Source organism: Amblyraja radiata, chromosome 32 (genome assembly GCF_010909765.2).
Source record: "Amblyraja radiata isolate CabotCenter1 chromosome 32, sAmbRad1.1.pri, whole genome shotgun sequence".
NCBI lineage: Eukaryota > Metazoa > Chordata > Chondrichthyes > Rajiformes > Rajidae > Amblyraja > Amblyraja radiata.
Genome location: NC_045987.1, coordinates 8,031,477 through 8,298,797, shown reverse-complemented (window position 1 = coordinate 8,298,797; position 267,321 = coordinate 8,031,477). Strand labels below are relative to the sequence as shown.

Below are 267,321 nucleotides of genomic sequence, written 5' to 3'. Positions count from 1 at the left end.
AGTGATTTACAGGGGCCAATTAACCAACAAACATGCACATCTTTGGGCTGTGAGAGGAAACCCACTTAGTCATAGGGAGAACGTGCAAGACTACCAGCTGCACCACTGTGCCACCTTGCTTGCATATTCTCCCCTATCTTTGTGTGAAATTAATCACTTTATTTGCAACTGATACAATAAAGTGCAGTAAAGGACTGTCAAGCCATTTTGAATTGAATCGTACTCCACATGCTCCAAGTCTTTGGTCATCCATCACAGAAGGGAAAGTGTCTATGGGAGAGCTGCCTCCTTAGTCTGCCCGTAGATCAGCAAACGCTAATGTTATTGGGATCATAAAGAGCATGGTTTACTGCCTGCTGCATTAGCCTGCCTATATTTCCTGTTATGTTTCTATACTGTTGTTTTTGTGGGAACAGCATGATATAAACTCACACATAAAATTCAATCTGAATGTTTAGTTTAGTTTATTTATTGTCACATGTACTGAGGTACAATGAAAAGCTTTTGTTGCATGCTATCCAGTCAGCAGAAAGACAATACATGATTACAATCGAGCCATTCATAGTGGCTTGATAATGATCCTGCTAAATGATAATGCCATTGCAGGAAAATGTGAACATTTTATTCTGGATGAAGCGATGCTTTGTAAACAAAAGGTGGAGATACTGCCATCTGTTGGATATCTTTTGAAAAACCGAAGGATTACAATATGGAGACTCAAGGATTACAATATCTCTTGCAGAGCACAAAGTGTTGGAGTAACTTACCGGGCCAGGCAGCACCTATGGAGGGAATGGACAGAACTGATTTTGGGTCAGGACCATTCTTTACAAGTAGAAACAAGGAACTACGGATGCTGGTTTACAAACAAAAGACACAAAGTGCTGGAGTAACTCAGTGGGTCAGGCAACATCTCTGGAGATCATGGATAGGCAATGTTTCAGTTCCCCACCTGAAACATTACCTATCCATGTTTTCCGGAGATGCTGCCTGACCTGCTGAGAAACTCCAGCACTTTGTGACCCTTCTTTACAATATTAACGCATCTTTCCATGTTCACATATTTACATAGTAACATCACCCCAGACTTTTAAACATTTACAGTTTGTGTTTTGCAAGCACAAATGCTCTCCTCATATTTCCTCTTTGAGTTGCATATCATTCTCTCTCTTCCCGTTTTGACCTTATCCTACAAAGTGCCCTTCAATTTTACACATTTTTGATAGAATGGTACATATGAAGCTACAAATGCCTAATTCCCCCGCTGGCTGCTTATAGTGATTTCTGTTTGGCTTTCAGATCTTTAAGAATTCTACTATTTCTATTAGTAGCATATCCACCATTGCTCACCTTACAACATTGATCCAATCTGTGCACAACCTCTGACTGACCTATCAAATCTGTCTTTATTGATGAACATTGGTCCCAGCCTCGAGTCATTTCCATTTGCTTTCCCCCATTTCTGTAAATTAATCTACTCACCATCACCAATACTTCAAGTTCCTTTAACCCTGACACTGAACTTTCCTCCCTCTATTATTTAAGTGTTCAGACTGGCATTCTGGAATTCTGTCCGTAAATCTCCTTGGAACATTTTCCATGTTGAAGGTGCTGTATAAATGAAATGTACTGTATGTGTTCTTAAATTACACTGAACCACCTAATATATATGTGTAGGAAGGAACTGCAGATGCTGTTTTAAACTGAAGATAGACACAAAAAGCTGGAGTAACTCAGCGGGACAGAATCATATCTGGAGAGAAGGAATGGGTGATGTTTCGTGTCGAGATCCTTCTTCAGACATCTTATATATGTACTGTTAATGGTACAACACCGCCACCTATTGATAGAAATCTGGAGATACATATTTATTTTACATCATCATGAACAATGCAATGCTTGCACCTCTTTTCTTTCCTTCATCCAGGGACCAGGCTCTCTTTCCAGTAGATACAACATTTTAGATATTCTTCTTTAACTTGAATATACTTTAGTTATTGTTTTACAAATCCTAATGCCATGACTTCCTTGATTGGGCAACCACTCTGTTGAAGCCACAAGCATGACTCCAAGCCACCGAGTATGTTGATTTTCAGCACAGTTATGGCACAGTAAGTGGCCATTTGGCCCATCCTTTATCGCTCGGTCAAGGATATAGATTTTAAGTTAAATCCTATATTTAAGTTAAAACCTGACTTCTTGGTTACAACCCTTCATGAGTTCATCCAGTTCTTTACACACATGGTGTTTGTTTCTCTCCACCATGGTTTTATGGATGTCCACAGTATGCCCTAAGCCACTACCACTCATTGATTTTCTTTTCTTAACATAGAAACATAGAAACATAGAAAATAGGTGCAGGAGTAGGTCATTCGGCCCTTCGAGCCTGCACCGCCATTCAATATGATCATGGCTGATCATCCAACTCAGAATCCTGTACCTGCCTTCTCTCCATACCCCCTGATCCCTTTAGCCACAAGGGCCACATCTAACTCCCTCTTAAATATAGCCAATGAACTGGCCTCAACTACCTTCTGCGGCAGAGAATTCCAGAGATTCACCACTCTCTGTGTGAAAAAAGTTTTCCTCATCTCGGTCCTAAAAGATTTCCCCCTTATCCTTAAACTGTGACCCCTTGTTCTGGACTTCCCCAACATCGGGAACAATCTTCCTGCATCTAGCCTGTCCAACCCCTTAAGAATTTTGTAAGTTTCTATAAGATCCCCCCTCAATCTTCTAAACTCTAGCGAGTACAAACCGAGTCTATCCAGTCTTTCTTCATATGAAAGTCCTGACATCCCAGCTATCAGTCTAGTGAACTGCCCTCTAATCCTTCAACCAATTGACTTAAATCTACAGCAAAAAAAAAAAATTGCTGGAGGAACTCAATGGGCTGAACAGCAGTTAAATTCCTTCCGCAGTTTGTTTTTCACATCAGATTCCAATTTCTGCCATCTCTTGTGTCTCCTTTCTAAGTCTCTCTACCAAGGGAACTAGGTCATTTTAATTTCATCTTAATTACATCCCCTCCCAGTTTCAGAAATGTGCCCAGAGAATTTCCCTTTTCATTCTATATTCCTAACTCACGGTTTAAATGGGTCTTAGACCTGTGTCTGAAAATGTCCAATGCAAAATGTCACTATGGAAAGGATTGCAACATATGTATGATTTACCCTGGACCAGTCCTAGTTCATGTTCGAGTCGATAAAACCCTCAATCATCACTGCTTGTTATTTTTGCACTTCTTGAAAATTTGCCGAAGATAGACACAAGGAGCTGGATTTTCGGCCCGAAACGTTGCCTATTTCCTTCGCTCCATAGATGCCGCTGCACCCGCTGAGTTTCTCCAGCAGTTTTGTCTACCTTCGGTTTTTCCAGCATCTGCAGTTCCTTCTTAAACAGCTGGAGTAACTCAGCAGGACAGGCAGCATCTCTGGAGAGGAGGAATGGGTGGCGTTTCAGGTTGAGAACCTTCTTCCCGTAATGTTACCCATTCCTTCTCTCCAGAGATGCTGCCTGTCCCACTGAGTTATTTCAGCTTTTTGTGTCTATCCTATGTATTATACTCTGCACCTTGTGTAGAATTATGGGCAGCTGTGGGAAAGCTCTCATCTGGTGTGAGCATTAAGTTCATGGAATCTTAAACATGTTTCCGGACCTGCATTGACATGATCATAATTGTTCTATGATTTCTTATGGACTTTCTAAGATTTCTCTGATTCTCTGTGATGCTATTGACAAATCATAGGATGAGAACAGCGCAACAGTGCCAACCAATGGTTGTTAGTGGTGTTGCAGGTAGAGCAGGAGAGACGACTTCAAAATGTATTAATGAAAGCAGAAAATGCGAGAAAAACAAGCAAACCGAGAAATCGTCAACATTTTGGGTTCAAAAGCACTCTGAAATGAGAAAGAAAGACATCAAGAGTATTTTTAATTTCACGTGTATAAAAAACGAAACAATGAAATTCTTTATTTGCAGCAGCATAACAAATCTGCAAATACAATATAACGCAATAAACAAATATATTCAATAAAATTAAAAAATCCCATTATTAGTGCAAAACAAAATCCTAAAGTCCTAGTGCAACCAAGACAGTTCGTACTTTGTAGCTTAGTTGGTGTTGGTAGTGTTCAAGAGCCTGCTGGTTGTTGGGAAGAACATGGAGGTCACAGCTTCAGGCTCCTGTACCTTCTTCTCAATGGCAGAAGTGCATCATGTGTCTCGTTCTTCTTGGGCAATCATAGAAACATAGAAACATAGAGACCATTCGGCCCTTCGAGCCTTCAATTGCCATTCATTGTGATCATGTCTGATCATCCACAATCAGTAACCCGTGCCTGCCTTCTCCCCAGATCCCGTGATTCCTCTCGCCCCTAGAACTCTATCTAACTCTCTTTTAAATTCATCCAGTGAATTGGCCTCTACTGCCTTCTGTGACAGGGAATTATTGATCCCCTTTTAAAGCAGGTGGGAACCTCAGATCTCAGTTATGAGTGGTTGAGGATCTCCGCAAAAACTCCAGACGGGTTCGGAGAAAGGGACCAGGTACTGACACCATCAGGTACTGACACTTTCTAAGGGTTCACCCTCGTGAAGGATCTTCTGACATCGGCCTCAGTGACAACAATGCTGAGAAGGGATATCAATGTTTCCCAAGAAGGCACATCAATGTTTTCCCTTCCGAAACATGTGTAGCACATATTGAGCTCGTCCAGGAGTGATTTATGGTGCATTTATGATGGAGACTTCCACTGCATTGCATGGCATTTTTCAGCACCTGAAGGACTTTTGCTGGTGAGGGACTTTTCCCAGGACTTGTTCTTCCCATGTAAACGTGTTGTTTAAGAGGCTTTTAGATTATGCACATGGATATGCAGGGATATGGATCATGTGCAGGCAGCTGAGATTAGTTTATCTTGGCATCATATTCAACACAGACACTGCGGGCCAAAGGACCTGTTCCTGTGCTGTACTGTTTTATGTTCCGTGTTCCAAGCATCCAGCAATCTCTCAATTCTGGTCTGTAATATCAGTCTTTATATTTGTGCTTATTTCTGGAGCAGGCTTGAACTCACAACTTTATGACTGAAATATGAGTGTGTTATCAACTGCAGCATGCAGTGGGAAAGGGAAGTTGATAGCAAACTCAACAGCTCATTAATTGCAGAACAGTGCCTAAAAACTCCTTGCAAACTGTCGGAACTCTGGCCACAGAAACCATGTGAAATGTTTTCAGCAAAACCTGTGCCCTGTTCAGTGCTAGTCCAGCCCTTCCTTCATATCTAGTCTGAATATATGTTGAAACATTCTTGTCCTGACATACCCCATCTCTGCACAGTGTGTATCTACTATTGTCTTCTCCCCCTGTCTTGCTCAAAAACAATCTGCACAAATAATTTCAGTGCCTTAATTTTTATTTTGTTCCAGCTTAAAGAAATAAAAGGTAGCATTGTTATGATTGAAAAATGTCAGATGGTGGAAATTTGGTATAAAAGCAGGAAGTTCTGGTAATGATCATCGGGCATTAGGTCATTGACGAATGATTGAATGATGAAATTATTCAATGCAATGATACTTTATTGTGACGTACAGTGAAATGCTTTGTTTTGCATACAACCTGATAAAAGCGTACAACAGACCTTAGTTAGGCTGTGCACAAGAGACACCACGTGTCTGGCGTCGACAAAGTTACAAAAGTTACACCTTCTCAAAATTGAGATTGAAGTGGCGGCACAGTGGCGTAGCTGGAAGAGCCGCTGTCTCACAGTGGCAGAGATCCAGGTTCGATCCTGACTTTGGGTGCTGTCTCCTTGTGACCGCATGGGTTTTCTCCGAGTGCTCTGACTTGCTCCCACATCCCAAAGACGTGCAGGTTTGTAGGTTAATTGGCCTTTGTAAATTACCCCCAGTGTTTAGGGAGTAGAAGAGAAAGAGGGATAACGTCGAACTAGTGTAAACGTGTGATCGATGGTCAGCATGGACTCAGTGGGCTGAAGGGCCCGTTTTCATGCTGTAACTCTGAACTCTGAACTCTAAACCAGCACTGTCACCCAACTTGATATCTTCAGCAAACCTGGATATGTTACACAGGGCTCTTTTATCAACATTGTCTGGGGCCTTGGCACCCATCACTTTAGCACCCCACTAATAACTGCTTCCCAATGCGAAAATGATCTGTTCATTCATACTCTCTGTTTTTGGCTGTTCAACAATCCTCAGTCCATGCCGATCTAATATCACCCAACTACTGTAGTCTAATTTTGTTCAATAATTTCTTGCCTGGGACCTTATCAAAGGTCTTCTGCCAGTTCAAATGCATCACATCCACTGGTTTCTATTCTGTGGCTTACAACCACAAAAACCCAGGCAGATTTGTCAAATATCCAAAAAATTCACGTTGATTCTTTCTAATCCCAGTATTATTTTCTAGCGCTCGGTTCCCAATTCAATGAGAGATTCCACTTTGCCAGGTGAGACTGGGTTTTATGGAAATCCTCTCTCCGATCAAGATCCAAATGTTAGATTGATGCACGACAGCGGGGCAGAGATTTTAATGCCAGATATTCAGCTGATCACTTGCTGGCACAGGTGCTGTCACCGGCATTTCCATGGAACTCTGTTCCACCAACAGTTCCCACAACAGTTGTACACAAATCAGATGGAAACATTTGAAGAAATTTCCAATGCAAATGTGTTACTATGTCAGGATTGCAGGCTCTCACCCTGCTTCTGTTGAGAGAGAGAGAGAGAGACTGATGGCTTCTGACTATCAGGAGCACGAGCTACAAGGGCAAGCACGGACCGGAGAGTGATGGGGAGTGCGTTAGCCAGAGGGAGGAAGGCAGACGTGGGGACAGACAGTCTTAAAGGAAAAGGGAATTAGATAAAGTGTGAAAGAAACCAAAATAAACAAGTAAAAAGAGAAAGGAGTGAATTTGTCGAAAATCATAACCTATGGAAGAAGTGGCAAATGGATAATGGAGAGATTATCAGAGGGCTAAGATACGGTCAGTGGGATAATGGAGGGAGTATCATAGACAATGCAGAGGATATCGGAGAGTCGATGGGGAATACCGGAAGGGTATTTGGACAATTGAAAATAGAGTGACTGTCAAAGATGTAATGGAAGAAATTAATATAAGGGACAGCAGATGGAATTATTAACTGTCAACGAAGGAATATCAGACACATTTGGAACTAGCAGGCAGTATTTAGTTCTGATATAGACACATTGTTAGTTATGTCTTGAGATGTTGCCTTGCAGGAAGCTGGCTTCTTTTTTCGTTGGCCTAATTTTAATGTTTGTGGGTGGAGCTTTGCACTTTTATGAACATTTTGTTTGGACAGTGGAATCTCTGGTGGTTCCGCGACTGGAGCCCGTGGGGCGACATGGTGGCACAGCGGTAGAGTTGCTGCCTGACAGCGCCAGAGACCCGGGTTCCATCCTGACGATGGTTCTGTCTGTACTGAGTTGGTCACTGGAGATACATTGTCACCCTTGGTCCCTATCCCTACCTAACTGCATATGTTTACAAGATGAAATGTAGCAGATCTTATAGAGGTGTATGAAATCATGAGAGGAATGGATCAGGTAGATGTACAGAGTCTCTTGCCCAGAGTAGGTGAATCCAGGACCAAAGGACATAGGTTTAATGTGAAGGGGAAAAGATCTAATAGGAATCTGAGGGATAACTTTGTCACACAAAGGGTGGTGGGTGTATGGAACAAGCTGCCAGAGGAGATAGTTGAGGCAGGAACTACAGTATCCCAACGTTTAAGAAACAATTAGACAGGTACATGGGTAGGACAGATTTGGAAGGATATGGGACAAACGCGGGCAGGTGGGACTGGTGTGTAGCTGAGACATGTTGGCCGGTGTGGGCACGTCGGGCCGAAAGGCCTGTTTCCACTCTATGGCTCTATCAAGAAGGCAGTTTGCCCTATTCTTCTTGAGGCACATGATGGATGGTAAATATCTCACCTTGCCAGTTACCATCTCCGCTATTAACTGTTAAAAATAGTAGACGCAACAACATTGAATAAAATTATTTGTTACTGCATTGAAGCATCAATCTCCATTAAAGTGACAGTCCGCACCTTATATGGAGAAAGATGCCTAATCTATTAAATACTTCCAACATATTCTGGAGTGCTTGTCTAAAAAATCCATTATATGTGAGCGGTCGCCATCATCAATCTACCATGTACAACAGCAAACAGTAACAACTCTGTCCTTCTGCTGCTCCTTGTGCTTGAGTTTCTATTCAATTAAGTAATTTAGTGATGATAAAAAAAAGTGAGATTGGCCAGTAGTTCTTGCCTTATGTACCCTGTAAAAACAAAGTTATAGAACAGTACTAGACTAAGTGGGACCCGTTGGGGCCCATGTTCACATGGGAGGGCTGGTCCCCCGACACAATATTCCACCTCTCCACCAATTTCAACGTTGGTGGCCAGTGGAGGGGCTTTCTGGAGCGCTGGTATGGGTTCTTGGGGTGGCAGCTCAGTCCCTCAAGCCTGATCTGCTGGCAGCTCACTCATGGCTGATGGGCTGGCAGTTAACTCATGGCTATTCCTTGAAATTCCATTTCAAGCAGGGTGCAAGGCCACCAAATTCAAATCCATTTTCCTACCATTTCAAGCAGGGTGCAAGGCCACCAAATTCAAGCCACTTTGAGCAGGGTACAAGGTCACCAAATTCAAGTGCAGTTTCTTACCACTTTCAGCAGGATGTAAGGCCGCCAAATTCAAGTGCAGTTTCATTCCACTTCAAGCAGGGTGCAAGGCCACCAAATTCAAGTGCAGTTTCATTCCATTTCAAGCAGGGTGCAAGGCCTCCAAATTCAAATGCAGCTTCATACCATTTCATGCAGGGTGAAACCGCCATAAAACCACACAAGACACCAAACTCACAGTTCAGTAGCCATTCAGTGTGTTCAGTTGATTCACAGCTCAGACAGAGTTGTGACCTCTCCCTCCCCCATCATGCAGAGACTGAGCCACACCCACACTTCCGGGTTTTATAACCTCTCCCCCTCGCACCGGAAAAGGTATGGCCTTCATGGCGTGATTGACAGGAGAGAGATTCTCAACATTTTTTAAACACTAATAACACTTTTATTTTTTATTGATGGGAAGAATTCTCTGCACCTGCTGAGCAGAGGGGGACTGAGTAAGATGGCCAAAAATCACAGCCGCAAGTGGTAGCGTTTTATCTAAAATCAATATACAGTCCAAACAGGAAGTAAGTGCATTTGCAGTAGTGCCTTTTAACTTCAAGCCAAAGCACCCAAACCGCCATTTGCAGTAAGTAGTGCCTTTCAACTTCAAGCCAAAGCACCCAAGCCACCATTTGCAGTAAGTAGTGCCTTTCAACTTCAAGCCAAAGCACCCGCCACCATTTGCAGTAAGTAGTGCCTTTCAAATTCAAGGCAATGCACCCAAGCCACCATTTACAGTAAGTAGTGCCTTTCAACTTCAAGCCAAAGCACCCAAGCTGCCATTTGCAGTAAGTAGTGCCTTTTAACTTCAAGTCAAAGCACCCAAGCCACCGTTTGCAGTAGGTAGTGCCTTTTAACTTCAAGCCAAAGCACCCAAACAACCATGTGCATGCAATGCCTTTTACTTCAAACAAACAAACCATATTTTCATTTTCAAACCACATTAAGGGGACTCACATTTGAGTAGACATGTATTCAGAGCTCAGAGTGACGTGAGCCTTTGGCTTCATCCATCTTGCAGAGACTGAGTGAGGCACACCACTTCCTGGTTTTATATTCCCTCCCCCTCCCTCCAGCAGGGGCAGCAGAGAGAATGGTGAATTAAAAAAAAACATTAATATCTCTCTGATTTGTCATCGATGGGAAAAATCCTCTGGTCCAGTAAGGCGGAGGGGGGCTCTGAGCGAGGTGGCCAAAAATGACGGCCGTAGGTGGCGGCGTTCTCTCAGAAATCGCAGCACAGTGGGCCAAAAGCGGTCAAGATCAGACTTTTAGTAATATAGATAGCATGGGAACGGGCCTTCATTCCACAATGTCTGTGCCAAACATGATGCCAGGTTAAACTAGTCTCCTCTGCCTGCACATGATCCATATCCCTCCATTTCCTGCATATTCATATGCCTATCTAAAAGTCTCTTAAATGCGGCTTTCATAACTGCCTCCACCACCACCCCCGGCAATGCGTTCCAAACACCCACTGTGTAAAAAAAAAACTTGCCCCGTACATCTCATTTAAACTTTGTGCATCTCACCTTAATGCTACGCCCTCTAGTCCTTGACATTTCCACCCTGCGAAAAGGTTCTGACTGTGTATCCCATCTATGCGCTCATTATATTATGGACATATCTGGTCTCACCTCAACCTCCGACACTCCAGAGGAAATAATCCACATTTGTCCAACCTCTCCTAATAGACAATACCCTCTAATCCAGGCAGCATTTTGGGAAACCTCTTCTGCACCCCTTCCTAAGCCTTTGCATCCTTCCTGCATGGGGTGACCATAACAGCGCACAATACTCCAAATGCAATCTAACCAAAGTCCTGTAAAGCTTTTATGTTTCAGAATCCATTTCTGTAATTGAAGAATATCTCACCTGCTCATTCAAGGCCTAAAATCAACGAACCCTTGCAATCTCTCACCCATAACTTTGGGCCCCACATACACATCTCTGTTTGCTTAACTAACGCAATCTATGTTCGTTCCTGACCGTATAAATCTGTTTGTTTATTTGCCTTTATTTGTCCTCTTTGTACATCATTCACATTCACATCCATATTCCCTTTCACTCCATGTGAACATATAATACATTTTTCATATTTCAGATATTTTATTACACAACAGTTAGTATACATCTGGGCGGACTGTACTGGATCTGTCAATATTGAGCATGGGTTAATATAGGATTGCAAAATTATACCTATGCAGCTGTTTATGTTATAAATGCCTTTTACTTTCAATCATGATCTTCCCCCTTCTGGTTCTCGTTATTTTCCTCCCTTCATGTTCTCCTTTCTTCTTCCTGCTCTATCTCTCTACTTCACTTGGTTTATTTTTCTGTTTTCACCGTAACTTGAACTGGGCGGTTTTCTGTCCTACCAACCCCAAAGCTTTTTCTGCACAGTCGAGATAAGAATTCCGTTATCTGGGAGATGCAAGTGTGGTATTTAAAAAGAAGACATGCAGAAAATTACATTGTGCGTTGATATTGTGCATTGCAGTTGTTTTCAGGCCAGAGAGATATGTTTAGTAGTGTATCCCGACCATCTAGGTCCTTAATATATAATAATCACTTGGTTTTGGGCTTGGTCTTGTAATTTCCAAAATTACACAAACCTTAGAAACATGGTAAACTCTAAATAGGACAGTTGTAGGTTACAGACAGAAGGAACTGTAGATGCAGGACCGGCAGTACCCTTGTTCAGAGTGCTTGCAGTAAGCCCTCAACTATAATCAGTCTGAAGAAGGGTCTCGACCTGAAACGCCACCTATCCATGACCTCCACAGATGCTGTCTGACCTGCTGAGTTACTCCGGCACTTTGCGTTTGTTTTTAGTTGTAGGATAGAGACAGGCTGGTGGTTTGGGTAGTTGCAGCCAGGGAGGTCAAAATCTAATGCAGTGTTACACTTACATGGGGAGAGCAAGGAGTGACAATGTAAACTAGGGGGGCATAAGTCTACAAGGTGTATCGGTAAGGAGAGATACTGGGTGTACATGTGTAAATAATTAAAAGGGGTTGAGCAGATTAAGAAAGAGGCTTTAAAAAGCATTCTGAGCATCAAAAATAGAAATATAGAGAACGTTGAGATATATGGAGAAAGACAGAGGGTGTTGAGTGCCTGGAATGCACTGCCAGGTGTGGTGGTGGAGGAGGTACAGTAGTGGCATTTAAGAGCCTACTGGATAGGCACATGGATTGAACGTGGAATGACGGGGTACGGGTCACATGCAGGCAAAGGAGATCAGTTTGACCTGACATCACGTTTAACAAGGACACTGTGAGCCAAGCAGGCTGTCCCCCTGTGCTGTACTTGTTCTGGTGTTCCTGGTTCTAATCCTTACAAAAACATTGGTTCAGTAAAATATCCATTTCTGGGCAGGAAAGACATGAAGAGCTTATAGAGAAATGGATGTGAATGACTCTAGGCGACGTCTAGATGAGAAACTTTGGTTACATCAATAGACCAGAGAAACTGGAGTTTGTTTTCCTTGGAGCAAAGAAGGTGATGGGAGGGTGGGGAGGGGAGGGAGGCATTTAAGACTATGAAAGGTCTATACAGAGTATACTGAGACATTAATGGAAGGACAAAGAGCCAAGGGACATAACATGAGCATGTTTGGCCATCCATACTTGCCCTTGAGAACATGGTGGTGAGCCACTTTTTTGAACCATGGCAGTCTTGTGTAGGACATACCTATAGTACTGTGTGCTGGGATTCCAGATTTAGACCCAGTGATGATGAAGGAAAGGTGAAATATCTGCAACAGAATGGCATGCAAATTAAAAGGAAATTAGGAACTGGTTCCCGTGCACCTGAGTCTTTGCCCTTATTGATAATAGAGACTGTACTTGGGAGCTGCTGTTGGATGAGACTGTAGATGGTCTGGTGAACCCATGGTGCGGGGATTATCAACGTTCAAGGTGGTGAATTAGGAGCATCATCGAGTCATACAGCATTAAAACTCCAGACTAACTCGTCCATGCCGCTCAAGATGCCCCATCTAAACAAGTCCCACTTGCCCACATTTGGCCCATATCTCTCTCTATAAACCTTTCCTCTCTGTCCACCTGGCCCCAAGGGTCTTTTAAGTACAGCTGTAATACCATGCCTCAACTACTTCTTCTGGCAGCTCGTTCCATGTACCCATCACCCTCTGAGTGAAAAAGTTACCCCTCAGGTTTGTATTAAAACTTGCCCCTCTCATCTTATAACCTTGCCCTCCAGTTTTTGATTCACCTACCCTGGGCAAAAAAAAAAATGTTATGAAGGTCTTAAAGTGGCAATAAGGCACTTATGTGAGAAGCTGGGAAGACTTCTTAGCACAAGGGGGGTTGAGAGTTATCAGGGCAAGGATAAAGTCGCGAAGGTCCAAGCTGTGTAGACAGCAACTCAACATTAATTATGATGTTCTTTTATTATCACAAGAATAAACCGTGAATTGTTTACACATTATAAAATCAGAACAATCCACACTGGGGAAATGTGATGCCTAATCTGAATGAGTGGCACAGGTTTCATTGTCAACACAAAACGCAATGTCCATTATGAATGTTATGCATCACAGCGTTTTTAGTTTTACCACCAAAAATGATTGGCATTCTTAATAATAGCTCTAAATTTACCGATATATTGTTTTGTAAGTGAATCAGTCACTATCACCTCAGTTTATGCCTTGACTGGTTGTGTGCTTTTTGTTTTATGTTCATGTTTATCTATTTCAGTGTCTATTCCAAGTATTTCTCTCTGGTCCCTTCTCCCCCTCTTTTTAGACGAGTTCTCTTCGGATTTAAATCTGTCTTTGTGGCTCTGGCATCGTGTTTGAACATTTTTTCCAAGTTTTCATCTCTCTCTCTCTCCCTCTCTCTCTCCCTCTCCCTCTCGCTCTCCCTCTCTCTCTCTTACTCATAAAGTAAGAACAAGCATATATAAAACACGTGCCAAGCCAGAGATTGCACCCCGGGCAGTATTAGTGTGGTGCTAATCGTAAAACGAGTTCCAAAGGAGAGAACAGTTGCTCTGTCGGGAGACGTGGACGGGGATCAGAGGGTAGTCAAGATGGAATTATGAAGGTAAGCTCCTAGTGGATATCTCTGCCTCTGATATCTGTGTACATACCTCTGAAGAAGGGCTCAACCCGAAACACCACCTATCCACACCTTCTCCGGAGATGCTGCCTGACCCGCTCAGTTACTCCAGCACTTTGCTGTTTATTTAAGTCTGAATTTCCTTTCATTCTATTGTGTTTTGTTTGTCCGTCTCCATTTGTGGGATATACCCGATCAAACAGCAGGCGCTAGAAATACTCACCAGGTCAGGCAGCATCCGTGGTGGGGGAACTGATCAATGTTTCAGGTGAAGGGACATCGTCGGTTCTCTCAAACGCAGAGGCTGCCTGACCTTTAAGTGCTTCATGTTTAAGAAGGAACTGCAGATGCTGGAAAATCGAAGGTACACAAAAAAGCTGGAGAAACTCAGCGGGTGCAGCGTTGCCTTTTTCCTTCGCTCCATAGATGCTGCTACACCCGCTGAGTTTCTCCAGCTTTTTTGTGTACCTTTAAGTACTTCAAGTTCTTTATGCCTTTATTTTAGATTTCCAGCGCTCGCTGTGTTAGACTATTCTGTCAAACTCTATAACTCTGGGCATTGTCCCGTGTTTGTGTCTGCACCTCTCTCCTCTCTGTAAAGTCTCCCCGGCGTCAGAACAGCCTTGTCCCTTTCCTCCCCGTGCTATTGGCTCTCGCATGACTTGCAGAGGGGAAGAAAAAAAAAACAGATTTGCGGAGAAAATAATTATCAGATTGAAAAATCAGGGCGGGCTAAAAAAAAAAAAAAACGAGAGAGAGAAAACGCCAAAGCATTAGAACCCAGCTGAATTGAACGCGTAGATTATACATGCAGAGTGAGCCGAGAGTTTTAGTACAAGTTCAGGTGCAACCTGCCCCGCAGGTCCGGGAGTTCGGACTCCGGTTACAATTCACACAGGAGCAACCAACACGGGGGTTCAGCGACACGTCCCGGCTGCAGCCTCCAAACTGGGTGAGTGTTAAAACGCAGCGGGACGAGGGGCTCGCAAACAGGACCAAGGAAAAGCCAAGCAACCAGTCTGTGTGGACGCGAGGAACTGCAGATGCTAGTTTACAAACAACAAAAAACACAAAAGACTCTGGAGTAACTCAGCGGGTCAGGCAGCATCCATGGAGAACGTGCCACGGATGCTGCCCGACCCAACTAAGTTACTCCAGTCGCGAAATGGGTCACATTTCGGGTCGGGACCCTGCGGACGAGTTGGTGTTTGAGGTGCATGCGATGAATGTTACAGAGGGCGATGAATGTGGTCCATGGAATGGTGGTCCACAGGAACGTGTGCTACAGAATAGTAGGTACACAAAAATGCTGGAGAAACTCAGCGGGTGCAGCAGCATCTATGGAGCGAAGTTGCCTATTTCCTTCGCTCCATAGATGCTGCTGCACCCGCTGAGTTTCTCCAGCATTTTTGTGTACCTTCGATTTTCCAGCATCTGCAGTTCCTTCTTAAATGCTACAGAATAGTCTTGGTCTGTGTATTGTGCTCGGGGCGGGTTATGAATCGGATTTGAAAGGTAACCGGACCTGACTAGTAGATTTATCCTGGTCCCTGTCTCTGCTGAGGCCAGTTCGACCTCCCCCCCCTCACACTCAGAGAACCATCCCCGTCTCCCCCCCTTTCCCAGCCTCTCTCGATTTTACCCCCCCCCCCCCTCCCAACCCAGTCTCTCCCCAACCCAGTCTTTCTCCAATCCCAGTTTCTCGCCTCTCCCAACAAATGCAGACTATCCCCAAATCCCGATTTCTTCTCGATCTTATTCACTTTAAATATCGATATCGCCACGAAATAGTCTCCCAAGAAACCCAAATCTCCCCAAATGCAAATCTTTCCCCATTCACGGTGCATCTCCAGCAAACTAATCCCACTTTACCCCCAATTCAAATTTCTCCCCAGTTCTCGTCCGATTTAACTAGGGTTGATTAAAGGACTCCCCATCAATGTGGTCAATTGTTTTTTGAATGATATATTTATAAGAGATCCTCGGGATGTTGCCTGGGTTTGCGGGCTAGTTGTAGAGAGTTGCAGAGAGAGGTTGGATAGGCTGGGGAGTGTTGGAGGCTGAGGGGTGAGTTTAATGGTTCAATTGCTTCTTTATTGCCACGTGTAGCAGGTACGGTGAAATACTTTTTTTTTGCATATAGCTCAAGCTCAGCAGGTTTACTAAGATGTACAAGATCACGAGGGCCATGGATAAAGTGTCCGCTCGCTGTCCTTTTCCCAGGGGTGAGGATTCTAAAACTAGAGGGCATAGACTCAAGGTGAGAGGGGAGAGATTTAAGAGGGATCGCAGGGGGAAACTTTTTACCCCACACATATCTGGAATAAACTGCCAGAGGAAGTTCCCAAAACGGATATAATGAAAACTTTTTAAAAAAAATCATTTGGACAGTCAAAGGTTTAGAGGGCTGTGAGCCAAATGGAGGCAAATGGGACTAGTCCAGTTTGCCAACTTGGGCGGCATGGACAAGATGGACAGAAGGGCCTGTTCCCGCGCTCGTACCCTTACCCTACCATATCTCTGTTTCTCCCTCTCCCCCGAGTCTCAGTCTGAAGAAGGGTCTCGACCCGAGACGTCACCCATTCACCCCCCCCCCCAGAAATGCCGCCTGTCCCGCTGAGTTACTCCAGCATTTTGTGTCTATCTTCCGTGCGACTCTATTTGTCTAAACGACGGAATTGCTTGGTTTGGCTGAGATTATCATGTCAATTTCCACTTCGCTATGTAAACGCCACCAGGTTGTAGTACAGGATTTATATTGAAAAAAATAAACACTTGTCCATTTATTTTTGGCTTAATTTTTTAATAACAATCCTAATGTACACAAATCCGGTGATTTTGTTCAAACTCCCCTCAACATTTCTAGCGAGAGGGCGAAATAGCACCAACACACCAGGTGCAAATGTGTGTAGAAGGAAGAGCCGCCTGCCCATTCCTCCACAGATGCTGCCCGAGCCGCTGTGTGTTATCCGAAGTGTAAAGGTGTTCGCAGGGATCTTGGTGTTAATTCAATCACAGGTCCGCAGGATGGCAGCGTTTCACTCCTGATGAAGAACAGACACCTAGGCCGGGTTCTCTTCTCTCCCAATCTCCCTCCAGTTCCTTGGGGCGCTCACGCCTTGATCGTTGTACACCCCAACAGCGAATGCCAGCAAACCTTTCCATTACCGGGTCCCTGAAGAAGGATCTCGGGTATGTCTGTCTATCGGGACCCACTGATTAAAGACTAGGAACAAGAGGCACAAGAGACGCTGGAATCTTGAGCTAAACACGTGAAGTACTGGAGGAGCTCAGCGGGCCGGGCAACGTATCTGGGGGGGGGGGGGGGGGGGGGTAATTTCGGGTCGGGACACAAAGTGCTAAAGTAACTGCCATTTAGTAAACCTGCCATTTAGAACGGAGACGAGGAAACACTTTTTCTCACAGAGAGTTGTGAGTATGTGGTATTCCCTGCCACAGGTGGAGGCAGATTTTCTGGATGCTTTCAAGAGAGAGTTGGATAGGGCTCTTAAAGATAGCTGATTGGGGATGATCAGCCATAATCACATTGAATGGCGGTGCTGGCTCGATGTGCCGAATGGCCTACTCATGCAACTATTGTCTATTGTCTAACTCATCAGTTCAGGCAGCATCTCTCCAGAACATGGATATGACACTTTCTTCAGACTTAGATTGGGAAGACTGATACCCCCCCCCCCCCCTCCTCCACCCCTCTCATCCCTTCACTCAACGGGACAATTGTAGCAAGAATGAGATGAGCTCACTCGATAATAGTTTGCCTTTGAGGAAATAAACTTATTTCAGAAGATTAAAGAAGATTTCCCTAGTGAAATTTGAAAGGAAATCCAAGTCAGAGGTGAAAAGGAGACAACGGGGTTACGGATAAGGACAGAAGAGGGGGTGCGGGATGTACAGCCGGAGGGAGGGATAGACTTTGTCTCTTTTCTCCCGACCCAAAACGTCGCCTGTCCATTCCCTCCACAGATGCTGCCTGATCCGCTGAGTTAACTACTCCATCGTTTAATCGTGAACGCGGTTTTCCGTCAACCGTGGCAGCGTGGCCGCTTTCTTATCTTTCGGACAGCCAAACATGACTTCAACCTCACCCCAGAGAGTCCAGGTGCATTAGTTGCATTTTATTACCCTATTCAAATCCGAATGATTTTGATAACCCCGGTGACTCACAGAAGCCACAGTGCCCGGTTAGTCGGAGGTGTTATTCCCCAGGCAAGTAGCTGGGCCCTAGTAGTCCCATCTGCTTTCCGGGGCTCCAGTGTAGACTCGCTAGTGTTATTTTAGTAAGGAGTTTTCTTCAGTGCCTTGCCAATATTTACTCTTTTAGGTTTTGATTTATTAATGTCATTATACACATTTGTGTATTGTGAAAAGCTTTTTATTATTTTGCATGCTGCCAATCGGTCGTGGTACCTTGCGTGGTGAATCTGTGGGACTAGTGGACTCAATGGATATGGGGAGAAGGCAGGCATGGGTTATTGATTGGGGACGATCAGCCATGATCACAATGAATGGCAGCGTTGGCTCGAAGGGCCGAATGGCCTCCTCCTGCACCTATTTTCTATGTTTCTATGTTTCATCGGCACAGAAGGTTGTCAATGGATATTTTTAAGGCAGAGATAGATAGATTCTTGAGTAGTAAGTGTGTCAGGGGTTATGAGACAAAGGCAGGGGATTGGGGTTGAGAGGGAAAGATAGATCAGCCACGATTGAAAGGCGGAGTAGACTTGATGGGCCGAATGGCCTAATTCTGCTCCTAGAATTGATAAAATAATGAGTCTTGACATCATGTTTGGCACCGACATTGTGGACGGAAGGTCCTGTTTCCACGCTGCACCTTTCCATGTTCTATATAAAATAGTCTTGAATGTCAACAGGTATAACTCTGCCGAATGGCCTAATTCTGCTCCTAAGACTTATAGACTTATGAACTTGTGAGGAACTTAGCTGCTCCTTTTTGTCTAGTTAACAACATTGATGATCTTTCAAAGTTGGTTCATTGGCTGTAAATTGCTGGGAACATCCTGGTGTCAGGATTGGAAGTTCCAAACCTGGCCAATCCTGCATCAAGAACCCAGCATCGACTGTTCATTGTATCTTTCTTCTTTCCTGCTTTGTTCCAATAGACAATAGGTGCAGGAGTAGGCCATTCGGCCCTTCGAGCCAGTGTGATCATGGCTGATCATCCCCAATCAGTACCCCGTTCCTGCCTTCTCTCCATATCCCCTAACTCCGCTATTTTTAAGAGCCCTATCTAGCTCTCTTGTGAAAGCATCCAGAGAACCTGCCTCCACCACCCTCCGAAGCAGAGAATTCCACAGACTCACCACTCTCTGTGAGAAAAAATGTTTCCTCGTCTCTGTTCTAAATGGCTTACTCCTTATTCTTAAACTGTGGCCCCTGGTTCTGGACTCCCCCAACATCGGGAACATGTTTCCTGCCTCTAGCGTGTGTCCAAGCCCTTAACAATCTTATATGTTTCAATGAGATACCCTCTCATCCTTCTAAACTCTAGAGTGCACAAGCCCAGCTGCTCCATTCTCTCAGCATATGACAGTCCCGCCATCCCGGGAATTAACCTTGTGAACCTACGCTGCACTCCCTCAATAGCAAGAATGTCCTTCCTCAAATTAGTAGGATCCATCATTTAATCTTGAAAGCTTAAACTTTCCTCCATGGTATTTATCAGGGAGTCTCACTTCATGGATTCACGGATTAGAGGAAAGAATATTATTGACTATAAATCACTTGAGGTAGTAAAAAGTTTTATATCAAACTCATCTTTTTTAAATGAGGATATAGAGATTTTAAGAAACAATTAAGATAGACACAAAAAGCTGGAGTAACCCAGCGGGACAGGCAGCATCTCTGGAGAGAAGGAATGGGTGACGATTCGGGTTGAGACCCTTCTTCAGACTGAAGAAGGGTCTTGACCCAAAACATCACCCATTCTTTCTCTCCAGAGATGCTGCCTGTCCCGCTGAGTTACTCCAGCATTTTGTGTCTGTCCCCCTGTGACCACATAGGTTTCTTCTGGGTGCACCACTTTCCACTTTATCCTTCGTGAATGTTCTAAAGTTTCAGAGACTTTATACAGTTGGGGGTCATAGTATAATTGGGAATCTATTAATGCTTTTTAATACAACATACTGCTCTACACAAATTTCATAGTCATATTGGTTGGGCTGGTTATTTTTACCAATACTGAACACCCCAGTCTACGAGACACACAAGTCGAAAAACCACAAATATGCCTGAAATACATTGAAATGCCAACATGTCAGAAATGCACAGGAAATCCTCAGCCAGTTTTTGAACCTCCTCATTCTGTCAATAAGCTTCCGTCAGGCCAGGGGAGGGGGGGGGGAGAGGGGGGGGGGGGGGGGTAGTAAGGAAGAAATGATGAAGTTAGAGAGAAAGAAAGCACAACGGCAAAATAACAATTAGATATTATTTACTTTTGCCAAGATTTTCCATTGTGCTTCCTCCCTTTCTCAACTCTTTTGGTGACTGAGCCTGGCGGGGTGGAATATGTGGGTGAGTTACCGGATGAGACAACACAGAATAAGGCCACTTTTCCCTTTGTGACTCTGCTGCTTCTTTGAAACAGCTTTACATATACAATATAGAAGAGGGCAGGCTGTCCACTCCTCAAATCTGTTCTACTTTTCAATAAGGTCACAGCCACATTTTTACCTTGCCACATTGCCTTGAATCCACTCAGAGCACGATGGTGCAGCTGCAGAGTTGCTTCCTTACAGCGCCAGAGACCCGGGTTCGATCCTGACTAGAGGTGCTGTCTGCACAGAGTTTGCATGTTGTCCCTATGACTGTATAGGTTTTTTCCATGTGTTCCGGTTTCCTCCCACACCCCAAAGACGTACAGATTTGTTTGGTACAATTGTAAATTGTTCCTAGTGTTAGTGTATGGGATCATTGCTGGTTGGCATGGACTCAGTGGGCTAAAGGGCCTGTTTCTACACTGTATCTCTAAACTCTAAACCATGTCTCCTCAACCCTTATGGATAGAACATTTTGAACGGACATTACCCACTGAGTGAAGATGTTTTTCCTCATCTCTTTCTTGAATGACAGGCTCCTGGTTCTGTTCACCCTGGTCAGGGGAAACATAAATCAGACATTTATTTTATAAGGTCCTGTTCTTCATTCTTCAAACTATAGAAAACCTACATCCACTTTACTTAATTTCTCCTCATCTGACATTCTGCTAATCGATGTAATGGACCTATGTTACTCCCATTCTATTGCATCAGCGAGATCAGACCTGTATACAATATACTAGGTGTAACTTCACTAGGACTGTATGTAATTGCCATAAGGCTCCTTTGCTCCTGCATGCAAATCCTTACGCTATAAAGGTCGTTACTATTTGCCTTCCTAATGTCGCTGTGTAGCTACATATTAACTTTAACTTATCTATGTCCCTCTTAATACCAACACCTTTTAATCGCTCATAACTTAAAAGATCCTCTATTCCTATTTATTTTTACCATTAATTTAATAACCTCTTGTGTGGCACCTTGTTAAAGGCTTCTGGAAGTACACCACACTGACAAGTTCACAATTAACTATTACTAGTTACAACGTCAACAAATCCTATTAGATTTGTCATAAAATGATTCCCTTTCCTTTGGCTCCACCTGGTCCTATTATTATTTTCGAGTCATTTCATGACTTCATTAATAGTAGCATTTTTGTATTAACCAATGAGCAGCTAGCTGGTCTGTTTCTATTTATTTATCTGTTTACCTTGTCCACCTTTCTTAAGCGGTGGGATTAAATTTGCGACCTTCCAATCTATGGGAACCATTCTCAAGCCAATGGAGCTGTAGGAAGTGATAACCAGTACATCATCATCATCATCTCTGTAGACAATCCCTCAAAATCAAGGATGACTTGGTTCTACTCCAGTTCTGGTGGGATCTAATGTGATCTAAGGCTGATGTGGGAACACAGCCTCCTTTATAGATGGGGCAATGAGTTTCTAACAGGACAAACCTACCAATGTCATTTTTATCTTATCTTTTTTTTTACCTTAATTTTATCCTTATGATATCATTGTACCGTTGACCCTGTGTTAACCTACATATGACAGATAAAACGGAACTGAACTGAACAAGTGGGAAGTTTGTGAGGTGGTGTGGTCCACCTTCATTCCTGACACGTGGACCTCGGTGCTTCTCAACTCCTCTTTCTTTTGTAATTTAGTTGACATTTGTTTTCAAGGAGGCTGTGAGAACACCTTTGAACCTTTCCCACTGTCCACTTTTTAATCTCTTCCAGAGATAGAGATCGGAATCAAGTGCTTGTTTCTGGAGTCTGATATTGAGCTTGCAAATGAAATAGCCCGCTCAATGGAGCCAACTGAATTTTACTTGGATACTTGCAACCCCTCAAGAATCTGAAGAAGGGTCTCGACCCAAAACGTCACCTATTCCCTTTTTCCAGAGATGCTGCCTGACCCGCTTTATGTGCCTATTTACGACCCCTCACTTGTCAGTATTTGGACCAGGGGTGTTGTCACCTTTCTGATGGGTTTTGATAAGTAAATGTTCTCCGCGCTTTTGTCAGAAGGACCCTGTTGGAGTTCGCTTTCCCTACTTGTTTCATGCCAATTGTGCTTAGCCAGAGGGTTGCCGGAGGAGATCAGTTTGTCTCCCTCTTGGATGCTGATCAAGGTCAAAGCAGAAATTTTGCTTGGCCTCTTGACAACGTGCTGTTAAAAAGAACATCATACTTCAGTTTATTCTACTGATTACTTTAAATCAAATCCAAAGTGACATTTCTGCTGTTGGAAACAGTTTCTTCTTATTTACTTTGTTAAAACCCTTTCATAGTTTAATCCCCCCACCCCCTTAACTACCTGTGCTCAAAGGAAAACAAGCCAAGCTTCTCTGTTCTCTCTATAATCCCTCGCCAGTGGCAACTTGGCGCAGCTGGTAGAGCTGCTGCCTCACAGTGCCAGAGACCCGAGTTCGATCCTGACCACGGATGATGTCCCTTTTCTTTCTGTGACTGCATGGGTTTCTTGCAGGTGCTCCGGTTTCTCCCCACATCCCCCCAAAATATGCAGGTTTATATGTCAATTGGCCTCTGTAAATTGTGCGGGGGGAGGATGCAAAAGTGGGAAAACAGAACCAAAGTGATCGATGGTCGGCTTGGACTCAGTGGCCAAATAGCCTGTTTCTAAGCCACTCAATTCAATCAATGAAACCGAAGATGCATATCGCTGAATCCATTCATATAAACCTACTCACACCTTTTGTTAGTGTATCAAGACTTGGAAGTGACCTGTCGAGGGATGGTTGGGAAGGAGTGGGAGAGATTGTTCGCAGTTAATGGATGGACACTTGGGGTGAATGATTTGAATGTCCTTCATCAGGTTTGGAAAATGCAATTTATGATCTTGAAAACATTTTTTCCATTCTTTTCTCCCCTCCCCTCCCCTCCCCTCCCCAGTGCTCTACAGTTCACAATGCCGAAATCATTCCTGGTGAAAAGCAGAAAAACTGGCTCTTTTAACCAGCCTCGATACAACGATGATAAAGTATCAAGCAAACTGGAGCCGGTGTTGACACCTCCTGTTGGTGAGTTTCAAAAGCCAAGAGCTTCACAGCCCAATTAAAGCAATAGCTCAACAAATAGAAATACAATCAACAATAAATCAAAAAATTAATAATCAGTAATACTCAGTGACTAGACCCTGTTTCCTGTAAGCCATGGGGAATACGAGGTGTTATCGCATGTTTCTTGTCATGATGGGGTGAGGAATGTGGGAGATGGATTTCATGAACTGATTATGACATCTCAGTACTTTTCCTCCTGTCTTCCAATTTCTCTTCTTCATCATCATGATTTTTTCTTTCTCTCACCGCACTCCTTTTCTGGTCTCTCTGAAAGCCCCTTGTTTCACCTTGGTTTAACTGCCCCATTACTCAGAAATCCTTCTGGAACAAATCTTAGTTATTATAAATGGAAAACTTAAGATGAAGCGGAATAAGTGTTATTAGAATTTTATAAAATAAGATCGGAAGGACTTTATAGATTGTGAGTACTGAACCTGGAAAAGAAATGGTGATCTTACACAGGTGTGGTTCAATGGTTTCATTGAATGGTTCAAGTGTTTTTTTAAATATAATTTATGATGCTTTTATAAGTGATATTACTAAGATTTTATATGTACTTTATGATATGTTTTAATATGCAATGCATTTGTATGTAATGTTGTCCCTTGTCTGGACCTCGAGTCCGTAATAAAGTTTATTATAATTAATGGACTAATGGACATAAATAAACACAGTTTGTGTTTACTGGAATATGGAAGATTAAAGAATGATTTGATTGAGAATTTTCTGATTTTTAAATGGACACAAGAATAAACCTTTTTCCTTGTAGGCAACAAAGGACACAACCTTAACATCTGAGCCTTACTCTGAAGTTTAAATACTCGGGAACATGCAAAGGGTGATAGCAATATGAAATACTCTTCCACAAATACAGATTTTAAGATTGTGTCCGTTTTATTCTTGTGCCATTGCTAGCAGAATTGTGAAATTGGACAAATCTGGTCATTTCTGTGTAATTAACGCGAAAAAGGCTCGTTTGGCTACCAGCAATGGAAGACACATTGCTTTTTTAAAAAAAAATTCTTTGAACACTTTTCAATTAATTCTTGAAGTTGATGGAAAATGTCAAGAGGTTTATTTGACCGACTGTCCAAAAAATATCCAGTCGTGTTTTGGAAGGCGGGAAAATTGCCAGAATTGACATTTCGGGTGACCTATGACAGGAGAGGGTGGGAGGGTTAAAGGAGATCAGATGACAACACTCGCAGGTAGAGTCTGAGTTCAGGAAGGCAGTTAGTTCTATGTGGAGGGTGCACTGAAGAGAGACTTGGAAGCTAGGAGACCATATTCCAGCCAAAAATCATAGGTGAAAGGGAAGAAGAAACTGCCGAAATAAATGCTCAACCAGCCAAGAATCAAGTGTTTACATGTAAACCCCGACCAGATTGTTATTAATCTCTTCAATAGGAGAAGGGTTTTGGCAGACAGTTGGGTTTGTGTTGCTAATAGTAAACAGAGAGATCATTATCCTTTCGTGACCAGTACCTGTGACAATGTTTTCATGAGGGGGGGGGGACGAGTCTGAAAACTGTAATCCCAACTGCAGCCAGGGGGGTAGTGAGATTTGCATAACCCGGGCAGTGAAGGAGGCTCCACTCTGTTATATAAACAAACAAGAAGAACAGTCCGCCACAGGCAAGTGATCGCTGGCTCGCCCGGGAAAGGTGCTTGCGATAGTGCGAGAACACTTCTGATTCCACTTCACAATTCTGTCCCAGAGAAGTGGGTTGAGCTTCCCCGGATTGCCATATTGAATTACATATTATAGAGTATAGGGGGGTTTATCACTTCTGAAACTTTTTTGATGTCAAAGGAATCAAGAAAAAACACAAATAATGCCTTAGTTGATGAAATGCAGTGAGCAAACGGCCAGTGTTTGCCAAGCACTCTGGCTGCTGTTGTCCCTTCAGCTCTCGCTTCTATCTACCATCATTTCTCCTCACTTTTGGAAATCTGAAGTAGGCTAAATGTCTCTCACGTTTATCCCAATTTCCATAATTATTTACAGCGCAAAAATTGACAATTTTGGTGGGTTTTAACGGGCCAGCTACGCTGAAAACAATGGTCAGTGCCTACCTGCAGTACATCGCGTGTAATCCATTTGGAGTAGCGTAGCAACAGTACGGGTCATGGGTCGTGACGCGACTGCCGTGAAACCTCCCTATATATAAGCACGTACGATAATATAATATACTATTATATACTATAATATATATATTATAAATATAAGTATATATATATAATATTGTAGCGGCGTCTTCTCAGACCACTAAAATATATTACTATATACATACTTATTTATTAACAATATATAAACAAAAAATATATATTCACAAATATATATATCAAATAATTATATTATATTATATATAACATAATTTGAGATTATATATCCTGAATATATAGTCAGGATATATTAATATCCCGAAGTTTGTTGTGTGCAGTTCATGGGACAAATACATCAGTGGCCCGATCCAATACATCTCCAATGTTCTCCAGAGATGCTGCCTGACCCGCTGAGTTACTCCAACACTTTTTGCTTTTTTGTGTGCAATAAACAGCATCTGCAGTTCCCTGTTTCTACTTTTAAACCACCTAAAGTCATGCAGCACAGAACTTGACCTTTCGGCCCACTGCATGCATGCTAGCCCTCAAATACCTCCCTACATGAATTCCATTTGCCTGCACTGGGGCCACACTTCCAACTGCTCATTGAAATACCTATTAATTGTTGTGAATATTCCTGCCTCCACCTGCCTCTTGGGTGCTCCAGATTTCAACCACTCTCTGGGTGTAAATATTATTCTTTAAATCCCATCTAAATCACTGAACTCAGTTTAAAACTTTAGTCTCAGGTTTAGGCTTATTATTGTCGCATCTGTCGAGTGAAAGTGAAAAGCTTTCCTTTGCATGCTATCCAATCAGAATCAGGTCATAATACAATCAAGACAAACTTTAATACAATGGTAGAGCAAAGGGGAAGATACAGAGTGCAGAATGTAGTTCTCAGCATTGTAGCGCAACAGTTCCATACACAAAATCCAGTGTCCGCTATGGGATAGATGTGAATCGGACAGTACTCTAACTTATGGAAGGATGATGAATGGTGGGATTGTTTGACCTGCAGGAATATTGAAGAGAATATAATTAGAAAACTTAGAAATGGTGCTGTATTTACAAGTAGAAAAGAGAATTAGAGTAAAGCAAGTGTATCGGATGAAAATAGATCCTCTGGGAAGAGTGCACAAAGAGGGAGTAAATGAAGATCCTGTTCCATCTAAAAGCATCCTAATGCCCCTGTCCCACTTAGGAAACCTGAACGGAAACCTCTGGAGACTTTGCGCCCCACCCAAGGTTTCCGTGTGGTTCCCGGAGGTTGTAGGTGGTTGCCGGAGTTTGCAGGTAGTGGAAGCAGGTCGGGAGACTGACAAAAACCTCTGGGAACCGCACTGAAACCTTGGGTGGGGCGCAAAGTCTCCAGAGGTTTCCGTTCAGGTTTCCTAAGTGGGACAGGGGCATTAGGCTCTGTTCTGAAGAAGAGATAGATTGTTTTTCCTGTGTTTTCACTAATGTTATCCCTTAACCAATAACATCATCATTATATTGCTGATATCCTACATGGATGAAATATTTGATTGGTTATAACATGTCCCGAGTCATTTTGAGAACATGGAAAATATTATATAAACTTAATATATTTCTCCATTTTGCAACTAAATCGTCATGTCCTTAGCATAAGTCTATGCAAATCTATTCACAATCTCTCCCAGAGAAGATCATGAATACAATGAGGAGGAAGTTGTACAGAACTTGAACAGAATCCAACTGGAATAACTAGATTTTATTCTGTTTGCTGCACTTCAGCACAGATACGTTTGTTTTGGAGAGAGTGCAGCACAGATTCACCAGATTTAAACAGGGGATTAAAGAGCTTGATGATGAGAACATGCCTTGCCTTTATTTGTATTAGGAAGGTAGGATTGATTTAATTAGGATGTTTAAAATTATAAAATATTTTGTGATAGATTTGAATAAATAGTTTCCTTTGGTACGAGGGCATGTTGTTAGTCTTGGCAGGATTAATTGGTCATGGTTTCCTGATTTAATGGGGAGAATATGAGAAAAACGACTATGATCCCTTTGCGGCAACTCCTCTGGAATATTGTCTGAAGATAAACTCAGAGGTGAAGTCCAGATGCCCAAACAGCTGGGCGTCCACCATGTTAGCTGATAGGTATCTCAGCGTAAAGGTCTCCACAAGGTGTTTATACACCGGTTTCAATGGTTCAATGGTATTTTATTGTCACATGCATTTAAATACAGTGACATTCCTTGTTTGCATACAGTTCAGTAATATCTTACTGAACATAAGTGCAAATATACCTAAGCACAAAATTGCAACGTTTGTAGTGGAAGAATAATAGATTACACTGAGGCAATGCACAAAGAGTCCCCATGTTTCCGTTGCCATCTTGTATCCTTCAAGTTTCAAAGTTCTTTAAAATATAGAGTCTTATCTTGGAGCAGAGACGAGAGCAACACCACAGTCACATTCATTGCACCTGTCCACCCTGAAGATAGACACAAAATGCTGGGGTAACTCAGCGGGTAAGGCAGAATCTCTGCAGATGTACAATCAGTGCTATTTTAGTGACTATCTGCACGTGGTGTTGTGCCTGAGGTCCAAAAAGTTAAAAACTAAAATTTCACATTTTTTAAATGACAAAAAGATTACTAATGCTTAAAAAATAAATATTATTAATTAAATGAGGTGGTCGGGCCCTTAAAGAGCTTAAGCAATTTACAAGACGATGAACTGCCATAGACCACCAACAGCAAGGGACAAAATTCGAACCGGCACATTTTTCGTCGACAAATTAGCATTGGATACAATGAATATCTTGCTAGTAGCCGCATCACAGGTGCTTAGACAACAGACAACACACAAAAATTAATTATGCATAATTATGCATAGTTTACACATGAATTCTGCAAGACAATGAAAAGAATAAAAAGCTGTCCAAAAAGAAAGACATTAGTGCAAAAACGCAATTAGAGAAAAAATGTCCATGGTAGTGCCAGAGGTGGTCCGTAGGTTTCTGCTGTTGAGGTAGGATTAGGATTGTACGGGATGATTCAAGAACCTGTTGTTGAAGGAAATATCTGTTCCTGAACCTGGTGCTGTTGGGCTTAAGGCTTATGTGCCTCTTGCCTGATGATTACATGATGATCAAAACGAACACCCGCCCATACTCCACTCTGTCCATTTATACTCTGTCTTCCCACAGCCTTCTCCAAAGAAAGAGATCAAGTCAAGTCAAGTTTATTCGTCACATACACATACGAGATGTGCAGTGAAATGAAAAGTGGCAATGCTCGTGGACTTTGTGCAAAAAACAAACAAACAAACAGACAGAATGGAACAGAATCACATATTCTTTTACATATTACATATTGTGGGAGGAAGGAAAAAGGCAAAAGGAAAAAAAACACAGCAATTTTAAAAAAACAGTAGAATGGTACAGAAAAATTAGTCCCTGGTGAGGCCAGACCGATGCTTATAAAGGTTCAGCATAATGGCTATATACTCTGTGACTTCTATTGTTACAGCCAGAACTGTGCACACCTTATTAACCATTTTCTCCCACCTGTCAAACATTTATCTACACATATCCTTGGTTCCCTTTGCTCTTGCACTCCTTTTCGAACGGCATCTTTATTCTATATTCTATGTTCCCATTCTTCCCAACAAAATCCACCACTTCCCACCACTCATATTTCTCTTTGTCAGTCATACATCTGCCTATTCCACTGGCTTGATTATAGGATGAGAGGGAATCTTACAGAAACATACACAATTCTTAAGGTATATTGGACAGGCTAGATGTAAGAAAAATGTTCCCAATGTTGGGGAAGTCCAGAACCAGGGGTCACAGTTTAAGAATAAGGGGTAGGCCATTTAGGACTGAGATGAGGAAAAACCTTTTCACCCGGAGAGTTGTGAATCTGTGGAATTCTCTGCCACAGAAGGCAGTGCAGGCCAATTCACTGGATGTTTTCAAGAGAGAGTTAGATATAGTTCTTAGGTTCCTACAGAATCAAGGGATAGGGGAAGAAAGCAGGAACAGGGTACTGATTTTGGATGATCAGTCATGATCATATTGAATGGTGGTGCTGGCTCGAAGGGCCAAATGACCTACTCCTGCACATATTTTCTATGTTTCTATGTTTCTATATTGTACTGCAGTCTATCACTATATTGGCAAGTGTTGTGTTACCTGCAAATTAGCTGCAATGATTCTTTTCCTTATAATACTTTAAATATACTTCCTTGGTCAGGACATCGTGACTCTATAGATGCCACTTAGAAATGCATTCTCCTTTCCTTCCCCAACATAACTAGACAATAAGAAACAAGATCCTGTGACGTTTCTTTGTGCTAATATTAAAATCTTGTGTATTTTTTAAACATAATATCAAAAGCTGCAGCATTGAGCGGTTCAACCAAGGTACCGGATTCAAATCAGTTGTATTCAAATCTGACCTGTTGACTTGTTGAATGGAAGGTGGAGGGTAACAGGCATTATTCGCAAACCACTTACATTGTTGGAGTGACTTCACACAAGGAAAGGCCTTTAGCTGAATTAAAATTGGCCCAGTTTCCTTACAAAGAGAGCTGAGGTGAGATTAGGTTTAGTTTAGAGTTATAGCGCAGAAACAGGCCCTTCGGCCCATCGAGTCCGTGCCGACCAGTGATCCCTGCACACTAACGCTATCCTACACACACTAGGGACTATTTACAATTATATCACGCCAATTAACCTACAAACCTGTACGTCTTTGCAGTGTGGGAGGAAACTGGAGCACCCAGAGAAAACCCAAGTGGTCACAGGGAGAACGTACAAACTCCATGCAGACAGCACCTGTGGTCAGGATCAAAACATGGTCTCTGGTGCTGTGATGGCAGCAGCTCTAGGGCTGCGCTGCCGTGCCGAGTCAGAGTTAATATCGGTGTGAATATATTATTCTTCCGTGTAAGATGTCAGAAATCTGATGAGCTTTCATTGCTTCTCTGTAGATTTACCCATATGGTCTCCAGTAGAAAACACGGGCCCCTCCACTGGGCCGAATATCCATGACCGTGAACATGAGCAAGAAGACACTCCATGGGAGAATGGCGGAGACTATCAGAGAGGGTCCTTGAGCCTGACTAAAGCCGCTACATACGACATCCCTCCAGGTACCAAGATCTTATGCATAGAACCGGCACATCAGCTCACCCTAAAAAGGCTTGGTAGGGTATAGAAATGTTCACTTGCATACTTGATTATCACAAGACCCACTTTACAAACAAATCTTATGAGCAAGGAAAGGCTTGCATGTTATGGTGCCTTTCATTATCTAAGAATACCCCAGGAATTTTTTTTAAATCAAGTATTTTTAAAGCAGAAAATATAACAGTGATTTGTACACAGCAATTCCCATGGATCCTGATATTTGACCAAATCACTGATATTGGTAGCCACAGCACGATAGTTGACTGGCCCCATTTCTTTTCAATTTAGTGCCATGGGGTTCTTTAGAATCTGCCAGAGATGACAGAAGTCACACCTGAAAGAAAGAATCTCCAACTGTGGGGCACGTCCACCGTGGAGAGTTGCCAATTGCAGTTAGATGTAGATCTATCTGATAGATCGGATGACTGCTATAGACCGCCATGTGACAGTCAGTCAGCATTGGGTGGGTCTTCCTGCAGTTGTATATCTTTCTACAGAGTAACTGTCAGTATCTTAATGTTGAAATAGAGAAAATGGGACAATATTGCAAATTTGTCCCCTTAAGTCATGAACGGACGTGCATATTCATGGTAAGTTCAGACTGAGTTGTTGAACTACCAGCGTTCGTTTCAAATCGTAAATGCAGTAAAACAATAATCTGCTATCCCATTGATCATGGCATTTGGCTTATTGGGTGATGTTTCCCACACTCCCGTTAACTCACTTGGGTCCCATATCCTGCACTCCCATTAAATACACTGGGGCCTGGTTCCCGTGATCTCTTTAAACTCTCTTGGTTCTGTGGAAAAGTTATTAGACTGTCATGTAACATCTAACAAATATGAATTAGAAGTTGGGTATTAACAGGAACAGCATCCATAGGGCCGGACAATCTGTCAGGCAGGCTTCATCAAAGCGTTGAGCATGATGGATTAGTTGAAATTTCACTGTATGTTGAATTTGTAGACTTATCGTTGATTATTTTGATTGAACAACCAACCATTATTTCATAAGTTATAGGAGCAGAATTAGGCCATTCGGCCCATTAAGATGACTCCACCATTCAATCATGGCTGATCTATCTTTCCCTCTCAACCCCATACTCCTGTCTTCTCCCCATAACTTCTGACACCTGTATATAGAATAGGTTTGAATGACATACACTTCAGTTTATTGACACTTGTATCGAGGTACAGTGAAAAGCTTGTGTTGCGGGCTATCCTGTCAGCAGAAAGACGATAACAGATTATTTATGTCTTCCTTAGTGAAGACGGAACCAAAGTAGTTATTCAATTGGTCCGCCATATCCTTGTTCCCCATGATCAACAGGTGAGTTGATCATGGGGAACAAGGATATGGCGGACCAATTGAATAACTACTTTGGTTCCGTCTTCACTAAGGAAGACATAAATAATCTGCCGGAAATAGCAGGGGACCGCGGGTCAAAGGAGTTGGAGGAATTGAGTGAAATCCAGGTTAGCCGGGAAGTGGTGTTGGGTAAATTAAATGGATTAAAGGCCGATAAATCCCCAGGGCCAGATAGGCTGCATCCCAGAGTACTTAAGGAAGTAGCTCCAGAAATAGTGGATGCATTAGTAATAATCTTTCAAAACTCTTTAGATTCTGGAGTAGTTCCTGAGGATTGGCGGGTAGCAAACGTAACCCCACTTTTTAAGAAGGGAGGGAGAGAGAAAACGGGGAATTACAGACCAGTTAGTCTAACATCGGTAGTGGGGAAACTGCTAGAGTCAGTTATTAAAGATGGGATAGCAGCACATTTGGAAAGTGGTGAAATCATTGGACAAAGTCAGCATGGATTTACAAAAGGTAAATCATGTCTGACGAATCTTATAGAATTTTTCGAGGATGTAACTAGTAGCGTGGATAGGGGAGAACCAGTGAATGTGGTGTATCTGGACTTCCAGAAGGCTTTTGACAAGGTCCCACATAAGAGATTAGTTTACAAACTTAAAGCACACGGCATTGGGGGTTCAGTATTGATGTGGATAGAGAACTGGCTGGCAAACAGTAAGCAAAGAGTAGGAGTAAACGGGTCCTTTTCACAATGGCAGGCAGTGACTAGTGGGGTACCGCAAGGCTCAGTGCTGGGACCCCAGCTATTTACAATATATATTAATGATCTGGATGAGGGAATTGAAGGCAATATCTCCAAGTTTGCGGATGACACTAAGCTGGGGGGCAGTGTTAGCTGTGAGGAGGATGCTAGGAGACTGCAAGGTGACTTGGATAGGCTGGGTGAGTGGGCAAATGTTTGGCAGATGCAGTATAATGTGGATAAATGTGAGGTTATCCATTTTGGTGGCAAAAACAGGAAAGCAGACTATTATCTAAATGGTGGCCGACTAGGAAAAGGGGAGATGCAGCGAGACCTGGGTGTCATGGTACACCAGTCATTGAAAGTGGGCATGCAGGTGCAGCAGGCAGTGAAGAAAGCGAATGGTATGTTAGCTTTCATAGCAAAAGGATTTGAGTATAGGAGCAGGGAGGTTCTACTGCAGTTGTACAGGGTCTTGGTGAGACCACACCTGGAGTATTGCTACAGTGCAGAGAAGGTTCACCAGACTGATTCCTGGGATGTCAGGACTGTCTTATGAAGAAAGACTGGATAGACTTGGTTTATACTCTCTAGAATTTAGGAGATTGAGAGGGGATCTTATAGAAACTTACAAAATTCTTAAGGGGTTGGACAGGCTAGATGCAGGAAGATTGCTCCCGATGTTGGGGAAGTCCAGGACAAGGGGTCACAGCTTAAGGATAAGGGGGAAATCCTTTAAAACCGAGATGAGAAGAACTTTTTTCACACAGAGAGTGGTGAATCTCTGGAACTCCCTGCCACAGAGGGTAGTCGAGGCCAGTTCATTGGCTATATTTAAGAGGGAGTTAGATGTGGCCCTTGTGGCTAAGGGGATCAGAGGGTATGGAGAGAAGGCAGGTACGGGATCCTGAGTTGGATGATCAGCCATGATCATATTGAATGGCGGTGCAGGCTCGAAGGGCCGAATGGCCTACTCCTGCACCTAATTTCTATGTTTCTATGTTTCTATGATACATGATTACAATCGAGCCATTTACAGAATGTGAGTTTGAATTAATACTGAACAGCGGTTTTAACATTATGAAAATATCTCACTGGAGTTTTATCAAGCAAAGTTGAACAACAAGGCGTGCAAAGCCACATATTAAGGATTGCTGAAGTGCATCTTTTAAGGGACATAAAGAAGGAAAGAGGTAGAGAGGGAGTTTAGTTGGGGTAGGGGAAAGGCATGGTGAAATTCCAACGCATATGGTTTAGCAGCTAAATGTTGGCCTGCAAATGGTACAGTGATTGAAGTCAAGGGTAAACAAGAGGACATCCTGATGTTTTGGAGCTTAGTGGAAACAGCGACCAAAGCGGTGAATGGTATGTGAGTCTTGGTGCGAGTGAAGGTAAAACCAGCAGAGTTTTAGATTTAAGATAGACACAAAAAGCTGGAGCAACTCAGCGGGACAGGCAGCATCTCTGGAGAGACCCTTGTTCTCGACCCGAAACATCACCCATTCCTTCTCTCCAGAGATGCCGCCTGTCCCGCTGAGTTACTCCAGATTTTTGTGTCTTTCTTCTGTTTAAACCAGCATCTGCACTTCCTTCCTACACATTGAGTTTTAGATGTAGGGGAGGGAATGTGGAAGCTGTGAGATCACCCAGCTTTGAGCTGGGAAAGATGCATCAAGATTCATAAATTAGCTGAGATTTGAGGGAGAGAGTCTGAAATTTGTTGTGGTAGAAAGAAAAATGAATTTCACTGCAATCACTGTTCTGTGGATCTCATGTCAAGGCTCTTCAACTGGATACATTCCTGGATATTTCATTGTATCCGTTTGAAGGGGAACAGAGGTATAGATTCAAGATTCAAGATTCAAGAGAGTTTATTGTCATGTGTCCCAGATAGGACAATGAAATCTTGCTTTGCTTCAGCACAACAGAATATAGTAGGCATGAATACAGAACAGATCAGTGTGTCCATATACCATTATATAAATATATACACACATGAATAAATAAACAGATAAGGTGCAAATAAACAGATAATGGTCTATTAATGTTCAGAGTTTTGTTTCATTTGAGTTTAATAGCCTGATGGCTGTGGGGAAGTAGCTATTCCTGAACTTGGACATTGCAGTCTTCAGGCTCCAGTACCTTCTACCTGAAGTTAGCGGGGAGATGAGTGTGTGGCCAGGATGGTGTGGGTCCTTGATGCTGCTGCCAGCCTTTTTGAGGTAGCGACTGCGATAGATCTCCTCGATGGTAGGGAGGTCAGAGCCGATGATGGACTGGGCAGTGTTTACTACTTTTTGTAGTCTTTTCCGCTCCTGGGCGCTCAAGTTGCCGAACCAAGCCATGATGCAACCGGTCAGCATGCTCTCTACTGTGCACCTGTAGAAGTTAGAGAGAGTCCTCCATGACATACCGACTCTCCTTAATCTTCTCAGGAAGTAGAGGCGCTGATGTGCTTTCTTTATAATTGCATCAGTGTTCTCGGTCCAGGAGAGATCTTCAGAAATATGCACGCCCAGGAATTTGAAGCTCTTGACCCTCTCTACCATCGACCCGTTGATATAAACGGGGCTGTGGGTCCCCATCCTACCCCTTCCAAAGTCCACAATCAGTTCCTTGGTTTTGCTGATGTTGAGGGCCAGGTTATTGTTCAGTAGCGGGTAGTTAGAATATAGAACATAGAACAGTAGAGCACGGGAACAGGCCCGTCGGCCCACATTATCCATGCCAAACATGATAACCGCTCAAACTAATTAACACTCCCTGCACATGATCTATTCCCTGCATATCATGTGCTTAGCTAAAAATCTTTAAAACACCACTATCATATCTACTTCCACCAACACCTCTGGCAGCACATTCCAGGCACCTGACATCGTCTGTGTTAAAAGTTTTGCCCCATGCACTCCTTTTAGACCTTGCCCCTCTCATCTTAAAGCTCTGCTCTCTTAACTTTGAGTTTGGAAGGTACAGCGGGTCAGGTAGCATCTCTGGAGAAAAAGAATAGGTGACGTTTCGGGTCGAGACACTTCTTCAGTCAGTTTAGTTTAGTTTATAGATACAGTGGGGACACAAGCCCTTTGGCCCATCGAGTCTGCCAACCAGCGATCACCTGTACACTAGTTCTATTTTACTCTCTAGGGACAATTTACAGAAGCCAATTAACCTTTAAACCTGCACATGTTTGGAATGTAGGAGGAAACCAGAGCACCTGGAGTAAACCCACGTGGTCACAGGGAGAACATAACAACTCCGCACAGACAGCACCCGTAGTCAGGATTGAACCTGGGTCACTGGGCGCTGTAAAGCAGCAACTCTACCGCTGTGCCACCGTGCCGCTGCAGATGGACTTTGGTGGAAATATGAAATGAAAAATTGTGCACGTAATTTTCAGTTGTGTTTCTTTCTGTTGCAGGGTCAGGAACCCTTCTCTCGAGATCTTCTGGCAATAAAGAATGTTTGCTGACCTCCGCCCACAAGCCAGGCTTTCCTTGGGGCCCGTTCCACAACATATACGACTTCTGCCATCTCTCCCCCAGCTTCCAGTCCTCTCTCTTGGTCAACACAGGTGGTCTGTACAGGACCCCTGTTTCAAGGCCACTGGAGATCGACCAGCCCATTGACTACAGCACACATTACGCCTCAGGATCAAATGCTTACCACTGCATAAAGTGTAATAAGGTAATTGCTGTAGATGCTCAGTAGAATTGGGGTTTGCAGTGTGATGGGGCTGTGGAGATAGTTGGCCGCCTTCAGTCAAATTGTAGCTTTCTTGTTGTCTTTTCTGAAGGTTGTGGGTTCAAGTCGCACAAACACCTCTCAAATCCAAATCAGATTTCCTTTCATAGTGGGATTGTTTAGAGGACCCAATTCCCAATGAGATGGACTACACTGATCTCCTGACAGTAGAATATGAAATTAATTTCATGTTAAGTTAAGGACGGCACGGTGGAGCAGCGATAGAGTTGCTGCCTTACAGCGCTTGCAGCACCAGAGACCCAGATTCGATCCCGACTACCGGTGCTGTCTGTAGGGAGTTTGTACGTTCTCCCCGTGACCTTGTGTTTTTTCTCCGAGATCTTCGGTTTCCTCCCATGCTCCAAAGACGTACAGGTTTGTAGGTTAATTAGCTTGGGTTTGTATACTTGATATAGGTGTAAAAATTGTCCCTAGTGTGTGTAGGCTTGTGTTAATGTGCGGGGATTGCTCGTCAGTGCGGACTCGGTGGGCTGAAGGGCCTGTTTCCGCGCTGTATCTCTAAAACCTGTGTTAATAGAGAGATGCCATTTTGTTGCCGAAACTCTCTCCCTCTTACTTTAAAGTAAGTTTAAAAGCTTTACTTGGGACTCATTCCAGAACATGTATGACTTCTGACATCCTGACCCTCTTAGTCATTATCATGATGCTATTTGTAGTATCTTATTGTGTGCAAATTAGCTTTCTTATTTATTTTATAACAACAGTTAATACATTCTGGGAAAGGACATTTTTTTAACTGTAAATCACTTGAGATAGTGAAAGGTTCTATATCGAACTCATCTTTTTTAAGAGAGGATTGAGATTTTAAGAAAATATTATGTCATTGTTATGTGGGAGATAGACACAAAAAGCTGGAGTAACTCAGCGGGTCAGGCAGCATCTCTGGAGAAAACGAATAGGTGATATTTCGGAACAAGACCCTTAACGTCACCTATTCCTTTTCTCCAGAGATGCTGCCTGACCCGCTGAGTTACTCCAGCTTTTTGTGTCTATCTTCAGTGTAAACCAGCATCTACAATTCCTTCCTACACATCTGTTGGAGACCAGTTGAAGCCCCCTTTGGGAGCCATGACCTGTAGAATGTGGGGACATTCAAAGGTCAGTGTGGTCTATCTCATTGAGAGCAAAAACACAAAGTGCTGGAGTAACTCAACGGGTCCGGCAGCATCAGTGGAGGGAATAGGCAGCGATGTTTCTGATTGAGATCCTTCTTCAGCCTGTTCTGTCCTATTGGGAGTGAAACACAAAGTGCTAGCATAACTCAGCGGGTCAGCCAACATCTAGAGGAAATGGACAATCATCTTGATTTGGTGCCCTTTTACAGACCTGAGCTGAAACATTGCCTATTCATTCCCTTCAGAGATGCTGCCTGACCCGCCGAGTCACTCCATCACTTTGTGTTTCACTCAAGATTCCAGTACCTGCAGTTCCCTGTGACTTCATCTCGTTGAAAAATCCCATTATGAAAATTAATTTGTTTAGGATTTGAAGTGTAAATAAGAAACTGAATTGGAATGAGGAAGAGAACGGGATTTGGAGTAAGAACAGGAATGAGAACGTGAATTAGAATAAAAATGAAACCAGTAGCGGGAATTAGAATAGGGTGCTGTCTGTGTGGAGTTTGTACGTTCTCACTGTGACCACAAGGGATTCCTCCAGGTGCCCTGGTTACCTCCCACTTCCCAAAGATGTGCGGGTTTGCAGCTCGATTGTCCTCTGTAAATTGTCCCTAGTGTACAGGGAGTGGGTGAGAAGTGGGATAGCGTGGAACTAGTGTAAACAGGTGATTGAGAGTCAGCGTGGGCCTGTTTCCATGCTGTATCTCTAAACTAAACTAAGAATGAACAAAAAGCCTTCTGCTTCCCGGGTGAGAAGCCTCACATGTGTGACATGGAATGTGAAATAAAAATAGAGAGATCCTTCTTTCAGTGGGGAAGCCTCATGTGGCCCTTGCACTGATAATGGTCTTCTGCCAGCAGGTCTTCTCCACGCCCCACGGCCTGGAGGTCCACGTCAGGAGGTCTCACAGTGGCATACGACCCTTCGCCTGTGACCTGTGTGGGAAAACATTTGGCCATGCCGTAAGCCTGGAGCAACACCTGAACATCCATTCACAGGTATTCCAACCCTTTCCAATCTTTCTCATGTTATCAACGTGGCACTTTGATGTCATGAACCCATTAAGTGGTGGGGGGGCGGGGTGTGCTGTGTTCAGGAGCATCTTCAGGAGAGGAGTTGTCCCCATCCCTCAGTGAGAGTTCTTTCACGAGGATCAAAGCTGTACCTCAATTAGAGTCAGCAAACCCAGGAAAGAAAGACTGTAAGATTCAGTGGCACGTTGAGGAGAGGAAGGGCTCCACCCATAAAGTGGACCAGGGGTGGGGAACCTGTGGCCTTAAGGCCACATGCGGCCTTCCAGGCCATTAAGTGCGGCCTTTTGAATGAATCCAAATTTTGTAGAACAAATCTTTTTATTTTTCTTAATATGTTTTTGTTCGTCTTTTATTATTTTTATTTTAATCTTAAAATGACGTATTTAAAATACCAAAGCGTAAAAGAAAATTCAACTAAATAATCCTATGTCGAATTGAAGTTTCTTGGATGCGGCCTTATTAGATTACAGCTAACTTAATGCGGCATCCCAACATGAAAAGGTTCCCCACCCCTGGTCTAGACCAGAGAGGAGGGGACCAGTGAGATTCAGCACCCCCAGGGTAGGGCAGAACCCAGTGATAGGGAGACACAAGGATCCAGTTAATGCTGGAACCTTGAGCAAAGCACAAAGTGCTGGAGGAACTCAGCAGGTCAGCCAGCATCTGTAGTGAGAATGGCTTTGAGTTTAGTTTATTGTCACGTGTACCGAGGTACAGTGAAAAGTTTTCGTTGCATGCTAACCAGTCAGCGGAAAGTCCGTACATGATTACAATCGAGCCATTCACAATGTACAGATTCATGATGAAGGCAATAACGTGAATAACATCTAGTGCAAGATAAAGCCAGTAAAGTCTGATCAAAGATTGCCCGAGGGTCTCCAATGAGGTGGATAATAGTTCAGGACTGCTCCCTGGTTCTCTCTAGGATAGGCGACATTTGGGCTGGGACTCTTCAGACTCTAGTGAGTGGGAACCTGTACCCCAGAGGAATTTCAGGATCAGAGATGACCTGTATCCCAGTGAGTGGAGTCTTCGGGAGAGGAGTCAAACACTAGGAAAACCGTAAGCTTGTAAATTCCACCAAGTAGTGTGATTTTGTTTTGAGGAACATGCAATTGAATTTCAGAAGAGGTTGCAGAAACGTGCTCGGTCTTTAAACACCATACTGTTTATCCTGGCACATCTGGGTCTGGTGCATCCTGAACAGCTGCACACACCAACTATAGTGAAGAGTTACACACTCGAAACAGATAGGCATTGCCATGAGGATCAGTTTGGAATACCATGCACTTGTATTTACAGGCGTGGGCTTTGGTTTAGTTCGCCATTTCAGTGAGAATGAATTTCTTGCCAAAAACTGTGAACTTGAAGCTGTCCAACGAGGAATGCCGACGTTCACTTGTACGCGTTGCCCGGATGTGCAATTTTAAGTTTCAGCTTCATTTCCGCACATAGTCACCAGATGCCCCAAACACCGGCCACCGAATGGTGAACGAGGTCTGATTGACCTGGACGATAACATGTTGGCCTGGCTCGCCTCAGCGGAGCTGCAGGTCTAAGAGACATACGACAGACAGAAGAAGAAGCTTCATGCTTTCTTTTTTTTTTTTTTACAGGAGAGGATCTTTGAATGTAAAATGTGTGGGAAAACCTTCAAGCGATCGTCCACACTGTCCACCCACCTGCTGATTCACTCCGACACCCGGCCTTATCCCTGTCAGTATTGCGGAAAACGATTCCACCAGAAGTCAGACATGAAGAAGCACACTTACATTCACACAGGTACGGTGAAACCAGTGTACATTCACTCACTCAGGTAGAGCACACCTACACTCACATAGAAACATAGAAACATAGAAAATAGGTGCAGGAGTAGGCCATTCGGCCCTTCGAGCCTGCACCGCCATTCAATATGATCATGGCTGATCATCCAACTCAGTATCCTGTACCTGCCTTCTCTCCATACCCCCTGATCCCTTTAGCCACAAGGGCCACATCTAACTCCCTCTTAAATATAGCCAATGAACTGGCCTCAACTACCCTCTGTGGCAGAGAGTTCCAGAGATTCACCACACTCTGTGTGAAAAATGTTTTTCTCATCTCGGTCCTAAAGGATTTCCCCTTTATCCTTAAACTGTGACCCCTTGTCCTGGACTTCCCCAATATCGGGAACAATCTTCCTGCATCTAGCCTGTCCAACCCCTTAAGAATTTTGTACGTTTCTATAAGATCACACAGGTACAGTACCTGTGTTCCCACACACATAGTCAGGAATATCACATTGGTATGGAGAATCACATCTACATTGATCCAGATACAATGGGAAACGCCTACATTTACACAGGTATGCATAAATATTTAGGCAGGTGCAGTGGAGAATACCTTGTTGACACAGTAATACACCAATCCTCTCGCAGGCACTAAGGATCAAACTGAGATTCATTCACATTCATCTTCATGCAGGTACTTGGATGGACAGGTACACATGTATGTGCAGGAAGGAACTACAGATGCTGATTAACACTGACATCAAGGCACAAAAAGCTGGAGTAACTCCGCGGGTCAGGCAGCATCTCTGGAGACAAGGAATAGGGGACATTTCGGGTCGACACCCACCTTCAGACCCGAAACATCACCTATTCCTTTTCTCCAGAGATGCTGCTTGACCCGCTGAGTTACTACAGTGTTTTTGGTCTATCTTCGAGGTTCACATGTATGTTCCCCCACAAACAAATCACACTCACATGAGCACAGTGGAGTATGCCTTTGTTCACACAGTAACATGGTTACAATCACACAGGTAAGAAACACTCTTATATTCACACAAGGATGGTGGAATTCATCTATATTCAAGCTGAACCACACTACCTTCACTACGTTTATGAAATTATGAAGGGGAATGGCACTTTTCATATAGGTGCAGTGATTTTGACACAAGAACACTCCTACACCCATGCAGTTAGACACAAAATGCTGGAGTAACTCAGCGGGACAGACAGCATCTCTGGAGAGAAGGAATGGGTGACATTTTGAGTCGAGACCCTTCTTCAGACTGAGAGTTGGGGTAGGGGGAAACTAGAGATATGGAAGGGTAAGTTGTGAAAGTGACTGATCAAAGCTGACGACGATTAAAGGAAAAGTAGAATGGTTCATTGTTGGCTGAGGGGAAGTTGACAACGAAGCATACAAACAGTAAAATGAATCAGGAGGACGTTGAAACTAGTCGGAAAATTAGGGTGGGGGACGGATGGGTAGAGAGAGAGAGAGGGAAAGCAAGGGTTACGATGTTAGAGAAATTAATATTCATAAACTCAGGTAGGTACAGTGGATCATTGACATTTACGGAGGCATTAAGTTGAAAATGTCGTTGCCACAGGGACACATCTATACCCACCCAGTAACAGAACTACATTCACACGATGACTGTGGGACACACATACATTCTCAAGGAGATAACAAAATATAAAATGACATCAGTTTGCTTAAAGTGGGATTTGGGCAGAAACAGCTGTCCCACCGAATAATAACAAGGGCGAATTTAATAGAACCAAATGTTGGAACCAATGTAGGACACAATGTGCTGGAGTATCTCAGCAGGTCAGGCAGCATCTCTGGATAACGTGGATAGGTGACGATTCAGGTCAGGACCCTTCAGAATGCATATCTGTAGTTTTATGCATGCTCTCCAGAGATGCTGCCTGACCTGCTGAGTTTCTCCGTAACTTTGTGTCATTTTGTGTATTAACCATCAGCTGCAGTTCTTTGTTTCTACCTTTGAAACCACTGTTGAGTTTTATATTCAACACAAGGGACTGAGGGGGAATTTCTGCAACTCAGTGACAGAAGGAGGAAGGTAGATTGTAAACAGTCTTGTTTTAAGGTTCAGGCAGAGCGTTTGTTTCATTTTTCAAGCCTATTCCACTAATAAGATCACGGTTGATCTGACTGCAGCCTCAACTGTGCTTGTGGCAATCATTCGCCCCTTACATATCAATATTGATGAAGAGCGTTCTAAACACTCATGACCATCTGAGAGAGAAAATAATGATTTGAAACCACCACCTTTGTATCAAAGTGTGAGAAGATTCTATTTCTGAGCTGCAGCTGAGAATCTGACCTTGGATACTGTCCATGTGGACTTTGCAGGTTATTCCCGTGACCACGTAGGTTTCCTGAGATGCTCCAGTTTCCTCCCACATCACAAAAATGCGTGGGTTGCAGGTTAATTGGCCTCTTGTTAATTGCCCCTAGCATGTTGGGAGTGGATGAGAAGGTGAGATAACATAGAACTAGTGCGAACGGGTGATGAATGGGCGGCATGGACTCGGTGGGCCGAAGGGCCTGTTTCCCTGTTGCAACTTAAACTAAACTAAATGTGGTGTTATGAAATTTATGGACAATATTACTTAATCACAATAACATTCAATAGTCAGAAGTCATTTCAGAAAGGCTTCCTTCCTGCGGCTGTAATAATACTCCCGCTTGCTCCCCATCCTAATGTTACTACCCATGGCGGTTCTTATAACTCTAAAGCAGAGATTGCAGGTTCAATTCCTCTACTGGAGATTTAAATTCTAAGTTGATATTTCCATGTAATACTGGTGGGATGTTGATTGACTAGCTTCAAAACGCACTTTGTTGGATGTAAAGTACTTTGGATGTTGTTGAAAATTGCTACCTAAAATGCAGGTCTTACTTTCCATGGCTACCTTTTAGGAAGACATTAACTTACTCCTTGTTTGGCTTGCCTAGGGTAGATTAAAAAAGATTCTGTGATGTTATTTCAAAGATAAAGGGAAGCGTTCTCTCTGTAGCATCATCGAACGTCTTATTCCTTAAACCAACATAATAAAACGATTGGAGATACCAAGAACTGCAGACGCTGGAATCATGAGCAAGATATCAATTGGTGAACAAACTCATCGGGTTAGGCAACATGGGTAGAGGGAATGGACAGGCAACGTTTCAGGTGGGGACATGATCTGTCCATTCCCTCCATAAATGCTGCCAGACCTGGTGAGTTACTCCAGCATTTTGTGTTTTGCTTAATAAAACAACTCATCCAGTCATTATCACATTGCAAAGACCTTTGATTAGTACGGCTGTCAGAGGTTATAGGGAGAAGGCAGGAGAATGGGGTGAGGAGGGAGAGATAGACCAGCCAGATTGAATGGCGGAGTAGACTTGATGGGCTGAATGGTCTAATTCTGCTCCTATCACCTATGATCTTATGACCATTTACCCGAAATGTTAATTTGCTTTCCATCCCCATTGATGCTGCCAGATTCACTGAGTAATTTCAGCATTCTCATTTTTTAAAATCATATTGGTAGTGGCAGAAGATTGCTGTGAGTTAAATAATACCGCATTTTTGAAAATGACCACTGCATTTTTGATACTAACGCCAAGAACAAGTCAGTTCACTAATGTCCTGAAGTGCGAGCAGACATTTTGAAGTGCAAGTTTGTTCTCCCATTAACTTCTGCCTTTTGCTCTGCTTTGTGTTTCAGGTGAGAAGCCTCACAAGTGTCAGGTGTGTGGGAAAGCGTTCAGCCAGAGCTCCAACCTCATCACCCACAGCCGCAAACACAGTGGCTTCAAACCCTTTGGTTGCGAGCTGTGTGTCAAGGGCTTCCAACGCAAAGTGGATCTCCGCCGTCACTGCGAGACTCAGCACGGCTTGAAGTGTTAGGACTCGGGCGCAAGGAACTGCAGATGCTGGAATCTTGAGTAAAAACACAATGTGTTAGGGGTACTCAGTGGATTATGCCCCTGTCCCACTTAGGAAACCTGAATGGAAACCTCTGGAGACTTTGCTCCCCACCCAAGGTTTCCGTGCGGTTCCCAGAGGTTCCCGGAGGTTTTCGTCAGTCTCCCTACCTGCTTCCACTACCGGCAACCACCTGCAACCTCCGGGAACCGCATGGAAACCTTGGGTGGGGCGCAAAGTTTCCAGAGGTTTCCGTCCAGGTTTCCTAGGCAGCGACCATGGAGGAAATGGGCGCGTGATAACACCCATCTATTCCCTCCACAGACGCTGACTGATCCGCTGAGTTACTCCAGCACTTAGTATTTCGTTGAAGTGTTGGAAGCCTCTCTTGGAAGTGCAGGGTGAGGGGTAGGAGACTGGGAGTGCAGAGGGGGAACATGACAACAAGTGACCATCAACAGCCAGAATGAACGAGCCCCTGCCCACCCCCTCCCCTCCTCCCTCTCCCATTCACTTGCTGTGCACAGAAGAAAAAGACTGGCTGGAAGGTGGGGAGATTCAACTGGCTCCATGCACCCAAGCAAAGCCCAATCCCTATCGGTTTGGTTTTTCCTCAGTTGTCCTCTCAGCTGTTTTCCCGATACTTTGAAATAATTTTGCTGTAATGTCTTTTATTCTGTTCCATCATTGACCCACAGATTGTCCATTGCTTCAAAACTCTCCAACCCTTTCTCATTCCTCCTCCCTATCTGTTTTACTTCTTTCAACCCTGGAAATATTGGAAATCGTTACTTATTTCCGATTCGAGCTACCTGCCCTTGGTTCTACCATTGGTTTAAGCTGCCCAAGCTCCAAATCCCAGAATCTCCTACCTATACTGCCACCTCTCCCAATCTTCCCCTTTTTAAGAACTTTTCATAGCCTATCTCTCTGACCATGCTTTTGATAGACAGTCCTATTGAGTGACATTGAGCACCTGAATGTCATATGTCTGAAGCAATGTCTGAATAAGTAGCGCAGCTGGTAGAGCTGCTGCCTCACAGCTTCAGAGACCTCAGTTGAATCCTGACCTCGGGTGTTGACTGTGTGGAGTTTGCATGTTCTCCCTCAGACCGAGTGGGATTTTTCTGGGTGCTCCAGTTTCCTCCTACATCTTAAAGGTTTGTAGGTCAATTGGCCTCTGTAAATTGCCCCAAGTGTGTCGGGAGTGGACGCGAAAGTGGGATAACAAGGACGAGTGTGAATGGGTGATCAATGTTGACGTGGACTTGGTGGGCCAAAGGGCCTTTCTCGATGTTGTATCTTTCAATCAATTCAATGAATCGATTCCACTCTGATAATATCCCCATGAAGGTTCTGCAGATGATTTTCAGTGATAAAGGCACAGTTTAAATGCACTTTGTTGCTGGTGTATTAAAATTAGAAAATGTTGAGGATACCCTGTAGAGCGATAGTCATAGCTACATAGAGTTATACAACATACATGGAAACAGGCCCTTTGGCTCAACTCTGTATATTGACCAAGATGCCCCATTTAAACTACTCCCATTTGCCTGCATTTAGCCTATAATCCTCTAAACCTCTTGTATCCATGCGCACGTCCAAATGTCTTTTAAACATTGTTATTCTACCTCCTTCAACTACTTCTTATGGCAGCTCGGTCCATATACCCAGCACTCTCTGTGTGAAAAAGTAGCCCCTCCGGTTTCCATTAAATCTTGCTCCTCTCACCTTAAAAATAGTTATTGATTCCCCAACCTTGGGATAAAAAGCTTCTGTTCATTCACCCTATCTATTCCCCTCATGATTTTATAAACTTATAGGATCACCCCTCAGCCTGCTGCACTCCAATGCATAAAGTCCTAGCCTGTTCAACCTCTCTCTATAGCACAGGCGCTCAAGTCGAGATAACATCCTTATAAATATTCCTAGTACTCTTTCCAACTTAATGGCATCATTCCTATAGCAGAGTGACCAAAAATGAACAAGTGTGGTCTCACCAATGTCTTGTTTAACTGTAACATAACATTACCAACATCAATACTCATTTCCCTGTCTGATGAAGGCCAGTGGGCCAAAAGACTTCTTCACCACCTTATCTACCTGCAACACCACTTTCAGGGAACAGCAGCGGGACCGGTAGTTTAATCTAATCTAATCTGCAGAGAGAGCAAGGAAGCTGTAAAAAGTAAGAATACAAGCATGTTTTGTATTGCAGAGAGGAGGAGTGATGGGAGAGAGTAAAGGCAATGTCTATGACAAAGTGAAGACCAGTGGATGTCGAGGGACACAGTTGTTAGCGCTGCTGTCTGTGGGAGGAAAGGGTTGCTTGCTCATCATTACTGATCTGCCTGGAGGAGTGTGGAATAAAGCAGAGGAAGTGAGTCCTGTAGAACTATAAGATGCAGACCACAGCAAGTTACTGGAAATCTGAAATAACAGAGGATGTTGACATACTCGGTAGATCAAGTAGAATCTGTGGGGGGGCAAACACTGAGGATATTACAAGTGGACAATCTCACATCTGAGCTGGCCGGTTCTGACACAAAGAATAAAGTCTGTTTATCTGAACCTGTTGAATTCTATTTGAATTCCCAAGGGCTGCAGTAGGTATGGATGGAAGATGCTTATGTTGGACTTCGCTGGGAATGTGCAGAATCACTGGGAGACCACAGTGGGAGTGGGATGGAGAATTAAAGTGACGGGCGACTGGACGCTCAGGGTCAGCCTTGCAGACTGACTGGAAGATGCTCTGCGAAGCTCTTCCTGCTGATGGTTAGCGGACCCAAACCAAACCAACTGACTGCCTGTGTAGGAAGGAACTGCAGATGCTGGTTCAAACCGAAGCTTCACACAGAGAGTGGTAAATCTCTGGAACTCTCTGCCACAGAGGGTAGTTGAGGCCAGTTAATTGGCTATATTTAAGAGGGAGTTAGATGTGGCTAAAGGGATCAGGGGGTATGGAGAGAAGGCAGGTACAGGATACTGAGTTGGATGATCAGCCATGATCATATTGAATGGCAGTGCAGGTTCGAAGGGCCAAATGGCCTACTCCTGCACCTATTTTCTATGTTTCTATAGACACAAAAAGCCGGAGTAACTCAGCGGGGCAGGCAGCACCTCTGGAGAGAAGGAATGGGTGATGTTTCGGGTCGAGACCCATCTTCAGACTTCCTAGTTTACTCCCCAATTTGTGTTTAACTGGTTGATCTCAGCTAAAGAGCGAAGTTTACGACTGACTTTGTGCTGTTGGATGTTGCTGGAGAGAGGCGGGTATTTGACAGAACATCCATCCTCTTCATCAAATGTAGTTTGGCCACCAGCATCGCCACTGGGACAGGGAAGTGGTGAGGGTGAGGGGTGGGGTTGGGGAATGGGTGGAGAAGAAATAAGTGGCTCAGTACATGCTGTGATTTGAAATCCTTCTTTAATTTCATGGATACAGAATTGGACAGAAAGTGCTGCAAAGAAAAGGTCATTGACTTAACAAGTCCCTGTCAATATTTGTGCTCCACTCAAACATCATCTTGGCACCTCTTTACCTTCCTTATTTGCAAATCTAATTTCCTCTTGATTGCATCACTGCTTCATATACTTCAAATGTTTTTATAGTTGCATGTTCCCATATTCTTAAAACCTTCTGATTTAAAAAAAAGTTTCTCCTGGATTTGCTAGTGCTTCTTTCATTCACACGGGTTGCAGTTTTATTCTTCCTGAGTAAGTGGGTTAACAATTCACGCTGGTTCACAGCTGCTAAACACGTGGTATTGTTGTGGCCGCACAATGTGCTCTGTCACTGAAATTTGTTTCCATTGAAATCAATGGATTCATTATCCTGCAAACAAACTGCATCCATCCCACAAGCCGTGTAGTGCAGGCACCACCAATAATACAATACAAAGGCCAAGTCAAATTATATTTTAAGGCAGAGATAGATAGATTCTTGATTAGTACGGGTGTCAGGGGCTATGGGGAGAAGGCAGCAGAATGGGGTTAGAAGGGGGGAGAAGGCAGGCACGGGTTATTGATTGGGGACGATCAGCCATGATCACAATGAATGGCGGTGCTGGCTCAAAGGGCTGAATGGCCTCCTCCTGCACCTATGTTCTATGAAGAGATAGATCAGCCATGATTGAATGGCATAGACTAGATGGGCAGAATGGCCACATTCTGCTCCGATCACTTATGAACATGTTGGCCCAAATGTTCATAATTTCATGTTCACATGTTCTCGGAGCAGAATAAGGCCATTTGGCCCATCAAGTCTACTCCGCCATTCAATCATGGCTGATCTATCTTTCCCTCTCAACCCCATTCTCCTGCCTTCGCCCCATAACCCCTGGCACCCTTACTTAATCAAAAATGTGTCAATCTCCGCTTTAAAAATATCCATTGACTTGGCCTCCACAGCCATCTGCGGCAATGAATTCCACAGAGTCTGTGTGAAATAAATATGATCTCCAGGACCCTGCTGAAAGAAGTCCCAGAAGGAAAATAATGGAGTGCATTATCACTTTTGGTTTGATTGAGTGATCCAGTACATTTATGGAAAAGCTTTCTCTTCATTAAAAGATACGAATCATCCAATATTATAATAGAGTTATTTCCTTTCCAATTTACTGCAAGGCCCGATGTGGGCATTTGTATTTATGTGTAAAGAGGGAAGGGTGGGATTGCAATAAACACAGTAAGGACAAGTGCATACGTGTGCGTAATATGAGTCTTTTCAAATTCGTCATTTTCTGTGGTTACATTATGGTCACATCTTGGTCTAATGTGGGGATTAGACCAAATTATGGCCTAATCCCCACGTAAAACCAATTAGACCAAATTATGGTCTAATTGGTCTAATTCTGTGGGAGCCACAGAAGGTATTGGTCACAACAGTCTGGAATAACTCAGCGGGACAGTGAAGGAATGGGTGATGTTTCGGGTCGAGACCCTGCTCCATATGGGTGACCAGAATGTATTAGTCACAGCCACAGAATATTTGTCGCGTTCTGTGGGTGAGCCAATGATAGTGTAGGGAAAGGATAAATCCAGCAATATGTTCAAACAAGTTGGGACGTCAGCATGTGCGAATGATATTTTTTATTGCAGTTTTTGTTTCTTTCTTATAGATACCCGTTAAGCTTATTCAGAATAAAATCAGTGAAAATTTGCCTGTTTTGTGTTGTTTGATTTTTTTCATTCCCTTTAGCTTTATCTTGGAGAAGGGTCCCGACCCGAAGCATCACCTAACCTTGTTCTCCAGAGATCCTGCCTGACCCACTGAATGACTCCCATGCTTTATATCCTTTTATCTCTAGTTAATGTTGATTCTCGGAGCCAACCCTGATGATACGAAACTGTAACTCATGACGATGATCCTTGGGGTACATCTCCCTTGCGGGAGATGGAATCTTACGCCACACATTGTCACAAGAGGTCCCATCCTGTGACTGAAATGGGTATGTTCACTGTTTGGATGAAGGGTGGAAAGGCTAAAGATATGCGTGGGGGTAACTGAAGAGTTCATGCCTAGGGATAGGGTTGCTATGATGAACTCAGTGCCTGGTGCTTGGGGGGAGGAAAAATAAATGAGGTTCCCATTCCTGATCGGTGTGGAAGTGCACAATCAGAGCAGGATTATGATAGAGTGCAGTCTTGTAGTGATACTAAAATGGAGACATATAGAACTGATTTATAAAAAATACAAACTGCTAGAGTAACTCAGTAGGTCAGGCAGCATCGCTAGAGGACGTGGCTAGTTGACACTTTGGGTCATTGCCCTTCTTCAGACTGATTGTAATGGGGGGGGGGGGAGAGGGGGGTAAAGTTGGAAAAGAGGTGAGATTGGATAAGATCTCGACCCGAAACATCACCTGTTCCTTTTCTCCAGAGATGCTGCCTGACCAGCTGAGTTACTACAGCACTTTGTGTCTAAATCCTGGCAAGTGATAGGTGGATACAGGTGAGGGGCATTTGATTGGCAGATGGGTGGACAAAGGCCACAGATGAAAGGGAGCCAAACGGCTGTGATAAAGAGAGAAGAGGAGCAATGTGAAGCCAGAGGAAGGGGGAGAGGTGGGAGGGGACAGGGGAAATGGGATGAGGGTGTAAGGGAAAGATAGTGGGGCAGGATAGTGGAAGACATTGGTGCACACCAGGGTAGGTACAGAAAAGGGGGGGGGGAAGGGGGAATAGGGAGAGGTACCGTTGTGCAAGAACGTGTGTGGTACAACATTACGGGGTCATTGAACGTGTTGTGGGCAGCTACAGGTATTTACAGATGTGAAGAACTGGCCAATACTGATGTGGGTTGCTACAAATATGCACAAGTGGAATTGTTCTCTCCCTGGCCAGGCTCAGCTCAAAATAACGTAGCCAGTGTTGAAGGAGTTAACAGATTTACCGCCTTGTCTCTAATCCATCTGGAGAGGGCCATGTGATAGGATGTTGCCTGTAGTAATAGGTACATTTGCCTGCTACCATTACAGTGCAGAATGTGCACACACTGTGCTCATCCTAACACTCATTTTTTAATTTTAATTTCAAGAATAAACTTTATTCCGAATTTTTAAAATATATGCAAAACAAAAAACTCTTCATGCATGTTCTACACTTTCAATAGTGACATACTCAGGAGTGTTCACGCCATTCTTTAAAGAAAACACCCTTGCCACTCATGTGGCTCCCTGGGGTGATATCCCTTCCCTTGTTTGAGGAGTTCCCCCACTCGACACTGGCCCTCAATGTCCGGCAGCATAAGGACCCTAGACTGTGGTCCTCCCCCACCCGGCGCAGCTGTGGGGAGGGCGGAGGGGAGCGGAGTATCGGAGAACACCGAGCTGTGTCCTTATTTGACAAGCAAATTTCCGCTTGTGGTGAGGGCGTTGATTGTTGTGAAGGACTCAAGATTTCAGTACGTAACAGGCATCGAGTTTCAACCCAAGTCAAATCAGGTAGTTTAAAAAAGACCAAAATCAGTTTTGGAGCAGCTGATGAAATGCTGAACAGGTTCTGAGAGTTCTTATGCTGAGTATGCAAATAACTGAATGACTTGCTCCATTGTATGAAGGCAGCAATCGGCAATTACTAACCGGTAGTTTCTGATATGCTCGGCCTAGACACTGTGGCCTGCTGTCACCATCCCCCCGACAACGCCACAAGTCCCTTGAATGGGTTCAAGACCCGCACCAACATTTCCCAGATCAGTGATAACTGTGTATAGAATCACGAGGGGAATGGATAGGGTGAATGCAGCACAATCTTTTATCCAGAGTCAGGGAGTCAAGTACCAGAGGGCATAGGTTTAATGTGAGAGAGGAAAGATTTAGCAGGAACCTGAAAGAGCAACATTTTCACACAGAGGGTGGCACTGGCAGGTATAAGGAAGTAGCTGAAGCATAAAAAAAACATTTGGACAAGTATATAGATAGGAAAGGAATATGGGCCAAACCTGGGCATATGAGACTAGCTTAGATGGGGATTATTGGTTGGCACTGACGGGTAGGGCCCAAGTGCCTGTTTCTATGCTGTATGGCTATGACTATGACTCTATTTCTGTGCCTATGGCTGACTGAGTAATATTTTGCCAAGAAGTTTGAAGTTGTTGGTTTGGGGATCCCAACATGAGTAACAACATAAAAATAGTCATGTGAGTCTTGGACCTGCCCTGCCAAGTCGACACAGGAACATTAGATAGGCTTGTTTTAAAGAATAACAGGGATACTTTACCTGGGGTCTGTCATATATAAATCCTGCAACAAACATCATTTAAACAACTACATAATCAGGACATTATCAGGGTACTTTTTGTGGGAGTGAAACCTTACTTGACACAAAGTCCGTACTGAATACAATGCCAAGTTAAATTAATCTTCTCTGCCTGCAACATGATCCATATCCCTCCATTCGCTGCATATCCTCGTGCCAGTGTAAAAGTCTCTTAAATGCCACTATCACACAAATGCACCCACCACTCTGTGTACTAATACAACTTGCCCTGCACATCACTTTTAAACGTTGCCCTTCTCACCTTAAAGGTTTGCGCTCTTGTCATTAACATTTGGAGTAAATTGTTTGCAACATTTCCTCTGTAACATTTGCTCTGTTACACCAGTGAATATATTTCAAAAGTACTTTACAGGCTGTAAGATGCTTTGGGATTCAGGTGATGTTGACAGGTACAATATGAAGCAAGTCATCCTTGATCCCATGGACTGCCTAAGAAAATAAATATAAATGTAAGTCCTTGTAGCTCTGAAGTACTACCACACCATTTGATAGCCAGAGGGTCTAATTGGCCACTGACTACGTGTTTTCATCTAGTGCCATAAAATCCAGAATGATTCCAGATTTGTGTAGGAAGGACCAGAGATAGACACAAAATGCTGGAGTAACTCAGCGGGTGAGGCAGCATCTCCGGAGAAAAGGAATAGGTGACGTTTCGGGTCAAGATCCTTCTTCAAAAGGAAGTAATGTTTCCAGATTTGACTGTTAACCTGCAATAATTTAGATCCCAACAAAAGGGGGAATGCAGTGATTATTTGCCCTTAGTTCTCCCTTTGGTGGGAACATTCTGATCAATTGCTCCTGTCTTTTCTCTTTCTGTCCTGGGCCTCCTCCATGGCCAGAATGAGTCCCACCGCAAATTGGAGGAGCAGCACCTCATATTTCGCTTGGGCAGTCTGCACCCCAATGGTTTGAACATTGGCTTCTCCCATTTCAGGTAGTCCTTGCTTTCTCCCTCCTTTCCCTCCCCTTCCCAGCTCTCCCACAGACTACTGTCTCCGCCTCTTCCTTTTTTGTTACCCCCCCCCCCCCCCCACCTCCACATCAGTCTGAAGAAGGGTCTCGACCCGAAATGTCACCTATTCCTTCGCTCCATAGATGCTGCCTCACCCGCTGAGTTTCTCCAGCATTTTTGTCGACCTTCAATTGTTCCTGATTGTTGTGCAATGATTTATCTGGGCATTGTACTACATGGAACAAACAACAGAGAAACAGACCATTCAGCTCAACGTGTCTATGCCATTACTTAAAATCCACAGGAAACTCATTCTATTCAATTGGAACTTTCCAATTTCCTTAGTGTCCTTCTGCTCCCTTTCCACTTAGACAAGACAAGACAAGACACTTATGTACTAATACAACAATAAACTAAACTAAACTAACAAAATACATGTCACATCTTTCCCAAACAGTATCAATTCTGTGTTTTAATTTGGCAATAATATCCATATTCACCTTCGGACGTGTACATTTGTATTCAGTGACTGTGTTATATTTATAACCCATCCAGATATGGAAACAATTTCTCTCCATCCCCACCTTCATAATTTTGATTCTCCTCTAAGTCTATTTTCTAAAGAAATAAGCCACAGCCTGTTCCATCTTCTGATAGATGCAACATATCAAAGCTTCCTCCACTGCTTCTGAACAACTTTTGTAACCAGAACAGTATTTTGTTGGCTAACTAATCTGTACAACATTGAATATTTTTGTATTACTCTTCCCCTAGAAATGGCCCTAATTACTGTTATAAAACAGAGTTCTAGTTTAAGTGGTTCTACATTTGCATCCCCATATATATTTGCTTCTCTATCCATTTAGTTTTATTAACTACCCAGGAATGGGTGGTGTTGTTACGTAGACCACAAAATTACATTTCCCTCTTTGTTATCTCAAATTTTATTTTCTAATTTGCCTTTTTATATGTGTACTAGACCAAGTGCAGACCCGTTGGGTCTGTTTCCCCAACGGCGTTTGCGGGGGTGGGGTGCTGCGGCATCACACTCACATTAACCACCCCCCAAACACACCGGTGGGGAGAGGGGGGGTGAGAAGAAGGGAGGGAGGGGAGAGGAGGAGGAGGAAACGGGACAGATTTGGGAGGGAAAGGAGAGCGGGGTAGGGGGTGAGAGAGGGGGATGGGGAGAGAGATGTGGAGGAGGGGGGGGGGGGGGGGGATGGGGAGGGAGGGGAGGAGGGAGGGAGGGGGAGAGGGGTGGGGGGAGAGAGGGGAAAGAGTGGGGAGGGAGAGTGGAGGGGGAAGGGGGAGAGGTGGAAGAGTGGGGAGGGAGGAGGAGAGGAGTAGGGGGAGTGATGGAAGAGGGACAGAGGGGTAGGAGGAAGGGGGCGGGTGGAGAGAGGGAATGGGGTGGCGTAGAGAGGGAAGGGGGGTGGGGGAGAGAGGGATGGGTGGGAGAGGGAGAAGGGTGAGAAGAGGGAAACTTAGAAACATAGAAATCAGGTGCAGGAGTAGGCCGTTCGGCCCTTCGAGCCTGCACCTCCAGTCAATATGATCATGGCTGATCATCCAACTCAGTATCCTGTACCTGCCTTCTCTCCACACCCCCTGATCCCTTTAGCCACAAGGGCCACATCTAACTCCCTCTTAAATATAGCCAATGAACAGGCCTCAACTACCTTCTGTGGCAGTGAATTCCAGAGATTCACCACTCTTTATGTGTATAATATGTTTTTCTCATCTCGGTCCTAGAAGATTTCCCCCTTATCCTTAAACTGTGACCCCTTGTTCTGGACTTCCCCAACATCGGTTTCTATAAGATCCCCCCTCAATCTTCTAAAATCTAGCGAGTACAAGCCGAGTCTATCCAGTCTTTCTTCATATGAAAGTCCTGACATCTCAGGAATCAGTCTGGTAAACCTTCTCTGTACTCCCTCTATGCCAAGAATGTCTTTGAGCATCGGGCATTGTGACATCACACAATGGAACGTTCACCATGGGCTGGGGCTCCTGCAAAGGCATATGTAAATGAATCCATTCCGATTGGACATCTGTGAGCATCGGGCATTGTGACATCACACGATGGAACAAATCAAAAGGAAGAAAGGCACAGACTTTTATATATTAATAGATAGATAGATAGATAGATAGATAGATAGATAGATAGATAGATAGATAGATAGATAGATAGATAGATAGATAGATAGATAGATAGATAGATAGATAGATGAAATATATGTCTACATCTTAATGATATTGCTCCACATTGTTAGATCTCATTTTGTTATCACCTGCAAAAGTGACATTTCTCTCTTCATGTGTTTAAGAAGGAACTGCAGATGCTGGAAAATCGAAGGTAGACAAAAGTGCTGGAGAAACTCAGCGGGTGCAGCAGCATCTATGGAGCAAAGGAAATAGGCAATGTTTCGGGCCGAAACGTCTGAAGAAGGGTTTCGGCCCGAAACGTTGCCTATTTCCTTCGCTCCATAGATGCTGCTGCACCCGCTGGGTTTCTCCAGCACTTTTCTCTCTTCATGTTATGTGTCCAAAACTCCTCTGCATGTACTGAACTGCAGTGATTGCAGCTAGCATCCTGCGGTGGCATCAGTTCCCCTTTCACCTTTCTTGAAATTGGATGGAACAAGGTCATAAGATCATAAGGTCATAAGTGATAGGAGTAGAATGAGGCCATTCGACCCATCAAATCTACTCCGCCATACAATCATGGCTGATCTTTCTCTCCCTCCTAACCCCATTCTCCTGCCTTCTCCCCATAACCTGACACCCGTATTAATCAAGAATCTACCTTAAAAATATCCACTGTCTTGGCCTCCACAGCTTTCTGTGGCAAAGAATTCCACAGATTCACCACCCTCTGACTAAAGAAATTTCTCCTCATCTTTTTCCTAAAAGCATGTCCTTTAATTCTGAGGCTATGACCAGGACGGGGCTCACGGCTGGTGTTCCCCATAATCAAGTAGCTATGTGCCATTTACTCTAGCAGCCTCCTGGTGCTGCATATGGTCTTGGGGACGATACATATAATTGTCTATCTGTGGACGTTATTCCTTGGTGTGATTTGACACCTGGGGGTGACCAATATACTGTATAAGAGGATGGTAGGGCAGATGGGACCAGGTTGCAGGAGGTAAGGGGATTGAGAGGAATGAACAAAGGGAGAAGACTAGGTGGTCAGGTACGTGTGTGCGGGAGGAGACCACTGGACGTGGGTACCTGAAATTGGAAAATTCAATGTTCATACCAATGGGATGCAGATACCCAGAAGGCCATGCACACAGAAAGTGCCCCAACGGTGAGGCAGAACTCAAGCCAGCAATGGCGGCTCTGCTTACCCAGAAGGCCGCACACCTCAGAGAGTGCCCTGGACAAATCCAGATGTCACTGAGACAATTCATACTCTCAGTGAAGATAGACACAAAATGCTGAAGTAACGCTGCGGGACAGGTGGCATCCCTGGAGAGAATTCAGAGATGCCGCGTTACTCCAGCATTTTGTGTCTATCTTCGGTGTTACCAGCATCTGCAGTTCATTGCTACACTGTACTCTCAGTGAGTTATTTCGAGCAGCGGATGAAGATGGTGATGCTGACCTACGTAAAATCTGACTTACGTAAGGGTTCATGGAACATGATCCTTACGTACGTTGGTGAGTGTCTAAATATGAGATTTGATCTGTTTTTGAAAAGGCAAAGCTTGTTCTAGTCAATACCCATTGCTCAACTAACTAACTAAAAAATCTATTGATCTGGTCATTATTAGATCGTTGTTATTTGAGGGGCCTCTCTGTGTGTGAATTAACAGCCTTGTTGTACACATCTTCTCCTTCTAGCGTTTGTGGCAGCAGAGGTTATGTGACGCCCTCCAGGCGCTATAGCCAGTTCAATGTGCTGTTGTCGAGGGCCGTGAGCTCTACCCCTCCAGCAGGGGGGCGGAGGACAGCGCAGTCGTAAATGACGTGCTGCGCTGTTTGCTGGTCTGCTCCACACACGCAGGCTGCTGGTGAACGCAGCCCCCAGCGATGCATGGTGGCGTTGAACCGGCCGACCCCTGTACGGAGCCGGTTCAGGGCGACCCCCTCTTTGCGGGGCAGGGCCGAGCCGGGGTGGGGCTATGGTGTTCGGTGCAACAGTGAATTGCGGAGGTCACATGACAACAGTGATCAGAGCTCAGGACTATTTAAGTGGCGTTAGCATTTTAGCAACTTTTGACTTGGTGAAAGGCACATTGCAAGTATAAGGTTTTTCCATAGAGTTAAAGCAAAATAGAGACACCTGGACGACTGAGTATGCAAATCAGGATCCAGAGACAGGATCCCGACTGACAGGTTTTGTGAGTCAGGAGGTAAGATTGCAGGCAAGTCAAACGAGGATTCGGGACAACAATATGAAAATGATGCACAAAGTGTCAATCCTGATTTCCAATAATTGGCCCAACATTATCAACATTCTCTATCCAACAAATCAGATAATCGGTACATACAATGGTTCACAGTTTGGCTATTTTCCTGGGAAATGACTCATTTAAACCATCAGTTAGAGATTTAGGACCACAAAGGTAATCATCGCGACACCTGTTGACAAAGTTATCCTAACTTTGTTTGACGGCGAACCAGAGTAAAACCCTATCGCCCAGGATGTCAACAAGGGAGGAAGGAAATAAATGAACAAAAGACTTGAAAGAGAGGGAACAAAAGATAGGTAGAGAAAAAGGAAAGAAAATAATCTGAAAATAATAGAAGAAAATAAAATAAGCGAAATAGCAAGCAAGTAAAAAAGAAATAAAGAAAAAAAGAAAAAAACTTACATTTAAATAGTGTATTTTGCACCCTCAGGGTTTTAGAGACACAGCGCGGAAACAGGCCGTTCGGCCCACCGAGTCCGCACCTAGCTCCGATCCCTGCACATTAACACTAATCTGCACACACGAGGGAAAATTCAAAATAATACCAAGTAAACAAACCCAAGCCAATTAACCTACAAACCTGCACATCTTTCGAGTGGGGAAGGAAATCAAAGATCTCGGAGACAACCCACGCAGTCACGGGGAGAACGTACAAACTCTGTACAGACAGCACATAGTCGGGACCGTACCCGGGTCTCTGGCGCGGTGAGCGCTGTGAGGCAGCAACTCTACCGCTGCGCCACCGTGCTGGGTGTTCAAGAGGATTTTACAGAGCTCCTTCTGAAATGCAGTTCATATTGTTAAATAAGAAGCATGGTGGCCAATTTTAACACAGCAACTCCCGCATATATAAATATAACATTCTCAGAATTTGGTATACTCCTTTTGTTATTGGATTGGATTCTTATTCTCCAGGGAATTTGGAAAGATGGAGAGAATTAGTCAGGGATCCAGTTCTGGGTCCCCATGCTAATGGAGGAGGCATTGTTAGCACCTTGAACAGTGCAGCACAGGAACAGCCCACAATGTCCATGCTGAACATGATGGCAAATTAAACTGATTTCCTCTGACTGCATGTGATCTAAATCCATCCATTCCCTGTATATACATGTGCCTTTCTAAAAGCCCTTTAAATGCTGCTATCGTATTTGCCTCCACCACCATCTCAAGCAGCATCTGTCTAAAATTCTGCCCCACACATCTGCGTTAAACTTTGCCCCTCTTACCTCAAAGCTGTGAGGTGAGTTAAAGCTTAAATTTGGTTAGCTATCTAGTTTATGTATTGTAACGTGTGCAGAGATACAGTGTAATGTTGATTCTACATGTTATCCGATCAAAACACACTATACATGAGTACAATAGATCCTTCTGGAACAACACGCAGAGAGTCGCCACGTTGCGGCGCCATCTTGCAACTTCAAAGTCGCTGAAAAATCTGATCTTGGCCCAAGGAGTTGTGCAATTACTTCCCCCATCCCACACATAAAACAATCTAAAGAATATTTAAAGAGATCGCAGCCGATCTGACTGCAAGCTTAACTTTGCATTTCTGTTTATCCCCTTCCTTATCAAGTATTGAACCATCTCTGCCTTAAAAATAAAATGGCCAAAGGGGCAGAGGTTTGCCTCCTTTAGTTAATGCAAATGCAGGCCTGAGGTGGCTTGCGAACTGAACTTGCCCGTTCAGTTCCCGGTCCCTTATATATAAATTACTTTTATGCCAATAACATCAAGCCATACACAGTAAGACATTTGTGCATATCTCGTGGCTCTGTGTATAGCACTGGAGCTAAGGACAGGCTGAGGACATAAGCTAAGGCTAAGAACTAATTTGGCAAAGCACATGATGCATAAGGTCATAAGTGATAGGAGCAGAATTAGGCCATTTGGCCCTTCAAGTCTACACCACCATTCAATCATGGCTGATCTATCTCTCCCTCCTAACCCCATAGCTCCTGACACCCATACTAATCAAGAATTTATATATATCTGCCTTAAAACATGTATGAAGAACTTGATCACAAAGAGTTCAGAATTGATATTAAATTACTTCAGCACACACAAAATCACGGTGTCACCTATTTCTAGGCTCTGGTGCTCCTGACATACAGAAACCCAATACATTTTCAACTGCAATCTTTTCATAATTCATTGATAGGATGTGGGTTGATGGTGATGCTGTCCAATATCTAATTAATCCCTTAAGCAGTTTAATATTTGTGAAGTTTATTTACTTGTAATGAATTGCATGCACAGCAAGAACTCATTCCCTTTATCATGTATCTGTAGACTGTGGATGGCTCGATTGTAACCATGTATAGTCTTTCCAATGACTGACTAGCACGCAACAATAGTGTACCTCGTTACACGTGCCAATGAACTAAACTCAAACAACCTTAAGATAATAACCAGATGATGTCGGAGAAGATTAAATATGTACCAGGACCCAATAAAGAAGTTTTCATGGGAAATATGATGGGATCATTCGTACCCACATAAAGACCGAATGAGGGTTTGGTTGAACATGACATCTAAACAAATGACACTGAAGTGAAAAAAAGTGCTGGAGGAACTCAATGGATCAGGCAGCATCTGTGGAGGGAATGAACTGATGACATTTCAGGCTGGGACTCTTGTTCAGACTCAGTCCTTCAGTACTTTGTTTATTGCTCAAGATTCCAGTATCTGCAGTTACTTGTGTCGACACTTTGAAGTGATGCTTCTTCTCACTTTCGACTGGGTACGTTACCCTGGACCTTGCGCTAGGATCTCTGGATCTCTGGAGAGGGGACATAATCCAACAATCTTAGTGATGTGTAGACACAAGGAACTGCAGATGCTGAACACAAAGTGTAACTCAGTTACACTTAACTCTGCGGGTTAGGCAGCATCCCTGGAGGTCATTGATAGATGGCGTTTCAGGTCGGGCCCCGACCCAAAATATGCCATCTAGAGAGGCTGCCTGGCTTGCTGAGTAATGCCCCTGTCCCACTTAGGAAACCTGAACGGAATCCTCTGGAGACTTTGCGCCCCACCCAAGGTTTCCGTGCGGTTCCCGGAGGTTGCAGGTGGCTGCCGGAGGTTGCAGGTAGTGGAAGCAGGTAGGGAGACTGACAAAAACCTCCGGGAACCGCACGGAAACCTTCGGTGGGGCGCAAAGTCTACAGAGGTTTCCGTTCAGGTTTCCTAAGTGGGACAGGGGCTTTACTCCAGCACTTAGTGTTCTAAGTTAGTGATGAGAGTTTGCTACGCACTGAGTCATAACTGACACGTATAGAGACAGAATGTGAAGTGGGAACAGGGAGTGAAGTGTTGAAGCAAAGTACAGAACAGAAGGCAGGAGTAAAGAGTAGCAACTTTACTGAAGGGCAGTAATGGTGAGTGAGTGAGAGTGAAGGGCCGAGGGAGGGAGTCGTGGTGAGGTGGGGGAGTCATCCATGTTCATAATCAGCTCCTTATGGCAGGGCTGGATTCTGTAAGATAAAGAGCATTTAACAGACTCTAAGATGACGCTCAGGAAAACTTTGCATTTTGCTCATTTGTTAATCAAAGTTGGGCTGACAAGAGGATTGTTTTTCATTTTAAATGAGCTCCTTTGATAAGCTGGTTCAGTTGGGCTGGTTGAGATTTCTTTACAAGTCTGAAAATATTTTTGTCAATTTGCCAATATGTTTTTCTCCCCATTTTTTCCCCCTTTTCTGTTCAAAGTGCACGACCCAACAGTAGGGGTCAATTTCCTGGCTACCAATAATTTCTGCTAGGAGTGGGATTAACCAGGCTTCTATTTCTGGCTGTAAAACACACTGCCAACCAACTCAATCCTTGGTCCACACCACTTCCTATCAATGTGGGGAGCACAGCGTTTGACCGTAATGTCCGAGTCGTCAAATAAGTAGCCAAAGTCACCCTAAACCTAGAATGAGGGGAATGAAGGAGAGTTGTATACCCACAAATATTGGGGTATAAACACATTGAGGGTCACAGTGGTGCAGCTGGTAGGGCTGCTGTCTCCCAGTGTGCCAGAGACTCGGGTTTGATCCTGACCTTGAGTGCTGTCTGTGTGAAGTTTGCACGTTCTCCCTGCGGCCTCGTGGGTTTTCTCCGGGTGCTCCAGTTTCCTCCCACATCCCAAAGATGTGCAGGTTTGTAGGTTAATCGGCCTCTGGGAATTGTCCCTGGTGTGTAGGCAATGAATGTGAAAGTGGGATAACATAGAACTTGTGTGGCCTCGGTGGGCCAAAGAGCTTGTTTCCATGCTGTATGATTTGAATCAATCTTTCAATCAATAAATTAATCTTTAAAGACGCTAAATGGCTTTTAACCCAATAGACAATACACAATAGGTGCAGGAGTAGGCCATTCGGCCCTTTGAGCCAGCATCGCCATTCAACGTAATCATGGCTGATCATCCCCAATCAGCACCCCGTTCCTGCCTTCTCCCCATATCCCCTGACTCTGCTATCTTTAAGAGCCCTATCTAGCTCAGGATACATTGAACCCCCAAGCAGCACACGTACCATGATACTGGATTTCTCCAACCCTTATCTGTATGTAAATACAGCTAACTGCACTTTAACATATATAGTCTGCCTCAGTGAACATATTTGGCAATTTACTCCATATCTTTATTTCCCGTGGCGCAAAATCTTTCCTCCATTCTCACTTCTAACTCTTCGATTCTTAACCTCAGCTTTAGGATTTTAATGTGTAGGAAGGAACTGCAGATGCTGGTTTAAACCGAAGATAGACACAAAAAGCTGGAGTAACTCAGCGGGACAGGCAGCATCCCTGGAGAAGGGTCTCGACCCAAATCATCACCCAATTCCTCCTCTCCAGAGATGCTGCCTGTCCCGCTGAGTTACTCCAGCTTTTGGCGTCTATCTTTGGGATTTTAATAATTGGGTATATTTAAAGCAGAGATTGGTAGGTTCTTGATTAGTAAGGGTGTCAAGGGTTATGGGGAGAAAGCAGGAGAATGGCGTTAAAAGGGAAAAATATAACAGCCATGATCGAATGGCGGAGCAGACTTGATGGGCTGAATGGCCCAATTCTGCTCCCATGTCTTATGGCTGATAGACACCAAAAGCTAGAGTAACTCAGCGGGACAGGCAGCATCTCTGGAGAGGAGGAATTGGGTGATGTTTCGGGTCGAGACCCTTCTCCAGAGATGCTGCCTGTCCCGCTTAGTTACTCCAGCTTATGTCTTAAAGGAAAAATATTTCCTTTTCCAGTAATAACCTGGAAAAATAATTGTATCCTTCTTTTTCCAAAAAGAAACCATGAGCATCTCTCTTGACTATTAGCCAGCACATTAGATGTCAGCTGCGGCTGTTTGGAAGCTTTTGTAATGTTGTGCTGAGAATCTCTGCTCAGTCATTTTGAAACTGTGTTCGTTTTCCGGAGGGAAGAACTAAACATTAGGGTAGGCTTACATTATCCCTGGTGCCTGCTTTGTTATTTAATAAAATCATGCCTGGTCTACTGCTGGTCTATTCTTGTGCTTACCTTTATACCCCTTGATTTCTTCAATATCCAAACATCTATCATAGAGTTTAAAGTCATACAGCATGGAAACTGGCCCTTCGGCCCAGCTCATCTATGCTGACCAAGATGTCCCATCCAAAGCTAGTCCCTTTTGCTGGTATTTGACCCATATCGCTGTAAATCTATCTTATCCATGTTCCTGTCCAAGTGTCTTTTAAATGCTGTTATATTACCTGGCTCAACTATTTCCCGTGGCAGCTTGTACCATCCACCTCCCCGAGTGAAAAGGTTGCCCCTCAGTGTCCTATCTTTCAATCTCAGTCTTGACTATGTTCATTGACTGAATGGCCAAATCACCCAGGAGGAGAGAATTCCAAAGGTTCACAACCAGGAGGGTAGTGGGGATGGGGTAGGTGGGTGTATGGGGTGGTGGAGGAGGGAAGGGGGTTGCAGGAAAACACATTTTGCATGGTAAAGAAACCACTCCTTATTTTATTCATGATTGCCCGACCTTAATTCCGAGTCTGCAATTACTCATTTTCGAGTCTCCCGACAGGGAGGAAGCAGCTCCTCTTTATCAACCTAGCCAGGACTGAGAATCATTTGCATTTTGGCGTGATCCCTCCTCACTATTCTAAACCTCGGAAAATAGAGACCAATTATGCCCCAAAATTTTCACTTCTTTTAATTCATTTGCAGAATATTGGCTCTGCTGGCAAACCGGTATTTTAATACATATGAGTTTAGTTTATTCGAGTTAAGTTTGTGTTTAATTTATTGTCACTTTTACCGCGGTACAATAAAAAGCTTTTGTTGCGTGCTAACCAGTTGGCGGAGAGACAATGCGTGATTACAATCAAGCCATCCACAGTGCCTGTTGGAGTAGAGGTTTAAAATAGTGGAGCGGTTGTAACGCGCGATTGCAGATCCACTTCTGTGACTAGCACACAAAGAGTCATAGAGTGATAGAGTGATACAGTGTGGAAACAGGCTCTTCGGCCCAACTTGCCCACACACTTGGGCACCATCTTGGTGCTCTCCCTCAGACAGAAAATATTTGTCTTCCCAGGGATCGCCCAAATTAGGAAATGTTTCAAAATCAATGGATTCAAATGTAATTTGAACCTATAGGAATGTGCTTTTGGTTTTGACTGTCAGTAAGACTCGATGTTTTCGGTAGAAGAGACTTATCCTCCCAGACCAGTGACAACAGAGCTGGCAGTTGGTAGTGAGGCAGTGTTTGATAAAGTTATCAGTCGGCTACAGAATTGTTCCCTTCAGCTGTGCTCTCCCTGACCTCAGCCCAGAAGCCCTGACCTTGTGAGTGCGGAGAGTTTCAGAATTTAGTCATACTCTGATTGTGTACATTTTAATTATTAATGGTGACTTTCGCAGCCGGGAGCCACTGCTCAGGAACCCAAAAGAAGCACTTCTAGCGCAAATTGATTGACGGTTTGATTGTCATGATAGGTTGCATTGAACTTGGAAGATTGAAGGGGGTGGGGGGAGGAATTAATCAAAGTGCTTAATATGTTGGAGAAAATTATTTTTCCTCTCAAAGAGAAATACAGAACGGTAACTTCCACAGGGTCTAGTCTATTCGATCTCACTTCATTGGAAAATCCAGTCCAATGAGAATTTCATATTCATAAGTTCTAGGAGAATTAGGCCATTCGGCCCATCAAGTCTATTCTGCCATTCAATCATGGCTGATCTATCTTTCCCACACAACCCCATTTTCTGCCTTCGCACCATAACCCCGACACCCTTGCAAATCAAGAGTTTGCTGCATTTCCTCGCATGCAAGCACATCCTTCCTTAGGTAAGGGGATTTAAAATGTACACAAAATTGCAGGTATGGTTCACTGAGGCCTTATATAATTGGAGTAAGACTTCTTTGCAGTTTACTATGCTTATTGCAGTAAACTCTAATATAATATATGCCTTGTTGATTGTTTTCTGTCCACACAGGTCTCTCTGATCATCAATATCTTCCTGGCTTTTCCCACCTGATGTCAACAGAAAGGAAAATGCCACTTGGGTTCAGAGAAAGAATTGATCTTATTGACCAAACAACCTTTTAAAACATCTCAGCAGTGTAAATGTAGGGATAATGTTTCTCTGTCTGGGAATCGGGGGTGACGGTCTCACTAAAAGGAGTTGACCATTGAAAATGGAGATGTAAAGAAATCTCTCCGAAACCAAGAGGTTGAATCTTTGAAGTTCTCTCCCCAGGAGGATTTTGTAGGATTAGACACTGGGTATATTAAAGACAAAAATTGATAGAATTTTTAAGGGATCAAGGGATATGAAGTTCATGCAGAAGAGTGGTCAAAGATCAGCCACCATCTTACTGAATGGCGGAGTGGGTGTGTGTGGTACAAAGGGTGACTCCTGCTTCAATCCTTCCTGTTCGTATTTGCTTAGAAAGAAAAAATTAGCAGTGGACTGACGTTTATGTCTGTTTTTTAAGGACAATTACTACTCAGTGGCAGGCTTTAATCTGACATTCTGATTTCTTGAGGCTATGTTCTTCCTTGTGTGAATCTGCCCAGTCATGGGGTCTCACTGCACTGGTCTGATAAAAAGTCCTGTGGTTAATATGCCATCCATCACACTTTAATCAACGGATTGCACCCCACCCTCCTCTTCCCTGCTTATTCTGGACCTGACTACGGCATCCTGACTGTGGGTACAAGCACGACAGGGTGTGAGGGGGGGGAGGATTACTGAAGCCCAGGCTGCGTTTACGAAATGTGAACTACAGTGAAAAACGTTTCCTAAACCCAAATTTCCTCTCAAATAACTTGCGCCTATTTCTATCCCGCCCTGAAAGGCTCACAATGCACGGACTATCAATCAATCCAGGAGCCAGACTTACGAGGCATCGTCAATCAATCCTCCATGCTCTGCTAGAAATGCAGAAGGAACATACGCACAGTCCAGAAATAAATGACAGCCCTGCCTTCACTTTCCGACTCCTTGCTTGAGAGATAACGCTGAATTCTACACAACGCATATAATCAGGGATGGTGCAGCAATCTTAAAAAATCCCAAATTGTTCATATGTTTAACCCCAAATAAATATAGTTTAAGAATCATCGTTTATTTTAGAAAAAGCATTTTGTCATGCTGAGAAGTTTTTGCCTGGGATCTAAGCATCGACCACCCTTTCTCAGAGCAGCAATGTTTAATTATCAGTGGTGGGTCAGTGATGCTCTCAGCGAAAGGTCAAGGGCCTCAAAGAGTTTATCGATAATTTGTTACTGCACTGGGGTGTAGCCTAGTCTGAGGGGGCTACTAGACCTGCTGCACACTTTGAACACAAAGTCTAAGCCAACACTCTCATTATGGTACAGGGACAGTGCTAGTCTGAGGAGATAATAAACCCTAGTCCTAACTGCCCTCCAAGGAAAAACGGGGAGTTTGCCTGGACACCTCAGACCGTATTTATCTTTCAATTGTTGATGCTTAAAAAAAAAGATTTGGCTGCCACATTTCTGAATTTACAATAGAATTTAAAAATCATTCAAGCAACATGCTTTGGAATAATTCTGAAAGGCTATTGTAGGGGATAAGTCTATTTTTACAGTACAATTAACCAACTAGGAAATCAAAGGAGCAAAAGAGAAGAGAAAATCAAAATATCCCAGCGGTGCCTGTGTTGATAGTGATTCCTGTAGAAACAGGGAACTGCAGAATCTGGTTTACAAAAAAGACACAACGTGCTGGAGTAACACAGGCAGCATCTCCAGAGAATATGGATAGGTGACATTTCGGGTCGGGAGCCTTCTTCAGAATAGAGTCACCTATCCATGTTCTTCAGAGATGCCGCCCAACCTACTGAGTTACTCCGGCATTTTGTGTCTTGTTTTGATAGTGATTCTTGCTACAATCAGAAGTAGTGAGTTCAAATAGCCCTCAAAAGTCCAGGGATCGGAAGTCTGGGGAGACACCATTTGGAGATTTAGGAGATTATTCACAACATTAGTTCTAATTTTCTGTTCTCCGTCAACTCTGCAGAAGTTGCGATAATCCAGCCATTATTTACACAGTGGTATGGGGAACTTTGGGTGCAAATTTGCTGTGACATTCTCACATCACCACTGCAGATGGCTGGAAAGAACTTTGGAATTTCAAGAACAGCTTCTTCAGGCTCTTGAACACTACACAAAACTAACCTCACCAACTATGAACTTGTATGGACTGTGCCTTTGGTTACACTACCTACTTCGGTTATTCTGCACAAGTATTACAGCTGAATGTTTTTGATTATATTTGTCTGTTTACGGAGGAATATGACTGAATTTTGGAGCCTTCCCTCACAGTGGGAACTTTGATCCCGCTGTGTGGGGATGTCTGTGTTAAAAATCTATCGTGCTCTGTGCTCTTTGTATGGCTGTATGGCGACCATACATTTCACTGTACAGATTGGTACATGACAAATAAATGTATCTTATCTTGTCCCTTTAAGCTGCTGCAAGTAAGAATTCCATTGTTCTATTAACAATATATATGACAATTAAATATATTTCAAAAAATATTTTTTTGAAATTAATGAAGGTGCAATGGTTTGATGGTGCAATGGTTCCCTCTGCTGGGCAGAGAAGAGGTTGCCCTTAAATAAAAACTACTGAAATTAGTGACACCAATTATATTTGTACATTCTTGTTGCTACTGTTTCAAAGCGACCTCTCACTATTTTCTGAAAGCACTGGGCTGAAATAATTTTGCTGTTTCCTATTACTTTTTGAAATAAGATATCGATTGCTCCCACATAAGTAAATTTGCCAAGCTTCCTAAATGTACCTGGCCCTTTTTCAACAAGTAACATTGGGTTTAGTTAGAGCATACTGGCCTTCACCATTTATTTTAATAACCTACACTAAATAACATCTCCAGATTCAATCTGAAGAAAGGTCTCATCTCAAAACGTCACCTATCCATGTTTTTCTCCAGGGATGCTGCCTGGCCCGCTGAGTTACACTAGTATTTGGTGTCTTCCCTTAGTAAATCAGCATCTGCAGCATCTTGTTTCTACATTGTTCCATTTGTGACACATTCTGCAGGGACTATGTTTGCTCATGTTCAAGTCTGCACCTGTTACAATTAATTATGAGCTTCACACATTCAGCTCATTAATACCATCATATAATCACTTGAAGCAATCCCAATGACTATTTCATTGTAACCTTCTGCCCTGCTATCCTTGCCGACATGTATTGTACACGTGCTCAGTGGGTTCTTTATCTGACACACGTGAGATATGAAAACTTGGACACGTTAATAATTTATTCCAAGGGCTTGTCACGGACAATCTCTGGAGCAATCTGCACACATTATTCCCGTCCAGAGAGCAGTCACTGGATGAATTATGTTAAATTTTGCCAATGAAGAAGGGATGCATCTAGTGCTCATGTCAACATGACCTTTAACCTAACATGTAGCAGAGCAGAATTTCTGTTAGGTAATTTGTTCATGTAGACAACATCATTTTCCTCTGGTTCACAGATGCCAAACAAAATTTAAAGTGCCCTGCCCTTGATTTCCAAAAATATACAATATCGAACGACAATTTGCATTTCTAATATATATTTAATGTAGTAAAGCTTTAAATTCTCTTTTTGATTAGCTTTAGTTATGAGAAGCAATTCTCCTAATGTCAAAAGTTTGACAACAAAATAAAAGGATTGTTGAAGAGTTTTGACCTAAAACACTGTCTATTCCTTTCCCCGCACGGATGCTGCTCAACCTGCTGAGTTCCTCCAGCAGATCACAAAATACTGGCATAGTTGCAGCAGGACGGGCAGCTTCTCTGGAGAGAAGGAATACGTGACATTTTGGGTCAAGACCCTGAAGAAGGTGACTGAAAGCAGGAACAGGGTACTAGTTCTGGAAGATCAGCTGTGATCATATTGAATGGCGGTGCTGGCTCGAAGGGCCGAATGGTCTACTCCTGCACCTATTTTCGATGTTTCTATGTCCTGCTGAGTTACTCCAGCATTTTGTGTCTATCTTTGGTTTAAACCACAGATTGTTTGTTGCCCCAGTTTGCAGCATCTGCAGTCTCTTAGAGTCATAGAGTGATACAGTGTGGAAACAGGCCCTTTGACCCAACTTGCCCAGCTACACTAGTCCCAGCTACACTAGTCCCACCTGCCAACATTTGGTCCATATCCCCCCAAACCTGTCCTTTCCATGTACTCGTCTAACTGTTTCTTACATTTTGGCAAAGTCCCTGCCTCAACTACCTCCTCTGGCAGCTTGTTCCATACATCCCACCACCTTTTGTGTGAATAAGTTACCCCTCAGATTATTTCCCCCATCACCTTAACCCTATGTCCTATGGTCCTCGATTCACCACAATTCACCTCAATTCCTCTTGTGCCTCTATTCGTTGTAACAATATAGCCAATTGTGAAACAACGTTAGAAAATGTAGATAGACACAAAAAAAGAATAGAAATAGTGGAATCTATTCAAATATTTGTGATTGCATGCTCTTTGCATGCTCGGGACGACAGATGGCACAATGGGCTAAGTGTTCGGCTGGCAACCGGAAGGTAGCCGGTTCGAATCCCGCTTGGAGTGCATACTGTCGTTGTGTCCTTGGGCAAGACACTTCACCCACCTTTGCCTGCGTGTGAATGTGTGTGATTGTGTGTGAGTGATTGGTGGTGGTCGGAGGGGCCGTAGGCGCAGATTGGCAGCCACGCTTCCGTCAGTCTGCCCCAGGGCAGCTGTGGCCACAGAAGTAGCTTACCACCACCGAGTGTGACTGAGGAGTGAATGAATAATGCGATGTAAAGCGCCTTGAGTATTAGAAAGGCGCTATATAAATCCCATCCATTATTATTATTATTTGTACCCTCTCCCTCTCCTTCTCTCCTGACAGGCTGAAGAAGGGATGGTCACCTGTCAGTCTCTCACCTGCAAGGGGGGCGGGGAAAACAGCGCAACCTCGGCATGATTGGCCCATCAACCTGCCAATCACACACTTCCCCAACGACTGCCCGCCGTAAACGATGACGTCAAACGAATCGTTCCCGCTCTGGACTCTCAACCAAACCTGCCTGCGGGAAGATCCCGCCTCCGCAGCGCCGCTATTGGCCTCGTCTCCTACCCCCTCCAGCGCATTGGCGAATCGGGCCGTCAATCCGCACGGCTTCCGGCCAGCATGTTAGGTTTCGAAGTCGTCCTCTACGGCCATGACAAGAGAGGGGAGCAGTCAGGGTCGGTGAGTGAAAAACAGACCCTGTTGGCTGTAGATTAGCTGTGAAAATAACTCCGATTGCCAATAAAAAAATAATTTCCATTTAAAATTATCTATTGAAATCTTCCTCTTTTAAGGTCGATCTTCCCATTCCACAGACATAGGAGGAGCAGATTTGGGTAGCAACTCGTCAATTTAATTATTAACATACGAGTCATTTATTAGCAGGGTGAAATGCCTCTTGATTTTTGTGCTGGAATTTGGTCTGAGTTTTATGTTCTGTTAAAATGGGAGGTGGTTGTGATAAAATAGTGACTTATTCTTTCTTACCTAGTGACTGGTAGCTTTGAGGGAGGTTGATCTGTCCTTTGGTGTGAAGTTCACGGCTTTGTATGCGTTGAGTGTCCTGTCCACACTGCCATTTACCTCGTTGAACCTTCACATTTGCAATTGTTTAGATCGACTGCTTAAAAATAGAAATCTAGGAACAAACTCCAGATTCTAGGGAGTGCACAGTTGGTAGAGCAGCTGCTGCTGCTGCCTCAAAGGTGCTATAGACCCAGGTTTGATTGTAACTTTGGGTGCTGTCTGTGTGGAGTCCTCCCTGTTGTGTGGGGTTCCTCCGTGTTCTCTGATTTCCTCCCACATCCCAAAGATGTGCGGGTTTGTACGTGCGTTTTCCCCTAGTTGCGAATGAGAAAGTAGGAAGGAAACCAGAATATTTCGGGCTCCTTCAAATAACCATAGTTTCTTCATGAATCTATGCTGTTCTTGGTGTATAGTTTACAATTATTTTTAATAGATGTATTCTGAAGTGGCTTTGTAATCTTGGAATATTCAAACAACTATTCAGCTGACAAATTCCCTTTTATTTTTGAAGCATTGCTATTGAAACATATGATAGGGGACAGCTTGCTTGCATGCAGCAAAAAAACATAGTGCTGGAGGATTAGTGGGTTAGGCAGCATCTGTGGAGGAATGGACAGGTGATGTTTCAGGACGGGACTCTTCTTCAGACAAGTTTGCATGCAGCAACTTTATTTGAGTACTCTGCCATTGCTAGAGATTGCCAGGTGGACAGAGGAATTGATTCAAGTATACGCACAACATCTTGAAATGCAGCATCAATGTGACCCCCTTGGAATCTCTACCTCTTGTTCAAGGTATAGAAAGAGCATTCAGCTTGGCATTGTTACATCTAAGAGTTTGCTGCTGGAGCAATTGTATGGGCGCACACAAAAGTCCTGCATAAACAGTGCAAGGAATACATTACGTCACAAATTACCCAAACACCCAAATTATGGGTTTGAGCGGTGTTGTCTAAGGAGTCATGGTGGGTGCATCCTATAGATGGTGCAAACCGCTGCTACTGAACGTCGGTTGTTGATGGGATGTGCCGGGCAAGCAGGCTGTCCTGTACAGTGTTGAGTTTCTTGAGCACTGTTGAAGTTTCACTCCTCCGGGCAAGTGGAGAGTATTCCATCACACTCCTGACGAGCTTTGTAGCTCGTGAAGAAACTTTGGAGAGATAGGAGGTGGGTTACTCACTGCAGTGTTCTTAGCGTCGGACCTGCTCTTGTAGTCACCTTGCGTATATGGCTACTCCAGTTCGTTTCTGGTCAAGGGTAATTCTTGGTGGAAGGTTCAGTACAGGTGGCGCCCCTGGGCACAAAGATGGCCGACAGGACTTTGGACTTTGAATAATGGACCCAAAAATGGTGGCGCCTACATGTGTAAAATCTGCAAAAGGAATTTCACTCTGCAGTTGCATATGCGACAAATAAAGCATTATTGACTAGTTTAGTTGAATTTAAATTTAGAGATACAGCGCGGAAACGGGACCTTCAGCCCACTGAGTCTACATCGACCAGCGATCCCTGCATACCAATACCATCCTACACCATCCTACACACACTAGGCACAACCTACATTTACACCAAGCCAATTAACATACAAACCTGTACGTCTTTGTAGTGTGTGAGGAAACCGAAGATCTCAGAGAAAATCCACTCGGGTAACGGGGAGAACATATAAACTCTGTACAGACGTAGTCAGGATCGAACCTGGGTCTCTGGCGCTGTTAAACAGTAGCTCTTCCGCTATGACACCGTGCAGCCCAAGTGATGGTGATGCCATTGAATGTCCGGCGGTGATAGCTGTTTCTTACCATCTGTTACTTACCACCTGTCGGCTCGATCCAGGATATTGTCTACGCCTTGCTGCATTTATTTATGGACTGCTTCATTTCCCTGAGAAGTTGCAAATGGTTCTGAAACATTGTGCAGTCGTCAGTGAGCATCCTACTTCTAACCTAATGATTGAAGTAAGCTAATTGACCAAGCAGCTGACGATGTTTGTGGCAGGAACGTCTGGCTTGTGGCTGAGATGAATGGCTTGCAACTTACCACAAACATTAACTCCTTTAATCCTTTTTGTGTGACACTTTGTTTTGTGGTTATCATCTAATTGGCTGGGTTGCTCTTGAGTTCCAAGTTCCTGGATGTTTTGTGCACATTGCCTTGAAAAGGCACCAGGTTAAAGTGCAATGAATGATTAATTATATTTTTAGTGTGCTTCAAGTACATTTGGCTCGGCATCATATGTGCGGTCAGCAAGTGGATTACAAGGTTGCAGCGTTTAGCCTGAACTTAAATTGCTGCTCAGGTCGGTATCAAAATCCCAGCAGGAGTTGGGTTGTTTGTACAGATGTGTTTGGTCATTATTGGCTGTACCTGAGATGCAATCTGCTACAGCACATTGACAAGTAAAATTATATTCATGACCTCTGGATGTCTCCAAGTGGCTATGATCAATTAAGTAATTCTAATTTAGTTACAAAGTACTGGAGTAACTCAGATGGTCAAGCAGCATATCTGGAGAATATGCAATGGACCTCAACTTTATTTTATTCTCTGTTGAGTCCACCATGTTTTCCAGAGGTTCTTGATTAGTACGGGTGTCAGGAGTTACGGGGAGAAGGCAGGAGAATGGGGTTGAGAGGGAAAGATAGATCAGCCATGATTGAATGGCGGAGTAGACTTGATGGGCCGAATGGCCTGGTTCTGCTCCTATGACATATGAACTTATGAGATGTAGCCTGGTTCGCTAAGTTACTTCAGCACATTTGGAAACCAACATTGGCAGTTCCTTGTGTCTAATTAGTACAGTAAACAGACAGAAACAGAAGATAGATACAAAAAGCTGGAGTAACTCAGCGGGGCAGGCCGCATCGCTGGAGAGGAATGGGTGACGTTTCGGGTCGAGACCCTTCTCCAGTCTGAAGAAGGGTCTGGTTTAAACCAGCATCTGCAGTTGCTTCCTAGACAGAAACAGAAAATGGAAACTTTCATTTATAATTCACTGCTGCAGTAAAATACATCAAGGGAGTGTTATTTTATAAAATTACTCGCAAAATGATGTTAATAATGAGATGGGGTCAGTGAGGACAAAATATAACAACTTAGTGTGGCAAATAGCACACTTTTAAAACATGTATAGAATGTGCCTGACATTTTGCAGAGAGGCAGCAATGCATTTGCAGTAGTATTATCAAAAGCCTGTTTACAATTCTTCGTAATGCAGCCTGGTCAGGGTTATGTTCATTTGCTGGGTATGCACTTGGGAAATGCCTGGCTCTGGGAGTTATTCAGGCTTGTCTTCAGAGCTACTTATAAAATATCTAAATCCCTTGAGTTCCTCCCCAGCACACGTGCAGTGATTTGTTGTTCTGTGTAAAATTAACATGGCATCAGTCTGGGGTCTGATTTATTTATCCCACGTTTGCTCAGTTATTTGATCCCTTTACTATCAGATTTGCAGACTTACAGATTTTATACCAAACTATTTACAGGAATTAATTTTTCAATGTTTAAATAAGCTAACTGGCTATCATCAGAGGGAACAAAATCTTCTGCTGCCAGTGTCACAAGCTGCCTCCTTATTTTCTCTTTTTGTAAATTCCCAGTTAAGATAACTAATTAATTGGTTCCTCTGTCTGTACCATTCCCTTATTACGAGTAAAAATTGAATTGTGCTATTTTGGTACATTTGATAGTTAAACAGTCTTGACTTTTGACTCCACCCTACTTCCAAATTTGAGCAGGATAGATGCAAAACACCAGAAATAAAAAAGAACAGAGGTGGAACAGCTCCAAAGGAGGTTATTCTATTTCTGTACCTGGTGATTTTTACATGAGCTAATTGCCCTCCTCCAGTTCTTAGTCATTCTGTTAATAATTCAAATAAATGTTTATCCATTTTCCCCTGAAGGATACGTTGGTGTCCCGAGCAATTCCATGTCGCAGAGCATTCTACGCTGCAATAAAATAGTAGCATAAAATAAATCTTGTACTTGTACAAAATCTTTTTAAAGTAGGAAATGTCTGAGATGCTTTGTTGCAGTCAAACAAGAGAGAATTGGATAGGATGTGTAGGAAGGAACTGCAGATTCTGGTTTAAACCGAAGACAGACACAAATAGTTGGAGTAACTCAGCGGATGAGGCAGCGTCTCTGGAGAAAATAAATGATGTGGAGTTTCGGGTTGAGATCCTTCTTCTGACACATGGAGTTCAAGGTGTTTTATGCAATGGGTAACTGGGTGCTTGCTTGTGTGGGGGAGGGGGAAGGGAGATTTGGTGCAGGAGCTGAATGGCACAGAGAGAGGCTGACAGAGCCATAGAATTGTGTTAGGTTACTGCCAAAACCTTTATCTTTGAAGATTGGGATGAAAACATCAGAGGTGAGATGTGCCTCTCTTGAGGCAAATTATAACGAATGGAAGGTAGTTGACCTTCTCCTTTTACAATGTCAGACATCTTGCATCAAAGAATGGGGATCAGTTGACATTTGCATCTCATCGCTCGGTATGCAATTTGAGCTACTTTATTGAATTACACCAGTGTAGCTTCACCAGCTAGCAGGAGCCTACAACTAGGGGTGGTTTGTTTCATTTAAGTATTATTAGATTTTCATCTTTTGATTTTTACCTTATGTAGTTGTGTTATTTTTGAATTTCACATAGTTCTTGATTTTTGTAATATATTTTAATATTTTACCTGTTTCATATTGGACTGAGTAGATAACAGTTCCATTGGTGGTCTCTTCATGATCTGTTGAAGCCCAATGCTCTTGAATTTCCTCCCTAAACCATACTTTAAAAAAAAATTTGAACATTCATTCTTTAATATTTCCTCCTTTGACTTGACGTCCTTTTCTTGTATGGTTACATATTGGTGAAGCATTTAAGACGACTTTCTTCTATGTTAATGGTGCATGTGATTGCATTATGGTGCTCCATCTTTATTAGGGCATTTGCCTAAATCCCATTTGCCTGTGCTTGGTCCATTTCCCTCTATCCATTTCCTATCCATGTACCAATCCAAGTGTCTTTTAAATGCTGTTATAGTACTTGCCTCAACTATTTCCTGTGGCGGGTGGTTCCATATACCTACCATCCTCTGAGTGGAAAAAGATGCCCCTCAGATTCCTATCTTTTAATCTCAGTCTTGACTATTTTCACAGACTGATTAGCCAAATCGCCCTATAGGAGATAATTCCAAACGTTCACAACTTAGTTGGTGAGGTGGGTGTATGGTGTGGTGGTGGAGGGATGGGGCGGCAGCGGGGGTAGGGGTGCAGGTGCACATTTAGCATGGTAAAAACACTTATTTCATTCGTGATAGGCCAACCTTAATCCTGAGGCTACAGTAACTCATTCTTGAGTCTCCAGACAGGGAGGAACCAGCTTCCAATCAGAAACCCAGCCAAGGCTACAACTCATTTGTATTTTGCAGCTCGTTCCAAATACCCACCATCCTCTGAGTGAGGGAGTTGCTCCTGGAGTTACTATTACATTTTTCCCCTCTCACTTAAACCCATGTCATCTAGTTCTTGATTCCCCTACCCTGGGTAAAGAAGCACTGCATCCACCGTATCAATTTCCGTCGTGATTTTTACACACGCCTATAAGATTATTATCCCTTAGCTAGCTGTACTACAAGGAACTTAATGTAACTCAGTTTTATTAGAACAGGAATAGCAATTTTTTCCAGCAGCAGTTCCTCAGATTGTTACATCAGCATCTCATTTATTTATATTCGTGGTTGGGTTTTGAATTTAAAAGTTAGAAGTTGTAACAGTTCTTACACTTGACAACTTTTTTTGTTTCTTTTTCATAACAGCATCTACCATTTATTCTCTGTCAAACCATGATCTGAATTCCTACAACCCTGAGGCCGAAGATATCTGGTGTGATTGTGGGAAGTGAGCCTCGCACTTTGTTTCAGGTACTGTATACTCAGGACATTTTCTTAATGTCATTCTTTGCATTAATTCAGCAACAAGTTACTTAAAACTTTGTTAGTGACCAACCATGAGCCTTCACAGTAGATTACCTGATTTTAACCAATTTAGCATGGGACAATTGACAATTGGTGTTCCATTCTAATGACTCAAAAAGAGTATACATTTTATTCTGAACATTTTATACATACAATCTGAAGAAGGGTCTCGACCAGAAACTTCATCCATTCCTTCTCTCCAGTGATGCTGCCTGTCCCGCTGAGTTACTCCAGCTTTTTTGTGTCTACCATACATTTTATTCGTTGTGGCCCTTTGAGTCAGACTACTGAACATTTTCTGATTACAAATTAAGCCTTTATGCAGAAAATTGGAAAATGTGCAAATAATGCTGGATTGGAGAATTATAGGTTAAGAACCTTGTTACCATTCTTTTGAAATAGTGGATATGGATATTTGAAATCTTCTTTCCTGGTTATACCTTTGGCTTAAGTAGTTTCAATAAATGATATGGCTGAGCTGTTGATTTTCCACTTTGTACTGTGATGTTGGAAATTCTTATAATAACAACATCAGAATAACATAAGAAACTTGGGCATGTATATAACACGTTCAACCCAAGCATTTTCATACTGGGGAAGGATCACGGACAAGATGGCCAACATAGCGAAGGTCATTTTAAGAGAAGCAATAAATAGATTTAGGAAGTGTTCCGATTACAAGGCATAGTTAGTTGGGGTAAAAATAAACCTAGGAGGTTGCAAACCAAGCTGAGGGCAATAAAACCGATCGCAAGAAAAGAAAAGTCACTTTTTAACACAGAATGGTTTGTAAATAACAGGGAATTGAAGATTAAAGATAACTCTGGGTGGGGAGGTGAAACAGATGAAAAACCAGAAAGGAACGTTGATCACTGAATAATTTCATAAATATAAAATCTGCATGGAACTATTGTGTCTCAAGGATATAAAAGGGCAGTGGGTGCTACAAATCAGTGAAGCAATTTGGATTCTCTAACTGTTGCCCAGTATGTGCTGTAAAGGCCATGAATAAACTGACTCGTTTGAGAAACTTGCCACTGCTCTACAAAATTGTCTTTATGTGCTGCCCCGATCCAGGTCAAGCACACAATTCCTTCCAACGTGCCTTTTTGGCAAATACAACTAGTTATCTGTATTTGAAAGATCATAAGACATAGGAGCAGAATTAGACTATTTGGCCCATTATGTCTACTCTGCCATTCGATCATGGCTGATCTATCTTTCCCTCTCAATCCCATTCTCCTGCCTGCTCCCCATAACCTTTGATGCCCTTACTAATAAAGATTTGCTTCACATCTTGTTTATATTCAATCTGTGTTCAATCCATGGTGAGTTTCTCGTTGTCAACAGAAGAGGGGTAAGTGATGCATGATATGTTGGTGCTCAATTAACTGAAGTATGGGACAGTTTCTTTTAGACACATATCTTACTTGTACTTGATTGTATGACTTGAATATTGGTCAGTTCTGGGCAAGTCTACATTGCATTTGTCAGCCATTGTCACACCAGTGAATCCATGAAAAATTGATTCAGAGGTTGTGAAAGGACATTGTAATTTCACAATTAAAAATTCCCGAGCACTACATCAGACTGTGTTAGGCAAGGCTCAGGAAGAAATATTGATTGGGAAATATTGGTAAGGTCATATGAGTCAATAAAGGTTCTTGCATGTGCGCTGGAAGAAAAATATTGCAATTTAAGCATCCAGTTGAAATTAATGACTTTGCTTGTGTTTAGTACCTGACTACCCTTTTAATCCTAACTAGTCAAATTAAAAAAAAATCTTTCCATGGCCTTGAATGAGACCCATGCAGCTTTTTACCCATACCTTCTACGTAATCTCTTTCAAATCTGCAACATTTTGAACTTGTTATTTATCTCAACTGAGCAAAAATTGACAAAAATCTGGAGGAATAAACAATAATATGTGTTTTTCTGCTTTCGTCTTTATTGGGCCATTTGGTCTTGTCTCTCCGTGAATTGTGGGAAAAACACTGAAGTTATGTTCATTCACAATCTTCCTTGTAACCTTTGGTGTTTTGCTACATGTGATGAGAGTCGCAATTCATTTTATTAACAAATCTGTTGATTGTTGCTGTTTGTTGATACCCATTTCCTTGTTATCGGGAATACTGTTGACCCCAGGTTAAACATTCTTGTTGACAAAGCTGCTTCTAAATATCATCCAAATTCTGACTTAAGTCAGTAATGAGTGACTTTTGATTGCTTCTAGCTGTATACAACTACATATAAATGAAAGAAAGCTAAAATCTTAATCATATTGAAATTAAACCAGATCTTAATCTTGTTGTAAGTATACATAAGGATAGTATATCCTATGATAGTTACTATACAGCCTACATTATTCAGCAGCCCAACTGTTGAAATTGGAAGGAAGGTGAAGAGTGCGACTGTAGGTCTTCTACCATTATCACTACCTCCCATTTCACCTATTGGGTTTCCAATGCAGAATTTACGAACAGTGTCCCATACTTACCCAATCATCTCAGTTTGCTGGTCCATGGTAACTGCACAAAAATCTCAGCAACCAGATGCTTGCTTTGCAGACATACAGGAGCAGTTAACCACTGTGCACAATGTCGTTGAGGAGAGCAGACGGGGTATCCCTTATCCAAGCCCTGGTGATGACTGTGGCTGAGATTCCAGTTTTCCTGTACTCTACATTTGGGCAGGTATGTTGACATCCAGTGGGGCAATTCCATTTCTATCTTCCATTTTCGAGGTGGGCAAAGGCAGGTGAAGGATGAAGTCTTGATTTTGTGCCGTCACCTGTCCTCGCAATTGGATTGCATGTCCTGCATGATTCTGTCTTTGAAGTAGGTACGCCAAGTTCACTTTTTTGACTTTTACTTAATTTTGTATTTATGATTTAAATTCTTAAAAATACGAGATTTTCCAAATTTGATATTGCAGCCAGTTGCACTGAATTTCCACCCTCATCAATGCCAGGTTAATTGTCCTCTTCTAACACTTAACAGTTAGACAATTACAGTAGCTCCATGCCCGTTGCCCTAATATGAGGTTGTGTCGGACTAACTCATCACAGACCAGTATCAGAACTGGATCTTTTTGATTCAGTGACGTATCATAGTCACTAACAAATGCAATAAAGCGGTTTCTCCTGAATTATTTATCTGGAGTGCTGTGAATATCTAGAAATTGCTATCACAAGTAGTGGTTGAACAAAATATTCTTGAACAAATTTGCTAAGTTTATGAGAAAGAAAGTTGGTAAAATGCTATGCTGACATGGAATGAGATTGGATGAGATGCAAGGAACGTAAAAAGAGGAACTTTCATTAAAGGCTAGTTACTCTACTGTAAATTCTAGGGAATGTATTTTAACTAGTGAGATGCTACACTTAGAATGGGGAGGGGATGCACGGTCTAATTAGTGCTGCAAGCAATATTTATTTGGCTGATCATAGATTATGTAATGTTACAAATAGTATTTCAGACTGTATGATATTAATTAGTACTTTAAAACATTTCATATGAAATATCAATTAGAATCTACTCAAAAATGTTTATTTGAAAGTAGCCATTTCATATTTTCTAACCTTCATGATGCAATCTCTTAATAACTCCGTTCCAGTATAATTTTCAGAGTTGTTAAATTAGACCCTATGTTTTGTTTTGTGTTAAATTGAGCCAGAATTAGAATCTATTTAAGTACCTTTGGCCAAATATCCATAACAATACATAAGACTTTATTCCAGCTAATTCTGTTGAAAATCCACATGGCTCATGTTGATAACTCTTTCATCTTTTCCTTCTGGGTTTGTGCAGTTTTGAATTTGTTGCATTGATAGCATAGAAATGGACCACAGAAGGTAATACTCCACATTTGCTCTCTCCCATCCTATTCACTTTATGATCCAAATGAGAAATCCTTCAACTCAATCGTCTCTCTTGTATTAATTCTGTTTCACCTTTCTGGATCTTTACTATTTTCCTCGGCCATATCTTGCAGTAGTAAGTTCCACGGTCTCATTTTTCTTATTTTTGGGCACCAGTGTCCAGCCCAGTCACCTTGGATTGCTTTTTAATTTAGTTTGCCAAATTTGAATTGCAAGCATTTGACAAAACAAAAAATAACAAAAGACCAACCGAACAATTCTGTTATGTTTATGATGCTCTTGTATCTGGAACACAATTTCTAAAGTTAATTGTTGTTATTTATTTTTATGGTTCTATAAATTTTAGTTTTGGAATAGATGAGCAGGAGGAAGATATGATATTACACTTTCAATAGGATGTATTTAAACGTGTAGTTCTCTTTCACTAGTAGCTAAATGAATGATAAGGTCACTCCTCCAACACCTTGGCTGAGGAATCTATTTTGACTTGGATTCACTGACTTTGTTTCTGTGTAGTCAAGTGCTTCAATGGCTGACTACTAGAAACTGTGTGTTTGCAACCCAGGTGCTATCTCTCATCTGGGTTCCTAGCCAGAAGCAGCACAAACCTGAAAACATATGTTTTTCACTCAGACAAATGAGCTGCAAAATGTATTATCTAATCTCCCCTGCATTAACCATGAGTCTTGTACACTTTGCAGAGTAGAATTATCTGTTTGCATATAATTATGTGCAGATTTTTCAGTTTGTGATTTTTTCTGTGTAATCCTGGTTAAATTAGCCTTGAGAAAAACACAGATATGAGGCATTTCTCATTGTTTCTTTAAAAATATAGTGTACTCCCTTTTTTCATTTTTACTTTCTATTAGTCCCCTCCACCTATTTACAGTTGGAATTGTCTCCTTGATGGAACTTCTTCCATTAATAATCTAATCAAGCCACTACAATTATTATTTAGTTACCTTCTAGTTGCTTGACCGAATGTTGACATGTGAAGCTGCCTTCTGAGTGTCGGCAGGTGGTAAATGACGCATGCGCACACACACGCTTTTCTTTTCCATGTCAAGTTTTCTCCCAATTTCTCATCTGCTTTCTGGCCTGAGTAATGTTAATGTGGAGAATAAATCAAATTTAACTGTTGCAGAGGTTTTGCACTCATCAAAAGAAGGAGTGGAGATGATAGTAGCAATAGCACATGGATTTATTTCCAAGTACCAGTAGACAGAAGGAAGCCATTGTACCTATGCTGGCTGAAGTCATTTGTCTGCAGCCTTTTACATAGAAACATAGAAAATAGGTGCAGGAGTAGGCCATTCGGCCCTTCGAGCCTGCACCGCCATTCAATATGATCGTGGCTGATCATCCAACTTGGTATCCTGTAGCTGCCTTCTCTCCATACCCCCTGATCCCTTTAGCCACAAGGGCCACATCTAACCCCCTCTTAAATATAGCCAATGAACTGGCTATATTACATATTACATATTACATACATATTTACCTTTTGAAATATGTATTCCTAATGGATTGAGTTTGTTCAAGTTCCAATTTCTAACGGTCTTCTACACCCTAACAGCCTATAGTTTAGCTGGAACAATTCCTTCATGCACTTTACACTGTGTAAAACTTTCAGACTCTGTTTTGACAAAGGTGTCTAAAAGGTACCTTTTCCATTTTTACATAACTGAGATTAGTCATTCTTAATTGAGATTTCCAAACATAGAACTGGATTGAGTCTGTCCAAAGTCATTCACAAAGAACGTTCAAAGTAAAGAAAGAAAAACAGATTTAATCTTACCAGCAACTGGCTGCATTCAAACCCAAGTTACAGAGGCAATAGACCATCTGTATAATAGGCTTTATTGCATATCATTGAGAACTTACAAGTCAACATGATTCAACAGCTCAATTTTTAATTTTTAAAATTCTGATTGCAATTCTCACTTGTTTTTGCAGCCAATTTACAGTGGGATTTTATAATTCCACTAAGATGGTGAGTCTTGAGTTGCTGATTCATGTGAGTGTTGACAGTTACTATCAAGTTAGCAGCGGAGTTGAGTGTTGCTATTTATTTAGAACAAAATTTCTATGACTACCACAACTTTTGTTTGTCATTTGAAATCTATATTTAAATGCTTCAAATGTAATCAAATTAATCTAAGAAACTTGGCTTGCCTACTTGATTACTGTGCATGTGTGATTTATTTAAACTTTTAAAAAAATGAATGTTTTGTGCATTTTTAAATTTCAATACTAATTATAAAACCAAACGAAATATAATGATTTTTCAATGTATTTCTTTGAATCATTTTCATTAGCATATTTTGGAGTAGGCTCACAAAAAGGACTATATTGCATTTAGATATTTGCATGGAGAATTGTTTCCGCTATGCGTAATGTGGACATTACTAACTAAACATGCATTTGTCATCTATCCTTAATTGCCTGTCAACGGAGATGATTATCAAGGCAGTTAAAAGATGATAACTTCAAATAGACTTCTGGAACCTTTGACAGTCTCTGCATAACCACTTAGGATGGGGTTTTTTACGTGTGGAAATTTGAACATGGCATACTTTTTTGTCAGAAGCAATAAATTGAAGAAAAATGGAATGAAAAACCAATGGTATAGATTGATTCTCTAGCAGTTTCATTCTCTGGTGGTTCCCCCTGTTTCCTCACTGACAACAGATACAGATTAGAACTCATTACTGTATCTCGTAGTATGCCTGATAATCTCTAATCATGAGCAGTTGTAATCACAAATGTTCTGCTTTATACCTTTGCCTTCCGTGACCATTGTATGCATTGGTATTTTATGACAATGTAGCTTTTGCCCAGCATGGATTGTTGCCTTCAGGCAAAGTGTGAGAATTAATTGGAGTTAACCCAGAGGTTTTTGAGTCCAAACTCAGTTGTAGATCTTGAACATACCTGCAACCCAGGAGAGCATTGGATATACAGTGACTTAAATGCTGATGAAGTGAAAGATGCTGTATACATATGAACTTCTTTGTGTTGTTTCATTGTCTCAAGAATCTCGGGGAACTAGGGCAGATGTACCAGGGCTTCCTGGATAAGAATCTCTTGCCAATTAGTGCATTTCCCAGTTTAATTCCTGGAGAGTCCGAAACCATTTGGTCTCAGTTGTGTTTGCAGATTTGCGTTGCTTTCCCTGCATTCTGGCATCTGTGCTGCTTGTCAATTTAGATGGGTTGCTCGATGCACAGCTCATGATCACATCATTAGCCCTCCACTGAATTGGAATAAAAACCCAGCTGTTAAATTCACTGTTATCCTAGCTGGATGCCTAGTTACCTCCTCGCCTCACTTACTTAGACTAGGATTGTTACACTTTATCAGGATGGAGTGTTAATGCTTTATATATGTCACATTTTTCTTGTAATTCCTATTAAGGAAAGATGGAGTGTATGACCCAGCCAGTGAAGAAAAATTGAAGGGAGATTAGAGAAAAGCATGAGGCATTTGAATGGCTTATTTCTGTGGTTTAAATATTTTTTTATTGTTCTTATGTAAAATGCAATGATGAATTCTAAAAGTCTCTTTTTGATACCATCTGAAGTCCATCTTTTCGCAACTGAAGCTATCTCCAGGGCTGAAGAAGGTTCTTTTTGCAACTGCTTTGGGCACAGTGGCCTTGGCCCTAACAGCACACCAGCTGAAGAGGAGGCGGCGAAGGAAAAAGCAAGATGCGGAAAAACGCAAGGAGGCGCAGCTGCCTGCTCTGGGGAAATTTGCACCCTCAAGGAGAGGTAAAAAGTCATCCTATTTTGTTTATTTACTCCAAACCTCTGTACTTTCTTCCAAAAGGAACTAACCTATTTTTATGGAGATACCAGGAATTGCAAATGCTGGAATCTTACATTATAACATGATGCTGGAGTAACTCAGCAGGTCAGGCAGCATTTCTGGAGGACATGGGCATCCTCAGAGATGCTGCCTGACCGCTGAGTTACTCTAGCACTTTGTGTTCTAACCTTTTTTTGCGATAAATGATACTATTAGTATCCAAGTGGTCCACTTTAGTATCCACTTTGTTGCAGAACTATCGAGATAACACTTGGGAACAGCGAGATTGGCAGATTTTCTGTTCTGGATTCTTGGGATGCTGAGATAATTTAAGTATATCTCAGTTTCAAAAGGCTCATTTACTTCACTATTCCCTCTTTTTATGATAGGTAATGTAGTGGAGTATGTCCTAGAGAGATGAAATCTCCCTTTACAGAGGAGGGTTGGGATGGGAGGATGGTGGTGATGATTTGTCCTACCTCCATCTTCAGACACTGCATATAGTACTGGCACCAAGGCTGGTCCTGTGATATATTTTGCTTTCATTCATTTAACACTTTTGGGTAATTCAATTTAGGAGGGTTAACTAATACTGCAACTTTTTCCAGGTTTACTAACACTATGACCTGCAGATGAAAATGACACAGCATTTAAGTCACTGTTACAGGTCAACATTAATTTGTTCTCTGCTTTGTGAACAATAAGGTTAATGACCCTTTAAATATCACCTCTTGTGTTCTTCTGGTCTTTTGCGTGTTGTGCCGCATCCTATTTCATTTTGTTGACAATCTTTTCATGTAAGTTTCCATTTTCTCTTGCGGTTGGATCACCTGAGACTACAAAACCCCAACCAGTATTCAATCTTATCTGCTATTCCTACAGACAATTTGCTCACTCTGCCTTTACAGTGGTTCCTTCAGTTTACAGCATTCCTTCCACATTACCCAGGCTTGAATCCCTATGTTGGCCCTTAACCAATTAGGTACACCAAAGGTATGTCTTTGCTATTACATGTTATTAATCCAAACCTGTGATTAGATTATCTCCAACCAAAATTTTACCTACTTCATTTCCCACAACCAGATATAATAATACCTACTTTGTTGTAGGGATGTTAATGTACTCCTCAGATAAATTCTCCTGAATGCATTTCAGAAATTCCTAACCTCTCGAAAATTATACTAGTTAATACTGGGGTAATTTAAGTCCCCCAATACTGTTACTCTGTAGTTTTTGCACATTTCATTTTCCTGTAGACTTGTTCTATTTTTCACGTTTGGTTGTCAAAACAATAGTTTCATTTACAAGACAGTGCCTTTTTGTTAAATTTAAATTAATTCTGCCGTTCATCCACTCATCCATTCTCTTTCCAGAACAAGGATACATTCTTCATTGTACTCTAACCGTTTTATTTATTTATTTTTCATTTCATCCAGGAAAATTGATTTTCTGATGACGGACCTTCGATCTGAAGTGTTATCCGTTAATTTTTCCATGCTTACTGCCTGGCTTGCTAAGTTTTTCCAGCATTTCCTGTTTTAATTTTCTAGTCTTTCTCCTTTTGAACTCTGTTTCGTTGATCACCACCAGCTCCTATTCCCACAAAGCTCTAATCTCTAATCTCTCTCACTGTACTATGTGTGTTGGCATTCTTTCTGAATCTGCCTTTGTTTTTTGCACAGTCTTATTCTGCTTGCACTTAAAACTGTATCACTTTCTGCTCTCATGGTGTTTATAACTTTTTATTTTGTATATTTGCTTTCTACTGCTGTATGCTGATGTCCATCCCTGGCCAATTATGTTTGAACTCCCCCCACCATACTGTGAAATTGAATTTGATAAAATAATGATTTGTGGGTACGTATATGAAAAATAGTACTTGAAATCGCCCAAATTATTGCAAGAACTCGTATGATTCACTAATCATTCTCTGTAAGTGAATATTCTGATTGTTTACTCTGACTCTTGTAATTCCAAATCTTCCCTGGTAGGTGGCTGATTTTTAATGTTCTCGGGGTAAGTGAAATGGATAATGATGATGCCTTGCTTTTGTTGTCCACCTCTGAAAAGGGTATTTGTTAAAATGAAAAGAGCCCCACAATATTCTTGAACCACCTCCCTTCATCTAGCGTGCTCTCTGAAGCCAGCCTAAAAATTGAGAAGATAGTGGAAACCATTAGATAAATACAGATCCTCTTTAGGTTGCCAATGGCTTTCATTTTTACAGATGTCCATATGTCGATTTTATCCTTGTCAGAAAGTATGCAAAATCACTCTATGTATAGTATTAGAAAGAATGATGCTGTGACTGAATAAATCACTGGAGGCTGCAACTGGTTGATGTTAAAGATCTTTTTCACACAAGTAGGTCTTCAGAGAATCTCTTTATCTTCTCTTTTCCCTTTCCTGTCACTGTAGTACATACTTTTCACCAAGATAACAGTAAGCAATTGAGTAGAGCTTCTACTTAAAAAGCACTTATTCGTTAACATTTTTAGTGTAAACTGTGCAGACTTTTATATTTACAATTGGAGGACATCCCATTTGGCAAAATCTCATTGAATATTCAAATACTGTTGGCTGGTCCAAGGGGTTCTGAGCGCAAAATTCTGAAATGTACTACTTTTGTTACAATGTTGATGGTTCTCTGGGTGTGCAACCAGCCAGAATATTAATTGATAATCGACCTATCTTGAATACATGGCAGGAATATATCCTTAATGATGTGTCAATGCAGGAGAAAGCCTCATAATGCCTTTCCCGATCTCATCTTGAGTTTCAAAAAGGGCCAATTACCGTGAATATTTATTTATTGTCTTATCCTGCCTTGTTACAATCGTCCAGAATTGGGATGTCCCACATTCAATGTTTGGTTGCTATGTCCTTGAAGCATCAGTGAATGTTACACTGCTTAATAGAGTATCATTGCCCAAGTACCAATTGCCCTGTCAGTTTCCAAAGTAAATTATTTTGTGTTGCCCGCAAGAAGCAGGCAGCCTGTGTTCTTATTAACAGTGTCAGATTACCACGGGGAGGTTATATGTAATATTCTGGCTGTGTTTTTTTTAAAGACTGATTCCCATTTGATCCCACTCTTATGTATGGGACCTTGTTCGTATGTGTGGGTGTTCATTAGTCAGGCATTCATAACCTGTGGAAGGCCTGGCTTACAGTAAGTGAAGGGAAAATATTCTGCAATGTTTCTCACTGATTCCTCTGTTGATCAAATCAGTGTAGGTGATAACATGCTGGGAATACATTTATTTTAAAAAACAATGTAAAGAACACCCCCACACTAGTGAAAATCTGTGCTTCTCTCACTTGTGTAACTTTTGCTTTTGTTCACCAAGGCATCAAATGGGTTATGTATTTCTCAATGTGAAGGAGCCAGATGTATTTTCTTTGTTTCATTTAATCTAACTGTACGGTGGTTAGTGTGCAGACTCCAGCCGGACTGATTGTCTTGATGTCTCTCATCCCTGCAGCAACGCCCCCTAGAAGAGTGCAGAGCCCAGGAAGTAAGAGTAACGATACACTCAGCGCAGTTTCCTCCAGCGTGCTAGGCAGGCGATCTAGCTCTTCACACAGTCTAACATCCGTAAGGAAAATTTCAAACTCTGTTGTTTTTCAATTAACTTATGGAGATGAAACATTTCTGGGAGGAAGTAGGACCAGTTGGGTATGTTTCACAGAGAGTCACTGCTGTTATAATGGTCAAAATGACTGCTTCCTGTTCTGTAAAATTGTTCATTTATAAAGGATGTAAGAAATGTTCACTTTGGTCATTTATAATGTGTATTTATGGTTTTCTTTTATTAAATGATAACTGAAAGGTACGACCAGCAAACACGCCAAGTCCAGGCTCGCCAACTGAAGCGTGGGAAGCTGGATTAGTTCAGGAAGAGAATGAGACAGCAGAGGATTCCAATGCTGAGAACCTGTATGTTATGGGTAGGAAGCTTTCGTTGCAATCAAATCTTACTTTCCTATACTTGAATCAATGGACAGATGCATTAGCAGGTAGATTAGATAGGCTGACTTAATGATCGAGCCTAAGTATATTGTAGCCACAACTTATTTGTTTCTGCATTAAAGGAAGAAAAAAAAAATCTATTTACAATTTTTAATGCATTTTTAATGTTTGGATCCTTTTTTAAACAAAAACTAGATTTGATTGCCGGACGTAAACAGTGGATGAGTTCTGCTTGAATGATCATCTCTGAGTGGTTGGTTTGCTCTTTGATCACCAGTTCATGGAAGGAAATAATTCTGCCCAGTGTGCCTGCGCCAGGTCTTTGAAAGAGCTGTTTATTTATCCCCACTCATCACACAAAATTCAATTTTCTTTTTTAACACTACACTCAATTTTCTTTAAGAAAATTGTGCTCCAACCACCCTATAGCCAATGCATTCTAGATTATCATTACTTGGATGAATTCTTTTTTGTCTCCCTTTGGTACATTAAAAGTTACATTAGTAGCATAAACAGAGCTATCTTCTTTAGTCTTCTTTAATAAAAGCCATAATCAGAGAGCCATACAGTATGGAAACAGGCTCTTCAGCCCACCTTGTCCATGCCGACCAATCTGGCATATTTGGCTAGTCCCATTTGCCTGCATTAGGCCCATGGTCCTCTTAAACCCTTCACATCCATATATCTGTCCAGGTTGGAGACCTCTCTAGCAAGTCAAGGGTAAGTCACGTCTGGTATAATGTAGTATGAGCAGGTGCAGTGAGGTACAGATACAATGAAAATCTTGCTTGCAGCAGCATTGGAGGCAAACACACAAAACATGAATTATGCATAAATCCTACAAGACAGTGGGTGGGAAGAAAGACTGGAAAAATAAAAAAACTCATTAATGCAAAAACATGCAGCTGGAAAGGAATCTATTCCACACTTTACAAGATCCGTCAGCAAGACTTTTCTCCCATTCTACTATTTTTGTATTGTCCAATCTTGGGCCCAGAATTTATAGTTAATAAACTGATTAGTTAATGCAAGGTTTCAGAATTGTTTTTCTTTCATAGATGGAAACCGAAAGCATGCAGGTAACAGGCAGTTGTTTAAAGTACATGAATTATTATTTTGACATATTATTATCTTGAATAACCAGATTGTCTGTTTGGGAATCTGAGTGATTCTTTTCTTTATTCCCTGACTGATGAGAAAAGAGACTGGGTGAAGAAAATCAATTAATGCTACTCTCAATTCAGTGTGCTTGATTGGAACCTAAGGAACCGATTACTCTACGCTCACGAAATAATTGAGGGAGAGGTGGATTTGGAATCTTAAGTTTTGGATTAATTGTTAGACCCTGCAAATAATATTAATTGGCCATTCTTAAATTCGCAAATGCTTCACATGAAGCAGTTGAGGTGAATAGCATAGATTAATTTAAACATGGCATAGATTTGTGAACCAGGGAGAAAATAATAGAGAGGGTATGCTGGTGTAGGAAAACTAGTGGGGTGGGAGGAAGTTCAGGTGGAGCAGAAAGCACTAGTTGAACCAAATGATCCGTATCCTAATTGCATATTTTGTAATGCAGAATTCTATTCAATGATTAGGGATGGCGCTGTTTGAAGAAGCATTGCAGAAGTGGGAGCTCGCTCTCACCCAGCGGCAATCGAGCTCCTCTGAAAAGGAACAGAAGAGTTATCCGAAGAGCCCTGGAGCGAGTGATGGGACCGGCGATGGCTGTGAGGTACACACAGAAGAGGTTATTGGGTAGTGGGTGGAGGAATAAGATTGCTCTGGTAGCCAGCGCTGACTGTGGGCCGAGGGGTCTTTCAACAACAACATGCCTGTAGTCAGGGCAGGAATCCTGATTGATTCTTCTCTTCTTCAAAGGTTTCAAAGGTCTTTTATGGTCACATGTACCAATTAAGGTACAGTGATATGCGAATTACCACACAGCCATACGATAAAAAAGCAACAAGACACACAACTACATTCCTCTATGTGATGGAAGGCAAAAACATCCAACCTTCTTCCTCTTTATTCTCCCGCGGTCGGGGCAGTCGAACCATCCGTCGGGGCGCTCGAAGCTCCAGCAGCCGGCGGTCGAAGCCCCCGTGTCAGGGCGGTCAAAGGTCCCACGTCGGGACGATCGAAACACTCGCGTCGGGGCGGTCAAAGCCCCTGCGGCTTGGAGTTCCCGAAGTCGCTCTCTGACTAGAGACCGCGAGCTCCGTGCTTTTTTTTTTTTGTCCGCAAGCACCCACGGTTGGAGCTCCGAGGTTGATCCCTGGCAAAGGGACCCGATGTTAAAGTCCCGTAGGCTCCCCGCGGTGGAGTTCTCAAAATTTGGTCTCCAGCAAAGGCCGGCAGCTCCACGATGCTAGGCCGCAGTGCGGACGGAGATACGATATGGAAAATAATCACATCTCCGTATCGCATCTTAGCAATGAGTCTCTGTATCCTACCATAGATCATGTTTGAGATCAACTGAGACCTTTTGTTTGTGTACTTCAGCAACTTGCTAAACAACAAATCATTTGAACTAAAATGAACAATCGTATTGATTGACAGCGGCATCTTTGACCTCTGCTTGATCACAGTCACCCATCTTGTATTTGGTATCAGTACCAAAACATATTACATTGATTTATATCCCTAGATATTGTTTTGGCTTGTATGGTTGGGGGTGGCTGGAAATGGCAGCGGGGGCATGGAATTGAGATCAAAGAAGGGGAAATAAATGAACTAAATAAATGTAGAATCTTAAAATACAAATAATTAAACAGGAATCCCAAAGAAAGGAGTTTTCACAGAGGCTGGAATCCCTACTTCATCGAGCCTACCGATTGCAGGAAGAGTTTGGGGAGACCGTGCCTTCAAACAGCCTGCTGGCTGATTTTGGTAAGTTCCTACTCGGAAGGTGGGGAAAGAATATTCTATTGTTACAGATTATGTCATTATAGTGGTTTGTTATGGGAATTAGTGGACACCTTTCCAATTTTCTATTTGCCCAGAGTGTGTTGGTCCACTAGCTCTTCCCTATCGAGAGGAATCTGCAAGATACTATCTGGATGATGATATCACTGTGAGTTCGGAGGACTCGTTTGTTTCAGCAGCAGAGGTGAGCTTAATCTTGTTTTGTATCATGTTACTGTTTAGTTTAGTTACTGTTTAGTTTAGCTGTGAGATACAGCGCAGAAACAGGCCCTTTGGCCCATTGAGTCCTCACCGACCAGCGATCCCTGCACATTATCATAAATACACTATGGCCACTTTACACTTATACCAAGCCAATTTACTTCCAAAACTGTATGTCTTTGGAGTGTGGGAGGAAACTGAAGATTTTGGAGAAAACCCACGGGGAGAACGTACAAACTCCGTACAGACAGCACCCGTAGTCGGCATCGAACCCGGGTCTCCGGCGCTACAAGCGCTGTAGGGCAGCAACTCTACCGCTGTGCCGCACCGTGAAGTGACTCTAATTTTGTCCACTATTTCTTTGTTCCTTGTTCTATCTCAGTTTTCTCTTTCTGTAAACTCAAGTTAGTCTTGAGCTCTGGTTGTATTTCCAACCCCTACCAAGCTGGTTTTGGAAAGGCTGCAGATTATCTTTGCATTTAAATCCCTCAGTTGAGTTTTTTGTGTCCCTTGAATTCTACCTTCTTTGTAAGTACACTAGGTCTTAGCCCCACCATGGCAGCTGTTCTTTCAGCTGTCTTGGCCCTAAACTCTGGAATTCCCCTTTGGAAACTACCTCCAGCTATCTTTCCCTGCACCCTCCATTGGGACCCTCCTGAAAGTTTACCTTTTAACCTGATTCTTAGTTACTTTCTCTAATATCTCAGCCATTTGTCAGAGCCAAGTGTCCAGGTAGCTCAACCTTTGCAGTCCATCCCTTGTTGCCTATGGTGGCTGCTTAGCTTCTTAATAAACGTGGTTCCATTATGCAAATAACTAGAAGTTTGAGTTTCACATGAACTTGGTTACCAGTCCTTCTGACAGTGGAAGTGGTTTCTCTCTACGCATCAAAACACTTTGTAATTTGCCCTACCAATTTCTCTCCTACTTTGGTGGTTTTCATGTGCAAGTGCTGTCAGCAGAAGCTGTGTCTATTTTCTTGATCAATGAACCTCATGATCGGCCAAATTTGTACACCAGAGTAGTAGGCAGAAGATCTGACTTGATTTCATGACCTGTGTAGTTCCTCACTAGTCACTAATTGCACAGATACCTTTTTAAGAGCTACTCATTGTTTGGTGGAATTGAGTGCAGCAATACCAGCCTTGCGTCCTTTTATGAAATAAACTTGAATATCACTGGCTCCAGCTAACTGGACTGTTACACAGTGTTTAATGTTTGAAGGCATTATTGGTATTTCCTTTTTCCTTACTTGAAGCATTGCACCATTTCTATGTCAGCTCGTTCTACTTCAACACAGATTATATAGGAAAGAACTGCAGATGCTGGTTTAAATCGAAGGTAGACACAAAATGCTGGAATAACTCAAATGGACAGGCAGCATCTCTTGAGAGAAGGAATGGGTGACGTTTTGGGTTGAGAACCTTCTTCTGACCCGAAACGTCACCATTCCTTCTCTCCGGAGATGCTGCCTGTCCCACTGAGTTATTTCAGTATTTTGTGTCTCTCATCACAGATTATGTTGGTGACTAAGTCTGACTGGCTGTTACCCTATCAGTCAGTACCTAATGTGTATTGATCAATCAAGAAATTTAGGTGCTGCTGGACCAGATGTTAGTGTGGATATGTGAGTGCAGCAAGTGATGGATGCATTGAAAAATGGAAGTTAAGATACATTATTAATGTTTTTGGATGAGTTCCAGTTTAAGAAGAATGCAAACTAAGTGGTTGGAATGTTAATTGTTGCTCTGCAGTTACCCTTCGCACCAGAGACTGAGCCTGGGATTTCCTCCTCAGCACGACTGATTGCAGGTTACTGTTGTGGGAGTTAATTTGGGACTTGCACTGAGAGGGAAAGGAAACTGCCTAAAATAAATCCTGCATTTATAATCAATTTTGAGAAAGCTCTCTGTTGGCATATTGGGTCTGGCAGAAACTTCCAAGTCAGATTTAAATTACGATACTGCAGACTTTGCCAGATAACCCTGAACATAGAAGGACAAGCTGAGGAAGAGGAATGAAGACTCGGGAGCCTTGTGACCTATTGCATCATTTAAGTAAACATGCAAAAAAAATGTTTAAATATAATTCATGCTTCTTTTATATCAGCAGCTATTTGATTTTTCATTTGATGTGGAAAGATTCAACTTGTCCAGACCATCTGCTTTATATGAGGAAGCTATGAGGGTTGTTCAGGAGGACAGAGTCTCTTGCCGATCATTCAGGTACATCAAGTCAAGTCAAGTTTATTCGTCACATACACATACAAGATGTGCAGTGAAATGAAAAGAGACAACATGATTTCCGTTTGTCTCTGGCCGCCTTGCCTCCACCCTCTCATCTGTAAATAGTTCCTGGAAAACAACAAATGTAGGGTGATGTCAGGACCTCTTTGGCATTCTATTACTTTGCAGCGAGTGGCAACAGGTTGCTTAGCAAAATGGTTTGGAGGGATGCATTTAGAAGCTATACTACATGTTGACATTGTTGCACGTAATTGTCAGTGACACCCCTGATTGCTCCCAGGTTCAAGCTAGCACCAGAAATCCACTTTTTCTTGACTAACATTTTCATGGCTTTCCAACCACTCTTTCCCAAACCCCTAATCCTATTTCCCCCACCATCTCCGTCATTCCTGATATATCCTCCCAAAATCCCCATGATCCTACAATTCTGGTCATTGGTCATTTCCTGATTCCTTCACTACAAATCTCAAAATTATGTGTTTCATTCAGCAGTTAGTCAACTATTCTAAGCTGTTTTAAATAATTAAAATATTTGTCGTAGATCTGATGGAAGCATCTACGACAAATCATTCTTAAAATTAGGGAATGGTATCTGCAAACACCTCTGCACAAATTAGTGTAAAATTCCACGTAATGTTTCACTAAATTAAAGATCCATTTAGTACACCTTCAATATCATCAGCTGTAGCAAATTAAAGTCAAAGGTTATCAGCAATCACTGTTCAGCAGTGGGGCTTTCCTTCAATCATATGTGTTTCTCGAGTCACTTTTTGCAATGCTGATGGGAATCTGTATTTCAGAACCGAGGTCCTGGAGTGCTACAATGATGAGGATTTCCTGGCTAAACTACATTGTGTGCGTCAGGCATTTGAGGTAATGTTGATGAGACTACTGAATGGGTGAAGGAGAAAAGTCCTGTAGTAATTTGCCAACGCAAACTTCCCCAAAACTTGTAATAAAATGCGCTTCGCTTCATCTGCTTAATGACTGAAGAAGTGGACCATTGTAGAGCTTTTAAAGTTTGTAGTTCTTGTTGCATATTTCTTAATCATGTTCCTAGTTCCACTCCTCTGAGGCAAGGGGCCATGTGCATATTTTATCGTGCAAAACGAGAAATTAAAGTTAAGCATGACATTCAAAGACTTTGCAATCTTTTAGATAGATGTTTACTTCAACGGACATGGAATGGATGCTTCCCAATGCAGAAACTAGAGACGAGGGCATTCGATCCAATTTATGATCCCAGCTAAAAAGACAGATGTATACAGCAATTCATTCTTCCCCCGCACAATTAAAGCATGGAATAATCTCCACCCAACTATGGTTACCCAACCAGATGCAACTAAATTTAAAGTAGCTCTTTCTTCCCAATAACCCTTTCTGGCTTAAGCCCTCCCTTCACCACCTCCAGTTTAAATTCTATTTGGAATATTTTGGAGGACCAAGAAACCAAGAAGAACCAAGAAACTAGAGTGTCACTAAAGCTCATTAAAATAATTCGGGAGAAGTGTGCTTGTGGATTTCAATACCATTTAGTGGCGGAGGGCTATAGCAAATGTCAAAATGTCTGACATTTCTGCCAGCTACGATGTGATCCCACTGCCAGTCACATCTTCTCCTCCCCACCCTTTGTGCTTTCTGCAGGGACTTCCGTGACACCCTGGTTTGCTCCTTCCTACCTCCCCAGGCACTTTCCCCGGTGGAAGTGTGACTACTGTCCCTCGACTTCCTAGCTAACCACCATCCAGATACCCAAACAGTGTTCATTCAGCCAGTTAAGTTTTCCTTCCAATTCCCATATTGAGTGTTCTGTCTTTGGCCTCCTCCACTGCTAGGGTGGGAATAGCACCTTCATATTCTAGCTGGGTAGTCTACTGCCCAACAGTATGATCATGGAATTTTCCAATTTCAGGTAACTGCACTCCTCCTTTATCTCTCTTCCTATCTGCGCCACTCCCCTCTCATACCCATTACCCACCTTGCTCCCCCAGTCCTCTTAGCACCCTGTTTCTTTTCCCTCCTCCCGCACACATTTCTCATTGGATCCCCTGCTCACCGTTCACCTCCCATTGTTGTTCCCGACTGCCACCACCCCTCATTCAGTTCCTTTCATCACCTTCCTTTCCTATTGGATTTCAGAATCTGCAGCCTTTTGTTCTCCACTTATCCCCTGCCAACCTCTGTTGCTGTCTCCAACCTTCCATCCCCCACCTGACTGTTATCTGAAGGAACCTAAGGTGAATGTTACTTTTGCCTAAAGAAAAACATTACTTTTTTTTAAAAACTCGTTTCAATCTCGGGAGCTATGAACTGTAAGGGGCTTATTTTTCTTGCCTTTTCTGGGTCTAGGTATCACTGTTTGTTTTCTCTCTCATTGTGTTACACGGTGGAGTTGGCAGCATTATCTGCATGGAGAATATTCATTCAACTTCTAATAAAACATTCCTTTTTTCTCCACAGATATTACTACAAGAAGAGGAAAATAGACTATACTTCAGTGAAATTGGAAAGCAGATGATCACAGGACTGATGTCAACTGCAGGAAAGGTTAACAAATTGTTTCACCACACCCTTGCCCTTGTCTCCTCCCCCATCCCCACCTCCACCATGCATCTTCATCAACATTCTCTTCAGCTGCTCTCCCCTCACAGAATAGTATTTAATTTGTACCCAGTGCCTATAGATAGATAATAATTTGAACATATCTGGTTATCCTTCTGCCATCTAACTATTGTGACGAATTATTGAACCAATTCATGTAGTGCCGTCTTGGAGGGTATTCTGTAGAGGAGGAGACTGGTGTACTGAAAAGGTTGGGGCACAGAGTCCAAAATGTTCTGAGACACATAGCTAGAAGACTGGTCATGACATGGAAATGAGTAATTTAGTTTGTAGTATTGTATGTAAGGAAATGTATGACAGATAATGCGTCATTTACTGGTGATGGTGGTGAAGAAGTGAATGGAGGGTGAGGTACTTCCCTTTTTGACAGCTTTCAAAAAACCATGATTTTTGACAGCTTTCAAAAAACGTTGCTGTTGATTTATTTTTGTGATTACTGTTTCATTAATACTTAGAAAATTTTAATACATTAACGCTCGGGTCCGGTCCTCTTTGGAGGAGAGAGTCTTTTCTGTGCCTCTGCCCTCTCTGTGCCTCTGCCCTCTCTCTCTCTCTCTCTCTCTCTCTCTCTCTCTCTCTCTCTCTACACCCCTCTCTCTCTAGCCGCGCATGTGAGTTGGGGGCTATGTGTGAGTGGATAGGGCGGGGGATGGGGTAAAAGGAGCGAATGAATAATATCAAAGGGGGTGGTTAGTGTGTGTGACGCCACAGCGCCCCCCCCCCCCCCGCAACCGTGCATTGAAGAGACGGGACCCAACGGTTCCCACTTGGTCTAGTAAGAGTTAAAATTGTAAGTGGTAAGCACTGAAGCAGCAAATTCCAGCCACTGTTCCTCTGCTTCTGTAAATCTATCCCAAAGTAGAAGGAAAACTCTGTCTTGCGGCCAGAGTATCTCTACTCCAAGTAGGCATTTATGTTCAACTGAGTGCAGTGTTGGTTTGAAAGGTGGCATAGACTGCTTCAAGAACGAGGTAACGGTGGGAAGGAATCTGAGTATCCATCACTGATGTAAGAAATAATCACATTGGTTCTTGTCTGCCTTTATCATTTACAGAATGTAAATAGATTTCATGAGACCTACAAAGAAATGTTGCACTATGCACGAAGAGAAGAAACCTGGGAGACGACAGAGCGGGAACTCAAGGGACGAGGGGTAGATATTGAGATTATTTCACATTTGCGTGGGGGAGGATGAAGAAGTAAACTATCGTTGTATTGTCATGATGTTTTTCATTTGCTTTATTAGCCTTGACGTTTTACAATACAAGTTCCCATCAACGTACCATCGAGGCAAATCACTTGCATCAGGATGAAACAAATGCTGGAGGTACTCACCCAGTAAGGCTGCATAAATGGAGAGGGGAACAAAATTAACATTTCAGGTCAACAGCCTTTCATTGTAACTGGAAAAGTGAAAAAACAAGTTATTTTATGTTGACAGGGGAGAGAAAACATCTGAGAAAGGGTAAATGGTGTAGACAAAGACTGTCCAGGAACACGCATGCTGTTAAGGCCATCTAAGAAAGGGTGATAAATGATTGTTGATTTTAGCTGATCCGCCTAGTGGAGTGGAAATGACGGAGATGAGTAAGCACTGTGCTGGAATTGTGTTGTTGGAAACAGGAAATGTCAGAATTTTGGAAATGTTCAGCAAGGCGGGTAGCATATGTGGAAAGAGGAAAAACGAAGTTAATGTTGTAAGTGGATGACCTTGGATCTGAAGAAGGGTCTCGACCCGAAACGTCGCCTATTTTCTTCGCTCCATAGATACTGCCTCACCCGCTGAGTTTCTCCAGCATTTTTGTCTACCTTGTATGTTTTGACAATAGACAATAGGTGCAGGAGTAGGCCACTCGTCCCTTCGTGCCAGCATCGCCATTCAATGTGATCATGGCTGATCATCCCCAATCAGTACCCCATTCCTGCTTTCTCCCCATATCCCCTGACTCCGCTATTTTTAAGAGCCCTATCTAGCTCTCTCTTGAAAGTATCCAGAGAACTGGCATCCACCGCCCTCTGAGGCAGAGAATTCCACAGACTCACCACTCTCTGTGAGAAAAAGTGTTTCCTCGTCTCCGTTCTAAATTGCTTACTCCTTATTCTTTTGGTGATCTATCCCTGCACCCCTCACCTCCTTAGCCTCTAGTTCCAAATTCCCAACTCTACATATTTTGCTTCCACCTCCCCTAGATCTGCAAGCAGTCTCTTGGGAGTATTTTGCCTCTCATGTTGCTCCAACAAAGCAAAATGTGAACTTAAGAAACAGACCTCATCTTTTGTAGGGAATATTGGACCTCACAGGACCCTGTATTGAACTCAACAATTTTAGAACATCTGACTTTCCTGTTTGTGTTAGAACTAGTCAGTTCTGAGTGGAGGCCTCCACCTGTAATATTTTCACTTTCTGTCTCCAATATACTGACAGGTCTTTTGGATATTTGCTGGATTCTCATTTATTTCAGTTCTAGCAGCTGCTATTTTCAGCATTTCACTTTCCAACAATTATTCCTTTACTTTTTTGGCCCTCATTCATCTCCCTCACTTTACAGTCATCCAGACAGATAATTATTTCTCTCTTGGATGCCACTAAAGGGGTAGAGGGAAAGCCCTGGACAACCTTGGTCGCCATCTCGTTGCAGACTTTCTCTGTGCTCTCCGTTGATCTCCTCTTTGCACATTAAATCATACTGGTTTTCTCACTTTTCAATTTGAAAAGAGACATTAAGTTTCTTTCTTCGTAGATGCTGTCTGACCTGCTGAGTACCTGCAGCATTTTCTATTACTGATTCAGCATCTGCAGTTTTTGCATCTTTACTGTGTGAAGATTATTTTTGGAATAGAAACCATCCAGTAACTATTCATATTTGTATTTATTGCTGGAGCAACAGTCAACTAATTATACATTGATACAAAGAATAATTGGATCCGATCCATTTGAATTTTCTGTGGTGTAAATTATGTTTTTACAGATTTTTATCATGTTTGACATTTCCACATGTTTGATTTGGACTTTCAAAATGGACTTTTGAATTAGAATGCAATGATATAACTTAATGTAAAGAATTCAGATGATAAATATTCCATCTTTATAAAAAAAAGTGTCACCTCCTCAAATCAGTAGTAGAAGCTGGTTATCAAATTTGCCTCTACATTGGCCTATTTGCAAGTGAATTTCTTTAAATTATTTTCCCACTCTTATTACAACACCAGCTCTTCTAATTTGCATTGATCTGTGGTGTTCATTAGAATATTTTTTTCTATGATAAAGACAATGGTAACACCACAAGTTGGCAATTCGGGTAATGGAAATTCAACCATACTATATTCACAAATTGCCTCTCCAAAAATTTGAGACATGGAATAAAAATTGATATCACGGAAATCTGGGGGGGGGGGGAGCAAATGAATACTAAATATTTGTTATAAACTCGCAATTATAGACATGTGCAGATAACACAACTTCACATTATGAAAAATTACGATTATGGACTGTTTACCTGAATGCAAGCCCCGTAATGCAGAAGTAGCTCATATTATCTCTGACATATCTAAACCAGTCTGAAGAAAGCTATCGGCCCAAAACATCACCTGCTGTGTTCCTCCAACACTATGCTTTGCTCTTCAAATTAATGATCATCTGGTCACATATTGCATTTTCTAGGATTTTACAATGTGACGTTAGCTGGCTGTTTTCATTACCAGCACTTGGGATGTCCTAACGATGTGCAAAGCTGAACTTCTAAATGGTTGTTAATCTGAAGTGCTAATTCTAGTTCTCCATTTGCAGGCATTGACTGGTCTGCTCAGTGTATCTATCAATTCCTTTTTGAATATTATGTGCAAATTTAATTTCTGTAACTAGGAAAGTCTTTATCCACAGGTTGTATGCATGAACTTCTTTGACATTGTGTTGGATTTTATTCTGATGGATGCCTTTGAAGATCTCGAAAACCCACCTTCATCTGTGGTTGCTGTTTTACGGAACCGCTGGCTCTCGGATAGTTTTAAGGAGACGGTAATTTATTCCAGTCTACATTGGCAAACATAGCAAGGGTGATTTGCAAACTGTGTGTTCCATTCAAATGATTTAAAATCATTTTGCATTGTTCTGAAGGTGGTTGCTAAAGATACTTGGGAACTAGGCTTAACATACATCTCCATTATTTCAGTGTAATTTTTCGATGACGTTGGTTTCAAGATGGGGAATGAGTGAGTCAGAAGGCACAGACATAATATATTATTTTTGAAGTAACACTCACGCTAAGAACCGCTTGAATTATTTAAATGTATAATTCTGTAATTGCATCTGCATTTTGTTCAACCCTGCACCCCACGGTCCATTGGAATGCTACAATGCATAATTAATGTAGTAAGATTAATTTCAGGACCTAAGCTGGTAACAAACAGCACAGATAATTTACTCGTAGCCATTCTCTGCTTTAATCTGAATAGAATACCTTGGTATCCAGCTCCATCGGTCTGAGGAAGGGTCCTGATCCAAAAAGTTGCCTGTCCATTCCCTCTACAAATGTTGCCTGACTTGCTGAATTGCTCCAGACCTTTGTGTTTTGCTCAAGATTCCAACATCTGCAGTTCCTGTGTCTCTACTTAGGTCTTGTATTTTTTTATTTTAAATTTGCAGTGATTTGACTTCTGTTTTCTTTCTGCAGGCTCTTGCTACAGCTTGTTGGTCAGTGCTGAAAGCAAAAAGGCGATTATTACAGGTTGGTAAACAAAAGAATAAGGGTGGTGGATGATACAATGAGAATGAAATCCAGTGCTGGTATTTCAGCTGCAAGGAAATTAAATTTGGTGAAAGATTTGAAATGGGCAATATTCTTGTTTTAATATATGATGCTTACTTTTTTTCTTTGTAACCATAGGTCCCCGATGGCTTCATTTCTCACTTTTATTCTATTTCGGAACACGTCAGTCCTGTACTTGCCTGGGGTTTTTTAGGACCAAAGCAGCACCTTTGTGAAGTATGTACTATCTTTAAGGTGAGAATTCCTTTTAAAATCCTTTGACTCATAGTATCACGGTTAAGTGCAAAAGGGAATTCAACGTCAGGGCTACTGATTGTGATGATTCTGCTTTTGTTTTTTTAGTAGCTTCTCTGGGGATAAAAATGTCACTAACAAAGACAGCATTTATTGTCCATCCCAGTTGCCCTTGAGAATGTAGTAATTAGCTGCTACTGTAAATAACCAGAGCTTTGTTTGGTAAAGATACCCCCAGTGTTATAGTGTAAAGGCTTTTATGATTTTGGACAAAAGGCATGACGAACCTCATGAAGCATGTTTCCCTGCTTCTACTGCCTTGTTTTTAGTAGTTGGGGGTTTGGAAAATGCTCTGCATTATGGATCTTGATTTAGAATAGGTGAGACATATCCTGAGCCTTGACCATGTAAAGGATCTGAACTAACATGACCAGGGAAGCACTTCTGTAGCCGTTACTGCATTGTTGATTAGTGTGTGTAATGGTATCAAATACAGATAATGAGAGCTTTCAGAATCACATGCAGAAGAAGGAAGCCACTTGATTGATCTTATTTTTCTCAGTTCTAAAGAAACTGCCAGTGAATTATATTTCAATTTAAAAACTTTATTGGCATGATAAAAAAACATTGTTATATTGCCAAAGTATAAAACATGACATACATATTTAAAATGCATATATCTTTCTCTTCTTTTGCAAAAGTTTTTTGTTAATGTTCACTTAACATTTCGAACCTTTGGTGAATTCCATGTGAATCCTGACATGCAAACCACAACAGACATGAATTTTAATGCTTCAACAAATCTCATATTGTAAACTCAGCCACCTATTACTAATTATTGCCACCCACAGGAACTGCGTAATGCTGCAGTACGCGTGCAATGATTAGATTCTTAAATTCAAAATATTTAAAGTTGAAATATCACTTTTTAATCAATGGAAAAAGGATAGCAGAAAAGGTGGGGGGGGGGGAGGATTTCTTTGTATACTGTGCAAAATAATTTTATGTGCAATTTTTACAACTTGTCACTTTGTTTTGTAGCAACAAATTATCCAGTATTTGAAGGACGTATTTGATACGGACAAAATGCGATACACAACTGTAAATTTGCTGGCAGATGACATTGTTCAGTTATCGCAGCGTCGCAGTGAGATTCTCCTTGGTTACCTGGGAATTGATGCAATAATGACAATGAATGGGATGATACCTACTGACAATGGACCTTTGGAAGAGTGCAATCCTGTGAGAAGGCCAAGCACAGAGGATGCAACAAACAACTGAGAATTAGTGAATTGTATCTGATTCCTGGATGGCCCCATATTAAGGAGACTTGCAAGATTCCTTATCAGAATACTCCACATACATTGAGGTCGGCTCATTCTGTTGGGTATCAATATTTTAATATATGGTATTGGTTGGGGAAAGATGAAATACAGTGCCCTCCATAATGTTTGGGACAGACCCATAATTTATTTATTTACCTCTGTAATCCACAATTTGAGATTTGTTACAGAAAAAATCGCATGTGGTTAAAGTGCACATTGTCAGATTTTAATAAAGGCCATTTTTATACATTTTGGTTTCACCATGTAGAAATTACAGCAGTGTTTATACATAGTCCCTCCCCATTACAGGGCACCATCATGTTTGGGACACAGCAATGTCATGTAAATGAAAGTAGTCATGTTTAGTATTTTGAAAAACTCCTTTGTTGCTTTAGCAGTATGTTTGGGATCATTGTCTTGCTGTAGAATGAATCGCCAGCCAATGAGGCATTTGTTTGAACTTGAGCAGATTGGATGTGTCTGTACAGATTTGTTATGCTACTACTATCAGCGGGTGTATCATCCATGAAGATAAGTGAGCCAGTATCTTCAGCAGCCATACATGCCCAGGTAATAACCCCCCCCACCACCGTGTTTCACAGATGAAGTGGTATGCTTTGGATCTTGGGCAGTTCCCTCTGTCCTTCCAACTTTGCTCTTGCCATCACTCTGATATAAGTTAATCTTCGTCTCCTCTGTCCACAAGACCTTTTTGCAGAACTGTGGTTGCTCTTTTAAGTACTTCTTGGCAAACTGTAACCTGCCCATCCTATTTTCTGTTCATGAAGTCTTCTTCGGACAGTGGTCATTGACAAATTCACTCCTGAAGAGTGTTTCTGATCTACCGGACAGGTGTTTGCGGGTTTTTCTTTATCATAGAGAGAATTATTCTGTCATCACATGTGGAGGTCTCCCTTGGCCTCCCGGTCGCTTTGCGATTAGTAAGCTTACCAGTGCTCCCTTTCTTCTCAATGATGTTCCATTGGTAAGCCTATAGTTTGGCTGATGTCTCTAACAGTTTTATTCTTGTTTCTCAGTCTCATATTGACCGTTGACTTTCATTGGCACAACTTTGGCCCTCGTATTGATAAACAGCAATAAAAGTTTCCAAAGGCGATGTAAAGACTGGAGGAAAGACTAGGTGCTGAGAGCTCTCTTATACCTGCATTAAGGAGGCAATTAAAGACACCTGAGCAATTACAAATGCCTGGGAAGCCATGTGTACCAAACATTATGGTGCCCTGAAATGGGCGGGACTATTGCTGTACACAGCTGTAATTTCTACATGGTGAAACCAAAATGTATAAAAATACCCTTTAATACAATCTGACAATGTGCACTTTAACCATTTCTTTTTTATTACAAATCTCAAATTGCGGAGCACAGAGGCAAGTAAATAAATAATGGGTCTTTGTGCCAAACATTATGGAGGGCTGTGTAGGATGTTATTCTTGAGTAATCATATATTCTAGGGAAGAAAAGATGTTTCTTTAATGGAGACCCCAAAGATCACAAGACTGGGAATATGCTCCCTTCCAATTTTATTGTAACATTACATGAGATATGGGGACATTGAAACAGTTCTTAACCAGAGATGCCTAGATGTGGGGGGGGTAATTACATTACCTTGTCTACCAGTGAGCCATTTGAACCAGAAAATGTGGTGGTGATCATTGGATATCAGAGTAGTAACAAATACACTAAAATGGGCCTTTGTACTCCTGGTTTAAAGATGTAAAACTTTATCCAGTGTTCCCTGTCTAATCAAATCCCCATCGCTACTATTAAATCATAGAATGATACCGTGCAAAAGAATCTATTATTGACAAAACTATCATTGTTGCACAAAAAGAGCACTGTATGTGAAACTGAAAGCACTTTTAAATAAATCATTCACCTGAATGAAATGAAAAATGAAGAAAATATGAAAAAAATAGAAAAAGATATCACCAGAATCTGCAGATCAATACTTTTTTTAAGGAAATAATTTGATCGTTCTTATGAATAATATCCTACTTGATATTATTTCTTGACCTGTGCCAACCAATCGCCCTCCAGTTCCTGTGTGGGTCTGTTGCCCTAAACAATGTCACTGAGGAACAAACAATGGATTGTAGACTTTGGAAGACATGGATAGAGGACATTACGAAACGTCACCTATCCTTGACTTCTCGAGATGCTACCTGACCCACTGAGTTACTCCAGCATTTTGTGTCTTTTTGTAAACCGCCACCTGCAGTTCCTTGTGTTTGGATCGTAGGCTTTACTTGTTTCGGTATTTTACAGGATAAACGTGTTTTCCAACAGGATTTTAATGTTCCATAATAAAAAAAGCAGCCTGTGTTTGATGTTATAAACGGCCTTCTCATTTTTTTAAATTGCCTTGCCAAAGTGTAACTAGGTACTTGGTAATTATTCCAAAAGGCAGAAAGGGATTGTAAAGAGTGATTCTGCTTGTGTCAAATAGAATTGTTGCAAATCTCTCAGATGCAGTAACACAAATATAGGGGGAAAAAACATAATTATTACCCATGTAGTATATTGACATCTATATCTTATGATCAATAGATGATGCTAATGCTAATTAGTACTTTATAATTTCAGTTGCTGTGTTGAAGAAATTTGGAACAATTCTAACTGCTGCAAGCAGCATCATTCCCTAGAATCCCATTTCTGTCTTTTGGAAGAATTAACTGTCCACCGCCGCTCTCAAAACAAAAAAATACTTGCTGTAGGGAAGTGTGAATTTCTTTGTGGGAGTTGGGATTAATGTTTTAATTTTGCATTTTGTTGGAACTTCCCATGTGAAGCCCAATCTGGGTTCCTTGTAAACGAGTCTGGAGATAATCTGCTGACTTCTGGAAAACTGAATGAATCTAACCAATATTCCTTATTTACCATCAAAGTTCAATATTGTCTGATAATATAAAATTCTTTGATATATTTTCCAGAATCATATCTTGGTTACTGAAGGCTTAAGGCTCAACTAAGCAAATCCATAATTTTTTTTAAAAGATTCAATTTGTGGGGCTCTTTGGATTTCCTATGCCTCGCTATAATGGTGCTTTCCCAGATGTCTCAATCACAATGTGTTTATTGTCATACAACACAGAAACAGGCCCTTCAGCCCAAATCATCGATGCCAACCAAGATGCCCCATCTAAGCTAGTCCTAATTTCCTGCGTTTAGTATAGAGTCAAACACACATGTTTAGGAGAATTGGAAAAAAAAGTGCCAACTGGTGTTTAAAAAAAAAAAAATAGAGTTGACGGTGTAATGGTTGGAATCGAAAGAAATATACCTTTTGGTTGTACAAGACCTAATGGAATTAAGTATCTAGGTTGTCATAGTCAATATGGACACTCCTTAAAATACAATTTCCTCAGATGAACTCGCAAATCAATCAGGAAAAATGTTTATCTTTGGTCATATGGTTGGTATAAGAGCTGTTTGAGATTTGGGACTGAAGCTTGAGTATCTGGTAAACAATAACTATTAATTGCTGTCTTAAAGACTTTTAAGAAGCCAGGTTTGAAAATGTATTTCATGTCACTTGTATGGTCAGAAGTTCTATTCTGCCGTTGAAATTTGAATAACAACATTATTGAGAACATTTTCAATCTGCATCTTAATGCAAGGTATTTCTGCCATGGGAATGCATGGTTGGATATGTGTTGGATACTTACATTGTGCTCGCCAAACTTGAACAAGGTTGAATATTTAACTGCTTGTACTAAAGTGTCGAAATATGCCCTGCCCATAAAAGTCTTAATAACAGAAAAGAATAATTTAGTCAGTCGAGATTAGATTTATTTTCACGCTTTACATTTAATGTTATTAATGTTATTTGTGACCCAAATTGAATTTTGATATTCTCCATCCTGCCCCCCCACCCCCCCTCAAGTTATTAATGAAACATAAGAGTGATAGTGAATGGATATTTTTGTGTGACATTGGTTAAGGGAATGAATTTTGGCCAGGGCACTGGGGAAAACTCCTCTGCTCCTATGATATCAAACAGTGATGGGACCCTGTTTAACATTTTTATTAGCTGGCATCACTGATGGTGCGACACTCATTTAATCCTGCACTTGGATATATCAGCCAAGAAGATGTGCTCTGGTTTGAAATAGTAAGGAATCAAAGAGGTGGCCATTACTGTTCCACTGGATGTGCTTTTGACAATAAGCCCATTTCTGACCATCCCATTCAACTTTTAGAAACATAGAAAATAGGTGCAGGAGGAGGCCATTTGGCCCTTTGAGCCAGCACCGCATTTTTGACAATACCTACCATTAATTTTTATCCATGCATTGCTGGCTTGGGCCTGGCACCGTTGTTGTTATGCAGCATCAATACTTTTTTGCCAAATCCTGTTGGAAAGGAGGATTAGCCCAGCAGTAAAGCTTGCAATCCTGTAATTTCTTCCTTGCACAGAGATCGCACGTTTTAAGTTATTCGTGCACGAGGCCCAGTTGGTCTGTGTTCAATCATTTTACATGCAGCTTATGATACAGACTATTTTATGAATCACTTCAAATGTTTTGCCTCTGTTTCCAAGGATATCCTTTCCTAATATTATACAGTCTGTGCATGCAGATTTATCTGATGTTTGTCTCTGGTTATTATTTACCAGTTTAAATCAGTTGGTCAGAAGACAACTGATCATTTAAACTAATGTTGCAAAATTAGCCTTTTCAATATTATTTACTGTCTTGTACACCCTTGAGATTTCTTTTAAAGTTATTATTTTGCAGGATGGAAAGTGTGATTTTTAAGTTTTTTTCATTAATTCAAAGACCTTATCACAGGGAATAGCTTCAAGCCTTTTACTGCACTCCCTCTCTGAGCTTTGAATTTCTTCCTTGTGTTTCTGCAGTCGGAAATGGATGAGGTGCTTACTCAGTGGTCTGACAGAGGTCTGTAAAATATAGTCGTAACATCCTCTAACTTGTATTTAATTGCTTTGACCAGATAATTTAACATTGTTCTGATTTATGCTGCCCTACTTCAGTATGACAACTTTAATAACCATTACCATTAACCTGCTGAGATTCTGAGACCATATCTATTTTAATATAATCTGTGAAGTGTGCACACTGGAGCACATTTTAGAATGACCCCTGAGCCCATCAATGTGCATCATTCAAGAAAAAGTTAAGATATTTTTAAAAATTAGTTGTTGGCACTTCTGCTATTGGATCCTATTCTGCCAATGAGCACCCATGAATTTACAAAATTGTGGAGTGGCATCTATAGCTTAATCTACTGCTATCATTTTTCCTGTTAATAAGAGCCGCAGATGCCATTGGATCTAATGTTGAATTCCAATATAATGTATTTTAATTAAACAAAGAGTTTTGTAAGTTGGTTTTAAAAAGTGATCGTGTCACAACCAGACAAGGAAATATGAGGGTTATTGATATTTAAAAGTTTATTTACATTTTAAATAAAACTCATTGATCCACAGACCCTTATGTGACTATGCTTGGTGACATAGTGTGTGAAATTTATGTGACATGGTGAAAAGATATTCCATTTTACTACTTCCTGTTACTCATTCTGTGTGATCCATGTATTAATTGTGCCTTGTTGTGCTTTGCTTTGTAACATCCGAGTATGATTTGTGCATTAATACCCAGTCTTGGCATGCCTATAGCCCTTGGTTTGTGGTCAGTGAGAACAGGGATTACTGTATTTTGTAACGGGGTTTTATACCTATACCTTGTAGAGGGCAACAGAAAAATGTAACCTGTCTCTTTGGAACCGTAATTAAATCTTGCAACTTCTGAAAGGAGAGGGTGGGAGCAATAAACAAAAATAGTGAGAAAAATCATCCTTGAGCCATATTAATGCACCACCTCACGAATGGTATAAGAATTGGTCAGGAGCAAATAACTTCTTCACTAGGTTGGTTTGTAGCTCAGGAGTAGAGAATTAAATATGGGGAAACTGTTTTGTACCTGTAAATGGACAGTCTGTACATGACAACCTGATGTTGCAGGTGCATTGAATCTCATTATTATTTTCATTTAATGTTTTTATTGTGACCCTTATTATCTGCCTTTATCATCTCCTTATTAAATCATGTTCTTAGTTTATTTAAAGAATGTCATGTATTGGGAAAAGTTTGCTGAAATGCTGAGAATTTAAGCAAAAAGGGATCCAAGAGGTTTAAAGGTGTTGCTGAATCAGTGCATGAGGAAGGTCTTAACTAAACGAGATGAACAAATTCACTGTAAAGGTATTTGGCACGTGTTGCAACAGATCAAAACCTATTACCATACCCCTAGTAGACACACCATTCGCAAAGTTTCTTTACCAGCAACAGCAAATCTGGACATGTTGAACTGAAAATTTCCAAAATCTAAAAGTTGTGAGGAGCACGCACCACAAAGTGAACTATTAGTCTTATCTTAACATCCGCAGGTATCAACCTGAGCAACATAAAATTGGCTGGAGAATTCAACAGGTTGAGCGGCACCTGTGGAGGAAAATGAACAATGTTTTGGGTCGGGATCCTTCATCTGGATTGAAAGAGGGGAAACATTCAGTTTCGAGGGGAGGAGGAGAAGGACTGGCGAGCGATGGGTGGAAACAGGTTAGGATGGGTTAATTGGCAGATGGAGTCAAATCAGGGAGGGAAGGGTGGAAATTGTGACAGAGGCTGGGAGGCAAAAAAGGGCTGCAGATGAAGGAATCTGATGAGAAAGGAAGGTGAAACATGGAAGGTGGGATGGGCAGATGGGAACAATGGGAGAAGGAGACCCTATAGGAGAAATGTGTGATTGCGGAAAAGAATGAAGTAGTTAAGGGAGGGGAAAGAAACTGGGTGAAATCGGGCTGAGGGGTTTGTTGATAAATAAGATATGTGTGAGAGGATCTGGGTAGATCAGAAGGAGGGAAATGGGGACAAAGAGGCAGTAGGTACTTGAAATTGAGGAATTGAATGCTTATGCCATCAGATTGTAGATTACCAAGGTAGAATATCGGGAGCTACTCCTCTAGTTTTCGTTTGGCCTTGCCCTGACAGTGGAGGAGGCCGAGAATAGACAGGTTAGTGTGAGGATGGAAAGAGGAATTACTATGGTTTGCATCTGGGTTCTCCAGATGGCCATGGGGGACAGAGCACTGGTGCGCAGCAAAGGCTGCACTTGGTCTCACAGATGCAGAAGAGGCCATTGGCAAATTGTGAATAAATAATTATCAAAATGTATCCGATAATAATTTGTTTATTTACAACCAAATCTATTGTAAGGGGAAATTGTGGTGGGGAGGTTGAAGAAAGCAGTGATACCTAAGAATTTTCAGATTAATCTGTAACGGTTCTATTTTAGTTTGTGGCAGTTGGTTTTAGTTTGGTAGATCCAGAGATGTCTTTTGGTATTGGTAGAATTCTGGTCTCCACTGGTGTATAAGGATTATTTACTTTTCCAATACATCAATTACAATCTTGTTTTCTGAGGCTTTCCCACATGTACTACTACTGCAGCACCTTAAGGTAGTGTGGATCAATTCTTGCAGGTGGATAGTGGGTTCAGTCTCATGGCTGCTATTGAGAAGTCTTCAATTTAGAAATTTGAGACTCTAGGGACTGAAAAGATTGAAGGCTGAGTTCAAATGTGTGCCTATTCCTATTGTTTTTAATTATTGTTATTGATGTAAAATCTTTGCCATGTGAATTGAAATTGCATTTTTATTAAAAAAATCGTCCCTGTTATCCTGTATCCATCAATACATTAAAACAACATGAAATGAAAAAAATATAGTGAATTGATTTGCATATTGAGTAAATGGGCAAATAATTATAAAACCATGACAGATAGACAGCATAAGTATATCAGTCAGTATTCAACTGAATGAAGAACATTTGACTGTTTTTCTGGTCCTCTTAAAACTCCTTTTTAAGTTTAGAGCATGACATAATTAAGTTAATGCCAATTGAGTCTGGTAATAGGTAGAGAGGCCAACTTGCATAAAATATTACCAAATGTTTTGTTAAAATGGTGGGTTCATATGGTAGTTGTGGTGGAGTAGGAGTCTGTGACAGCCACATCTTGTGCAGTCATCTTCAGGCGAGAAGATCCTACGGTGGATATGAGATTAATATGGGGATCTGCAGATTCTACCACAGGTGGAGTGGGACGTGTCTGATGTGGCAGGTGAGAGAGATCAGTAGTATGGGAAGTGATGCACTCCTTCCCTCATTTTCACTGGGCTTCTACTTATTTTTTTACCAAAGTTGCTTCTGAATGATCTTTTTCTGTTTTTGAGCAGTCTTGGACCATACCCATATATCTGTGGTATTATTACCTTTTCAAGGAGATTAGAAGAATGTTCTTGAATCATTTACTTAGTCTTCCTTTGGAGTCTGAAAAAGAGTGCTTGTGCCAGGAATCCAGTGTGGAATATGGGAACAATTTGGTCTTCCCATCAAAGCTGGCTGCACATAATTGTCCTCTACTGGAGATTTAAATCAAAAGACAAATTGCAGGGTTAACTCGCCAGGTCACGCAACATATCTGGAGAACATGAATAGGTGAGCTTATGGGTCGGGACCCTTCTGCAGGCTGTCGATGAAGAGGGTCCTGAAACGTCACCTACTCATGTTCTCCAAAGATGCTGCCTGACCCAATGTGTTACTCCAGTGCTTTGTACCTTTTTTTGTAAACCAGCACCTGCAGTTCAATACTTTTCTTCTATTGGAGATGTTGGCCTGGGTGAGGACATTAACATTGGTTCACTAACCCCCCCCCCCTCATTGGATTTGGAAGATTTTGCAGTATAGTGGTACCTCTGCAATCTTGAGTCTAAACTTTATGTGAACCAGGAATTTAATTGTACCCGAGTGAATGTGACAATGAAATCATCTGAATCTGTCTGGCGTAACTAGTTCACATCTTAGAAACAAACAAATCTCTCTCTCCCCCTCTCCCCCCCCCCCCCCCCCCCCCCCGGGTTATGAACGCCTGACTTATAGAGACCACAAACATTCAAACGAGCATTTGGGAGATCAACAGAAAAACTGGGGATAGTTTTACAGGCTGGTTGTGGGAACAGAAGATTTCTGTGCCTTCCTCCCTACTTGCACATCCATTCCCAAGCCTAATAATCAAGGGCTGGGTCAGCCAAGCAGAGCTGTGAGCGCTGAGACTTTCACTCACTGACTCAGTGAGGGCAGCTGCTCTTCCCGCACTTGTCCCATCTGGACACAACGTTTTTTGAGTTACTCAGCAGGTCAGGCAGCATCTTTGGAAATCATGGATAGGTGATGTTTTGGGTCGAGGCCCTTCATTCAACCCGAAACGTCGTCCAACTTTGTTCTCCAGAGATGCTGGCTGACCTGCTGAGTTACTCCTGCACATTGTGTCCTTTTATGTATTAACCAGCATCTGCAGTTCATTGTTTCAACTCCTATCTCAACATTTCAGTGATCCTCTTCTGCACAGTTTTTGTTCATTTGCGACTTACAAACAGATTGAGTTCCAACATTACTCGGGTACGAAGCCTTCTCATAATCCAGGGACCTTTTATATGAGAGAGCAGGGTTGACATTGTTATGCATCAAGCTTTGTAATGGGTTTGAGGTCCTGATCTTCAAATACGCTTCTTCAGCCAGCCAACATTATTGCACACTGAATGGCGAAGGTGAATTTCACTTCTGCATAGCTGGAGATGTGCACCATGAACCTTTACTGTCTGGGATGCCAGAATTGGCAGAGGACCACAATTTGCAATGATGTTGCCTCGTTGTCACCTTCCCCCTCAGCTAACAATGAACCTTGACCAACGTCTGCTTTGATCTCTCCTTTTCACACCTACCCCTTCCAAATCTCTAGCATCCCACTCCCCTGACTCTCGGTCTGAAGAAGGGTCTCGAACTAAAAGGTCATCCATTCCATAGAAAATAGGTGCAGGAGTATGCCATTCGGCCCTTCGAGCCTGCACCGCCATTTGATATGATCATGGCTGATCATCCAACTCAGTATCCCATCCCTGCCTTCTCTCCATACCCCCTGATCCCTTTAGCCACAAGGGCCACCTCTAACTCCCTCTTAAATATAGGGTGATTTCACGAAAGGTCACTGGAGCGAAAATCCCCACTCACGTGACCGAAAATTTTAACTGAGGGACAAGCGTCACTTCCGGTACATGTCAGTGAATGGGAAAACACGCACATTCACACCCGTTAAAAACATCGAAAACGGCCCGTTTTTGAGCTGCAATTAAGTGAGCCGGCCGGTGTGACCGTGAGGAACAGCTACCTAAATTTACAGTCCAAAAAAAAGATAGAAACTAAGGTAAATACAAGAGGGAGCTGAAGGTGTAAATAAGGCGGAAGTTGATTGCCGACATTTTTCGTGGACATTTAAAGATCCAAAATATCGGGAATTATCGCGTTTGCTCGCTGCATTTCATCAAAAGTGGCATTATTGACTTTGTTATCTTTATTCATTTGTTATATGAAAAGTATTAAAAGTTAGAAACCCGTCAGTAAAATTGCAAAATCGCCCATGGTTCTCGGGTGGGTTTTAACATGCAAAATGAAAACGCTTCTGAAGCTACATTCACCATTTAAATAATCGTAAGTTTGCATCTCAGTAAAATTTATTTCCAAACGCATTGAGAGTTTACGATTATTTAAATGGTAAATGGAGCTTCAGAAGCGTGTTCATTTTGCATGTTAAAGCCCACCCGAGAACCATGGGCGATTTTGCAATTTTACTGACGGGTTTCTAACTTTTAATACTTTTCATCTAACAAATGAATAAAGATAACAAAGTCAATAATGCCACTTTTTATGAAATGCAGCGAGCAAACGCGATAATTCCCGATATTTTGGATCTTTAAATCTCCACGAAAAATGTCGGCAATCAACTTCCGCTGTATTTACACCTTCAGCTCCCTCTTGTATTTACCTTAGTTTCTATCTTTTTTTTGGACTGTAAATTTAGGTAGCTGTTCCTCACGGTCACCCCGACCGGCTCACTTAATTGCAGCTCAAAAACTGGCCGTTTTCGATGTTTTTAACGGGTGTGAAAGTGCGTGTTTTCCCATCCACTAACATGTACCGGAAGTGACGCTTGTCCCCCAGTTAAAATTTTCGGTCACGTGAGTGGGGATTTACGCTCCAGTGACCTTTCGTGAAATCACCCTATAGCCAATGAACTGGCCTCGACTACCCTCTGTGGCAGAGAGTTCCAGAGATTCACCACTCTCTGTGTAAAAAATGATTTTCCCATCTCGGTCCTAAAAGACTTCCCTCTTATCCTTAAACTGTGACCCCTAGTCCTGGACTTCCCCAACATCGGGAATAATCTTCCTGCATCTAGCCTGTCCAACCCCTTAGGATTCCAGAGATGCTCCAGCATTTTTGTGCACTTCTCTGCATGATGTAACCGTCCAACTGGAAAGACTTTGCATGTGGAATAGAAGCAACGAGATGCAACATTTCCCCATTGATCTGGAGCCAGCTCCATTCCAGCGGGAGGGTTTTTGTTCTGCGATTGGTCCGATTCCCCTTAGCGACCGGCTTCCAATTGGTCGGCATGGACTTGGGCAGCCCTGCTCGCCGGCGCTGTGATTGGCCACCGGCGGGCGGGTGGCCGTGATGCGGTAAAGATGTCGGCCGGCGAACAGTGCTCGGTTGCTGTGGAGAAAGAGCGGTGGGAGCCGCTGTCCTTGACGCACGTCGAATATCCCCCAGGTAATGAACCTCCTGCAGGGGTTTCTGGAAGAACGGTTCACAGCCGCCTTGAGGAATAAGTTGCGAACGTGGAAGGCAGAACGAGAATATTGCCGGGACGAGTCGGCGCCTTGTTTGCAGGCCGGACCGGGATTTTTATTTTTTATTTTTTTTTGTGTGAGGAGATTCGGGTTGTTGGATGAGCACCTTCGCCGGTCGTAACAACAAAATAATGTTCTCTTGGTTTTCTCCGCGCCCGCCCGCCCTCGTGTGCCAGTTCAGACGAATTTTCGTCCCGACTACAACCCGACGTCGCGCGTGCGCGAAGAGCTGTCATGGTTAAAATATTTATAGCAATGACTAATCTGCAGGTATTACATTGACTGCACCGTCGCTCGAGGCTTTTTTTTTAAAAGAGGACTGTTACTACGTATTATTTTATGGCTAAGGCTGCAAGCGTTGATTTCACAGCATCATCGAAGTTGATAGTTTAAAAAAATATATATATTAAAAGGAATTGAACATCATAGAAAGGATTAGCAGCTAGAATTCAGAAGATTGAGGGGGGATCTTATAGAAACGTACAAAATTCTTAAGGGGTTGGACAGGCTAGATGCAGGAAGATTGTTCCCGATGTTGGGGGAAGTCCAGGACTAGGGGTCACAGTTTAAGGATAAGAGGGAAGTCTTTTAGGACCGAGATGAGAAAATCATTTTTTACACAGAGAGTGGTGAATCTGTGGAATTCTCTGCCACAGAAGGTAGTTGAGGCCAGTTCATTGGCTATATTTAAGAGGGAGTTAGATGTGGCCCTTGTGGCTAAAGGAAACAGGAGGTATGGAGAGAAGGCAGTGATGGGATACTGAGTTGGATGATCAGCCATGATCATATTGAATGGTGGTGCAGGCTCGAAGGGCCGAATGGTCTACTCCTGCACCTATTTTCTATGTTTCTAGTAGGGAGGTTGGGGATAGCATCAAGCAGGGAATTAGGGATGCGTGAAGCAAAGGTACAGCAGTTATCATGGGTGACTTTATTAATCTTCATATAGATTGGTAGCAGCGCTGAGGAGGAGGATTTCCTGGAATGTATACGGGATGGTTTTTTAAACCAATATGTAGAAGAACTGACTAGAGAGCAGGCCATCCTAGACTGGGTATTGTGGAACAATAGACAATAAGTGCAGGAGTAAGCCATTCGGCCCTTCGAGCCAGCACTGCCATTCAATGTGATCATGGCTGATCACCCCCAATCTGTACCCTGTTCCTGCCTTTTCCACATATCCCCTGACCGCTATCTTTAAGAGTCCTATCCAGCTCTCTCTTGAAAGCATCCAGAGAACCTGCCTCCACCGCCCTCTGAGGCAGAGAATTCCACACACTCACAACTCTCTGTGAGAAAAAGTGTTTCCTCGTCTCCGTTCTAAATGGCTTAGCCCTTATTCTTAAACTGTGGCCCCTGGTTCTGGACTCCCCCAACATCGGGAACATGTTTCCTGCCTCCAGCGTGTCCAAACCCTTAACAATCTTATATGTTTAAATAAGATATCCTCTCACCCTTCTAAACTCCAGATTGTACAAGCCCAGCTGCTTCATTCTCTCAGCATATGACAGTCCCGCTATCCCGGGAATTAACCTTGTAAACCTATGCAGCACTCCCTCAATAGCAAGAATGTTCTTCCTCAAATTAGAGGACCAAAACTGCACACAATACTCCAGGTGTGGCCTCACTAGGGCTCTGTACAACTGCAGAAGGTCCTCTTTGCTCCTTTACTCGACTCCTCTTGTTATAAAGGCCAACATGCCATTCACTTTCTTCACTGCCTGCTGTACCTGCATGCTTACTTTCATAGACTGATGAACAAGGATCCCTAGATCCCGCTGTACTTCCCCTTTTCCCATCTTGGCGCCATTTAGATAGTAACCTGTCTTCCTGTTTTTGCTACCAAAGTGGATAACCTCAAATTTCTCCACATTAAATGTCATCTGCCATGCATCCGCCCACTCCCCCAACCTGTCCAAGTCACCCTGCATTCTCATAGCATCCTCACAGTTCACACTGCCACCCAGCTTTGTGTCATCTGCAAATTTGCTAATGTTACTTTGAATCCCTTCATCCAAATCATTGATGTATATTGTAAATAGCTGCGGTCCCAGCACCGAGCCTTGTGGTACCCTACTAGTCACTGCCTGCCATTCTAAAAGGGACCCGTTAATCCCCACTCTCTGTTTCCTGTCTGCCAACCAACTTTCTATTCATGTCAGCACTCCACCCCCAAAACCATGTGCCCTAATTTTGCCCACTAATCTCCTATGTGGGACCTTATCAAATGCTGGAAGGATTTGTTAGCAATCTTGTTGTGCAAAGCCCCTTGGGCAGCAGCGACCATAATATGGAATTCTGCATTAGGATAGAGAGTGACACGGTTAATTCAGGAAATAGGGTCCTGAACTTAAAGAAAGGAGACTTTGAAGGTATGCGATGGGAACTGGCTAAGATAGACTGGCAAATTATACTTAAAGGGTTGAAGGTGGCAATGCAATGGCAAAGATTTAAAGACCACATGGATGAACTCCAAAAATTGTTCATCCCTGTCTGACGAAAAAATAACACAGGGAAGGCGGATCAACCGTGGCTAATGAGGGAAATTAAGGACAGTGTTAAATCCAAGGACGAGGCAGATAAATTGGCCAGGGAAAGGAGCAAACCAGAGGACTGAGAAATTTAGAATTCAACAGAGGAGGACAAAGGGGTTAATTAGGAGGGGGGGAAAGAGCACGAAAGAAAGTTTGCGGGAAATATAAGCACTGACTGTAAAAGCTTCCTTTGATAGGTAAAAAGGAAAAGATTAGTGAAGACAAATGTATGTCCCTTATAATCAGAGACGTGAATTTGCAAAGTCCCACACGAGAATAGTGTGCAAAATTAGAGCACATGATATTGGGGGTATGGTATTGACGGATGGAGAACTGGTTGGCAGACAGGAAGCAAAGAAATGGCAGAGCAGGTAAACGAGTACTTTGGTTCTGTCTTCACTACGGAAGATACAAACAAACTCCCAGAAATATTAGGGGACCGAGAATCTAGTGGGAGGGAGGAACTGAAGGGAATCCACATTAGTCAGGAGATTGTGTTAGGTAAACTGTTGGGACTGAAGGCAGATAAATCCCCAGGGCCTGATGATCTGCATCCCAGAGTACTCAAGGAGGTGGCCCTAGAAATCATGGATGCATTGGTGATCATTTTCCAATGTTCTCTCGACTCTGGATCAGTTCCAATAGACTGGAGGGTAGCCAATGTAACTCCACTTTTTAAGAAGGGAGGGGAGAGAAAACGGGGAATTATAGACCAGTTAGCCGTACATCGGTAGTGGGGAAGATGCTTGAGTCAATTGTTAAAGATGTTATAGCAGTACATTTGGAAAGCGGTGACAGGATCGGTCAAAGTCAGCATGGATGGATGTGCATAAATGCTCGATCAACGTACGACATACTCTAATTCAATATAAAACATTACATAGTCTATATTATTCAAAAACTAAAATAAATAAACTTTTCCCCAATGTCTCACCCATTTGTGATAAATGTCAGTCACAAGAAGCTAACATAGCGCACTCTTTTGTTTTCTGTATAAAAATTCAAAAATTCTGGAACGAAATATTTGAAATCTTCACAAAACTATTTAAAATAAAACTTATACCAAAAGCAGAATGGATCGTTTTTGGAATATCGGAAGGTAACCCCAAATTAAATGTGTTTCAAAAGAACTTACTTAATTACGGGCTAATAATGGGGGGAAAAGCTTATACTCAAATTTTGGAAAAATGCTCCAATACCAACAATAAAAATGTGGATTTCATACATGTTTGAAACACTACACTTGGAAGAGATGAGACTCCTCCTAGCAGGCAAAGCAGACCACTTCCAAAAGACGTGGTCTGCATTTACGGAACTATTACAAGCATAAGGTCCAATAGTAATTTAAAATATAAATGGTACCAGGATCTGGTAACGGGGGGTATAAAATAAAAAAAAATTAAAAACACGGTTGGTATATCCTTTTTTGCGGAGTTTTGTGTTACAATAGAGCGATTGTTTTTCCTTTTTTTTCTCTTTTCTTTCTAGGGTCTTATTTCCTTTCTTTACTTCCTTCTCTAATGTCTTCCCCAAGGGGCTTTCTTCTCCCAACACTTTCCTGCACCTTCACGATTCTTGCTCACTTTCCTTACTTCTTTTATTTCTACCTTTTTTAAAGCTCGAAAAACGAAGTGGTACAACAAAATGTAATAAGATTTATGTGATGTGTATTACTGTAATTTACTGTACTTCTAATAAAAATAAAATTAAAAAAAAAATAAAAAAGTCAGCATGAAGGGGAAATCATGCTTGACTAATCTGGAATTTTTTGAGGATGTAACAAGTAGAATGGATCAGAGCCAGTAGATGTGGTTTACCTGGACTTTTAAAAAGCCTTTGACAAAGTCCCACACGAGAATAGTGTGCAAAATTAGAGCACATGATATTGGGGGTAAGGTATTGATGGATGGAGAACTGGTTGGCAGACAGGAAGCAAAGTGTAGGAATTAACGGGTCCTTTTTAGAATTGCAGGCAGTGACTAGTGGAGTGCCACAAGGCTCGATGCTGGTACTCCAGTTATTTGCAATATATATTAACAATTTAGACGAGGAAATTAAATGTGATGTCTCCCAGTTTGTGGATGGCAAAGGCTTGGTGGCAGTGTGAGCTGCGATGAGGATACTATGTGGATGCAGGGTGACTTGGATAAGTCTGATGAGTGGGAAGATGCATGACAGATGCAGTATAATGTGGATAAATGTGAGGTTATCCACTTTGGTGGCAAGAACAGGAAGGCAGATTATTAAATGAATGGTGTTAGATTAGGAAAAGGGGAGGTGCAACGAGACCTGGGTGTGCTTGTACATCAGGCAAAGAAAGCGACTGGCATATTGGCCTTCATTGCGAGATGAATTGAGTTTATGAGCAGTTGTACAGGGTCCTGGTGAGACCGCACCGGGAGTATTGTGTGCAATTTTGGTGTCCTAATTTGAGGAAGGACATTATTGCTATTGAGGGAGTGCAGCATAGGTTCACCAGGTTAATTCCCAGGATGGTGGGACTGACATATGATGACTGGGCTTGTATTCACTGGAATTTAGAAGGATGAGAGGGGAACCAGACTGATTCCTGGGATGTCAGGACTTTCATATGAAGAAAGACTGGATAGACTCGGTTTGTACTCGCTAGAATTTAGAAGATTGAGGGGGGATCTTATAGAAACTTACAAAATTCTTAAGGGGTTGGACAGGCTAGATGCAGGAAGATTGTTTCCGATGTTGGGGAAGTCCAGAACAAGGGGTCACAGTTTAAGGATAAGGGGGAAATCTTTTAGGACCGAGATGAGGAAAACATTTTTCACACAGAGAGTGGTGAATCTCTGGAATTCTCTGCCACAGAAGGTAGTTGAGGCCAGTTCGTTGGCTATATTTAAGAGGGAGTTAGATGTGGCTAAAGGGATCAGGGGGTATGGAGAGAAGGCAGGTACAGGATACTGAGTTGGATGATCAGCCATGATCATATTGAATGGCGGTGCAGGCTCGAAGGCCGAATGGCCTACTCCTGCACCTATTTTCTATGTTTCTATCTTATAGAAACATATAAAATTCTTAAAGGATTGGACAGGCCAGATGCAGGAAAAATGGTCCCGATGTTGGGGAAGTCAAGAACCATGGGTCACAGTTTAAGAATAAGGGGCAGGCTATTCAGGACTGAGATGAGGAAACATTTCTTCATCCAGAGAGCTGTGAATCAGTGGAATTTTCTGCCACAAAGGCAGTGGAGGCCAATTCACTGGATGTTTTCAAGAAAGAGTTAGATTTAGCTCGCAGGGCTAAAGGAATCAAGGGATATAGGGAAAAAGCAGGAACGGGGTACTGATTTTAGATGATCATATTGAATGGCGGTGCTGGCTCAAAGGGCTGAATGGCCTACTCCTGCACCTAATTTTCAATGTTTCTATACTTTGCATTGTTCAATAGAGGATGGGCAAGCATAATTTTAAGAGTTGTTATGTACATGACTGCTTTCTTGATCTAAAAAGTGTTTAATGGTTAATGTTTTGGAAGTGTAGTCATTGTTGTAAAATAGGAAACATCATATTTACACATGGCAATAAATACTCGAACAATGTAATAATAAGGTAGGCACAAAATAAACACACAAAATAATAAGGTAGACACCAAGTAAACACACAACAGTCTGAAGAAGTGTCTTGACCCGAAACGTCACCCATTCGTTCTCTCCAGAGATGCTGCCTGTCCCGCTGAGTTACTCCAGCATTTTGTCTATTTCCGATTTAAACCAGCATCTGCAGTTCTTTCCTACATGTAATAATAAGGTTTAAGAAAGAACGGCAGATGCTGGAAAAATCGAAGGTTGACGAAAAAGCTGGAGAATTTATGGAGCGAAGGAATAGGCGACGTTTCGGGTCGAGACCCTTCTTCAGACTGATGTCTGGGGGGGGGGGGGGAAGGGAAAAATAAAGGAAGCGGCGGAGACAGTAGGCTGGGGGAGAGCTGGGAATGGGAGGGGAAGGAAGGAGAAAGCAAGGACTACCTGAAATTGGAGAAGTCAATGTTCATACCGCTGGGGTGTAAACTACCCAAGCAAAATAATAAGTTAATCTGTTTTGATTGGTCAGGGCACTAGAGGATGGTGAGGAGAGTACCTCCTATCTTCCTGAGAAAACAAACAAAAGCAAGGTTTAATATCTCTGAAACATGGTGCCAACTGATTCAGAGATGAAAATAGTATCATTGAAGCGTGGCATCCTGTAATACACTGAATTATCTTGTTGCAGGCTAATGTACTGATAGATGACTGTTCAAGCATAACATTTGATAACAAGTTTGAAATTGTGACCATTAATTTTGTTATTAATTTATGGAATTTGGGGTAAAAAAAGTCATACATTTAATAAATAACTTTACTACATTTGAAATGTTTATTTTTAAAAGAAAACATCAAGCTACGTATGTTATAATTGGGTAACATTTGAAGTGGAGTCAAGGTTTGATGCATCAAGCATCTGTGGCACCAAGGTTGGATGCATGATGCATCTGTGGCACCAAGATACAGGAGGAGATAAAAAAACAAATTGCTGGAGGAACTCCAGTAGGTCAGGCACTTGATGTTTTGGGTTGAGACCCTTCCTCTGGCTTGAAAGAGTGGCTGGAGATGACCAGTTTAATGGGGTAACCAAGTCGATCAATAGGTGAGGAGAGATGGAGTATAAGTAAGATGGGGAAGTCAAGGCTGGAAATTATGAGGCTGAGATGTAACCTTGGAATGTGATGGGAAAGGATTGGCTACAGGGTCTGACTTCTGAATCTGGTTTCAATTTCTCCAACATTATGCATATTGGAAGAGTAATGTGCTGTTTGAGATGTTGTCTTTCAGTTAAAACATTCAGTGTTGAACAGTCTCCCATCTCCTGGTTGGTGTAGATCCTTTGGTATTTTTTGAAAATATTTGCCCCGCTATTGCTTAATTGGTATCTCTAAAACAAATATAAGAGTTTATCTTATATTTTTCATGACCTCTGGATTATCTCAAAGCATTTTATAGCCAGCAATGCACTTTTGAAGTGCTATAGAGTGCTTTGGAACTTCCTGAGGTCACACGGTATAATGCCCTTTTATTTGTTATGGGCAGTTTTTTGTGTTTGGCTTTCCAAAGGGGCATTTCCTTTGCTTTTCATTGTGCTGATAGTCAACTAAATAATTTGCACCATGCTTTTGTTTTATTCTGCTTGGTTGGAGATCATTTTTGTTATTACTTCACTGTTGTTTACTCAACCTTCCCAGCTGATGCCTAACATGTTGCATGTTCCATAAGCATCTGACATTCTGAGATCCACTATTTGTTTATAAAGGCTTCTAATGTGTCCAATTTTCCCATTTGTATTTAAAATATTCGTGTATACATATTTATCCACGGTTTAATATTAAAACAGAAAATCCTGGAAGTACTCAGTAGATCAGACAGCATCTGTACTATTTTGCTTTTGGATCACTTGGCTGTTATAAATCTCCAAAATATGAGTTTACTATCCTCCATTTTTTGGGATTATTTCTCTTGCTCCAAGTGCAATAACTAATTAACTTAATATACTAGTGAGCCTGACTTGAAACGGCTCACAGTTGCTGTTGCTGGTCATGGCTGTGATCGTGGAGGAGTCTCAGTATTCAAATGCACTTTTCAGGACATCCATAGGTGGATAGGACGCCCCATAAGAGTTTCCTTGATACCGAGTCGAAGGCCTTAGTGAGGTTGATGAATGCCATGTACAAAGTTGTTCATTACATTTTTATTGTAGTTGACGCATTGTGAAGATCATGTCGGCTGTTCCACGTGATGGTCTAAAACTGGCTTGTGTCTCCGGAAGGATCTTCTCGGCTAAGTCAGATCAGGAGTGAAACAGGGATGCGTGATTGCCCCAACACTGTTCATCTTCATTGCGGCAACCATCCACATCATCAAGGGCGACCTACCCCTAGGAATTGAAATTGTCTACAGAACAGATGGCAGACTTTTCAATCTTGCCTGTCTCAAGTCCAAAACGAAGACATCTGTGAGCTCTCTCATCGAGTTCCAGTACGCAGACGACAACTGTGTTGCAGCTCTCTCAGAAAATCATCTGCAACAGATTCTGACTGCCTTCAACAGTGCAAACACAAACTCGGACTTACCATCAACTCCAAGAAGATAAACTCCGGTTATCTACCAATCATCACCAACTGCGACAAATCAGAAAGAACCATCAATTCAACTTGGTGAAACAACCCCGGAAAATGTGGATCATTTTCCGTACCTTGGAAGTCACCTCTCCACCAATGTCGTCCTTGATGACGAGATCCAACATCGTCTTCAGTGTCCTGGAACAGCTTTTGAACGTCTTTGAACGAGAGTCTTTCAAAATCGTGACATCCGAACAGACATCAAAATGTTAATGTACAAAGCATTGTTGATTCCAACGCTCTTGTATGCATGAGAAATCTGGACAACATACCGACGCCATCTGAAAACACTTGAAAAGTTCCATCAACGATGTCTTTGAAGCAGCTTAAATATCAGCTGCAAAGACAGAAGAACCATCGTGCTGAATGAAGCAAAAACACCTAGCATCGAAGCCTTCGTCATCAAGAACCAACTAAGATGGGTCGGTCATGTTGTTCGGATGGAAGACGAGCGCCTACCAAAGCAAGCCTTCTACTCCCAGCTTAAAGAAGGCAATCGTAAAAGAGGCGGACAAAAGAAGCGATTCAAAGACACCTTAAAAGCCAACATGAAGAAATGTGAAATCGACATCGACAGTTGGGAAACCAATGCCAAGGACAGAAAACTCTGGCGAACCATCATCCAAGAAGGAACAGCAACCTTCGAAGCCAAGAGATGTGCAGAATTAGAAGAAAAGCCAAGAAAACGGAAAGAGGCAGCAACAACCAAAGCCCGATCTGCCATCCGGAATTACGTGTCCTGAATGCCAAAGAACTTTCAAAGCCAGGATTGAACTCGTAAGGCACGTGAGAGTCGATAAAAACAACGGAACATAAACCATCATCCTCGACCTTGAGGGATAGCCACCACGACTAGTGAGCCAAGATTTGCCTTTGTAATCAATCAGCAACATACCAAAGTGTATGGTCCACTTAAACTTCCCCTTTCCAATTTATTTAATTCCAGTGGCATTTGAGTTCTTTTTTGCATGATCATTGAGCTTCCCCCTCCAACCTCTTTGCCTCAACTTCTTGTAGTGGAAAAGCAAAAAAAAAAAGTGGCGGATGTTTGAAACCTGAAAAAGAGACAAAAATTGCTCAGCAAGTCAGGCAACATTTGTGCATTTTGGCTCACTGGGATTTGCAGTGGAGTTCCACACTTGTAATATTCTTCGAGCTACTATTTGATTTATTTGAGTATGTTAATGCCTTCTAATTTTGCCTCCACCTAGCCCCTCATCATATAGAAAACAAATTCTACTCTTCTGTCCTTTTGAACTTGTTATGCTAAAGGCTTATCACTGGATCAATTCTCAGCCTTCTATTTTCTAAAGGGAAAAACGGTCTTTTCAGCCTTTCTTACTAACTCCAGTCTCTGGCACTGTACCAAGAAATCTTTTGCAACTTTTCTAATACATTAATCTTCTATTTACAGTGCCATTTTTGTTTGGGACAAAGACCCATCATTTATTTATTTGCCTCTGTACTCGACAATTTGAGATTTGTAATAGAAAAAATCACATGTGGTTAGAGTGCACAGTCAGATTTTAATAAGGGCTATCTTTATGCATTTTGGTTTCACCATGTAGAAATTACAGCAGTGTTTATACATAGTCCCTGTGCACTTTAACCACATGTGATTTTTTAAATATTACAAATCTCAAATTGTCGAGTACAGAGGCAAATAAATAAATGATGGGTCTTTGTCCCAAACATTATGGAGGGCACTGTATGTGGAATGGTCCAGTTAAGCATCACTGAGGGAAGAGAGCGAGAGAGAGGGATGAGAAATTGAATTGTTGTCAAACTTGACCTGAAATCTGCATTTTCCACTCTGTTATTAAATGGTGACCACAAATTGAGATTATTGGCTGAAATATTTATTTAATTGGTTTTGCAACCAATGATTGAGAAATCCTTCCGAGTAAAAAGTGCGCTTTCAATATTGTGCTTGTAAGCACAAACTGTATGCATGGGACTGGATTGATACTTTAACCCATGGTTCTGACCAGCAAGTTGGCAAAGGAAGAGGAGGTAGCAACTTTTTTATTCTCTCAGTAACAATTTGCATTTATTTAGTACCAATATTTAGCAGTAAAATGTTCCGTGAGATTTTATGGAATGGTCAACAATTAGAAATTGAATGAGGCAAATAGAACCAGAAGTTTAATCAAAAGCGTTTTAAGGAGTGTCTTGCAGAATAATCGAGAGAAAGATTCGGAGAGAGATTTCTGTAACGCGCCCATAGTCTGCAAGTCTGTCCACCAGTTGGTTGGCAATTCAAACTGGTGGAGTGCAAATGATTTCGGAAGATTTTAAGGATGTTACAAACAACTGGATGAAATCAAGGGAGGATTTGAAAACAAATACAAGAATCTTGAAATAAGTTAATTGCCAGATGTTACAGGTTCACAAACACTTGATAGATGAACTGGGCAGCTTGAATCGGGACGCCTGAAGCAGGATTTTAGTTGCCCCAAGGTTTGTAGAGGATAAAACACGGTGTATTTTTCATAATAGTCAAGGCTAAAGGTTAGAGATATACAAGTATGAAATTTGGCAGCAGAGTAGCAAGAGTGGAGATGGCCAGAATTATGAAAGTGCTCTCTTCAGCCTCTTGTGCTGGGGAAAGGGATGAAGTAAACTAAAAGGGAATAGAATTGTGGTGGGACAGAGACGATGGGTTTGGTGCATCCAGTATTTAATTTTACTAGTGTCTTTCTCAGAGCAGCATTGGATAATCCCAGGGTTTTGATAATTGACATTTTCAGTCAAAAATTTCAGCTAAGCAACACTAGGGAGAGTTTAAGTACTTTATACATTTGCATTAATGTTTTTTTTAAATGATTGTGTTGCATGGCCCTAAACATACAATAATCTTTCTGGCTCTTCAGATGACCTTGCAGGAAAGGTGCTTGCATATTTAAGTCTCGTACCAGTATTTATCCTTTTTGGTTTCGTCACGCTCATCGTGTTTAAGAGGGAGCTGCACTCTGTAAGTATTAAGAGTTTTTGAAATATTTTTCTTGTTAATGGCTAGGAATGTTTATTCTAAATCGTCTTAATGTTGATTTTCCCAAATACCACTTAAAAGCAACGTGTTTGAATTTTAATACAGTGCTCAATTGTATTAATGCAATTTTTAATATCCTTTAGTGATAAATATTTAATAATTTATAACATTTGCAAGGTACTGCAAAATGGTGTATTCAACAATTATTTATCATTAGTTCACTAATTAAATTATGCTTCTTGAATCCCAGAAGTAAATAGATTATATACTTTTATTGCACTTTGTTTTGTCTGTGCTATCAAATTAGTGATCAAAAACCCTAATTCATTGACAGAAGTGGGGTAGGCCACCTGTATCTGGCTCCTAGATTAAATATATGGTGGGTGCAAAGAACGGAGCCAAATGGAAGATACACAGTTCTCTTATAATTGTGGTCAGTGTATTCAATGCTGTACACTTAAGCCCACCAATCCACATTATTCTTCTCTCTCCAAGCCAAATAATAATTCTAATCAGTTATTTTGTTAGAAATATCTGTTGGTTTACCTGAACAAACTGAAAAAATTGAATAGAACAATTGCATCCTGGAAACTCAATGAATCATGAAGTGTATGCAAATAACATTTTATAAAAGCTGAGCAAGCATGCGGTTGAAAAGCTCAAATTGTTCATGCAGTTCAAAGGTTGATTTGTTCAAGAAGATGTTCTGAGCACGAGATCTTCCTGAATGGCTGCAGTTGAATTAGATGGAGCAGACATTGAGTGCCCAGAATGCAGGCAGAATGATTACCTAGCTTACCTGCCAATGGCCAGGGAGAAAATGGCAACACCTCAAATTTTACGGCTTCCCCATTCAGCCACTTTCCCAGTCTGAAGAAGGGTCTCGACCCAAAACGTCACCCATTCCTTCACTCCAGAGATGCTGCCTGTCCCACTGAGTTACTCCAGCTTTTTGTGTCTATTCCCAATTACCTTGTCTGTCTCAAACTTCAATTGTTCTTCTATATTTTTGATGTATAATAATAGTTTCTAAAAATTTCAGTATTTGTATTAATCTCTGTGCATGTCGCAAGTTGCATTGTTGAATTGATTTTTGATTTACTCCATTCTGTTCACAGATTTTGAAGGGATTTGTAAGTGTCTTTCTTTGTTTAAGTTTGGTTGTAAAGGATGGTAAGAATTGTAGCAATGAAAGCACCGGAATATGCCATCCTGAACAGTAAAGTGTTCGATGATGGAATGTTTTAAAAAATACATGTGCACGAAAAGCATTAAAATATTTAAGATTTCTAAATTCTGTTGTTTTGTTTCAGATTTCATTCCTCTGTGGTTTGGTACTAAATGAAATCCTCAACTGGGTAATTAAGAATGTGATCAAAGAGCCCAGGCCATGCCAAGGTGGGAGACATTCATTGCTCTAAATGTTTCTATTCATTTCTATTTCATGAGTGAATGATCTTTTGAGATTCTTTAACAACCAGTATACTGTGCTTTCTGATGTGCAAGTTACTATTTTACATGATAAAGCATACCGGCCAGACATGCAAATCTTTTTTTATAATACTAATGACATTTCATGCTTAAACATTGAATATGGATTAGTTAAAGTAGTTTCTGAGCCTGATGGTGGATTGGGATTAGCAAATTGTTACTTGGTAAATTTTGGCATTACTGAATCCATTGCCTTTCATATGATTTAGAAATTCCTTCAAGCTATTGCAGTTCACACCTAATATTTGAAAAAACGTTTTTAAAAAGGCTTATGTACATGGAAAATGTTTTCTTTATCAGTCACAATGTTATGCCCCAATGTTGATAGGTGTTTCTTGTCATACGCACAAATACACGAGGTACACGTACACGAAAATCTTGCAGCAGTATAGCAGGCATATAAATTCAGAACAACATGCCAAACATAAATCATGCATAAATTGTTGGTTAACTCTTGACGAAAAAGTGTTGAGCTGCTACACTCAGATTGCTAATCGTAGCCTGTGCACCAGATACTGACCAAAATATAGCTCAAAATAATGGCTTTCAAACTGCACAACACACCTCCCGGAGGAAGTGTCACTGATACTGAGCAATTTTGTCAACAATAATTATGGAATTTGTATCGTAAAGAATCCGTTCTCGGATTGATTCTACAGGATCTTTAGAAAATAGCTTGACCATTTAGTTTTTAAGAAGGAACTGCAGATGCTGGAAAATCGAAGGTAGACAAAAGTGGTGGAGAAACTCAACGGAAAGCAACGTTTCGGACCGAAACCCTTCTTCAATCTGAAGAAGGGGTTTGGCCCGAAACATTGCCTATTTCCTTCGCTCCATAGATGCTGCTGCACCCGCAAAGAGGTACTTCTGCAGTTGTACAGGGCCCTGGTGAGACCACATGTGGAGTATTGTGTGCAGTTTTGGTCTCCTAATTTGAGGAAGGACATCCTTGCTAGATGCAGGAAAAATGTTCCCAATGATTGGGGAGTCCAGAACCAGTCTAAGAATAAAGGGAAGGCCATTTAAAACTGAGATGAGAAAAATCTTTTTCAACCAGAGAGTTGTGAAATTGTGGAATTCTCTGTCACAGAAGGCAGTAGAAGCCAATTCACTGGATGAATTTAAAAGAGAGTTATAGAGCTCTAGGGGCCAGCGGAATCAAGGGATATGGGGAGAAGGCAGGCACGGGTTACTGATTGTGGATGATCAATCTTGATCACAATGAATGGCGGTGCAGGCTCGAAGGGTGAAATGGCCTCCTGCACCTATTTTCTGTGTTCTCGGCCATTGATCTGAAATATTAATTGTTTCTTTCTCCAGGGATGCTGCCTGGCTGATTTATGTATACCACTTTTTGTTTAAAGATAATAACATATTTATTAAAAACAATACCTGAAAGACTAAAAATTAATTTCATTATTTCTACTGCTCCCTTTGATCATAATATTTTTTTGGGTGGGGGGGTGTAATTTGACGTCATACAAAAGGTTCCTTAATGAAGCGATGAGCCTCCATAATCCATGCATTGGAACAAGGTCTTCCTTAGGTTATGAATGCTTGATATTATAGCCTGCGCATATGACTGAGTGTTTGGTAGACCTTCGGATGAATATGCCGGCGGCTGCAGGCATGATCGGAACTATGGATTTCTGTCTACTTTCTCTCAACCCCGGGCAATAGGGGATGGGGGGGGGGGGGGGGGTCGGTCCAGTTAATCCAAACAGAGCAAGGCGCGTTGAGCAGAAATGCTCGCTCACTCCCCGAGTCAATGAGGCCTGCTGGCGACTGCTCTTCCTGCACCTGCTCGCTCTTCTGTCACAGCTTTTTCTGTGCTCCTCTCCTACATGGTGGTGTTGTTCATTTTTGTCTTATGAACAGTTAGGATTACAAATAATTCTTAGGGACGGAACCGTGTCATAATCTTGGGGTTGCTTCTATTTCATATGTTGTAAATGTTTTTCTTAATTACTTTGACAGGTGCTCATCGGAATTTGTTTACAGAATATGGGATGCCCTCCAGTCATTCCCAATTCATATGGTTCTTTTCCATCTACTCACTTCTATTCCTTTATTTAAGGTATGACTCTTTTGATACAGTTCCTAGTTTGATACTATATGTTTTTCACTTTCCACTAAAACGAAATATTGTAAAATTGTCTCATTTATTAAATAGAAAACAATAGAGTAGATGATTCCACTGGGCAGATTGAATGTGAAGGTCAAATGCAAACTTCAGATAGGATGGTGATTCCAGTGGGCAGATGTACTTTGGACCCCATTGAAAAGTTAAAACTATCATTCTTGAAGCATTCTTTTGATATTTATGGCATGTCAGGAGGTATAGTTGCACAGAGTATAAGAGTTTCTTAATGTCCAATGTGTGGTGCTGGGAAATGCAAAAATGGAGGTGCTGCATTATTGCAAAGTACTTAATAGTGTGAAACCTGGTTAGTTTCTATGAGAAATCTAGTCATATAATTCCTTCATAATAATGTTGGTGCGGGAATGCATATATATTTTGTACATGCATAATAACTGTTTAGAGATTCGATATGTTTAGAGATCCGAAGCAGTCGACCACCTCTACAGCAGCTTTATTGATGAGGACAAGGTTGTGTTCACTCTTAGGTCAACAACCAGCTCTCTCATTTTGCTCATATTAGGGATAGGCCTTGGAGCCTTCATCTGCTAAGTTGACAATCCTCGGATTGACTGGCTAAGAAAAAGGCTTCTTCCCTCTTGAATGCATCAGATTTTCATTGCCCTATCATTGATAATCTAGTTCCAAGCTGTCTGGTCCCGAAGCTTGGATTTACATCCTTTAACAGCTCTGATTCTCAACTGTTTCACAGATGTTCCTTCTAAGATGACCTAGATTTTGATATAGTTCCTTATTTGGTTGATCCCAAACATTTTTTGGTAATAATTCTGTGGGACCCTGAGGATATTTTACAGTTTTATTGGTACAAATAAACATTATTGACTCAAGATGTCAACATATTTGAAAAAAGTTATATTTTATCCTTTCTCTAGAATGCACCAAACAAACAATGCTAGATGTTTAGACCTGTTGTGGAGGCACGTTTTATCCGTTTGTTTGCTGACTTTGGCATTCCTCGTCTCCTATAGTAGGTAGGTAATACCTTGTATTTCAGTAGATGGCGTGAGGTGATGGTTTTGCTTTAATGTAACATACTCTGTGATATTCTGTATTATTATGAAATTAAAGTAGAAAGATGTCTTGTTCAAGCTATAAAGTCTGACTTAAACACAACGAGGACACCAGTAATTTGATAGTTTTGTGATTTGATGAGTTGGGATTATGTGGGGATAATGCAACTTTAAGGGGCTAGCTTTTAAACTAGCCATTGTTTTAAAATGTTTTTTCTTTAACAAAGTGTGTATCTGGGGGGGATAGATAGAATGCACCCAATTCAAAATTTTACCTAAGCCTAAACTAAAATTGTGGCACTGCCAAGTATTAGAGTCATAGAGAGTCATCGAGTGATACAGTGTGGAAACAGTCACTTCGGCCCAACAATGTCCCAGCTACACTAGTCCCACTTGCCTGTGCTTTGTCTATATCCCTCCAAACCTGTCCTATCCATGTACCTGTCTAACTGTCGCTTAAACGATGGGCTAGTTCCAGCCTCAACTACCTCCTCTGGCAGCTTGTTCCATACACCCACCACACTTAGTGTGAAAAAGTTAACCCTCAGATTCCTATTAATTTTTTTTTACCCTTCACCTTGAACGTATGTCCTCTGGTTCTCGATTCCCCTACTCTTGGCAGGAGACTCTGTGCATCTACCTGATCTATTCCTCTTATGATTTTGTACACCTCTATAAGATTCTCCCCTCATCCTCCTGTGCTCCAACGAATAGAGACCCAGCCTACTCAACTTCTCCCTATAGCTCACACTCTCTAGTCCTGGCAACATCCTTGTAAATCTTTTCTGAACCCTTTCAAGCTTGACAATATCTTTCCTATAACATGGTGCCCAGAACTGAACACGATATTCTAAATTCAGTCTCACCAACGACTTATACAACTTATTCATCCAATAAACTTCTGTATACATAGATCAGAGGCTCTTCAGTGAGGAAATTGCATTTGACTGAGGTGTCAGAGGGAATACCTCCTCTGTATTGTTGATGCCTTCAAGTCTGTTTGGTGATAAATGTGACAATTCAATAGCAAGAGCAAAGAGATTTTAGTAAATTGACAAAGGAAGAGGGGAAGAGATTTAAGAAAACTCTTCTTGTACCGTGTACATGAATCCATTCCCAGAATAGGTGGTGGAAGAAAAATTGACCGATTTTCAAAAGGAATTGTATGTATAATTAGAAAGATTTGCAAACGTGTAGGATTAATTATGAAGAGTTCTACTAACGAGCTAGTGGAACAACCGTAAATACAGAGAAATTCTACCGTTCATTTCAGTAAGGGATACTGCATTTGTTCTTACAGAGTCTATTTGATGTACCATTCCTGGAGCCAAGTGATATATGGAGTCATAGCAGGCGGGGTTATGGGAGCAACCTGGTTTATCTTTACACAAGAGATACTAACGCCACTCTTCCCTAGAATAGCTTCATGGTAAGTACCTCGTCTGAAGAAGGGTTTCGGCCCAAAACGTTGCCTATTTCCTTCGCTCCATAGATGCTGCTGCACCCGCTAAGTTTCTCCAGCTTTTTTGTGTACCTCAATTATTAATATTTGTATGGGGATGATAAGAAGCTCTTAATTTAAGATGTTCAGATTTCATTATAATTACATGTTCTTCATTAGAATAGACTTATTCGGATTGGTATTTTGAAATATTTTCTGCATGCTCTCCAAGTATCTCCAGTGAATATTTAAAAAGGATTAAATTAGAACCATTTCTCACCCCCGCTGAAATGCAAATAGATCTGTCCGTTACCTGGTTGATAGTTCCTGAAAGGTGAAGCTGGGGTCATGATTTTATTACTTTAGAACAATCTTCATAATATGGGCTGAATCTCTGAAAGGCCTGGTGGCAGTTATTTCGATTGTTACCAGGACTTGTGGGCTTTTTTTTGTCAGAAGATATGTTAATGGATTTACGTGGCAATTATTTGTTTTGCGATTGGCCTCCCTGACACTGACCAGCCTTAGGGCTACAGCAGACAGCCTCTGCCATCAGCAATCTAGGCAACGTTGACCAGAATTGAAGCACCTGGAACACTGTCTGAGGCATTGCTCACGTTTGGTCTCTTAGGACAGTGCTGAGAGGAAGGGGTGCCTTGAACAATTGGCCAAAAGCAAAAGAAGGCATTACCCAAGTCTGGGGTGCTTCTGACCCGAGAGGGCCAGACTGGTGGAGGAGGCCCCCTGCTTACTAGTTGTAGGCCTCTGCTGGGAACACCTTTGGTATCTAGCAAACCAAGATGCAGCTAGCTTCTTGGTGGGATAGAGTCCTGCGGGTTCAGAACAGGATCGGAAACTGACATGAAGTCGACAAATGGCTTCCTTTTGAAATGAAGTTGGAGGTGACTCCAAGTGAAGGTGAGGTGCCAAGATCCAGGGCAGTCATTTGAAGCCAGCAAGCCATAGGGTGGACCATGGGCTTGCCACCCTTTTGAGAAATATTCTGGAAGAAACCGCATTCTTCCATGACGAGGCCAGTGAGATTGAATGATGTAAATGCCGGAATCTTGAGCAAAACACAAATTGCTGGAAAAGCACAGTGGGTGAGGCAGCATATGGGGAGGTAATGGACAGGCAACATCTCATGTCACCATTTCAAATGCAATTCATTTTACTGCTATTTTTCCTCATAATTTAGGCCAATCTCAGAATTCTTTCTGATACGGGATACAAGTCTGATTCCAAATATTCTCTGGTTTGAGTACACAGTCACAAGATCAGAAGCACGGTAAGATGATAAACTTTGATCACTCACATTTGTGCTGATTTGAATAAATCTTGTTTTAGCACTATCTTGGACGGTTTTATTGTACTACAGGTGCACAACCTTTTATCCGAAGATCCAAATAACGAAAACCTCCGAATAGCGGCCATTTTTTCGGTCCTTGAAGAAAGGTCCTTGAAAACGTTCACCGAGGGTGGCCCGCAGAGGTGACAGCGGAACCTCCGGTCGGTCCTCGAAGAAAGGGGAACTAAATCCCCATTCATAAAAGAGAAGGTGATGGTATATTGCGCGGGAGGGTTAATAATTGACAATATGCTGCTGCCTGCCCGCTGAGTTAAAAAGTTCCCACGGTAGACTCACGATACACAGTGTTTCGTGAGTCTTGCGTGGGAACTTTTTAACTCAGCGGGGCAGGCAGCAGCAGATTGTCGCTCCCTTCAGTTTCACCCCACCTACACCCCTCTGCTTCCCGGCCATGTGTGTGACCCCTTCCCTCCCCTCTCCAGCTCCCCGCCCATTGCACCGGCGCGGGGGCTTTGCACTGTCACCGGAGACGTCAGGACCAACGGGACACCGACCCCCAGGCCCACTGCAAGCACGGAGATCCCAGAGACCCACAGCCAGCAGCAGCCCAGCCCCGTTCCAACTCCAGAGGAAAACTGCAAACTGGCCGGAGACGTCAGGACCACCAGAAGCCGTTCCCCGAGCTGCGCCCCCTCATCGGGACACCGACCCCCAGGCCCACTGCAAGCACGGAGATCCCAGAGACCCACAGCCAACAGCAGCCCAGACCAGCCCCGCTCCAACTACAGAGGAACCTGGGTTGCGGATGACGGGGCGCAGCTCGGGGCGTCGTAGGGGCCCATCGGGGAGCGGGTTCCTGTTGGTCTTGACGTCTCCGGCCACCTGCCATCCTCCGGGAGCTGTACCGCCCTTGCAGGAGAGTGGGGTTGTTTGCAGTTGCAGAGGGAGGGGGCAAGGGCGGTACAGTTCCCAGTCTCAGCTCCAGTCCAGGGGGGTGGCCGGAGACGTCAGGACCAACGGGACACCGACCCCCAGGCCCACTGCAAGCACGGAGATCCCAGAGACCCACAGCCAGCAGCAACTCCAGCCCAGCCCCGCTCCAACTCCAGAGGAACACGTAGGGGCAGAAGCTGATGGTGTGCAAGGTACGTCTTGTTCTTGGGGTGGCGGATGAGGGGGCGCAGCTCGGGCTGTGGGCATACTGCCACTTGTCGCCGTAGCGGCCCATTAGGGAGCGGATTCCTCTGGAGTTGGAGGGGGAGGGAGGTATTGTGCTGTTTGATCGCCCCCTGCTATCCCAGGGACAGGGAGACACAGCGGCTTTTTAGACTGGTGGGCAATCACTTCCAAAGTTCTGCCCACACAGTCAGTGCACCTCTCCTACACTGCATTTCATACAAACATTTATTCTGCAAGAAAAAACTACATTGAAGACTCAAACTCGCGACCGAGTTTACTGCCGGGATCAAGGCGCAAACTCGCGACCTTGCGGATATGAGCCGAGCACTCTACCACTGAGCCAGCCATTAAAATCTACGCTAAAAAAATTCCATTCCGAAGACCGACAAATTCTGAATTACGAAAAGTGTCTGGTCCCAAGGCTTTCGGATAAAAGGTTGTGCACCTGTATAGGCATTATATAAAATAAGCCAACTTTTTACTGTATGGGATCCTTTTTAGCCAGAGAAGATTAGGAATCTTTATTTGTGAGGTCTTCAGTCAACACCTTTATGGCTGAGCAAAGGCACTGTGTAAGTTATTGCTGCTGTAATTCTGCTCTAAGTGGTAATGGCAATGAAGAGATGGCTTTCTATCCTCTTTGAATATTATTTATGCACTTCAACAATAGAACTCTAATGAATTCCGTTGTCAGTTATCACATTAATAAAATCATGATTACATTTTTTATTTTTTTTAATCTTCCTTCAGAAACAGACAACGGAAATTGGGTACCAAGATGCAGTGATGCAAAATCAGCATATTTTACTTGAGGGCAAGACTGGTGCGGATCTCAAAGGAAAGGAAAATCAACAGCAACAAAAACATGTCATTTGAAAATTCATTATTTTTTGGAAGATGATCAAAGGCAAGCTGAGACATACGTCAGCAGTCTAGACACCCTCTGTGATTGCAGTCAGTATTGATATAGCTTGCTGTTAGCTTTCTACTGCATGTTAGATCACATCGGTACTGGACTGAACCAGTTTAAATGAAGCACGCGCACACAGTGCCAGTGAAATGTGATATTATTGCATCTGATTTGGGAATATGATTTTTATTTTGAAGAAGGGCAGCAGGGGAAGGGGCATACTTCACATTGTGTGAATATGAAATATATCAAGAGGAAAGGATATTTTTATGACACTGGTTTGAAAACAAATATTGGAAGAGAAGAAGGATGTTTATGAATTGTCAATCAGGTATCTGACATATTAGGGTTAATACTGTAGCAGCCAGAAATACTATAAGGGATCATGTTGCACTTTAGGAAAATCAGATTTAAAAAAAAAAAACATTAGTGATATAAATGGGAAAACTGAATTTTATTTTTCCCATTGGTTACGATTATCTGTGGCTTTTAAGAAGTCTTTGACTAAGCAGAAATTGGCATTTTTTTACAGAATCATGTTAAGGGGCTAGATGTGTACATTCTGACATTAATGTCATTGAGCCACACAGAAAAGGGATTGTTAGTGTTTTGTCCTCACCACCCCCCCCCCCCCCCCTCCCCCCCAACTCCTAATGCTCTCTACATCTTTGGTTCAGGCCTTTCAATTTGATTCTCTATTATTCAAATACAAAATGTTTTGGCAAACTGACAGTTAGAAATTATTGTGCATTTCAAAAATAGGCACTTTACCTGGGACCAGAGTTAATGCTAACCCTAACATGAGCTTTGAAGTGAACAGGGATTGGAAAGACCAGGTTGTCTCAGAATGGTATGTGTGATGGTCTTGGGTGTCCTCTGCATCATGTTGATATATTCACGTATACAAATACTAACCTCAACTTCTACCCACACCTCATTGCTGCAGCAGCAATATGCTGAGTTTATTCTGGTATTGAGGCGGGGGCTGCAATTTATTCTGAATTCAAGAGTTGCATCCAGTGTGAAAATATGTTTTTTTCAACTTTCACATGCTTATCCCACACTGAAGTGTGAGCAGGTTAAAAGTATTATTTCCTTTCTCCACAGACATTGTTGATTTTGTCACTTAAACGTAACCCATACATGGCCATTCCAAACTAAAACCACCAAGTTCTGCTTTTACCAATGTAACAGTGAGGTATGTCTGTTTTACTTTACTGCAAGCCTTTGTGTCTGCTGTAGTGCACAGTCCCCTCTGAGTCACTAAAGGTTCTGGGTTCACTTGGCACTCCAGACACCTGAGCGCAAACTGAGGAATTGCTGCACCTTTAAGAGTGACATGTTTTGGATAGGCTTTAAATCAAGGTCTCATCTGTTTTCTCGGGTAGATGGAAAAAGATGCTCCAACATGCTATGTGCCATAAAGTGCTCTGGTTGGTCTTGCAAAAGGCATTCTTTGTCTTCAGTGAAATGTGCTAGGGTAAAATTTCCTGGCATTGTGGTGCCATCTCATTTCTCATAGAGTTCTTGAGCAGTAAAAGCATGGATCACATTGACCCTCACTGCCCACAAGTGGTACAAACATTAAACTCCCTGAATTGCCATCTAAGTTTGAATCAGGAAACAGCCTCTTAATTTTAAACCGGGCATTTAGCTGCTCTTTTTGTTTCTACAGCCGAACTCTGAGAGAACGTGTGCTGTCAAATTTTGCTCATGCATGGGTGCTTCAACATTCACCTAACTTCCACCTTTAACAATTGTGGCACATATGCTAATCCTATATAACCATGGTGATGAGGATTTCACTTGATCCCGTCATCTTTTCACACATTAGTAACCCAATGGGAATATCAGTTCTCTGGGTTGTTAGTTTGGTGAACCTCTAATGCAGGATGAGCAGCGAATTATGTGGGGCAACAGGTTGTACCCCCTTGCTCTCAAGGAAACTCATCTGGGAACAACACAACTTTGCGATGTTTCTCTGAGCTTGTTGATTATCAAGATGAACCCAATGCTGTTTAGAGATAGGAAATGACATTCAGCACATGTACTACAGTGAATGATCACACAACTAAAAATGGAGTTCAGATGCTTGACGTACAGACCATTGCTAGTGAATGATTTATTTTCAATCTGCTTTTAAAACAAAACCACAAAATTCCAAAACGGGTTATGTCAGTATTTTGGGTAGTACCTAGGTGGAATAATTTTATGTTTTTAGCATTTCAAAATGCAATTATGAATCAACTGATATTTTGATTAAACAATAATTGCTTTCCTGAAACATTTCTCATTTAAAATAAATGTTTTGAAATTAATGTTTTTGGACACATAAAAAAAGATAATATTTTGGGAGGAGAGGGTTTTATTTTGCACGGTTTAAGTGGAATTGTCTTGACTTTCCAAAAGTAATTTTCTTCCTCCCTCCAAATGTTTGTGCACTGTTAGTCCAAGAGTCGAGCTTGAACTTGTTGACCAGATACCATATTCACCGCATGGATGAGTTCATTCAGAAAAATGTATTTTAAATCTCAACTCTGAGGAAGGGTATGTGAAGTGACTGTCTGATTTTGTTCATAGGTATCAAGGTCACTGACATGGAGATTTGCACTGGTGTTCTTTGTTTTTTTTGGGTTCATTCTCATTTTAATCTGATGTATTTACAATGGTAGTGCTTTGCTTGTTAGTAAGTAAGCTTAAGTATGGAGACTTGGACAGACTAAAATCAACGAAGCCAGTGTAAGAGTTATGTCAAACCATTGACTCAGTAGTAGATTTTTAAATCACAGGATGGTGAAAGCTGCTGATGCTTCTGCAATTAAAACCCCAATTTCACCATGTGTGACAGTACCAACTGGTATAGTTTAGTTATTGGTATTTATTATTGGTTGGCTTCATGCTTAACTCTTTTTGATTTCAACAGCCATTGAACTACAATATTATTTTCTGTGTGGACAAACTGGAGGCAGCCATGTGGTTGTTATTAGGTGGCATGGTGGTGAACCGTGAGAACATGGCGAAACTTGGGTCCAATATTATTTCAGCTGCTTTAATGATTGAATGGCTACCACACTTCCCAATCTAGGAACTAAATGGAAATCAAGAACATAGGAGGTGGACGAATAGAGGCATCAGCCCCCTGACAATAAGAATGTGGGTGCTTATCAAACATGGTTGGTGCTACACACAGGTAGATGATTTAGCAGTGAATGCAAAGGATTAACGGTTGGATAAAGTACTTTGCATTGATAGAACTATCGCTCTCGTAAAGGGACCAAGGGAAAGGAGTAGAGTGGAATATTATGGGAAATGGCTCTTGGTTTCTGCTGCTAGGTGGAGTTTTGCATGCTCTCCTTGTAACTCTGGCCGCTTGCGTTTCCAGATTTGCTGGTGGTAGGATGATTGGTTGTAGTAAATAATCTCTAGTATAGAGTTGATGGTGGGAGAATCAGGGTGAAACTGTGGGAGCAAAGATGGGGTAGAAGGAAATAAGTGGTGGAGTGAGTCAATTGGGATTGCTCTGAGGGGCAGCATAGATTTGTTGGTCTGAATAACCTATATCAAAAAGTATGAAGTAATAATAGTAAGAACTGACATGAGGGCAGTATGTTTTTTTTGAAGTAATGCACTTAATGTTTGGATCTTGCCTTTTCACAATTTTTTTAAAACAATTCGTCTCATGCACATGCTCATTTATTTATTCTCTTTCACCTTTCCTCACTTTCACACCCAGCAGATATTGATCCTGTCTATTGTAAAGACTGTACACTTAAACGTTCAGTGAATTTGCAGAAGAGAGTAGTTGTACTTATCTTGGTTAGCTTAATCTTTTTAGATTTGGAAAAGCACTGTGATGCTATGGATGTTTGTGATTGTATTTCTTTTGTGTGGTGTGTTGAGAAGTTTTAAGTATTTTTTAAATTGTAAAATGTGTTTTGCTCGAGTTAGTGCTTATATAGCTTCTTTCCATTTCTGGTCATGACCCTCAATCCTTTCCTTTTTGTGACTTTACAGCAGTCCCTCATGTTTTTACATTTGTATCAACATTGTCATCTGCAGCAAAATTCTGGCAATTCTGGTAGTCTTAAACATAGCAGTGATCACATCTAAACAAATATGTTTTCAGTGCTTCATAAATACAAGATGATGAAAATATGCAGCGTATATACTGAGCCCAAGTTAATCTCTAGAATTTGATGTTGCTCAGTAGTGCCAAGTTACTTATCCGTTCCTGGTGGGATTTTTCCCATAAATCATCCGTTGTTTTGATAAATTAGTTTTTCTTGTCCCACTGAGTTTCAAAAGTATAGAATCACTGACATGGCATAAATGCCAGCCTTGGATATGAGCAATAGTTTAGTCTTTCAGTTTGATGCAAATCTTTCCATTTCATTCTGTTGGATCGTGTATATTTTTCAGTGGATTCTGTATGTAAAGTGTACATTGTAAAAAATAATATTATGGGGAGGGGTCTAAAATTCCAAAACCTTGATATTGCTTTTGAAATCTTGTAGTAAAAGTTGCTGCTGGTTTGACTGGCATGATGCTGACCCAGCCTAGTGTCTCATATCACTTAAAATAGCCTTGGTGTTTTGATAGGTGTAGAAGCAGTATTATAACAGGTGTTTTTCCACAGCGTGATCAAAGTGCAGATTTTGTTCATTTTTGAAATAACATTGTACAGAATGAAGTAATTTACTTTAAGGGCAGACAAATCGTGTAATGTTTGGGTCAGCTCAGAGCAAATAATATTATACCCAGGACAGTGGGATAGAATTGATCAATTCTAAGTTGGGAGTAGATGCTTGGCAGCTCACAGATCAATGCTTCACAGGGTGGGCTGGAAGTGGTGTTAACGGTGAACCTGATCAGATCTCTGCATAAGAGAATTTGTAATAATCTTTCTTGGATAAAGTAGATTTTTTTTTAAGCTGTGATCCTTCTGGTTGGATGACAAACCAGCTCTCACTGTCTGGTGAGGAACATGTCTGCTATCTGTAAATGTTCCATTGTTTTTATCAATTGAAAAAAAAAATCTATAATTGCTATTCAGGTACACTATGAAGGGCTATTTTGAAAAGTGCTTCCTCTAGATGTAGCACGGTTTTGTAGTTTGGCTTCTTGTATTCTGTTAGTGTGGTGTTCACAATGTGATTGCCTTATATGGTGCACTGTACCTTTTTTATGCTATGTATTGCTGTTTGTAAATTTAAATCAATTTCTAACATGGGGGATATGGATTGGAAAAGAAGCCACAGGTAAAAGGTTGATGGCTGCATTATCTTCCTCTTTTCCAAAGATTATTAACATTCCATGCTGAATTGGTCATAAATGTTTGAATGGATGTAAGTACAGACCCAAGGCTGAAAGAATCAAATGCAAAACAAAATGATTTCAATTGGTACATACAGCAGAAATTAGTTGATATATGGAGCTTTGAAGTGGATTGGTTCTCTAGTTCTGTACACAAAGTGCTGGAGTAACTCTGGGTCAGGCAGCATCTGGAGGACATGAAAATGTGCCTTTTGGGTTGGGACCTTTCATCAGTAGAGCTGTCTGTGTTCTATACAGGATTCCAGCATCTGTAGTTCCATGTGGCTTTGTTTTTCAGATTGAGAACAATCCTCCTCAAAATAGGTGGAATCTTCAAACTAGGTTGCCCTTTTTAAGAAGCTATTTTAGTAACACATTGGGATCATATTCAAACAGGCACTTTTATTTGATGTAACAGCCTTGGCTCAGTACATGGAACAGTCACCTTTTCCTCTTCAACACAGAATGTGCATGTACTTTACTCAAGTAATCCGTAATATTTAAAATGTATCCTAAATATAAGGGAATGAATCCTTATTTGAACAAGGGTATGTGGTTTCAGTCAAGTCTTCTGTCAAGTTACTTTTTTATGAAAAAATAGGATACTGGAAACTGAACTGGATGGACAAGATTAATAGTTCAAAGCAAAGTCCATTGATCTTTTAAAGAGGGAGGTTCTCTTCTCTTAACTCATTGGTGTAATCACAGCGAGTCAAGAGTGTTTTACTGTCATATGTCCCAGATAGAACAATGAAATTCATACGCTGCAGCACAACAGAATATATAAACATAGTACACTGTAAACAATATAATAAATGAGGGAAAAAAGTACAGCCCAACTTAGTGTTTTACATGGAGACTGTAACTGGTTTTTGGTATAAATGACATTGCATTAAATGTTTTAAGTTTCTGCATTGTTACTTTACTCCCAACCCTCTCCTACTTAAACGGGTACATTTTATCATTCTGTTCCTACCTTTTCCCCTGAATGTTTTGGGACTAAATATTTTATACATGATGGATGCTAGTAATTTACAGGAATGTGCAGAATATCTTTGAGTGGTAGAGGCTGCGTTGACATTGCTCCACAGCATTAATTTGTGCTAATGGGGTAATGGGGTCTGAGTGATCTAAAACCATAGTGCTGAAGGCCAGCTGGTCCATCATGCAAATGTTGGCTTTTAGCGAGAGCTAGTGTTCCCTGCTCTTCCAGTCCCTAATACTCTAATAAATAATTACAACATCTCAAAGACCACCTCTGTTTTGAGACTTTCACTTGAATCCATCTGAGTCTAGCGCAATGAAAGCCTCTGCTCATTCTGAGAGACCAAAGAGAGTGAGGAATTTACTTCTAATTCAACCTTATTACATAACTTCCGCTAGAACTAGAAGCTCTATTGTGAGAAATGAAAATGTCAGAGGGACATTTTGGATCAAAATACGTTGTTGGATCATGTATTTCATCAGATTCATTGCGATGCAGTGACTCAAAGGTTTTTGTTCTTTCCATCCCAACTTCCCCCACATGAGTAACACTGTTCTCCATCGCCATGAAGTGAAGTTGGTAATGTGAATGGCAATTTGAGATTATCCAAACTGAACATATATTTTAAAGCAAATAAATCTGCTTGAAACTTTTTTACCAGAATGGATTTGGACCCAATGTAAAATCATTTCATCTCCTGTGGGATAAAATAGCAAGCTACTGTCTAATTTGAAATTTGGTGGTTTTAAACTTTGTTAAGCTGGCTAAAGAAGTCTGTAAGGAAACGTGCATAAATGTTCCAATTGTACTTTATGGCAAATACAATGCTTGCCTGCCATACTATTTTCTTTGCTGTGGTCTTTGTTTGCCGTGGATATTATAGAGTGGAGAGACAAGCTGGAATGTTGGATCTACATTCTTGGTTTGTATGCAGTGTATCCCTTGCATAGGAGGTAAACATAGGCAATGTGATCAAGTACAAAATAGTACTTGATCACATTGTCTATGCTTTCTTGCCATTAGTTTGAAATATACACAAACTAGCGTCCTGCTTCACTTGCTGCTGCCAAGTGAATCCAAAGATTTTATTACATTTAGAAAGATTGGATACAATTTTAAAGTACATTATCAATGAACTTTTACATTCATGGGTAACAGTTAAATATCTGTCAAACTGATCACAAATTAAAATATGTCAAACAGTTAACTGTAAAACAATAATGGCAAATGTAAAATTGAAACAAATGAATACTCAGCAGGGCAGGCAGTATGTGGGGAGAGAAAATGTGTATTTCAGGTCCTAATTATGTTGAAAGATCATTGATTTGATTCTCTCCAGATTCCTGCCTGTGCTGTTAAGTGTTTTGTTTTTAATATACTAAATCAGTTCCATAAATATGATATAATCCCTTTTAAAATCATGGGCCATAAAAATAATAGGCGTCACAATGGAAAATGAACACATTCACAGCAGGACTTTAGATTTAATCACTGGCTTGTTATAGGGGGATATCCAACTGTTCCATGCTCTGGTTCAGAAAGTTGCAGCTATTGCTTGGGGCACAAATAGGACAGTTGTGTAAATATTGCTGAAGTTTTAAGAAAATGACCACCTAAACCACTGTCATCTAATGGTCTTCCCAAAAATGCACCTTTTTGAAATACGTTGCAATTCTTGTAATTGTATAAATATTTTTCTTTCTCTTAGTGATAGAATGAGGGACATTTCTTTGGCCACCTTGCAGAATCAATTAATTTCACAGAAGGTCCTTTGGGTATTTATGGGATAAAGTAACTTTCCGCTTCATTAACAATTAGGCACTTCCTCCCTCCCTGGATCAAAGCCTTTGAATAACTGGCAATAACCGTGCAAATTCACAGTAAGCTCCCCTTTAACACCTGGAGCACTGATATCAATTAATGCATGAGCAGGTATGTATTTATTAGTTAAAACTGGCTTAAGTATCAGGTAAGTGATTTAAAAGCATTGTAAGTACTAAACCTGCATTTGTGTTGGGAGCACAATAGAAAATTCCATCAGCAGCAGCAGGACACATTAGCAAGGGTGCCTATGCAATCTTGTTTTAGCATGTATATTAAATTCAAACAATTTCCAGCTCAATAGTCGTCTATTCTTTTCATAATTTAGTTATTTAAAAAAACAAAAGCAGTTGTTCAGTGTAATGTCCCGTCCCACTGAATACTACATAAAAATCATTTAACTACGATGACCCAGTGCTGACTCTTTCACTATACATTTCAATATGCGAATGTATTTAATTCCTTTTGATAGTTACCATTGAATCGGCTCTGCACATCTGCATTAGGCCAGCAGAGACTTAAAGGACTGAATGACATGGTTTTGGGCCGTTAGAATTCATAATAGATTGACTTTGCATCCTGCGATGACCAACCCTATCCTTTTAGAAATATACAGAAAATACACATTTTACACAAACAGATTGTGTTGCAGCTTGCTGGTGATAAACAAAATAAGATGCAAAAACTTATCGTCAGATAATTTGTATTTCCACATCTCCCTTGAGTCTTAACCAGCTATCTGAACAGTTTCTACATCCACCAAACAACCAAGGGTATGTGGAGATCTAATGCTGTAATAAAACATTCCTTTTGTTCTAAACTTGGCCTTCAGATATGTTGGGGAAAAATACTGTCATGCTTATAGCAAATATTCACCTGGAATCTTTATAAAGCACCAGTTGAGAATTTTACATACAATACATTGATTAAAATATATACCCTGGATAACTAGAACCAGCTGGTAATCCTGGTAAGCAGAGGACTGGGTTACTTTGAATACCTCAAGTTTATTTGCAAAGATTTGCTGATTTATGTTTTCGCAATCTACTGTTTACTTTAAAACAAGTTGATGCTTATGATTCAGCTGCAGCTCTTTGGATCAGACTGGAACATTCAGGCTTGTTATACGAAAGGATCTCAAATGTTGGAAGCAAGTGACTATGATTGTAGACAAAGGTGAGACAATTAGCCACAATGAGATGGAGAACAGGCTATTTTTGCAGTATTTTTTTCTTTAAAAGGCAATTAAAAAAAATAAACTTGCATTCTCTCAGTAATCAGTGCCTAGGGAAGAGCACCTTGACACCTAACAAACACCAACCCTAACAAACACCAACCCTCACAGCATGATCCATTAGCAATCTCATGCCTGGCTGAGGGTAACTCTAGTCCCTCCAACCTCATTACCTGGTTGCTTCAGAGTTTTGAGCCGTTTGTCTGCACAAGCAGATCTCTCATATCAACTAGCGCCTGCTCCAAATAGTGGGCAAGTTTAGCTGCATTGGTCTCTGCACAACTGTTGAAAGCAGACACTGAGAAGTTCATGTGGTTGTCCATGGGGTTGTAGCATACACCATAACCATCCGGCACGACTGGCCCAAAGCACATCAGGCAATCTGTCATAGCAGGAACCTACAGAATACACAGAGTCAATTTAAATGTGTTTTTACCACCTCAAAACAGAGCCACCTGCAGAGAGTTAAACTGTAGGGCATCAGGCTTCCTTTGCTACCGTGAGCAGCATACACTTATGCAATATACCTTGCTGGCTGCCATTCCACCTATTTCCTTTTGCAGTTTATCCACATCTCCTCCAGGCTGAAGACCAAGAATGTGATGATCTCTCCAACTATTGGTTCAGGATAAAATAGTGCCATAACCTCCAATCAACCCCAGCCTTCTGCTGCGAATGGGGACATGAACCACTGTGGTTTCTACATGGTCAGATAGTGTAAGTTTAAAATACCATAACCTAATCATTAACAGGGACTACAACACTTTCAAATCCAAAGCATCCCAAAGTCATAGAATAGTACAGCAAAGCATGCCCATCACCCCCCAATACCTGTACACTTATCTACCTGCACATATTCCTATCCCCAAGTCTTTTAAATGCCACAAACATATCTGCTTCAACCATCGCATCAGGCACTCATCCTCCCGTGTGTTTAAAAAAAAAAGCTTGCCCTGCGTATCTCCTTTTTAAACTTTTCCCTCTTACCTGTACAATCTCAGCATTTCAGGAAAACCTAATAGGAAATAGCACTCCGTCTTCCTAGCTGATGAACTTACATTGGCTCCACTGTATTGGCTTACATCAGTCCCTGTCCCCATCTGTTTTGCTTTTTGATTTCATCCCACCCACCTTAATCCTCAAAGATGCTTAACTAGCCTCTCATGCAATGCCTAAACATCTATTTATCAGTGACAGTGCATCCAAGCCCCTACAGTTAAACACAACTGAAACCTCTCCTCTAACTATTCCTTTGGTCCCAGGGCATAATTGAAAATCATGGCCAATGTTTTTTTGTACCTCAACCAACATCACAAAAGCAAATCACCCAATCATTCATTCCATTGTTGTAATACTGGATATTCAACAGCCAACATGTGCACAAGCAAGTCCAATAAAAGCAGTGACTATATTTCAAAAACTACTTAAGTGCCAATAAAACACTCTGGGGCATCCCAAGGTTGCATATATAAACATGTTCAATCTCTCCCTTTCATTTTCCATTCAGACCGATGGAAAATGAGGGGCAATTGTATTTGAGCGATGCAGAATTCTCCCTGAATACACCTGGCTACACACTGAAATCACATTTGGTATTCTTATGCAATTTTGAAATTTTCTGAACAAGGAGGAAACTGAAGGTCTCACCTGACTGGTTGATAAATTGAAATGAAAGGTAACAGCATAGGATGTGTCCATGAAGATCTCTGGGATTCGAACCAGATCCTCAATGGCCTGATGTTTAAGGCCAAATAGATGTCTATCAATTGCTTGGCCTCGGATTGCCTAAAAACAAAATTATCTATCAATACACAATGCTACTTTGCACCACTGCCAGTCTAACTGTACCCATGTACCATGAAGAAGGTCTGAAGAAAGATCTCGACCTGAAATGTCACCCATTCCTTCTCTCCAGAGATGCTGCCTGACCTGCTGAGTTACTTCAGCAATTTGTGTCTATCTCATATACCATCCCTCGTATTAGTCCACCACCTACCAAAATTACCCCTCCCGCCAGAACTTCTCATCTGTGCCATCACTCATCACCATCCCTCTACACTAGCATTGCTAATAAGCATGTCATCACTACCCCTTTATCATTCCCATCGTGTACAACACGACATACTCAAACTGCAGCAATGAATGCCTCCTCCCCCCACTGTTTTACATTATTTCCCATCCACAACACTAGCGCCATCTGCCCAGCAATAACGGGGTTTATTGCAAGTGCTTCCTGAATAAAAGGATCATTTAGAGTATTTGTTTAGTAATTAATGATTGTCAGAAGAGAAATGGGGTATTTGGGAACAAAGTGGTGAAGACAGACCAGTTATTCCCCTTACCAGGTCCGTGTAGGCTCTATGTGCTTGGACAGCTTGCCTCATCAGGGCCACTTTATTTTGCTTCTACCGGTAAATAAAAAATCAAAGCAACATGGTCAAAAATGCACAATGATGAAACGATTAATTCACAGAACCCAAAGTCGATTAATCAGCAATTGAGGGAGGGAGGAAAAAACAGTTTCAGTTTGCCCATTACGTCAGCTTGTGGATATAGAGCACGGTTTTGGAATGCGTTCACAAGACAACAGGGAAATGAAGAGATGCCAGAAAAGCAGGGATCAGTGTTTCAAAGGGAGTGCGTTAAGGGAGAGATAGATGGCAACGTTTAGGGACAAATCTGACAATTTAGAATCCAGATAATTGAAAGCATAACCTATCAATGCTGAAGTGATGGAAATTGGAAAGTGCACGAAAAAAAAGCACAAACTGAATGATTACAGAACTTTTAAGAACATAAAACTGGACACCACAGGAAGACATTTGGTCCATCATGCTGGTTCTGCAACAGATCAATTCCAACTTGGCCTTGCTTTCATCATAACTCTTAACTTTTTTTTTATTGATCCAATTCCCTTTAGAAATGTACTATTTAACTTGATTCAACCATTATTATATCGCATCCCCTTCTCAGGCTCCGTCACACTTTCATGGCGTCAGGTTAATTAGACTCCAGGACAATCCTGAATTTTATATCTGATATATAATGGACACGTTTTTTTTACTTTACAAAACCTTTGGTAATGTCATCCCACCTTATATTGAGTACTCATGAATTCGAGATGATGTGAGAGAAGAGAGAGAAGTACAGTTTAAGTTATTGCTAACTTCTTTACCCCAGAAGGCTTTGTTTGCAAAAGGAATGTGGCATTTCAGTGGTCCAAGTACCTGTTCCTGCGAACTATCCATGGCACGCACAAAGACTGAGGATTCGACCGAGGCCGAGCGAATTGTGTCAGTGCGCCCGAGTTGAAACATCCGCAGAGAGGCACTTTCATAGGTTGCACGCTGCTCACCGTATATCCTGCCAAGAGACAGAAGCACAGCATAGCGATGAAGGGAGGCAGATTTCTGATGTAACTCCATTTGGACTAGTAATTTGGAAGCAGTCTATTTTCAAGCCTGGAAATTTGTGTAGAAATGGTGACCAGTACATCACCCCTTATCCCTCTAGTCCCTCACCCGCCCACCAACTCACTCGGTGTTGGTTGTTGATGAGGAAGGAAATGAGGAAATCACGAGTCATTTGATTTTGGTCATGCTGCCCTTTGGTTAGTGTTAGCGGAATACAATCTTGCTATTTTTGCACATAACTTCTTGCCTCTAAATGCCACTTAATTAAACAATCTTTTGGCAATTCCCAATTTAAAAGAAAACAAATAGAAAAGAAATAAAAGAGATTTTTGTGAGTTTCCCAGCAGTTTTACGGTAAATGACATGATATCAAGAAACAGCTGAGAGCATTGCACACAGCAAAGGTGCTGGGATCAGAATTAGCCACAGACTTCGCCAAACCTTTCCAGTACTCATATCTAACCAGCAATATTAAAATTAGATGAAGGAGGGGTTGATTTTAAGGGTTTTTTTGTCATTCAGAACATCTACTCAAACCACATTTAAGTAGGCATTATGGGCCAATGGGCCTGTTCCTATACTGTACTGTTCTATGTTAATACATATTGTGTTTATATATCATCCAATGTTTTCTTTGGATGAGTCAATGTGATTTGATACATTAAACCCTTGGTTTCTTGGTCATCCAAAATATTCCAGATGGAATTTAAACTGGAGGTGGTGAAGAGAGGGCTTAAGTCAGAAAGGGTTTGCCCGACCACTTGAGGATGGTCACATCACTCCAACCTCCACCCCTCCTGCTGCACCAGATCTGCCATTCACTCCATGAATAGAATAATCAGTTTCTAACAGCTCCTCTGGGAAACTGGAATCTTTACTCAGATGGGCTTTGCCACCTCTACCTGCTGCTATCACCAATGGGACTGGTTCCCCCTTGTCCATCTTGAAAATAAAGGTGGCCCCGCCACCTCCTCCTCCAGCCCATTGTGAGACGTTGCCACTCCTTTTCAGTTCCTCTTCAATAACACTATTCTCTCCTAAACAAACACTCTGGATGATGGGATTTGCATTAGGGCAGGCATCTTCTCCCTGCTGCCCAACCAGTATACAGAGTCTCCAGGTGGAACGTGGCTTGTACTAACACACCATGAAACCTCCGAAAGTTGCTCTTTTTAATGGTTCCTTGTTTTAATAATAATAATAATAATAATAATAAACTTTATTTATAAAGCGCTTTAAACAACCGCAGTTGCCACAAAGTGCTGTACATGAGAACTCATGGACAAAAAGTTATTACAAACCATTAAAAAACCGTAAAACAAAGGACTAAAAACAGTAAAAATTAAAAGACATTAAAAGCACTAAGAACAGGAGCAATGTCTCAGCCAGTGTCGAAAGCCAGAGAATAAAAATGAGTTTTTAGGGAGGATTTGAAGATGGACAGTGAGGGGGCCTGTCTGATGTGCAACGGCAAGGTGTTCCAAAGTGCCGGAGCAGCAACAGAAAAGGCTCTATCCCCTCTGAGCTTCCGCTTAGACCGTGGTACCTCAAGGAGCAGCTGATCAGCTGACCTGAGGCACCGGGCAGGAGCATATAGGTGGAGCAGCTCAGAGAGGTAAGGCGGGGCGAGCCCATTCAACGATTTGAAAACAAATAAAATAATTTTAAAATGAACTCGAAAGTGCATCCTAAAACCCAGGTTTAAAACTGTTGGCTTTACGGACAATGCCAGTGGACCCAAGTCAACAAAGGGAGGTTCACGGTTTAATGGTTTCTTTATAACAGATTTGGGTTATAATGGACGGATCTGTCGACGTATTCCCGACTCACATGGTCTCTCCAGCCCCAGCCACCGACCCCAACCCCAGCACAAATGCTCAGTTTAATTTTGCCAGGACCACTTAGCTCCACAAAAGTTGGCCTAAATTGAATTCCTGAGATAAGGTGAAAGTGAGTGATCACTTCTAATACCAAGGCAGCATTTGACCAAATAACATCAAGCAACCCTAGTAATATTAAAATTAATAGGCATCAAAGGAAAAGCACATAGGAAGATGTTTGTGATTATTGGACTTCAGTCAACCAAAGACACCGACATTCCACAGGGTAACAACTTATGCCCACCCAGTTTTAGCTACTTCATCAGTCACCTTCCTTCACAAGAAAGGGGAATGTTCAATTGCATTTGCATCTCCTCAACAAACTATGAAGTCCATGCTTGCCTGCATCAAGACCTGGACAACACCCTGACATGGGCCCTGATATGAAATAGTGTTGCAAAAGAGCACTTAAAAATGCAATATTGCTGTGATTTGGAATGGGATATCTGAAAGGGTGTTGGAAGCAGATTCAAAAGTTACATTTAAATGGAAATTGATATGCATTCAAGATAGAAAAATAGATTTTTTCCCCCCAAAGAGTCAGCACAGGCATGATGGAGCAAATAGCTTCTTTCTATGCTGCATAATTCTATCCTTGGATATACTAGGAACATTGGGCAAAGTATCTAAGATGACGTCTCTCACCTGTAATAAGCCAATTGCAAAGCAATCTGAATATAGGCATCTGGGCTCAACCTCTGGGACTTCACAAAATCTTTCCCAAAATGCTCGAACACAAAACATTTTATATCCATATCACGCACCATCCTGGATAGAAAGGAAAATAAGGATGAATCTCTTCACTTGCAACATAACCCAGCACTTTCTCTAACCTATCCCATACTGTTCAATAATATCAGAATGCAGTTATATCCCAACAGTAAGCAGCATGTTGGCGCAGTGGTAGAATTGTTTACTTACTTACAGCGCCATAGGCCCGGGTTCAACCAGGTACTCCGGTTTCCTCCCACATTCTAAAGACGTACAGGTTTGTAGGTTAATTGGCTTCAGTAAAGGTTGTAAATTGTCCCTAGCCTACGGGGATTGCTGGTCGGCGTGGACTCAGTGGGCCGAAGGGCCTGTTTCAGCGTTGTAACTCTAAACTAAACAGGGGCAGTACTTCATCTGCAAGTCCAGTCAATGGTATAGTGGACTATTCAAACAGGTGGAACATTTTTAATATTGATTACTGGAGAAAGTGGAGAGAGCAAGAAAAAACAAGTCTTTGTCAGGGTGGTGAGATTGAACTAATGGAACACAGCAAGTGCTTGTATTTCAGCTATTTACAATCCATATCTTGATCTGGGATGCCCAAAGCCAAGTGTAATATCTCCTCCTCATTCCCAAACCCAACCAGCTGCTTTGTTTGGAGGCAAGATGAGGGAAGACAGGCCAGTGTATCTTGGGTGTTTGTATTGCTTTGTGCAACACGTATAAAGACCTTCTACAAAGAATAATCAACTCTTTCCAAGTCACAGTGTGAAGCCCCCCATGTTTCTGTCCACATTGTCAACCATCCTGGGTTAAAATTACTGGGTTTAAGTCCTGAAACCCTTCCCTCCAATGGGAACACCTATACTATACAGGATTGGAATAGTTCAAGGAAGCAGTCTGGCATCATTTGTAGGCATATCTTGGGCACGGTACATCAAATGCTAACCTTGCCAGTCGCACCCCCAACTGCACTAAGAATTAAAAGAGCTCTCACATGTTGAGGTTCTGCTTTGCTTTCTCAATGTCCCTCTTTACATCGGTCGTGATATTGAAACGGAGCTTCCGAGGCATAGCCAGTGGAATCATAGGAGAACGAACCATCTCCGAGGTTTTGCTGAAATTAAAAGGTAAAGATACTAAGTATTCATCAAAGGTACACAAAATTGCTGGAGAAACTCAGCGGGTGCAGCAGCATCTATGGAGCGAAGGAAATAGGCGACGTTTCGGGCCGAAACCCTTCTTCAGACCCATCAGTATTCATCAATATAGGATTAATGCAGAATTTACAGGCCATTTGGCCCAACCTCACACAATCCTCCTCCAACGTTATATTCCCTTCTAATTCTTACATCCTACATAGATATCAAGCAGTTTTTCCACATACATTTGTGCTATGTTTTGAACTATTTTTATTCCACATTCTATTTAACTGGCAGGCGAAGAAATCTGCTGAATTTCATGCTGGATTTATTGGTCGTTGTATGATATTTATAGTTTCTCCTCAACAAGCAGAATCTGCATTTGTCCTATTGAATGCCTTCCTGCTTTGCTTACCAAGGACGGAGTTTTTTTTTTAGCCAGCTGCCTAGCAAAGAACATTCTCACAGTCAGCAAGTCAGAGAACGAAGGATTTAAGTGGTATCTCAAACACATGTTTTTATATATTAGCCACCAACCTTGGATGGGAGTCAGAGTTTTTTACAGAACATTAGGTATTATTACCATTAATAATCCCAGACTTTTAATTTGTTTTTTTTAAATATAAAGATATTGCATAGCATTGTAATTTTTGTAAAGATATTGCATAGCATTGTGGGACTCAGTAGGCTGAAAGATCAGGTGGGGAAATGGACATTGCATGAGAATGTATTGAACAGATGGTACAATGGTCGTAGGGAAAGACCTGCCCCAGTTGTATTTACTGTAAAATATAAATAAAGTATCTTTTTGAAATGAAATAAAACACAGTCCCTCAGATTTTTAAAACAAGCACAGGAAATAGGACCCGGTTAAGTTAACTCTGAGATTTCTGGATAATGGGAGAGCAGATCAGAGCTTTACTGTAAATTGGGTAGCTTTTTCATATAACGGCCCTTTTCTTTACTGTAGCTTCTGTAATATTAGTGGTTGGCATCTGCTCAGCACCGACTGGACCCAGGTAAGGGGCTAACAGTGGAACAGGTATTTAGGTCAGTGGTGCGCAAGAGAGAGTGTAAAGGAACAAATATGGGAAATGAGGGACATTCATCACCACCATCTCCCCAACACCAGATATTGGAGAACTTGTATGTTCTGGCCTTTGCCCTCATCATGTAGGCCTTTAAACTAACTCTCACCAAACTAGTTCCTAAATAAGCTTGGACTCTTACCAATACTCAAAGACATGGTCCAGTAAAGCAACAATGGGAGGTCCTTCTGATGATGAATGCTCGTAGACCAAACCGCAAGATCCATCCTCTCCAACAATGAACTGTGGAAAATGGCCGAAAGGAGAGAATGTCATTAGTGGGCCACCCTTGGTATGTGGAGGTTACATAATTAGCCTCAAAGCCTCAGGTGTAATTAGCCTTGATGCCTCAGGTGTAATTAGCCTTGATGCCTCAGGCATTGGGTTATTATTGAAAAAGGAAAAATAAAAATCAAACTGCAATTCCCTTTTGATCATGGTCCAGTGATCTCTGCTGGAATCTGTGATCTTGGTTGAAATTCATTTGAGACAGGATTCGTACCAATTGGAATATCTCCCATGGTAAAGTTGCTTGTCATGGATAATAATTGGCATATGATTGTGGATCTCTAACTAATACAATGATGTAATAGACTGGTAGAGTTTCTCACCCCACCACCACAAGTTTGTTTTGTTTTCTTGATAGAACACCAAGAATCAGACAACAGACAGAGGCTGCTGGGAGCCGAAGCTCAGATACAAATACCCAAATGGAGTTGAACAAGAGGAAGAAGGAAAAAAGATACCAAGTTGAGGGATGATTTTGTTTGGGTGGGATGGAAAAAGGACAAGAGGAGAAAGGTCTTTTGGGCTACTATCTGATGTCTAAAGGCCAGGTATGAGCTTCCCCGATGTTCTCTGTCTCTTTTCTCCCTTCTAACCTCAACCCTTCCACCCCCTTCTCTCTCTCAACCCTCAGGGCTGGTACTTCCAAAGCAATGGAAGGAGTTCCGAGAACAATAAAAACATCTTTAGTGAGCGAAAAACATCTTTAGTGAGCGAAAAACATCTCAAAGCTCAAAATAAATGGAAAGACAATAATCCATGGGGCAGCTGTGAAGTTGACCACATGAGACATACATTCTGAAAGACACTTGCAGCACACACAGTAACAAGCTTCTCATATATAGCTACAGTCCCAGATCGATAAAGGAGAAGTGTGGGAAAGTTTTATTTTAAAACAAAGAGTGATAGATGCCTGGAACGGTGCCAGGAATTGTTGTTGGTACAGGCAGATATTAAAGTACAATTTAAGAGGCTGTTGGATAGGCGCACAGATATGCAGGGAATAGAGGGTGATGGAACAATTGCAGACCAAAGCGATTAGTTTAACTTGGCATCATCTTCAGCATGGACATTGTGGACTGAAGGGCCTCTTAGTTAGTTTAGTTAAGAGATACAGTGCAGAAACAGGCCCTTTGGCCCACCAGGCCCGTGCCAACCAGCGATCCCCGCACATTAACACTATCCTACACACACACTAGGGACAATTTTTACATTTACCAAGCCAATTAACCTACAAACCTGTACGTCTTTGGAGTGTGGGAGGAAACCGAAAATCTCGGAGAAAACCCATGCAGGTCACGGGGAGAACGTACAAACTCCGTACAGACAGCGCCCGTAGTCGGGATCGAACCCGGGTTTCTGGTGCTGCATTCGCTGTAAGGCAGCAACTGTACCGCTGCGCCACCGTGGCCGCTGTATTGTTCTATGTTTGATGTTTTAATACTCTCACATACTCACCCAAATATGCAAATACAGCCATACACATAGCTTTCAAAAATAAACATGATCATATGTGATAGGAGTAGAATTAGGTCATTCGGCCCATCAAGTCTACTCTGCCATTCAATTATGGCTGATTTTTCTCTCCCTCCTAACCCCATTATCCTGCCTTCTCTCCATAACCTCAATTATATTTGAACAAAGTGACCCGATTACTGACCACGAGTCTGCTACCCCCTCACACACCTGTAGGGTTTTGTCAAACCACCTGTTGCCGCTGTTCCACCGACTACCTCCGCCATGCAACATCTGAGCTGCAACGCGACTCATGTAGAGATCATCAGACACCTTTGGCACTGGAGCATCCAGGCAGATGGTGAAGATGCTCCTCTGGATGCATTTCACAGACTCCTTGTTCACCTTATCTGGAGAGGGCCAGAGAGAAGCAAACAGAAACAATGAGCAGTTCCAAAATTCTTCATGGCAGCATAAGAGAAAATTAAATGTGCTTACACAAATATATTCCATTACCACAAAACATAATGGTGAGCTATCACTGGATTCAAGTGCATAGCTCATTTAAATCAAGGAGACTAGGAGAGTTCCCAGTTGTTTCAAACCCTTACACATAGTGTGGGCATTATTGCAAGACCAACATGTTCCCCAGAGATGCTGCCAGACCCGTTCCTAATGTTCATAACTGCCCCTTAGAAGATGGTGTTAAGCCACCTATTTAAACACCTACATTCTACGTGGTGTCAGATTATAGGATTCAAGGATTCTGACCCTGCAAAGTGGGAATGGTGGTATATTTCCAAGTGAGGATGGCATCCGAGCTGGAGAAGAACTTGGAGGTGATGAACAGAATCAGTTCCCATATTGGCTTTCTCACCAGTAAAAATGGTGGGTTTGGAGAGGTGGCATCCAACAATATTTTAATAACAACAACAATCTTTTACTAATAACCAATGCAGGTTGCTGCAGTGCAAACTGTACCCATTGTGAACCAGTACAATAGAGTGAGGGTTTAAGGCCAGGATTTTAGGTGATGGTGGAGGTTTTCCCTTGAATGATCTTGAGTTCCCGAGTCGCTCCTCTCCCTTATTTGTCATGTTCTGGAGACAAACCTTTGATCAGTGTGTTGTAAGCATTTGCCCAGCTGTTTCGATGACCAGTTGAAAGGATTCCAATTGGCTCTTTGTTTGTCTGGAGTGAAGAATGCCAGATCTTCTCCAATTGCATGTAAAGTTGGTCCACAGTTAGTGGGCTGCCATCACTGTTGTACACAAAGAGCTCAAAGAACTGCAAAACACAGATGGACATCATTAACTGCAAGTATGGACTAACAGTCACAGAGCAGAACAGGCCAAGTACTGTCAAAGTGCCTTTGAGTTAGAGTCAGAGTTATGCAGCACAGAAAAAGGCCCTGCAGCTCATCTCTCCCATGCTGACCAAGACACCCCATCTAAAATAGTCCTATTTAATCGAGTTTGACCCATAACCCTGTAATCCCTTCTTATTCATGTTTTGTAAAGTGGTTGCCTCCTTTCCATCAGTGACTGTAATTAAAACATACATTGTTGAATGCAAAGACCCATCTCAGGATGATATGAAATAGCAGATAGAACTTGGTTGGTGATTTGTGAACCAGGTCACAGGACCACCAGGACACAAGGTGATTTACATCAACACTGGAATTGCATTGAGGAAATACCTGTGTTGCCTCAGGAGAGGAACACGGGGAAAGAAAACTAAGAATCGTTCAGCACACACATGTAGTTGCAAGAAACCTACCTGAAAGTTGTGCACAATTGTTACGTGGGTTGGTTTTTTAGTTAAGGAATAGTTGGCAAAAGAATCACTTTTAGAACCTGGAATCCTGCAGGATGATAGAATCTGGTAATATTGGTTCATGCAGAGAGGGCTCCCTCCTAAACTCTCCACAGGAAGTGTCTCACTGAGAACAGAAACAAGAGGGGAATGTCTTTACTTATTAAATATTAGACAACTTCAAATGTACAAAATTCTCACTTTGGTTTTAAAGGCCTCAAAACCTGTAATAGTTGGACATCACGGAAACAGGCCCTTTGACCCAACTCGTTACTGTTGACCAAGTTGTCTATCTAAGCTAGACCCATTTGACTGCATTTGTAAGACTGTAATGCCCTCCGGCATCACAATTTCCGAGATCTTTGCACCCCAGGCTCTTATTCACACACAAATTGGCAGTCTGCCTTCCCTGGGCCAGGCCAGAATGACGTCCCAAAATACTTTTCCAACTTGCATCTCCTGCCACTCTTCTTAATATCCCCACTTGTAGCTCGGGGTCAATTTTAAAATCAGCTTTAAGGACTGTTTGGAATATTTTAAGGCAAAAGGAAATTACATCAATAATCTACATTTTCTATTACCAGTTTTCCCATATTCATCTTAGTGTAGTGATGAATTAACATTTGCACTTACTTGTCAATCATAGATTTAAAATCCAGCACACCAGCTATTAATTTAGCAGAAAATCTGGAAGAGAACACAGGCAGAGATTGGGACCGAATATGAATGAACGGCAGTGTGCTCACTGCTTTGCACTGCCTAGAGTAGTTTTATTCATTATTATTTCAACTATTATTTTTTCTAATTCCAAGTTTATTTAATTACTTGAATTTAAATTGCCAAGCAGGATAGTGGGATACAAACCCACCGCTATTTATCCAAGCTCCAGATCTCTGGGTGCTCCTCTAGTGCCTTAGTCCCCATGCTACCACACGACTTTTCCCCATTTAAGAGAAAGGGGGACAACATCTATTGTTTAGTTCAAAGAAACCCCATCAACTCATCTGTTGAGTTTTTTTGTAAGGCAAGGCCTCTGTTGAGGAATGGCCATTCTGAAGAAGGTCCCGACCCAATAGTTTATCTAGCCATGTTCTCCAGGGATGCTGCCTGAGCTGCTGAGAGTCCCAGAATGGAATTCAGTGCTGGAATGGGATACTACTTTCTCAATCAAAGTCACAAAAGCGATCCACTGGTGCAGTAAGATGAGGCTGCTTGGGGCAGGGGGGGGGGGGGGGGGGGGGGGGGGGGGGAAGAGAAAGGAGGGGGTGGTGGTTGGAATGCAACGTGATGTCAATGAGGGGCTAAGGTGAAAACAGCTTGTTGGGCTGGCTTTTAAAAGAATAAGTTGAATGCTAGGTTGGTATTAGAAGCAGGATTGTTAGGTCTGCTTGGATTTCAACATCATTTCCCACCCCCAAATTCATCACTCAATAAAACAGCGCTCCCCACCTCCCTTATGACTCCACCCGATTCCACAGAATCAGACGTAGGAGTTTTTCTCCCATGTAAACCACCATTAGGATTCAAGTCAGGATTGCTGCTTTCACAAATGCATTGCCACACCATTACCTCAGCTGTCCTTGACGATCATGATAATCCTGTTTTGGCAACAGCACACCGGGACTGGAATGAATGACCACAGGAAGCCTGTTTTCTAGGTAGGCTGTCCTCAGCCACCACTCGCTCAGCTGAACAGGAAAGAAATGAGAAGGTAAACTTGAAGAGGCATTGCTCAAGTGTATATCCAGACTGCAAATGGAGTTATGCTTTTCAACAATGGAAAACTTCACTTCCTGATTTTTGGTTCAATAGTTGCCCAAATTTGGCAAGGCCAGTTGTAGCCTCCCCCCATAAATCCTCAACTTTTAAAGAGATGCACTGAGTTTCTTACCCCGTTTAAAACATTCCAATGTTCTCCATGTGCAAAGAATAGGTTTGACATCAGGAGACAAGGTATTGATTCTGTCACAGATTCATTAAAAAAAAATTATGCACAAATTCAGATCCTTAACAGTGCATGATGCAAATTATGAAGGGTAGAAAATCATGTTATAAACGACACTGATGAAAGGAACTAACTGATGAAAGGCTCTTTGAAAGTGTTGGCACAGACACAACAGGCACAATTCTATGTATCTGGAGATAATCACAGTTTCATGGCACCAAATTTCCCCAGATGATTGGCAACCTTTGGATGACCATCAACATAGAAACATAGAAAATAGGTGCAGGAGTAGGCCATTCGGCCCTTCGAGCCTGCACCGCCATTCAATATGACCATGGCTGATCATCCAACTCAGTATCCTATACCTGCCTTCTCTCCATACCCCCTGATCCCTTTAGCCACAAGGGCCACATCTAACTCCCTCTTAAATATAGCCAATAAACTGGCCTCAACTACCTTCTGTGGCAGAGAGTTCCAGAGATTCACCACTCTCTGTGTGAAAAATGGTTTCCTCATCTCGGTCCTAAAAGACCAGGATTCGGTCATTCGATGACTCAAACCTCAACTTCACACTCCAGTGTACTCATAACACCCCCTTTCTTATCAAGTATCTATCTATCTCTGCCTTTAAAAATATATGCTTCCAGCTCCACCATACCTCATAGACTGGTAGAAGCAGAGTCTTAAAAAGAGAAGGTAGAGACTCACAAAGTGGAGGTAGAGAAAGACTCAATCCTCTGAACGAAACTTTCACCTTATCATTGTCTTGAACGGGCAACTTCCTTAATGTTTGTTTTAAATGGTTGTCCATTGTCTTAGTTTCTCCCACACGAGGAGACATTCTCTCCACATTCACTTTGTCAATTCCTCTCTGGATCTCTTGCAAGTTTTAATCACAGTCCATTTGGTCAGAGTAAATAAAATATTAAAGTAATGCAAGCTAGAAAACCATAGTCATACCCAATTTTCAGTCTTCCCCGCTCTTCTTTCCAAGCTTGCTTGTAGTCTCGCTCCTACTCCACCCGTCTGAGCAAATTCCTTCACTATTTGACTGGTATGTTCCAACTCCTCTTGACTGACAACAGGCTCCAACATCAGCAGGTAACGGTCCAGAGTTTGTAGGAGAGGAGGAACGGGCAGACGAGGCAAAGATTTCTGGTGGGCAAAGTATCGTCCAGGCAGCTTTGTTGGAGCTATGGGCCGCACCAAGCAGCCAGGCCTCAGTGAGGTCGACTTGAGCTAGGTAACAAAACAAGATCATGAACACATTGCAAGCTATACAAACAATTTCAAATTATGTAGCTTCTTTAACATAAGATATCCCGAGGCATTCATAGAAGGCTATCAGAATAAATAGGACACAGATAGGCACAGATATTTAAAATTCTGATCAGAGGTAGGTCTTCAGGAGCATCCTACAAAGAGCAAAGCAGAGGAACAGAGTGGTTTAAGGAAGTACTTTGAGTCTTGGCAACTGAAGGTATGGCTCCATTGGTGCTGCAATGAAAATTGGGAACGTTCAAGCCATAATTGGAAAGGAAGATTTAGAAGGATTGTAAACCAATGAGTTTCAATATTATTTTTACTAGAATACGTTATAGCCCATTGAACTATTTTATGCAGAATCTGCAAGGACTTGTGTTGTTTTGTTAGGGGATTAGGGGAGACACAGTTGGTAGAGCTGCTGCCTCACCACGCCAGAGATCGAGGCTCGATCTAGACCTCGGGTGCTGTCTGTGTGGCGTTTGCACGTTTTGGCCATGGTCACGTGGATTTTCTCCCACGTGCAGATTTGTAGGTTAATTGGACTCAGGATTGGCCCAAGTATGTAGGGGCGAATGAGAAATTGGGATAACATGGAACTAGTGTGAATGGGTGATTGATGGTTGCAAGGTTGTCTCAGTAGGTTGAAGGACCTGTTTGCATGCTGTATCTCTAAACTAAATTCAACTAAACTAAACTTCAAGAAAGCAGTATGCAGCGGTAGAGTTGCTACCTTACAGTGCTTGCAGCTCCAGAGGCACGGGTTAGACCCCGACCGGATGCTGTCTATACGGAGTTTGTACGTTCTCCCCGTGACCTGTGTGAGGTTTCTCAGCGATCTTCGTTTTCCTCCCACACTCCAAAGATGTACAGGTTTCTAGGTTAATTGGCTTAGTACAAGTGTAAATTGTCCCTAGTGTGTGTAGGATAGTGTCAATGTGCGGGGATCGCTAGTTGGTGTGGAATCGGTGGGCCAAAATGCCTGTTTCTGCGCTGTATCTCTAAACTAAACTAAAACCAAAACCATCTACATTGAGCATTGTGGAGAACAGCAGTTTGACAAATGGCTCATGTGATCAAAACATACAATTTGGACAGGACCTCAGATTTCACTTCACTGTACGTCACAATAAATTTTGTTTATCTCATATTATAGCACATAATAACCACCAATAGAAAAGGAAAAACATGTAGACTAAAACATTGTCAACATCCCCCAAATCTTTCCAATTATAAGGAAATCTCTCTTTACCTTTGCCTGCAATGTTATGCCCATGAGAATAGGAGATATAGGACCTTCAATTAATAGGAAGCAACTTGCATCGATATGCCAGGACAGGATTGTAACTCTAGTTAACTTATCTGAAACAGTTCCTGGATACAGGACATCTCCCAGATACAGAACATAGTTTACTAATCCTGCCCTGTAAATTAGTAGAGTGTTAGGGAAGTGAAATGATAGTTTTGTGTTAGTAGATAGGCACTGGCAGCTGTTGATTTGTAATAAATCATACTGTACCTTTTGGGAATTTGGTCTATCCATCGTAGGAACATTAACATAAAAGTCAAAGCATTGCCCCTCTAATCCCGCCCTGCTTTCTCACAACTCCAGAGCAGTTAACCTGGGGCTGAAATGACACAATGTATTAAAGGTTGTGCTTCACAACCTTCTGTTTCCTCGTCTTAAATCTGTCAAAAACAAAAATGAAATGAACGAAAGAAAAAAAAAAAAATTACCAAATATTTCACTGCCAGTATTAAAACAGTCTTGACTAATGGGAGAAGTGGCTGAAGATTCACTTGACTAGGTTTCAATTGGAATCGCTGTAAACGTAGTACCCCCAGTACAACAGGCCACTTAGAAACATGCGTTAACAATTCCAATCACACCTTCAGTGCCAGCCAACTCCAATCAGCATTATAGCAAAGATTTTGGTGGGCAATGTATGGTCTAGGCAGTTTTATTGGATCTATGGGCTTCACCAAGCAAGCAGGCCTTGGCAATTTCTATTTGAGCAAGGCAGCAAAGCAAGGTAACTAAATAGATTGACCGAAAACAACGTTTACACCAACCCAGGTAAAAAAAGTTCTCACTGAAATGTCTACACTGAAAAAACGAACTGGCCTACCCTCTGCAGATGTTGATCTGACTCCAGCACATGATTACTCTGGATGTAGTTTTCAATTGATTGTGGTTGGGAAAATGCCAACATTTTGCCTCACAACCACCATATGAATAGCATCTGGGCACTTGGCTGGTGTGTGTGGAGCTATGCTGATGCCAGCTCTTTCTTGGCATTTGGAGAAGGCACCAGTTCATGCATCTGCCTCAATAGTAGCCTTCTTTCTGGAAGGCAGGGGGGAGGGCCAAAGAATTAGGAAAAACAACTTTTACCTTTTCCCTTTTTTCTCCCCATGATAATTTTGAGTTGTCAGAAAAGATCAAGAATGTGGCAAAGTCTGAAATAATTCTTGTACGTTCTGGTAACATTTAAACTCACAGCTCAATTACTTCCTTCTAAGGACAAACTTGAATTTATATTGCACATTACAGCCAATGAAGTGATTTTGGGTCATTTTATTCGGTAGGTTACATGCAACCACTTTTGCACACACTTGCCAATTAGTTCAATAAGCACTAATTTATTTGCACTGTGTTAGTTGAGGAATATATCCATTCCCTTGTCACAGTTTTGTGTCTCATCTGGAAAGGAACCCATGTTATCAACATAGCCACAGCTGACACATATTCTTTACATTTGTAAAACATTTTGTATGATTTTGTTTTTAAACAGTCAGAATCTGGGCATTTCTGATAAGACCAACATTTATTGATAATGTTGTTAATGATAATGGAGAACATAGTGGTGAGATGATTTTTTGAACTGAAGCAGTCCATCTGATGAAGATGGTCCACAATGTTGTTGGGCAGGGCGATTCTGGATCAAGAGCTGCCAATGAGGAAAAATTGGTGTACACGCCCAAGTCAGGATAGTGTGCTGCTTGGAAGGGAAACCTCCAGACGGTGGTACTTCTATCCACATTGCCCTTGACCTTCTTGGTGGTAGAGGTTGCCGGTTTGGAGCTGTAAGAGTGGCCTGGAAGGACAACTGTCGTACATTTTATAAATGGTACACACTGCAGCTGGTAGTGGAGGAAATTAATATTGAGATGTTAATCAAGGGCATTGCTTTATCCTGGAGGGAGTCGGGTTTCTGGACAGTTGGTAGTGCATTCAATCAGGCATGTGGAGATTATTCCACCACGCTTCTGATTTATGCCTAGTAGATGGTGAAATGGGATGTCAAGAGGCAAGTCATTTGCAGCAGGATACCCAGCCTTTGACCCGCTGTTGTTGCAATGCTGTTTATGTGCGTGGTCCCATAGAATATCTGGTGAATGACATTGATGGTTAAGCCATTGAATGGCCATAGTAGGTGGTTAGACCCTCTCTTAATGGAGATAGTCATTACCTGGCACATGGTAGAGCAGACGTTACTTGCCACTTATCGGTGCTTATTGAATGTTTTCTGGATCTTACAGCATGCAGGCACATGGTGTTGTGTTCAGTGAGGAGTGGCAAATGGAATTGAATATTGGGCAATCATCAGCCAATATCCTCACATCTGATCTTATGATGAAAGTAAGTTAGTAATGAAGCAGCTGAAGATGGCTGTGTTAGGAACTGTCCCCAAGAGCTCCCATAACAAAGTCCTGACGCTGGGATGATTGTCCTGTAACATCTAAAACCAGTAATTCGTAACTCACTGTATGTCATGTTGTTACGTGGGCGGAGCACCAAGGCAAATTCCTTGTATGTGAATACTTGGCCAATAAACTTACTTACTTACTTATATCCAATGCACCACACCAACCAATAGAGTGCTCTACCTTTAATCATTTAAGCAGGGCACCTAGATACCACACGTGTCAGATCTTAATGTCAAGGGCAATCACGCTCACATCATTCTTGGAGGACATCTTTCGTCCGTGTTTAGTCCACGACTGATGTATATTAATGATTTGGATAAGGGGATTGAAGTCTCCGTGGCCAAGTTTGCAGATGAAGCTAAGATAGGTGGAGGGGCAAGCAGTGCAGAGAAAGCAAGGACTCTGCAGAAGGACTGGACAGGTTAGGAGAGTGGGCAGAGAAGTGGCAGATGAAATTCAGTGTAGCTAAGTGCAGAGTCATGCCTTTTGGTAATAAGAATATAAGAATAGATTATTTTTTAAATTGAGAGAGAACCCAGAAATCAGAGATGCCAAGGAACTTGGGAGTGCTGGTGCAGGATTCCCAAAAAGTTAATTTGCAAGTCGAATCAGTACTAAAGAAGACAAATTCATTTATATCAAGAGGACTGGAATACAAAAACGCAGATGTATGCTGAGGCTCTATACGGTGCTGGACAGGCCGCATTTGGAGTACTGTGAACAAATTTGGGTCCCATAACTGAGGATGGATGTGCTGGTCTGGAGAGGGTCCAGAGGAGGTTTACAAGAATTATTCCAGGAATGAGTGGGTTAGCATATGATAACCGCTTAACAGCACTAGGCCTCTACTCGCTGGAGTTTAGGTTGAGGGTGAAATTTACAGAATAATGAAAGGCCTAGATAGGGTGGATGTGGAAAGGATGTTTCCACTGGTAGGAATGTCTAGGACCAGAGGTCAGAGCCTCAGAATTGAAGGGCGCTCTTTTAGAAAGGAGGTGAGAAGGAACTTCTTTAGTCAGAAGGTAGTTAATCTGTGGAACTCAATGCCACAGAGGGCTGTGGAGGCCAAGCCAGTGGATATTTTTACGACAGAGATAGACAAATTCTTGATTAGAACAGGTGTCAAGAGTTATGGGGAGAAGGCAGGAAAATGGGATTAGGAGGCAGAGATCAGCCATGATTGAATGGCAGAGTAGACTTGATGGGCCGAATGGCCTAATTCTACTCCAAAAGCTTATGAACCTGTGAACGTGTGAACTATTGCGATCTTGTCAAACAGACAAATCCAAACAGTGCATCATTGAATAGGATACTGATGAGTAAATGGCACTTGATAGCACTCTTGATGACAACTTCCTTCACTTTGCAGATAACTGGAGATAGACAGATTGAGCATTTGTTAACTGGATTGGATTTGTGCTTTTTTCTTGTGAAGCTGTGTGGTCCGGTCAGAACCCAAATAAGGGCATTTGTGAGCATAGTACAGGGGAGTAACTGTCACTTAACAGCACGGTCAGAGGCACCTTCCATCACTTGGTTGATGATCAGAGCTGACTGGGTGAATACCAGACTGATTGGATATGTCCTGCTTTTTGTGACAATTTCCAAAAATAAAACCAACACTTAATTTATCAGGACTCTGGATGCTATGGAATTAATTCATGCATTTGGGGTAGATATTGTAATTGAATAACATAACTGAGAAAATCAAACCTTCCACCATCTTGTTTTAATTTTCTTCATCATTTGCACACTTCCAGACTTCTGCTGGGGTTCATTCCATATTGCAAAACGTGAAGGGATAGGGCATTAATGATTTGGAACCACATTAGTTGAAAGAGTAAAGGAAGAGATAATCCCAAGACTACCTAGATGTTTATTCAGCTGAAAAGCCTTCTCCCATGCCTTTGTTCTCATCTGTCAATCTGCAGAGTTCCCAAAGTCGACACATTAATTCTCTGCAAGAGCATTGATTGGAAGTGCCAATAATGTATGACATCCCCAAGGGTAATGGAAGTAACGGTAGAACTATGACCTCCACCAGGACTTGAGACTGAAAGGAAAATCTAAGCTTGCACCTGGTAAGATGACATATTGGACACTAAATTAATCCTGAAACGGCCACTAAAAGTACACACTTACGAGGACACAGCTGTTGCTCAGATAACAAGGGGGCCTGAAGATACACGCCAGTCTGCTCTGCATACAATTAGCTGCCCTTTCCTTCATGTATGCCCCAGCTATGCAGAGAGCTAAATCTGGTATGAAATACACTACTATTAATACAACAGCCTGCCCTTTATGATGAAGTTGGCATAGTTACACGTGGCACAGAATTGTCTAGTCATTATTTTCTAGTAAGTGACAAGGCTAGGAGACTGCCACATGCAGCAAATCAGTCAGATTATAAACTGAATACCCCAAATAGTAGAGACACTACTAACTAAAGGGCAATCAGACAAAATAAGCAGCCATTATAACTTGCCGCACAGTCGACATGAATATTTGCAAAATGTGGACACGTTTGTTCATTTATCTGTAACACACAGGTTTTATGCAATTTTAAATTAACTGATGAGCAAAAAGCTGATGATGCTGGAAACAGCGAATGTGGAAGGAGAAACAGCTTTCGTGTTTAAAGTCTGTGACCTCTCATTAGGATAAGGAAAAGTTTGTAATCATGCACAATTTCAGCTTTTAGAGATAGATCATGGAAACAAGCCCTTTGGCCCACCAGGCTGCCCATTGACCTGTTGCATAGATGGGGGAGAGTAGAAAGAATCAGAGGACAGCCTGTGATAGAGTGGAGATCAAGAGAGACCGAATTACATAAATGGTGCTCTCGCAGGTGATAGATAGTGGTCAAGGCTTGTTGCCAAGAAATGGCCTTTATCACCCTCCCTCAGCCAGCATCAGTGCCATGAATCATTCAGTCCAATTTGGTCTCCATTCTATCACTGATAATCTCCTTGGAATGAGGCCAGTGTATTTTTAAATATTTCCAGTGCTCATGAAAAGTAATTGACCCAAAACTTTAATCATTTCTCTCTCCACAGATGCTGCCTCACTAGTTACACCATTTTCTGCTTATACTTTGCAGAATTCTCAGCTTGGCCCATTTGGTAGCACTCCAATCTCAGAATATGAAGACCTTGTACTCAAGCTCCACACTGTAGATTTGAGTCTTTAATCTAGAAAGTCAGAGAGATGTTGTTCTGAAACAGGAACTATGAGTCTGCACCAACCATCTAGTATCCATTTACACAAATCCTATCTTCATCCACTTTATCATCAACTGCCCCCAAATGTTATCACTCATCCACACACTTGGAGCAGTTTTTCTTATATAATATTAAAGTAATCAATTCACATGTATCTGTTATGTGTGAAGAAACCTACACTGTCACAGGATGAATGTTCAAGAGTCACAGTGGGTCAAAGTGGAGACACAAGAAACTGCAGATGCTGGAATCTGGAGCAAAACACAAGGAGGGAATGAGTCTGAAGAAGGGTCTCAACCTGAAACATCAACTACCCATGTTCTCCAGAAATGCTGCCTGACCTGCTGAGTTACTCCAGCAGTTTGTGCCCTTTTGTGTATTAACCAGCATCTCCAGTTGTTTGTTTCTACGAGGAGGGCATGGACAGGTCACATTTTGGGTCGGGACTGAAGAAGGGTCTCAACCCGAAACATCATCTATTTTCCCCCCACAGATGCTGCCTGACCCACCGAGTTCCTAAAGTGTGTTTAATTGCCATATGCTTTGCTAAAGTGTGTTTAATTGCCAAATGTATCTGCAACTGGACAATGACATTCTTACTTACAGTTTAACAAGCCTGTGAACGCAGCAATAGAGAGATAGTTGTTGCCCTCAACTGAATGTGAAAGACCTCAAGACATTGGAAGACAGCAAAGGGAATGCTCCCTGCTATCTGAGGTCAACATTACAGCCTCAAGTAACACTATCAAAAATATATTAACTTCTTATTTAACTCACTGACTATTGTTTTTTGTGTGATACTATGCTATGTGTAAATTGGCTGCTACATTTGGCTGTAAACAACATAAAAACACGTTAAAAATTAAATATTACATTATTTTGGGATCATTGAAGTACATGTAAAGTACCTTACAACTGCAATGTCCTCTTTCATGTAGTTCAACTCTATATCCTAGATGGTGTAGTGCCAGTAATATGTTTGTGGCTGCAGGAGTCAGTACTTTAGAAGCTATCCTAAGACACCACATGTATAAATTCATTTGCAGGATAAATGACTCTAAAAATGTGCTTATTGTGGCCTTGACAAACATAAGGATTAGCACTACACGCTACGAATCCCAGCTGTGGAGACACTGGTATCGTTGTCTCGTTGCAGGACATTGATCATCTTTTAATCTGGATTTTTAACTTAAGCATTGTGTTTTTAAAAAATATATAAATTATGATGTTTTTATAAGTGATATACCAAGATTTTATATGTATTTATGATATTTGATATGCAATGCATTTTTAATGTAATGTTGCCCCTGGAGTCCGTAATAAAGTTTATTATTATTATTATTATTATTATATTTAACAGATAGTTAATGTTCCATTTTATTCATTCTTGGGAATATAGCCATTATTACCAGACTAACAATTATTAATGTGCCCGCATACGGGCTGGAGGATGTGGCGGCGCGGCTCTGGCTGCAGCGGCTCACCGGCAGTCCTGTTTGTTTTGTGTTTTTTGTGTTGTTTATTTCGTTTTTGGTTAGTCTAGTTTTGGTTTTTAGTTTGTGTTTGGGGGGGGTTGAAACGGAGCTTGCTGTCTCTCCCTGCGGGGGAATGCCACTTTTTTGTCGTATTCCCCTTCTCTGCCTCCGTCTGCGCTGAGGCCTAATGGCGGAGCTGGCGACCTCGAGGTTCAGGAGGCAGAGCCCGCCAGGACTCGCCCTGAGCTCGCTCCCGTGAGGGCGGCCCGGCTCGGGGCTGGAACAGTGCTTCCGTGAGGGGCTGTGATGCTCCCGGGAGGGCGGCCTGGCCCGAGGAAGGAACGGTGCTCCCGTCGGAGTGGCCGAGCTCGGGGAGGTATGGCGTTCCCAGCCCGAGGGAGGAGCGGCGCCCATGTCGGGGCGTTCCCAGCCCGAGGGAGGAGCGGCGCCCATGTCGGGGCGGCCCGGCCCGAGGGAGGAGCGGCGCCCATGTCGGGGCGGCCCAGCCCGAGGGAGGTACGGCGCCCATGTCGGGGGCGGCCCAGCCCGAGGCTGAAGACGGCCCGATACTCACGTGAGGGTGGCTGGGACGGTGTTCTGGCGGTGGTGGCCTGAGTCCGGGGTTCGGCCGCGGGCCAGCGGCTGCGTCAGCAGGACTGGTGGGCGGCAGCTTCGACCACCCCGGGGCGCGGTGATTAAGCCGCGGGACAGTTTTTAACATCGCCCGGTGGAGGATCGCCTCAGCGCAGAGGGAGAAGAGGAGGGAAGAGACTGCAGACCTAAAGACTTTTGCCTCCATCACAGTGAGGAGATGCTGGGTGGACTCACTGTGGTGGATGTTAATGTGTGTTTATTGTTGTTTTTTATTGTATTGTATTGTATGTATGACTGCTGCAATTTCGTTCAGACTTCGGTCTGAATGACAATAAAGGCTATCTAATCTAATCTAATCTAATCTAATCTAATCCAGGGTAGAGGCTTAAACAGGAGAAAACCTCATTCTTGTGTGGTCTTATAGACCTTGAGAGGGTTGCTGCCAATCCAGATGAAGCTGACAGTTATTTCATAATTCGACGATATTTTGCTTATTTTCAGTCTGGTCCGGTTGAACCAAACATTTCTCTCATCACATAACCAAACACTGCACTATCAAAAGCAAATATTTATATACGGTTGAATATTATCTATCATGAGGCAGGGCAGTTCCATGTAACCTTTGTAACTGTGTGAAAGTTCAAAATAAATCCATAGGTGCATGCAGGATTGGGTGATTGGACCAATATGTTTAAGAAGGAACTGCAGACGCTGGAAAATCAAAAGTACACAAAAATGCTGGAGAAACTCCACGGGTGCAGCAGCATCTATGGAGCGAAGGAAATAGGCAACGTTTCGGCCCGAAACGTTGCCTATTTCCTTCGCTCCATAGATGCTGCTGCACCCGCTGAGTTTCTCCAGCATTTTTGTGTACCTTGGACCAATATGTTCACTAGCATGCAAATTAAAATGTATTTGGCACTCCACCATTTCTTGGCTGAGAAGTGCCAAGCAGAGGCAAGTCGAGACTAATGACCCATTCTACCAATTTCTCAATCGGAAACCGAGATTAAAAGCTCTTTGTTTGAAGTTTAAACCAGAATCTTAATTTCAGCATCCTTCGCTACACACTACCTGCTCAAAATACTAAGTTCTATTGAAATGTGACCTCACAATGATTCGAGTCACAGAGTCACACAGTACGGAAACAGGACCTTCAGCTCATCTCGTCCATGCCGACCAAGTTGTCCCATGTAAGTTGGTCCCATTTGCCAGTGTTTGGCCCATATTTCTTCCTAAACCTGAACCTGTCCAAATGTCTTTTAAATGTTGTTATTGTACACGCCTCATTCCATAGACCCATCATCCTCTGTGCGAAACTGTTGCCCCTTGGGATATGCAAAGTGATTATAGGGAGTTAGGTAAAAAGACTAAAAAGCAGGACCTCCGGGGTAGTAATTTCCAGATTACTTCCAGTGCCATGTGCTAGTGAGGGTTGGCAAAAGTAGATAGCACAGGATAATGAGTTGTTAGCGCGTTGGTGTAGGGGGCAGCTTCAGATTTTTGGACTATTAGGATCTCTTCGGGCCAGAGGAGACTTGTATAGTAGGGAGGGATCGCTCCTAAATGGAGGGGAACCAATATGCTGACTTTGAAGGCAAATAAAAGAGACTTTGAAGGTATTATACTGGAATTGGCTAGGATAGACTAGCAAATTATACTTAAAGGGTTGACAGTGGAGATGCAATGGTGAAGATTTAAAGACGGCATGGATGAACTCCAGGTGAATTAACTGTTGCCTGAATAATACATACTGAATAACACCTCAGTACACCCGAAACTGAAATCCTATCCAAGTGTCATTTTTACCCGAGGAAGGTGAATCTCAACAGCGTTAGCAGAATGTTCGTCGCATAATTCCAATTACACACACCTCCTCCAACTCTGATCAAGAATTACACACCCTCCTACTTTACAGTCAGGTAAACAAGTACAAACCTGGCATGACCTCCACTCTACCGCGGCTCAGTACAACAGAGACTTATATAGGACCTGGCAGCTCAGCTGAATGACAACACTTTGCAGAGGTTTAAAAAAACATGGTCATTAAAATAAATAGGACACGGTTGTTTGAACTTACCACCATAACACGTCCTAAAGTCGCCAACATTTTCCCTTCCCACCGCTGGCTTCAAAGTTAAAGCTGCCAAACATCTACTACTACATTCCAAACTCAGCAGAATGGGGTGTGCTCGACAGGTGGACTGACATTACCGTCCTCCAGTCACAGTGTAGATGTGTGGCCCAAACACAGTGTTTACCGCCCAGGAACCACAACGTCGATCGCTGACCGCCGCCATGTTTGTGCGGGGCAAAAACCTCCCTGCGTACAAGAACACACTTTAAACAGTTGCACCAGTCAACTATTGTTCAAGCATTACTGGTGAAATTCATGAAAATGTTTGAAAGTCTTCCAAGATAGGGAATAGAAGCGAAAAAAAAAACACAACTCGTTAAAAAGGGACCGTGCCACGCACAAACATGGACGGTCGTTGTCATCATGTTTAACTTATTTACGATTCGCACCGTTCGCCACCAGACATCATTAATGTTTCGCTCACTCTTTAAATGTAACCAAGTTATACAGGCGTGCCTTTTTTTATTTTTGCGAGAAACTTGACGGGGCGAAGATCAAAGGGCGGGTCTGGTTTGCACTTCCGGGTTGGGCGTTGTGAAGGAGTTCTCTGGGTGTAAATATGGCAGGTTCTAGTGAGTCAGGTCAGTATCTGGGCAAGAGTTCCTCTCTTATTATCTATTCTATAAGGGGATTCACTATCTTACTCTGACCCATGTGCTGATAAGTATTTGTCGATATACATATAATATTTGCCGTTCTCTGGGTGTAAATATGGCAGGTTTTAGTGAACCAGGTCAATACCTGGGCAAGAGTTCCTCTTATTATTTATTCTTGTAAGGGGATTCACTATCTTACTCTGCCCCATGTGCTGATAAGTATTTGTCGATATACATATAATATTTGCCGTCTTTAACGCTTACCAGTGCTGGCCTTGGTTTGATTACAATGAGCACGATTAATTGAATTATAATTTAACAACAATTTTCTAATTCACCTTTGTTTTTTATATTTAGCAACTAATGAATCCCAAGTGCTTAGTGAAAGTTTCGAATGGGTCCCCTAATGAAAATAAATATACCGTTGAGGCCACTCAGCTTTCAAACACAGTGCACCACCATTCATTGATGTTGTGGTTGATTTGTTATGTCCGCTTATCTCCTTTGGGTCTATTTCGTAAATGCCATTACACACCGGGAACTCAAGTACTGATTAAGGGAGGGAATAGGTTCACAGTGTAGGAAATAATTGTAGTGGGACGTGTATATTCTCATTTTAAAAGCGTGCATTTGTTTTCCTGGTGTCGGCAATGGCAGAACAGTACTTTCTTTAACACAAGGGTCTAATGCAAACAGTTACCTAATTTATAAAAGTTGACAAATTTGTAAATTATTTGTTGCTAAGTTCACAATCCTTGTGACTTGTAATATGGAGATGTTTAAGTTCACAGGTAAACATCAAGCTATGAAGTTAGCTTTCAGAACAAGTGTCAATGTTCTCCCAAGAGGTAGGAGTCTGTCACCCAGAGAGAGAGACTGGATAATGATAGCAGACTTCCTTCCCCAAATGCTGTTAGTAAACCAGATAGTTTTGTTCAATTCTTTGCTTATTATTACTCATTCAAAGTATTAATTCATTCGTTCACTTATACCATGATTGTTAAACTATTCCAGATTTATTTAATTACTTGAACTTAAATTCTGAGCTGTGATGATAGGATTCAAACTAATGTCTCTTGTTCACTAATTCAGAAAGCAAACCACTGGACCCATTCCTGAATCTTGAGCGCAACCTTAGCACTCGTGTTTGTGCAGCACTGAGGGAGTGAGAAAGTCATGTATTTCAAATAAGTCGTTAAATTAATGCCCTCTTTTATCTCTTGAGTTGTGTGGGAGTTTAAAATATTATTTGTGTAGGAAAGAACTGCAGATGCTAGGTTAAACCGAAGATAGACACACAAATGCTGGAGTAACTCAGTGGGACAGATAGCATCTCTGGAGAGAAGGAATGGGTGACGTTTTGGGTCGAGACCCTTTTCAGACTGAAAGTCACGGGAAAGGGGAACGAGAGATTATAGACGATGATGTAGAGATATAGAACAAATCAATTAAAGATATGCAAAAAAGTAACAATGGTAAAGAAAAAAAAGGTCATTGTTAGCTGTAGCTACGTGAGAATGAAAGACTTGGTGGGGGAGGGGTGGAAGAGGGAATGAAGGGGTTATTTTAATTTAAAGACATCATGAATGAACTCCAAAAATTGTTCATCCCTGTCTGGCAAAAAAATAAAAAGGGGAAGGCAGCTCAACCGTGGCTAACGAGGGAAATCAAGGACAGTGTTAAATCCAAGAAAGAGGCATATAAATTGGCCAGAGGACGCAACAAACCAGAGGACAGGGAGAAATTTAGAACTCAACAAAGGAAGTCAAAGGGGTTAATTAAGAGGGGGGGAAAAGAGCACGAAAGAAAACTTGCGGGAAATATAAGTACTGACTGTAAAAGCTTCTTTATATAGGTAAAATGGAAAAGATTAGTGAAGACAAATGTAGGTCCCTTGCAATCAGAGACAGATGAATTTATAATGGGAAACAAAGAAATGGAAGAACAGTTAAAAAAGTACTTTGGTTCTGTCTTCACCAAGGAAGACACAAACAATCTCCCAGAAATACTAGGGGACCGAGGATCTAATAGGAAGGAGAAACTGAAGGGAATGCACATTAATGAGGAAATGGTGTTAGGTAAACTGTTGGGACTGAAGGCAGATAAATCCCCAGGCCCTGATGGTCTGCATCCCAGAGAACTCAAGGAGGTGGCCCTAGAAATCATGGATGCATTGGTGATCATTTTGAAAATGTTCTCTCAACTCTGGATCAGCTCCTGTGGACTGGACCCCAGCCAATGTAACCCCACTTTTTAAGAAAGGAGGGAGAGAGAAAACAGGGAATTATAGACCAGTTAGCCTTACATCAGTAGTGGGGAAGATGCTTGAGTCGATTGTTAATGATGTTATAGCAGCGCATTTGGAAAGCAGTGACGGGATTGGTCAAAGTCAGCATGTATTTATGAAGGGGAAAATCATGCTTGACTAATTTTCTGGAATTTTTTGAGGATGTAACAAGTAGAATGGATGAGGGAGAGCGAGTGGATGTGGTGTATCGACTTTCAAAAAGCCTTTGACAAGGTTTGGTTTAGGTTAGTTTATACAGCACGGAAACAGGCCCTTCGGCCCACCGGGTCCGCGCCGACCAGCGATCCCCGCACATTAATACTATCCTACGCCCATTAGGGACAATTTTTACATTTAGCAAGCCAATTAACCCACAAACCTGTATGTCTTTGGAATGTGGAGGGAGACCAAAGATCTCGGAGAAAACCCACGCAGGTCACGGGGAGAACGTACAAACTCGCTGAGTTCCTCCAGCACTTTGTATTTTGCTCCAAATTCGAGCATCTGCAATCTCTAGTGTTGACATCACTGCACAAGTTCTTTAGGGGAGTGGCCTAGACCCAAACCAGCCATGACAGCTCCGTTTTACATCACCCACGACCTCTTTCAATTGTAAGCAGAGTGCATATGTTTGCTGATGATGGCACAGTGATTCTTTATCAATTCCTCGACACATAAACCAATCGATACCTACATGTAGCAGGAATTAGACTAGTGGCATTTATTCCATAATCATGCCAGCAGGGAGTTTGTATACAGCTAATCCTCATGGCTTTACACTAACATACACATTCTCTGTCCATCCCCACCTTACATACAGCTTAACGTGCTGTTTTTCTGTGCTCAGTTCTGGCAAATAATTTTAGACCTGAAACCTTAACACTGTTTCTCTTCCCACGGAAGTGGCATGACCTGCAGAATATTCCCAACATTTTCTGTTATAAAATGCACTATAATTGTGCACTCAAGCTAGTCCAACATAACTTCCCTAAATCTGAGACCTTGATCACCAGGAAGGACTAAGGGCAGTAGGAACTCTATTGCCTGCAGGTTCATCTCTGTTGTACGGCATTAGGTACTAAGTTATGGAGCTCCCACAAAACTACTTCAGGGGAGCGAGTGCCTTCACCAGAAGTAACAGAGTGCTTCAGGAAGTTGGCTAATCACTGCCTTCTCAAGGGCACGGGGAGGATTAATAAACACTGAAATTGCTGGTGACACTCACATCCTGCAAGATCAATAAATTCCAACACATTGTCCACATTCCCCACTCTCCCGAACAACCACCCAAAGCCATTCATTGCCCACAATGCTGGTCAGGAGCGCGGTGGAACACAACCACTTGAGTGGAGGAATACAACACACAAAAATGTTGAAACCATCCTGGACAAATTAGCACTTCATTCACTGCCCTAAGCATCATCTCCTTCACTGTCAGTACATCAGGTCTGCAGTGTGTGCTCCACAAGGTTTATTTGACAACACTTCTAACTCATGACTGCCAACTCAGCACTTCTTAAATCCATTGCCTCCACCAGCTAGAAGGACAAGGGAAATAGGTATATTTGATTGTTGCCATTCGTGACTTCCCTCCAAGTTAAACATTTATTTCAATGTGGAAATATATCACTTTATTTGTTCTGTCTAAATCGTGGTGGTTTACTACCACCTTCTCAAGTAGTTAAAGATGAACAATAAATGAAACGAAAATGAAGCCTTGCTAATAATGCTCACATTGTGGTTTAGAGAAGAAAATTGGTTAATTTCTTACTGGTAAAAAGGCACCAGGATTAAAATTATTTAAGTCTTATTTAGTCCCCTCAAATCCCCCAAAACATTAGCACAGTAGGGTAGAAGTGATGGGCAGTGTGAGATGGTACATCTCCCTGGAGATTGGTTTGTGGAAGGCATTGCAGTGAAGCCTGGTGCTCTCATTTCCTGGTAGCCATTTGCCTCCCAAGCAAAACGAGAAGTGGGAAATGTTTGCTTTTCTTATCAAGCTTTTCCCATTGTAGCTGTGTCACCTGGGATCACATTTGTTGACAACCTTGGGATCTCTCGACCTGAAACCTGCCATTATCATAAGGGAATAATATCCGTATTAAGGTAACTAATTTAACAAATTGCATTGTGGAAACTGGAAACCAAACAGTGAATCACATAAAAACATAGACATGACAGAGGTTCTTGCAGTTCATTCTTCCATTAAAATGGAAATGTTCATTTGTCTTCCTCATGAATGATTCTTGCTTCTAGACCACACCAGATATGGATCTTTGTTTATATAAAATTGTATTTCTTAGTTTTAAGCCTAAACTTGTCTTTCACCAGCACGGTTTCTCCTTATTGTACAGTATTAGTTTAACATGAAATGGTGCTTCAGATTAACCAAGGAATATTCCATATACTTTTATAATGCTGAACTATATTCATCCCTCCACCACTGCTGTTTGTGACTTACAGTCTGGTAATATCTTGATTTTAAAATATTGTTCCTTGTTTCCAAATCTTTTCTGGGTCCATCTGTCTTATGGTAATGGCAGCCTTTGATAAGGTCCCTTTGGATAAGGTGGGCAAAATTAGAGCACATGGTATTGGGGATAAGGTACTGACATGGATAGAAAATTGGTTGGCAGACAGAAAACAAAGAGTTGGGATTAATGGGTCCCTTTCTGAATGGCAGGCAGTGACTAGTGGGGTACCGCAAGGCTCGGTGCTGGGACCGCAGCTATTTACAATATACATAAATCTCTCAGCGTAATTTTATCATTCCTGTTCATAATAGGAATGCAACTTCACTCCATAGCCTTGAGCTCGCCTGTATATTACTCCATTGCTACAGGATTCCTCACCCAATAACGTATACGGCATTTTATTAAATGCCTTTTGGAAATTCAAAAACAATCACTGGTTTCTCTTCATCCACACTCAAAGAAAGTCAGTAAATTTGTCACGCATAATTTGCCTTTCATAAAATCATGCCTACTTTCCTTAAATGTATTATGATTCACTAAAAGTTCTGATTCCACTTTGGATTCCAGCTTTTCCGAATGGCAGCTATTAGGCTGACTGACCTGTAGTTCCCTGCTTTCCTATATCCATATATTTTGAATAGGGACACCCCATTTGAGATTTACCAATCCTCCGGGATCATAGGAATTTTCAAAAGATCACAAGTTATGCCCTTTCACAATTAATAACTTGCACCATTACTGAGATGAACTTTCTGTGAGTTGGATTTTGAAATTGATTTCCAGCTGTTGCAAGGGTTTTGATAAAGAGTAAATGAAGAGCATGTTTTCACTGCAGGATGGTCAGTAACCAGACAAAAGACTTTCACTTACTAGTAAAAAATATGTGTTGATCTTTTCCTATTATAATTTGGATACACTGCCCGAAAAAAATGATGGAAACAAAGTCAATAGCAGCGCTTTAAAGAGATTTTGATAAATATTTAAAGGAGAGAACCTTGCCCATCTGTGGAAAAGCAAGGAGTAGGATAAATGTGAAAGAGCTGTTTTGTTGGGTCATGTTTTCTCATATGTAATTCCTTAAAAGAAATACACCTGATGAAAGAAAACGGCTTGTAAATCTATAGATTTACTCAAATTGATTGATCTCAAATTTGAGCTATGCACTATTGAGCAGATCTTTTCCGTTCTGGATGCAAATTTTCTCTGCAGAATTGTAGTGATGGATTCCTGGTCGTAATGATCTGTCCCTGTGTCTTCAGTAAAGAATTTTATTTTTCTGTCATCAAAATAGCTCACTTGGCCCATTATGCACCTGAAAGAGCCATCCAATTAGTTCTACTTGTACCATCCTGCTGTTGGTGTGTTGCTGCGTGTACCCAATCCATCAATGCATTGTTCTGTAGAAGCTGCTTGTGTTTGAAAGCATTGAATGGGGCAATGCTGTTACATTTTAACAGCAGTCACTGTCACTGTCACTGCTGTGTCACACACAGGGAAACAAATTAACATCAATCCTCTCGGGGACAATTTCTCGTTTTCCTGACTTTAAATTGTCCTCCGCTCGCATGGTACTGACTGTAAAATTCTCAAAACCTTACGTACTTAATCCCTTCATTCCTTGATAGCTTTTATCTTTTTTTCCAATCTTCCTCCCACTGAACCACCCGATAGTTCTCTCTCGGTCAAGCATGTCTCAATGGGTAGCCTCTGAGAAAGAAGGTTAAGCGTGAGTTCCATTTGGTGACTCGACCACATAATCCCAATTGACTCTCCCAGTATACATCTGAGGAAGTGCTGCAATGTTGGTAGTGCTTTTTCATTTTGGAATGTGACTCATTTGAGATCCCATGGACTGTCAGATGAACAGAAATTTGAAAAAAGTAATTTCTTGTTAATAGCTTGGCCAGCATTTGTCACTCAATAACATATTTGCTTATTATAAGTATGGCTACACTTTTGAACAGTGCAAAAAATCTATGTAAAATCTGAATTTTTTAAATGCTGTTGTGAAGGACATTATTGCCATAGAGGGAGTGCAGAGAAGGTTCACCAGACTGATTCCTGGGATGTCAGGACTGTCTTATGAAGAAAGACTGGATAGACTTGGTTTATACTCTCTAGAATTTAGGAGATTGAGAGGGGATCTTATAGAAATTTATAAAATTCTTAAGGGGTTGGACAGGCTAGATGCAGGAAGATTGCTCCCGATGTTGGGGAAGTCCAGGACAAGGGGTCACAGCTTAAGGATAAGGGGGAAATCCTTTAAAACCGAGATGAGAAGAACTTTTTTCACACAGAGAGTGGTGAATCTCTGGAACTCTCTGCCACAGAGGGTAGTTGAGGCCAGTTCATTGGCTATATTTAAGAGGGAGTTAGATGTGGCCCTTGTGGCTAAGGGGATCAGAGGGTATGGAGAGAAGGCAGGTACGGGATACTGAGTTGGATGATCAGCCATGATCATATTGAATGGCGGTGCAGGCTCGAAGGGCCGAATGGCCTACTCCTGCACCTAATTTCTATGTTTCTATGTTTCTATGTACATGCACAGGCTCGTCTCCTGAGGAAGAGATGCGGATGTCATTCACCAATCACACCTTCATTATACCAAAGAAAGAGATCAACATGTTTACAGACATGGTGAAGTGGAAGCGCTCTCAGGTACTGGATTGTTTGGAGTTTCCTGCGGTCTGTCGTGAGTAACTTGTCCGATCAGCTCTTGCTGTGAGGGTTGAGTTTCTGACAAAATTAATTAAAACTAGTTGAAACTTCTCCCTTCTCACCCAACCTCCTTATAGTAGAACATGTTTAAGGCAAGATATAATTGTGCCCAACGTGCAGCACAACGGTGCAGCTGGTAGTACTGCTGCCTCAGCGCCAGAGACCTGGGTTCAATGCTAACCTCGGGTATTGACTGTGTGGAGTTTGCATGTTCTCCCTGTGATGACGCCCTGGTGCTCAATTTCCTCCCACACTCCAAAGACTCACGGGTTTGTTGTTTAATTAGCCTCTGCAAATTGTTAGATGTGGCCCTTGTAGCTAAAGGGATCCGGGGGTATGGAGAGAAGGCAGGGATGGGATACTGAGTTGGATGATCAGCCATTATCATATCGAATGGCGGTGCAGGCTCGAAGGGACGAATGGCCTACTCCTGCACCTATTTTCTATGTTTCTATGCCCCTAGTGTGAATGGGTGATCAATAGTCAGCGTGGACTCTGGGCGAGGGTCTGTTTCCACGCTGTATCTTTATTCCATTCAATTAATTGTGAAGGCTTTTTGACATTGCTTGCAATTTGGAACACATCGATTTAAAAGGGTGCTGAATTTGTTTCACTTTATTAACATTCAAAAGAGTTTGGGGTACTTGGATAAAAGGTTGTAAGGCTTTTTGGGGGAACAATAGATTAGTGATGTTTATTTGGATAATTCTATTAAAGAGCCAAAGCACCCACGTGTGTCAGAATAGTGGTTTCCTGCTATATCATTTTATCATAATGTGTGGAATGAGTTTGTATTCATTTATTTACAACTTACGCAGTGGAATATCAAAAATGTAAGATGCCTCCTGCTGTACATGTCTTCAGGTTATCAAATAGTTAAATGTTCTGTGTACAATCAAGCATGTCCCAACAAAGAGGGTGCAAAGAATATTCCTACCTCCCAATGATTGGTAGCCATTCAGTTAGATCATAACTGATCCATTCTGGTGCTTGTTTTGGTTCTGTATCCCTTAAATCTCTTACCAAACAGACACCTAGCAATGTTGTAGGAAGAAACTACAGATGCTGGTTTAAACCGAAGATAGCCACAAAATGTTGGAGTAACAGCGGGACAGGCACCATCTCTGGATAGAAGGAATGGGTGATGTTGATTCAGATTGAATCAGGGGAGAGGGAGATACAGAGAAAATTTAAGGTGTGAAATCAAGACAAAGGGGATAGAGATCAAGGTAAATGTTGACTAGATCATTGTTAGGTAGGAGAAGGTAACAACAAGCAAACATAGATACAATGTAAAGGAGGACTAGTCAGAGAACTGGGAAGAGGGGAGGGATGGAGAGAGAGGGAAGGCAAAGGTTACTTGAAGTTAGAGAAGTCAATCTCAGTTTTCAAACTTCAAAGTTTTTTCCAGTACTTTTCTTTTGTGAGTGTTCCAAATTTCAGTCACCTTATGTGTGAAAAAGTGCTATCTGACAACGCTCTTGAATGGTCTACTAACTTTAACTGGTGGGTCAAGCGCTCTAACCTCTTGATCTTATGAAGGTGGAGGTTCACTCACATGTATGTCATTTTGACTGAGAAGAGTGGATGTTCTCATATTTTTGGTGCCTTTGACCCTATTGACAGTGGAGAATGTAGGCTTGGGAAATAGACTCTTCGGGTGGGTGGAAAGGCTGCAGATCAAATGGACTGCTGTAGCCTGGAGTTCTGGACCACGCTGAGGTTCTTGCGTTCTGCTGTAACTGCACTTGGGAATGATTTTATTTTCATTCATTTTATACTTTAAAAATTGCATGTTAAAATCTAAGATTGCTTAAAGGTTTAGTAACTTCTACTTAACCTCAATGGTTCAATGGTACTTTATTGTCACAGGTACCGAGGTACAGTGACATTCTTTTTTGCATACTGTTCAGTAAAAGTATTACTATATATAAATACAATCTTACATTAAGCACAAGTGTATAAGAACAGTAGGTGAGACAATATATCTGAGATCTGTATCACCTTCTCTCACTCCCTCAAGGCTTATGCGGACTACGTTGGGTTTATTGTGGCACTGAATGAAAGCGTGAAAGGGAAAAAGCTCACATGTGACTATAAAACTTCCAAGGTAGGAATGATAAGTTGTGAGCTTGAATTTTTGTGAAGCGGTCTTCTCTATTAATGTTATAAAATACACATGTTTTACACTGGGGTAAAATGAAGGGACATTTTTTACCACCTGCCCAAAAAAGATATCGGGTTAAGTGACCAAAAAAAAAAGAATAATGAGTTAGGTTAGTGGTAATGAAAGGAGAGAGAAATGAAAAGATCTAGGTACGTAATTCTAAAACTTAAGTCTGCAGAGTTGAAGCTCCAGGGTTGTCTTAAGAGCTCTTCACATTTCATTTAAAAGTTTCTTTTGATCAAGCAGGAGCTGTGAATATAAGGGGTTTAACAGGCTTTTCATCTTCTGATCTTTCATCACGCAGAGGAAATTTACAAAGGATTGCAAAGGCCCCAGTTCCTCCTCAGCTGTTCACGATCTTGATGATATGTCAATACGCTGTTGTAGTTGAGTTACTGCATTAGAACCATTGTTGTGATAATGTAAGTTCAACGTTCCCCGTGGTAGTTGAGCAATTTAAATTCAAGTAAGTAAATAAAAAGCGTATCTCAATAATAGTGATCATGAAGCGACTGAATTGTTATAATTCTGTCCAGTACGGCCTGTGGCGGCAACACATACACTCGTAACTGCCTCCTCTGTTCGAGATAATTGGGGAGGAACAATAAATGCCCATTGTGCAAACATTGTCCACGTTATGAATGAATAACGTGGAAGTGTTTTTCCCTCTCCTTGCATCTTACCACAGTGCTGCTGAATTTAGACATTGCAACTTATGTAATGGCAGATGTGAGGCAGAATTGCAACTGTTAATGTTATGTTGCATAATCTAAGGGGAAAAAAGGAGCTCCCTAATGGCTTGATGTTAATTCAAATGACATAAGAGAGGAAAGAAACTTGCATTTATCTATCATCGTTGACATCTAGATATAGCTTACGATTAATTAAGTTCTTCCGAAGTGTCATTGTAATATTATAAGATTCTATCAGTTTGCATAAAGAGGGCTCCTCTTAATAAAGTATGTCTGAAGTGTGATCACTGTTGTAATAAAGGGAAAACATCTACCACTTTGTGCACAGATTGCTTCCGTCAATTAAATACTTAACTGTAGTCACTGTTATTATGTAGGAAAAGCCTCTGCTAATTTGCACAGAGGAAACTATCACAAACAGACAAATAATCTGACTCAGTGGTATTGAGGGATAAATATTGATAAGGGCGCTGGAGAAAATGCAGTATTTTACATCCTTCTGAGAACACAGACTGGGTGTGTGTTTATAATTTCATTAAACAAACACGTCCCACACTGTCAGGCTGCATGATGTGTTTAATCTCAGTAATGGGCCATAATATCCCATAACCTTCATGATGGAGATGGGGTACTTAACCCCTAGACACCACTCTAGTCTAGTTGGGTGGCTGATTTCACCCTTCCCATTGCCTTTCCAGTGATTGAAAGCAGACTACCACTCAGAGACTCCAATGGCATGGGCAGTCCAATCCACGCTTCCAAAATTATCCAGAGTAAGACAACCGACTTCAGAGAGCCTTTTCACATGAGAGCAGATGTCAAGGTGCGTAGCACTGAGCAATTGCCTCACCATTTGTGTGTGTCTATGTGCACGTTTAGCAATGCCGTTGTATATAATGACTGGAAGTGACTCATTTGAATCTGCCAAATATGCAAGAATTACACGTAGACACAAGGAGCTGCAGATGCTGGAATCTTGAGCAAAAAACACAAAATGCTGAAGGAACTCAGCGGATCGGGCAACTTTGGAGTAAATGGATAGATGATGTTTCAGGTTGGGACCCTTTTTCAGGATTACATGGTGTTTTATCTCTGAACCAATATCACCTAAAATATATAATCTGGTCATTATCAAATAGATGGTTTGGGGATCCTATTGTGCATAAATTATCTGTTATGTTTTCTCCATTACAACTGTGCTTACACTTCCCAGAGGACATCATTGACTATAAAGTAGCATAGAGCATAGTGAATGCCACAGTATAAATGCAAGGTCCCTCGTTCTCTGTTCAGATAGTGTGCAGGAGTGGTTACTGAGACCACATGTTTTTTTTGTTGTTGTATATCTGCAGCCAGTAGAGAAACTATCTGTGCTCCTAAACACTCTGGACCGGTGGATCGATGAGACCCCGCCAGTCGATCAACCTTCCCGATTTGGTAACAAGGCGTACCGCACGTGGTACAGCAAGCTCGAGAAGGTATGGACTTATTCAAAGAGTGAATTACTGACATGAATTTTTTTAAAGTTACAGCACTAAAACCTTTTTTCAAGTGAACTTTCAGCAAAGCTGATTTAAAAAATATATAGTTTAAAATGTTGAGGTAGCAGTTGGAGGAGGAATAAATACATTTGCCTGTGGTTTAAATGTGGGAAAATAAATTTTAATGTTTTAATTTCACATTGGGCATAAACAGAAACCAGAAAAGGTCAAAGGAAATCATCTGATGTTGGTCTGTAGGAGGATCCTGAGCCAAAATATAGTCTGTCCATTTCCTTCCTGCCTGACCCACTGAGTTCTTCCAGGAGTTCTTGTATCTTGTATCTTGAGATTGCCTTTCTAACATGTGAAATTGTTGGGTGTTGGGATAGGCAAGAACTACAGTATGTCAGTTGGTTATTTACCATCAGAACTGAGATGTCTGTTTCTTCAGTGATCATATGTTTCTCATAATTTATGTCCATCCCGTTGCATAATGATATCAATCAGTTTTCCCCAATCTTTCCCTGCTTTGGCTTCTCAGTAAAGATGATGTATCAATCCTGGAAGAACTCAGAAGGTCGGACAGCATCTGTGGAAGGAAATGGACTCATGACATTTTGGGCCTGAACCCTTCTGCATTCTGAAGAATGGTCCTGGCCTGCTGAGTTTTTCCAGCACTGTTTTTTGTTCAGGATTCCAGCATCTACAGTCCCTTGTGCCTCCATGTATATATGTTGCCCTATTTGGATTTGGCTCCTGTTTCATGCTGAGACTCGGCCTGGGAATCTATGTGTTTTCCACTCCTCTGGCTCTGTAGGAAAAATATCAGTGCCTAGTTTTTCAGCCATCTAGAGAGTGGATATTGTGCAAGTCAAATAGTTGATGTCTGGGCTATCTTATGAAAATTGGAGACATTGATGTGGTGCAGAAGGATGAATCTTATCTTGTGGAAGAGAACATAATATAAAGGGTTGTTAGAAATGGATCCAGAACATTTGGCTATTGCACCCTGTCCCATGGCTGCATCTGAGAGTGGGAGATGGATCACGAGAGTTCAAGAGAGACGCAAACTCAGAGGAGATGGGACCATCCTGTGGTGTACACGAACTGGCGACGATGCAGAAGTGGCTTCATGGAAGGAGGCAGAGGGTGGTGGTGGAAGGATGTTTTTTCAGACTGCAGGTCTATGACAAGTGATGTGCCTCAGGGATCAGTGGTGGCCCATTGCTATCTGTGGTTTTGTCAACGAATTGGATGAGAATTTAGATGTTATGATTAGTAACTTTGCAGATGACTCTAAAATGGAAATTGACAGGTTCTTGATTAGTAAGGGTGCCAAAGGTTATGGGAAGAAGGCAGGAGAATGGGGTTGAGAGGAAAAGATAGATCAGCCATGATTCAATAGCAGAGTAGATTCGATGTGCTGAATGGCCTAATTCTGCTCCTATGACATGAACATAAAGTGGGTGATATCATAGATAGTGAAGAGGGTTATTAAAAGGCTCATTACAGCAAGCTCTAGAGCAACTGGGCAAGTGGGCTGACGACTGGCAAAGAATTTAATGCAGAAAAATTAAAGTGTTCCCAATTTTGGGAAGTCAACCCAGGCCAGGACCTTCACAGTGAATCATAGTGCCTGGGGAGTGTTGTAGAGCAGACGCATCGATAGGGCGGTCAAGAAGTCATTTGGCCGTCATCAGTCGGCATTGAGTTGGGACATTATGTAGAATATCATGAGGGGAATTGATAGGGTGAATGCAAAAAGTCTTTTTTTAATCTAGGGTAGGGGAATCAAAAACAAGAGGACATATGTTTAAGGTGAGAGGGACAAATTTAAAAGACACTTGGACATGTACATGCATAGGAATTGTATGGAGGGATATGGGCCAAACGCAAGAAAATTAGTAGATTAGATGGGCACCTTGGTCAGCAGGGATGAGTTGGGCTGAAGGACCTGTCTTCATGCTGTATGACTCTATAAGGCAGTGTTACTTGGTGTCCCTTGCTGTCCATGGTTCCAGGAAAGGGAGGTTTAGTTAAGTGCCATTCACGAGTTCCCAGCACTTGCACTAATTAATAATTTACTTTATTGTTGTAGGAAGCTGAAAACCTGCTGTCTACTGTAATTCCCAAAGAGCTGAGAGCTGCTGTCCCCGAGGTTGCTGTGTATTTAAAGGAATCTGTGGGCAATCCAACGAGAATAGACTATGGAACAGGTACCAATATTTACAAATATACCAGTATCTCATCTGGGTGGCTCAGTACCCAATTCTGCATACTTTTACCCATGCAAGTTTATCATCTTATTTTTGGTTCATTGTTCTACTCCAGAGAGGGAAGCTAATATTGTGACACTCCTGTGCCAACAACAATCAGTACTGTCGAAGAGTTACTAAATGTTAGATAAATTGTTAAACTGCGCCCCTGCCTGCCCTCAGGTGAATGTAAAAGATCCAGTGCCCAATTTAAAAAAAAAAGAAATTAAGTTCTTGGAATAAGCTATTTTTACTTCACTATTATTTAAATAAATGCTGGGTCATGTTAGAGAGCAGAGGGGTCAACCACTTTGCTGTACAACTGGAGTCACAACTTTTTAAAGTTCATGAGTGAAACACATGTCTTTTTTACAACAGTCTGATAAGTCTATTAGCTCTTCATTCACAGTTATTTACTTCACTGAGTTGAAATTCTCAGTTAGTAAAGTGAGGGGTTGTATTCATGTCCCTGATTGATGACTCCAGGATTATAAGAGTCTATTTATACTTCCCAAAAACAAAACACTATTGCAACAGATTATCTGGTCATTTTCACCTTTCTTCTTTGGTGAAACTAGCTGATGATTAATGCATTTAGCATTAAGTCAATGAGGTCCTTCATTTAGCAAATGAGCCACTAGATAAATTAACAAAAATACCATGATTCGTTTTGGAACTCCTGAAAACATTCCACGATTGCAGGACTTAATATTTTGCCCAGCCACGGTTTGTGTTGCTCAAAGATTGACCACTAGATGGGAGTGTTTGTTAAGCAATTAGATTGCTGTACTTTCACACATTGGCATCTGGACATTAAATCCACGTTGTGGTGTTTCGAAAACACTCATTTGCATTGCCACTAATAAACATTACATGCAACCAGCCTCAAAATGATTTTTTAAAATGTTGCATTCTCAATTCCTGCCCTACAGACACTTCTAATGTTTCCTGTGTTTAATTTCATTCCCTGGTGGAAAGTGTAAACAGTCGAGTGTATGTTCATATACTTCATGCCTCTGCAGAGAGGGGCAAGGGATTTGGGATAATTAATTTGGGATAATTAATACTCCAGTTCTGCTTTCATTCTTTCATATTGGTCGAGATTTCTCCCCATTCACAGAATAAGGTGTTACACAACATGTATTATCTTGCACAGTAACAGACTGCAGATGTAATTGCTCAATAGGTTATCTCTACTGCATTCATTCTAAGGAGATCTGATTTTCTCAAACTGGAAGGTTTTCAGTTTGGCTTTTAGGAAGTATAAATTGACTCTTATAATCCTGGAGTTTTTACAGATTATATAAAGAGTAAAAGAGAATTAAGATGTGAACATTTGACCATTGGAAAATGCCACTTGGGAAGTAGTAATGAGGAACAAAGAAATGGCGGATGAACTGAATACGTTTTTTGCGTCAGTCTTCACAGTGGAAGATGCCAGCAATGTGTCAGAAATTGAAGAGAGTCAGGGGGCAGAAGTAAATGCAATCGCTATTACTGATATGAATGTGTTTAGGAAGCTGAGAGGTCTGAAGATGGTTAAGTCACTTGGATCAGATGGACAGCACCCCGGAGTTCTGAAAGTGGTACTGTTGAGATTGTGGAGGCACTGGTAGTGATCTTTCAAGAATCACTGGAGTCAGGAATGGTTCCAGAGATCTGTAATCGCAAATATAACTCCATTGTTAGGCCAGTTAGTCTGACATCTGTGGTTGGTAAAATATTAGAGTCCATTATTAAGGATGAGCTTTTGGGGAACTTGGGAGCACATGACAGAAGTCAGCATGGTTTTGTTACCGGGAGATCTTTCCTGACAAATCTGTTGATGTTTTTTGAGGAGGCAACAAACAGGATAGACAAAGGAGAGTCAGTGGATGTTGTTCACTTGGATTGTAGGAAGTCCTTTGATGGGGTGCCACACATGTGGCTGCTAAAGAAGATAGGAGCCCATGGTATTAGAGGCAAGTTACTGGTATGGATAGGGGATTGGCTGACTGGCAGAGGCAAAGAGTGAGAATAAAGTAGGAATGGTTCTGGTGCTGATGACTAGGAGAGGACAAAGATTTAAGGTATGGGGGAAAGATTTAATAGGAACTTGAGGGGCAACATTTTTACACAAAGGTTTGAAATGAGCTTCCGGAGGAGGTAGTTGAGGCAGGTACTGACACAACATTTGGACAAGCACATGGATAAGATCGGTTTAGAAGGATATGGGCCAAACACCGGCAGGTGGGACTAGTGTAGATGGGTTTGTTGGTCGGCATGGGCAACTTGGGCTGAAAGGCCTGTTCCACGTTGTATGACTAGTGGTGTTTTGCAGGGGTCGGTGTTGGATCTGCTACATTTCACGTTATATGTTAATGATCTGGATGAGGGAATTGATGGCCTTGTGGCCACGTTTGGGGATAATATGAAGATAGGTTGAGGAGGCAGGTGGTGTTGTGGAAGCAGGGAGGCTGCAGGAGGACTATGTAGGAAAGTGGACTTCATGCATTTTGATAGAAGGAATAAGGGCATAGACTACATTCTAAATGGAAAGAGGATTCAGAAAGCAGAAGTGCAAAGGAGCTTGGGAGTGCTGGTGCAGGATTCCCAAAAGGTCAATTTACAGATTGAGTCGGCAGTAAGGAAGGCAAATGCAATGCTAGCTTTCATAATGGGGTTAGGAGGGAGAGATAGATCAGCCATGATTGAATGGCGGAGTAGACTTGTTGGGCCGAATGGCCTAATTCTGCTACTATCACGTGATTTTATGATTTTGAGGGTACTAGAATGTATAACCAAGGATGTAATGCAGAGACTTCACAGGTACTGGTGAGGCCACTTTTGGAATATTGTGAATTTTGTGCCCCATATCTGCGGAAGGATGTGCTGGTTTTGGAGAGGGTCCAGTGGAGGTTTACAAGAATGATTGGGTTAACGTATGAGGAGTGCTTGATGACTCTAGGCCTGTACTCGCTGGAGTTTAGAAGGATGTGCAGGATCTCATTGAAACCTACCGCGTAATGGAAAGCCTAGATAGAGTGGATTTGAAAACAATGTTTCCAGTAAAGGGAGAATCTAGAACCAGAGAGCACAGCCTCAGAATAAAAGGACGTACCTTCAAACTGGAGATGAGAAGGAATATCTTTAGCCAGATGGTGCCACAGATGGCGGTGGAGGCCAAGTCAATGGGTATTTTTACATCAAAGATGAATAGATTCCTGATTAGTCAGGGTGCCAAAGGTTATGGGGAGAAGGCAGAAAATGGGATTGAGAGGGGAAAAATAGATCAGCCACGATTGAATGGCACAGTACACTCAATGGGCTGGATGGCTTAATTCTGCTCCTATATCTTATGGCTTATTATTCAAGGACATGAATTAAAAACCTGACTTCGCTAACTAATAATTTCAATTCAGTTACTTAAATAATCTGAAGTAAAGAGCTAATATCATTGATGCTAACCTGTTTAAACTGTTGTACTAGTGAATGTTTCATTAATAAATGTTAGGAAGCAACCTGCAGTTGTGACTCTTGTTGTAGCGATGAGTAGTTGACTCTTCTCTGCTCTCTAAAGTGATTTAGCAAACCATTTACTCTGGATCCATTCAGGATGAGCAAAGAATGCTGATGTGATACTGATGTCTTGTGAAATGATACTACAAACCTGCTTTAAAAAGGAAGCACAAGAGGATGCTCATCCGGTACGGACCTGAGGCCAGAAAGATCCCAGACTTGCTTCCAGTTAGTTTGGAAGAGGAGGAAATTCAGCCAGGATTTCTGGTTGCGTTTGCCTTGTGAAAAATGCTTATTGAGATTATTGGTCAAGTTGAAGTTGATAGAGGAACGCGACTGTTACAGTAAGATCAAACTGCCATCACTCAGTCACCTGTGCCCACACATTGAAGAATGATCATTGATTAAGAGGTGCCAGAGGATGACTGGTTTAGCAAACCCTATTCCAGAGCTGCCAAGTAGTACGGATTTTCCGTATTTTGTACGGAAATGCGATTAGAATACGGATGTACGATTTTGTGTTTCTAAATACGGATTTTAAATACGGAGCTTAGTTCAGTCTGAAGAAGGGTCTCAACCAGAAACGTCACCTATTCCTTTTCTCTAGTCGTTGCCTGTCCCACTCCAGGTTATAACAGAGCGCTGTCAGTTTAACGCGTGGGAATTTAAACGAAGCGCTGTGGGTTCTAAATATAGCGCTGCCGGCTGGAGCGCTATGGGTTTTAAACATAGCGCTATGGCCACAGTGCTATGGGTCACAGACTGTTCAGGAAAATTCTCGTATAACAATGAATCTTTGGAATTCTCTTTCTCAGTGGACGTTGAGCCATTGATTATTTTCAGGCAGTGGTAGAATTCTGGATAAGCCTAGTGGTGAAAGGTTACCAGTGCGATTGCAGTTACATTGCGATTGGCCTTGAATTTACAGAATGGTGGGTGGGCTCAAGGGGGAGAGAGGGAGGGGATAGGGAGGGAGGGAATAAGAGAGGGAGGGAGAAAAAAAAGGAAGGAGGAGAGAGGGAGGAAGAGAGAGGAAGTGTGTGAGGGAAAGGGGGAGGGAGGGAGAGAAAGAGGGAGGGAGAGAAAGGGAGAGGGGGAGAGAGGGAGGGAGGGCAAGAGGGAGGGAGGAAGGGAGGGAGAGAGAGGAAGGAGGGAGAGAGAGGGAGTGAGGGAGGCTTCCAAAATGGCCTCTACGTCATCATCTGGTGCTAAAAGCAGGAAGCAGGCGTTCAAACAGCAGTATACAAAGAGATGGCAATGTCAAGTAAGGTGTGTAGAAGACATGTCAATTGGTAACAAAGTTATGCATTTTTGTACTCTTACATGGGTATGACTGTACATAAAAAACAACATTTTTTTCAGCAAAATGGCACCGCGTAAAAATACTGATTTCCTCAGCAAAATACTGATTTTCAGGTACTAAAATACTGAAATGCCCTGACAAAACTTGGCAGCTGCTATTATGTCAACACTTGCAGTAAAAGAGGGCAGCAATTCTCCCATATGCTCATTTCAGCACTGAATGCTGTTACTCTAGATGTTGTTTGCAGCTTGGAAGCAGTTACTAGTCTTTGCTACTTCTTGAGTAATGCTAATGAATTAGAGACACGAGGAAGTGCAGATGATGGAATCTTGAGTGGAGGACAAAGTTCTGGGGAAACTCAGTAGGTCAGGCAGCATCTCTGGAGACATGGAAAGATGATGTTCCTTGGTTGGATCCTTCAGACGAGTTACTGTTGTAACGTAATGAAACATTGACATAATTATGCAGACATCAAGTGATGATTTGAGGGCGGCACAGTGGTACAACAGTAGAGTTGCAGCCTTACAGCGCCGGAGACCCAGGTACGATCCTGACAACCGATGCTGTCTCGGTGGGCCGTTGGGCTTGTTTCCACCCTTTCTCAAAAGTCCAGTGATAATGATCAGGTAATCTGTTTTAGTGTTGTTTGCTGCTGGATATAAATCGATAAAGGCACCAGGAAGAACTTGTCTGCTCATTTTCCATTACTTTTCAGCAAGCTCATTTTATGTCCACCTGAAATGGCTGGTGGATTCTTGGTTTAATGTTGCCATCTCTACCAGTATAGCAGTTTCCCATTTGTACTAACAGCTTGGGTTGCGAGTTCAAACCTCTGGTGGGCTTCAAATCCGCAACTTTAAAGATGAAAGTTCTACACCAACTCAACCATGACAGTGTGTAGCTCATATACAATGATCAGCGTGGAACAAGACTGTAGTTGGGGAGATGAAGACAAAGACTGAGTAATAATTTCAAAGAGATTTGCTGCTAGGATGAATTTTCTGAATGGATTAGCTAATATGGGTCGAATGCCCTCTTTTGCAATCAGGCTTTCATTTTAAACAATACTTTGTTGGAAAGGAGTTCCCAGAGCTTGTTATATGATGATGAGCTGCTCGTCATTAGAGATTTGAAAAGATACAGTTATAAGTTGGTGTGCTATTATCATTAGGAAAGCACCCCTGAATGAGACACTGAGTCCATGGAGCGAGGTAGCTGGATACATGTGGACACTACATGAGCAGGAAATACTGTGTAGAATTGGAGACTATCTTATTTCAGAATTCTTCTCTGGAAGTTGGGCATCAGCAGCATTTATTGCTTATCTCTTCCCTGAGAAGACGTTGTCTTGAGAAGGCAGCAGTTTATATGTTGTGAAGGTAGCAGAGATTCCAGGTGTTGTCAAACTTTTGGCTCCTCACAGAATCTCAAGGCACAGAAGATAATTTGTTCATCTAGCCTGGGTTTTTTTTAAGGAAGGTCACCCTGTCCTTCACTGTCATTAAATTACTTCTTTTCAGATATTTATCAAATCCCTTCTGAAAGTTCCTGTTGTATCTGCTTCACGAGGTTTCCAGACAGTTCATTATCATTCATGAAAACAAATTCTTCTCATCTGGTTGACAATCCTTGTTTCTGGTTACGTCTTTCCACTAGTGGAACATTTCTCCCTATGCTATTAAAAGTCTCGCATTAGTTAACCCTCAGACTAAATCTTAAAATGTCTCTGTTTCATGGGGAAAATTCTCATCTTCCCTGGTGTGTGTGTTTTTTCCCCCCCAATTTCAACTAATAGTGATTACTCTGTTTGATTTCTTGAAAAGTAACTTAAAATGCAAGCTGGAGCTCAATCAATTCAAAGAATTAATGCCAAATGAGGCATGGACACAATTACTGTTGCTGAACCACTGTCAGTCACAATGTAACTCACTGAGTGCTCCAGTTACTGGTGCCATCCACTCTATCTGGGTAAGCAGATAGAGCAAAGGTTCAGTGGGAACAGCAGCGGCTGCTTCATGGTATTCTTGACCTTTCTGTAACCAGTGGGCACCACAATGATAGAATCCTCTTACTGATTCAGGTATTATAAAATATGCTTTAGCTTTTGTTTCTTTATTAAAATCTCTTTCAGATGTGCTCCTTTTAAAAAAAAATAAGTAAGAGTGGTGTGTCTGTATTTATTTGCTTCTCTGCTTTATGGATGTTGACCAGTATTATACTTATGGATGTGTCTGCCAGAAGGTTGATCCAAAATATTAAAACTTTCCCGCTAACAATGTCCGCTGTCTGACATTGGGGACTTGCCTATGTTATAAGTAGTGTCTGGGATTTACACTGCTGCAAACTAGAGGAATGAGACCCTCAGATTTTGCTTTCAATGATTGGGTGACATCTCCTTTTGAAATGCCAGCTTCCTGCAATCATGCCACAAAAAAATTTCAGACAGTAACTCCTATAAATTTCCCTTTCAGGTCATTGGATATTTTTAAAATGGAGTTACTCTGTTGCACTGGTTGGGAGCATCATAATGAGGTTGGGTTTCAGTGTACATTGTGGCAGGGAGTGAGGTTTGGATATGAACAAGATTAGTTTCAATCCACAATGGTGTGAATAGCTTGACTTTAACGTCCTTTATCATGATATCATGGTCTTTGATTTGTTCTGTCTCTCGCTCTGACACAGGTCACGAGGCTGCATTTGCTGCGTTCCTCTGCTGCCTCTGTAAAATTGGAGTTCTGAAAGTGGATGACCAGCTTGCCATTGTATTTGGTGTATTTGATCGGTGAGTCCAATTGTGCCAATAAATTGTCCTTGGAAAATGAATGCTGAAACGTTTAAACCTTTAATAAATCTGATTTATACATTACAAGTAGAGCAGTGGTCGGCAACATACGGCCCCCGGGCCGAATGCGGCCCGTAACCTGAAATCATCCGGCCCGCAGGCGGATTTTCCCCCCCGTAATCATCCGGCCCGCCGAGCGGCTGGGCGTCCCGAGCAGCGGCCGAGCTCTGACTATACCGCATCTTGCGCAAAGCCGCCGGCACAGACGCGCACCTTCTGTGAACACGTTTAAGAAAGAACTACAGATGCTGGAAAAATAGAAGGTAGACTAAAATGCTGGAGAAACTCAGCAGGTGAGACATGCAAGGATTGCATGAGGCTGCCTCACCCGCTGAGTCTCTCCAGCATGTTTGTCTACCTTCTGTGAACATGTGATTTGATGCCTGCCATCCGGGACGGGATCCATGTGTACACGTGATAGATGTGGCCCGCCATCCGCTCACAGACGTGCGTCCCGGCCCCTATGCAGAACAAGGTTGCCGATCCATAAAGTAAATTATAGAATCTCTGGAAAAAATGCGAAGATGTTGCTAGAAAATCACAATAGCCTGGGGGTGGCATGGTGGAGCAGCAGTTGAGTTGCTGCCTTACAGCGTCAGAGACCCGGGTTTGATCCGAACTATGGGTGCTGTCTGTACACATTTTGTATGTTCTCCACTGTGATGGATAATCTAATAGGGTTAACATTTATGATTGAGTTTAAGAGGAGAATTCTAAAGGAAATGTTTCAACTTGATGACATCTAAAATCATGCAGCCACAAATTAAGATGGTCACCAGTAAATTCAATACAGAATTCAGGAGAAAAATCTTTATCCAGAATGTGGAACATGTTGCCAGGGGAATTGTTAAGACAGATGACGTTGATGACTTTAATGGTAAGCTAGATAAACACAAGGAAAAATATACTTTGAATGGATAAGGTGATTAAATGAATGAGTAGTAAAGACTGGTAAACTCTAGTTTAGTCCAGTTGAGACAAAGGTGCAAAAAATCCAAAGTAATGCCAACAAACCAAGTTTTGTCTCCTTCAAAACCACAGGTACCTGCAGGTGATGCGAAAGCTACAGAAAACATATCGAATGGAGCCAGCGGGTAGCCAAGGGGTCTGGGGCCTTGACGACTTCCAGTTCCTTCCCTTTTTTTGGGGCAGCTCCCAACTCGTAGGTAAAGTACCATCATCAGTTTTTCCCCTTTCACCTGATATCTCTCCCTCTCCAACCCAAACCTCTGAACTCTTACTGCCTTCACACCACCATTTCTAACCAGGCTGGATCTCTATATTTCAGCACATTGTTCAAGTTCAAGTGAGTTTATTGTCATGTGTCCCTGTATAGGACAATGAAATTCTTGCTTTGCTTCAGCACACAGAACATAGTAGGCATTTACTACAAAACAGATAAGTGTGTCCATATACCATAATATAAATATATACACACATGAATAAATAAACTGATAAAGTGCAAATAACAGAAAATGGGTTAGTAATAATCAGAGTTTTGTCCGAGCCAGGTTTAATAGCCTGATGGCTGTGGGGAAGTAGCTATTCCTGAGCCTGGTTGTTGCAGTCTTCAGGCTCCTGTACCTTCTACCTGAAGGTAGCAGGGAGATGAGTGTGTGGCCAGGATGGTGTGGGTCTTTGATGATACTGCCAGCCTTTTTGACTGCGATAAATCCCCTCGATGGGGATTCATTGATCCAGTTATCTCACCTTGAGTAGTTTCAATTCTGGACACAGTAAATGTGGAACGGTATATTGGTCTTGGTTAGAGTAGAGTGCAAATTCAGCAGGTTGATGTCAGAGATAAAATAGTTAATTACAAGGAGAGATTGCATATTCTTTGGTTACCGTTCCTATATAAGGATATGGGACGATCTAATTGAGATGTTCAACATGTTTTTTTAAATAAATATTTCAGAGTAAATAACTATTTCCAATGGTAGGTGAGAGGATAAAGAGGACAGTACTTTCTTATTAAAGATAGACACAAAATGCTGGAGTAGCTCAGCGGGTCATGCAGCATCTCTGGAGAAAAGGAATGGGTGACGTTTTGGGTCGAGACCTTTTCTACAGATGCTGCCTAATTTTGTGTCTATCTTCAGTGTAAACCAGTATCTGCTGTTCCTTCCTACACCCTTTACTATTGAAGTTGGGCTAGTCGTGATTATTGTCAGCAGGCACTTTTTTTACTGGCAAGGTAATATAAATCCAATGCTGGTGTTCCCAAAGAGCTATTGTGGTTTTGGGTCAGCTGAAAATATTAGTGCGGTACTGAGATTGATAGATTTTTGTTATTAGCCAATGCAGTTACAGTTCACATTAGTCATGATATATTTGAGGGGCTGAACAGATTTAATGGGGTGAATGGCCTACTTATCACATGCACCACATGTGGTAGGAAGCCAGACTGGGGCAACTGTGAATGTACAACTTCAATTCACACATTAACATACAGACATTCAGTCTTTTTTTTAATTGCCATCTGCGGTCTTATTTTCCCATTGCTCAAAATTCTGAGCTCAATAGGTTGGGCTGGAAATTTGTTCCCTCATATGTCACGGTTCTTTTCAGTTTGTGCCGACTTTACCACAGTTTTTTTCCCGACCACCCTGTATTGGCATACGCCGCCTCTGTCCCTTGTTTCACATCCTACAGCAAACATCCATTCCTATCTCGCATAGAAAGACTTGAGAAATTGGACTGTTTTTCACAGGGGTCAATAAAGGACAGGAGAGATTTAACAGCAGTCTTCAAAATTATGGTAATAGAGTAGATATTTCACTTGGCACGAGCATCAGTAACTTATGCCCCTAGTGGAGGTGAGGAGAATTTCCTTTCTAGTACAGCAGGCTGTTATGACGTGGAATGCTTTGCCTGAAAGGGGCTGGGAGAGTGGCAGGTGTGGGGCGTTAAGTGGAGGCAGGGGTCGTTCATTTAGGAAGGAGAGGAGCAGGAATTTCTTTAGTCAGATGGTGGTGAATCTGTGGAATTCATTGCCACAGAAGGCTGTGGAGGCCGTCAATGGGGATTTTTAAGGCAGAGATAGATAGATTCTTGATTAGTACGGGTGTACGGGGAGAAGGCAGGAGAATGGGGTTAGGAGGAAGGGAGAGATAGATCAGCCATGATTGAATGGCGTAGTAGACGATGGGCCGAATGGCCTAATTTACTCCTATCTGTTATGAACTTACGAAAAGGATGTCAAAATACATTTCAGTGAGGAATTGGACAAGTTTAATGTTACAAATTCTTATGTTCTATGTAATATAAACATGGAAAGGAAAATTGTATAGAAGAGCAGGGAAACCAAGCGGAATTGGGACAAATTGGTAAAGTAGGTTCAAAGTAGCAGCATAGACACAAAAGACTGGAAGGATCTTCTGTAAATGTACTCAAAATCAGAATATCTAGAACGTTGGAAGTGTGAAATAAAATAGAAAATTCTGGGGCAACGCAGCAGGCCAGACAGTAAATGTAGAAGGGGTAAGGGTCAACGTTTATTGTTTGTGAACCTTCGAATTGGAAATGTTTGTACAGGTAACATGTTTGTTATTGAACAGGAAGTGGATGAGGAGGAGAAAATAAATAATGAAAATTAAAAAATGGGACGATCAGTGATAGGGTGGAATGTAGGAGAGAATAAATTACAAAATAACTGGTAGTGCAGGAAAAAGGGGGTGGTAATTGGATGAGTAAAGAAATATAGGTTTTATGGGTATCCTACAACCCAACTGTATGAGTATTGAAGTATCCAATTTCAGGAACTCCTGAACCTTTTAAATTGTCAAATCATAAGATGATCTGCCATTTTCAAATGCACCAAAAGTGTAGGAAATGATGGAGAAGAGCAATGAGTGGATTGGATATTTAAAGTGATAGGTGTGCAGCTTGATCTTACTTCCCGATTGGAAAGTGTTCACAAAGCAGTCTATCTGCTCGTGCTTTCAGTCGGTGTCTTAACTGGAAGCACACAGGGGAGTCTTGTGGGAAAATGAATCATATTTTTATTTACATGTTTTTATTTCAGGACTACATTTGAATTGTGTTCATATATCTTTCAGATCACCCCACTCTGACACCGGTGCATTTTGTGGATGAGAAAATAGTGAATGAAAACCACAAGGAATACATGTTTCTGGAATGCATCAAGTTTATTAATGAGGTGAGAAGTCAAACCCCGTTACCGTGACAGGGCAAGTTACTGCAGTGCATTTTATAGATGGTACATACTACAGCCACTACTGCTGCATTGGTGTAAGACATGAATGTTGAGGGTGGTTGATGGGATATCAGTCAAGTAGGCTGCTTTGTCCTGGATGGTATCAAGTTTGTTGAGAGTTGCTGGCACTACACTGAGCCATGCAAGTGGAGAGTATCACATCATTACCCTGATTTCCATAAAAGCACCACTCCTGCATGGAGAAATTGCCCCTCGGGTCTCTTGTAAATCGTTCCCTTCTCACCTTAAACGTATGCTCTTTCGTTCTAGCCTGCTTAACCCTGGGAAAAAGACTGTGACCATTCACCTCAACTAATGCTCTTATGTTTTGTTTACCTCAACATCCACTGCTCCATGGAAAAATGTCCAAGGCTATCCAGCCTCTTCTTTGGCTCTCGGGGACTAGCTCGAGAGCCCTGGTACATCTTGATGAATCTTTTCTGCACCGGTTCCATTTTAATGACATCCTTTCTATAGCAGGGTGTTCGAAGCCATATACAATACTCAATACTCCAAATGTGACCTCGCCATTGTCTTGTAAAGCTGCGGCATGATGTCCTAATTCTTGCAGTCAATACCCTTATCGATAAAAGCAAACATGTAGTGGCAATTTGGGCATTGCATGAATCTGGAAATTAAAGATGCATATGACAAGTATATTGCAATAATCATGGGGTCTTTACGTGATGTCATGGTTGGGGAAATCAAATTAGCAGTAATAACATGGAGGATACATTTATAGACTTGTAAGAGGTGGTTTTCCAAATCATTATGTTTAAGGAACTAGTTAGGGACCAGACTATTTTAAATGTGGATATTGTGCAATGGGGAAAGGGTTAATTAATAAGCTTGTAGTTATGGAATTTTTAGCTAAGCATGATTACAACATGATAGAATTTTATATTGAAAGTGAAAATGATTCATGAATCTCAATAAAACCATATAAAATTAGGAGGCATGGGTTGGTTGCAGCAGACTGGGAATTGACATTAAAAAGGTATGGTAGTTACAAAGAATGTAGTTTACAACAAATATATACCCATTTAAGGCACATAAATTCTACTTGGAAAAAGTGGTTCTGACCAGAGAAGATTAGATCAAAGGCCTATGATATTGCCAAAAAGCAAAAAGCCTATGGATTGGGAAAATTTCAGAATTCAGCAATGGAGCACCAAAATATTGATAAGGGAGAGAAAATAGAATATGAGAGTAATATAGCAAACCATATAAAACAATGTAAAACCGTATGGACAGATATATAAAATAAGAGATTTGTAGGAACTAATATGGATCCTTGACAGACTGAAAAAAAATATTGTGGACTAAGGAAATGGCAGAGAAATTAAATATTTTCCGTCTGTCTCTACAGAATAAGCTCAAAACAAAACTCCTGGAAATGGTGGAGAATGGCAGGCCCAGAATAATTGAGGAGTTGAAATTAGAGTATTGGAGAAGTATCAGTATTGGTGACATTTATGGGAATAAAAGCTGTTACATCTCCAGGATCTGAAAACCTTCATCCTAAGGTTTTTATTTAGAAAGGAGTGAGAGAAAATGGGGGGCTACAGACCAGTTAGCATGACATTCAGGGAAAAATGCTAGAACTTATAATTAAGCAATGATAACTGGGTACTTAAAAATGGGCAGAATAAACATGGATTTACAAAAGAGAACTCATGTTTCACAGAACCTTTTGCATTTTTTGATGGTGTTCAAATGCGCCACATCCACAAATTCCCATTTATTTATCCTAGCAGGTTTTTGATAAGGTGCAACACATACATTGTTAAGCAAATTTAAAGCATATGGGGTAATGCACTGGCGTAGATTGATTAACAGCCAGAAAACTTGAGATGGAGTAAATGGTCATTTTCTGGTTTAGAGACTCTAACTATTGGGGTGCTAAAGAGATCCGTGCTGGAGTCTGAGCTGTTCACACCCTATATTGATGAGGTGACCATGTGTAATTTCATCCATGTGTAGAAAGGAATTGCAGATGGTGGTTTGTACCGGAGGTAGACACAAAGTGCTGGAGTAACTCAGCGGGTCAGGCAGCGTTTCTGTAGAAAAAAGGATGAGTGATGTCTTGGGTCGAGACCCTTCATGTTTGCTGAAGATATAAAGCTTTGTGGTGGAGTGAATTGTGAGGAAGTTGCAGGAAGTTTTCAAGGGAATCTGGACAGCCCAAGTGAATAGGTGAGCACATGGCAGATAGAATATGATGTGGAAAAATGTGAGGTCATGCATTTGGGAAGGAAAATAGAAAGATGCTGGGGGTAAGAGGCACCTGGGCATTCTGGTTCACAAATCTTTGACAGTTACCCTGTAGGTACAATAATTAGCAAGGTAAATGATTTATTTGCTTTTATTGCAAGAGGATTTGAGTAGAAAAGTAAAGACTTTTTACTGAAATTGGATAAGGGCTTTGGTGAGATCACAGCTGAAATATTGTTTATTGATTTAGTCTACCCATCTTAGGAAGGATTCACTTGTGATGGAAGGAATACAACAAATGGTTACCAGATTGAATCCAGGGATAGACTTTGACCTATGAGAGAGATTATCAGGCTTGACCTACACTCGCTTAAGTTTAGAATGAGAGGAATTTCTTACGGTATCGGACAAAATGAATCAAGAGATGATGTTTCTCCTGGCTCTGGCGTCTCACACACAATTCGCAATCTTGGAATAAGGGATTAGTCTTTCAGAATGGAGATGTGAAGAAAGTTCTTCACCCACAGGGCAGCGAATGGTTGGAATTCTCTATTCACGAGTGGCACGGAAGCTGACACTAAATATATTTTGCATGCAAAGGATATGCAACAAAATACTAAACATAACTACTTTTATTTACATGACATTGCTGTGTCCCAAACAATATGGTGCCCTGAAATGGAGGGACTATGTAAAAACACTCATGTAATTTCTACATGGTGAAACCAAAATGTATAAAAATGGCCTTTATTTAAAATCTGACAATGTGCACTTTAACCACATGTGATGTTTTTCTATTACAAATCTCAAATTGTGCAGTACAGAGACAAATAAATAAATGATGGGTCTTTGGCCCAAACATTATGGAGGGCACTGTACAAACATATGAATTAGGACCCTCTCATGGTGTTCAGTTTAATGAGATCATGGCTGATCTGATGGGAAGCTCAATTCCCTTTCCCTGTCAACCTTTCACCCCCTTATAATGTGTGTATCGACTTCTGCTTAAAAATAATCAAGGACACTGCTTCCTCCACCCTTTGACAAAGAGACGTTCAAAGATCTCGGCACGGTGGCGCAGGGGCAGAATGGTGGCGCAGCGGTAGAGTTGCTGCCTTAATGCACCAGGGACCCAGGTTTGATCCTGACTGTGGGTGCTGTCTGTATGGAGTTTGTATGTTCTCCCCATGACCATGTGGGTTTTCCCTGAGTGGTCCGGTTTCCTCTCGCACACCGAAGACATACAGGTTTGTAGGTTAATTGGCTTCAGTAAAGACTGTACATTTTCTGGCGGTGTGTAGGATAGTACTAGTGTGTGGGGATCACTAGTCAGTGCACTCTCGATGGGCCAAAGGGCCTGTTTCCGCACAGTGTCTCTGAACCAAACTAAAAAAAATCTCAACACAGAGAGAAAGATTTTTCCTCATCTTTATCTCAGATGAGTGATCTATATTTTTAAACACTGATCTCTAGTTCTCGGGATCCCCATAAGATGAACCATCTACCGCACACCCACCCCTTAACAACTCCTCAGGATCTAATATTTCAATCATCCCTTTCTCAGTCTTCTCAACTCCGGTGGTGTATACAAGCCAAGATATCCCATTCACCATGGGTATTAGACGAGTAAACCTTCTCTGAATTGCTTGTAATGCAAGAACAATCTTAATTCTGTACGTTGAACTCCAGATGTGGTCTCATTTATGCACTGTGCAAGGGTTTTACACGTGGTGTTTGACCAGAGAATGTTTGTGGGTACCAGATGGGGTGCATGGGTCCTAACGACATTCCACGAGAATTTACTTCGGGGAGGCCAGTTGAGGATGTGAAGGAGGAAGGGACAGAGGGAAAAAAAAGAGTTGAAAGTTGAGAAAACTGGTTTGGCACACAAAGTGTTACAGCTTGCATGCAAGTGGGAGGAGGACGAGTGAGCTCGGGTTTCAGTTAAACGGCAGAGGAAGCTTACACAGGAAGAAGGAAGCTTGAGGCCCCTGAGCTGCAAGAGAAATAGTTTAAAAGGGTCAGGTCCCCAGGGGGGTGGGGGGGGGGGGGGGAGGACTGTAAAGCATGAAAGTAGTCACTGAGTAATTTCCTTCCCAAGATGGCTGCTATAACTGAGTCCCCACGGATACCTCCACTGCAATGTTTTGCTTTGAATCCAAAATAGATTCCCTTCACTTTGTAGAGAACCATTTTTCTCACGTGAAAAGCAGCCAAAGAACGATTGCAACAATGTGTTTAAATATCGTCCAGCTCTGAACTCTGTGTAGAATTTATACCCTAAGTTTTGTTGTTTTAGAAAAAAGGATTGGAGTGCAGACATTTATAACATAGGCACAAAGTGCGTTTTCTTCTTTGCTTTTTGTCTAATGCTGCAGTTCCTTCATTTTTGATTTGCCTTTTTTTCGAATCGAGATGTGGGGAAAAACTCAAATAGTTTGGGTTTTCACTGGCTTCAGTGGTTTTGGTTTGTGTGGAATGGGGAATTACTGTTTTGGGGATTTTTAAATGTTCCGAAAATCAAAGAATGTGGGGTTAACGCAAGAAAGTGGTACACAAAGGAAAGGTTCGTCATAATCTTAATGAATGGTAGAACAGGCATGAAGGGCTGAATGGCTCCTATTTCTTTAGGTTCTTAAACAGAACCTTGGGTATTCTTCCAAATTCAGTGTTTCCTTCTGTTTCCAACCTGATACGCAGTGGCATGAATATTGATTTCTCTAACTTCAAGTAACCCCTGCATTCCCTCTCCATCCCTTCCCCCACCCAAGTCACACCAGCTTCTCATTCTCATCCACCCAACAGCTAACAATGAATTGTTTAAGAAGGAACTGCAGGTGCTGGAAAATCGAAGGTACACAAAAATGCTGGAGAAACTCAGCGGGTGCAGCAGCATCTATGGAGCGAAGGAAATAGGCAACGTTTCGGGCCGAAACCCTTCTTCTGAGTTTCTGCAGCATTTTTGTGTACCAGCTAACAATGAATTGCCTGTTTTCTTTATCATCGTTTCCATTTTTTGCTCATATTTCATTCATTGGACTATATCTCTCTATATCATTGTCCATATCTCTCGTTTCCCTTTCCCCTGACCTTCAATCTGAAGAAGTGTCTCGATCCGAAACGTCACCCATTCCTTCTCTTCAGGGATGCTGCCTGCCACGCTGTGTTGCTCCAGCATTTTGTGTCTATCTTCGGTTTAAACCAGCAACTGCAGTTCCTTCCTACAACAAACAACTCTGCCATGATCTAAGAAGATATCCTCAGTGAGGAGGATAGGTATTAACATAGAACCACAAGTCTCAACCATGGCTCAGTAGGCAACAGTGTCATCTCCGAGTCAGAAGATTTGAAGGTTCAAACGTCATGCCAAAAATCATGATGATTAAGTCTAGTTTGACAGTTTAGTGTAGTTTTGTGTCATCTGATTAGATGTTAAACTAAGGACCTGGATGGCAGGCATGAAGTTCTCATCACTGTTTAAATCCCATGTGTAGGAAGGAACTGCAGATATTGGTTTACACCGAAGATAGACACAACATGCCGGGGTAACTCAGCAGGACAGGTCGAGACCCGAAACGTCACCCATTCCTTCTCTCCAGAGATACTGTCTGTCCCGCTGTGTTACTCCAGCATTTTGTGTCTATCTTCGGTGTACTGTTTAAATCTCGATCCTTCAGCCTATAGCACTATAGTAATTATGTTCATTTTATACATTAGTACCTTTGGGTCCTTGCTGTCCTCAAACTGCTGCTTAGCAAAGCACTATGATTTGTGGTGCTATAGAAATGCAAGTTTGGGGTTTTTGTTTGCTGCTTTAGCGACAATGAGCAGGCTGCATTATGCGAACAGCCTCTGTGGTGAAGTCATTTCCTGACACACCGCTGGCCAAGGCCTATAGATATCGAGACAGAAGGAGACCTGCACTTGAGAGGTACGTTCCAGCACTGGCAGATGTTTCTGCTTGAGTGTGGCACGGATGTGTCAGGAAAGTAATGACACCCCTCTCTTTGTCATTAGGTTAGGTCCATAAAAAACGCAAACTGCAATCTTTTGTTTCCAGAGGACAGATTATAAAAGCAAGGAAGCGGTGTTGAACTTGTACAAAGCTTTAATTGGACCCACTCAGAAGTATTGACTAAAGTTTGGGGGCACTTCCACTATTGAAAGGTTGCAGGAAGAGATGAAGGTGGTGATTTTTTGACTCAATTTTACTCATTATTAGCAGTGAAGTAGAGGGCCCGTCCCACTTACGTGATTTTTTTCGGCGACTGCCGGCATCTGTTATGGTTGCGACAGGTGGCCGACATGTCGCGGGGTGACGCCTGTATGGTCGTGAGTAGTCGCCCAAAGAGTCGTACCTTTTTCTGGTCGCCGCTGGATTTTTAACATGTTGACATGTTTTGGCGACCTGCTGCGACTATGACGGGTGCCGGCAAGTCGCCGAAAAAATTGCGTAAGTGGGACAGGCCCTTTATGAAGAGGGACTTGAGAAAACACTACTTTCCCAATTCAGACTGTTAACTTTTGACATGATAGATATCTCCAAAGTTAAGATTTTATAAAGAATGACATGGATTTACAGCACATAACCGGCCAAACAAGTCTGAGCCAGTCTTTGGGTTCCACCCCAACCTCCCACTGCTTCTTCCCCTGTGACCCAATCACAATATTCTTCCATTCTCATTTCTTTCATGTAGTTAACTAAATTCCCCTAAAGTAATGTTCCACAATCTAGCCACTCTTTGGGTGAAGAAAATTCTCATAATTTCTTTGTTGTGATTACCTTTAGATTTGAATCCCCATGTGAAAAAAAATTTTTTTTACCCTATCAATCCCTAGCATACAGTGAGTATTAGGAAATCCTACTGGATGAAATGAGAGCAATGAGTATTTAGAAATAAGGAACTGCAGATGCTGGTCTACAAAGAAAAACATAAAATGCTGGAGTAACTCAGCAGGTCAGGCAGCATCTCTGGAGGGCATTGATAGTGATGTTTTGGGTCGGGACTCCTTTTCCGACTCCCTGCCTTTGAGATATATCGGTGGAAACCGGAACACACTGTGGAAACCCATGTAGTCACAGAGAGATTATACAAACTCCACTGCAGTCAGGATCTAACCCGAGTCTCTGGCATTGTGGGCTTGTACACTCTGGAGTTTAGAAGGATGAGAGGGTATCTCATTGAAACATATAAGATTGGTAAGGGTTTGGACACGCTAGAGGCAGGAAACATGTTCCCGATGTTGAGGGAGTCCAGAACCAGGGGCCACAGTTTAAGAATAAGGAGTAAGCCATTTAGAACTGAGACGAGGAAACACTTTTTCACACAGAGAGTTGTGAGTCTGTGGAATTCTCTGCCTCAGAGGGCGGTGGAGGCAGGTTCTCTGGATGATTTCAAGAGAGAGCTAGATAGGGCTCTTAAAGATAGCGGAGTCAGGGGATATGGGGAGAAGGCAGGAACGGGGTACTGATTGGGGATGATCAGCCATGATCACATTGAACGGCGGTGCTGGCTCGAAGGGCCGAATGGCCTACTCCTGCACCTATTGTCTATTGTCTGTTGTCTATTGTGAGACAGCAGTTCTACTAGCTGCACCACTGTGTGTTCTGTTGCCGTTTATTTAAAGTCTATGACTTGAGATTACTGAGACAATTATGAAATGAATTATTTTATCCCAAGCACTTCTAAAATCTGTCAGATTTCCCTCCACCTTCTTTGCTCTAAGGCGAACTTAGCACAATGTTGAAAGTTGCTGGCCGAGCAGGTCTGAACCATTGATCAAGAGACATGAGCTTGAATCACATAGTCACAGTTGTGCAATTTTTGCTATTCAAGTTCAATAGCAATAGCTGCTATTTTTTTAATAAACTAAAACTACCAAGTTTTTGCAAACTTGTTGTGAAACCCCATCTGTTTCCACTAAAGTCCTTTAATGAAGGAAATCTGCCATCCTTTCCCAGTCTGACCAATGTATGTTTGATTCCAAGGTAGACAAAAGTGCTGGAGAAACTCAGCGGGTGCAGCAGCATCTATGGGGCGAAGGAAATAGGCAACGTTTCGGCCCGAAACCCTTCCAGGGAAATAGGCAACGTTTCGGGCCGAAACCCTAGGGTTTCGGTCCGAAACGTTGCCTATTTCCTTCGCTCCATAGATGCTGCTGCACCCGCTGAGTTTCTCCAGCACTTTTGTCTACCTTCGATTTTCCAGCATCTGCAGTTCCTTCTTAAACAATATGTTTGATTCCAGACTTGTTCCTCGTTTCAGAGGCAGAGTTAGGGATGAACAATGAATGCTGGCAATTCCTATGAACTCCATATCCCATGAATAAATAGATTATAAACTTGTCCATTCATTTTACATAATTAAATCCCCTGACCAGGTTGCCAAGCACAGGACGATGGGCTGAATGGTACGCTGCTGTGCAGGAATATTCCTCGATTCATCCACTTCAGTGGGCTGTTTGATCCTTTTGTTCTTGACCATCAATCTGGATGAGTGCTTCGTATTGCACTGACTTAACATCCTGTTTTGGTGTGTAAGCTTCTTGCCGCCTTTAATACGTTGGTTCAACTCCCATCGAACCATTTATTAAACTTGAGGTGTGTAATAGATTTGGAATTTGCACCTGGCTTGGTTTGCAGGTAACTGAAGTTGTCTTAGTAACTGTGAGTTCAAGGCACGGGAGGGGAGAGGTGTGTGATTTGCACCATTACTCACGGATGATTAAATGGATTCACTTGTGATCGTCGGTTTCATTTGTTTTTGAGAGGCTGCAGTTGTATGGAGAGACCAGAGAAGCTGGGATTGTACAGATGATTAAGGCAGATGTAACAAATGCATTTAAAGTTTTGATAATGTGGGTTACAAAAACAATTTTCTACGGTAGAAAGAGCCAGATTTAAAGTAATCGGCAAGAGGAGAACTTAATTCCTGCAGGAAGGTATGATTTGGAATGCACGGCCTGACAAGTTGGCGCAAGGTATTCAAAGTAACTTTTGCAAGCAAATTCAATAAAACTTGATTTTGGAGGAGTGTGGAAATTGCAAATGTGGATCAGGTGCAGGGTATTGGGACCAATTGCACAGCACTTTCAAGACACTCGTCCGTAGAGCCAACTCCAGTCTGTAGGCTGGTGTTGTGGTTTCTGAAAACATAGAACTTTTAAAAAAATCAAAAATGCTTTCCCACCATCTGTCCATGCGACAAACTGCCTGTTGATGTACCTGTGATGTACACACCACAGTGCCCGGTGGTGGGGGAGGGCAGGTGAGCACACTGTTTCTGGTAACTGGTGCACATGTGCACATGTGCACATTTGTTTTTTTTTTGATGAATGCTATTTAAAGTTCTTGAGTTTCCCTGACTCAGTTGGGGATGGCAGAATAATGATTCAATATCTTGTTCTGTGCCAAGTTTGCTTTCTATCTGAAACTGCAATTAGTTATGAAGGAGGAACAGGCAAATTTAATTGAGATGCCTGGGGCAGGTTTTTTTTTACACAGAGAGTAGTCAGTTATATAGCATAGAAACAGGCCCTTTGGCCCAACCTGCTTATGCCGACCAAGATGCCCCATCCACACTAGTCCCACCTGCCTTTATTTAGCACATATGCCTCATATTCATGTACCTGTTGAAATGCCTTTAAAATTTTGTTATAGTACCTGCCTCGGTTACCTCCTCTGCCAGCTTGTTCCATATACCCCACCACCCCCTATGTGAAATAATTGCCCCTCAGGTTCCTATTAAATCTTTCCCTTCACGCCATAAACCTATGCTCTCCGGTTCTTGATTCCCCTACTCTGGGTAAAAGCACCGTACAATTACCTTTTCTATAACCTTCATAATCTTATACACCTCTGTAAGATCCTCCATTATTTTTCTGCACTGCAAGGAATAAAGTCCTAGCCTGCCCTTCCACCTCCTGTACCTCACGCCCTCAAGTCCTGACAACATCCTCGTGAATCTTCTTTGCACTCTTTCCAGCTTAACGACATCCTTTCTATGACCAAAACTGAACACAATATTCCAAAATGCGGCCTCACGTCTTGTACAACTTTAACATAACATTTCAACTTCTAATCTCAATTCCTTTACTGATGAAGGCCAATGTACTGAAAACCATATCTACCTGTGACAGCAGTTTCACCACTCCTAGATCCCTCTGCTCGACAACTCTCCCCAGAGCCCTGCCAGTAACTGCGAAGGTCCTGCTCTAAGGTACACAAAATTGCTGGGGAAACTCAGCGGGTGCAGCAGCATCTATGGAGCGAAGGAAATAGGCGACGTTTCGGGCCGAAACCCTTCTTCAGACTCGAAGGGTCTGCTCTAGTTTGACTTCCCAAAGTGTAGCACCTCACACTTATCTGCATTAAATTCTATTAACCATTCCTCAGCCCACATGTGCAACTGATCAAGACCCTGCTGTTATTTCTGATCACCATCATCGTTGTCTACGATACCAAACATTTACATGTCATCTACAAACTTACTAATCATGCTTCCTCATCCAAATCATTGATATAAATCACAAACAGCACCGATCGCTGAGGCACACCGCTAGTCACAGGCCTCCATTCCCGAAGAAAACCTTCCACAATTACACTTTGCTTTCTTCCATGAAGGCAATTCTCTATCCAGTTGGCAGGCCCTCCCTGGATCCCATGTGATCTAACCTTCCAGAGCAGCCTACCATGAGGAACCTTATCAAATACCTGTGTTCAAGAAGGAACTGCAGATGCTGGAAAATCGAAGGTAGACAAAATTGCTGGAGAAACTCAGCGGGTGCGGCAGCATCTGTGGAGCGAAGGAAATAGGCAACGTTTCGTGCCGAAACGTTGCCTATTTCCTTCGCTCCATAGATGCTGCCGCACCCGCTGAGTTTCTCCAGCAATTTTGTCTACCTTATCAAATATCTTGCAGAAGTCCATATCGACAACGTCTTTGCACTAAGCATCCCTTTTGATTCCTACTTAAAAAAAACTCAGATTCGTAAGACACGATCTCCCATGGACAAAACCATGCTGACTATCACTCATTCGCCCATTTATACAAATGCATATATATCTTATCCCTTAGAATCCTCTCCAATAGTGGGTGCCTGGAACGTGCTTCCAGGGATGGCGGTGGAGACTGACACGACAGGAGCATTTAAGAGGCTTTTAAATAGGCACATGGATATACAGGGAATTGAGGGATATAAATCACATGTAGGCAGAGGAGGTTATTTTAATTGGCATCATGGCGGGCACAGAAATTGTGGGCCTGCTCGTGCTTTACTGTTCTGTGTTCTTTGTACTGCAATAGATGATAACAGATTGTGGTGCAGTGGATTTTGAGGAGGTGAAATTTAGGCAAACAACAAAGAAAAAAGGCGCCAAATTGAATGTCGCTAAGCTCACTAATATCTACTGTTGTCAGGCAAAGTATTAAGAGACGGTCTGGTTGAATACTTACTAACTGTCACATCAAATTTGACTTTTAATAGAAACATAGAAAATAGGTGCCATTCAGCCCTTTGAGCCAGCACCGCCATTCAATATGACCATGGCTGATCATCCAAAATCAGTACCCCTTACCTGCTTTCTCCCTATATCCCTTGATCCAGTTAGCCCTGAGAGCTATATCTAACACTCTTGTATACGTCATTGAATACAATAATAAACCATGAGAGGCAGGGTGAAATGCAGAATATGGAGGCTAGTATCAGAAGTTATTAACAGCTGGGTACTGGCGTAGATGTTATGAAATGCCGCTGTTGCTTCAGCACAATGTTTATAGAATTGACAGCGTGGTCTGCATCAGTATTCTGTAGAACTTGTGACTGTCTGCCCATCCTATTTTACTCTCAGCGAGACTAATTACTTTCTTGCTTCAGGGTTTGTCTAATTTGTGGTGTAATACATCTCTGCTGTTCACCTCAAAACTTTTAAGTCTCAAGCACTGTCTTGTCCCTCTCCGAGTAGCTTCTTCTCAGTACCTTATTAGCTATACTTGTGTTAACCTTGTATTTGTGACTTGTAGTTTTGATATATCTAATGTGAGAACAATATTTCTTCAACTTCCCCTGAACCTCTTCATATTTTTGAAGACAAAAAGTAACCCCCCAGCACTTGCTTTGTTCAATGAAAGGAATTCTAACCTGCTTATAGACACAAATGCTGGAGTAACTCGGCACGCCAGGCAGCATCTCTAGAGAAAAGGAATAGTTGACATTTCGGGTCAAAAACCCTTCTTCAGACTGAAGACGACTGAGTCTGAAGAAGGGTTCGACCCGAAACGTCAACAATTCCTTTTCTTCAGGGATGCTGCCTGACTCGCTGAGTTACTCCAGCATTGTGTGTCTATCTTCGATGTGAATCAGCATCTGCAGTTCCTTCCTACACCCCAACTAGTTAGTTCTTTCCTGATTAATCCATACAGAGGAGAAAATGCAAAAATACATTGACCAGTTTGCTGAGCAGCCACATAAGTATCATTGATAATGCCGCAATCTGTGTTTTCTCCTCCAGATGAAGACCGGCCCATTTGCAGAACACTCCAACCAGCTGTGGAATATCAGTGCCGTCCCTGCATGGTCTAAAGTTAACCAAGGACTGATTCGAATGTACAAAGCAGACGTAAGTGCAACTGAGACGTTAACACTGGCCGGTGCAATAGTTCCTCAGTGAAATTGTTTGCCCCAATTAAGGATTTTAATTTGTGGATTAGCCCTATCTAGATTAGCCATAACTATTTTAAAACTAGTCCCAAAGTGCTTCCATACTGACATTTCAGCCACTTGCCCAGCCTCACTTCCAGAAAGGTGGAAAGTTTAGAAATAAAAGCAGTTACATAAATGCAAATCTTTCCTTTTTACTGTTATTTTGTTTTTCCCTTTTCAAAAGGGAAAAGGGAACTTTCTGCACTCTTGTAGGAAGGCTAGTTTCAAAATTGGATGGGGGTGAGGAACAGATAGATTACCCAGATTCCTGAACAGAATTCTTTTTTTGGGTGGGGGTGGGTTTCAGAGACCATTGAGTGGGAGCACTCTCTATAATTTCAAATCTGCTGCTGATTTATCTCATGTTCTGTGCTTCACTTTGACTTTTTCAGTCCCCTATGACTTCAAGTTTTTGTTTAAAAGTAAGTGGGGTGATGTGTGATGTTCTCTGACAGATATGGGGGTTTTGGGGGAAAGTTGAGCAAACTGCTGATGTATCAAGAACCACAAATTTGAGCTTGACTCACATTGCACTCCTTGAGCAAACCAATAAAGCGAGCTGGTATTTCCCATTGCATGACGTGGCAGTTTGTCACAAAATCTAATGATATATTCTGTCATAAAATATGCTCTGGAGTATATTAAGTTTAGTGCAGTCTTTTTAAAATATTTGATCACATTGGGCCTGGCACTTTTCGTTACAAACTGGAGGTGCCGAAAGGCAAAATGGAGATACCTCTCTGTGCAAAATCTAAATCTTGGTCTCCAAATGTGTCAGACATTGAAAACTTAGAACTTAGCAGGAAAATAAATATAAAACGCAGCCGTAGATTACCAAATTAAATGATTAACTCACTGGTTACAGTAAAAAGAAAAAAATTGCATTTATATTGTATCTTCATCCAAAAATGCCAATCAACGGTGCTGTGTATTACATAAGTTGAAACTTAAGCCAATTTGCATTTCAATAAAGTTGGCGCATGATGGCCAAGTCGCAAAGGGTCTGGAAAAGGGTCTTGACCCAAAACATCATCTATCCATGTTCTCCTGAGATACTGGCTGACCTGATTTACTCCAGCACTTTGTCTCCTTTTGTGTAGAGACCCGATTGTTTTTGAAACACTACCATGGGATAATCTACTATGATGCCTTGTATTTACATACCAACTTCTAATGTTACTAAGGATTACAAAGGAGTTCACAGAAGCATTATTAAACAAAATGGGTAGCACAGTTCTGGTGCTGTCTATGTGGCATTTTCACATTCTCCCTGTGACTGCGTGGGTTTCCTCCTGGTTCCTCGGTTTCCTCCCAGATCCCAGAAATATTTGGGTTGGTAGGTAATCGACCAGTTAATCATGCCTACTGTGGTAGAAATTGGGGAGGTTGTTTTGGGGAAAGTGGGGAGAATAAAATGGGCTAGGATAGGATTAGTGTAAAAATGTGCTGGTTGGTGCAGACTCAGGGGGCTGAAGGGCCTGTCTATGTGTCTGTCAATGACTCTACATCTAAAATTTGATACAGAGCCACAGATTTTAATATAAAGGTGTTGCTTAATCAGGAGCCAATAGAGTGAAGAGTGAATGGGATGTTGTGAGATAGAATAAGGGCAGCAGTGGTTTGGATCACCAGGTTTTGTGGGAGTAGATGTGGGCACAGTTTAATGAACCCTCTGAAGTATGACCGTTCTTCATTTCCGCAATACTGGACTGAACCAGACCACAATGGGACAGGTTTCTGAACTCGAGTCTTTCTGACAAAGGGAGATGTGCTACCACTGAGCATGGTTGAAATATTGACATCCTTTTATTTGTTAACTGACGTCATGTATTTGTGTGATGGGTGGGTAGAAATGAAGGGAAAAAGCTGTTCCTACATTTTCTCCCATCCTGACACAATTTTCTTTTGCTTTCAATGATGCCGCTCACTAGACTTTGCTCACAACAGGTGGCAACACCATTAGGACTGCCCACGTCTAAACATTCAAATCCATGCATAACCTTTACTGAACCTTGTGGGTGCTGACTGTTTGATAGTTGTGGGAAAGCCAGACTTGATGTTCTCACCCAGTGCCCGCTTTACACATAAATATTTCAAAGCTTTTATGGGGAAGAACAGTGCTCATCACAAATGTTTAGTGTCCCATAAAGGTTCTTGATGTTGTACTTTTCATCACTAAGAAAAGACTCGGCTGACTTTCCCTGTTGGTGAGGCCGACAGAAGGTCAAGAGGAGAGGGGACAAAGAAGGAACGTGCCTAATATTCATGAACAGCTGTGAAAGGGACAATTGAAATCAGGCACCTCCTTGAGAAGTAATCGACTAAATTGCGATGTTTGGTGCTGAGAACGGGCTTCAGGCTCAGACTTGAACAGCATATAATGGGGCAGGCCAGATGATAACATGGCAATCTGATCCCCGGATGATGGGGTAGGGCTGGGCATCATGTCAAGGGGCGGAATTATAAATTTGGGCAGGGAGAAAGCTTCAACGAGCAAGGTGCTGATCCTCCTCATCAAAAGGACTGTCTCTTTAAGATATTGGTGCAGGAGGAAGTATTGAAGGCAGCTGGCACGGGTCAGGCATCCTTCCTGAAACACAGTCCTTTAGCCAGAGGAAGCTGAGCTAAATGTTACTTGAGGCAATACCATACACAAAAGACAGTCTGTTACTGAGTCTACCAATTGCCGGACAGGAAGTGATGCATGTGATCTTTTGCATGCTGCACTACCTCATTCCCTCTCCCTTTGCTGCCAGTGTTTTACGTTTGCTTTTTAATTCATACGGTTTCAACATAAACTTACCAAGAATTTTCAGCACAGAAACTAGTCATTCAGCTTTCTTGCTTATGTAGTATTAACATGTTACGTGAGCCACTTCCCATCCCACTACCTCACAGTATCAACACGTCTGTTTATTTGTTTCTGTTTCAAGTGTTTATCTAAGTTTGATTAAATGCATCTATCTTATTCCACGGCAGCATCAGTTCCCACATCTAACCACTCTGGGCACTATTGGTAACTATGTTATATGCTACCTTACTGCTCCACAAATTGTCTTCTCTCTCGCTCCCTTATCAAACACTCCTATAATGTTAGACCTCTAACAAGTTATCCCCTCAGAGTTTGTTTTATGAGAGAAAAGGTCTCCATCAGTTTTAATCTTTACTGACGGTGAATGGAGGCCTTGGCTCAGGAGCGGTGCTTTCACCTCTGCGTCAGAAGCCAATGAATTCAAGTCGTACTCCAGACACATAAGTACAAACACTAGGCCAACATTCTTGTGCAATATGTATGTGTTTAAATGGGTAATATGGCTATTTGCTGACGAAAGAAAACGATTAGAAAATCATGCCACAGACTTGATTGAACTGAAGCCTTCCTTTGGCTGATGTTTTTTCTTGCCTGGGTACAGCTCCCACCAACTCTTAAATACCCTCCTCCAGCAGTTACTCTGTGTGTTTGTTGGAGTACACTGTATGTATTGGCAGGCAGCTCATTATGAGAGGCATCTCGGCTAAGCGTCAGAGAGTGATTTTTTTAATTTATTTTTTGTGGCATTTTATTTCCACTCCCTGGCCTAAGGGCATTGGAGCTAATGCCTGGTGCAAGGCTTGCAATGATGAATTAACTCTGTGCAGATCCAGAATCAAATATTCATGACAGAAGGCGGTAATTTTGCTCGTCACGCCTCTGCTGGAACTTTGAAAGAGCAACTCTGTTAGTCCATTTTACCCTGCTTTTTCCAGAAACCTTATACATTTCCCACTTGAGGTATATATCCAACCCTTATTTGGAAATGACTCAATCTGTAACCACAGCCTTTCAGGCAACACATTGTAGATCATAACCAGATGCTGGGCATTAGCGTTCATGTTTCGTCTGGTTGCAGAGCCCCCCCACTGTTGGGAAATAGATTAGCCCTATTTGCCCCTCACAGTTTTGAATATTGTCTATAAAATAAGTTTTACTGAGATCTTTGTCGATGATTTGGAGTACGTGGACTTGTTTGCCTGCCCTCACAAGCTATTGATCCAGTGTGGTAGCAGTTGCTGGATGAGTATCCAGAAGCTCAGAATCTTGATCTAGTCATATAAACTCAACCCCACCATCGCAGTGGGAAATTTAAATTAAAATGATTGTAAAACCACATCTGGTTCAATAACGACAATGAATTCTGCTCCCCTCGTCTGGTCTGGCCCATGTGGGACTCTACACCCTTCAATGTGGTTGGCTCCTGACCGTCTCCGAGAAGGCCTATCAAAGCACTCTGCTCAAGGTTTAATTAGGACTGGACAATAAATGGAGATCTTGGCGGCAACACCCATATCCCATGAACAAATATATAAAATAATAAATACTGAAACAAAAGTAACAGCATCATACCATCAATGCCAACGAGTGATTGATCCTGTGTAGTCCACTAACCTACAAGCCTCTGTGTAGTCATTACATACCTTTCTAAATTACTTCCCCACCCCAGATTCTGGATTGGATGCTAGAGGGAATCTTCTGTACCTATCGCGTCCTGTACCTGCCTTGAGAGCATTTGAAGGGGAAGTGTAGAACCAGCTTCACTGTGTATGGTTCAATGGGACAGTGCAGATGGAACTTTGCACCTGGTCTGGGAGACTTCACTCTTATCATTGCATTCATAATGGGCACAAACTTCATATTACCATGAACATTTTTTTTCCCCCAGTGTATTTTGCTGAACCATTCATGTTTCTTTGGACAGCTCTGCGCTTTGAGCTCGAGGTGACATCAGTTTAAAATACTGTTTGGTGTTAGTCGATTTTCAGCTTCTGGTACATTTCTACAGAATGTAGACTGATCCTCATCATTCCAGCCCTCTCACTGACTCCTAAACCAATTCCCCCACCCACCACCTCACCCCCACATCATCAATCTCTGAAGTCTATTTGTGAAAAAATCTAAAGGTTACATTTAAAAACAAAATGCTGGAGGAACCCACTAGGTTTTGCTCAAAATTCCAGCATCTGCAGTTTCTTGTGCCTCTAAAAGTTAAACTAATGTATTCACCCAATGATCACGGCAGCCGTTGGCCATTTATTTCTAAGTATGTCACAAAGTTCGGGTAGAACCGTAACTGCACTCATTTTGTCTGACTCCGAGTTCAGAGGTATGTCTCAACAATGTCTGAACAGTCATTACCTGATCATCATTGTCAAAGACTGATTGCAGGCGCCCCACTCTTTGAATTACTAGTTATGGGGAGGACTAGATATTTAGTTTACAAATTCCTGTGCAAGAAAGGAATGTAATGGTGAGATGAAAATTCAGAGGGAAGAATGCTTGCTTTGCCAGTAATACCAGACACCAAGATTTAATATTATTTAAAAATGTTTGGCATATTGTCCTTTAAAATATTTATTTTCCTATCATCATGGAAGACTGATCAGATCATCTATTGTTTCTGACTTCCCCAGCCAGAGAAAATAGTTCCACTGTACCTCCACCCTACACCTGAACAGCCTGAGGGACCTTCCTCCCAGATCAGAGTCCCGACCAGCCCGCTTTTGACACCGCCTTTCATCGCTTTGCTGAACCTGTTCTCATAGTGAAAAGCTTCTCATTTAACTATACACACCTCCTCCATATCAAATGTGCAGCTTTCGGAACCTGTACAGGTCCAAACAACACTTGTTTCTTTCTGGGTTACATTGGAACATTACATGTTGCCCTATTTGGTACATAGGGCTACTTCCTATTCTCTTAAAGGTTTCACCCCCTTTGTTGTCAGTTTCCACTTTCATATTGTCCATCTCTGACTTTCATTTCTTGACCTCTCCATTTCCATTTCAGGGCATAGGCTAGTAACTAATATCTGACATCAGCTCATTATACTCCACAGCTACCGTGACCATATTGCTTCCCATTCTGCTTTCTGTTAGCACCTTTCCATTCTCGCAGTTACCTGAATTCTATGCATCTGTTCGAAAGATGCCAGTTTTCACACTGGTGCTTCAGAGATGTATTTTTTCGTCAGCTACACCCTTCATCTCTGCCCTTCTTGCTCCTAGACCTGTTACTTGCATTTTGCACACTTATGCCCTCGCGCCCTCTTCTGTGACCCAGAACAGGGGGAGGGTTTCCCCTGTCTCTGCCTTCCACAGTTAGCGCCCATATTCAACGAATCATTCTCCAGTTTCCAACACCTTTGATACAATAACAACTTCAGACACAAATTTCCTTCCAGCAACCAGTAGGGACTGCTCAAGTTGAAGGTGAAGCAGTGATAAAAGGTCACTGACCTGAAATAATAACTGAAGTTAGACAAAAATGCTGGCGAAACACAGCGGGTGAGGCAGCATCTATGGTGCAAAGGAATAGATGACGTTTCAGGTCGAGACCCTTCTTCAGACTGATGTGGGGGGCGGGAAGAAGAAGGGAAGAGGCGGAGACAGTGGGCTGTGGGAGAGCTAGGAAGGAGGGAGAAAGCAAGGACTACCTGAAATTGGAGAAGTCATTGTTCATACCGCTGGGGTGTAAACTACCCAAGTGAAATAATAACTGTAAAGAAGTGAAGTCTGACACACTTGTAACTTTACTAATTGTTTAATGAGCACTCGGGTTAAACACATTCCAGCACTGACTACTAGCAGTCTATAACCGTGCTGGAACCAAGAGAGCGTGAGAGAGATAGAGAGAGTTATTATACTTGATAACTAAGGCGTGATTAGTGGTACTGAGGTAGCTATATTATTGGTTGCATGCATGGACCATCTACATCCTTCCCCTTAGAAATCAAAACAGGATTAGAGCCGCGGCAATGTAACAGCACAGGGCATGCGAGATTAAGCAAAGTCACCGTAGCGAACAGGCGGCTTGACAATGCGACCCGAACGCGTGCGTACAATACCTCCCCCCCCCATCGGAAAGAAGAGTGGGCGTAGCGGAGGCAGGCGAGAAAGTTAAAGCAGGATCAAGCGCAGCCGAAGCTGGAAAGGCAGGAGGAGGAGGTGAACGCAGAGGAGGTGAAGGCACCCGGACAAAACCAGGCGGCTGAGGAGGAGGAGAAGAATGCAAAGGAGGAGGAGATCGCAGCAGCGGAGGGGTAAGCGGCATGCGGGCAACAGCAGGGAGATCGGCAGTGGCAGGCTGGAACGGCAGCGGAGGAGCATAAGGACCCGCCGGTGCAGGCTTCGGCTCGTTCACGGCCAGTAGGTGTTGACGGCTCCGGCGATAGACAGTCCCTTCATAGTCCACCAGGTAAGATCTAGGGGAGTCAGCCATACCGACCACGGTCGCGAGGCGGGAATAGCCGGTAGTAGAGTGCATCCGAACGACTTGGCCTGGCAGTAGAGGGGACAGGGGGCGGCAGGACTTGTCGTGGGAACGCCGTTGGCTCTCATGCTTCTGGTCAATCCGCTGTTGGACAGTGGCAGGCTCGAGCACTTTGGGTAGCAGGGCCTGTTGGGCGATTGGCATGGGAGGTCTTGTCATCCGCGACATTAAACGCTGGGCAGGGGAACCCATGGCTGGGTCCCGGGAGATGTTTCGTAGGTTGAGTAAGCCCAGGTAAAAATCGCAGTTGGACAGGCGCGACTGCTCCAGCAGAGCCTTAGCACTCCGCACAGCCCGTTCGGCCAGGCCATTGCTCTGAGGATACTCAGGGCTACTGGTGTAGTGATGAAAGTTCCACCTGGCAGCGAACGTTTTGAATTCTGCGCTAGTGAATTGCCGGCCGTTGTCGGTCTGCAAGCGCACAGGGGTACCGAAAGTTGCAAAGTGCTTGCGCAGCTTGCTGATGACCATCTCGGAGGTGATGGAGGGAAGTATGTCCACCTCAAACCAGTTGGAATACGAGTCGACCAGGACGAGCAACTGCTTGCCCCGCCATTCGAATATGTCGGCAGCCAGCGATGTCCAGGGCATGGTAGGCGCCGGTTGCTGCAAAAGAGGCTGGCGCTGCTGGTGTGGGGCAAGGTTGTTGCAGGAGGGACAGGAGGACACTTTATCCCTGATGTATTTGGCCATACCGGGCCAGTAGAATTGTCCTTGGGCATGAGAAATGGTAGCATCGACCCCGGGATGACCATTGTGGGCAGCATTGAAGTACAGCTCGTAAAGGGAGGCAGGGACCACGACCTTGTGGCCCTTGACGATGACACCGTCTTGGATCATCAGTTCATCACAGACGAGGAAGAAAGGGTGGGCACCTGACGGCAGAGTGGTGCGCCTGTCGGGCCACCCGCGCTTGATAACGGCTGCGAGCTGCTGCAACGCAGGGTCAGCGGCGGTGTGCTCGATCAGGCACTGTAGCTGCTTGGTTGGGACAAAGTTAACGTTCAGCACCAGCAGGTCCTCCTGCTCGTAGGGGTGACGGTCGCAGGAGGCTAGTGGGGCACGATACAGGGTGTCTGCCACATGCATCTCAGTGCCCTTCTTGTAAACGATGTTGAAATCAAAACGCTGGAGCTGCAGCATCATGCGCTGAAGTCTGGCGGGGGCAATATGTATCGGTTTGTTGAGGATAGTCACCAATGGCTGGTGATTCGTTTCGACTGTGAATTTGCTGCCAAAGAGGAAGTCTTTGAACTTGGAGCAGGCGAACACCACCGCCAGAAGCTCCTTCTCGATCTGAGCATACCTTTGCTCCGTGTCGGTCATGGTCCGAGAGGCATACGAGACTGGTAGCAGCGATCCGTCGTCATAGAGCTGCAGGCAGGCAGCACCTAGTCCAAAACGGGAGGCATCGCAGGTAACAACAATGGGACAGCGCAGGTCAAAGAATTTTAGAGTCGGGGTGCAGGTCAACTTAGACTTCAGCCATTCAAAAGCCTGCTGGTGTTGTGGAAACCAGGACCAGGCAGTGTCCTTTCTTGTTAGCTGTCTCAGGGGCGAGCTTAGTTCACTGAGATTTGGGATGAACTTCCCCAGATAGTTGACCATGCCCAGGAATCGCTGCAAGCTGAGGTCGTCGGTGGGGGCTGACATCTGGGAGATAGCATTTGTCTTTTGCGGGTCTGGCTTCAGGCCGTTAGAAGTGAAGATGTGCCCGACATAAGGCACTTCGGATACGAGGAACCGGCATTTTTTTTCGTTCCGTTTCAAATTGATCTGTCGGGCCCGGTCCAGGACCCGGCGGAGATTCTTGTCATGTTCAGCAGTGTTTTTCCCGTAGACAAGGATATCATCCACCATGATGGCACACGGCATGCCAGCAAACAGCTGTTCCATGGATCGCTGAAACACCTCGCTGGCAGAGCTAATACCAAATGGCATCCGTAAGAACTTGAATCTGCCATATGGAGTGGCAGACGTTGTCAGGTCGGAGGAGCGTATGTCGAGAGGTATTTGCCAGAAAGAGCTCTTGGCATCAAGCACCGAGAAAACCGTGGCCTGGCCGACTTGTGCTGCAACGTCTTCCACGGTTCTCATAGGGTAGTGTGGACGCCTTATCGCGAGGTTCAGATCCTTCGGATTGATGCACACCCGTATCTCATTCTTGTCCTTTTTTAGGGTGGCGACCATGGTGGAGACCCAGTCAGTGGGTTCGCTGACCGCTTCCAGCAATCCCATCGCAACCATGTTCTTCAGCATAGACTCAACCTTCTCCTTCATAGCGAGGGATATTCTGTGTGGTGCACGGACCACGGGCACCACTTTCGGGTCGGTGGCGATTTTGTAAACCAGTGGTAGCTTGCCCAGCTCATTGTCGAACAGGTCCGGGTATTCAGACGTAGGATTCAGCAACATCTGCACTTCGTTGACGGTGCGATCAAAGGACACCAGTCCTAGGTCTTGGCATGCCTGGTTGCCCAACAGGCACACAGTCATAGTCGAGAACATAGAATAGGAGCGGCCGCGATAACTTCTGCAGTACACAGTTGAAAGTGGCCTTCCCCACAGGTTTCAGCACCTCACCCCCATAAGCATGTAAAGTCGAACGGTCTGCAATCAGCAGCTCATTAGGGACGACAGATGGCACAATGGGCTAAGTGTTCGGCTGGCGACCGGAACGTGACCGCGTAAAGAATCTGGCTCGCTCTAAAATACGGTTAGAGGGCAAGTCACAAATTTCAGCAAACTTCCGTAGCAAACATACCGGATCATTGGCAGACTCCGCACGCACTAGGCAAGGTTCAGCAGGAGAGATGCTTTGACGGCGTCGGGATCGTTTCGGTGAACGATATTCATGTAGTGTGTGAAATCCAGCTCAAAAGTCGCCCAGCGCTCCGCTATGTCTGCATCAAAGACATGGGGCGAGGGTTTGCGGCACGAGGAGGCCATAGTGGCAAGGGGCGCGAGAAAAACTCCGATAAAACAACACTTATAAAGAAATAAAACCCGATGAACAGGAGCCGGGCGTTTCAACTATCTGACACCATGTAAAGACGTGAAGTCTGACACACTTGTAACTTTACTAATTGTTTAATGAGCACTCGGGTTAAACACATTCCAGCACTGACTACTAGCAGTCTATAACCGTGTTGGAACCAAGAGAGCGTGAGAGAGAGAGAGTTATTATACTTGATAACTAATGCGTGGTTAGTGGTACTGAGGTAGCTATATTATTGGTTGCATGCGTGGACCATCTACAATAACTGCTTCACTCTCCCCAGTAGTGGTCTGACTTTGCAAAATATTTCCAGCATGTTGTATTTCCTTAAACCTCAACATTTGCTGTATTGTGCTTAAAGAAAAGCAATGTACAGCTGTTAAAGAATAGATGGAACATCAGCAAAGACTTGGATGTATGTAGCAGTTTACGTAAATTGACCAAATGTACTTCACGGATCCTAATTGGGCAAAAAAATTAGCACAAAGCCAAAGATGATAATTGGAGAGGTGACCAAAAGCTTGGATGACAAGTTTTAAGTAAGTCCATCCTGGAATGGGACCCGTGTTCTACCAAGATGGACCGAATAGAGAATGGACAACTATCTATCTCTTGCTGCAAATTCAGTTACATGTGAGGGTTTTCCCTTATGTTCCTCTAATGTATCTTTCTTTTTCAGTGCCTTGAAAAATTCCCAGTCATCCAGCACTTCAAATTTGGCAGCTTGCTCACCATCAACGCAGAAGGGTCATGAACAGAAGCAAAAGCAGTGCGGAATCGGAGGCAGTCTGGGATTTTCTGACCAACTGCAACAAAAAAGATATTCCACCAAAAAATACATGACTTTATTTCCTTTAGTACAATTTTTTTTGAGGGGTTTGTTGTAAGCTCAGACTTGGAGTGAAGTGGTGTGGATTTTTAACGGGTGCAAATGGACATCATGTAGCTCAGCTTAGGTCACTAGAGTTTGTCACTGTACATCATCTTCTCTCCAACCAGTACAATCATCAATCTGCATCTCAGGTGTGACAGCTCAAGCCAGTCTGGTATTGGTAGTGCTAAAGGATTGTAAAGGAAGGGAACTACAGAAATGCTTAAAAAATAAATCAATTAAAATCTAAAAATGTGCCTTTGATTGGAAAAGAGTTTTGTGCCACTTAAAAGCAACAAGTGGCTTATTTATTTAAATAAATTAAACCACATGCCTCGCTGGCTTAATCCAAGGTAGTTCTCAGTTTTCCCCCAACCCTATCCTGCAGTATATCATGCTGCATGTATAATAATTAATTGTGTAATTCTATGGTTATTTTTCATTGTAAATGAGACATTTGGGAAAGGAAGCATCTTGCCACTCTCCTCTGTTCCTGGCTAGTTTCAATAGATTTTACATGTCAGCGTTTAAGTAAGAAAATGATTGCTGGTAACAGAATAACTAAATTTCTCCATGACTGATTTGGTTGAATATATCCACAGCCTTTTGTTCACATCTAAAAAAGTATAAATCTTAGACAAAGTATTAGGCAATGCAGTATTTAAAGGATGTTGATATTCTCAGCCCTTTAGTGTGTTTGTGTGTGTATATATACACGAGTATTCAGAGGACAAAGCTCAGAGTGTTTCATTAATGAGATTTAACCCCCTGAATGAAATGCACTCTGATGTTATTACATATAACTACAAAATAAAGATTAAAGGGACAGTTGTTTCTCCAAGGGTGTTTGATGAATTTTGTTTTTATACTCCAAGCAATGCAATGATGAGTTATCCAGAAGCAGAACTTTGCTGGTTTAGGTGACCAGCAGGTCAGGTGGTCTCCTTGGTACCTATGGGTAGATAGTTCACCTCAGTCAGGTTGGGAGCAGGGACAAGCACAACTAGCTTTGATCCCCATGGGTAGGGAACATTGCCTGGACCGTAGTCTACCAAGCCCATGCCCCCCTCCCCTTTGGTGAAGTGTGTGGCTAATTGATTACTTTTACAAATACACAACAGGCTAAAAGATCATCTACTACGGTGTACGACTCTGCAATCTGACTGAATCCCAGTGCATGCTTCTACAAATGAACAGCAGGAAGACTGAGGTGAGACAGTGCTCCACCTAATGGGGATGCTGGCTTGATATAACCACCAATTCATCATAGTAGATATTTGGCCAGATAATCAAACAGAATTTAAACAACATCAGAGAGAAGGATGCGAAGATGTTAGGGGCAGAATTCCAGAGCTCTCAGCCCAGGCAACTAGAAACACAGCTGCCAAGTGATTAAAATCAGTAACGTGGAATGTATTATTGGGCTGGAAAAGGTACAGATATAGAGAAAACAAAGCCAAGACATGATTTGAAAACAACAATGAAAATTTTAAAATCAATAGTTGCCCAGGAACCAACAGAAAAATAGGTAAATGATGAACCCGACTTGAAGTCAGAATGTGGCCATTCCTCGAATTACAAATATTTGATGTACAATTTCTGTTAGAACACCATGGACTCTTTGGGTTTTGCGACTTTGATTTCCGAATCTATTTTTGCTATAACAATATACCACGCCACTCTGCCCGCCAGAATACTCTGTGCCTCTATGACCACAATACATTTTGTACAGTCTTTCCAATTTATGAATTTTTGGTCCATGAAAATTTTTCCAGGAACACATTCATTTTGTGAATCGAAGGATCCCTGTAGTTTTGGACGTGCTCAGGTTTATTGACAGTGTAAAACATAGAAAATAGGTGCAGGAGTAGGCCATTCGGCCCTTCGAGCCTGCACCGCCATTCAATATGATCATGGCTGATCATCCAACTCAGTATCCTGTACCTGCATTCTCTCCATACCCCCTGATCCCTCTAGCCACAAGGGCCACATCTAACTCCCTCTTAAATATAGCCAATGAACTGGCCTCAACTACCTTCTGTGGCAGAGAGTTCCAGAGATTCACCACTCTCTGCGTGAACATTTTTTTTCTCATTTCGGTCCTAAAGGATTTCCCCTCTATCCTTAAGCTGTGACCTCTTGTCCTGGACTTCCCCAACATCGGGAACAATCTTCCTGCATCTAGCCTGTCCAATCCCTTAAGAATTTTGTAAGTTTCTATAAGATCCCCCCTCAATCTCCTAAATTCTAGCGAGTTCAATCAGAGTCTATCCAGTCTTTCTTCATAAGAAAGTCTTGACATCCCAGGAATCAGTCTGGTGAACCTTCTCTGCACTCCCTCTATGGCAATAATGTCCTTCCTCAGATTTGGAGACCAAAACTGGACGCAATACTCCAGGTGTGGTCTCACAAAGACCCTGTACAACTGCAGTAGAACCTCCCTGCTCCTATACTCAAATCCTGGCTAGGAAATCAAATCTAGTAGTAACAAAGGCACAAATGAAAGTTTCATTAGCAAATTCTATTAAAATAGATTTGTCTGACCATTTTCACATTTCTTCTTATGGAATCTTGTTTGGTGCCAATTATCTGTCTCATTTTCTACATCATGGGATGACCATACTTAAGCAGTCTTTAGGTCATTGAGACTATGACTTCTGAAGACAGGGGGCAAAAAGATTTCAAAAGATAGATCTCAACCTGGGAAAATAGGTGATATGACAATAAGTTCCCTAGAGACCTGGGAAAGATCAGACAGAGAGGATGGAAACAAGAAGCGACTCCAGACTCTGCTGGCTAAATATTTCCAGCCTGCACCCAACAATGCCAGTGGTTAATTTGTCATCTTGTGTGGATAAAATCTACTTTTTGCCTCATTTTTGAAGACTGAGTAGCTAGAGCCTGTAGAACCAATACCCAGTGTAATCTGGTGCCTACAGAAGAATTAAAGTATATACAGAATATAGAAACAAGAAGGTATTCATCACCTCAATCCAGTTCTGTGATTCAATTAGATTATGGCAGATATATCTTAACCCTAGCTACATGCTCTCTTCTGAGTAATTTGATATCATCACCCACCAAAAATCTATTGTGTGCAGTTTTGACATTTTCAAGTGACCCACAGTATCAACAGCTTTTAGAAAGTCTGGTTTGAATGCCCACTATTCAATTTGTCGATTAAAATCTTAATGAATACTACAATATTTGCTTGAACTGAATACTCCAATTAAGATGACGTTTACAATGACAATATTCCAACCCAATGTAATGCAGTAAAATTGATACTTGGCTATCCTCACTGGCTTTAGAACAAGTTTCTAAAAATAGCATTTTACAACAGTCATTAGATGAGCTTGATGCAGGTGTCATTTACATGAGGTGCCACTAGAGAGTGCTGGATCACAGAATCCAGCACAGATTCATCACCACAAGATTTCAAAGGATAAAGAGCATCTCCGTGGCGAAGGCTTTGGATTGAGGCACTAACGTGTATTGATATTAATATCTCAGTTGAGTAGCATAGTCATAGAAAAGTCCCTTAAATGCATGTCCCAACCACACATTGCAAGGAAACAGATTTGGAGATTTGTCTACCTTCGATTTTCCAGCATCTGCAGTTCCTCTTAAACAGATTTGGAACCATCGTAAAGTCAATTGTAAACTTCACTCTTTAGCTGAGATCTCCTTCCCCCAGAAAAATTGCACTACTGCGACTATGTACACATATATATATATTTTTACTGGTCCATTATTCTATGTTCGCTCTTCTGGGTGAGATGCTAACTGCATTTTGTTGTCTCTGTACTGTACACTGCACAATGACAATAAAGATTGAATCTGAATCAGAGATCAACCAGTTGAACACAAATTGGGGAGTAAACTAGGAAGTCTGAAGAAGGGTCTCGACCCAAAACATCACCCATTCCTTCTCTCCAGAGATGTTGCCTGTCCCACTGAGTTACTCCAGCTTTGTGTCTATCTTTGTCAAAATTAGATAGGTGAGTTATCTAGAGTTAAAATCAAACCTCTATATCAATATCCAGGCGCTTTTACTGAAATCTGTGTTAAATAAAGCAGTATTGGGTTCATTTGTGATAGTTAGATAATCTATGGACATTACCTTTCTGGTTCTGCCATTTAAAATAGCCACAGTGCTGGACTGTGGAATAGCAGTCATGTAGAGAAAAAAAAACACCAAATATTCAACAATATCTTGTACCTAAACTTTAAAAAGCTTTTAGTTTCAAATCGAGGAACTCGGTAACTCTAGGTGTACATACCCTCTCTGCATTTACTATAGCCTACAACACTACTAAAACATTCTGATAAATTCCCCCATGGTAACACCGAGTTACTGCAATAATTTTTATTATCATTCTCTAAGTTGCCCTTTCCCCTCAGTTACTATTGTTATACCATAGTCATCAAATTAACACTTAAAAATACTCTCAAGAGCACCTTGCTATACCACACACACACACTACTAGTACAACCTACAATACCAATGATAATAGCCTGACTTGGAAAGGCCTGGTGAACAGACTTGCTTCAAATGTGAAGATACAAAAAAAAAAAAAAACTGCAGGTGCTGGATGTTTGAAATAAAAACAAACTGAAAACAATTTGTAACATTTTGTTTTTATTACTCAAAAATATTTCTCCTTCTCAAAGCGAGAATCTAGCCACCTCCCCTTTACAATAAATGCTAAGGGATTTGATCAACATCTTGAGGATTCCAAGTGACCTGAAACCTAATTGGATAATCAAATAAATAATTTGTTTAATAATTGAGTAACCCAAGGGATAGGTATTATATAATGAATGAATTTTCAAAACCTTTCCATGTGCTCAGAGCGTGATGGAATACTCCATTTACTTAGTTGAGTGTAGCTTTTATGATACTCAAAGTTTCATCAAACATCATTCAGGAGAAAGCATCAACCACCTGATAAATTCATTCCTTCTGCTGCTGATCATGTTGCCATTGCCAGCAACTCTCAAACTCTGTGAAAGAATAGAAAATGTACATTGATGGAACAGAACATTACCCTCAATCTGACCGTTCTCAACATCATTTTTCATGTCAGACTATCAACCCCCAAGTTCTGAAAAATAAAATGACAGATCATTTCTAGTGATCCCTTTCTCTGCTACAACAACTAACTATGCCACTGGTCAATGATTACCACGTGCTGCATCCTGTTTGATTGTGCAAGATATTCGTGGTTTAGCGTGGACAGCCGGGTGATTTAATTCTCCGCAGTCAGATGAACTCTCGCCGTTATATCATCCTTTCTTCATCTGTTATAAAATCGAACCCTCATCGAATGAAGGTGGAGTGTGGGTTATTGTTAGTTGTTAGACTAATCAACTGAACTATTACTGGAGGTTACAGAAACCAAAAGAGTTTCTGGAGATTTACAAGCCTAACACTTGATTCTGTCATATACAATACATTCTTAAAATGTTCCATCACAGCCAAGCCATTTAATACCACACACACACACTACTAGTACAACCTACAATACCAATGATAATAGCCTGACTTGGAAAGGCCTGGTGAACAGACTTGCTTCAAATGTGATCCATTGAGCAAATTAGATTAATCCCATCCCCAAACTCTTCAAGATCCCATTAAATCTAATACCACCCTCCTGGAGAACATACCATATCTTTCTATTCTCATATCTCTATCCCCATTCGAGTGGATACCTCATCTTCTCAAATGGCAGAATAGATCCACCAAAAGGGAGGAAGTATGCCTGGGAAACCACAACATAAGGTCAAGACTGTGTGGGATCAGATAAGTGGTGAGATAGAAGGGAAGTTTCTCTTAGAGGTCCCCAACATTAGCTCCAAAGCTCGTAACATTGATATGGATTGTCACATCATCCACCCTCATGATGATACACCTTTCGCCATGTTGAATGCACTTGGAAGAAATGCAGAGGGCAGCAAGAGTGGAGACGTTTAATGTGATAATGAAGCTCTGATAACACCATCGCTTACTGAGGACATAGCCGCCAGACAGAAGCAATATGAGGGAAAAGCCAATTTACCATCCTTCTCACTAGCCTTCTCTCAGGTAGAAGGTACAGGAGCCTGAAGACTGCAACAACCAGGTTCAGGAATAGCTACTTCCCCACAGCCATCAGGCTATTAAACCTAGCTCGGACAAAACTATGATTATTAATAACCCATTATCTATTATTTGCACTTTATCTGTTTATTTATTCATGTGTGTGTATATTTATATAATGGTATATGGACACACTGATCTGTTTTGTAGTAAATGCCTACTATGTTCTGTGTGCTGAAGCAAAGCAAGAATTTCATTGTCCTATCAGGGACACATGACAATAAACTCACTTGAACTTGAACTAGCGCACCAATTGTGGGTGCATTTGCCTGTGACATATTGGTGAGGATAATAACTGCATTGACCTTGCTGAAACAATGCCCTGTCTTAACTCTGAGAAGTTCCTCCATCTTACTGTCTTGACAGAATTACTATGATGAATGGGAGAGATTCAAGGAAGATCTAACCATAAAACTGGGTGGTCTAATGCGAAAAGATAGACACAGAATTGTGGAGTAATTCAGCGGGTCAGTCAGCTTCTCTGGAGAAAATGCCTTTCCTTGCTTCCGGTTCCTCCCACTACAATCAGTCTGAAGAGTCCTGACCAGAAACATCACTCACGATGATGTTTCTCATTTTCTCAAGAGATGCTGCCTGACCCATTGATTTACTCTAGCATTTTGTGTCCATATAAACCAGCATCTACAGTTCATTTTTATTACTCATAAGGCACTGTGGGCCATCAGACAGAATTGTATTCTAGTCTAATCTATAACTTCATGACCCAAATGATTCCCCATTTCACCATTACTGTCAAGGCAGGCACCAAACATGGGTCATTGAGTATAAAAGATCATGTCGAGAGCAGAAATAGGTATATCTAAAAATCTGAAGCAGCAACAGCAGAGAACTACATCCATGTTTATCACCTGACGCTGCATGGTGTAGATGGAACTACCAATCCCACTGCCATTGATCAGGCCAAAACTATGCACTAAGCCAAATCCAGGAATAAACAGTGATCCTTAATTAAAGAGAGAAATGGGAAAGAGAGGCTCCAACATTAATGATGGCAGAACCTAGCACATTATATGAATAACATGTGATAACAAGGAACTGCAGATGCTGGTTTATACCATAGAAAGACAAAATGCTGGAGTAACTCAACAGTAATTTAGAAGGATGAGAGGATATCTTATTGAAACATATAAGATTATTAAGGGTTTGGACACCCTAAAGGCAGGAAACATGTTCTCGATGTTGAGGGAGTCCAGAACCAGGGGCCACAGTTTAAGAATAAGGGATAAGCCATTTAGGACGGAGATGAGAAAACACTTTTTCCCCACACAGAGAGTTGTGAGTCTGTGAATTCTCTGCCTCAGAGGGCGGTGGAGGTCAGTTCTCTGGATACTTTCAAGAGAGCTAGATAGAGTTCTTGAAGATAGCAGAGTCAGGGGATATGGGGAGAAGGCAGGAACGGGGTACTGATTGTGGATGATCAGCCATGATCACATTGATTGGTGGTGCTGGCTCGAAGGGCCGAATGGCCTACTCCTGCACCTATTGACCGTTGTCTACTGTCAAGCAATGAGAGATACTGCCTGATCCGTTGAATTACTCCAGCATTTTGTGCATTACTTTACATTATATGAACAACAAGGGTAAGACCTGTAAGCATCTGTATCCACCATGATGTCTTCCAAAACCTCCACAATCACAAAGCACAGTCTCTTTGTAATTTGATTCATTCCATTTGATATCCACAAATGACTGGGCCACTTGACACAACGCACGGGCTGGGATAACAGCACAGACTTAGTGCTGAACATGATGATCCAGAACCTACAGTATTACCCTTTTGTAATTAATGCGAAGAACACAGATCCCTCTGTATTCAATCATTTGTAGGCTTTTTCCAATTTAGATAATAATTTGCTTTTGACTCCTCTTATCAAAGCACACAACCTCACGCTTTACATATTAAACTCACTTTGCTAACATTTCATCAGTCACTCAATATATCTAAATCCCATCGTAGAGTCACTGTATAGGAAACAGTGGGTGGCACTGTGGCGGAGCGAGTAGTGCTGCTGCCTCACAGCATCAGAGACCCAGGTTCTATCCTGACCACAGATACTGTCTGTGTAGAGTTTGCATGTTCTCCGTGACCTCATGGGTTTCCTCTGGGCGATCTGGTTTCCTTCCACTTCGTGTGGTTAATTGGCCTCTGTAAATTGCCCCTAGTGTGTGGGAAGCGGATACGAAAGTGGGATAACATAGAACTAGTGTAAACTGGTGATCGATGGTCAGCATTGAGTCAGTGGGCCTGAAGGACTATATCTCTAAACTTAACTAAATCTACAGATTCCCCTCTATCTACTCAAAAGTACTCAAGCATATTTGTCAAGCTATGATTTGCCTCTCATGAAGCCATGTTGTCTTGGGTTGATTAGGTCAACTTTCCTAAATGAATAGTTATTTCCTTTTTGATTATTGACACTATTCAGCATCCTGTGAGCAATAGATATTAAACTAACAGGCTTATAGTTTCCTGCCTTTTGTCTTTCTACCTTCTTGATCCTTGATCTGCATTGTATAGCACAGAAACAAGCCCTTTAATCCCCTGCATCTATGCTGATCTTTCTGTTGTCTATACTGCACCTATTTACCTGCATTAAGTTTGTATTCTTCCATGCCTCACCTATTCAAACATCTAAATAGTCATACGAGTAACTACAGATGTTGGAATCATAGCAAAAGACAAAGTACTGGAGGAATTCACCAGGTTGGGCAGCATCTGAGGGTGAAAACGGACAGGTGACATTTTGGGTTGGGATCCCTATTCAGACTGGCATCTAGGTTTAGACTATGTCTACATATCTCAAACTTTGAAGTTGTATCTAATTCCACCACCTCATAGGGTAGCCTATTCCATATGTCAACCACTCTAAGAAAAATGTTCCACTCAAACCCCCTTCCTCATACCCGAACCCTCTTAACTTTGATACACATCCATGAGAAAAAGATATTGTGCCTCAATTTTTAATATACCTCAGTCAGGTCATCCTTCAGACTGCTTTGCTCCAGGGAAAAACAAGTTCAGCATATCCAATATCTTCCCATGATTAATGTCCTCTGATCTAGGCAACTTTCTTCTGCACTCTCTCCAGCACAATCACATCACGACGTTCACTGGTAATCACCAAACTATTCGAAGCTGATCTCTCTGGTTCTTCTGCCCATCCTTCTGAACTTAGACCATTGGGAAACCATCATGCAATCCTCACCTGTTGAAAGGTTCTTCTGTGCTAACAATTACACAGACATCACCCATTGTTTCCTGAAATTTTACCATTAAAAAAAAACTGGAAACAAAGCAGCATAATGGTGAAATGGGCAGATACATGATGGATGAAACATAATACAGAGATGTGTGGAGTGGACCCATTCTGGTACCACTGCTTTAAAAAGATCTGACAAAACAGCCAGCAGTCCAAAGTAAACAGCAATTTGCATTTAGCAAGTGTTGTGAACACTCAGCTTGTCTGGGAGCATCTGAATTTCCAGAATGTTTTGCTTTATTTCATATTTCTAGTAACTACAGATTTTATTTAAAAGGGTGTGTATTCTTTGGCTTTAACAGAAAAACTTCTGTTATTAGAGGAACTGTGCTTCACAAATAGTTAACAAATTACCAGGAGCACACGAGGTGACATTAGGATGTTACCAAAAATGCAAGAAGTGTTTTAGAGAAGAGAGGTGGAGCTGTTTAGAGGGTCAACATCAGAGCTTAAGGAGAAGGCAAATTAAACCAGGATTTGAATACAGGAGTAAGGAAGTCTCAAAGCAATTGTGCAAGACCTTGATGAGATCACTCCTGAAGTGTTGTGTATGGGTTTTGGTCACCTTTCCCAAGGATGATGCACTAGTCATTGAATATGCAGGGACAGAAGATAAGGATCATGTGAGGCAGATGAGTACTTTATCTTGGCATCATTGTTTAGCACAAACATTGTGAGCCAAAATGCCTGTTCCCGTGGTGTCCTGTTCTAAGATTCAGTAGTTTGGTCCAGAGATGGCAGGTTTGTTAATCAAGGAAAAATTGCATAAACTGGAAGTGTTTTCTCAAGTTTAGATGAGGGGAGCTTTCATCAAAATAAACAAAATTCTTAAAGTACTTGACAGATGAATTGCAGACAAGAGATTTCTACTGGCAGAGGAATCTAGGGCCAGGAGGCATAACTTGAGAACGATGGGTTGGCAGTTTGGAACCGATGAAAACATGCTTTACTCATCGGGTGGTCTTCCTTTGGAATTCTCTGCCATGGAAGGCTGAGGAGGTTCAGTCATTATCGTCATAGATTTCTGGGCATTAATAGAATTGAGGAAGATGGGGATAGTGCTGGCAAACAACACCAAGACAGCAGGGCCGCACTATCCCCATCTACAGACCCCACAGGTCTGCAAGTCCTGCCCTTATTTCTTAGGTTCCTATGAATGTGCAAGATGCTCGAATTGAAGGAATGCAAAGATTATGACAGACTGGAGGATGATACAAAGATAGAAGTAGAGGGAATATGCAAGAATAAAAATAAATTTGAGGTGCTCATGCATCTGGAACCAATGTAAAACAGTCTAGAGGATTGATGAATGAATGTAAAGGACTGGTTGATGTGGTAGTGGGAGTTAGGAAAGGGTTGGATAGCTGTGGAGAAAAGGTTACAGTGACTGAATGAAAGAATGATCAACGACAAAAACACTTACCACCAGAGAATGCAACTAGGAAGGGGCAAATCATAAACAGATTAAAAATATATAACTAGTTCAATTGTTAGGAAGTCCATTATCAAAATTTAAGTGGATCACACCGGAGGTGTGAGATCAGGAGCAATGAAGTAACATAATGCCTTTGAGCAAGATAGAGAATGCCCTTTCACTTTAGCTGGATTCAGAGTCAGTGTCTCATGCGCCACCCCAGCTAACACTGGAATCTAATTGCAAATTACTCAAAGCAAACTAACCAGAATCTTAGAACAATCAGTGTACTTGACTAGTCACATTAGATTCAGATGAGTTTGTTGTATACACCAGGGCACAATGAAATCCTCGTTCACATGAAGCTCAAAGTAAACAACATACACACAGCAGTGGTAAATGTAACAAACATAAGTGCAACACAGAGTGTTGCAAGATTGTAGATCTGAAGTGGTAACTATTAATATTAATTAAAGTTCAACAATGGAAGAACCAAATGATGTAGCGTTAAGAGGATGTGGCAACATCTCCAGAAATGGAGTATTTAAGGCAATTGGTTCGCTAGTTGGATAGCTGTGGAGAAGAAGCTGTTCTTCTGTCTGGACATCCTAACTCTCAAGCTCCTGTACCATCTCTCAGCAGGTAGAAAAGAGAAAAGGGAACAACCGGGGCAGCAACCATTCCTGACAATACTTTCAGATATTGTGTTGAGTTTCTTGTCATATCAGCAGTGAATCCATCCTTGTGCCTCCTTAAACCACATTTCCGGTTGAAAATTATTAAACCTTCAGGAGACACCTTTGTCAACACAAGCTTAGAGTCTCTTCTGCTTACTAGTCCTGCGCTTGTACCAGTGAGTCCCAGCCCAACCACCCCAAGCAAGTAAATACAAAGCTCAGCTCAAGCAAAGTGAAGACTAAGCTTTGGTTTCAATTGCATTGTCATATGCATTGAACAATGAAAGTTTTGCTCACTGCCACTTTACATGCATTATAGATGCAAGAACAAATACTAAAATGTGGTTACTTTCAGCAAGACAATAATGATGCAGAAAAAACACCACATGTAGAGTGACCATAGAGGTCCAATGCTCCAGGTAGGGTTGTGCAGCGTGGTTCAGGAATCTGATAATTAATGGGAGGAAGCTGTTCTTGAACCTGGAGGTAACTGTTCTTAGGCTCCTGTACTTTCTTGCCAATGGTAACAGCAAGATGAGGGTGTGATCAGGGTGCATGCACACACAGGGCTTGGGTGAAATTTAAAGATGGTGCTGGAGCTGTCTCTAGCTATCGTCATAGGTATAGAGAGTGTCGAGCAGAGAACCGAACACAAAGCCAACGTGCCATTGTGCCGATGGTTAGTGAGGTATTATTGCCATTCCATTATAAATAAGGTCTCCCCCTTTGAGGAAGTGGAGGATGCAGTTACATAGTGAAGAGCAGAGGCCCAATTCAGAGTTTGTGGGCTAGTGTGGAAGGGTTTTAAATGGTGATCGGTAATTGATGTACAACTACCTGACATAACTGTTCCTGTTTGTCCAAGAGGTCCAGTACAGAGTGGAGAACCAGTGAGGTCACATCCCCTGTCAATCTGTTGTGATAGTGGGCAAGTTGAAGCGGTCAAGGCCCTTGCTGCGGCAGTAACAGATATGCATCATAGCCGACCCCTAAGCATTTCATGAGAATGGTCACGAGCGCTGCTGGTCACTTGAGGTACATCACCCTGCTCTTCTTGGGTACTGGCATTAAGGATGCTCTTTTAATGGTGGTGGGGTACCTTAGAATGTAGTAGAGGGGTCGAAGCTGTCTGCCATAACACCAGCCAATTGGTCTGCACAGGTTTTGAGAATGCAGCCAGGTGCATTATGAGGGCTGAACCCTTTGAGGGTTCAACTACTTGAAGGATCTTCGGTCATCAGCCTCAAAGACCGAGACCAGAGAGCAATTGGGGGCTGTGTGCTCCACCATGAATGTACATTATTGCACTCCCTTTGTGAGTGAACATAGAAAACATCATTGGTCGAAAAGTGATGCATCACTCTCATTTGAGCTACTGTTTCCCCTTGTGGGAAGTGATGGCAAACAACTATCCAAATCTCCAGTTTGGTCTGTAAGTGTCTGTTTGCAATGGGCTTCCGGGGGTCATACCTGGACAAACCCAACTTGAACGCTACAGATTTGGTCCTCAGCAGATCTACTGGTTCATCCAAGGCTGCTGGTTAGAGAACTCAGATTGTCAATATATTTCTTTAAAGTTAGTAACAATCATGGGACGTTCATTCCTGGCTGTTGCCAACTCTTTGAACATCACCCAGTCTACTGGGCCCAAGCAGTTGCAGTCACAGCTCTGCCTCTGCTGGCCAGCTCTGTACAATGTTCTTCAGACCTGCACTCCCATTGCCCAAGGGGTACAGGCAGTAGGTCTTATTTTCTAAAGCGCAGGCAAGGGTGGCGTGCGATTTGTCACTGATGTGGGGTAGCTGTGGGCAAGAATGTTTGATCCTCTGATGGTGTAGGAAACATGTTGAGGATATTTTAGAAATCTTAGTTTGTGGTAATGATGAAAATGATTTTTGGTATACCAACTCATGTCTGTTGACCGTGGTGAAGAGTTCAACTGCTAGCTGATTGCCTACCCAGGCTCATAATCATTTACAATACTCCCTACCCTTGGAGAAGGTAGGGACAGCACTTCACTGTTAGATGTTCCAGGTGGGGCGTGGGGGGGGGGGGGGGGGGGGGGGGGGGAAGTAGTTGTCTGATAGAATCACCATGTCCAAGCACCATGTCTCTTCCTCTTGCTGACAACTTGACAGTGGCAGGCACAGCTGCTGCCTGACAATGAGATATTTAGGTTTAAACCTGGGTGCTGACTGCATGCAGTTTGGATATTTTTCTTGTGACTGCATAAGTTTCGTCACACCACAAAGACGCACAGGGTCATCGGCCTCTAAATTACCCAGAAACATGTAGGAAGTGCATGTAATAGTGGAAAAACTGAACTGAATGGCTGATTAACGACCAGCATGGACTGAGCGCCAAAGGGCCTGTTTCCATGCTGTATCTTTCAAACATCATTCAGTTCGTGTGATGGATCAACTCTATGGTCTCTCTGGAGGGTCAAGTCTTGAGCTGGAGATGAAGTCATGTCTCTATCAATTAGAGTACATAGCATTCCCCATGTCCCCTTAGCAAAGCAATGTTGCCCTCAAGTCCTCACCTACCTAAAGTCAAGTTAAAACTCTAGGTTAAACCTCACCTACACATAAAAGGCAAGTTGTTGCAGCGATTTTTTACGAGTGGTTGCAGTGTCAGATTCACTGGAATGCTACTACAGCAAAGTAGGTTCAACTAAAGATTTAATCCATGAGTTTGTAAAATTAAAATGCCTCTACTTTAAAAAGTTAATGTTGAAGAGAAATAATTTCCCAAACAGGGTCAATGAAGAAAATGCATCATAAACTAAGGGTTCATGAGCAGCATCCAGAAGTATTATTCAGTACAAAGGACAAGTATACAAATTTGCCCCCAAAATGCTTTGAACCTGGCAATAAATTAGTCAATAGACTTATTTAGCAAAGATGGCAGTTAAGAAGAGACCAGCTATGATCTAATTGATCTCATCTCTATCAGCTTATTTTAGCCAACAGCACAATCATATTGTCTAAAGTTTGCAATGCATCTCCAATACCACGCGAAAATTGAACTATAGGCCTTTTCCCAAAAATATCATCTATATAAATTCATTGAATACCGCACATTTGAAAAGTCAAAAATAGAGTTATAACCAAGTTCATTCTTGTGTTTACAATAGCAGACTGCTAAAGTTAAAACGATTTTAGTTAAAATATGCAGAACTAGAAATGGACAGTCCAGAAACAAGCCCAAAACTCCATTTAGACAACTGATCCCAGGCTGCAGTTTTGAATAAAGTTCCAAATCATTATTTGCAAACACTTCCCACTTTTCCTCCTGAACAGCATAGCTACATTTTCCTACCTTGCTCCAGTTCTGGATTCCAAATTGAATAGTTTCTGTATTTACCCCAAGTCATTCTAATCATCTACACAAAACCATCTTAGTGAACTTGAGTTTCAAAAGTTGTTTGGTCCAGATTAGGAACCTTTCATAGAAAATATTGTTTTACAATAACATTATCAATTGCTTACATGCAATTTCCCACTCCCCCATGGAAGTTTGTTCATTTGCTACATTTCTTTTTGCCAGTTTGAATTTTCAAAATTGTAATGCCATGTGGCAAATTGGAGAGTTTTATTCAGCAAGCTTAGCATATTATTGGTTTAGAAATCCCATAATGTGGAGGTGTTGATATTCAAAGAGAAACCATGTTTGTAGGTGTTTAAGAAGGAACTGCAGATGTTGGAAAATCAAAGGTACACAAAAGCAGATGCAGCAGCATCTATGGAGCGAAGGAGATAGGCAACGTTTCAGGCCGAAACCAAAGGTTTCGGCCCGAAACGTTGCCTATCTCCTTCGCTCCATAGATGCTGCTGCACCCGCTGAGATTCTCCAGCATTTTTGTGTTTGTATCATGTTTGTAGGTGCTTGTTCCTAGTGTGGTACCGAGCCCTAGACCAGGGCTGGCAGTGAGCAACAATGAAACCGAATTCTAGGAAGTTTGAAACTATTTACTACTCCATATCCTGACCTACCCTAATAATTCCAAATTTGTGCAATCACTGAGCTTTCACCCCAAGCCTAAAGAGGAGGTGCCAAACTGAAAATGCAATGCAAACATTAGAGTGTATGGAAATGGGCCCTTCAGCCCAGCTTCTCAGTCTAAAGGGTCTTGACCCAAAACATCACCCATTCATAGAAACATAGAAAATAGGTGCAGGAGTAGGCCATTCGGTCCTTCGAGCCTGCACCGCCATTCAATATGATCATGGCTGATCATCCAACTCAGTATCCTGTACCTGCCTTCTCTCCATACCCCCTGATCCCTTTAGCCACAAGGGCCACATCTAACTCCCTCTTAAATATAGCCAATGAACTGGCCTCAACTTCCTTCTCTCCAGAGATGCGGACCGTCTCGCTGGGTTACTCCAGCATTTTGTATCTATCTTCCGTGTCTAGCTAACATCTGCAGCACCATCCTACACATTCTTCAGCTTAGCTCCTTCCAGCTGTTCAAGATGCCTCATCCAAGATAATCCCATTTGCCCATGTTTGGCCCATATACCTCTAAGCCTTTCCATTCATTTCCACACCTTTTCAAATAGTTTTAAAGTGCTGCAGTACCTGCCTCGACTGGTAGATCCTTCCATATAACCACCTTTCCCGAGTGAATTATTCGGGATGTCATTGTCCAATTACAGTAACAATCCATTGGGCCCACTGGAAGGCGACAAGAAACCAGACTGTTCCCAAGTTTAGGATTAAGCAGAAATAGTTTCAGCAGCCAGGTTCCACCTGATCAGATTAGATCCATGAGCTTTAACAATGACAATTCCCCATACAAGTTCACCAAGTAGAACAACCATAACAATTTGATTGCAAGCATTGAAGTGTCAAGATTCAGCCAAGTAGACCATTATTTTGGTGGGATCAGAAACCCAACATCAGGAAACAATTTAAAGGATGGAGGAAAAATGCTAGGACCAGAATGGTTTACATCATCCTTGGCAAGCTTGGAGATTTAAGGAAATTTGAGCAAGCAAGATTGAAAGAGTAACAGATCAGTTACATTTAGGAAACAGGCCCTTCAGTCCACGCTGACTATTAATCAGCTGTTCCATAGTGCCATGTTATCTCACTTTCTCATCCACTCCCACGGTAGGATTTTACAGAGGCCTACATACCTCGTGCTTTTGGGATGTGACAGCAAACCATAGCACCTAGAGGAAACTCACGAGGTCATAGGGGCACAGAGTATGTGCATGGTCCACAAACAGCACCCAAGGTCAAGATCTAACCTGTGTCTCTGGTGCTAAGGCCAAGCTTTATCAGTTGCACCACTGCTGACCTAAAAATACTAAAACGTTTTTGCTCACATTTTCCACTTGATACAATATAAAGTGACATCAGTCTTAAGTGACTAAGATGGTCAGGGGAGCAGTTGCATGGGAAAACCACAAGCAAGATGCACTCTCCCACCTTGAGCATTCATCACCATGGGAACAGGGCTCATTCTGTTCAGCCAACGTGATCTCGACTCACTCGATCTACTCCTCCGTGCCAGACAGAAATCACTTAACTGACCCCAGACTTCAGGTGGTGCAAAGAGATTCCAAATCTCACATTTAGTCGCCTTGATCCCACCAAGTAAATTTGTCAACACAAATTTCACTCCAGATCTCAATCAGAACCCTTCCTTAATCTTTTAAACTAAAAAATACACCGGTTCTCAATGTAACCTTTTAAGACGCAGCACAGCGATTTGAAGCAAAACGCGCACACTTTGCAAACGCACGGCTGGGGAATTGACACAAGTTTGAAAGGAACTCAAAGATTCTTTAAAATAGTTGTGCACTAAAAGTATCAACCGTTCAAGTTGGTAATGATATACTGTTTATTAAAAGCACAAAAGTACAGATACAAACACAGTAGAGATGATGTTGACAGATGAAACCTCCCAAATTAAAACTGGTCAGTTACACGCTATAAACGTTTCATTAAAAACTTTGAGCCTTAACACCTTTTTACAACAAAAGGCTTCGCCAAACAAACTTTGGCAAGAAATTTTGCATCGGGTAACATTTCGTTCAGTTTACCGATTCATAAAATGGAAACACTGTTAACAGCCTCACCATTTAACTGCACGCTCACGTTAAAAGGTTTACTGTGTTGAACTGCTCGACGACAAAACAAAACGTTGAAAAGCTTTTGGAACCAGATTAATCAAGGGGGGGGGGGGGGGGGGGAAGAACTGTTCTATTTACAAAACGCAAAAATAAAAATTGCAACCCTCATCTGGACTAATGCTCGTCTGAAGTAGCGTTTTAATCCGCATCCATCACATCGCGCCGTTTCAATGACTACTGCCCACGACTATAACCAGATGAAAGTTTAATTTGGGAGTGGGAATGTGTAGGAAATCATTCTGCGTTAAAATACTATGCAGACCAGTCAGACGGGTGACTTTTCCATGTTAGGTGGGATGTTACCAGCGCAATATCGACTTTAAAATAGAAATCACTACACTGTTTCAGTGCTCTGCATTTAAAATTCGTAGCAAACGCACAGGAGAATCAACATTACAAGTCTTCCACTATTGTAATTTCAAATACACTTTGGACGAATTGTTCGCGATTCACATTGCGCGCGTTAAAGTTTTAACAAAGGGGTAAATATCTTTCCAAATTATAATTGGTTGATGTTTCGCCATCGTTAAAAAAAACGCGGAATGAAAATAATTTCAGAAACAGCGTTTAAAAAGTGCTCCCAATGCAGGAAAACCAACATTTAAAACAATAGCGAGCCAATGGGCCCCACCACTCCCAAAAGGGAGTAGAAGTTAATGCAATTTGAAGTCTCGTTATCTCAAATAAAAAAGTTAAAATTTAGGAAACGTTTAGAAGTCTGCTGAATATTAAAAGGAGACGTGTTCGGGATAAAAAAGTTGCGCCACAAGATCAATTTAATTCCGCATTGTGGAGAGTCGGTGCATGTCTCCTTTAAAAGCGCAGGGCCGGGTCACGTGACGCCGCCAGCTTCCCCCCGCCCCCATTCAACCCAACGGCGACGATCCCTGGCGTCAGGGAGTCTGACACCATTTAAAGGGACAGCGCTCCTCTTAAAGCGACACCAATTTCGCGCTGGTTTGGAAAAAAAGTGGCACTCAAAATCCGTGGCTTCTCGTTTTTTAGCTCTGGGGGAAAAAAACCCTCATTCTACCTCCCCAACCCCATCAAAGATTTACGCAAGTCGATCATCCAATTTCCGGGGGAGGGGTCGTGGGGGTGCTGACCTCCAAGTCTTACATTGTAAACGATTGACTTTTTAAGTTGCTATGCTTTTAAAGTTCCGAACCTCCAAAACAAAAAAACCCAACACATTTGTCTCCAGTTGGAAGTGTGGTCCAGATTTGTTCTGCCCGTTACAGTATAAAAATAATAAACACAGCACAAGCACACGCATCGCGCACACACACATACACACACACACACACACACACACACACGGGAAAGCGCTCAGAAAGCCACGATCGCTCTAGTCCATGCCCCTAAACTGGCGAGCGCCTGTTTGCTGCACAATTGCCCGTTCTGTTTGACTTCTGACTGAAGCAACTGCTCCGAGTCCGCCCGGCTCACCAAGCCGGAGAAGCCCGAGCCGAAGATGGAGATAAGGTTAGAGATGTTGGAAGGGTCCGTGCAGTCCAAGGTTTGACCGGAGCTAGAGTAGTCTTCGAACCGGACTCGCTTAACCGGCGAAGAAAAGTCTTCTGCTTCGTTTGGGTAAAAGCTACTGTTCGAGTCCGACTTGCGCTTCCTGCCGCCGGTACTGCTAGCGCAACAACAGGCGCAGTCTTGGAGGTAGCCGTTGTCCACCGTGGTGACCGTGTGAGTGTCCAGATCCAGCACTGTGGTCTTGGTACAGTGGGTCCCACCAACGCCACCACCTCCCGACGGCTCATAGTTCGTGCCTGGGTACGAAGCCGAGCAAGAGAGCCGGTATAGAGGGTGCTCAGGTTCCGCGTCCTTACTGAGTTGAGTGTGCAGGTGGCCGGGCTGGTGGTCGAGCGGGCTGCAGACGTTCTCCCCTTGGCCGCTGTTTGCCTCCACCATCTCTTCCACCACTTCGAGCGGGTGATTGCCTTGGATCCCTCCCGAGATGTCTAACATGTCGTGTACCTCCTCGTACTGGTGCATGCCGTAGATCTCGGCGTACTTCTCGCTCATGTAGACTTGCCGGGCGTTTCGGAGCACATAGGAGACCAGGAGGTTCTTGTGAAGCTTGATACCTCCTCTCTGAGTTCTCGAATTGTGGATTTTGCGGAGAGAGATTGTGATCAAGCTTTGTGCATTGACGGCACAATCCATCATGACCGACCGCCGTTGGTTCTCCACTCAATGAACAAGCCACTTTTTGTTAGTTGCCCCCACACACAAACAAAAATCCAGTCCTGTACTGGGGCGGGAGGGGAGCACTGCTCGGCAGAGAACCTTCGCCTTTTTCTGAGTGCCTGTGTGTGTATATATGTTCCCAACCCACAATACGCCTTCCCTCTTCTTCCTGCACTGACACTGCGAGCAGTAAGAAGGTTTAGGGCATTTATATGGCATGAATGAGTCATTTGCAATTTTCCCTGGCCACTCAGACTGCAGAATCGTGAGCTGATAGACAGCATCACCACCCCGCCCCGTGTGCTTCGAACCAATGGGAGTGAGGCGGTTCCTCATTGCTGTTTAAATCCACTGTGAAAGCTGAACTGACACAGGCAAGGCTGGGGAAGGAAAAAAAAAAAATCCCTTCTATAGCTACACTGCAACTCAGAGCACCAGCTCAGCAAGGAAAAGCTTCACTCCTAAATTAGTCCCGCAAATAGAATAACCAGCATTTATCAGAACCCTTCATAACATTTGGCACTCATTACTTAAAGCCTCAAATTTAATTGGAAGAAAAAATATTTATTGTATTTTTCTCCAAATTTTATTAAAGTACACTTTTCTGTTCTCGTGTTAAATAATCAGAAATCATCTCCACAATTGGAAAATATTCAGAGAAGCTAGTTTGGGGAGGGATTTTGTTTCATTTTTAATTTTGTGCTTCCATATTTTGTAACTTTGTAAGCACCCTTTATGGGCGACTACCTTGGCTATTCAAGCAAAGAATTTCACTGACTTGTCACATGTGACAATAAAGTATTCAATTCAATTCAAAGACATCTTAAGTAATATGTATAACGACATAGGTGATCATTTGTCTCAACTGGTCTATAGGGGACAATCGCATTGATATTATGTGCAGTTTTGCAGGATGAACGTGGATGCTTTGGAGAAAGTGCAGAAGAGATTCACCAGAATGCTGCCTGGATTTGATGGTATGACCCATAAAGAGGTTGGACCAACTTGGATTTAAGAGGTTTTTTAATAAGCAAATGGATATGCAAGGAATTAAGGTATTCAGTTCAAGTGTGGGCAGACATTTAATTTAATTTGTCAATATGTTCAGCACAGATATTGTCAGCCGAAGGGCATTCTATGTTCTATTAGTCCAATTCTTCTTCTTCTCATCTCCCTATCCCCTGCAATGGACTATTTCCCATGCAAGCCCATCAATCCATCAATTCTCCCTTGATTCTTTCTGCCCTTAACTTACACCAAATGGTAATTTACAGTTGCTAATTAACCTACCAGAATGTTTTTGGATAGGGGGAGAGGGGGGAAAGAGGAAACCAGAGCACGTGAAATAAATCCACATGAGCGCAGAGAGAACATGCAATTTCTGCACAGACAATACCTGAGGTCAGGATTGAACCTACGTCCCTGGAGCTGCGAAGTAGCAGCACCAATTGATGCACCATCATGCCTGAGCAATTATGGAACACTGGAGTAATTCATGGTGGAATGGTGGAGTGAATAAAATGTGAGTTATTCAAGAAATTGTACCTCTTGAATACCCTCTGATGAATGCAGGTCGGGAGGAGGTACTCGAAATGAAGAGGAATGAGCTATGAAGATATTTGGAAACCCGAATATTAATTTTAAAATGGAATAATTGCTTAACTAAGCAATGTTTTCTAGGACAAGGGAACCATAATAATCTCAAGTTATGGAGGAGATAATGAACAAGGCTAACCAGGAATATGCAAGAATAGTCAAGTCTAAAGGGAAGATAAGCAGACGAGAAGCTTTCAAGAACAGATGAGCTGAGGCAAGGATAGAGGCAGCGATGTCAGATGTGGAAATGGTCAGTTTTTAATAATAGTCAGGGTATGTGAACCAATGTTCACCTCAGGGCAAACAAGACACTAAGGTTTGCAACTTCAGCTATCTTGGTAAACTTCAGATAGTTGCCAGGAAATTGTCTGGAATCAGTAGTTTGGGAATAGAAATAGTGATAGGATGAAAGGATATCTCTGCACAATGAGTGTTGAATGCACCAGTCAGATAATGTTGGGTCAAACAAAGTGGTGGTGTAGTAGAACTGGACGTCAGCAAACTTTGTCTTCAAATTATGTTGCCAGGTAATAGCATTGAATGGGAAATAGGAGGAGGATTAAGGATGGATTATTTAAGAGTTACCAGGGGTAATAGCATGGATAATGGAAGAGAAGCCATTGTAGGTGAGTATCTGTCTTTGACTTTGCCCAGGCATTTCCCTGAGATCAGCTGGATAACCAGCAAGAGGCATTCAAGAAGGACAACATAGCCAATCGTGTCAAGGGCAGAACAGAGGTCAGGATGGAAGAGAAGAAATATATAACTTTTATCACAATCACACTGGATGTCCCCAGTGACTTGATCAGCTGTTTCAAAACTAATGGGGGTTGAAAACCCAGGTAGAAAGACACAGAATCAGTATGGTACGGGAAGATTTCCATGGCATTTGTACTGGCTTTATTAAGAACTATCCAGCTATTGTCACTTCATTGTACCTCTCCATGTAGCCTTGCAGTTTTATTTTTTTATTTCAGATTCTTATGCAGCTTCCTTTGAATACTACAATTAAATTTCCCTCCCTATCACCAAAGATAAGGAATGTAAAAAAGTTCCAGATCAGTGATTAGTAATTCTTTCAAATATCACTCTCTTATCTTTCTCTTGCGAATGAAACATAAACCAAAGGAATAGTTAGATCTCAAGCCAGGTGTTGAGCAGCCAGGTTGTTGTCTCCTACGAGATGAGCTTCAATGTGCCCTGGAGCATGTGGACAACACTGAACAGGATAAGGCTCGTTGTGCACCGAGATAACTGATGATGCACCTTAGAACTTAACCTGTATAAACCAGAGGGAGCCTTGATCAAACCAGGGGCAAATAATAATATCCTGCCCCAACACAAGACAAAGTCACTAGTTACGTTTGCTTTCTAGTAGAACATTAGGCTGATTAGTGGAATTGAGTTTAAAATGATAATGACAGATTCTACACATAATTATATAAAAAAAAGATCCATAGATACATAGACAATAGGTGCAGGGGTAGGTCATTCGGCCCTTCGAGCCAGCACCGCCATTCAATGTGATCATAGCTGATCATCCACAATCAGTACCCCGTTCCTGCCTTCTCCCCATATCCCTTGATTCCGCTGGCCCTGAGCTTTATCTAACTCTCTTTTGAATGCATCCAGTGAATCGCTACTCTTTATTTCCTGTCTGCCAACCAATTTTCTATCCATGTCAATACCAATACTATGTGCTCTAGTTTTGCCCACTAATCTTCTGTGTGGGATCTTATCAAAGGCTTTCTGAAAGTCCAGTTACACTACATCTATTGGCTCTCCCTTGTCCATTTTACTTGTTACATCCTCAAAAAATTCCAGAAGATTTGTCAAGCTTGATTTCCCCTTCGTAAATCCATGCTGACTTGGACCGATCATGTTACTGCTATCCAAATGCACCGCAATTACATCTTTGATAATCGACTCCAGCAACTTCCCCACCACGGATGTCAGGCTAACTGGTCTATAATTCCCTGCTTTCTCTCTCCCTCCTTTCTTGAAAAGTGGGATAACATTAGCTACCCTCCAATATTATTAGTATCCTGTAATATGAAAGGAAGACTATGCAACAATGCTACTGGGCAGCCTTGGTCCAAAATATAAATGGGGGGCTGAATTACAGAGGAGAGGAAGAAGTCTCTGTCCTCGAGGCAGCATGTGACTGAGTAAGATATCAAGAAGCCCAAATTAAAATTGAACTAATTTAATTGGGAAAGAAAGTCTCAAATGACTGGATCTATGGCACAATGGGAAATGAATATGGTTGATGGAAATCAATCATTTCAACCCCAGATCATCTCAACTCAAGAACATTGCTCCAGGAGTCCCTTAACACAGATCTTATTCCAACCACTTTTTGCTACTTCATAAATGATCTTCTTGCTATGAAAAATGATAGGGGTGTTTGCTAATAGTTGCAGAGTTTGGTTCCTCTCTCAACTGTTCACATAATGAATCAACCTGAGTCTGCTTATAGCAAGACCTGAATAACATTCAGGCACGGGCTGGGAAGCAGCACATTATCTTTGTGGAGCATAAATGCCATGCAATGACACTGGAAAATACTGGAAGTACACTGCGGGTCGGGCAGCATCCTGTGGAAAGAGAAATAATTAATGCTTCAGGTTCAGAACCCTTCATCTGATGAAAGATTCGGGACTTAAAAAGTTAACTGGTTCTCTTTCCACAGATGCTGCTGGATGTTCTGAGTGTTTCCTGTATTTTCTGTTTTTATTTACGTTTTCCATTAGTTAGCCAATCCATTATCCATATTCTTATACATTTTACATAAGCCTATGTCCTCATATCCTGTATACATTTTATGTTTTACAATATGAAATGCCTTTTGGAAATGAAAATATACTGTATTTACTAGCTTCCATTTCTCATTTCATTTCCCATTCCTCATTTCATCCTCAAAGAATTCCAATAAGATTGACAAACATGATATTCCTTTTATAAAACCACACTGGTTTTGCTACAACTCCCTTCATAATGGATTCATCTCCTACCTCCCTAAACCACCTATAAAGCACAAGCTAGGAGTGCGATGGAATGATTTCCTCTTGCCTGATAAAGTGCAGCTGCAATAACACTCAAGAAGCTTGACACCATCCAAAACAATGTAGCTCACTTGATGCACTGCCTCTACCACGAGCACACTCTGGACGCAGCACATCATCCATGTAATGCAGTGGAATAACTTACCAAGGATTCTTTAGCATCAATTCCCTTAGAAAGTCAAGGGCAACAGGTATATAACAGCTATGGATTCTGAAATGAAGGAAAACAGACAAACTCTGAATCAGAAGGAATTCGAGTAATGTTCTTATGGAGTGAATTGTTGAGTGGCTGTAATATCCAAATCAAGCACAATTGTAAACATGTCTCATTACATCATTTCTTAAGCTAGGATGTAATCCTGATATTGCAACCTAGCTCATTGTGGATTTTGTACTTCTTTTTAATCTGTACTTTCTTTGTAATTGTAGCTTTGTCCCTGGAATGGTAACACCATAACACTGCATTCTGGTATTTTCCTTTTTGCATTTCCTGTTGTACTTGTGTATGGCTTAATTGTATTAATGTATGGTATGGTTCAACTGGACAGCACACAATGTTGTTCACTGTATCTCAGAATACACAATAATCAACCAAACCAAACATATCTGTACTTTATTTGTTTAAGGGTATGAATCAGAGTGTAACTCTCTATGTGTAATGGCAAATTTCCAACTTATCCAGTGACCTCTTTCCCAGTTGCCTTTACTACACAGGTAAGTAGGAGTGATCTTACGCAGGCCTAATAGAACAGATCTTCCAGTCATTATTTCCAGTTACATTGGTTGTTTATTGAAGTAGTTGTACGAACAAAGAGATGAACGTACCAGGTATTCCTTATACTGCATGCAAGTTGTAGCTGGCCATTCTGTCCCTGGTCTGGTGAGAACTGTATGCTCTCCCTCCCTGTGTCTGTCACTTCCTGTCCCCTATGCCCATATATATACGCCACTCTGTGCATCTAATGACCGCCCTCCAAGTGTCCAAGATATATCTAGACAAAATAATATAATATGCTAACAGCAGCTAGCCTCAACATAAATGGCTCCCACAGTATGTTTGCACCCGTTAGCAAAGACTGGATCATGTTCTGCTGTGCACAACTGAACAGTTGATGAAGACTCATTGTCAAGTTCCACCATTCACGGCACCTGAAGAGGGAACATGGAGATGATATGCAGGGTTATCTTAATCTGCCTCAGTTCACAATCTTTGCTGCGTGGTTGAATTTACAAACATTTCAAACTGCAGGAGGAGCTATTCAATTGATCACTCAGTGGGCTTCTGGCGGCTCTTACTGAATGGTTGGGAGTAGGTTCCTTGCTAATTTTCTCTTGAGGTTGACCAACAGTCCAAGAAGACAGAAGGGAAAGGAAGGGAATTTGTGCGTAACCTGGCTGCCATGTTTCCCACAATGGTGGCTACAATTCAACGGTACCTTATTGTAGTAAAATGCACTGAAAAGTCTTGACCAATGTCCTTGGAGCTCTGAGCTGTGGAAACGATCCAATTCATTTTTAGGTCCTTTTGGTAATGCTTTATTATGGATAAATATTAATTCTTAGTTAAGTAAACCATTAATTGCTATGCTCTTTTGGGGCTTTTCAATTTGGTTATTCTCCTTGTGCATTAAGAAAAACCTAATATATTCTGTGGTTTACTATACAATTGAAGATAAGTACATCATTGACAGGCTATGTCCTTCCTGTATCCCCTTTTCCAAAGAAAACAAGTTAGAACAACAACTCGATTTTAAATACAATTTCTAATATAATGAAATATTTTAAGCCTCTTTATAGGAGTTGTTTGTGTACAGGAATTTAAAATTTTAAGCATTTGTAAGAGCAAATGTTTCTGTACATTTTCGAATGGTTATTTGGCAGGGTGGGGCAGGGTATCTCTGCTTGATAATGTTTTATTATTAATGTTTAATGTTTTATGTGTCATTCCTAACTGTTATTGTATGTCATGTTGTCACTTGCGAGCGGAGCACCAAGGCAAATTCCCTGTATGTGAATACTTGGCCAATAAACTTAATCATTCATTCATACCCCTCCTTCACACATCCTGACGTCAAACAGTTTCTGGGATAGAAATGGAGGTTAAGAAATAAGGTTTGGGGTAGAATAAATAGTTTCAGTCTTCCTTAAATTTAGTATTTTATTTGGACATTCAATAAGTAGTGTAATGTATTTAAGATAATGCAGATATGTGATGACCAGATTACTGTGAATACCTGGAAAACATGTAGATGAGAAATAGATAGAGACCTCAGATAAAATAATCAGTAAAGATTTTGATAGGGTTTGCTCTTTTTTTCGCTGTGAAAATGGAGCACTCACGGTGAACTGACTTAAATTTAAGAAAGGGTAAACAGAAGTGACCGTGCAATATTCCTAAACTGAAAAGTTTATATACAATAGGGAATCACTTAACATGAAGAAGTTAGTTGAAAAATGTTTCAAGCAAAGATTTTCATCTAAAGTTTAAACAACTTGTGGAATATGTTAACAGGGGAGTGTATCACAACAGGCAGTTTAAAAGCATTATAGATGTAATTGAGTTGAGATAGAAAGGATTGAGAGATATTTTGAGAAGATGAAAAGGTTTATCAACCTTTTCTTTTTCTTAAAATATCTTATGATCCTTAACTCAAAACATAACATTTTGAATTGATTCTTAATTGTTTTAAAGAATGTTGACAAAATTAGCTGAAGTATAGCAGAAGTTAGCTCATGTGGAGTATATCCCTAGTTTTAGTGTTGAAAATATCAATGTAATTTCTTTACATGGCATTTTTGCACTTCACTGAAGCAATCAAATAAGATTGTTTAGCATCTTTCTCATTTGTGGCGGTTTGCAAAATTTTCATCTGCATATCGTGTTTGCTCCAAGCTGTGATCTTAGTCAAAGAATCCCCAACAGACCCAATCCTGTGCGAACTGGCATCAAGCAGGGCTGCGTCACTATTCCAAAACCTTTCTCAATCTTACTTGCTGCAATGCTGTAAGCTACCTCAAGCTTCTGGCTGGAGTGGAACTAATCTACAGGACAAATGGGAAATGTCCGTCCTTTGTTGCCTCCACTCCAATACCAAGGTCACTTCAACCTCGTCCGTAAGTTGTATCACCTAGATCACACTTGCTCATGTGCACCTTCTGAGAAGAAGCTCCAAGTTGATGACTCTTTTACTGCAGCACGAGAGAATATGGACTTCACACATTTCATCTATAAAATAAACACTGCCTTTAGACAGTAGATAATCCATAATGAGATCCTGGGAAAGATGGGCTACCTCTTATATCTGTAAAGACTCCTCACAATCAAGGTAGACACTGATTATGAAATTTACCAATGGGAGACAGGAATAAAGTGTTGAACCTCCAAACTGATATAAAGTGGGGAACACGGACCCCTCTCCTGCTGTATACTTCTGAGACATAGATTCATTCCACCAGGCACCTCAAAGCACTGGAGAGACACCACCAAACAAACACAAAGTGTAGGAATAACTCAGCGGGCCAGGCAGCATTTCTGGAGAAGATTGATAGGTGATGTTTTGGGTCGGGGCCCTTCTTCAAACTGATTGTAGGGGAGGGAGTGTGAAGAAAGCTGGGAGAGAGGAGAGGCAGAACAATGCATGGTTGCTATGGGCACTTGCATCGGCTCCAGCTATGCCCGCCTTTTCGTCGGTTATGTCGAACAGTCCTTGTCTCAGGCATACATTGGCAACTTCCCCAACTCTTTGTGTCCTTTTGTGTCAAGCAGCATCTGCAGTTCTTTGTTTCCACACAGAGATACCACCAATGGTATCTCTGCAAAATCATCCAAATACACTGGTAGAATAAGCAAATCAGTGGAATTAATTGGGTAGTTCCTTCAAAGTGACACCAGTGACATTTTGAGGCCCAAAACTCAATTGGTTCCCATGAGCCCCATTTCCCGTATTCTTGAAGCCGATATCCTATTCTGAATATTGTCACGGCAAGAGAATTACCTGAGTACAAATGTTACATTTTAAGGATTTTTTAAAGCTTCCTTGAAAAAGTGTATTATCCCCACCGACTGGTGGGAATCTTTAGCCCATGGCCACTTAACATAAAGGGCATTTGGAAACACATTAAGACCATAAAGACCACATGTTAAGACCACTCATAAAATCGGTGGGGATGGTGCAAGGAGTCCACCCATTCTCAAACCACCTGCATACTTCCTGTCACCTACTTCACCTGCGGCAGTGATTAAGGATTCGACATTGGTTAGGAAACTCAGTGAAGTAAGTCATCCTTAATTCTGAAGGACTGCGAAGAAGAAGAATTTCTGCACTCAGTCAGTGCTATCAACATCCTTTTGAAGCTATGCAGCCCTCTGCAAATAATAATGCAAATCTGACCCAGTTAAGAATTGCTTCTCACCGCTCAGGCATTCTCGTTACTACTCAGTCTGCCTGATAACAACTTAATGTGAATAAGATGCACATAATGAGTGAATAATAATCGGATATATTTCCTTTTTCCCTTTTTTACTCATGTATACCATCATGTGTCCACCTTTAACATTTACCATACCTGGCTCATAACTTGTTAGTAATCTGTGTTGAATTGAAATGCAGCTCCATCAATTCGCTTGGGCTCTTTGAATGCTGTTCGTTAGTCTCTGGGCTCCCAATCTCCCGATTGTGCCGATATATCTTACTGTGCATTACATGTGCAGTGAAAATTTCTTCTGCGGATTGTTACTTCCTCGCTGTAAATCAAACATTTTTCTTCATGAATATTTCAGATTCCTGAACTTTTTGATGTTTTTTCTTCTAAAAATATTTTTATTCCCTTCACATTTTCACCTCCCCCATCCCTAACAACAGCCATCTTTCCTTGAGCTGGTAAATTATGCTTGAGTATGATTTCCGAGGGGCTTCTGTGACCTTTGGAGGCCTGTCCAAGTGGCCATTTGGTATTGCAGTATCATGGAATTGTATAGCACACTGGGAGACAATTTGTGCTTGTACTGGTTCTTTGAAGGAACTACCCAATTAATTCCAATTCCCTCTCTCTTGCCCCGCAAATGACTTTCTGAGCACTTATCCCATTCTCATTTGAAAGATATGTTTGAATCAGCTACTACACCCTTTCAAACAATAAATCATGGATCATGATAATTTGTTGACTGAAATGATCTTATTATCTTAAACTATGTCATGCTCAGCCACACCATTACAAGAGGGAATAGTATCTCAATAATTCGATCAATATTCCCTATAATTTCCAAATTTTCTATCCAATACTATGTTGTCTGGTGTCCTAATTTCACACTCTCCATAAACTTTAACGTAGAAAGCTCCGTAGCTTGTATTCTAATTTGCATCAATTCCCATTCCCCCCTCACCCCTGTGTTTATTGATCTACATTGGTTGTCAATGCTTTGAGTTTAAAATTCTTATCTTAATTTCAAATCACTCCATGTCGTTTGCCAATCCCTTTCTCTGTAACTTCCCCCAGCCCCATAATCTTTTGAGATGTACCTCCCATGAATTTCCTTATTATTTCATTTGAAAGCATTTTCTTCAACTGTCCAGGTCCTAAGCTCTATATATCCCTGTCACCTCCACCATGCCATGTGTCTTTCTACTATTCTCTCCTTTGTTAAGGTCCTAAAACCTTTAGAAACAATATCATTTTGTGGACTTGCCAGAACATGCCATTTAAAGCACAATTGTGTGGCTCAATGAGTCCAACACTTAACCATATAACCATATAACAATTACAGCACGGAAACAGGCCATCTCGGCCGTACAAATCCGTGCCGAACAATTATGTTCCCTTAGTCCCACCTGCCTGCACTCATACCATAACCCTCCAATCCCTTCTCATCCATATGCCTATCCAATTTATTTTTAAATGATACCAACGAACCTGCCTCCACCACTTCCACTGGAAGCTCATTCCACACCGCTACCACTCTCTGAGTAAAGAAGTTCCCCCTCATCTTACCCCTAAACTTCTGTCCCTTAATTCTGAAGTCATGTCCTCTTGTTTGAATCTTCCCTATTCTCAAAGGGAAAAGCTTGTCCACATCAACTCTGTCTATCCCTCTCATCATTTTAAAGACCTCTATCAAGACCCCTAACCTTCTGCGCTCCAGAGAATAAAGACCTAACTTATTCAACCTTTCTCTGTAACTTAGTTGTTGAAACCCAGGCAACATTCTAGTAAATCTCCTCTGTACTCTCTCTATTTTGTTGACATCCTTCCTATAATTGGGCGACCAAAATTGTACACCATACTCCAGATTTGGTCTCACCAATGCCTTGTACAATTTTAACATTACATCCCAGCTTCTATACTCAATGCTCTGATTTATAAAGGCTAGCATACCAAAAGCTTTCTTTACCACCCTATCTATATGAGATTCCACCTTCAAGGAACTATGCACGGTTATTCCCAGATCCCTCTGTTCAACTGCATTCTTCAATTCCCTACCATTTACCATGTACGGCCTATTTTGATTTGTCCTGCCAAGGTGTAGCACCTCACATTTATCAGCATTAAACTCCATCTGCTATCTTTCAGCCCATTCTTCCAAATGGCCTAAATCACTCTGTAGACGTTGGAAATCCTCTTCATTATCCACAACACCCCCTATCTTGGTATCATCTGCATACTTACTAATCCAATTTACCACACCTTCATCCAGATCATTGATGTACATGACAAACAACAAAGGACCCAACACAGATCCCTGAGGCACCCCACTAGTCCCCACACCCCACCCCACTTGCGATACATATGTGAATACTTGCGATTCCCATTACCCATTTTTAGCCACATCACCATTATATCTTCATATGCTTTTATTTCTGATATGTTTATTTTGTTTCTTTAAATATATCACCTTATTTACTTCAACTACCCCTTATTATTGTCACCTCCACAATTAGTAAACATTCTATAAAAGATTTTCTCCTGACTTCCATGAGATTTGTTAGTGACTATTTCATATTTTATATTCATGGCCCATAGTTCTAGTCTTGCTTATATGGAAAAGTTTCTGCGTCTACCATAACCAACACTTTCATAACCTTAAAGTCTTCATCATGTCGCACTCATTCCTCACTTTCCTCAAGCCCATTCCACCTGGTTTCTATTAGCTAAACTTTTCTATTTCCATTTAATCTCTTTTCACTTTTTCTTGCATTTTTGTGTCCTTTTATAATCCAAATGACCAGAACCATTTACATGCTTAATACGTAGTTTCACATAATTTTACTGATCTTCAATTTTATCCTGTATTTTATGGTATAATTAATCTGTGTGGCTAACTTTAATTATTTGCATATCTGTCCCTCCTCACCCATGTAGACACTAATTTTTCATAAGGTTTCTGTAATTGTGCCAACCAAAATGCTTTATCTTTGTCTGTTGTATCTGTTCTATACAGAAGTTAAATTTGCCAATTTAATACTATTTCTGAAAGGTTTTTCATATTTTCTCTGCAATTTGTTGAAGTCCTCTGAATAAAATGCAATTCCCAACATGGTGGCTTCTTAATATTTTAATTGTACAATCTAAAGTTTTACCTTTGATTTCCTATTTTATAGAAATTTACAGTGGACCAAGATTCCCTTGTAATACCATTTCCCGCCTTTTCGCCAACTGAGTAACTGCCTTTGAACTATTCTGTTGGACAAGCCTGTTTTCAGTATTATAGCCAACTTGACATATTTTCTAGTGATGAAATGTCCTTTTGTGTAAACTAGCATCTGCAATTCCTCAATATGTTCTCTAGTTTTTTCTTTGATTCTAGAATTCATAATCTTACACAAGAGTTAGGCTGTGGGCCGAGCATCAAAAATGTGTCTAGAAATAGGATTTTGTGACCCAAGTCACCAAACTACATGAAATTTTCACATATTGTGTAAATATTTAAAAAAAATCACCCCTGAAACTCGATATGAAGAAGACTTGCACATTTTTATTAAATTAGAGAAAAACCGGAAAAATGTCGGGAATATTTTAGTCCAATCAAAGCACATTTAACATTGAGTTGTCTTCCAGTTGGCCAATCACGCGCTTTGTTTCAGACTATTTGTTAAAGACTTATTACTCTACAACAGGCTGGCATTAGTGACAATGTTTAATTGACTGTGTTATAGTTTAGGCCCTCAATTTCATGAATGAATGAATGAGTAAGTGAGTGAGTGAATGAATGAATGAATGAGGAATGAATTAATTTATTCACATTATAAAATGGTGCAATTAAATTAATTAAAGTCCATACAGATAGATTTTCATAAATTCAGACTTTAGTCTTACCTTTCAGTTAGAGTTGATTCATGGGGGCCTTCTTTGTGTTCCAGCACATCAGCAGGGACTTTGAAGGCTTTCTTGCACTTTAATCCACTTCGCAGCACTTTCTTCAGCCTTTTTAATGCTTTTCCCACTAAATACAATTACCTGCTGCAAGTTTCCACGACATTTATTCCACAGAACAACACATCGGAATCTCCAGTAAAACAGGCATCTGTGAAGCCCCCTCAGCCATTTTGTGTGCTAGCCTGAAACAAAGCGCGTGATTGGCCAACTGGCAGACAACTCAATGTTAAATGTGCTTTGATTGGACTAAAAAATTCCCGACATTTTTCCGGTTTTTCTCTAATTTAATAAAAATGTGCAAGTCTTCTTCATATCGAGTTTCAGGGGTGATTTATATAAATCTTTTTACACAATATGTGAAAATTTCATGTAGTTTAGTGACTTGGGTCACGAAACTGCAGAATAAAGCTCCTCGGCCCACAGCCTAAGTGTACTTATATGTGCCATTTTATCCAAATATATACAATTACTGCATAACTCTTATACTTTCTGATACTTCTTTCAAGAATTCAGTAAGACTGCCTGCACTAGATTTTTCCCTTTGGAATCTATGATTATTACTCCCTATTATATTTTCAGCTTCCTGGTGTGTGTTTTATATATCTTTGGCTAAACATTCAAGTATTTTCCTGCTATTGGCTTTAGTTCTTAAATAAAATGTTTGATTTCCGCCAGTCCTATTCCTTTTTCCAATTATTTTTTATTGGAATCACCTTTTGTTAGATTAAACTGCTGCATTTTACCTTACAATATTTTGGAACATTTTGAGATTTAAGATGGTAGATTCCAGAATTATATTTCCCTGAAACCTGGGGATCACAGGGGTATTAAAATAATGATGGGCCAGTCAAGACAGCGATGTGAAATAAATTATTTGCTCAGAGGGTAATGAATCTTTGGAATTCTTTACCTAAGAGGGGTGTGCAGGCTGAGTTGCTGAGAATGTTCAAGGGAGTGACTAAGAGATTTTTTGATATTAAAGGAATCAAGGTATTCAGTCTTCTTCTTGCGTGTGGCGTGCACAGCCTAAAGTTGTAAGACAACTTGTTCTGTTTGATCTTCTGTTTGTGCACGCCAGGTTGATTGCATTCGTCGAAACAGGGTGGACCACGTGAAGGTTGCAATCTCCCACAGCAAGGTGTTCAGTTAGTTCAGGGAGGTGGAAAGATCTGCCACAACGGAGGGTCTAAATGTCCCACTCCTGCATCTTCTGCTGTTATGTATGTGTTGGCTGCTGCAATGTTTGGAGAACATGATCAATTAAATCAGGTTTAACTGGGCAAAGAGAGTCATAGGATAAACCTGAAACTTTAATTCTGTTTAAATCCCCCAGATGAGTCCTGACCAGTTGTGCATTTTCTATTTTGACTTTAGATTCCCAGCTATTTTGATTTTCAAAGAGGAGTACATTTGACTGGTTTTGCAAGCTCATTCAATGCTAGCATTAATGAAATTTCAGCAAGGCACAACTTTTAACTAAAGCGATTTCCATTGAATGCCAGGAATGGACTAATGGGTAAATATTAGCAGGAACAGGCTGACCAGAGAGGCTAAGCACTGGTAATAACTTTCAGAATCAGGAACGTTGTTGTTGACAAGGGTTTTTTGACCTCAAACATTGGACATGCTTTCTCTCTTACAGATGCTGAGTGTCTTCAGCATTTTCTGTATTTATTTCAGATTTATAGCATCTGCATTAAAACAAATTATGTTTTCTTGAGATATTAAGGTCAACCAGCAACATCTTTGCTGAACATAATGAAAATTATTTATGTAGAGTTGTTGTCATACAGCATGGAAAAAGGGCCTTTGGCCCTATCCATCCATACTGACCAAGATGCCCTATTCAAGCTAGTCCCATTTTCCCATGCCTACCCCTTATCCCTCTAAACCTTACCTATCCATGTACCTGCCCAAATGTCTTTTAAATGTTGCTATTGAACCAGCCTCAATTACTTCCTCTGGCAGTTCATTTCATATACCCATCACCCACTATATGAAAAAGTTGCCCCTCAAGTTCCCATTGAAGTTCCCTTCGAGTTCCCTCTCAATTTAAACCTGTACCTTGTTTCAGAAGATGGTCTATTGTACTCATTTATAGTGCCATTTGACTGGATAGCATGCTCTCTGTTCACGTGACAATAAGCTAACTAACTAGAAGATAGACACAAAAACTGGAGTAACTCAGTGGGTCAGACAGCATCTCTGGAGAACTAACTAGTTCTTGATCCCCCTACCCTGGAAAAAAGACTATGTGCAATACAACTGGAATGCTTTTGAGTCTGAGTTGATGGTACTTAGGGGGTACCAGTATCAGCACTGAGTTAAGCTTTTGCACAGTTTAGTGCCAAAACTAAATTATACGATGGACATTTGGGAGACCTCTGGCCCTACTCATTCGGCGTAAGTAGTTGGTTGGATTGTGTAGTGCAGTCAAATTTGGGTGCAAAACTCTGAAAAGTCAGTTTGTGTGTAAGAAGCAACTGCAGATGCTGGTTTAATCCGAAGATAGACACAAAAAGCTGGAGTAACTCAGCAGGACAGGCAGCATCTCTGGAGAGAAGGAATGGGTAACGTTTCGGGTCGAGACCCTTCTTCAGACTGAAGAGAATTATTATGTTATCTTGAGATATTAAGGACAACCATCAACATCCTTGCTGAACACAATTAAAATTATTTATGTGGAGTTGTTGAGATACAGCATGGAAAAAGGCATCCATACTGACCAAGATGCCCTATTCAAACTAGCCCCAGACTGAAGAAAGGTCTCGACCCGAAACATCACCCATTCCTTCTCTCCAGATGCTGCCTGCCCCGCTGAGTTACCCCAGCTTTTTGTGTCAGTTTGTGGTTGGTATGTAAAGTGGTCGCCAAACATGGTCTTGCTAAGGGTTTCCACCCATACGATGCAATGGAGTAGGCAGGCACCCGAGCGTTTTAGTACTCAAGATTGCCGCTGCTAGTTCTTGGTTTCTTGGTCCTCCAAAATATTCCAAATGGAATTTAAACTGGAGGTTTAATCTCTGGAATTCTCTGCCACAGAATGTAGTTGAGGCCAGTTCGTTGGTTATATTTAAGAGGGAGTTACATGTGGCCCTTGTGGCTAAAGGGATCAGGGGGTATGGAGAGAAGGCAGGTACAGGATACTGAGTTGGATGATCAGCCATGATCATATTGAATTGCGGTGCAGGCTCGAAGGGCCGAATGGCCTACTCCTGCACCTGTTTTTCTATGTTTCTAGGTGGTGGAGGGAGGACTTAAGCCAGAAAGGGTTATTGGGAAGAAAGAGCTACTTTAAATTTAGTTGCACCAGCGGGGCAGGCAGCATCTGGAGAGAAGGAATGGGTGATGTTTCGGGTCGAGACCTTTCTTCAGTCTGGGGCTAGTTTGAATAGGGCATCTTGGTCAGTATGGATGCCTTTTTCCATGCTGTATCTCAACAACTCCACATAAATCATTTAAATTTTGTTCAGCAAGGATGTTGCTGGTTGTCCTTAATATCTCAAGATAACATAATAATTCTCTTCAGTCTGAAGAAGGGTCTCGACCCGAAACGTTCCCATTCCTTCTCTCCAGAGATGCTGCCTGTCCTGCTGAGTTACTCCAGCTTTTTGTGTCTATCTTCGGATTAAACCAGCATCTGCAGTTGCTTCTTACACACAAACTGACTATAGTACCCTATAGTAGGGTGGAGATTATTTCATGCTTTAATTGTTAACGAGGCTGGCTCGGTACCGCTTCCCCCCGGCTGTTGATGCAGGAACAGGCACAATAATCCAGCAGATTCCCATCAGGTCGACGCTTTAAGACATCAGAGTGCGATCAGATGTGCAGCATAAACGTAGCGCGCAGCAGATCTTTGGCGCGCAGTGCTGTGAATGAAGGGTGATCCGGTGGTTGCTAGGCACCGCGGGATCCCGGGTCCAACTGCCAACGCGGTGGCGGGCGCTAGGACCTCGCGGACGCTCCACAGGTGCCGCGGTCGGGGCGGGAAAGTCATCGTGAGCCGCCTCTGCCAAGGCGCTGAAATTCAAATAATTAGCGGAAAAAAAGAGAAGATTCTACTTAAAACATGAGGAAACCCCCTCGTAAAAACCGTCAGAGAGCAGGTATCTGGATATAAAAATGCCATTGTGGTGTATATTGTAACACATTTGGGCTCTGATTTGCAGGGGGAAACCACCTCGTGAATGAACTTTTTTCCCACCTCATTTATAATTGAATAGAAAAGGAATGCCGAGCGAGGGCCAACATTTGAAAACTTCCACCTCATGAATTCATCCTTACCTTCACTCAGAAGATTCTGAGTTGGATTAATCCATTTTACATCAAATAAAATCTATAACCACCCCCACCTCCCAAACAGGCCATTCGGCCCATTTAGTTCATACACGTGTACATAAAAGAACGACTGCTGGAGGTCGAGCAGCGTCTGTGGAGGGAAGGATCGACGTTTCAGGTTTTGTTCCTGCGTCAGGACTTTGCAACCACAGTCAGACGCTGCTCGACCAGTTGAGCTCCTCCAGCAGTCGTTTGGTCCAGATTGCAGCAGCTGCAGTTTCATCATGTGTCTCCAGTTCACACATATTTGTCCAACCGGTACTGTCACATTAATTTATTTGGTATCACCCTATCAGAGAAACTGATTTTGTTCTATCCTTTTCTATCTGCTATTGAAAAGTAATTTGTTTCTTTCTCTTTCCCAGTTCCGACGTGATTTCTGAAGGTGAGACGTAACTCTGTTTCTCTTTCCAAGGGTTGAGGTTGTGCTTGGTAAACACAGCCCTTGGTAAATAAAACCCTTGGTAAACACAGCCCTTGGTAAACAAAACCCTTGATAAACACAACCCTTGGTAAACAAAACCCTTGGTAAACACAACCCTTGTGTGTAAACACAACCCTTGGTAAACATAACCCTTGGTCAATACAAGCCTTGGTAAACACAACCCTTGTGTGTAAACACAACCCTTGGTAAACACAACCATTGTGTGTAAACACAATCCTTGGTAAACACAACCCTTGGTAAACACGGCCCTTGGTACACACAACCCTTGATAAACACAACCCTTGGTAAACACAACCCTTGGTAAACACAAGCCTTGTGTGTAAACACAACCCTTGGTAAACACAACCTCAACCTTGAGGCGTCTATTTCTCATTATGTTTGTCATCTCCAGACTTTTGGCTATTCTGGGGGTTCTTGGTGGATCATTTATCTCCCACTTCATGTAAACTTGATCTCATTCAAATTTGTACTGCCTGAACCCCATAACTTTTAGCTTGCTGACTTGCATTGACTCTGGCAGATAGTTGATATAATATCTATGTTTAAGAAGGGGACTAGGACATTTCTTGGCAATGATAGACCAGTCAATTTAATACCGGGATAGGAAAAATAACAGAATTGCCATTAAAGGAGAAAATAAAACAGACAGAAAAGAAAAGTATAATCATGGTCAGTATGGATTTCCAAAGCGAAAAACTATTTGAACAATCTAACTTTTTGAGGAAGTAACAGTGAAAATAGGCAATGATATGAAGACAACCCATATTAATTCAAGACTAACGAATAAGATCAGAGAATGCAGAGCTTGGGGGTACAACTAACATAAAAGATAGCTAACTGGCTTCAAGACCAAAAGCAGAGAATATGAGTAAAGAAAACTGTGTTGGGAGAAATTGGATATTGCTGTTCCATAAAACATATTGCTGGGATCACATACATTTATGATTTAGACTTTGGAATCAAAAACAACTGAAAATTGTGGATAATGCCAAATTGGAAGGAATAGTCAATTTTGAAGAGAACTGCAACAAATCACAGGAGAACCGTAATAAATGCAGAAGTCTTGGCTTAAGTTTAGGTTAAGGAACTGCAGGAAACATGTTCCCTATGTTGGGGGAGTCCAGAACCAGGGGCCACAGTTTAAGAATAAGGGGTAAGCCATTTAGAACGGAGATGAGGAAAAACCTTTTCACACAGAGAGTTGTGAGTCTGTGGAATTCTCTGCCGCAGAGGGCGATGGAGGCTGGTTCTCTGGATGCTTTCAAGAGAGAGCTTGACAGAGCTCTTAAAGATAGCAGAGTCAAGGGATATGGGGAGGAGGCAGGAACGGGGTACTGATTGTGGATGATCAGCCATGGTCACATTGAATGGTGGTGCTGGCTCGAGGGGCCGAATGGCCCACTCCTGCACCTATTGTCTATTGCTTATTGTCTATTGAACTGCTGGAACAGAAGTTCAGAATTTCCACAGTTTTTATATAAAACAGAAACTCGTTCAGTGAGTTTAGGAGTGCACTAAATCCTTATTAAAAATAATTTTTCTGGAACTGATCCTTGCAACACAACCATGCACAAGAAATCTCTCTGTACAATAAAAATGCATAGAGGGAATTTCCCAGGGAAGGCTTGTATTATTATCTATTTGGGTAAAATAGGTTCTCCTAAATTTATTAGATTGTTGGCGTCTATTTATGCCCTCTAGGTTTTGTTTCCTCATAACAGTAAATATACTTTTTTCTACAACTGCTCCATTAAATTTATAATTTTAGACAGGTCACCTTCCAGGCTTTTATTTTCAAGAAAAAACAAGTACCTTCTGGTTGGACTTTTCTGATGTCTTAAAAGTCTGTTGCCAGTTGGGGAAGTCACAAAGGCTTTATGAAGAGAAGTCACTGCTGTGTTTTAAGAAATACCTGCTTGCATCCGTTGGGCTAAAAGAGAAAGTAGAATCAAGGGAGTTTGGGGAGCAGGTGGAAGCAGGTGGGCATTATTCCCTTTTGCCCTATTGTTCAACCTCACTAGGGTCTTGGGTGTCAGATGGATTGGTGCTTAGACTTAACTTATTGGATCATTTACCACTGGAACAGTCTCATCCCCTGCCTTCAACCACACCAGATAATCCAGTGTTATGTATGATATTCAGGTAGATTGGACAATGGAATTGAGCTTGGATCTCAGATGAACTGAACTCCATCCAACAAATACACACTCTCTATCAAATTGTATTTAAGGAGGAAAAAACGTAAGATAAGCTTTCCTGCCCCAATATTCCTATCTTTGCTCCCAAGTTATGTTCCTGTTCAGGACCATCTCCTTCTTTGTCATGATCACATAAAATTACTTAGGATGTAGAGCACTGAATCTCATTATTCTTTGGGCAAAGACATTTCTTTTGAATTTCTTGTAAGATGCCTTGGTGACTGTAAAGATAACCTGTAGTCATGCTTTTCTCCCACAAATGGAAATATTTTCTATATCAAAACCATTCATAAGTTTATATTCATCTATTATGTTATCTCTCAGGCTTCTTTCCTCAAGAGAACAGAAACCCTATGCAGTGTTCTGTAAAGCTTTCCCAGGCCCTGATCTATCTGTTCATTTAATTCTACGCTGCATTAATTTGTTCCCATTAGACTCCGATCCCAGACCACAACCTTAATTTCCTGCAGACGTTAATGCTTTTTGTTTTGGCCATATTGGATGCAGTTGGTTGGTAAGAGATATTGATCCAGTTTACTACAGAAACATAGGAACAGGGCAAGGCCACAGATCCTCTATTCAGGCATTCCATATGATCAGAGGTAATTATGCGACCTTACTCCATATCCCAATACCCTTCAATACTTCTTGTTAACAAAATTTTATCAATCTCAGATTTAAAATGTACAGTTGATTTAATGTCGGTTGCTAATTTGCAGAAAGATGTTCCAAATTTCTGTTACCCACTGCATGAAACAATATTTCCTAACTTCTCGCCTGAAAGACCTTGGACTCATTTTTAGATTGTCTCCTAATCCTAGACTCCCTAACAGTAGTAATTTGAGCCAGAAATGTAATAAAATGACAGAAGGATTTTATCCACTGCATGATGGAATTTAATCTGAAGGGCCTGTCCCACTTGGGCGTCATTTGCACGTCACGCAGGCCATGCGCGCATCACGTGCACGTCATGATGCACACGTCGTGCGTCGTGACGCGGAAATGATGTCACGGAAATGACGCGCAAATGACGCCCGTGGGACAGGCCCTTAAAGCAGTGTTTGCACACTGTGTTTCTGGAAATTCTGTCGCTGCCCTTCTTGTCTATGAGGCTAATGGGTGTGTTTGAGTGACATCAAATGGCATGAAACCCATGATAGATGGCATTCTAGGGATTCTCAGAAGTAAACTGGTCTTCTTGCAAATGAAAAATAAACCAAAGGAATAGTTAGATCTCAAGCCGGGTGTTGAGCAGCCAGAAGGTACACAAAATTGCTGGAGGAACTCAGCGGGTGCAGCAGCATCTATGGAGCGAAGGAAATAGGCGACGTTTCGGGCCGAAACCCTTCTTCAGACAAATTAGTTGAGCAGCCAGGTTGTTGTCTCTGTGTCAATGTCTGCCAGGCCCTGAGCTCCATTTGGTTGGTGGTAGAGCGGGCACCCAGAGAGACATGGTTGGCTGTCTTGTTCTGCTCCGCATTCACAGTCTGGGCTCTGGCGGAGTCCCCATCTCCACATGCTGGCATTGAAACACATGCTTGATTTCAGGAACAACTCTGGTGACAAAGTCCAAATTAACTGAAGAATCTGTTCCATACTTGGCTGTTACCGAATAATCTGTTCCATACTTGGCTGCTACCGAGGAGAAGGTTCCTGTAGGATGGTGCTGAAGTTAACCTTCCTGAGGGTACATTCTGGCTTTTTATCTGAGGGGCTCTGACACAATCCTTGCCCAGAACACCCACCGTAATTGCTATTTTTTTTCCACAGCTGTCAGAAATGTACCCATATCAATCCAGACATTTAATACCATACTAGTTCACAATGGGGAAGGCTGCAAGCTTGTGGAGACAAAGTTGTGGTTTGCATGCTACCCTTGATCCCATGTGTTTAATACTCAGTTACCTGAACACATCATCATTGTGCATTGTGCACATTTGCACATGTCCAGATAGCATCAAACAAAATTGACACGTCTTTCAAACAGTACAAATTTAGCTTAAATTGATACATTTCATGGCCTCTATTTAATGTATTAGTTCTTAATGTTTTGAAAACTTTAATCTCAACTCTTCACCGTGGGAATTTCTGAACATGTCACTGTAGTTTGTGTAAATTAATTTACAGGGTACACCAATTATTCAGGTGAATATTATACCTGATATTCCCTGCGGCATACCCTTTCTAAGATGTGGTGCCTAGATCAATTCAGAGCACTGCAAGTGTAGTCTAATCTGAGATATTAAGTAATTTGCTATTATAAGCTTTTTTAGTGACATCATATAACCGCCACTGACATAGCAAATCAGTTCTGTTCAACATTTTGAAATTCCCTTCTCTAAGTTGCTAAGTTTAATTTGAAAGATTGTCATTTAGTATTGTAGGTGAGAGCAAAATGCCTCATGGCTGTTAATAGAAGCTCCACGTAGTCTATAATCTGATTGCTTTTCCCAAAAGATGGCTGAGGATTACACTAATGTCCAGGAAAGAGTAATAAGCTCATAGCTTGGGGGAAATCTGACAATATCTAGGAGTAATAAATAGTAAGAGTTTTGCATATTTAGTTTTAGAAGGTTCATTTGGAGGGAATACATTGAAGACACAGCAAAAGGGATAGTTGTAGGCAGAGAAAGAGCGAGAATGAGAAAGAGTCAGAATCATAGGAGAAGAAAAGTAAAAAATACAGAGGTTAAGTGTGTGAGAGCCAGCCAAGTGCACAAGGAATCCATAATTAAATAATAGGAAACTTGAATAAATAATTATAGAAAGAGCAATGTAAAATGTATTTCATTTTAACTGTGAGTACATTTGCAGGCATTATATATAGATGCTGGCAAAACAAGCTCAGAATTTAAAATTCTGACGATATAAACTACTAGAACTGCTGAAACTATTTTTGACATTAAGCTGCCTTTTGTCTAATTGTTATTCATAGTCTTTGTGCGCGTTTTGCTGCTTTTTCTCTGCAAGTTAATACCTTAGGCTTCGTGAATTGTTGATAAATATTGGTTTTAAATATTGCAAAACTGATCTGCATAAAAGCCAGAATGGGTATAAAGTGTGTAGGATCATGCTAATTTAAGAATATTATTCACATGTGCAACGGCTGAACTGTTCTTTGTAAGAAATGTTTTAATACAGGAAAATGTGATGGAGTTGAATTAGCATAACTAAAATGATATGATTGTTGTAAACATCACCAACATCATCAAGGACCCACACTATCCTGGCCACACACTCATTTCACCGTTGTCATCGGGAAGAAGGTACAGGAGCCTGAAAACTATAACGACCAGGCTCAGGAACAGCTTCATCCCTAAAGCCACCAGGCTATTAAACACAACAGCAAATAAGCTCTGAAATATAACAGACTATTATTATTATTGCATTATATTTGTTTATTTATTGATTATGTGTGAATGTGTGTATATATATATACTCTGAACTTTTTTTTTCTCCCGTTGTGTACTATGTTTACATGTTCTGTTGTGCTGCCACAAGAATGAATTTCATTGTCCTATCAGGGACATATGACAATAAAACACTCTTGACTCTTGACTCTTACATTGCTGGGTTTATGATTGTATCTCCACTGGCAGAAAGACAACTTGCATTTATTTACCTTCTTCAACATAATAAATAAAAAGTCCCATTTTGCCTCACAGGCAAAAGGCATATTAGGACAGGCCTTTGCCTGTGTGCACCTACAGTATTACCTGCCACGCTTTGTCCTGCCTCTCTTCCAACTTTCTCTCCCTTCCCTACTATCAGTCCAAAGAAGGATCCTGACACCGAACCTTCATCAACCCATGCTCTCTAGAGATGCTGCCTGATCGCTGATTTACTTCAGCACTTTGTGTCCTTTTGCGTAAGCCAGCATCTGCAGTTCCTTGTTTCTACATTAGGACAGGTTAATCTGGTCAAAATATAGGTCTAATGAACACCTCATAAAGGACAATAAATATGGAGGTGGAGAGATTTAGGGAGAGAATGCCAGGAGAATAGAAGACCGAGTCACTAATGACGAGATGAAGAAAATGAGGGATGTGCAAGTAACTAGAATCAGAAGAGCACAGAGACGGAGGAAATTTACTAAATTTATTGTATTCCTGTGTTCTCATTATTTCATCCTGATAAGGTCACTAACATCAAGCCACTTACATTCTCTTTCGAACCATTAATGTATATGGTGAACAATAAAGGATGCAGTTCTTCAATTGGTCACAATCTTCAATCCAGATTGGTCACAGTTCTTCAATTTGAAAAACAATATTTTTGATGTGGTGAGTCTAATTTCTTGTCTGTTATCCACTAGTTGCGACTAGGTTGTTGGAGCTATTTTCTGTGGCCTTGGAATGCATATGGGAAAAATATAGCAACAGCTCCTCTTTCTAATTGCATTTTTTCAATGAAAAATTGTTTTTATCTATAGTAAATGCCACCAATGTATGCAAACAAGTATTAAAATAACTCAGTTCAGTCCATCAGGAGGAGCGCAGTCCTCCCCATCATGAAAGCATCTACATGAAGCATTGCTTCAAGGAAGACGGTATCTATCATTACGAGGCCCATGTCCTCTTCCCAATGGGCAGGAGGTGCAGACGTCTAAAGTCACACACCACCAGGTTAAGGAACAGCTATTTTTCTACAACCATCAGATTCTTGAACCAACCTGCACAACCCTAATCCAACCTTAGTAATGAAGCACTTTGGAACACCTCTTCTTGCACTACCAAGGACTTTTATTTCGAATTATGTTTTGCACAAATGTCTTGTTTTATTCTTTATGCAACATTTATGCAGAATTTATATGTTGTATGTTGTGTGAGGCTATGTGCCTGTGAAGGTACTGTAAATACGATTTTCATTGTACCTGTACCGTATCATACTAATGCATATGATAATAAACTTGACCTGAATTCATTTTCAGGATATAGGATTTGTTGGCAAGATCAACATTTATTGTTCATCCTAACTACCCTTGAGAAGATGACGACGAGCAGCCTTCTTAGACCATTTCAGTCCTTATTGCGAAAATACTCTCATGAGACTATTGGGTAGAGATTTCCTGGATGAACAATGAAGAACAATGAAGAAATTGTGATAGATTACCAAGACAGGTCAATGTGTAACTTTAAGGGGAACTTCCAGGTGATAGTGTAGGAAGGAATTGCAGATGCTGGTTTAAACCGAAGATAGACACAAAATGCTGGGGTAACTCAGCGGGACAGGCAGTATCTCTGGAGAGAAGAAGTGGGTGACGTTTCGGGTCGAGACTCTTCTTCAGACTGAAAGTCACGGGAAAGGGAAACTAGAGATATAGACGATGATGTAGAGTGATATAGAACAAATGAATGAAAGATATGCAAAAAAGTAATGATGATAAAGGAAACAGGCCATTGTTAGCTGTTGGGTGGGTGAGAATGAGAAGCTGGTGCAACTTGGGTGGGGGAGGGATGGAGAGAGGGAATGCAGGGGTTACTTGAAGGTAGAGAAATCGCAATTCATACCACTGAGTTGTAAACTGCCCAAGCGAAATATGAGATGCTGTACCTCCAATTTGCGTTTAGCCTCACTCTGACAATGGAGGAGGCATAGGACAGAAAGGTCAGTGTTGGAATGGGAAAGGGAATTAAAGTGTTTAGCAAGCGTGAGATCAGTATGTCTAGGCGGACTGAGCGAAGGCGATCAGCGAAACGATCGCCCAGTCTACTTTTGGTCTTGCTGATGTATAAGAGTC

General features: G+C 41.9%; 6 protein-coding genes across 15 annotated transcripts; 4 read left to right on the top strand and 2 right to left on the bottom strand.

The window, feature by feature from the left end:
* Window positions 1–14,577: 14,577 nt before the first annotated feature.
* On the top strand, window positions 14,578–44,589 carry gfi1b (growth factor independent 1B transcriptional repressor). The gene is made up of 7 exons (XM_033048933.1): window positions 14,578–14,763; window positions 23,307–23,434; window positions 30,552–30,713; window positions 36,222–36,487; window positions 38,545–38,682; window positions 40,335–40,500; window positions 44,229–44,589. The coding sequence occupies exons 2-7, from the start codon at window positions 23,323–23,325 to the stop codon at window positions 44,408–44,410; spliced, it is 1,026 nt and encodes a 341-aa protein (XP_032904824.1). The 5' UTR covers window positions 14,578–14,763; window positions 23,307–23,322; the 3' UTR covers window positions 44,411–44,589.
* Window positions 44,590–70,229: 25,640 nt separating this feature from the next.
* Window positions 70,230–110,356, top strand: miga2 (mitoguardin 2). 4 transcript variants are annotated; one of them, XM_033049141.1, is made up of 18 exons: window positions 70,230–70,303; window positions 76,460–76,564; window positions 79,186–79,311; window positions 82,452–82,512; window positions 84,079–84,268; window positions 87,791–87,984; window positions 88,139–88,256; window positions 89,877–90,013; window positions 91,056–91,170; window positions 91,284–91,390; window positions 93,520–93,632; window positions 94,454–94,526; window positions 96,114–96,200; window positions 97,330–97,428; window positions 100,156–100,290; window positions 100,946–100,999; window positions 101,159–101,275; window positions 102,317–110,356. In XM_033049141.1, exons 4-18 carry the CDS (start codon window positions 82,486–82,488, stop codon window positions 102,554–102,556), a joined length of 1,806 nt encoding a protein of 601 aa, XP_032905032.1. In that variant the 5' UTR covers window positions 70,230–70,303; window positions 76,460–76,564; window positions 79,186–79,311; window positions 82,452–82,485; the 3' UTR covers window positions 102,557–110,356. The 4 variants fall into 4 exon arrangements, with proteins under 4 accessions (XP_032905032.1, XP_032905031.1, XP_032905034.1 ...); XM_033049140.1 differs by lacking the exon at window positions 82,452–82,512 and having other exon boundaries at window positions 84,100–84,268; XM_033049143.1 differs by lacking the exon at window positions 82,452–82,512 and having other exon boundaries at window positions 87,791–87,903.
* A 3,798-nt stretch (window positions 110,357–114,154) lies between these two features.
* On the top strand, window positions 114,155–141,453 carry dolpp1 (dolichyldiphosphatase 1). Of its 2 annotated transcripts, XM_033049344.1 has the most exons (8): window positions 114,155–114,307; window positions 125,975–126,075; window positions 127,407–127,491; window positions 129,562–129,661; window positions 130,618–130,716; window positions 132,056–132,184; window positions 133,395–133,484; window positions 135,435–141,453. In XM_033049344.1, exons 1-8 carry the CDS (start codon window positions 114,223–114,225, stop codon window positions 135,469–135,471), a joined length of 726 nt encoding a protein of 241 aa, XP_032905235.1. In that variant the 5' UTR covers window positions 114,155–114,222; the 3' UTR covers window positions 135,472–141,453. The 2 variants fall into 2 exon arrangements, with proteins under 2 accessions (XP_032905235.1, XP_032905236.1); XM_033049345.1 differs by lacking the exon at window positions 130,618–130,716.
* Window positions 141,454–142,938: 1,485 nt separating this feature from the next.
* Window positions 142,939–171,206, bottom strand: crat (carnitine O-acetyltransferase). 4 transcript variants are annotated; one of them, XM_033049343.1, is made up of 15 exons: window positions 171,026–171,206; window positions 161,464–161,633; window positions 159,642–159,920; window positions 158,306–158,424; window positions 157,370–157,423; window positions 156,701–156,863; window positions 156,034–156,208; window positions 155,153–155,331; window positions 153,324–153,424; window positions 151,949–152,068; window positions 150,886–151,008; window positions 148,175–148,310; window positions 147,290–147,352; window positions 146,595–146,732; window positions 142,939–145,345 (listed from the first exon to the last, which is right to left on the bottom strand). In XM_033049343.1, exons 2-15 carry the CDS (start codon window positions 161,485–161,487, stop codon window positions 145,130–145,132), a joined length of 1,890 nt encoding a protein of 629 aa, XP_032905234.1. In that variant the 5' UTR covers window positions 161,488–161,633; window positions 171,026–171,206; the 3' UTR covers window positions 142,939–145,129. The 4 variants fall into 4 exon arrangements, with proteins under 4 accessions (XP_032905234.1, XP_032905233.1, XP_032905232.1 ...); XM_033049342.1 differs by having other exon boundaries at window positions 161,464–161,572; XM_033049341.1 differs by lacking the exon at window positions 161,464–161,633 and having other exon boundaries at window positions 142,939–145,082; window positions 145,121–145,345; window positions 171,026–171,205.
* Window positions 171,207–171,587: 381 nt separating this feature from the next.
* ptpa (protein phosphatase 2 phosphatase activator) lies at window positions 171,588–222,545 on the top strand. Of its 3 annotated transcripts, none has more exons than XM_033049337.1 (10): window positions 171,588–171,663; window positions 178,988–179,097; window positions 181,181–181,267; window positions 183,369–183,494; window positions 185,596–185,713; window positions 193,236–193,335; window positions 194,437–194,561; window positions 197,457–197,557; window positions 210,339–210,446; window positions 221,513–222,545. In XM_033049337.1, exons 1-10 carry the CDS (start codon window positions 171,642–171,644, stop codon window positions 221,585–221,587), a joined length of 972 nt encoding a protein of 323 aa, XP_032905228.1. In that variant the 5' UTR covers window positions 171,588–171,641; the 3' UTR covers window positions 221,588–222,545. The 3 variants fall into 3 exon arrangements, with proteins under 3 accessions (XP_032905228.1, XP_032905229.1, XP_032905230.1); XM_033049338.1 differs by lacking the exon at window positions 171,588–171,663 and adding an exon at window positions 171,761–171,815; XM_033049339.1 differs by lacking the exon at window positions 171,588–171,663 and adding an exon at window positions 182,715–182,839 and having other exon boundaries at window positions 179,063–179,097.
* A 16,511-nt stretch (window positions 222,546–239,056) lies between these two features.
* Window positions 239,057–241,767, bottom strand: ier5l (immediate early response 5 like). Its single transcript, XM_033049453.1, has one exon. It carries the CDS (start codon window positions 241,543–241,545, stop codon window positions 240,694–240,696), a length of 852 nt encoding a protein of 283 aa, XP_032905344.1. The 5' UTR covers window positions 241,546–241,767; the 3' UTR covers window positions 239,057–240,693.
* Between the last annotated feature and the right edge of the window lie 25,554 nt (window positions 241,768–267,321).

Excerpts from the sequence above, each read along its gene's own strand:
- crat (XM_033049340.1), bottom strand. The coding sequence starts at position 171,055 with ATGTTGGCGACTTTAGGACGTGTTATGGTG. Across the intron at positions 156,864-157,369 it reads TTTAAATCTATGATTGACAA|TGAGACACTTCCTGTGGAGA; the intron begins GTAAGTGCAAAT and ends TTCTGTTCTCAG. Across the intron at positions 148,311-150,885 it reads TTGCAATTGGCTTATTACAG|GATATACGGTGAGCAGCGTG; the intron begins GTGAGAGACGTC and ends GTCTCTTGGCAG.
- gfi1b (XM_033048933.1), top strand. The coding sequence starts at position 23,323 with ATGCCGAAATCATTCCTGGTGAAAAGCAGAAAAACTGGCTCTTTTAAC. Across the intron at positions 38,683-40,334 it reads ACCTGAACATCCATTCACAG|GAGAGGATCTTTGAATGTAA; the intron begins GTATTCCAACCC and ends TTTTTTTTACAG. Across the intron at positions 40,501-44,228 it reads GCACACTTACATTCACACAG|GTGAGAAGCCTCACAAGTGT; the intron begins GTACGGTGAAAC and ends TTTGTGTTTCAG.
- dolpp1 (XM_033049344.1), top strand. The coding sequence starts at position 114,223 with ATGTCGGCCGGCGAACAGTGCTCGGTTGCTGTGGAGAAAGAGCGGTGG. Across the intron at positions 129,662-130,617 it reads CTTCTATTCCTTTATTTAAG|AATGCACCAAACAAACAATG; the intron begins GTATGACTCTTT and ends TCCTTTCTCTAG. Across the intron at positions 133,485-135,434 it reads GTCACAAGATCAGAAGCACG|AAACAGACAACGGAAATTGG; the intron begins GTAAGATGATAA and ends ATCTTCCTTCAG.
- ier5l (XM_033049453.1), bottom strand. The coding sequence starts at position 241,545 with ATGATGGATTGTGCCGTCAATGCACAAAGCTTGATCACAATCTCTCTC.
- miga2 (XM_033049139.1), top strand. The coding sequence starts at position 79,216 with ATGTCGTTGAGGAGAGCAGACGGGGTATCCCTTATCCAAGCCCTGGTG. Across the intron at positions 90,014-91,055 it reads GGACCGGCGATGGCTGTGAG|GAATCCCAAAGAAAGGAGTT; the intron begins GTACACACAGAA and ends ATAATTAAACAG. Across the intron at positions 91,171-91,283 it reads CAGCCTGCTGGCTGATTTTG|AGTGTGTTGGTCCACTAGCT; the intron begins GTAAGTTCCTAC and ends CTATTTGCCCAG.
- ptpa (XM_033049337.1), top strand. The coding sequence starts at position 171,642 with ATGGCAGGTTCTAGTGAGTCAG. Across the intron at positions 179,098-181,180 it reads TGAAGTGGAAGCGCTCTCAG|GCTTATGCGGACTACGTTGG; the intron begins GTACTGGATTGT and ends CACTCCCTCAAG. Across the intron at positions 210,447-221,512 it reads TTCGAATGTACAAAGCAGAC|TGCCTTGAAAAATTCCCAGT; the intron begins GTAAGTGCAACT and ends TTTCTTTTTCAG.